The sequence below is a fragment of the Aplidium turbinatum genome, chromosome 7 (genome assembly GCF_918807975.1).
Source record: "Aplidium turbinatum chromosome 7, kaAplTurb1.1, whole genome shotgun sequence".
Lineage (NCBI taxonomy): Eukaryota > Metazoa > Chordata > Ascidiacea > Aplousobranchia > Polyclinidae > Aplidium > Aplidium turbinatum.
This window is the reverse complement of record NC_137478.1, coordinates 23,237,717-23,526,074: the sequence shown is the minus strand read 5'-3', so window position 1 is coordinate 23,526,074 and position 288,358 is coordinate 23,237,717. Positions and strand designations below refer to the sequence as shown.

General features: G+C 36.6%; 14 protein-coding genes across 16 annotated transcripts; 12 read left to right on the top strand and 2 right to left on the bottom strand.

Annotated features, from left to right (window-relative positions):
* Positions 1-31,043: 31,043 nt before the first annotated feature.
* Positions 31,044-56,606, top strand: LOC145773861 (kelch-like protein 35). Its single transcript, XM_082584984.1, has 9 exons — positions 31,044-31,181; positions 31,825-31,974; positions 33,216-33,318; positions 37,657-37,739; positions 38,037-38,217; positions 41,016-41,159; positions 49,479-49,634; positions 52,320-52,461; positions 52,805-56,606. The coding sequence occupies exons 1-9, from the start codon at positions 31,044-31,046 to the stop codon at positions 52,905-52,907; spliced, it is 1,200 nt and encodes a 399-aa protein (XP_082441110.1). The 3' UTR covers positions 52,908-56,606.
* A 2,389-nt stretch (positions 56,607-58,995) lies between these two features.
* On the bottom strand, positions 58,996-59,968 carry LOC145773860 (uncharacterized). Its single transcript, XM_082584983.1, has 2 exons — positions 59,735-59,968; positions 58,996-59,415 (listed from the first exon to the last, which is right to left on the bottom strand). The coding sequence occupies exons 1-2, from the start codon at positions 59,966-59,968 to the stop codon at positions 58,996-58,998; spliced, it is 654 nt and encodes a 217-aa protein (XP_082441109.1).
* A 270-nt stretch (positions 59,969-60,238) lies between these two features.
* Positions 60,239-64,456, bottom strand: LOC145773859 (uncharacterized). The gene is made up of 4 exons (XM_082584982.1): positions 63,841-64,456; positions 62,528-63,013; positions 61,535-62,393; positions 60,239-60,980 (listed from the first exon to the last, which is right to left on the bottom strand). Exons 1-4 carry the CDS (start codon positions 64,454-64,456, stop codon positions 60,239-60,241), a joined length of 2,703 nt encoding a protein of 900 aa, XP_082441108.1.
* A 3,953-nt stretch (positions 64,457-68,409) lies between these two features.
* LOC145773858 (kelch-like protein 12) lies at positions 68,410-87,817 on the top strand. The gene is made up of 9 exons (XM_082584981.1): positions 68,410-68,516; positions 73,541-73,664; positions 74,650-74,803; positions 77,053-77,270; positions 77,909-78,058; positions 79,286-79,388; positions 81,594-81,676; positions 81,975-82,155; positions 87,618-87,817. The coding sequence occupies exons 1-9, from the start codon at positions 68,410-68,412 to the stop codon at positions 87,815-87,817; spliced, it is 1,320 nt and encodes a 439-aa protein (XP_082441107.1).
* Positions 87,818-99,043: 11,226 nt separating this feature from the next.
* On the top strand, positions 99,044-106,474 carry LOC145774325 (uncharacterized). Its single transcript, XM_082585547.1, has 3 exons — positions 99,044-101,460; positions 104,398-104,542; positions 104,880-106,474. Exons 1-3 carry the CDS (start codon positions 101,361-101,363, stop codon positions 104,980-104,982), a joined length of 348 nt encoding a protein of 115 aa, XP_082441673.1. The 5' UTR covers positions 99,044-101,360; the 3' UTR covers positions 104,983-106,474.
* Positions 106,475-119,196: 12,722 nt separating this feature from the next.
* LOC145773857 (kelch-like protein 6) lies at positions 119,197-135,436 on the top strand. The gene is made up of 10 exons (XM_082584980.1): positions 119,197-119,255; positions 120,929-121,052; positions 121,934-122,087; positions 122,357-122,574; positions 123,167-123,316; positions 124,523-124,625; positions 127,781-127,863; positions 128,366-128,546; positions 131,653-131,796; positions 135,327-135,436. The coding sequence occupies exons 1-10, from the start codon at positions 119,197-119,199 to the stop codon at positions 135,434-135,436; spliced, it is 1,326 nt and encodes a 441-aa protein (XP_082441106.1).
* Positions 131,696-144,072, top strand: LOC145774561 (uncharacterized). The gene is made up of 4 exons (XM_082585828.1): positions 131,696-131,796; positions 135,327-135,482; positions 140,860-141,007; positions 141,347-144,072. The coding sequence occupies exons 3-4, from the start codon at positions 140,943-140,945 to the stop codon at positions 141,447-141,449; spliced, it is 168 nt and encodes a 55-aa protein (XP_082441954.1). The 5' UTR covers positions 131,696-131,796; positions 135,327-135,482; positions 140,860-140,942; the 3' UTR covers positions 141,450-144,072.
* Positions 144,073-160,303: 16,231 nt separating this feature from the next.
* LOC145773856 (kelch-like protein 6) lies at positions 160,304-160,949 on the top strand. Its single transcript, XM_082584979.1, has 2 exons — positions 160,304-160,457; positions 160,726-160,949. The coding sequence occupies exons 1-2, from the start codon at positions 160,304-160,306 to the stop codon at positions 160,947-160,949; spliced, it is 378 nt and encodes a 125-aa protein (XP_082441105.1).
* Positions 160,950-164,689: 3,740 nt separating this feature from the next.
* Positions 164,690-182,905, top strand: LOC145774529 (beta-scruin-like). Its single transcript, XM_082585789.1, has 8 exons — positions 164,690-164,817; positions 166,021-166,123; positions 168,179-168,261; positions 168,562-168,742; positions 171,507-171,650; positions 177,351-177,506; positions 180,422-180,563; positions 180,899-182,905. Exons 1-8 carry the CDS (start codon positions 164,743-164,745, stop codon positions 180,999-181,001), a joined length of 987 nt encoding a protein of 328 aa, XP_082441915.1. The 5' UTR covers positions 164,690-164,742; the 3' UTR covers positions 181,002-182,905.
* A 17,667-nt stretch (positions 182,906-200,572) lies between these two features.
* LOC145773855 (kelch-like protein 6) lies at positions 200,573-202,994 on the top strand. Its single transcript, XM_082584977.1, has 4 exons — positions 200,573-200,631; positions 201,312-201,435; positions 202,316-202,469; positions 202,741-202,994. Exons 1-4 carry the CDS (start codon positions 200,573-200,575, stop codon positions 202,992-202,994), a joined length of 591 nt encoding a protein of 196 aa, XP_082441103.1.
* Positions 202,995-215,209: 12,215 nt separating this feature from the next.
* On the top strand, positions 215,210-218,215 carry LOC145773854 (uncharacterized). The gene is made up of 4 exons (XM_082584976.1): positions 215,210-215,364; positions 217,537-217,619; positions 217,917-218,097; positions 218,151-218,215. Exons 1-4 carry the CDS (start codon positions 215,271-215,273, stop codon positions 218,213-218,215), a joined length of 423 nt encoding a protein of 140 aa, XP_082441102.1. The 5' UTR covers positions 215,210-215,270.
* A 2,895-nt stretch (positions 218,216-221,110) lies between these two features.
* On the top strand, positions 221,111-231,546 carry LOC145774018 (uncharacterized). Its single transcript, XM_082585151.1, has 4 exons — positions 221,111-221,212; positions 228,498-228,653; positions 230,661-230,808; positions 231,154-231,546. Exons 1-4 carry the CDS (start codon positions 221,170-221,172, stop codon positions 231,254-231,256), a joined length of 450 nt encoding a protein of 149 aa, XP_082441277.1. The 5' UTR covers positions 221,111-221,169; the 3' UTR covers positions 231,257-231,546.
* A 7,636-nt stretch (positions 231,547-239,182) lies between these two features.
* Positions 239,183-249,012, top strand: LOC145773853 (kelch-like protein 6). The gene is made up of 6 exons (XM_082584975.1): positions 239,183-239,336; positions 239,772-239,989; positions 241,411-241,513; positions 244,074-244,147; positions 245,918-246,098; positions 248,813-249,012. The coding sequence occupies exons 1-6, from the start codon at positions 239,183-239,185 to the stop codon at positions 249,010-249,012; spliced, it is 930 nt and encodes a 309-aa protein (XP_082441101.1).
* A 13,304-nt stretch (positions 249,013-262,316) lies between these two features.
* Positions 262,317-275,115, top strand: LOC145774530 (uncharacterized). 3 transcript variants are annotated; one of them, XM_082585790.1, is made up of 3 exons: positions 262,317-262,434; positions 274,285-274,432; positions 274,777-275,115. In XM_082585790.1, the coding sequence occupies exons 1-3, from the start codon at positions 262,326-262,328 to the stop codon at positions 274,877-274,879; spliced, it is 360 nt and encodes a 119-aa protein (XP_082441916.1). In that variant the 5' UTR covers positions 262,317-262,325; the 3' UTR covers positions 274,880-275,115. The 3 variants fall into 3 exon arrangements, with proteins under 3 accessions (XP_082441916.1, XP_082441918.1, XP_082441917.1); XM_082585792.1 differs by lacking the exon at positions 262,317-262,434 and adding an exon at positions 265,527-266,243; XM_082585791.1 differs by lacking the exons at positions 262,317-262,434; positions 274,777-275,115 and adding an exon at positions 265,527-266,243 and having other exon boundaries at positions 274,285-274,412.
* The last annotated feature ends 13,243 nt before the right edge of the window (positions 275,116-288,358 follow it).

Genomic DNA, 288,358 nt, shown 5'->3' with positions numbered 1-288,358 from the left:
GCCTGGATTCACTACTTTATATTTTGTTTATGTGGTTTTGTTTACAAAAAAAAATTTCCCTGAAGCCTATTCTTATTGTTATGTAACTATTCTTGTTGTTTCGTATCATTGCGATCTTCAAAATACAGGTCATGTCAATTGTCAACAAGGAGCACAATTGCTTTGAAGAGCCTTACAACGCTGTGGGACAGTGGGCGTTAGTTATGTCAAATGATTGCTCTTGATAGCATAGCCGTACGAGCCAGGGGGGCAGGGGGGGCAGCCGCCCCCCCTGTTGTTTCAAAACGTCGCGAATTCGGGCAAAATTTTGCAATTATTCGGGCAAAAATTGCTATATGAAAAGCTACAAAATTGCATGAATTAAGAAAAACTATAAATTAATATCTTTTACCTATCAAACTAAGTACAGCCTCTTATTTGCACAAGAAATGTGCAGCAAAATTTTCATTTGGCACACCCGTATTGATGTATTGTATTGCATGGTGATCAAACTGTAGTACGAAATGCATTTAACTAACTGCATCATGCCAATTTGGGCAACCACCAAAGTATGTCTCTAATACTTTTGTGAAACTGCCCAAATCAAAACGCAAAATTTGCTATACAGCTAATTTTATTAATTTTCACAAATGCATCGTGTTGATTTGGGCAGCTGAAAACATGAAATTATTTGATGAAACTGATTAGTCTATTTATGCAAAGTTCTGCCCAAATTAGCGTGAGGCAGTTTCCCCAAAATGAACAAATTCATTAATTTTTGCCATTTACATAACTGTATCCTTTAGATTTGGGCAACAAAAAATATGAAATTATCTGATCATAGTCTATTTATAAAACTGCCCAAATTGGCATGATGCGGTTGCCTCGCATCAAAATTTACAAAGTCTTTAATTTTTTTCATAATATCTATAAATGCATCATCTTGATTCTGGGCAACTACAAAAAATATATGTATTTATATAAATCTGGTGAATACTTTTATAAAACAATTCGGGTGGAGAGGTTACAGTACTTTTTCAACCATAAACAGACATAGCTAAGCAACACCACAACATTTAACAAAAAAATGTTATACCTGTTAAAAGTAATGTTAAGGTGTTGCTTAGCTTTGGTTGGTTACTTTTATGAAAGTGTCTGCTGCTATTCGGCGAGTTCCCTATTCGGCAATAGCCTTTTTCGGCGAGTTCCCTATTCGGCGATTTTTTGAAAATCTAACGACGCCTTCTGCAAATCCGACGATTGAATATTATTCAATATTTAGACGTTGAATCAATGTCAATATGAACCGTTAGACTAATTGGGTTCTTTAAATCCTACGTCACCGTCGCCGTCTGTATGCAACCTTAGAATATATTAGTTATTTTTGTCATCAAATTACCTAGCCTAGCCCAACTATATTTTTAGAAGTAGTGCTGCCAGACCTTTTTTTTTTGTACTAAAATTCGTATCATCAAAACTACTTTAATTAATTGAACAAAGTTTATTTGAAGTAGTATATTTGTGTTTTATTGCATTTAATTATAATTTCTCTATTGTTATGTACTTTTTTTCTGAATCCGCATGGTCACCCTGAGCCGGTTTTCTGCAATGTTTATTTTTCTGAGTCTTTTATGACATCTCAACTGAATATTTAAGGGGGGTTGTTTTATATTTGTTATGTGTAAAACAATATTTATTACTCCTACCTACCATGCCAAAGTGCAGAAGCATCGAGCAATGCACAAGCAAGGTATGTTCAAAGATGAATTCAGTTGTTCTATCTTGATTCCTTTGGTAAGAAATTCTAGCTAGCTGGTGATCAGTGGCGTAGCCAAGGGGTGTGGGTTGGGGTTGCACCTCCTCCCCTTTGGCAAGCGTGTGACGTTACGATATTGAGAATGATGCTTTCAGTCTATGCTTCTAAAACAAAATTTGCCTTATATTAAATGAAACATGCAAAGAGCGAGCTATGCCACCGGACAGCACCATTTTACAGGAATATTCATACGGTACCCACATTTTTGTTGAAAATACTCTCAGAATGCACCAGATTCAAAGTAATTTTTCAAAAATTTCTGGGGGAGGCCCCCCAGACCCCCACTGCTGGGTGTCGCCATAAGCGAAACACGCCGTTAACCCCCCCCCCCCTTTCAAAATTCCTGGCTACGCCACTGCTGGTGGTCTTATTATGCTAGTTTTTCACTGTTATCATACACCGCATACATTATATTTGGGCAATTTCTATAAACGTTTCTATAAATGTTCGACTCCAGCCACCCGCACTTGCTGTTGTTTCTCTGGGCAAGAAACTTTACGATAATTGCCTCTACCCAGTGATCGCAGTGATCGATTTCGAGTAATGGGTAGTACCAAATTTAACCGTATCTGTCACTGCCTCCTTTTGGCGTCAAGAGTTACTGGCCGAGACCATCAGGTCTACGTCTCTCTTATTGCTAATTACTCCGTCGGCTTATATCAAATAACAACGGAAAAAAGTATGCCGTTGGTCAAAAGCCTTATCTATCACTTCAATCAATTTATTTCGCAAAATATATTCGTGATTGTGTATTTTAGGTAGAAAAGGTGATAAAGACTCGGTTTTTGACCTATTTTCGCCATTTCTTGGTCAAATTTCCCAGTTCACATTTTATTTTGAAAGTCCTCTTGCATAGAACGCAGAATTTCATCAATTTTGTTTTTCCGTTTTTGTGCAAGCAGTATTCCATGCACTTTTTGCACTACAAAGCAATTTGCGCAAATAATAAATTACCTTCCTAATTGATGTCTGCCAGCAAAGAATGACTCATATCGCGTCAAAGACCAACTCCCTAACCAGACAGAAAAATCGACGTTGAATCAATGTAAAAATGACGGATTTTGCTGCCTGGGTAGAGAATGGAATTTTAGCGCCGTCGTGTTATGACTGACAGACACAAAATGAAACCGCACGCTAATAGTAAACTGTCAATCAAGCTATTGAATATCAGGAAATTTCTTGCATTTTATAACTGGCTGTGACAAAAGATTTATTTTGAACTTCACAATTATCCGATACCAACATAATCGGGATTAAAAGTTGGGGCAAGAAAAAAAACTAAAAGTCAAGAAATCTCAGGTTTCTAGCGTCACTGCTTCTATGTGAAATTGCTGAATTAGCAGAGGGCGAGACCATAAGGTCTACGCCAGTGACAGATACGGTTAAGTCATAAGTAGAATAGACAACCGGAAACAGACATTGCAGTCGGCTGCAGCGTGGGTTAGGTGTACGTCGGATACATAGTGCATACATAGTGCATACATATGAAGAATAGCCTAATGAACAACATGAAACACACAAAAAGTTGAAACTGACAAAAACTTTTCAGTTTATACTATGCATCTTACATTCTGTGTATCCAATTCACTCCAGCGTAATGAGACGAGATAGAAGCTACCTTAGCAAAATGATGGTCTTCCAGTGTAACACGCTGTTTGTATTGAAAAAAATCGTTAGAGTAAAACCCGAGAAAACAAATAGATCCATAATGTTTGCACGTTTGTTCATCCGGAAGACCTTTTGCGGTCCAAGTAGATCCCTGGGATGTTGTTATGGGATTTTGTTATGGGATTTTGTTAGCAACTTTTGTTAGAAAAAAAAATAGATGCAAAATGTTTGCACGTTTGTTCATCCGGAAGTTAACTTTTCAATCCTTTTGTTGACATTATCCACTTTGCACCAACTTACTTTGCAACAAATGTTGGTCTGTTCTTATTTGGTTTCCTTTTTTAATAAAATTAAAATAAAATTGTGAGCTAAGCGTTCCAAGCAAATCGTGAATATTTTGTAAAATCCATGTCTTAAAATAATATCGCATGCAGCAATTGTTATTTCTAAATTTTGTATCAAATTATTTGAGCTTATCAGGGATGTGTGGAGTCGGAAGGTGTGTGAGGTATCTGGAGTCGGAATCGGTGGAAAAAGCACGATTCTGACTCTGGCTTGATATAAAACGAGGAACAATAGCACGTTTGTTGGTTGTGTTATTTTTGTGTCACCGATTGTTACAGTTTTCTGTTTAAGTTAATTTCTTTGTCTCAAGGATTGTTCTTTTGACTTAGTGGTAGGTACAGTAGCTTATGTTTGCTCGAAATGACGTTTATTTACAATGAAAACTAAATTTTTGGCAATTTAATTTGAAACAATATCAAGACAAAATCTTTTACGTCAAATCAAAGTAAGTGAAGTATTTTTGAGATGTTTTCGTGTGTGACACTTTTATGCTTAACTATATGTAGCCACTCTCTTACAAATTTTATGTATCTTTTGTATAAAATTAAATAACGATTTCTGGTATTTAAGTGACGAAATATCAAAAACATCATTAAACCGATCACTCTAAAAATTTAGCTTTGAATTTGAAAAAGTGCCAGTTTGGTACGTTATATTTTCGTTCGGCTTCACAGTTTGATTTTCATCTAATCGATTTTTATGCAAAACTAACTCAATCCTAGATTAACTCATTGAGTTATTTTTGCTGTTTAATGTATGTAATGATGTTCGCCAGGTTTCATAATGGGAACGGCGACATACGCATGCAGATGCTGTCACTGATAGTTGTCGAGTTTGACATTTTCGCTAGATTGCCATATTTGTGTCTTCATGAAATATGGCGCCATACTGCTTTTGAAACAGTAGCTTATAAGGATGTGTTACAAATTCTTTATTACTTATTTGTGTTTGTACAATCACACTTGTTGCTTATCAAAAGATGTTGAAGTTACAATACTACCGTAATAGCGTAACGATGTTTTACATAACTTTCAGCAAAACTAAATTGTTTGTTGCACTTTATCTTGATTTATATTTATGTTAAAGAAGAGAAAATATTTTTTCAAATTTAAGAACTTTTGGAAAGTAAATATTTAATGTCCAATTTCTGAGTTTGCGAAATGAACGGGATGTAGTTGCTGGTGTGCAGCACTCCTGTAGTCGTCGCACTTTCCATCACTATCATCATTGATACAGTCGCAACAATCACTTTTTGTTGTATGTTTTTATTTAAGCATTGATTATAACGAAATCTGGGGATAAAATTGGAATATTAGTATTAACAAAACAACAATCTCCAACAGGGTTGATATACGCTGTCGGTGGATGTAATGATGTATGGTTGAACACAGTGGAATGCATGGATCCACGAGAAGGTCGGTGGAGAGGAATTCCGTCGATGAAAGTTAAAAGATGTTATTTATCTGCAGTTGTTTTGAACGATCAAGTTTATGCAATAGGTAGGAATGATTGTGTTATCATATCAACGTTTGTTGCCATGTTTATATTGATCTGTTTGTAACAACTAGAACTAGGACATCTAGAATCTGAAGTTTTTCTGATCAGCTCAATATAATTAATAGAACATACGCAACTAAGTTCCAGGCGAACATGAGAAAGTCTTTCAAAGTTGATAAATAACAAAGTTAATGTAAAATTATAAAATATTTAACGAGCTTTTTTTCTTAATTTTTGAGATTTGACTTCGTTAACCATTTCATTAGTGTGATATCTGGATCGTTGGTTTATATATGACAAGCGAAATAATTATCAAAAGTATTATAACAAACTAAGTCCGGTACTCACAATTCTCCTTCGTGGCGTTCAGAACAGCGCAGTTTGGAGTAAGTGACAGACGATTACGTCACAAGGCCTGTCCAGCGATTTGCGTGCGGCGTGTATATCGCTTTGAGAAACTATGTGAATAAATGATGACAAAGCATAGATTGGCGCTACCCTACGTCTAACCAGGCACGAGAACAACTGTAACTTGACTCATTGCTACTCAATCACTGGGTTGCGACCTATATGTGGATGGTCCTTGAATGTCAATGGTCAACTGACTTTGCTCAATTTGACAGAAATCTCACAAAGTCCCAAAAATTCGAAAGTTTGCAAGTTTTGCTGTTTAGTTTTGCAATAGTTTTAACAAGTTCTATTGATCACGAACAACCTGCTGCATTGGATTAACTTTTCCTCTGCTTTGAAAAGTTTCGCAACGAACCATTGCCAGTGTGACGACTGTCACTGTGACGTCACAAGGCTACATGGGTACTTGGCCTTCCATGTTTCGTTAGTTTTTGATTAGGCTGCAGCTGTTAAGTATTTTCTTATAAACCTGCTTGACACAAAAAGTCGTGAACAGCTAAATATTAGTTTTTTGCTTCAAACTTCCAGTTTAGTGATTTACATTGCGGCACCTAATGACAGAGGACATATTGTCAAATCATTATTTAAAAAAAAAATCCCTAAATTCATAAAGAATTGGTGGTAACTTCAATAAGAACATACAGTAATGCTTTTAAAAATAAAATCTGACATTGAATTCCAGTAGCTAACTTAAATTTTCAACTTAATGCAAACGGAAATATTCACTTTGTCGTTGCAAAGTACACAGGAAATTGTTGTGCGTCCACCATTATGAACAGCTCGAAGCTTCTAAGATCACTTTTTCCATTTACGAGTGTTTCTGATTTTTTTCGTTTCCAACTGGATAAATACTTAAAGAATGTTTTGGTCCAAAATTAAAACATCGACTTTCACCACCAATACGCGATTTGCTAGAAGGTTGCTATTACCGAAAACGTTTCCAGCATAATCGATCTTGCCACGTTTTGAGTATTCAATTGGTTGGAAGCTTCACTTCGGGAAACGGAATGTTGGCAAATTGAAGTTGCTTCAAGTTTTCATCTTGGAGACTGTTTGACAGAAGTTTATTTATCAACAGTGGAATAACCTCAGCAGAATTCTGCAGATTGTAACAAATCAATAAAACAAGTGAACCAGAATTCAACAGCACACTTTGTTGTACGTTATCGCTGCACACAAATGTATGCAGCAAAAACGTTTACATTTCTGTCAAAACAGTGTCTTTGTGGAAAACCTTAAAGATTTCAGAAAGAAGTGATGAACGGAATCAGAGAGACTCATGTAATTTAGTATTTCAAAAACGAAGTTTAGATCACCATCTTTTATTTTATATTCTGCTACGCGTGACAAGCCATCAAATGTGACCATTTACTGCATCTGTTCTTTCTCAACACCTGATTTGAAACTATTTTCTGTGGAATTTTTATTCCATTTTTTTTGAACGAGTCAAACTGTAAAAATCTGACTGCAAAACATATTTGTGGAATCCGACGAAACTGGCATAGCATTCCTTAGCATCATCATTTAGTTTTTTCATGACTTTGGTATCAGTCTTTAAATTGCAAATATCATCGACATTGCTAATATATAATATGATGATTTTTAGAAAACCACTTGTTGTCACTGTCATCTTGCATTACAAAATGATGAAGAGTCACTTATTTTATCTTCTGTTTCAGCCCCAAGTTGTTCATTTGTAACATGAGCAATGAGCATTTTTGCTCGAAAAACCACTACAAAACAATGTAGAAAACTAGTTTTTAATAGCCTGGCATTCTTCCGATGTAAAACTGAGATGACTGACGGCTGAAAGAAATGTTATATTTACGTTAAAATAAAACGGAAAATTTAAAAATGCGGTACCAAATAATCGTTATAACACAATAATAAATAACCAAAATAAAGCAATAAATGCAATCACGGTGCATGATATCGAAGATGCTGAAGCAAAAAAGTGGATTGATATTTAGCGCAATCTACATAAACACAAAATTCAGGTCAAACACGCTCGCGGCATCCCCAGCTGAACAAATCTCATCCCAAGGTGTCATTATAACGCAGATTCAAGATGATTGCGATATCTCACCACTTATGATTTCTAAATGTTTCCATTGCATGACGTCACTTCTTGAGCCTTTGCATAAAATCTAATAATGTGTTTTTTAAATGATATTTTTGCTTATTTTGCTACAAATTCCTATGAATATTCGTCATTGTAAGTTGAATCAAAATTTTGCTATTTTTGCAACTCATTCGAAATCGTTTACTCAATAAGCCAATGCAGAATGCAGATGCTATGACAGTTTGTTCATCATCTTGGCTGGTACACTTTGCGTCCATTTAGTCTCACTTGAGTTGATTATTTGGTGTAAACCTTGCAGTATAACAAGTCTGCACTGTTTCAACGAGGCAGCTGAGGTTACCAGAATATTTATACAATTCGTGAATATTAACTTCGAAGCCTTGTTCCAACAGGAGGATGTGATGACAATTTGTCCGTCCTGTCTTCAGTTGAACGATTCGATCCACGGAAGCAAGCATGGTCCGATGTTGCTGATATGAACGTTGCAAGATATAACCACGGTTCATGCGTCATAGACGGGATGGTGCATGTCGCTGGAGGGTGAGTGGTTGTTTGTGAACGTCATCAATGCATAGAAAGCATGAATAAGTTGAATTAATGGAGTCTACCAACCTGTGAATAGAAACATACGAGATTCTAATAACTTAATATGAGATCATTACAATTTATTGAAACATAGTTTGGTTGAATCTGTCCATCGCTGATGTAAAATTTCAAGTTTTAGTCCATTTTGTTTTTAATATTTCAAACTTGCGATATTCAACTTTTACAAACGACAGAGTTGATTTGACTGAATTAATTCAATCAGTTTTGAACAATGTTTTGTGTTTTAATATTATTGCTTCGTGTTCTAATGTTTTATTCGGTCATAATTTACAGAGAAACCGACGCAATAGAAAGTTATGATGCAGCGAAGAATACGTGGGAAGTAGTTGGAAATGTTGAAGCTTTCAACAAAGCTCTATTCATTGTAGCGATATAGTTGCGATGAACTAATCGGGTCATCATATCGATGACTTTTCAATGTTTTGTTTTGTTGCATTTTGGAAATTCAAAACCTTTTACTTTCCTTTTAATAAAAGCAGATTTGTTTGTCTCGCTTTATGTTTGTCGCATTTTCTTGTGTTTAAAACAGCAAACAACTTATTTTGTATTTTATTTTGTTGTTGAATCATCGTTTCAAAACGATAAAAGAGCGTAAGCCAATATGTGAAAATTAAACTAATTTTTCAAAAAATCCTTTTTTTCAGTTTTCAAAGCTGTGAACAAAGAACGATGTTTTTTTTTGTGTTTTCAACGTTGTTTTATATCAATGCAGAGTAAGCCAGAAGTAGTCGTCATTTTCATTGATCTCATCACGTATTGTTTTGTTGTTAACCTCTGACCAGGCCTGGCGAAGAGAGAACATGCGAGCGATTTTCTGTTCTAACCATAGTTCTAACATGCTCAACCAACTCGTGAAAGTTCGAAGTCTCCTGAGACAATAAGTGACATATTATTCGATTGGCCTGTGCAAGTGATGTAACTAAAACTTTGATTGAATTGTCATTGCTTTGTATTATAATCCCATTTCCATTGTTTTACTCGTAATTACTTCGCTTTGCTGAATTTTGTTGTGTTATATTTCTCAAAACATCTGAATCCAGGCAGAGATTACAGCAAAACAGTTCGATTTGAAATCTCATATTCGTCGTTCATAGCCCTATAAGCTTCTGCCCTAAATGTAAATATCAAATGGTAGCCTACTTATGGACAGTTGCTTATACCTACCGTTAAGACAAGGAATCACTGCATGGATAGATCAATCTCACCTCTGTTAAGATGAATGGTTGGCTCAAACTGGGGCACTAGAGTGGTCATCTAGGCCAGGGGTTCTCAAACTTTTTTTTAACGCGGATCCCTTAAAAAAAAATGGTTTGCTTGGACCCCCTTTGTGGCCTAGTCCGAGAAACTTTTTTAATCAGCATGAATTGGACATAAAGCAATTTGAATTGGTAACAAAATCTATATTATTATATTTAAGAAATAGCGAATGCAAATTGTTTTTCAATATCTTCGATTTAATTTCGTTAATGTGAAGGATGCTGCTGTTTGTCTTCAACAAAAACATGAAATTGTGGCTTCGCCTTTGATAGGGCAGCAGCAACACGCATGTCATCCTTTGTATCCAATCGGTTTCGACTGTTCATTTTGATAGTTAGGCTACCAAGGATGAAAATCTTGACTCACATAAATATGTAGTAGCAAGGACATTTCTTAGAAGTAAGGACAATTAATTTTTCAAAGGTGCTGCTCTTTAAAATAAGGACAAATCTTAGAAATAAGGACGGTATGGCAACCCTGCCTATAGGCTACTCGGTCATGAGTAGTGGTGTTAATAAAATACAGTACCAGTAGTGGTGGTTAATAAATGAGTGACTGATTACATCATCGAAAACATTGGACACGAAATACATTCTTTTGAATGTATGTTTTATGTAAATAAAATTTACTTGTTTCGCGTAATTGCTGAGGTTGAAGGAATAAGCAAGGGTCCAGGTGCAATGCTAGAAGGGGCACTATTCAACAAAATTAAGTGGATTACAAATTGTGGCTTAGACAATCTCATCATCAGGAAGTGATGTCCAAAGCTGCTCTCCACCTCAGAAGCAAAATTGGATGGTTTTCAGATTAAAAACGCTCAAGAATTTCTGACAACAGTTTTCAAAGTGACCAAATGTGTCTGTTGGTTTCAAGTTGTCGACTGTTTATGGATGTTCCAGCCAACTTGAAGCATTTGCTTGGCTACAAACCAGAACAGATAAGTCAATCACGTTGGGTGACAACGGCAAATGGGTACATGGGAATCCTGCTTTTCAACCCATAATCTCACATTTGCTGAGAAGAGCAAATTATCACGTTTACTTTCCAACATCGGTTCTGTTCATGTCACGTCTTTTATTATGATCCATCTCAATCCTTTAGCTCTTTTCCGGACTTTGTTTTAGAAAGATTTCCTGCAAGCTTTTGAAGTTATTGATTCCACATTCGTGACTGTGGTATGGCGTTACTATCTGGATCACCCAAAAAGCAGGCTCTTTCCGCCAAATGTTGCCATATGCATATATTCAGACATTCTACCTCTCTCTAAAAATTTGCTGACAAACCTTACTTCACTACCTAGTGAGGTATAAGCATCGAAAATTTGCTGCAAAAAAGAGTCCAAGCTTTTTCGTGAACCTTCTTCGCCACTTCAGGGGTCGAGGGGCTCTGCCTTTTACCACCCTTGGGTAGTGGCGGCGACGCGGTCTAGATGTTTGGGCAAGTGTCAAGCAGTCATTGAATTGATTCTTCATCCAGTTCACGCACAGCATTTTGCGCAGTTACAGATGGTGTGGTCTGCAGTTTGTTCCTCCTTGCCACATTCTCAGATCGCACCATCCCCCATTTGTGCATGTTGGAGCGGAATAGTCCGACGCTATTACGCAGGTGGTTGAGCCGCACCCATGCCTTCCTTGGCAAATGCATTCCGGTTGGGTGGGGGCTGGTGTCGGAAGTGAAACTTTGAAGTCTTGAGGAGTTCTTCCACTCCGAGCTCTATTGGTGATCCGCACTGATGGATTGGTCTTCAGCGGTTTTCATTAGTTGTACGGCACGTACAAATGGGTGTCTCGATTTTAGTCGCTGAGGTTGCACGCTCACATACTCGCAGAGATTTGAGTGGAGCAAGTGGTTGGGGTTTGTAGTTCCACATGATGTTGCTTATTTGTTTTGTTTTTTACCAGTCATGACTGAATCCCTGTTCCTGCAGCTGCGTTTGTATACCTCTAGCATGCGAGCATTGTAGGCTACTTATTGAATTTAAGTAAATAGAAGTTAAATGTATGACTTTTGATTTGCACAGACACGTCAATGTCAACTGTTCTGTTTAATTGCTCTGTGTCAGTAGCTTATGCTGAAAAGTTTACATGTAAGAGACACTGTGCGACAGGAGATGACGGCATTCTATACCAAGCCAATCCTGAAAGAAAATTCGATGCATAAAATTCGATGCACACTTGTACTCTATGCCATAGCACATGAGGTTTGTGGCTCTCTTTAACTTGATATCATTGTGATTACTGGAAAGCGTTTTGCTTCTGTAAAACTGGGAACAAAACATCAAAAATATGAGAAAAAAGAGTTTTAGAATTAAACTTTTTTCCGTTGCAGATAGGGTAGTAAATGTATTTAAACGCAGATAGGAAGTTGGCCATTCCGCCAAAGTTGACACCTTACTCTCCTTCCGTTACCAAGATATCGCACACTTTCTGCAAATTTTCCCGCGCCTCAAGTTTTCAAACTATGGGGGGCTGCGCACCCTATAAAAGTCGTCTGATTGAAAATATTTTGGATCGTGTGTAAGTGACCAAAATCCGATCTGATTAGACCACAAGCATTTTTGATTTCAAAAATCGTAAAAAATGAAACATCCTAATGTACGTATGACGGAAAACAGATAATAAAATTTGTTTTAAAGTCCAAAATATGCCAAATTTATGCAGTTTGAGTTTAATTAATAACTTTACGAGAAAAGTCTCGTTCTGTTGCTCAACACAACAAACAGTGTACCAGGCTCTTGACAATATCAAACTGAAGATGCTTTAAAAGCGAAATCGATATTTGATTACAAAAATGAGGCTGGTACACTGTTTGTTGTGTTGAGCAACAGAACGAGACTAATGATAAGAGACAGTCAACCGCTTCAAGTGGACAGTTTGCTGGGTGGTTCACTAAAACCAGAAAAGTTTTATTAGTCAATTTACGAGAAAAAGGGTGCATAAAATTTTACAATTGACGTCAAGGGGGGCGCAGCCCAAAAAGTTCAACGCCTGGCATATTTAAAAGTCAATGAAAACGCAATAGATTAAAATCACAAGCTGTATTCAGTGAAACTGGTGGAAACCGGATAAATTGCATGTGCCGGATAACCGGACATCATTCAAAATTCGATTTATCGAATGGTAGATTCTTGTTGAGACTCTTGTTTAAAACCAGATACAGAAACGGAGTCCTTTCAAAAAAGTACAAAAGTATACACAGCGAATTACTGAGCAGAGAAAGGTCTGCTGCGGTCAAATAACGTCTTCAGCGCGTCAAATGACGCCTAAAAAACGTACAAAGTAACGTTATTGTAACGTCGTCCGCAAAGGGTGTTGGCCAGAAGCATTCCACAATGATAGCAAAGAATGGACACGTTTCTTAGGGAAAACACCCGGAGTTTGTTAGGTAATGGCGTGATTGCAGCAAGTATTGACGCACACAGCTGCTCCACTGTCACAGATCGACGATTACATTGTTCTGTGGGGGTTGAGGCGCCTGTTGCCCGGCATACGCGTTCTGGTAGTTGGCGTAGTAGTTCTGATACTGTGCTGCCACCGCTGCTTGTTGCTGCTGCACGGCCGCCTGCTGCTGGTAGTGTTGAGCCCGCTGTTGGCTGTAATCGGGTTGTTGAAAAGAAAAAAAGATTACTTGAAGGCCGAGAAGCAAAAGGTCTCAGTTTCGATTGTTCAAAGCTATTTAAAACACTTGCTGCTTTTGGTGACGTTTCAATCTACGTCCAGTTTAAAATCAACGTGACGTAGAAAATCATGTTGAAACAACAATAGAAAAAGTTGATTCAACATAAAAAACTATACTCCGAAAAAAGGCTTTACTTGTGGCTGTTGTTGTTGGTAGCTCTGCTGGTACTGCTGCGTCGTGGGGGTGTTGGCGGTTTGCGACGAGAACTGAGCACCTTGTTGCTAGTAGGCCTGGTGTTGGTAGCTGGCGCCCCCGCTCGAGTTCTAAAAAACAACATAAATTGCGACTGAAACACTGTTGAAATGACACTTTTTACCGCAGCGAAAAGAGCTTGCGTTTAAAATTATTTTTTGTTCTGGAGATTACACTTGCTTGTTGTATTTCTCTGGTGAAGTAATCAACTTTTTAAAACAAAATTGTAGTAGGTTTAAAACAGACCCCAGCGTGACTCACAATGAGCGTTATAATGAACAAACTTTTCAAAGTCACATTTCTGTAAACTGGTCTTGGCTGGACACTTGGACAGGACACGTAAGACAAAAAACAAACGATACTCACCATGCTCCCACCACGGCTTTGGCCCATGCTGCTTCCACCTGAACCGCCACGGCTCTGATTGCGGCCTTGGTCGAGCAAGTCGAGCTAGCATAATCCGTCTTTGTGACATTGACTGAACGTTTGCAGATGTTGAGTCGATGTACCACAAGCGAATGTTTTATTTTTTATTAAGTGATTTTCTGTTCGAGGGTATCTTAGTCTATTCCTTAATTTTAAGCGGTGGTCCTATGCTCAGGTACCAAGCTTATTGAAATGAGAACATAATTTGAACGACTGATTTGTTGACTAGGTAAGGAAAGAATTAGAATGAACAATGATACTGGTTGGTTTTCATTACTTGTTTCCGGAGCTTTTGTTTTGATTGTTGTAGCCGCCCGATCGATTTCCGCCGCCGTAACTCCCGCGGTTTCCACCTTGAAAGCCTCCGCGACCTCCCCCGAAGTTGCGGTTCTGTGGCCAGTTTCCTGCCGGATGCAAAATATGTTAGCCGCATGGTGGCGCTGGTAAGCCACAGCCGACTGCAAGTTCTCTCAACTTTGTGAAACTATTTAAAAAATTAGGAAGAACAACATCTCGCTATCTCTTCGTCTTTAATACTCAAAACAAAGCCCTTGATGATATTTGTTGTATTTCTCCAAGTGTTCATGGTCTGCAGAGTATCTTGAATGTGTGTGAAGATTATGCGCTTTCTAACGATGTCATTTTTAACTGCAAAAAGTCATTTGCTATGTACTTCCAAACAAAACACTTAAAGTTAAATATGAATCCAATTGTACGGCTCAATGGAAGTGAGATCAAATTCGTAGACAGTGTCAAATATTTGGGTGTTTTTCTTGACACGGCAATGTGTGACGACAAGGATATAAATCGACAAGTGCGATCAATCTACTGTTCTGCCAACAAATTAAAATCCAAATTTTACAAGTGCTCCAGTGATATTAAAAATGTTCTATTCCGTTCTTATTGTACTCCAATGTATGCATGTCATCTGTGGGAAAATTATCATCAACGTGACATTAATCGTCTGCGTGTTGCCTTCAATAATGCGTTTAGAATTATACATAATTTGCCTAAACACTATAGCGTACGTGAACATCAAGTCTTGTGTAACATCATAACATTTGATGCATTACTTCGTAAATATGTTTTTTCTTTTGTTGGAAGATGCGAAGTATCGTCTAACTCTATTGTTGCCTCCCTGATGAGGTCTGATTGCCATCGTATATCAAATTACCGTCTTCATTATAATAATTCTATGTATGCTATTAACTAGTTTTGATGGCTGCCATGTCATCTGATTGTTTTTATCGTTCTCAATACTTTCAGTTCTTCTAACTTGTAACGCTACCGTACCATTGTCTGTAAACTTGTAACAGTAGATAGCCTATTTATTGAGATTTTGTGCATTTGCAGTTTGTGTATTATTTTGTTATTTTTTGATGTTATTTCGTTGTTGTTGTTCGTTATTTGTGCATTTGCAGTTTGTGTATTATTTTGTTGTTTTGTTTTGGATATGGACAGCTTTGTCTGATGCAAATAAATTATTATTATTATTATTGAATTACTTTTTGTTTTTGAATGGTTGAATAACATTATTAAAATAAAATGAAAGTTATGTAATTATTAAAATAAAATATAGACGCAGCATGAAGTGAAATCACAGCTCATGTCAGTGCAAAGGGTCTACTGTATTCAAAGATATTTAAAATATAATATCGCAATGCATTTACTTGCAGCATTATAAGGATACAATTTTTATGATAGAACTCAACCAGAACAAGTTAATAACCGGACACAGCAAAGGTGTTGTTTACAAATTGACCGCACTGGACCAAAGTAAAAAATTGGTTGAAACGCAGCGATAGAAGTTTTTATTGCGGTTTGCCTCAAGATGATTAGAACGTACAGAAAACACCAGATTTGTTGGGTATAGAAATTAAAAATTTCCATGCAATTCATCAAATGTCATCAAAACAAAGCCCTATTTTATTATCGTTACATTATCATCGGCCCCCAGAAAACCATAAACTGAATAGACCCGCACCCGATCTGGACCAGATAAAGTGGTTGTTTGGGAAGAACACGAGTCCCAGCAAATGGTCTTTCTTGAACGAGATGGATGAGTTTGGTAATTTTCAATGAGCTTTTCAATATTGGGAAACATTTTGGTCAAGCCTAATCGTAAATCGCACTGTTTGCTGGTGGATGATCGCAATAACGTCAAACCTGAAAACGCTTTTGTCCAAATAAGAAGTCGGAAATGAAAGATTCAATGACCTTACCTCGTTACATATGAGTTGCATGGTATTTAACAAGCTTCGTGATCATTGTAACTTTTTGAGAATGCGCTGTCCCTCGCTAGTCGCCCTTTCTGGGTTTTCTCCCCTCTGTTGTAGGGCCTATGTTTTTACTGCAAAGCCCAAGAGGGCAATGTGATCCAATTTGATAATCACTGGCCTAGAGCACCACATAAGCTCTTGCTATATTTTTGAACTCGGCCAAGTCTTGTACCGAGCATTTCACTTTTCGACCAAACCATTGCAGTGATAACTTGCGAATGACATATCATTGATAAGTGTCAATGTTACGTTTACCTCATTGTATAGCATTGCAAGGTAGGTCTACAGTATCACTACACTGCAGGTTTGTTTGTCAACTTAAAGATTCCGTGCGTATAATTGCAACATCACAACAAGCAACAACTGTCATTTTTACATCGTTTTAATGTTACGGGATGGTATGATGATGTAAAAATGACAACTGAATAGGAAGTAAAATCAATTGAAATAAGCATATTATGAAATTGTAAAATGCTTTGTTTGGTCATGATCTAAAATTCTTCATCTTGTGACGTGTTACTTTGGGAAGTGAATGAAAATGTGTCATACTTTTGAACGTGGCATCACAATGTTTGTGTGGCCTTTTAAACGTTTTTCACTGTTTTCTAATACATAAAAAATACAGTGTAAATGTTGTCAGTTGCAGCTTTCACCTCACAGTAACTTCAATACCAGTAACAGCCAGATTTGCAAAACGTATTTTCAGTATTTCCATTAAGCTTACTAAAAGTTGTTGTTTTGTTTTCAAATCTAGCACCAGGCATCATTTAAATTTTGAAAACCACAAAACGTATGACAAAAAAAAGATATTTATTTATGTAATTGTACAATCAGCAATAAAAATAAAGTGGCGTTTTAAACTGAGCGTTAATGCATTCTAGTGCAACAAAACAAGGACTTTCGAAAGCGGATTTAAATATCCGCTTGTAGCTTTATGACAAGAGAGACTAATTGCCTGCGCTACAAGTCGTTAGAAGATCATAATTGATCCCAAACAACGCACTACAGTTTCCTCAGTATAAGTGAATTAATTCAAAATGCCAGAAATTTTGAAAGTACAAAGTTTGCTGTTAAAGTATGACCAATTTAATGTCAAAGCAAGAGATCAAATGTGTCGAAACTTTTCCATGTGCGAAAATGTGTTTGACGTGCGCTAGTAATTGACTAAATCGTCAACGATAGAGTGGAAACTATAGGCCTACATACCTGACAAAGTGCAGGTTGGAAGAATGTAAAACATGTTTTACATTCATGTTGTAAACATTTACGGTGTGATGTTGAGAACCTATTTAGCAGTGTTGTATGCGTGAATGAAATAAATTGACGGCGTCAGCGTCATCGCGAATAACCTAAAAACTTCACGGCGTAAAATACTACGTCAGTTCTTAAAGAAATTGTCAGCGTCAGTGCTAATTTCCAGCGCTATTTTAGCCAGGGTCTCACAAAACAGAAGTATTTCAGCCTAGAAGTATTTCAGCCAAGAAATATTTCAATAGTATTTCAAGAAGTATTTCGATAAGTATGATGTAATTTTGACCAGATCATTTTTCTTAAGATAAATCAAGGAAGTGGAATCCACCATCTGATCGTAATGATCTGGAGCCTTCAAGTACATGGGAACCCCACAAATTCTTTCATTTTTCTTTACTTTGATTTTCTTTATTACTTTAGCGAGCAATATCACTGGTATGGGCCCTTTCCTTTTCATGAATTTCTTGAGGATACATTCAAACAACTTTTCTTTTCAAAATTGTGACACCTCTCTGGAAAATGGTTTGCTCTTACCTCAATTATGTCAAGGCTCTCTGCCAAAACTACAAGGGACTCTGACCTTTTGTTCATTCAAACCCTTTACATCCGGGTCAACAAGTGCAAGGGGCAGCGTATAAATATTTGTTTTTATTTTTCAGCTTTTTTATATAAATCTATAGACTCACTTAAAAATTTCAACCAATTGAGAATTACTTAAGTAAGTAGGCCTAACAAGTAGGGTTTTCAAGTACCGTAGTAATTATGTAATTACGATAGCCTAGGCTACTTACTTGAATCCAACCCTAATTGTGTAGTGAAAGGAGTAGAAGTCATTAATTGATTTTAGTGGTCGCATGATGTTTGTTTGTAGTAAATGAAATGATTGATTGAATCTTTATCCTCGGACTGGGAAAGCTTCTTGCAGAGCTTAATCCTGGCAGTTTCGCATACTTGTAGAGGTTTTGAATCACTGACGCAAGCCCGGTCGCGAATTTTTTTTTTCCCACGAACTTTCTGTTTCATTGATTCTAGTCACTCTAAAAGTAAGATTTTCCGAAAGTGTTTTGAGAGATTGGTTGATTCAGATTGCGAAATAACTATTTGCCAATGCAATTCTGCAATGATAATAAAATATAAGCTTTTCCTAACCATACTTTTTTTGAAAAGCTCTTGTGCACCGCAAAAATTAATTTAAAGAAAAAAAAAGTTTGGCTTGGACGGGCGTCGAACCCTCGTTCACACGAACACTAGGCAGAGGATGAAACCACTGAACCAACCGTGCCAACGAGAAAATGTTGTATTCACACGGTTTTAATACAAACTTTTACCAAAATATGTAAATGAGACAGAAAGTAGGCTATGTGGGAAAAAAATTTCGCGGCCCGGTCACCGAGATTGACAAAGTGAAGTTTCCGAATGTTGAAGTCTTGTTGCTGGGGAATTATTTCATCCAACAGATGTCGCTGAACGGAGAGCAGTCCTTAAAGTGCGTTTCTCAAGCGCATACCCCAAGAATCGAACCAGCGCCGCTTGATCTTGGAGATTCTTCGTTCCAGAAGACACGAGCTAACCAACTGAGCTATCGGGGCGGACGAAAAATTTTCCAAAAAAGATCACCCAAGAATTCTAGGAAACACCGCTCAAACGAGGTGTAAATTTTCTATTTTTCTGAAACTTTTATGATTTTCAAAGTAGAGATAAACTTGCAATTTTGGAATAGACCGATCCATCGCCTAGCAACGTTCAGCCAATCAGAGCGCATGAGAGCAAGCTATCTTCGCTTGCCAACTAGGGTAGCATTTGTTTTGTGCAGTTTCTGTCACGTTTATGCTGTTTTCGTGGTGGTAAATAAGAGATTTAGTTATGGCACTTGCAATTTTGACGACAAATATCCAGAGAAATTCAAAGATATCACTTTCATTTGCTTTCCTAAACCAAAAATAAGATTGGAAGACTGTTTATGTTGGATCAAAGCATGTGGTCGGCTTCATGTAGGCTACAGCTAAACGTGTCAAGAATTAAACTTCATTCATACGTTTGTTTAAAGGTAGGTGGTAACTATACTATCTAGAATCTGAAATTGTTTGCGATCTTATCAAAACAGAAACCGTCTTACATTGCATCAATTGCCTAAACAATCTATTAGCTCTGCTGGGGGGTAGGCCTACTGATAGACTGATTTTAATGTTTATTTGTGGTGGTGGTTTTGCAATGTATTAAAATACAATAAATACAAGAAGTGTTACCAATTCTAGCATTTTGTGGATGGAAAGCCTTCTGACATTCATCCAGACCCAATTCCAGCTGATGGAATCAGAGCACAGCACACCATCCAGGCTATGTAACTTCTTCTATAAAAATATGATCAACTATTATAATAATATAATAATATATGAGATGTTGTAAAGCAGAGTGCTTATTCATCTTTCAATCACGTACAGTAAACAACTAATAAAGATAATAACAATATTAAGATTAACAGAGGTATCAACAAAGATACACACGCAAAAGTAAACAGCTATATAAGGTAAAAAGACACAAAAACAATACCAAAATTTTTGTTATTGTACTAAAGCAATATTGGTATGCATCAATTAGGCAGTGACTACTGGAATGCCTAATGCTAACAGTGTAATTGAACACTAGTGTTGGTACAGTAATAACAGTAGGCTACACAATCACAACAATAAATAGTACACTACAGTATTAGATATTGGCAACAACAGTATAAATAGAAGGTAACGTTAAAAATTTTGGAAACAAAACTTACTGTGGTAAGCTTGCACAAAACACAACATAAAAATTAGAAACATTGTGGGGTGTACACAATATCCCGGTTTTGGAAAAATTTATCTAACGAAGCTTTGAACGAATTTACACTTGGCGAAGTAACCACATGTTCAGGGAGACTGTTCCACCCATTGATCACACGGCAAGTAAAAAAATTACTAAATTTTCTGGTCTTGGGGCTTGGCTTTTCCAGCTTAAGGCTGTGTCCTCTTGTAGCAATGTTTTTCAGGTCCAGTGTGAATAGATTGTTGACATTGACATCATACAAGCCATGCATGTATTTAAATGTTTCGATGAGGTCACCTCGGAGTTTTCTGTGTTCTATAGTGGGCAGACCAAGTTTTTTCAGCCTTTCTGGATAGGTTAGTTTTCGAAATCCAAACACAAGTTTTGTGGCTCTTCGTTGAACTGCTTCTACTTTTACAGTTTGATGTTTGAAATTTGGCCACCAGATGATGTTGTTGTATTCCAATATTGTTCTGACTAGCGTTTTGTATAGAAGGAGAAACATATTTACATCAAGAAAAGTGAAGGTTCTTTTTATGACACCAACGATACGATTTGCCTTAGATACCATCTTGTCAATGTGAGATGAGAAGGATAGATTGTTATCGAATATCACTCCAAGGTCCTTTTCCTCACTCACACTTTTTAAAACAACTTTTTCTCCGCTTTCTGTAACCATATTATACTGTGATTTCATGTGTTGATGTTCTTTTCCAACTCTGAGGAAGCAGCACTTGTCGGGATGAAACTTTAGTTTCCATACTTTTGACCATTTTGTCAGAAGATCCAAGTCAGTTTGTAAGGCTTCCAAATCAGTATGGTCTCGAATTCTCTTATACATCTTAGTGTCGTCAGCAAACAGTTTAACCGAACTTTTCAAACCAAGAGGCAAATCATTAATATAGATTATGAACAGCAATGGGCCCAAGACACTGCCCTGAGGGACTCCACTTGTCACATTAGACCAGTCAGAAAACTCATTGTGAATTGTTACTCTGTGTCTACGATTTTGTAGAAAAGAGTCGAGCCATTTCAGAACATTGTCATGGAGTTTGAAAGCTTTCAGTTTTAACATCAATCTTTTGTGGGGAACCGTATCAAAGGCCTTCATAATATCCATAAAAATCACATCAGTGCAGCCACCTTCGTCCATAGCTTTCACCCAATTGGCAACAGACTCCAAGTGCTGTGTCAAGCAAGACCTCCTCCGCATGAAACCATGTTGATTCTCTGATATTAAGGAATTTTTTGCCAAGTGTTCAGTCATTCTTTCTCTCAAAATGGTTTCAAGCATCTTACAAGGAATCGATGTCAAGCTGATAGGCCTATAGTTAAGTGCCAAATGTCGGTCACCTTTTTTGAACACTGGAGTTACATTGGCAAGTTTCCAGACTTGAGGAAGTTGTCCTGTATCAAGAGAAAGCTGAAACATTTTCTGAAATGGGGACAGTAGTTGACTAGTGGCTTCTTTCAGGAGCCGAGGATGGATTTCATCAGGTCCACTTGACTTTGACACATTCAGATTCTTAAAGCAGTCTTCGACTTCTTTCATTGAAACTTGGGGTTGACTCATGGCATAAGGGACTTTCAGTACATTGTATTCTGGCAGCGGGCCATCATCTTCGACGGTGAAAACGGATGAGAAAGCTTTGCACAATGCATTTGCTTTCCCTTGATCATGAGTTTCCAGTCCATGTTCAGTTGATATGTCTGCCACATTTTCCCGAAATCTGGTCTTGCTTTTTACATAGTTCCAAAATTGTTTTGGTTCAGAGGGGAGTTTAGAAGCCACAGTCTGTTCATAACATTTGACTGCATTACGTATTGTTCTGGTAGTTTTATTCCTTGCGAGAGTGTATTTGGCATAAGCAGCAGCAGTTTTTGTTTTAAGCCATTTCCTGTATGCTTTCCTTTTTTGCCTAATCTGTTGGAGAACATCGACTGACAGCCAGGCAGGTTTCTTTCTTTTCTTCTCGTTGCACTTTCGTTTGGGCACACAGGCATTTCTGGCTGCAATAATTTCCCCACTCACTTTTGTCCACAAAGTGTCAACATTCATATTATTACAAGAAACAATACTTTCCCAGTCAGTATGTCCAATTAAAAACATTGATAACACTGCATGGCTATGGCTCTAACAACCCAGTTAAATCGTGTCTTAGAAAGCACTATTTGCAGCAGGTTTTCGATTTTAAGTTTTTTAAGACATCTCAAATAAGTATTTGCTGTCAAACCTGCAAGTACCGCAGAAGAAAATTCTACTTCTACTAAGAAATCACAGCATAAATGTGACAGAAACTGCATAAAATCAATGCTGCATAGTTGGCAAGCGAAGATAGCTTGCTCTCATGCCAGGCCCGTAACTAGGGGGGCGCAGGGGGGGCGAAGCGAATGTTGGCACCCCCTGGAAAAAATTATGTTAATTTGCTCTGTCGCTGACTTTTCAGTTTTATACTCAATTTTCTTGTGTTGTTTCATTGTAAACATTGTGTGTTTAATGGTGTGGTAGAATGTTGTCTCTAAAACAAAGTTTGCCTAATTTTAAACGAAACTGCATTAAAAGAGCGAGTTTTGCCAATAGCCTACCAAACATTCAAATATCTCAGCCAGGAATTAGCAACAAGGAAACATAGAGACTTAGCTTTATTACCGAAAAATGCCCTAGAAAACATGATCTTATCCTTTTGCTATACCACCGGACAGCACCATTTTACAGGAATATTCATACCCACATTTTTGTTAAAATTGCTCTCAGAATGCACCAAATTCAAAGTAATTTTTCAAAAATTTCTGGGGGTGGCCTCCCAGACCTCCCGCTGCTGGGTGTCGCCTTTGGCGAAGACACCGTCGGGCTTCGCCCGCTGGCCGTCAAAACCCCCCCTTTTAAAATTCCTGGCTACGCCACTGACTGTTTGTCTGTTTCTATAATAAACTATTCTAATATAAACGTTGTATTAAGCCTACGATGAATGTTCTTGCGTAAATATACCCACATTGTGTACAAACGTCGCTTTCGTACATGATACGGAAGGTAAAAGTTGGGGCCCCTCTAGAATACTTTTTGCCCCCCCTGCTGCTCCAAGCTAGTTACGGGCCTGTCTCATGCGCTCTGATTGGCTGAACGTTGCTAGGCGATGGATCGGTCTATTTACAAAGTGATTGTAATTTTGATTTTTAATTGGAGCATCTGGCAACATTTGAATCTAACCGCTAGAGGGCCGTTTCTGTGATACGGATGCTATGGTGATAAAGTTTTTGCTGAAAGTTTGTCATTTGCAAGGTCAATATTCAGAAAGACTTTGACAGCCAGCTGGTTAGAGTAGTATCAGTAAAGATGCAGAGATGCAAAAAAGACTGTTTTTTTGCACCAACAATCTGTCTAAAATTTAAATGTTGGAACAAAATTTCCACTTATGCTTCTCTGAAATATCTTCTGATATAGCCTACCGTAATCAAGACATCAATAAGTTTCTAAAATAAAACGTTGTCACTAAACTCTTCATTAAAATCTTTTTTTGACTTCACCAGTGATCCAAAAGGATGCATAGTATTGTGTGATAAAATAATAAACAAAAGTATATGAAATTAAATTGGCAAATACAGGTTTATTAAATTTGAATTGTACAAACTTGAATTTTCCCATTTAGCATGGTAGGCTACTTTCTTACTCTTTTTTATCGATAAGCGTGTATCAGTCAACTAGACTGCAGATTCACTAATTAAACTTTAAATAATACCAAAATACTCACAGCTCTAGATCATCAGTAAAACCTTACTGCACCAGTGTGAGGTTATCTGCTATTACCATTTTATCGTGAAGTTTATCGCTCTATAATCAGTTTTGCTTGGCATTGAGCACTTTTTATATTATTAATAGTATTAATTGTATACATCAACAATATATATATGTAATCAGTTCAGTTCAGCAGACCAAAGCCCTAAAAAAGGTCGTAGGCATTTTTTTCTAGAGCAGCTTGCTGCTCATAATCATGAAAGAAATCAAAGGCTATAGTCGAAGGGGTGCTACTATGCAATTGATAGCATGCCGCTAAGTGTCTTGCCAAAGACTTAGCCTCATGCTCTTGAGCGGTGTCGGACCGGCAGCCTTTCGAACATTGAACTATGGCTCTCACCACTCAGCTATGTAGCCGACATGTAATAGGAAAAGTTGAATACTGGGAGTGGGACGACTCACTTTACTGATCTTTCTTGCGATATGGACAGTTGCAAGATCACTGCAAAATTCCAAAATTGGAAGAACTGAAAACATTTTTTGTTGCTTTTATGTATTCATTCTTATCAAATGAAATACTATATTTTGCTTGAAATGTTAGGTGCTTGACCATCGGCAAAACCTTATTCAGCAGTGTAAGGCTACTTACCGTTACCACTGCAGCGTGAAGTTTATTGCTGCATTATCATACCTTGAATAGTATTTAATAAATATGATATCATTGTTTTTTCATACATTTATTTTGGCAATGCACACTTGATAAACATGCGTGGACACTGGACAGGGTCACATACACTGCATCTGGGCATGCGACATGAGGCGGTAGACCTCAAGCTGTAGTTGCATCAAATTTTGTCATAACACTATGACCATTCAGTTGCCCACCTTTTTTTGAGTGAGCATTGAGCATTGCCCTTCTTCTACTATCCCTAATATGTAAAAAGAAAGTGACAGTTTGAAGTTCAATTGATTGTGCACAATACGGTAGCCTACCTCTGAACCGAACAACAGAAACTCAACAAATGACACGACACTGATGACAACCTAACAACACTGTGAGAAACAGATTATATGAGGTTTTAAATAGGCTACAATGCAACAATGTGAAGCAAATGATGTAATGCAAGCATGTGAAGCAAATGATTACAAAAGTCAAAAAATAAATGATGAGCCACAGGCAAAGAATTGCCTAATAAAAGATATATCAATGTGTTAGATATTCAGGGATTCCATGGTTTTTGTTTGGTATTCAGATCTGAGACAAGTCTTTGCCTGGTAGCTATCGGCCTCATAAACTCCCAGCATAAAAACATCAAGTTTATTATTGTTGAATTAAATGATACTAGCCTGTCACTTTGTTACATGTTGAAGTATGAAGTTAGCATATAATTCTTTTGATTCCGGATTTGTTGAAAATCTACAAACACTGGTTTTGTTTTAAATTGTGATGCTCTGCCCTAAAAAGTGGAATTCTCTTTAAATCTTATCGCCTTAACCAAACGATTTGCCTAAAGTAGATTTATGGAATTTCTGCCTTTTGTGGAAAAATATTAATTGTAAGATGTGCAAAAAATCTGGCTAAACTTGTGTAAAAAAATTTTTTTTATAACATTTATCCGGTAATAAAACGTTTAAAATGGGCCAATATTTTCAGCTCAAGTTGCTTATTTTTTACTCTTCTAATGTTGTTTACAAGTTTGAATGTTTATAATACTTGACACAAACTAGGCATACATTGATATGTTAATCAGATTTTTGTTAATGAGAGCTGGAGAGCACTTTAACACGAATTTAACAAACAAAAGTTCAAATAGCCTATGGAACATGTTGCGTTATGATAACAAGTATATATATATTGTAAGTCTAATGATGTTAATTGGTTAACTGTGTGATGAAAACTTTATCTATTTTAATAGTTTGACTCTAATATATTTCCTTCCACATACTGTATTGTTAGTCTAATTATATTTTTGAGTTTATCAAAAGGTGTTCATATTTTTGGAGGTATAATCTGATAAAATGAATTTAAGAATTCCTGTATAGAGAACAAGATTATAAATAAATACATTTTAGGAGACCAATTATTAACACGCAAAATGCAAGAAATATTTAACAAAACATTCTTTTTCTAGGCTCCAAAGGCCAAACCTTTCATTGTCTGCTCCCTTTTTCCTATTTATTCAGGGAGCAGGCTGCCTGGGAAATTACAGAATCTTTAAGAAATGACATTGGTTGAACTGGTTCACTAGTTAAAGAAAGGGAAACTTATTTGATGTAATAATGGATTGCTACAGGTTCATGCGTAGCTGGTACTAGCAATGCTTCAATCAACTATTTTTATATCATTTCTAGAAGTCTATAAATCTGAGGCAAAAAGCATACTACGCAAAAATCATGGAAGTCCCGAACATCAAACACAATAATGCACCTTTCAACCGACAACTGTTTTCCTGTAGTTCACCTTTCTTTAGTGCATTTTCAAATCATTTGCTTCATGTGCTAGTATCTTACACCTCAAGTAATCTGTTTCTTGCAGTGTTGTATACTTGTTACTATTCTTGTATCACTTGTTGAGTTTCTTTTATTTGGTTCAAAACTATCGTTTGTGATTAGTGCATAGTTCAATTGAACTTCTAACTGTTACATTCTTTTATGCAACTGACTTGATAACTCTATGTCCCTTCGCTGCTTCCTGTTGTTTACTGTAATACATCTGTAAGCACAGTGTATCATACTATTTTGTTGGAAAGGCCACAAAATAAAACAAGACTGTTAATGTTTTTGTGCAAAAAATGTTTCAAACTATAATATTTTGCAATAAACTGCATGTTGCATCCATTTTGATTACCGGTGCCAGTACATTTTCATTTATATTTATGTGTTTGGTACCATGTATTACTTTGAGATATTTTGAAAAGTGTTGTTAGTGTAATGACTGATCACTTAAATTTTGGCTTAACATATAATATGATATGAGTTACTCTTTGACAAAAAACAAGTTTCTCAAAACAACATTTTCGCTCATGAAAATAACAGCATTGATTCCAAATCTTTACCTGCTGAGGTTATAGAGTGCTCACCATTAAAACTTTAAGTAATTCATGTTTTATAGCTTAACCTTGTGTCAGTCTTAGGTATAATTGTGGCCTTTAAAAAATTTTGATTTTTGCATTCACATCATCACTTGCCAAGGAGCTATACTGTCATATATTTTGTATTGAAGTTACATCTGAGGTAGGTGATGTCACAGAATTTAGTTTCAGACTTAAACCTTAACTACATTACATATGTGATTGTTTCATTATTTATTGGCATCAAATATGGTAGGCCTAGTTTGCATTGAAACTGAAAAACAAAAAGCAAACTTATAAACTTACTAAGTGACAGGTAACTGACATAAAACTGAAGTTTACAATTTTCTATACATTGTATAATGTATATTATTAATTTGATGTAATTCGCTCTGCTTAGCTTTTTTGCTTAACATTGAGCATTTTTGTAGTATTGTTTTATATTATTATTTAAATATTGTAAGTTAAAATATGTTTATCACACATTTTTTAGGATGCTGTGATTAAATTTCAGTATATATAGACTATTGTGAAATCTGAGGCACAAAAATTTTTTTCTCTATTTCTGCTTGTTTCATATTTGCAAAAGTGTATTACTTTTTTTAAGCAAGCATTTGAAACTACACCCCAATAAAAATCATATGAAATTATGTTACCTACATTTTTTGAAGTAGACAATCAATGATAGACAGAGATTGCTCATAATTGGATGATAGTTATACTTCTAGAAAAGTGGTTTCCAGCCTGAGGTCGATAAACTGAGAACCTTGGGGGAGTGGATAGAAAGTTTCAAGGGGTTGATAAATGCATTGATATTAGAAAAAAAGCACAAAAATGTAAGCACTAAAGATTGCTCTTGGAGACTTAACCAGGTTGAGAGTTGAGATCCACTGGTCCAGTTTTTCTCAAAAAATTTGATGCTCTTTTTCCTCGGAATGGCCCGTTTTGGTGAGTCCGATTCGGTGAGTCCGACCCCTTAACGGGGGATTTTTTCAATTTTTTTTGTTAAATTATCGGGTACCGTAGCCTAATTATCATTGCCGTTTTAGGGTTAGGGGTTAAGGATTAGGGTTAGAGGTTAGGAACTCACCGAATCGGACTAACCGAATCGGACTCACCGAATCGGACTCACCGAATAGTAGCAGACCCCTTTTTCCTGTTACGTTAGGCTAGGCAATGAACAAGTGTAAGAATGATTGTATTTTATAATGACAAAACAATGTTTGAAAAAACTCTTCGTGGATACAAGCATTTGCAAGTGAAAACTTAAATAGTGCTTGTGCAAAAGCTGTTTATCAAGTGGAAACAACAGTAAAGAATAACTCTAATATGTTTTATTGTTGCAGACAAACAATAGAAAAATGGGATTCAAAGTTTTTCAAAGTGATCACATGAAAGATATCATGTCAAAACTGAACACGTAAATATATTATGATTGTATTTTGCATCAATATTTCTAAAACCTCTACACTACAGCTTGTTTCACCATAAAAAGGGATCATCAGAAGGCCAATATTCAAATATTTATTAGCTTGGCATTGAGCACTTTTTGTATCATTAATAATATATATTTATTATTTGATTGTAGTTTGCTGTTATTTTTCCCCATAAAATAAAATTGTTAAATTATTTTTTGAATTTATCATAAATGTTAGTAACTAGTATATATACTATAGTTTCATCATCATTTGTATATACGGTATACTTTTAAATGAATTTTAGGAAAATTCAAGTATTTATTAAGTAAGTTTCACAGCATTCTGTGCTTTACATTAACACAGTTTGTGCTTTGAGCTAATACAGTTTAAAATATCAAACTTGGATCTGTTCACATAACGCTTTTTTCTTCCTCAGGTATTTTTTATTTGAAACCTTTTTTCGTGCTGATACTGCTGAAGGTTAATTTTTCCAAAAATCAGTTATTTTCTTTTACCATGATGCTTTACATCTTTGGCTTTAAACTTAAGCTTTTATCCTTTTTGAGATTTGAAACAATTTTGTTTTGGGCCAAAGAAATTTTTACCTAAGTTAAACTACTGCTAAGATAGGACTGTGTTAGTTATCGTGATTGTGCCGACATTGTTTGTTTAAATCGATGGCTAAGTTAATGGACATAATTATCCGCAGTTTCTAAAAATCAATTTGATTAATATTCGATTTTTTTTTTATTAGAGAAAGGAAGTCTGCGAATGGTTGTTGCGACATTACTTTGACTGCTGGAGATGGTGAATTTGCCGGCCACAAATGCATTCTTACTGCATTTTCGACCTTTTATCAAAAAATGTTTTTCTTAGAGGTGAATTTTATGTCATTTGTACTTTTTAATCCCGAGGTGGTAAAGTAGAGTGCTAACTACGGTGGTAACATCGAGTGCTAAATACAAACGTCTGGTGTTCAATGCCATGCTCATTGCTCATGTGCACACAAACTTCTTTACGTGTGAGGAAAGAAATAATTCTTTATGTGGTTTGTAGTAGTCATATGTATGACAAATTATTACTTCATTATTAGCTTTAAGTAAGCTAAATAATACCAAATGATGTAAGCCTACCTACACAAAACTGACTGAAACAGTGATGGTTCGTTTGCAGGTGATTCATGTTTTTTTAATTACATGTAAATTTATAAATATATTTTACAATGTTAATAAGTTTAGATTTCACGAAACAAACTGTGCATTTCTTTTGACCGGATTTTTATCTCTTTTCAACCAAAGCTATTGGTGAAAACATAGAACATTTGTAATTGTACTCTACAATTACAAATGTAATTGTAATTGTACAAGGTTTATACTCTAGATTTGACATATTAAGAATAATTGCCGAATGTTCTTCTATAAAATGTATTATTTGTTTTCTATAATGTGCATTGGTATTGAATTAGTAAGAACGTTGCTAAAAGTTTGTTATGTCTGCTGCTCAGCCTAATGGTGAGATCATCTTACCTGCGTTCGAAGGTTGTCAGTTCGACACTCACTAAAAGCATGAGGCCATGTCTTTACAAAACAATGGCATGCTTAAGAAACGAAGGCTGGCCTCATATCTTTCCGTAAACACACAATTCAGATATTTACATGGATATATCACAAAATATAAACAAATCAGCCGTGACAATGCAAAGTGAATTTAATTTTTTTTGCGAAATAAAATTGTTTTGATTTGAAGCATAACAGAGAAACTACATCAAAATTAGTTACTAACTTACTAGTTTACTAAAATTAGTAACTAATTTTCAGTTTTAGTTAACTAGTAACTAATTTTGATGTGACTCGCTCTACTTGGTGTTGAGTACTTTTTCTAGTATTTATAGCATTTATTGCTTAACAGAGAAACTGCATTTTTTCAAGTGAATTTTCTGTGTCTGTTTAAATCGTTTGTTTTAGCAAACATGTTCACTGTTCATTGCTTGCAATTGATAGGCTAACTGTAAAACTGTGTATCGCAATAAACGAAAATTTATCTTAGGAAATGAGAATTGCTGTAATCAAGCCTGGATTGTTTTGTGAATTGTTAGATGAGGGAGAAGTATGAAAACAAGGCGGACATACAAGGCATTGATGAGGAAACAATGGAGCTGATACTCACTTTCATTTACACTTGCGAGGTGAAAGTGACAGATGAAAATGTCTATAATTTGCTTGAAGCATCAAATTACATGCAAATTCCAAGTAAGTGTCAACGATCGTTAAATGAAATGTGTTTGTGTGATTGTTTAATGATGTGAAATGTGTGTTCTATGAATGTGAGAAAACGTTTTCCACAACAGGATAACTTTACTGTATTCATTTAAAACAATCAGGTTATTGAACTTTTTTTTTAGATTATGGCAAAAATATCAGTAGCCTACAACGGCAAAAGTTATAATTTGTTAATAATAATTTTTGAAGCAATTTTCATGATACAAAAGATTATTCAATGGTGTTGGTTGTTGTTCAGATCTCAAACAATATTGCATCGAATTTCTTCTTGATGAAATTGATGTGACGAATTGCTTAACAATTCAAGCATATTCGAAAATGTATGATCTGGACCAAGTTGTGGCAAAAGCAAACATAGTCATTGCTGAGAACTTTGAATCAGTCATCGATGGAAAAGAGTTCAAAGAGCTAACACCAGACGTGATGTTTGAAGTGATGCAAGTGAAAGAGAAAAAGGTTTGTATTTTAATCATGAGTCCAAACAGATTTGACAATCACAAATTCCACAAACAAAATGAAACCAGACTCTTCACCAGTTATTTAATTTCTGAGCATTGTACATGTTCTTGGGCCAGTCACATAATCAAGGCAAGTGCGACCTGTGGGTGCGAAGAAATGTAGATGGCAAGTCACATACAAGCAATCATTGCTCGTTTATTATGCAAACCATCCGTGATATCAAGTGCTTGCTCTCCATGGTAAACACACAGTAAGCAATAACTAATAGGGAGTGCCTAAATAGTTAATACGCGACAAAATATCGATGTTTACATGATTTATAAAAGCTTCAGTAAGTGAATTGTACTTCAAAGTAAGTCGATTTGAACCAGTAGGCCTACAGAACAACAACTTTTTAGACTAGTAATGCTGACACTTACACAAAAGTTAAAATTTGTGCCTGCCGTTCATATTCAAAAGTGTAAAAAATGTTAGCAAGTACTGGACTTAACATTCTGGTAAATTGTATGCTTGGCCATTATCTGCTTCCCATTCCATGAACTGAACAGAAGAATTTGGAGTCGACATTTCATATCTTGTTGTTCTGTGACGTAATACTCATTTCTGATGAAGTGCTGTAATAATTGATGTCGTCATTCAGGTATCTTCGGAAGAAAATGTTTTTCGTGCGCTCATAGGTTGGGTCAAACATGACGTCACCACACGTAAGAAGCACATGGTTAAACTTTTCGGTTTTGTTAAACTTGGAAAACTATCGTGGAGTTTCTTGCAAGATGTTGCATTGAAAGAGGTAAATCTGACAAATATTATACAATTTAGGAATCACTCACTGGCATGGTTGTGCTAGGAAAAACGATGAAATGAATATCATCAAAACAGTGCTGCCCAATGCCCATTCACTATTGTCACATATGTGATTATTTTGAAAGTATGTAGGAGGTAGCATAATGTACTATATACCTGTACAAACATTACGTCTAAATAAGATTCTTCAACAATAAGTAAGAAGAATTATGAGAAGTGTTACATTCAGCTCACGATAGAGATGGGAAACATAACACAAGTTATTACAATAACAAGAAGTTTGAATACAACGTTACAAAACGATAAGCTAACGTAATGATGTAGTGATGTAATCAATATAAACTAAGCAAAAATCGCTCCACTCCAGCATAAGGCTTCTGTCGTGAAGAAGGACTCGAGTATTTTTATCTGCAATCAATATCCTAAAGAACAAATATCTGTACAACTTTGAAATTGCTAAATTTATGGCCCAGTTTAGTTTTAATTCATTGCTTGGCACTTTTCAAAACTGTCTTAAAAATGCAACAAAATTAAGAATCTTACTACTGGAAACTCGACCAACCTAGATTACTATTTATTATTGATACACAACCACTAAAATGTAACGGTCTATAAAATACTTTAGCGCAGAAATTCGGAATAATATACCAGTTGAAATTCGCAAATCCTCCTTCCCAACTTTTAAAAGAATGTACAAAAAGATAATTATTGACACGTATTAGGCAAACGCCAAATTACTAATCAGACTTGCAAATTGTAAGATAGACTACGTTGGGCTACCTAAATTTTTAATTTCTTATCATGTTGGACAGCTTCACTGTTATTTATTTATTTGTTTCAATTAGCCAATTATAGCCTACTTATCATTGATGAGTTTAAGGGTGGGGTTAGACTTGAAGCTTGACTTGAAGACCTTGAATGGAAACTTCGCAGCATTCCGTTGCTGTGATTCTGTAATTCTTTCCTTTTTTTTAATTGTGATCTTTTCAACAGTTTTAATTTATATACAATGTGTTTTGATTTAACGTACATCTTTTTTTCTCAGCCGCCAATAAACATCTATCTTATCAACCATTCGTTGATTTTTGTGCCTAAATTCAATTCACACATATTTTGATGTGAATTTATGAAACCGATGTTACAACAAACAACAACTATCTCATAAATAATGAAGTATTGACACTAAACTTGCGTGTAAACTTGCTAAAGTTCATTTTAATTCTTCAGGAATTGATTATGACTTCAGTGGAATGTGCAAATATTTTACTTCTATCTGCAATTCCACGTGCTGCTGCAAGTGAAGTTCTTTCCGCTCCTTCAGCAAACAAAGGTTTGGACAACTTTTTAGTTTAAAATTTTTGTATTGCATGTAAGAGTTGTTCATTGAGTCACACTCACAATGTCCCACAGCGTTTATGACCCACAAAGTTTGTGTCGCATTATTGATGAAAGTTATTCAAAGCGGAGTCGAATGATTCAGATCGTTTGTTTATTGACGTCTCTAATTCTCCAATCAAAGGTTTTGTTAGGAAAATATACGAGGAGTAATTTTTTCTACTTTTTATTAACAACTTCAAACATTGATCCAGCGCAAATTGAGGGAAGCTGCTGAATAATAATAAATTTCCAGAAATGCGAACGTGTGCCAAGAGAACCATGCTTGTTTACCAATAGCCTTGAACCAAATTTGATCTGGGTTTTGAAATCAAGACGTCAGTTTCGTCTTTCACATTAACATCGCTGTGTTTTACAAAAATTCTGGACATTTCAATCGTGGACGACGCTATGCCATTGTAGCGACGTCCACGTTTCAATTTATAACGGAAAAGCAGATAACTGACATTCTAACTCACCACATCCGGTGATATGTAACTTTTATAAAATACCTAAACCTGCAACCTGCATATTGCTTTTTGTATGTAAATGACACATCACATAACACAATGTTACTATGGTATTATCAGAGTGACTAATCAAGTTGTCTCAGCGGCATTTCTAAGGCGCAGTGATAAACCATAATTATGCAATAACAAACTGCAAAATGCGCAGTGATAAAATAAATGTGTTTTGGACGAATAATAAGCAACGCATACAGACCACAAAGCAGATTTTCATTATGTTGGCAGTTTCATTGTTTTCAAAAAACCAATCAGTGTAAAATAAAGTTCGTTTCAAGTTGTCTGATCTACGACGTAATAATGTCAGTCTGGGCGTTTATCAGGTCATTTAAGCAGTGAACAGTAGCGTACGCAGGATTTTCTGAAAGTGCTGGAGGGCCATTAAAAAAATTTTTCGAATGAAAACGAATTAAAAAACATCCACTTGCTAATAACAGCCACTAAGTCATGTTGTGTAAGATTGGTAGGTGGTAGGTGATCTATCAACATTTTGAAAAAAGGTGGTACTGCCCAATGGCCGCCCTCAGCGTACGCCATTTGCAGTGAAGATGAGTAGGCCTATTCGCAGTAAGACATGAGATCATTTGCAGGCAACCGCTAGTACGTCAAACTATCAGCAACTGCTCGTACATCAACATGAACATGCCATCGATCTCTGAATACAACACAAGATCTGCTATTTTGAAGTCGATTGACGATAAAGATCGCAAAGTAAAAAACGCCAAAAGCAGGGAAGCAAGAGTGGTTTGCAAACATTTTTAATTATTACTATTATAACAATGACAAAAGTGCGCTTTCAGAGGAAACAAAAACAATTCAACGCAAATTTTGAGAAAGTTGGTTTCATCATTCCTGCATAACATAACATACAATGTACATTGACATGACATCGGTCTATTGATAACTAACCTACAGTTGTCTTGCCACAAACCTCTTTTATGTTTTTCAAAGTTGTTCTTAATGTGACATCACATCAAAAGCGGTTTTAATTAAACCAATGAAGCGCTTTGATTGACTTAAAAAAAAATTTAAGTATTTTTTAATATTTTTCATCTGTTCCACTTTTACTTATCAAAATGCAACTTGATTGGTTAGTATCGCCTCTCTTCAGTTTTCCCCAAAAATACTTGGATTTTGCACAGTAGCCTAAATCAGGGGTGTGCAACCTTTATTACAGGAGGGCCATATATAAATAACTGGGTGAAACCGCGGCCGCACGTTTATTTAACATATGGTTTCTAGTAGGTGCAGGAACAAAAATGTATTTTTTTTGTTGTTCATGTTATTCTTATGGCATTATTAGGGGTTATCTCTTTGCAGATATAATAAGTCAAGACGCATAGTTTTCGAAAGAAAACTGCTATTCAAATTTATTGTCACACCGACTTTATTTTCAGTTCAGTGAGAAATTGGCAGCTGGTTTTTTTTTTCCGACTGCTTTTTCTCAATTAACTTTAATGGAAGTGCTCGCAATTCGAAGTCCATTTTCCAAATGTTCGTCTGTCAGAACCGATCAATAGGGAAATTTTATGACAACCATTTTAGAAAAAAATTGTACGTTAAGCCAAAAAGAGCCATTTTTGAAGCCATGAGTTTTTTCAAAAGTGAAAAGTCACCCTGTTTAAGATGTTTTCGGTAAAAATCGCTAAGATTCATTTATGAATACTTTGCTTTCAAATCCGGTTTCCCTTGAAGATCAATCAGTTCAAGTTGGATATCAGCTGGTGCTTTGTGAATGTCTGTCTTGAATGGCGAAAAGAATATATCAAACAAATGTTCATGAGATTTGAAGTCCTTGAAACGAGCCAAAAATTCATAGCCTAGGGGAAGGTTTGGTTAGTTGAGCCGGGTAACGGTTGATCCATCCGGTTTTATCGCAACGTCGTGCATGCTTAGTCAACCGTTTCTTGACGAATATATGGAAAAACTTGAAGTCCATCAGCACATGTACTTTTAGGGATTTTCTACAAGCAGAAAAATTGTGAAGCAGTTAAATGTAAAATGGTAGGTAAAAGTAGTTTTGAGAAAAATAAGAAATGTGTTATTTTTTCTTACGATGTTTCATCGTTGTCTTAATGGAAATACTGGGATAGGTGAGGGTAACTTACTCTTTGTTTTAGTAGTTCTCGTTGCTTGATTAGCCAGTTGGTTCTTGGCAATTTTTCATGAATTTTGAAAATGGCGGCGTTGTTAACAGTTGAGCCACTTGCAATGTTCACGGTTGAGCCATGCCTTTATCATAAGGAATGTAGTTTATGAGCCGATGGTCCTTACGTACTGCCCTAATTTTGTTGTACCGTACTGTAATTGATGCGTAGAACTGGTGTCCTAGCCGGGGGGCGGTCCACTGCCCCCCTTAAACTTCCACAAGAGTAGTTTTTTCTGTAATGCGCCAGTTTGAGGGTAATTTTTTTTAGCACTCCCCCCTTATATTTTTCTCGATAGCAACGCCACTGGTTGCTAATATGTTCGTTTTCTTTACAAACCTCGCGAAATCGTTTCAGAAAGGTAAAGGGACCTTCGTGCAAAGTTTCCTATTCAATGATTCTCAATGTTTTCAGAAATATAAATTTCTGTTCGTTCAGTGTTCACTGTTTTTTCATTTTAAGACTCTAGACACAGTTTAAACTTTTTTTGATTGTTTATTTGCAAGATGTTCAAGAGAAGAGTTTATTGTGTTTGATGCAGATTGAGCTCTGTTTTGGGATATCTTTTGGAAGTAAAATAATGGTGGATCAACCGTGAACAACGGGTGGCTCAACCGTGAAATTTAGGGTATCATTTGAGCCGGCTAAATTTCAATTTTAAAATGCCGATAAATGATATAAATCGGGGTCAGTCGCAAACACAAACATGCTCACAAGAATCGCAAAAGACTGAAATTTATCATGATGGATTCGGATTTTTGGTAAAGTTTGTCGTTAAATTTTTATTGCAGAAAAATCGATTTCTGGCTCAACTAACTAGACCTTCCCCTACAACAACTTTTCAAGTTGGTCTGCAAATTCAGTTTTTTTCTCAAGATGCATTCCATAGTCTCTCAAAGTTGGAAAGTGGAAAAATTTTCAGTCTGTATGTGAGCTTTCCAAAGTCGTAATTTGTTCATAAAGCCTTTTATGTGACCATACATTTTTACGTTCCAAATGATTAAATACAATGGATTTGCGGTCACCGGTGGAGAATTTTTAAAATGGCTGGGCTAACAGAAGGTGCTAAATTTGCAATACAATAATCCACTCCATAATGAATTGTTAACACGTAGGCCTATCAGACAAAACTAAATTATAAACACGTTTCGCTGGCCGCGCACAATTCCAAATTGGCACATCTTCGTGGGCCGCACAGATTTTCTTCACGGGCCGCATTTGGCCCGCGGGCCGCACGTTGCACACCCCTGGCCTAAATGAAACTGTGATACATAACAAGCAAAACCAAGAGCGAGGTAACCAGAAAAGCCGCTTTTGCTTGAGCTTGCAATTTTGTAGTTTTCATGCCACATGGTATTATATAATTGTTTTCTTACAAAATGTGCAATGATAAAAATTCGTTAGAATTCGGTTTGCAAGAACGGACTTGCAATCTCGCATGTAATGAGAAGTCGTATACCACCAGTTGATAATGTGTGAATGAAATTCTTAAACTTTCCATCTCCGTTCAAACTTGCAGGTTCTTGCAGTGTACCTGCTGTAAAAATCATATAGACACGCTGATTGTTATTAAATTTTATATTGTTAAATATTTTGAACGTGTTTCTTTTTTGTTTGTTTCAGAATCGAGGAATCAATTTCTGGCGTTTTATGAAAAGAATGTGTGGAAGTATGACGTAAGAAAGAAAGAAGCAACTGACTTCTTGGTAAAACATTAAAGCTTTTCAGTTTATTGTTACTAGGATGAGTGCATTTATTATTTGATGGTGTGCGCTCTAAACAAAAACTATTCTTGTACTATGAGTGGTGAGCTCCAAGTTGTTAATATTTAAATGTTTTTTTTTTGTGATATGTTGCTCTTCAGCAAATGCATCACATGCAGTTGCAATGATTGCACTCGACGTTTCACAATTGATGTGAAATTATGTCGAACATTCAAGCAGTTCTTGTGAAATCGTGACGTTGTTGATCTTGCACAGTCTTAACAATTTATGTTTCTTCAGAACACAAACTTTCAACATGGGTATGGGTCAGCTGTTTGTCAGAAAAGTGAGGTTTTTGTTATCAGTGGAAACGCAACTAAAGCGGTTGAAAGATTCAAGTTGAATGATGAGGAATCTGGTTGGACTCAACTTGCTTCGACAAATGTTGATAGATATCGAGCTGCTTCTGTGGTTTTCAATGGTAAGAATCTACTTGAGTTTAGATTCAAATTAAGTTGGTTGCAGAACAAGCAGATGAACTCATGTTTGTGACAAAAGTGATGAATATTAACAACGATGAGCGCCGAGTGCGCATGTGACGCGCATCACACAAGTTTGGTCTGGAGTGCCACATCCTCGCTAATGTTTCACCTTCGTTTCACTCGATCAACAACTTTTTACACAAATTTCACAATCGAGAGTTTATGTTTTATAGGTTGATGTTTGATAAAATTACTTTGGTTTGTTTGGAAGTTTGGTCCGGAATGCCACATGCTCGCCAATGTTTGCGTTTATTTTTACTCACTCAACAATTCCATTATCGTTGATTTAATTTTTCAAGTTAATGTTTGATGATTGTTTTTTCGTTGATTATGACATTAGCGTGATAGCCACTTTTTTATATCTCGTTCGATCTTATTTTTTAAACAAGTTAGGCTAAAATTTGACTTCACCAAATTTGCACAACTTTAAAAGTTATTATTTTTGCGCACTTTTTGAATAACATGCTTTCAAACAAAGTTTTGAAATGGTTTTCAAAATTTGTTGCCTTTTGCATTTTTTGCATGAAAGTTTTTCTCCATCAAAATCATCACTTTTATTATATATTAATGTTACAAAAGATTCATCAAAATCTATTTAAAGTAGTGATTGCAAATCTTTTCACCTAATAACAGAAAAGAGGGCTGAGTGGTATCATGAAAAACTAAAGCAATAAAGGGCGTTGACTTTCTCAACGGTTTTCACCAACCTATTTTATTTTTTGCAGAGATGCTAATCAAATTATGACGTCACGACCTGGTAAACTCTGTGAGAACATAAATTGACATTGCAGGCCATTTAGCTTTCAGAACAATGTTATATGTGCTAGTAACGCTGGCTTGGTGGTGCAGTGAATAGAATTCCCACCTCTTGATGGGCAGACGTGAGTTCTATACCTTGTCGGGTCGTGTCTGAGACGTTTTAAAATTAGCAATGAACTTTGTTCTTGCTTAGCACTAAACATTGAAGAAATGGATTCGGTGTAACAATGCACCCGCCCGTGCGGCTGCGATCACAAAGCGCTGAACACAACGCATAGGATCCAATACGCATATTAATGTATCAACAATAAAGTACAGAGTTTTATATGTCTATGTCACTTCATGTTAATAAGTGATATTAAGCCCAAAGAAATAAAATAGATTTGTAAACCACTCTGCAAATCAATAAACTCGATATCCAGGTTAGTGACGTAAAGATTATCTGAACGATTGTAGCGAGTATCATCATCGTGTTCGTCTCTATCTTGCCTCCTATTATAGGTTTTGTCTTCCTTTGATATGGCGACGTAATAGAATGGATGTGGATGTCAGATGTAACATTGAAAGCCCATCATTCTGTGGTAAAATTAACGTGAGCAGAAGTCACATTGTGTAGAGCTGGAATAGGCAACTTGCACCTCGCGGATGAACAAGATGTTTTTTAAGTTTTTGTGGAATCTTTCTTCTTTTTCCAGCCATTTTTCCCCAAATATGGTTCATTATTTAAGAACGTTTGTTTGCTCAATTATTTGTTTAAACACAATAACATTCTATGTACTTCTCACTAACTTTTATTAGAGCATTCACATGTCTGTTTAGTTAAAATGATATTTTTGTATGTTTAAATGGAGTACGGAGAAAGTTGTCATAGGAATCAGTTTGAAAAGAAAAAAAAATTTCCTGAGGCTAAGTTAAAGTATGCTAACCTACTTTTACCCAGCAGAAACAAAAGTAGGTCTGTGATAGGTCAGGAAAGGGAGTTCTGTAATTGTACTGATCATCAAGGCTCCAAAATGTCGTCAGCTTCACCAACATCACGATTTTTGGTTTAAAATTTGTAAATATATTGGTTAAGTAGGAAGCGCAGTGTATTCCACGGATGCAATCTGCTTTCAACAAATGTCGCATGCGGTGTGTGGTTGGTCTTCACTTTGGAGTACGAAAACAATATTTAAATGGGACTTGCAATGAAATTCCATCTAATGTTCATAGCAAAAGGGTAGTTTGAATACTTGCTGTAGAGGTTAACTTTTAGTCTGCTGGAGAAAAAGTTAGGCCCAATATAACTGGCCCACTTGTTGAAAATGTTGCTTGCCTCTGTCATAGAGGGCGACATAGTATATTTAAATTTAACTTTTTGTTTATCTTTTTTACAAAACACTCCTTTCCATCCCTGATTTTCCTCCGCTAAATATCTTTTGTTAGAGAAGTAATAAGCATAATCTATAAAATAGATTAATAATATCTAGTTTTTTTCTCGTCGTCTTTTTTAATTTTTAAAAACCTTGTGCCATCCCTCATTTTCCTCTTTCAGGAAATCTTTTATAGAGAAGTAGCAGCATAATTTACATATCCTCACACGTAGTGTTGAATAAATGAATGAATAATGAAACTTTCTGGTAACAGGGTGTCCAGTGTCCACTTAACTCAATGAGTTCTTCGTTCCTGTCTACTTCCAGAAAATCATCAAGATTCTTTTTTTTTTTTAATTTTTGAATCAATAAGAATAGCAACATGAATTATAGATTTTTTTCTGATTGTTAAGTAATACAAAATAACAGGATTTTAATTATGATTTAATTCACAGAGTTTATACATAACAAAATTTGTTCGCATTGTTTAATATCAAATTTGTATTCTTTTTGGCAATACTTATGAAAATGATTAAATCTATTTATTTAAGTTTCTGCTATTTATTTAATGTTATCTTTTTGAACAAAATTACAATTGAAGAGAACCATTGTTTATACATAAACAGATTCCATCTTCACTGTTGGTGGCAGGAAAGATCTTCTCACTGGTTTGACTTCATGTGAAAGTTACAACATTGTTGAAGACAAATGGTACAACAGCATTGATATGAATGAAGGTCGTAGTGCTCTTGCTTTGGCTTCCACTGGAGGTTTGAACTTTGTTAAAAAATTAAATAAGTGTAATCAATGTGTTGTGATGAAGTAGTTCAAAGATGGTGTCAACACTGTTATACAGTAAAACTCATTCATCAAATTTATAAGTAAATATTACGATCTTACAGTAATTAATTACATTATAATTTCATTGGTTTTACTAACAAGTTTTTATTCTATTGAGAACAACAACATGATCACAATCCCATTCGATTCATCGTGGGATTAATCAATCTCATCAAATCGAATGTTTTCAAATTGTAATTATTGTACAGTTACTTGGCTGTTTCGCCCCAACCATTACTGCACAATGCTCAAGTCCTTTCGTCGTTTAACCTTTTGCCTCGACATAATTACGTTCAAGAAGATATATCAGTTATAGTTCAAAAAACAAGAAAACATAATTATCGTTGTCATCAATTTTCGCCAAATAATCCTTTTTATTTCGTTCTTAGAAGCAAATTATATTGCTTAACAAGTTTAAATGGACATTGTGAAGAAAGGGGCGTTCTTCCCGGCTATCAGCACAAGGCTGAGCACTCACTAGTACAGCGAGCAGTTGCGATTCGCTAACCATAACGGTATAGCTTCCACGCTAGCCATTCAGACCATCCAATCAACAATATGTTTCTCGGCAGCTGATTTGTAGCAAGAATTGACAGCGATAGACACGTGTTTCGCCCATGAGGCTGGGCTCATCAGTATCGCACCGTAGTGTTGAACTGTTTTATTTGCATCAGTAGCTCACGGTACAAAAGATTGATACGGTGAGAGAGTACAAACAAACATAGCCAGGTCGAAGACTTTAAGAAACCGGCCTGCCACACCCCGCGGCGGCGGGGAGCGGCGTGATTTATGGGGTGACGATGCACCCGGAGGGTTTCCACCAGCTTAGGTCGCGAGGGCCAGGCTGGGGAGTTGAGGTACCTGTGGAGGGAGAGTGTGGATGGAAACACTATATGGCCGTCCGCAAATTTAGAATGGCGGAGCGGGCCAGGGAGACAGACTCTTTCTACATAGCCCAGAATGAAGCCCTGCGACGGACCGGGCGACCCGTCGCGTGTGGACGCTGGAACCGGCAGTAATTGACCGCCGGGCAGCGCCCACGTCTCCTTCACGCGTCCTCGCGCAGGTACTTTGACTTTTATACCCGGTCTGCCAGTAGGCAGAGCGGATAAAGTTGGGGTCTCCCACGAGGAAGAGAGTCGAACCATTTTAGGATAATTTGGCTCTCGTGGCAGACGAATATTCATTAAAAATGTGGAGCAGAGGCTCGATGAATCAATATACTGTAATGAAAAAAATATATATACAGGGTGGTCCACAAAAATGTGACATATTTTGTTTATCTGTCATTTCCATAAAAATTAATTCTATATCTTGATTTTCAGGTTAGTTATAAAGTACAGCTATAAGTTTTATGTGTAGCAGTATGGAGCCGGGATATCAATTTTCAGTGGCTGAGCGGACAAAAATCATTGAACATTACTTTTCGACAAAATCTGTAATCTTGACCCAGAGACATTTTCGTCATGACTTTCCTGGAAGGAAAACACCATCTCGGAATACTATCAAACGCTTGTTGGAGAAGTTCAGAGACACTGGCAGTGTGACTAACAACAATAAGAACCATAGTGGTCCACCTTCCACCGCAAGAACCCCCAAAAAAGTTCACGATGTTCGAACTCGTGTGGAGAAGTCTCCACGGAAATCCACCAGAAGACTTTCTCAGAAAGTGGGGATTTCAAGATCTTCTGTCAATAGAATTATTCATGCTGACTTGCAACTTTTCCCATACAAAATTCAGCTTCTTCAGACTCAAAGTCAAGCCAACAAGGATGAACGATTTGAATTTGGTCAGCAAATCAGTGAACGGATTGAGAACAATCCCGGTCTTTTGGATGTGCTTCTCTTTAGCGACGAGGCCCACTTCCATTTGAGTGGCCATGTGAACAAACAAAATATGAGATTTTGGGCAGAAGCACAGCCTCATGCGAATGTGCAAGCACCCTTGAGTGTAACAAAAGTCACAGTTTGGTGTGCAATAGGACGTAATGGCATTTTTGGTCCCTACATTTTTGAGGACGACGAGGGATGCCAGGTGACCGTTAACACTGAACGTTACATCAAATTGCTCAGACGACAATTCATTCCAGCAGCAAGGAGGAGAAGGGGGACCGACTTGAATACAGCTGTATTCCAGCAAGACGGTGCCCCACCGCATTGTTTCAATTGTACCCTTGAGTATCTGCATCAGTAGCCTACTTTCCTGGGGATCGATTGATTTCAAGGAGGACCAACAACCCCTGGCCGCCATATTCACCTGATCTTAACCCTCCTGACTACTTCCTCTGGGGATATCTGAAGGATAGAGTCTACCAGGACAATCCTGATACCATTGACAGACTGAAGGAAAACATTAGAAGAGAAATTAGAAGAATTTCAAGGGACATGTTAGGGAGAGTAATGGACAATTTCAATGTGAGAGTGGCAGCGATGATTCAGCAGCGAGGAGCATGGATCGAACATATTATCAAATATTAAAATAACTCAGAAACCGGTTCGTTTTTTCAAAAGTGCTTTTGAGGACAAAAACTTATAGCTATGACCCATCTCCGGCTGAAAGGATTTTGAAAAATCTTCAGATTTGTAGAAATTATGAACAAACGAAATGTGTCACATTTTTGTGGACCACCCTGTATATATAAATATATATATACATATACTCACTGGAGAAGAGTATTTTTTTGATGATGAACTGTTTTATTTTGGTCAACGACGCACGAGTACAAAATAATTGACACGGCGAGAAGAACACAATAAACATAGCCAGGTCAGAGACTTTAAAGAACCGGCCTGCCACGCCCCGTGGAGGCGGGGAGCGGCGTGATTATGGGGTGGCGATGCACCCGGAAGGGAAATCCACCAGCTTAGGTCGCGGGGGCCAGGCTGGGGAGTCTAGGTACCTGTGGAAGGAAAGTGTGGATCGAGATTTTTGTGCGACTCGTCCGCAAAAGTTAGAATGGCGGAACGGGCCAGGGAGACGGGATTTGCTTTCTGCAAACGCAAAAAGGTCAGCTCACGACGGGCCGGGCGACAGAAGTTTTATAAAGCCAGGCAGCGCCCACGTCTCCATCACGTGACCGTAACACAGGTACGTTTGACTCCTATACCCGGTCTGCCCGTAGGCAGAGCGGATAAACTTTGGGGTCTCCCACGAGGAAGAGAAGCTTAGCTACAAGGACGATTTGAATACTCGTGGGAGACAAAAATTATTTAAAATCTGGAGCAAAGGCTCAATTAATTGGTGTAAAAAAAAAGATGGTAAGTGGGAATATATTGTATGCTTTACCTACCGAAAAAGTGTTGACGTTGAACCAACGAGCACGGATGTGCACTGGCCAGACGTTGAGGCAGGTTCGCCCAGATGGGTCGGGGGGACTAGCGATCGAAGCGTAGATATGACTAGGCTACGTTACCAGGAAAAATATATAGTGGGATGAAACTTTGGAGGTTGCATCGAGTTGATCGGGAAATCATGATTATCGATGAGTTAAAAGCAACGCGAGGTTGATCCGAGCGGGAAAGAGCAGCATATCGGGAGAAGGTAGTGTGTGATAATCTAAAATATTGAAATATGAAAATACAGATCCAGTGTTGTTAATGATATTACGTCATTGATGATGATATGAGTCCATTCACGATATGCAATATATACTTAATTCATATATTGCTATTTTATTTTATTGATGATGATTGTATTCTTCATTGAGCTGCAGCATGCTGATGAAACGACAATTGTTTACAGGTAAATTGATAATGAAACAGTGGATTTAACATACTATGACGTCACACAATTACTGGCGGGTTTTGAGGTTTGCTGTCTTGCGCGCTCGGATGCTTACTGCAGAGCTTCTGCTGTTGGGGAATTGAGCTTCTGATCGCTGGAATCGTCTTTTCTATGACGTAGCCCCTCCACGAGTGAGCCCGGCGTTCCAAGCTTTCCAGACACGGAGGGAACCTTCGATTGAGAGGGAGGCCACTTTTCTAGCCACCTCTGCTACCCCACGAGCAGGAACACCCAAGGCCGCCAAAGCCCGAGAGCTCAACGGAGCATAGCTCCCGAGGGAGCCTACGACGAACGGAAGTGACAGGACGTCCCTGCAAGGGCGCTTCCTGTCTTCCAATATGTTTACACATAACTCGCCGTACTTGTCGTGTTTCCTGTCGGCGGCTTTTCGAAGGGAATCCGCGCCGTAATCGAACGGGCAAGTGACGTCACATACAACCGTGACACCGTCAGGGCGTTGCAGGACAATGTCAGGGCGCAGATCAGCACCGCCCGCTTCCACGTGTTGTGGAACCGTACTATCTATGGTAAGCAAGGGTTGCCATTCGGCAGGTACATGCTTCACGATCTCCCACAATACCGAATTGTGTCGTTCCGTGACAACAGGCATCACGGTAGGGCAGTGATTCAATATATGAGGGAGAGTCTCTTCCGCTTTCCCACACGCGCGACATATGGCAGGTTTATATGGGTGGCCATGGCTTGGTTTTGATTTCAAGGGAAGTAGGTTTAGGCGGGCTTTATAAGCAAATGCACGGTTCGCGTGATCCAGGAGCTCCGGTCGCCGAGTCCAAGAATTCGAAAATCCGGACAGACAGTGGGCACTGACCGTCTTGCCTTGGTCAGGTTTGGATTCCCACTGTCTCCTCCACCACAAGTCATTGTGTTGGTGAAGGGTCGGAACCACTTTTTTTCTTAGGGGAGGGGTGATTTTGGAGCTCCCCGCGGTCAACTCGAGACCGCCATCCGGGCGTGCGGACCAACGTACATTTAGACGACGGGTAGCCGCCGGGACGCGGCCCCACAAGCTTTCGCCTGTTGGGCACGGTCGAGAACGGGCACCTTCAGGTGGGGGGTCCTTATTCAAGTAACTGGCTAGCTGGCACGGGGTAGGATCTGGAGTGCCGAACCTCAGACTGGCACAACGCCTAAGCTGCCCGAAAGCGATGGCAGAGACACGGTCGTCAGGAGACGTCAGCATCTTGAAGGCCTGGGCTATCAAAAGCGTGTCGCTATCGCGACACAGATTCAACACACCAAAGCCCCCCAATGCAGGCTTACAGTAAAAGAAAGCGCTGCACGCCCACCTGGGAAGACGCCACGCCACCTTCAAACACTGCAATACCAGTCGATCGAGCTTCAGAAGCTCATACTGTCTGAAGCGCCGCACTCGCAGATGGTATGACGCGGACGGAAGAATGATAGAATTAAGTGCCAGAAGTTTCTGGCTTGGAGTAAGGAAAGATTTCATTAAAGAGGAAATGTGTTTCTCTTCGACCATTGCTTTACCAGTCAGTTTAACTCTTATCTTTGTGGAAAGAAAAGAGCCAACAAAACCAGCAGGCGCCAGGGCAGAGGACATTGTGAAGAAAGGGGCGTTCTTCCCGGCTATCAGCACAAGGCTGAGCACTCACTAGTACAGCGAGCAGTTGCGATTCGCTAACCATAACGGTATAGCTTCCACGCTAGCCATTCAGACCATCCAATCAACAATATGTTTCTCGGCAGCCGATTAATTAGGTTTAAGAGATAATTTTAAAATCTTGATATTAAAAAATTATGTCCGATGTTTTCTATGCGTTTGAAACCATACGCACAAGAATCTCTTGTAGCCTTCTATAAGCAGGAAGAATAGGTTAGATTACACATTATTATATCGGTATAAAGCCTTTATTGGGGACAACGATAATAACAAATAAGAACTCATATCATATTTTGGAACGTAATTTGTACATGACACCATAATACTTGAACGATTTTAATACCTCCTGAACGGCCAATCGAATATTAGCTTATGTTTTTGAGATATTGTATTGCTTATGAAAATCATTTCCTGAAAACTGAACCTTCATACCTTACGATTTTTTGAAGTCGTCACTCAGTTTGCATTTTTTTAAATATATTTTAGCTTCAATGGTAATTTTAATCAATATTGTTCCAAAGTGAGTTTCATTATTCTTTGTTATTGAAGCAAACTGTGAAAATGTATATTAATGTATGTGTTGTGAGAAATAAAATGCATGCGTAATTTGCATGCATTTGCTCAATTTGCTCTTAATCTGTCACTTTTGTGGTTGAAACCAATTGTTTTCACGTCATACATGCCTTAAGTAAGACGCTGCGACCGTCCCAGTGCCTTGGTTTTGCTACTGTTTCTATGCATTTGCAATGTTCTCATGAGTTCTTCAGTGCAACCAATTGGGAATCAAAAGTATGTATCTTAACTTTGTTTTGAATTAAACCTTTTTGTGAAGGAATTCGATTCGTTTTGACCCGACAAAGTTTGTTTCACGCAGTCCCAGTGCATGCATATGAAGAATAGCCTAATGAACAACATGAAACACACAAAAAGTTGAAACTGAGAAAAAACTTTTCAGTTTATACCATGCATCTTACATTCTGTGTATCCAATTCACTGCAACATAATGAGACATGAGATAGAAGCTTCCTTATCAAAATGATGGTCTTCCAGTGCAACACACTGTTTGTAGTAGAAAAAATCGTTAGAGTAAAACCCGAGAAAAAAAATAGATACAAAATGTTTGCACGTTTGTTCATCCGGAAGACCTTTTGTGGTCCAAGTAGATCTCTGGGATGACAAATAAAATTATGTAATATGGTCCAAGTACACCCCTGGGATGATGTCTACATATTTCTGATCAACAAGGTCCAAGCATCTCCGTGAGGTGCTTTTGAAAATTGGCAAATTTTGAAGAAAAAAAATTTGGACCTCAACGGACCAAAATCAGAAAAAAATTTGGTCCGCAAAATGGTTAACTTTTCAATGCTTTTGTTAACATTGTCCACTTTGCTCCAACTTACTTTGCACCAAATGCTGGGTCTGTTCTTATTTAATTTCCTTTTTCAATAAAATTGAAATAATTTGTGAGCTAAACGTTCCAAGCAAATCGTGAATATTTTGTAAAATCCATGTCTTAAAATAATATCGCATGCAGCAATTGTTATTTCTAAAGTTTGTGTCAAATTATTAGAGCTTATCAGGGCTGTGTGGAGTCGGAAGTTGTGTGAGGTATCTGGAGTCGGAATCGGTGAAAAAAGCACGATTCCGACTCGCTTGATATAAAACGAGGAACAATAGCACGTTTGTTGGTTGTGTTATTTTTGTGTCACCGATTGTTACAGTTTTCTGTTTAAGTTCAGTTCTTTGTCTCAATGATTGTTCTTTTGACTTAGTGATAAGTACAACAGCTTATGTTTGCTCGAAATGACGTTTATTTACAATGAAAACGAAATTTTTGGCAATTTAATTTGAAACACAATCAAGACAAAATCTTTTGCGTCAAATTAAAGTAAGTGAATATTTTTGAGAAGTTTTCGTGTGTGACACTTTTATGCTTAAATATATGTAGCCACTCTCTTACAAGTTTTATGTATCTTTTGTATAAAATTAAATAACGATTTCTGGTAGTTAAGTGACGAAATACCAAAAACATCATTAAACCGATCACTCTAAAAATTTAGCTTTGAATTTGAAAAAGTGCCAGTTTTGTTCGTTATATTAGACTTAGCTGCACAGTAGAATTGAGAATTTGTAGATTTTCGTTCGACTTCACAGTTTGATTTTCATCAAATCGATTTTTATGCAAAAATAACTCAATCCTAGATTGACTCATTGAGCTATTTTTGTTGTTTAATGTATGTAATGATGTTCGCCAGGTTTCATCATGGGAACGGCGACATACGCATGCAGATGCTGTCACTGATAGTTGTTGAGTTTGACATTTTGGCTAGGTTTCCATATTTGTGTCGTCATGAAATATGGCGCCATACTGCTTTTGAAACAGTAGCCTATAAGGATGTGTTACAAATTCTTTGTTACTTCTTTGTGTATGTACAATCACACTTGTTGCTTATCAAAAGATGTTGAAGTTACAATACTACAATAATAGCGTAACAATGTTTTACGTGACTTTAAACAAAACTAAATTGTTTGTTGCACTTTATTTTGATTTGTATTTATGTTAAAGAAGAGAAAATATTTTTTCAAATGTAAGAACTTTTGGAAAGTAAATATTGAATGTCCAATTTCTGAGTTTGCGAAATGAACGGATGTAGTTGCTGGTGTGCAGCACTGCTGTAGTTGTCGCAACTTCCATCATTATTATCATTGATACAGCCGCAACAATCACTTTGTGTTGTATTTTTTTATTTAAGCATTGATTTATAAAGAAATCTGGGGATGAAATTGGAATATTATTATTAACAAACCACCAATCTCCAACAGGGTTGATATACGCTGTCGGTGGTTACAACAGAGGGATGTTGAACACAGCGGAATGCATGGATCCACGAGAAGGTCGGTGGAGAGGAATTCCGTCGATGAAAGTTGAAAGATGGGGTTTATCTGCAGTTGTTTTGAACGATCAAGTCTATGCAATAGGTAGGATTGATTGTATTATTATGATATCAACGTTTGTTGCCATGTTTATATTGATCTGTTTATAACAACTAGGACATCTAGAATCTAAAGTTTTTCAGATCAGCTCAATATAATTAATAGAACATACGCAACTAAGTTCCAGGCGTGCATGAGAAAATCTTTTAAAGTTGATAAATAAAAAATTAATGTAAAATAAAAAAATATTAAAGAGTTTTTTTCTCAATGTTTGAGATTTAACTTTATTAACCATTTCGTTGGCGTGGTATCTGGATCGTTTGTTTATACAGGCTTGGGTTCCATGACAAGCGAAATAATTAATAAAAGTATTAAAACAATACAAATCCGGTACTCACAATCCTTCTTCGTGGCTTCAGAACAGCTCAGTTTGCTAAGTTAACATACGATTACGTCACAAGGCCAGTCTAGCGCTTTGAGTGTGGCTTGTGCAGCGCTTTGAGAAGCTATGTGAACAAAGGATAACAAAGCATAGATTGGAGCCACCCTACGTCTAACCAGGCACGAGAACAACTGTAACTTGACTCAGTGCTACTCAACCACTGGGTTGTGACCTAAATGTGGATGGTTCTTGGATGTCAATGGTCAAACTAACATTGATCAATTTGACAGAAATCTCACAAAGTCCCAAAAATTCGAAAGTTTGCAAGTTTTGCTGTTTAGTTTTGCAAAAGTTTCAACAAGTTCTATTGATCCCGAGCAACCTGCTGCATTGCATTAATTTTTCCTCTGCTTTGAAAAGTTTTGAAACGAACCATTGCCGGTGTGAGGACTGTCATTGTGACGTCACTACACGGGTACGTGGCCTTCCATGTTTTGTTAGTTTTTGATTAGGCTGCAACTGTTAAGTATTTTCTTATAAACACAAAAAGTCGTGAACAGCTAAAGTTTTTTTGATTCAAACTTCCAGTTTAGTGATTTACATTGCGGCACCTAATGACAGAGGAGATATTGTGCATCCACAATTATGAACAGCACGAAGCTTCTAAGATCACTTTCTACATTTACGAGTGTATCTGGTTTTTTCGTTTCCAACTGGATAAATACTTGAATGTTTCGGTCCAAAAATAAAACATCGACTTCTAACACCAATACATGATTTGCTAGCAGGTCGCCATTACAGAAAACGTTCCCAGCATAATCGATCTTGCCACGTTTTGAATATTCAACTGGTTTGTAAGCTTCACTTCGGGAAACGGAATGTTGGCAAATTGAAGTTGCATCAAGTTTTCATCTTGGGGACTGTTTGACAGAAGTTGTTTATTTGTCAACAGTGGAATAACCTCAGCAGAATTCTGCAGATTGTAACAAATCAATAAAACAAGTGAACCAGAATTCAGCAGCATACTCTGTTGCACGTTTTCGCTGCACACAAATGTATGCAGCAAAAACGTGTATATTTCTGTCAAAACAGTGTCTTTGTGGAAAACCTTAAAGATTTCAGAAACAAGTGATGAACGGAATCAGAGATACTCATGTAATTTAGTATTTGAAAAACGAAGTTTAGATCAGCATCTTTTATTTTATATTCTGCTGCGAGTGATCATTTATCAAATGTGACCACTCACTGCAGCTGTTCTTTCTCAACAACCTGATTTGAAACTATTTTCTGTGGAATCTTTATTCCTTTTTTTTTGACCAAGTCAAACTGTAAAAATCTGACTGTAAAACATATTTGTGGAATCCGACGAAACTTAATGGCATAGCATTCCTTTGCATCATCATTTAGTTTTTTCATGACTTTGGTATCAGTCTTTGAATTGCAAATATCATCGACATTGCTAATATATAATATGTTGATTTTTAGAAAACCACTTGTTTTCACTGTCATCTTGCATTACAAAATGATGAAGAGTCACTTATTTTATCCTCTGTTTCAGCTCCAAGTTGTTCATTTGTAACATGAGCAATGAGCATTTTTGCTTGAAGAACCACTACAAAACAATGTAGAAAACTAGTTTTTAATAGCCTGGCATTCTTCGGATGTAAAACTGAGATGACTGACGACAGAAAGAAATGTCATATTTATGTTAAAATAAAACGGAAAAATTGGGAAATGCGGTGCCAAATAATCGTTATAACACAATAATAAATAACCAAAATAAGGCAATAAATGCAATCACGGTGCATGATATGGAAGGTGCTGAAGCAAAAAATGTGGATTGATATTTAGCGCAATCTACATAAACACAAAATTCAGGTAAAACACGCTCGTGCATCCCCAGCTGAACAAATCTCAACCCTAGGTGTCATTATAACGCAGATTCAAGATGATTGCGATATCTCACCACTTATGATTTTTAAATGTTTCCATTGCATGACGTCATTCTTTGTGTTTTTGCATAAAATGTCACAATGTGTTTTTTAAATGGTATTTTTTCTTATTTTGCTACAAATTCCTATGAATGTTCGTCCTTGTGAGATGATACAAAATTTTTCCATTGTTGCAACTCATTCAAAATCGTTCACTCAATAAGCCAATGCAGATGCTATGACAGTTTGTTCATCACCTTGGCTGGTACACTTTGCGTCCATTTAGTCTCACTTGAGTTGATTATTTGGTGTAAACCTTGCAATATAACAAGTCTGCACTGCTTCAACGAGGCAGCTGAGGTTACCAGAATATTTATACAATTCGTGAATATTAACTTGGAAATCTTGTTTTAACAGGAGGACATTACAATGGAAAACTGTCTTCAGTTGAACGATTCGATCCACGGAAGCAAGCATGGTCCGATGTTGCTGATATGAACGTTGCAAGATATAACCACGGTTCATGCGTCATAGACGGGATGGTGTATGTCGCTGGAGGGTGAGTGGTTGTTTGTGAATGTCATCAATGCATAGAAAGAATGAATAAGTTGAATTAATGGAGTCTACCAACCTGTGAATAGAAACATACGAGATTCTAATAACTTAATATGAGATCATTACAATTTATTGAGACATAGTTTGGTTGAATCTGTCCATCGCTGATGTAAAATTTCAAGTTTTAGTCCATTTTGTTTTTAATATTTTAAATTTGCGATATTCAACTTTTGCAAACGACAGATTTTTGCAAACGACACTGAACTAATTCAATCAGTTTTGAACAATGTATTGTCTTTTAATATTATTGCTTCGTGTTCTAATTTTTATTCGATCATAATTTACAGAGAAACCGACGCAATAGAAACTTATGATGCAGCGAAGAATACGTGGGAAGTAGTTGGAATTGTTGAAGCTTTCAACAAAGCTCTATTCATTGTAGCGATATAGTTGCGATGAACTAATCGCGTCATCACATCGATGACGTTTCAATGTTTTGTTTTGTTGCATTTTAAAATTCAAAATCTTTTACTTTCCTTTATATAAAAGCAGATTTGTTTGTCTCGCTTTGTGTTTGTCGCATTTTCTTGTGTTTAAAACAGCAAACAATTTATTTTGTATTTTATTTTGTTGTTGAATCATCGTTTCAAAACGATAAAAGAGCGTAGGCTAATAAGTGGATATTAAACTAATTTTTCAGAAAATCCTTTTTTCAGTTTTCAGAGCTGTGAACAAACAACGATGTTTTTTGTGTTTTCAACGTTGTTTTATATCAATGCAGAGTAAGCCAGAAGTAGTCGTCATTTTCGTTGATCTCATCACGCATTGTTTTGTTGTTAACCTCTGACCAGCCCTGGCGAAGAGACAACATGCGAGCGATTTTCTGTGCTAACCATAGTTCTAACATGCTCAACCAAGTCGTATTAGCTCAAAGTCTCCCGAGACAATAAGTGACATATTATTTGGTTGGCATGTGCATTGTGCAAATGATGTAACCAAAACTTTGATCGAATTGTCATTTCTTAGTATTTTAATCCCATTTCCATCATTTAACTAAGCTTTGCTAGAATGCCCCTGAAAACTAACTCAAAAATTACGTAATTTCTTTGCTGTGCTGCATTTTGTTGTGTTATGTTTCTCAAAACACTTAAATCCATGTAGAGATTGACACAAAACAGTTCCATTTGAAATCTCATATTCGTCGTTCATAGCTCTATTATAAATAGCGCTAAACTTCTACTCAAAACCTAAATATCTATTGATAGTTGCGAATAGGTTGCTTCCTACCCACCGTTAAGATAAGGAAACACTGCATGATAAGATCCATCTCATAAAGCTTTTCTAAGATAATTTGGTTGGCTCTAACTGGGGCATTAGAGTGGTCACCTTGGCGCATAGCTATCTAAGCGCTATATCAGCAATATGCTGCAGGATAATGTTCGCCTGCTGAAATCCGTAGTGCTCGCTGCAAATCAAATTGTTCTTTCCTTGATTCCCTTATAGAAGTGTACGTAATAATCGAAATTTGTAACTGATATTTCTGTTCTTCTTTCGTTCAATGATATAACTCCATCATGTCCTTATCAGAATAATCAAAGTTTCAAAAATAACAATCAAGTCACTATTACACTTTTAATTTGGTTTATTTGCTTTTTGTTTGGTGATTAACTTTAAGATGAGTGTTTTATGTAAACCTTGCAATAGAACACGTTTGCATTGAATATAAGAGCCAATTAAGGTTACCAGAATATTTGTATGATTCTTGGATATTAACTATTTTATATCAACTATTCAACTAGTTTATATTTCGGGTAACCTACAGTATAGTGCTCTTGAGGTTTGACCGGTGAAGAATTTCTGCACAAGGATGAGTTCACTCAATGTGGTCAACTTTAAAAGCATAACCTGGGTATCCAGTGTCTTTCAATTACTCAGCAACCATTTCTAGAGATTGCAATGGTAGCCTCTGGAGACTTGGTCCATTGATGTTTACGGCCAACAGCGTAAATACAAGTGGTAGCTTTGATCATAGCGTGGTGTGATCAAATATTTTTCTAAATCCACGTAAATTTATTACAAATGTATTTATTAGCCTACCTTGTTCTTGAGCAATTGTATTGACTGATATGCGATCATTTGACCCGACAAATTGCACTTTGGCGCATAATCAAAGTTACGTCGCTGGTTTGGAGAGCTTCGGACAAAACCGTCAACTGCCAAGCACAATTCTTAAAAAAAAAACAAGGTTTCGAATAATTGCTTGGTAGTCGTTTTGATAAAATACTTGTGAACGTGGCCGGTCTGCTGCTTTGGATTTATTTTGTTTTGGTAGGTTTTTGAAGTAGGCTATTATGAATAATACTGGGAAACTATGCTACAGCTCGAGCTGTTCAAAACAACACACATTTTGAAAATTTTGTTGTGACTCAAAATTCCTTGTTTTGTCTTCGTTTCAAAATATTTTTTTCATCGAAAAATTTGTATAGTATGTTACTTGAAGTTTAAGCTTGTTAAACTATAGTTACCTGCAAGTTAGGTTATTTCATCTACTCAATGAAAGTTTTACTACGAGATCCAGAATGTAACTTTGCAGTCTTCGTATATTACCCGAATGAAGCTTAGACTCTGGAGCAGTGGTTTTCAATCTTTGTGTAGGCCTACTATTCCCCCCTTACAGAAGTCTACATTATCATCGGCCCCCAGAAACACATAAACACGTTGCAAATTTATTACAAATATATTAAACAACCCAAACAGTCACTTAACCCGCACCCGATCTGGACCAGATAAAGTGGTTGTTTGGGAAGAACACGAGTCCCAGCAAATGGTATTTCTTGAACGAGATGGATGAGTTTGGTAATTTTCATCGAGCTTTTCAATATTGGGAAACATTTTGGTCAAGCATAATCGTAAATCGCACTGTTTGCTGGTGGATGATAGCAATAACGTCAAACCTGAAAACACTTTTGTCCAAATATTAAGTCGGAAATGAAAGATTCAATGACCTTACCTCGTTTCATATGAGCTGCATGGTATTTAAAAAGTTTCGTGATCATTCTAACTTTTTGAGAATACGCTGCCCTCGCTTGTCGCCCTTTCTGGGTTTTCTCCCCTATATTGCATGTTTTTACTGCAAAGCCCAAGAGGGCAATGTGATCCAATTTGATAATCACTGGCCTAGAGCACCACATAAGCTCTTACTCTATTTTTGAACTCGGCCAAGTCTTGTACCGAGCATTTCACTTTTCGACCAGACCATTGCAGTGATAACTTGCGAGTGACATATCATTGATAAGTAGGCCTATCAATGTTACGTTTACCTCATTGTATAGCATTGCAAGGTAGGTCTACAGCAGTGTTTCTCAACCTTTTTTGGCCCAACGCCCCCTTTATAAACTGGCGAAATTTTACCGCCCCCTAACAAAAACGATTAATTACGAAAAGCAAATATATATTTGCGAGCATGAAAACAGTATCTTGGTAGTAGTGGTTATGTCATAATGAAACTCACCAGATTTTGTGATATACTGAAAAATTACTGAATTTAAATTTTAAATAGATAGCGTTTGTAAACAAAACGATTGGTCAATCAAATACGACGATGGTGTAAGAGAAATTGTTTTGCTATTGTGCGAGCATGTAGAGTAGCCTAGATTATCCAGACAATGATGTAACGAAATCGTTACGCTAGTCGGTAAAATGGGTTAAACCAGAATGCCTTCTAATAATCAAAACGCCCCCTCAAACCGAGGTAATCATACCGCCCCCCTGCAAAATCAAAACGCCCCCCGGGGGGCGGTACCGCCCCCGTTGAGAACCACTGGTCTACAGTATCACTACACTGTAGGTTTGTTTGTCAACTTAAAGATTCCGTGAGTATAATTGCAACATCACAACAAGCAACAGCTGTCATTTTTACATCGTTTTAATGATACGGGATGGTAAATGACAACTGAATAGGAAGTAAAATCAATTGAAATAAGCATATTTTGAAATTGTAAAATGCTTTGTTTGGTCATGATTTAAAATTCTTCATCTCGTGACGTGTTACTTTGGAAAGTGAATGAAAATGTGTCATACTTTTGAACGTGGCATAACAATGTTTGTGTGGCCTTATAAAAGTTCTCCACTGTTTTCTAATACATAAAATATGCAGTGTAAATGTTGTCAGTAGCAGCTGTCACATCACAGTAACTTCAACACTAGCAACAGCCAGATTTGCAAAACGTATTTTCAGTATTTCCATTGGGGGGGGGGGTCCCATACTTGATTCAAGTGTCGGGTATGAGAAGATAAGGTTCTCAGTGTACTAAGCCTTCGGCACTAAGGAGAGTAGGGTGGCCAGTTCCTTTCTCTCGGCCGCCTTTACTTCAGCAACTACGCCCACCCAATTTATTACACCCTGGGTAGAGGTGAGCGGTGTTTTCAACAACCAGCTGAAGCCTGGAGTCGAACCAGGTTTGCATAATTGGAAAGCCAACGCCTTATCCGTTGCGCCATCCGAACGCGCCATCCCACCGCACATTATTTCCATTAGGCCAACTAAAAATTGTTGTTTTGTTTTCAAATCTAGCACCAGGCATCATTTAAATTTTTAAAACCTTAAAACTTGTGACAAAAAAAGATATTTATTGATGTAATTGTACAATCAGCAATAAACATAAAGTGGCGTTTTAAACTGAGCGTTAATGCATTCTAGTGCAACAAAACAAGGACTTTCGAAAGCGGATTTAAATATCCGCTTGTAGCTTTATATGACAAGAGACTAATTGTCTGCGCTACAAGTCGTAGGAAGATAATAATTGATCCCAAACAACGTAGGGGAAGGTCGGGGCCTATGATCCCCCTTTTTGATTTAGTCCCATAACTCTTTTATTTCTGAATATTTTCACCTCATATTTCATGTTGGCATAACTTGTGATATAACCTGTTGAATCACCAAAGAGAAAATTCGTATCTTGTCAGATTTTTAATGTGGAGCAAAAAATGTAAATTTGTTGAAGTGGCTCATAGGATCCAACGCGTGGGGTCCTATGAGCCACCAGTACAATCAAAAGAATAAACGTATTTACATGAATACATCGATGAATACATTTACATGAATACACAACAACACATTTGCAAGATAATGGGACGTGATAAGTTGAATATAGAGGCTTAAGTGATCATGAAACTGGAAGATTTCCATAATTTTTAAATAAAAAGATAGTAATTTCTAATAATCACATTAGGCCTACATTTTTTTTTATAAGTGACAAATTTATATAGGCCTAGAAGGCTAGAAAGTATGAAAAAAATTAAGCATGCCACAACCGTGCCATCATTTTTATGATCACAAGCTTACAAAATCGATCCATCGAATAGCCTATAGGCTACTAACAGGCTATTCACACAAGATCAAAAGCAGAAAAGTCAATCAAAATTTTTCTAATTCCCTTCACTCTTTTTGTTAACCCAGTAGTGATGGGTGGAGGAAGAACTATGACTACAGAGGAAACTGGAACAGCGATTTACCACGATGAGTTTTTTTAGCAGTTGTTCGAGGCATTATGGTCAGTTTTGTGAACTAATTTTTGAAATCGCTTATGTACAGATATAGCCTACATTTGTATCTTAAACTGTTAAACAAAAATTGAAAAGTACACATAAACAATTTACTATAATCTTAACTAGCTTAAACATAAAAAATAAATAAACAACTTTCTAACAATAAACTAATTGTGATCTGAATTTCAACCAAGTAGGATCCTATGAGCCGGCCTCATAGGATCAGAACACAAGGTGGCTCATAGGTGCCGACTCTCCATATTGACAAATTCACATGTATTGACGCTAAACTATTAACTTCAATACTGCACTTCTTTCATTATTCCTTTAAAAAGGACACTACTTGTCACCAAATTAAACCATTTGAATATCTGTTCAAAAACTAGGAAGTTATAGTAAAATTTTCGAACCCCTCAAAATTTACTTTTTCAACATAAAAATAAAGAAACCCTCCTTTCGCTTCGAATTCTCACAGGAGATTGTCCTGGCAATTGTGGGAAATGCATTCAAGCATGAAGAAAAAATCTCGGCTGAAACGGAGTGGCCAAACTTTTTATTTAAAAAAATAGAGGGGTGGATCATAGGACCCAATATGCTCATAGGCCCCGACCTTCCCCTACTACAGTTTCGTTAGTATAAGTGAATTAATTCAAAATGCCAGCAATTTTGAAAATACAAAGTTTGCTGTTAAAGTATGACCAATTTAATGTCAAAACAAGAGATCAAATGTGTCGAAACTTTTCCATGTGCGAAAATGTGTTTTGACGTGTGCGAGCAATTGACTAAATCGTCAACGATAGAGTGGAAACTAAACATACCTAACAAAGCGCAGGTTGGAAGAATGCAAAACATGTTTTACATTCATGGTGTAAACATTTACGGTGTGATGTTGAGAACATATTTAGCAGTGTTGTACGCGTCAATGAAATAAATTGACGGCGTCATCGCGAATAACCTAAAAACTTCACAGCGTAAAATACTGTGTCAGTTCTTAAAGAAACTGACGGCGTCCAACAGCGAAATGTCCAACATTTCGGGCAGGACATCTCTTCCTCTCATGATAGGGATCCCCACAAAAGAAGCAATATCTTGCGACGTTGCTTACAGCACTGATAGTAGAATTGTTTTTGCTCTTACCTTCAACAACTTCGTCGCTATGGATATTTGAGTTCGATGAGACGGCCGATACCTGTAGTTGGTCTCTTGAAGCATGAAATAGCCGAGTGTCTCTTGCCGCTCGATCAAAAGTGCTTGCTTGAGTGTATGCGTCAGATAGACTGAGCTCTTGGTTTTCTAATGGGCGTTGTCGAATTGTATCGGAAGAAATGCCGTTGATGAATGCGTCGCGTACCATTTTCTGCTGATATTGAGCCGAGTCGACCGCTTGAAAGCCACATTCTTTGCTTAGAAGCTTTAAATTTTGAAGAAATTCGTCTAAAGATTGTCCTGGGTGTTGCTTCAGTTCAGTTGTTTTTTTATTTTTGACCATCATATCAAAACAATACACGTCAACATAGCAAAGGTCAAGAAAAAGGTAGAAGCGACAAAACGCGAACGTTAAAACGTGCTTGTGATCGAAGTAAGTTATTGAGTTGAAAAAAATTTGGCACGGTCGCAACACCTTCAGAAAAATTTAAGGTATAAAGGGAAAATAAAAATAAAAAATGTTACAAAACAAATAAGGTAGTGGCTAGACAATGCCTCGCAAATAAAATATTCGTAGACTTTACATATAAGTTTTGAAGAACGTTCAATGCACCGTTGTAATCTTGACAGTCTTCGATGAATTCGTAGACTTCAAAATTCACACAATTTGTGAGTATTCGCTGGTCATCCCGCCGGTTTTCTCCTTCGTCTTGGACTGGGAGAGAAGCCAAGTAATTTTCAAACGTCTTCCTCCAGTGCTTCCATTCTTTTGCCGCTGTGCTTGCGATTGGATTTAAAGCAAGGCGTTCCGGCTTCATTAACTTGCTCACCTTAGTTTTTTAAATTGTAACATCTATTTATTGAGTTTTAAAAAACTAAGAAACAAAGTGTACCTACAAAAAACAAACCATAAATATAAAGCGAACAAAGTAGATCTGTTTCACACAATGAGAAAACTGAGAACTGAGCGCTGAAATGAGAACTAAACGCGAACTGAGAAAACAATCAACGTGAAGCGCTCTAGGCAAGGAAACCAGAACGTAGGAACATAATGTAGACTAAACGTAATGTCACAACATTCTTCCCTCCTAAAACGTAACGGAATCGCCATATCGTAGTGGTGGGACGCCTTTGTTAGTTCGCTTGGAACGTCTGATGTTTGGGTTTACGTCGTCACAATCTAAATCGAAACTTCTTGTGCTATCATCAGAAGTATCGAGTCCAATGTTATTCGGGTCATTGCCAACATCCAAAACTGATTTAGAGAACTCATCAGCTTCCAATCGGGAATTATCCGTGGCGAATGGTTCAGGGCGATGAGATTGATCAGGAGAGTCGTCCGGGCACGGCGCTAGGTCTCTTAGCGATACATTTGATTCTCTTCCATCTGGAGATTTTACAGTTGCATACATAGGATTGGCATCGGCTAGTTCGACCCGCCGAACCAGATCATCGTTCTTCGAACCCACAAAATTGCGCAGTAACACGGGCCCGGGTTTCAGTAGCCAAGACGGCAGTGATAACCCAGTTGGAGATCGCCGGTCGAAACGAAAGAATAACTCGTGCGGTGTAGCATTAGTTGCAGTACACAACAACGTCCGAACAGAATGCAGCACAACAGGTAGCACCGTTTCCCAACGACTAGGAGGTAGATTACGAGATTTCAATGCCAATCGCATCGCTTTCCAAATAATGCCATTGTAGCGCTCGACTTGCGAGTTCCCGATGGGATGATAAATGAAAGAGCGACTGGTGGCAATGCCTCTGCTAGTTAAGTAACTTTTGAATTCTTTAGACACGAAGCTTCCCCCATTATCAGTGTGTACACAACTAGAGAAACCACACAAAGAAAAAAGATTATCAAGACACTTAATCACCGTTTCGGTGCACATGTTTGAACACGGATAACAGAACGAAAAACGAGAAAATTCATCCACTATTACGAGCAAATACACATTGCGACTACTGGATGCCTGGATGGTAATGGTCCTTTAAAGTCAATCGATATGCATTCGAAGGGGCGAGTAGCTTTAACAAGAGTGCCTTGTTGCTGCGTAAAAAATCTTGGTTTTAATTCTGCGCATATTCTGCAGTTACTACACACTTTCTTTATGTCATCCATTGAGAATGGCAAGTTTTTGGACCGTACGAAATGGGAAAGTCTCCTCACACCAGGGTGGCAAAGGTTTTGATGAATTTCGTTTAGATTGTAACTGGCGGTAGACGCGCAATACGCTCTAGTTAATGTATCATGTCCGGCATTGTCCTTTCCGGGTCTATATTGCACTGTATACGAAAAAGATGCGAGTTCGAGACGCCAACACTGTATTTTATTGTTTTCAACTTTCGTGCGTCTCCTGTTGTCGAACATAAATGCTACCGACTTTTGGTCTGTGACCAAGGTGAAATGTTGTCTCGCCATAAAATGCTCCCATTTGCGAACGGCCTCTATGATTGCAGTAGCTTTATTTTCTACGGCAGGATAATGCCGTTCGCTCCCTTGAAAAGTCCTTGACATAAAAGCAACTGGTCTTCCTGCTTGGTTAAGAGTAGCAGAAACTGCAACCTCCGACGCGTCGCATTCGACAACAAATGGTAACGTCTCGTCGATGGCCGCCAATGCGGATTCGGAGATTTCTTGTTTAATAGAAACAAAGTCTTTCAACGCTTCTGGATTCAATGGAAACGACGTAGTGTTTTTCAGACACTGAACTTTGTCAGAAAAGTTCACGACCCATCGTGCATAACAGGCATTTAATCCTAGAGCTCTTTTGAGAGATTTGGTACTTTGGGGCGCAGGTAATTCAAGCAGTGGCCGTAGTCGTTCCGGATCCGGTTTTATTTTGCCATTGCCGACGCAATACCCGAGAATGCAGATTTCTTTGACCGACGAGATTGTTTTGTCTTCATTTAACGTAAAATTTCTTTTCTGAATTGAATGAAGAAAGTGCGAGACATTTTCACCGTGTTCACTTTTGTCACGCCCACATACCGTAACGTTATCTAGGTAAGGGTAAGTATTTTTCAATTTATTAATTTTCACCATTTCATCCATTTTCCTTTGAAACTGGGGAACGCCATTTGTTACTCCGAAAGAGATTCTGTTGAATTCCCAAAGTCTTCCAGAAGCCTCAAACCCGGTATAAATTTTGTCCTTTTTAACGATAGGGATTTGGTGATAGGCGCTTTTGAGATCGAATGTTGAGAAAAACTTATGAACAGACAACCGATGAACTAGATCGTCTATGCGTGGCAGCGGATACGCGTCCAAATTTGTGAACAAATTTATTGTTTGTGAATAATCGACACATTTGTTTCTTTGTTGTTAACGACCAGAACTTGGGCCCGCCAAGGCGAATTGCTGGGGCGGATGATACCGTTGGAAGAAAGTTTTTCAATTTCTGCGTCTATAAACTTTCTGTCCGACTCGTTGTACCGTCTTGACTTAACAGCTATCGGCTTACAGTCTTTCGTCAAATTTGTGAAAAGAGACGCTTTATCAGGTATTGCAGCGATCACCGAGCAATGGTCTTTCTGTTGATTAACTACAAAATCGGGTTCACCTCCTTGGTATTCAAAAATTACTCGACGATGATTTCTTTGGAAGTCTGCTCCCAATAAGATGTCGCAGCACAAGTTTTGTAAAACGCCAACTTTTACATTGCTGTAGAATTTTCCGCCGACAGTGATATCGATGAAACAGTTACCTACGACTTTTTCTTTTGAGTTGTGCGTAGCCATAGAGACTTTGGAATCGCAGCGTTCAATTTTAAGTTTTAACTTGTAAGCAGTGTCTTGGTTGATGAAACTAACAGAACTACCAGAGTCGATGAGTGATGACAGCTCGATGCCATTCTTCTCTTCTTCATCGTGTGTCACACGGCCGTAGCCCAGAGCATCACGCAGGCTCTTGCTCTATCGTTGAACTCGGCCAAATCCTGTGCAGAGCACCTTGCTTATAGGTCAGGGCATTCGAGTAGATGTTGCATCGTTTGCTCTTGTCCGCATTTGCAACTTGTGCTCCCCATGGAATACCCCCAGTGTCTCATCAAGGTTTTACACCTGCCAATACCAGTTCTTAAGCAGTTGAGGTATCGCCAATACTTCCACGGTTTACGTTTTCGGGAGGAAGGCTCTCCATGGGTGTGAGCTCCATATTGGCCAATGTCGGTCCGGCTGCCAGTCTCTCCTGCCATAGTTGAACCCGCATATTGGCGGCGACATCGTCTTGACCTAATGGGACAACCGAAGCAAGGAAACTTTTTCTTGACTTCAGACGCCTGTGTGCTGGAGTTTGGCAATACAGTGGGTGTCTCAAATCTATGTCCTGACAAGATCTTTCCTTTCTGCTGGTCACGCTTCTTCTGATGTTGGGGGGAGCAATTCCACACAGAATGTGCAGCGACGTGATGTTGGTTGGTTTTTCACGAAGGATTTCATAGTAGCATGAGACAAACAGCGCGGTGCGGGGTGAATTGCGCACATATAGTCGGAATTAACGCAAGCGGTAACTTTTCCTCGAGAAAACTTATTTTTGCAAACTTTAGCGAAATGTCCAACTTTATTAAAAGGATAACAAGTTGCATTTCGGCAGGACATCTCTTCCTCTCATGATAGGGATCCCCACAAAAGAAGCAATATCTTGCGACGTTGCTTACAGCACTGATAGTAGAATTGTTTTTGCTCTTACCTTCAACAACTTCGTCGCTATGGATATTTGAGTTCGATGAGACGGCCGATACCTGTAGTTGGTCTCTTGAAGCATGAAATAGCCGAGTGTCTCTTGCCGCTCGATCAAGAGTGCTTGCTTGAGTGTATGCGTCAGATAGACTGAGCTCTTGGTTTTCCAACAGGCGTTGTCGAATTGTATCGGAAGAAATGCTGTTGATGAATGCGTTGCGTACCATTTCCTGCTGATATTGAGCCGAGTCGACCGCTTGAAAGCCACATTCTTTGCTGAGAAGCTTTAAATTTTGAAGAAATTCGTCTAAGGATTGTCTTGGGTGTTGCTTGGTTGTGGCTAGACGATGCCTCGCAAATAAAATGTTCGTAGGCTTCACATATAAGTTTTGAAGAACGTTCAATGCACCGTTGTAATCTTGACAGTCTTCGATGAATTCGTAGACTTCAAAATTCACACAATTCGTGAGTATTCTCAGGTCATCCCGCCGGTTTTCTCCTTCGTCTTGGACTGGGAGAGAAGCCAAGTAATTTTCAAACGTCTTCCTCCAGTGCTTCCATTCTTTTGCCGCTGTGCTTGCGTTTGAATTTAAAGCAAGGCGTTCCGGCTTCATTAACTTGCTCATCTTAGTTTTTTAAATTGTAACATCCATTTATTGAGTTTTAAAAAACTAAGAAACGAAGTGTACCTACAAAACACAAACCATAAATATAAAGCGAACAAAGTCACACAATGAGAAAACTGAGCGCTGAACTGAGAACTGAACGCAAACTGAGAAAACAATCAACGTGAAGCGCTCTAGGCAAGGAAACCAGAACGTAGGAACATAATGTAGACTAAACGTAATTTTACAACAAGCGCCAGTGCTAATTTCTAGCGCTATTTTAGCCAGGGTCTCACAAAACAGAAGTATTTGACTTCATGCAGAGTTTTTCAGTAGTAGCCTATGCACAAGAGGCCTTATCTTAAAAACGTTGGTTTATGATTTCGCACATTTTTTGATGAAATCTTTCCCTTATAAAGTTTGATAGTCGTCGTTTTAAAGCAAATTCTATTGGGGGTGAATTGGCCATCTTCCTGTTTTGTGACTAAAAAAACTTGCAACTGTACAAAAAAACGCATAATTTTGTGTACTAACAAAGCAACGTATGTTCAATTCAAACGAAGCAAATAAATGCTAAAACAAGGCCTGGGAAGGTCTTTCTAAGCAAGTCACAATTTTCATCAAAGTCTAATCCAATTATTCACAGTTATAACAATGATCGACTCCAAAACAGCTTTCACATGACCAGGAACTGCAATCCGGACACTGTAACCAATCTTCACCTTTATCCGATGTGTAATAGTCGGTCCCACACGTGCAGCAAGCCCACTGCTTTGGTTTGTCACAAATGTCAGAACCTTTTTTAGATCATTTTGGAGTTGCTAGAGATGCTGCTAGCTTTGTTTTCTTTGCATCTCTAGATGTTGATGGCATTGATTGTGTGGATGGTCTAGGTCTCTAGGAGATGTAAAACTCAATTGCACTTTTAGCTTTTGCTTTTTAGCATGAAGAAGTTTGACTGCAGTTGCTTGGTGAGGCTTAATGTGCGTCAAATTAATAGATTTTCTATGACTTTTGAGCACACTACGAATAGAGGATGGTGTTGTACTGCATGATGGTGATGACGAATTATCTTTGCTTGATCCAGCTGGTGATGATGAATTAACTCTTTTTGATCCAGCAGCTTCAGGTGATGTATCTTGTGCTGAAAAAAACACGTGAGATTTGAAATATTCCTCATCTGCGACAGCATCTTTATTCAGTGGATACAATCCAGAGTAGGCAAAAGAGTCGACAATAAGTCCTCTTTTAATTACCATGTCTTTCCACACAAAAAAGAACAACTGGACAAAATCGGTCCTTGCAAGAGCTGAGCTGTTGCTGGTCCTCAGAAATTCTGCCACCGCTTTTGCCCAAAGATTCTTCAACGTTTTGTTGAAGTAAGTATCCAGCAGTTGCAATCGATGGGAAGTATGTGGAGGCAAGCAAACCATGTCTATACCATTATCAATACAGTATTCGATAGCCTCCATTGAGAAATGAGAGCTGTGCCCATCCATAGAAAAATGCATTTTTTCCTGGAATCTTAATTCGTTTACTTTGGAAATGGACTAAGAAATTCAGGAACACATCGGAGTCTATGTAACCTGATTTCGTTGAAGTACAAGAAATGCCTTGATCTTTCAAAAGATCTCGGACTTCTTCTGATGGTGCCTCTCCCTTAAAAATTAAGAAAGGAGGCAAGCATTCTCCCGAGGCACTAACTGCTGGAATGACTGTTGTTAAACTCCCTCGCTCTACTTGGATGGAATGCACAGCTCGTGATCCTTTCGTAGCAATGACTCGATTAGAATTGTTTGGTACAGAAGATAAACCTGTTTCATCAATGTTATAAATTACCTGAGGGTATTCTTTAATGCTGTTGCTGGTGTAAATGTCATCCAGGTCACTGTAAAATTCTGTCACTCTCTTTTTGTTGAAAGCATGTGCACGTGAAATGCTTAAACCTTCTGGTCTGCGAATTGAAACAAATGTGTGCATTTTTTTGAATGAAAATCACCAATCTCTAGAGAACATTTTGTTAGTTTGCCAGTTGTTCGGTACTTTTCCCTGTAGTAATCCGCGTCGATTCAGTTTGCAAGCATAGTTATAAGACAGCTGCAGAAACCTTTCAATACTTAAAGGGAAGCCTCTATTTTCCATGTACTGCAACCGTAGTGCCATCTCGTCTTCTTGCATAGCTGAGAAAATAGTTGCTCCACCAGGAGGTCGTGATGTTCCAGGATTTTGGAAATGATTGGATAGCGTTTTTCTTGGAATTCCATATGATGCAGAACTTGGAGTTTGATCTCCACATTGAATGGCCAAAATAGCAGCTTCAAGAGCACTTGAATCGTAGTTACCATATTTTTTCGATTTGTAGGTGCGCGGCATGTCTAAAATTACAAAAAAATGCTATTTATGTGTTATACAAATCACAAGATCACCAAGTTATTTGATGACTAACTACTTCCACAATCAGTATAAACTGTCAACGCTAATTTTGCGGTAAAGAGGGTGAATTGGCCAGTATATGAATAGAAGGTTAATTGTCGACTTTGAAATGAAGTGGTGTTAAAAACAGTGAATTGCAGCTGATGCTAGACTGATCAACTTGTCTGACTGTTTTGTGCCGAGATTTGAGCAGTTTCAAAATTTTACAAGTTGTTGGCCAATTCACCCTCTAGTCGTTCTGCCTCCTTATTCAGTTATTTAAAACAAACACGCTCAAATTAACGATTAGCACTACTTCTTATCTGTTTGTCCACTAATGATCAAAGGAAAATCTTCTATGTTTCTGGAGATGGTGTATATATCGAAAATTAATAAAGACTTGGCAAATATTAAGCTTTTTCAATTTTGTTTTTGAATTAGCACACTAAAAAGCAACATACACTATTTGATTTAACAAACCCAATCTGTTACAAGAAAATCACATATAAAACCTTAGCCTACTCCTTTAGAAGAAAAAATAAAGTTATTACTTTTATCACAAATGTTTATTATAATGGCAAAGCAACAGGTGAAACGAATTTGGCCAAATCACCCCCTGGCCAATTCACCCCCTTTTACTACGCTAGTAATTTTCTTATAGAAACACAAGCATTTAAAAACGTTTGTCTGACAATCTGCTGCGTTTGGGACGCATAATGTCTTTTCCAAGTGAAAACATGCGTTCTACAGCAGCGCTGGATGGTATTGGTGTGTTGTATTTCAAAAACAAGCCTTGAAAACGTTTACTCGGAAAGGTATCAATGTTCCAAGCGTGCTGTGATGGTGTTATATAAATCTTTTAAAGAGGTCCACTGCACCAAGGCCGGATTAAGGCGGGGGCTGACGGGGCTGCAGCCCCAGACCCACTAAAAAAGTAGGCCCACCGATAACTACTTACTAAGAACAAATGACATGCTTATTATCAGGATCGAAAGAATAAAGGACAAAAAATATAGAACGAATACTAACTATGTAAACCACTGGTTTTTAACCAGACGGCACGCCTCCCCGGAGGGGCGTCAGCTCATTTCCAAGGGGGCGCGAAACGTAGCGTGCATCAAGCAGTTCTTCAAGTTTTGAAAACAATGTCTAGTGACAATGACGAACAATCACAGACTAAAGAAACAGCCAAGGGGTTTATCTTGTCAATGGAAAAGCTTGAAACCGTTATTTTAGTTGAGTTATGGTCGTGCATGATTTAACGGTTTCATAAAACTACAGTGCCGGCAAAAAAATTTTTACATTCAGTCGGCAAAAAAAAACTTTACATGAAAAATCTGCACAAGTTCTTAGCTTACTGTTCCCGCTAATAGCATTACGTCACAAAAACGCTTATAGTCACATCATTAGCTACTCTCTGGCTACACTTCACCGCAAAGTCATTGCTCCGCCTGCATAGTGTTGCTTTGCAGCTTCATGAATAGTGGGGTAGGTGAAATCGCACAATATTTTTCATTTCCTTAACATTTCGAGGTCTTGCAAAACATTTTTCAAAAACTAAAATGAGTCGAAAGAAGAAACAAATAGAAGAAAAATCTAGTGCCTTGACTTTGTTAGAAAAGGAAGATTCTGTGATTGCTGTAGCCAGAGATATTGGGCCTCAAGAGAGGCAATTCATCAATCAAAAAAGTGAAATATTTAGTCATTGTAATTGTAAAGATGGTCTTTGCATAAAGTGAACAACATATTTATTTTTTGAATTAGATTTATTTGCTTATTTTGTTCCAAATTGTCATCGATTTTCTTGTTCGTGAGAAGAAGCAAGGTTTTGTTGTTTATGAAACCAGATCAAAATCGTTCACTCATCATGGCTGATGATAAACTTATACTTTACACTTTACGTGCATGTGGTTTTCTTTGAGTTTATTGTTTGGTTTAAACATTGCATCAGAACAACTTTCTAATGCACAAAAGAGGCAGTTAAAGTGACCAGAATATTAACTTAGAAACATTGTTTGCACATTAAGTCAGAATAACTATTATTCATATTGTGTATAATTGTACCGTACTATTCTCGCAACAGACGAAATAAAAGTTTTCCGTTTTTTTTTCTTTCTGTCTCTCTCTGACCATGACGAAGATCTGTCTTCAGTTACGATTCGATCCACGGTCCACGGAAGCAAGCATGGTCCGATGTTGTTGATATGAACGTTGCAAGATCTTCATACAGTCATGCGTCATAGACGGGATGGTGCATGTCGCTGGAGGGTGAGTGGTTGTTTGTGGACGTCATCAATGAATACAAAGCATGAATAAGTTGAATTAATGAAGTCTACCAACCTGTGAATAGAAACATACAAGATTCTAATAACTTAATCTCAGATAGTGAAGAAGGAGCGTTCTTCCTGACTATCAGCACAAGGCTGAGTACTCAATCGTACAGCGAGCCAAGCCTCATGGGCGAAGCACTGTGTCTATCGCTATCCATTTTTGCTGCAATCGACTGCCGAGATGCATTAATCTGAAATCATTATAATTTATTGAAACATAGTTTGATTGAATCTGTCAATCGCTGATGTCGAATTTCAAGGTTTAATCCGTTTGGTTTTAATATTTTAAACTTACAATATCATCAGCTTACAACATTGTTTTGTCATTCAATATTATTGCTTTGTATTCAAATCTTTATTGCATCACAATCTACAGAAAAAACGACGCAATAGAAACTTTTGATGCAGCAAAGAATACAAGGGAAGTAGTTGGAAATGCAGAAGAAATCAAAGGCCCAGAATTCATTGTAGCGATTTAATTGCGACAAGCCAATCGGGTCATTATATCGATGACGATTTTTACGATGTCAATGGCATCGTGCAATGTTGAGCCATGAATCTTCTTGTTTCGTTGCATTTTACAAATTCAAAATATTTTACTTTCCATGTTATCGGAGCAGATTTGTTTGTTTCGCTTTATGGTTGTTGTATTTTCTTTTGTTTAAAACAACAACTTACTTTCAAATTTCATTTTATTGTTGAATCATTGTTTCAAAATGATGAAAGATCGTAACATGTGAGAATGAAATTAAACGTTTTAGAAAATCGTTTGCTTAATTTTTCAGCACTGTGAACAAAGAGTGGTGTTTTTTTTCAACGTTTTTTCATATTAATGCAGAGTAAGCCAGAAGTAGTCCACGTATTCGTTGATCTCATCACACATTATTTTGTTGTTAACCTTTGACCAATTTTGATGGAGAGATAACGTGCAAACGATTCTCTGTTCTAACGATGATCAACCAACTCATGAAAGTTCAAAGTCTCCACAAACATATCTTGTACTTTATCAATCAGGGACATATCGTTCGATTGTCTTTTGCAAGTGTTGTAACCAATACATTGATTGAATTGTCATTGCTTTGTGTTTTAGTCCAATTTTCAAGGTTTTATTTAGCGAATTACTTTCCTTGCTGATTCAAGTCCAAAGGAATAACTCATGTAATTTGATTGCCGTGCTGCATTATTTTGTGAAGTGTTTTTCAAAACAGATGAATCCAGCAAGAGATTTTAAACTACAAACAAGTTCCATGCGAAATCCATTGTTTATCGTCTACTTAGGTTAGTTTTATAATTAAAGCCTTTAAGCTTCTATCCCGAACTTAAATATCTAGAGGCAGTTCTAGATAGGCTGTTTAGTGCTTACCGTCCCTTGCCATAAAGAAACACTGATTGAAACGATTCTTCTTACAAACCTGTGCTAACATGACTATTGACTAGTTAGCTCTGACTGGGTTGCTGGAATAGCCGCTCTGAGCATAGCTATCACAGTGCTATGCTAATGTTTACATGACCATGTTAACTGGCCTCTATACTTCCAGGCCAAGGAGACCATCGCTTTCTAGAGACCCACTTATTTTAGATGGCATTTTTTAGTTAGGAAACCGAACCCTCGTGCGATATTATTTGAAATTTTAAAGTACGCACAGTTTGAAAATCACTGTATATATATGGTAGCCTAGTAGGCCTACTTTACTTCTGAACGAAGATAGTAGTTTAAAAATTACGTAGCCTAATTTGCAAGCCTTTCTACGACTAAAAAGTCCAATGCGTGACTGGCAGGCGAGGCCACACAAATAAAGCACGACAGAATTTTAAATCAGTAATTTATCAACCATGATGTAAACTCGGAAACTTTCACAGACTCCATGAAATCGCTTTGCTGACCCCTTGGGGCCGCAGACCCCGATTGAGAACCGCTGGTCTACGCCAAGCTGTGGACAACAAGACGTTGACTTAATTTCCTTTTATCAGAAATTTTGGGGTTTTTTCTCTGTCTTCTCTGCAAATTTTGATTGGTTGAAACGCTGTTCCAGTAACTTCTGATTAGTTCAATGTTTCATTGGCTTTAGAAAAAATTATGTTTAAGTGCCTACATTTGTTTCAGTGTGAACACTCGTTTTTTGACATGCTTTATGATTTACGTTTATGCTTGTCAATGTGAACCTCGCTTAAGAGTTGTCTGAAAAAACAAAAGCTGGTAATCAGAACAAATGTTAGTGATATTGCCAAGGTTCACTACGTCACTTCAACTTTTATTATATCACTGTGCCATAAAATTGCCAAATGATTTCGTCAATTAAAATAGTTCGCGTCCATCCTTAAATTTAATCTTATTTGTAAAAGAGTTGTTGCTGAGCAACTGCAACCAAAGAGGGTTTGTTCACCTCAATTAATGATTGAATGGATTGGAAACATGTTTGTCGTGTCAGGGCGTATATGTTGACTTTGCTTTGTGTGTGATCAACTTAGTTTGTTTGTTTGGTGCCGCAGTATTCCCTTATATATTGTACTAACTTGAAGAGTTGTAAAGTAATACTGACTTGAAGTCAAACTCATAAGCGCTGTCAAAAATGCAAACGAAACATTTTTGAGTGAGGATAAGAAGTTAGTGGCAGATTTAGGAGACAGGACGGGTAGGGGAGGTGATTGAGGTAATCGAGCCTCCTTAAAACACAAAAAAGCATCTTCATTATCTACATGCAAGGTCGGATTAATGTACGGTATCGTAGATCTGCACATCATTGTGTTTCGTTAAAACTGCTCTCCATAAAACTACTGGCTGGATCTAACCCTGGAGGAAGTTTACTCAGGTTGAGAAGTGATAGTTGTTCGAAGACCGGGAACAAAAAAACGTAATTTTTGTTTTATAAAGTTTTAAGATCAAACTTTGAGAATCGCATTCAATTTAAATACAATAGTTGTGGTTATATAATGTTCACAAGCAAATTTCTTTGAGTTAATGAATTCAGCTTTTACAGGATATTCTTGAAAGTAACTTAAGCGTAAATTTCAAAAGACTTTGAGTCTTTTCAACCATACCTGTTTACCAAATACTGCAAAATCTCATCTACTTTTTACTGCAATTACATCTAAGGTGAGTAATTCTGCACAGAAGGGATTAAAACGAAACATAGAGTTGGCATTTGAATCACTATCGATACATTGCATTGCTACATATTTTGTTAATATACGTTTTTTCATCCCTTATTTGTAAGTTTATCATGACACAATTCTGTGATGATTTATTGCAGCATGTTGAATTTTCGTCCATACCTTTCAAATTTTGTCTATACTCGGCTCTATTCTGATTGAGCATGCGTAATTGCAGACGTAGCTTAATTCATTTGAAACAGACCGGTTGCATTTTAAACTAAATTTTATTGTAAAACTAATCCACATTGTATTGATAACATACATTTTGAAACTTAAACATGGCTTTGGGATAAAAAGGTTTGGCAATGAAAATTAAAACAAATGTGAGTGAAAGTGCTTTTGTTAAGTGGAAGCCGTGTACTCAAAAACAATCAAAGCCAATGTTTATTATATGTTGCAGAGAAATCATAGAAAATGGGATTCAAGCAATTTAAAAGCACGCACATGGAAGACATCATGCACAAGCTGAACGAGTAAATGCATCTTTATATATTTTACCATTGCATTTATGCACACTGGTTGTTTGTGGTGATAATTGTGACAACTCAGTAAAGCAGATATGGAATTAAAATTGCTTGTGGTTTCAGATGGAAGCTTTTTTTCATTTTCACTATAGCCTAATATTATTTTTTGGAAAGCTAAAAACATTTGTAAATTCAATGCTTCTGCTTTTTATGTACACTGTACAGTATATATATCTTGAATTTTATATATAACGTTGATACAGTACAGGAAACTGTAGGCTATGCATAATGCATTAATCTTGTAATGGTAAATTATATATATCACAACGCTGTTTTCTCTGGTGTCAGGTCTTTTTTCTTATTTCCAACACTTTTTCCTGATGCTGGAATTGGCTACTTTTGTTCCAAATAAGTTGTCTGTATTGAACATAAACCTATATGGATCTGGAGTTTTTTTTATTCTTTATAGTTTTTACTGAAGTGTAAACACTACTCAAAGTAGTTGCAAATACAGTTTTTACTCAAAGTAGTTGCAAATAAAATGGCCTCAGAAAATTGTTTCATTGAAACGATATCTTATTTAAGTTTTTTTTAGTTTTTCAAATTCAAAAATACCTTGGTTTCTATGAATTTTTACAGCAGTTGTTTAAATTGTAATTTAGTTGCTTTGATGGATGTTTCTTGGAGTGAATCTACTGACATTTTTTAAAAAGTATTTGATTTATATTTGAATTTGTTCAAAATAGAGAAAGGAAATCTGGAAATGGTTATTGTGACGTCACTTTCACTGCTGGAGACGATGAATTTTCCAGTCACAAATGTATTCTTGGAGCATTTTCGACGTTTTATCAAAAGCTTTTCTCTGCAGAGGTGAATTTTGTGAATTATATGTTTCTTTGTTGATGGTGAAGAGGGAAACTGGTTACGCATAAATTTTTAACTACAGCTTAAAATTTGTTTGCTTTTTTACTTACAATGTGAAAGTTTTACGGAAAAGTGGTTACCCATTTTTGGTTATCACTTGAACCAAATTTGAGAATCAACGCTTTTATATTTCGTAGATAATTCAGAAATTTAATCTGTCATCAGTTATTTTCCTAATACAATGTATGGAATTTTTAGGTAGCCTGAAGAAGTTGTTTTTCCATACTGTGGCTAAATATTGGAATTTCTTAACTTTAAACACACAGGGCTACTGCATACTTTGTAATTTATTTAAAGTGTAAAATTATAATTTTAGAGCATTTGTACAGAAGATTTTCTTACTCAACAGCGCCAGTCCTAGTATTGACAATGAATGCAACTCTAACTCTAAACAAGAAAAAAACATTTCATGAAATGATATAGAAAAAAAAGGTTTTATGAAAATTTACTTAGTCATAAAGAATTAAACAATGCGGTTATTACTTTTTTCAAAACTATTCAATCACAAAATACATAGCAATTGTATATTGGGGTCTAGGTCTGGCATAAAAAAGATATTTTATTGACATGCTTCTTGACATTTTGTTTTGTAAGCTACTTTATATAACAAGTACATTGACTGCAGACAGAGACGCCACTGTTTCGACCTGAAAGTCTTCTTATTGCAGTAAACGTAGATGTAGATCTGACAACATTGTTAGAAAAACAAAATTAACCAGATTAAATGTAACAACGTAAATTAAAATTTTTTTTTCTTTAAATTTGACCAGAGATGATATTATTAGTTAAGCCGAAAGGTATTTTCGTCTCTGTTCAGCTCTCGATTGTTTTTTTGTACAAACTCATTTATTAGCCATCAACATCATAATCTTGGTAAACGCGTAATGCTATGATCCACTGACCCAGCTTTGTTAATTTTGTGAATTGTTAGATGAAGGAAAAATATGAAAGTAAAGCGAATATCCACGGAGTGAAAGAGGATACCATGGAAGCTGTTTTAAACTTCATGTATACTTGTGAAGTGGTAGTCACAAGTGAAAACGTCTACAATTTGCTTGAAGCTGCAAATTATTTGCAAATTCCCAGTAAGTACTAACGACTGTTGTAAAGTTATGTTGTAAAATTACGTTTAGTCTACAAAATATGTTCCTACGTTCTGGTTTCTTTGCTTGGAGCGCTTTACGTTGATTGTTTTCTCAGTTCGTGTTTCCAGCTCACTCTTAGTTTTTTAAATTGCAACATCCATTGATTGAGTTTTAAAAAACTAAAAAACGAAGTACATCTGTAAAACACTAACCATATACATAAAGCGAACAAAGTAGATCTGTTTCACACAATCAGAACACACAATCGAAAGTTAAAAGTAATAAAATAGAGTGTTGGCGTCTCAAACTCGCATCATTTTCGTATACAGTGCAATATACTGTAGACCCGGAAAGGACAATGCCGGACATGATACATTAACTAGAGCGTATTGCGCGTCTACCGCCAGTTACAATCTAAACGAAATTGATCAGTACCTTTGCCACCCTGTAGTGAGGAGACTTTCCCACTTCGTACGGTCCAAAAACTTGCCATTCTCAATGGACGACATAAAGAGAGTGTGTAGTAACTGCAGAATATGCGCAGAATTAAAAAACCAAGATTTTTTTACGCAGCAACAAGGCACTCTTGTTAAAGCTGCTCGCCCCTTCGAACGCATATCGATTGACTTTAAAGGACCATTACCATCCAGTAGTCGCACTGTGTATTCGCTCGTAATAGTGGATGAATTTTCTCGTTTTCCGTTCTGTTATCCGTGTTCAAACATGTGCACCGAAACGGTGATTAAGTGTCTTGATAATCTATTTTCTTTGTGTGGTTTCCCTAGTTGTGTACACGCTGATAACGGGGGAAGCTTCGTATCTAGAGAATTCAAAAGTTACTTAGGATAACTAGCAGAGGCATTGCCACCAGTCGCTCTTCCATTTATCATCCCATCGGGAACTTGCAAGTCGAGCGCTACAATGGTATTATTTGGAAAGCGATACGTTTGGCATTGAAATCTCGTAGTCTACCTCCTAGTCGTTGGGAAACGGTGCTACCCGTTGTACTGCATTCTGTTCGGACGTTGTTGTGTACTGCAACTAATGCTACACCGCACGAGTTATTCTTTCGTTTCGACCGGCGATCTCCAACTGGGCTATCACTGCCGTCTTGGCTACTGAAACCCGGGCCCATGTTACTGCGCAATTTTGTGGGTTTGAAGAACGGTGATCTGGTTCGGCGCGTCGAACTAACCGATGCCAATCCTATGTATGCAACTGTAAGAACTTCAGATGGAAGAGAATCAAATGTATCGTTAAGAGACCTAGCGAGGTGCCCGGACGACTCTCCCAATCAATCTCATTGCCCTGAACCATTCGTCACGGAGAATTCCCGACTGGAAGCTGATGAGTTTTCTAAATCAGTTTTGGATGTTGGCAATGACCCGAATAACATTGGACTCGATACTTCTGATGATAGCGCAAGAAGCTTCGATTTAGACTGTGACGACGTAAACCCAAACATCAGACATTTCAATCGAACTAACAAAGGCGTCCCACCACTACGATATGGCGATTCCGTTACGTTTTAAGAGGGAAGAATGTTGTAAAACTACGTTTAGTCTACATATGTTCCTACGTTCTGGTTTCTTTGCTTGGAGCGCTTTACGTTGATTGTTTTCTCAGTTCGCGTTCCCAGCTCACTCAGTCTAGTTGTCATAAGAGCTTCTTGCAATGGACTTTTTGTTACTTTAAGTTCTGATTGTGTGAAACAGATCTACTTTGTTCGCTTTATATTCATGGCTTGTGTTTTACAGATGTAGGCTACTTCGCTTCTTAGTTTTTTAATACTCAATAAATGGATGTTGCAACGACTGTTTAGGAATAAATTAACCTTTTTAGTGTTTTACGAATGTGAGGAAACGTTTTTCACAGCAACTTATGATAACCTAATCATTATTTTAATACAATCAGTTTTTTTAAACATTTTTGTTTTTAGATTGTGGCGAAAATATCAATAAAACGGCAAAAGTTATAATTTTTAACTTGTTGATGAATAATTTTGCAGCAATTTTTATTGTATTATACTTATATACTTGTTAGTGTTGGCTCCTTTCCTGAGCTCATTTTTGGACACAGTCGGCTAGGTTAACTCAAAACATTACAAAACAATCATTGTTTTGCATTTTTATATTTCATAGCAAAGATACCATGGCAGGAGTTGGTAGTTTTATTTATTTATTAATTAATTTTTTTTAACAGGTTTCATTGCACAATAAGGTTTTTCACTGATGTTGGTTGTTGTTTAGATCTCAAGCAATATTGCATCGAATTTCTTCTTGATGAAATTGATGTGACGAATTGCTTAACAATTCAAGCATATTCGAAAATGTATGATCTGGACGAAGTTGTAGCAAAAGCAAACATTGTCATTACTGAAAACTTTGAATCAGTCATCGATGGAAAAGAGTTCAAAGAGCTAACACCAGACGTGATGTTTGAAGTGATGCAAGTGAAAGATAAAAAGGTTTGTATTTTAATCATGAGTCCAAACAGATGTGGCAATCATAAAGTCCACAAACAAGATGAAACCAGACTCTTCACCAGTTATTTAATTTCTGAGCATTGTACATGTTCTTGCACCGGTCACATAATCAAGGCAAGTGCGACCTGTGGGTGTGAAGAAATGTAGGCGGCAAGTCACATACAAGCAATCATTGCTCGTTTATTATGCAAACCATCCGTGATATCAAATGCTTGTTCTCCATGGTAAACACACAGTAAGCAATAACTAATTGGGGAGTGCCTAAATAGTTAATACGCAACAAAATATCGCTGTTTACATGATTTATAAAAGCTTCAATAAGTGAATTGTACTTCAATGTAAGTCGATTTGAACCAGTGCAGAACAGCAACTTTTTAGACCAGCAATGCTGACACTTACACAACAGTTAAAATTTGTGACTGCCGTTCATATTCAAAAATGTAAAAAATGTTAGAAAGTACTGGACCTAACATTCTGGAAAATATTTGCTTGGCCATTATCTGCTTCCTATTCCATGAACTGAGCAGGAAAATTTGGAGTCGACATTTCATATCTTGTTCTGTGACGTAATACTCACTTCTGATGAAGTGTAATAATAATTAATTGATGTCGTCATTCAGGTATCTTCGGAAGAAAATGTTTTTCATGCGCTCATAGGTTGGGTCAAACATGACGTCGCCACACGTAAGAAGCACATGGTTAAACTTTTCAGTTTTGTTAAACTTGGAAAACTATCCTGGAATTTCTTGCAAAATGTTGCATTGAAAGAGGTAAATCTGACATATATTATACAATTTAGGAATCACTAACCGGCATGGTTGTGCTAGGATAAACGATGAAATGAATATCATCAAAACAGTGCTGCCCAATGTCCATTCACTATTGTCACATATGTGATTATTTTGAAAGTATGCAGGAGATAGCATAATGTACTATATACCTGTACAAACATTACGTCTAAATAAGTTTCTTCAACAATAAGTAAGAAGAATTACGAGAAGTATTACATTCAACTTACCATAGAGATGGGAAACATAACACAAGTTATTACAATAACAAGAAGTTTGAATACAACGTTACAAAACGATAAGCTAACGTAATGATGTAGTGATGTAATCAATATAAACTAAGCAAAAATCGCTCCACTCCAGCATAAGGCTTCTGTCGTGAAGAAGGACTCGAGTATTTTTATCTGCAATCAATATCCTAAAGAACAAATATCTGTACAACTTTGAAATTGCTAAATTTATGGACCAGTTTAGTTTTAATTCATTGCTTGGCACTTTTCAAAACTGTCTTAAAAATGCAACAAAATTAAGAATCTTACTACTGGAAACTCGACCAACCTAGATTACTATTTATTATTGATACACAATCACTAAAATGTAACGGTCTATAAAATACTTTAGCGCAGAAATTCGGAATAATATACCAGTTGAAATTCGCAAATCCTCCTTCCCAACTTTTAAAAGAATGTACAAAAAGATAATTATTGACACGTATTAGGCAAACGCCAAATTACTAATCAGACTTGCAATTGTAAGATAGTCTACGTTGGACTACCTAAATTTTTAATTTCTATCATCTTGGACAGCTTCACTGTTATTTATTTATTTGTTTCAATTAGCCAATTACAATTATCATTGATGAGTTTAAGGGTGGGTGAGACTTGAAGCTTGACTTGAAGACCTTGAATGGAAACTTCGCAGCATTCCGTTGCTTTGATGCTATTATTATTTTTTTAATTGTGATATTTTCAACAGTTTTAATTTATATACAATGTGTTTTGATTCATCGTACATCTTTTATTCTCAGCCGCCAATAAACATCTATCTTATCAATCATTGGTTAATTTTTGTGCCGAAATTCAATTCACAAATAGCTTGATGTGAATTTATGAAATCGATGTTACAACAAATAACAACTATCTGAAAAATAATGAAATATTGACTGTAATCTTGCGTTTAAATTTGCTAAAGTTCATTTTAATTCTTCAGGAATTGATTATGACTTCAGTGGAATGTACAAATATTTTACTTCTATCTACAATTCCACGTGCTGCTGCCACTGAAGTTCTTCCCGCTCCTTCAGCAAAGGAAGGTTTGGACAACTTTGTTAGTTTAAAATTTTAGTACAGCATGTAAGAGTTGTTCATTGAGTCACAATGTCCAACAGCTGTTATGACCCACAAAGTTTGTGTCGCATTATTGATGAAAGTTGTTCAAAGCGAAGTCGAATGATTCAGATCGTTTGTTTATTGACGTCACTATAATCAAAGGTTTTGTTAGGAAAATATACGAGGAGTAATTTTTTCTGCTTTTTATTAACAACTTCAAACACTGATCCAGCGTAAATTGAGGGAAGCTGCTGAATAATAACAAATTTCCAGAAATGCGAACGTTTGCCAAGAGAAGCATGCTTGTTTACCAATAGTCTTGAACCAAATTTGATCTGGGTTTTGAAATCAAGGCGTCAGTTTCGTCTTTCACATTAACATCGCTGTGTTTTACAAAAATTCTGGACATTTCAATCCTGGACGACGCTATGCTGTTGTAGCGACGCTCAATTTATAATGGAAAAGCAGATAACTGACATTCTTAACTCATCACATCCGGTGATATGTAACTTTTATAAAATACCCTGCAACCTGCATATTGCTTTTTTGTATGTAAATGACACATCACATAACACAATGTTACTATGCTATTATCAGAGTGACTAATCAAGTTGCCTCAGTGGCATTTCTAAGGCGCAGTGATAAACCTGAATTGTGCAGCGATAAACTGCAAAATGCGCAGTGATATAAAATAAGCGTGTTTTAAGCAACGCATACACACCACAAAGTAGATTTTTATTATGTTGGCAGTTCCTTTTTATTTTATTTTTCAAAAAACCAATCAGTGTAAAATAAAGTTCGTTTGAAGATGTCTGATCTATGATGTAATAATGTCAGTCTGGGCGTTTATCAGGTCATTTAAGCAGTGAACAGTGGCGTACGCAGGATTTTCTGAAAGTGGAGGGCCATTCAAATTTTTTTCCAATGAAAACGTCCACTTGCTAATAACAGCCACTAAGTCATATTGTGTAAGATTAGTAGGTGGTAGGTCATCAATCAACATTTTTGAAGTAAGGGGTACTGCCCAATGGCCGCCCTCAGCGTACGCCACTTGCAGTGAACATGAGTATTCGCAGTAAGACATAAGACCACTTGCAGGCAACCGCTAGTACGTCAAACTATCAGCGACTGCTCGTACATCAACGTAAATATGCCATCGATCTCTGAATACAACACAAGATCGGCTATTTTGAGGTCGATTGACGATAAAGATTGCAAAGTAAAAAACGCCAAAAGCATGGAAGCAAGAGTGGTTTGCAAACATTTTTAATTATTACTATTATAACAATGACAAAAGTGCGCTTTCAGAGGAAACAAAAACAATTCAACGCAAATTTTGAGAAAGTTAATTTCCTCAGTTCAGTTGTTTTTATTTCTGACCATCATATCAAAAACTATACTCTTCAACATAGCAAAGGTCGAGAAAAAAGTAGAAGCGACAAAACGCGAACGTTAAAACGTGCTTGTGACCGAAGTAAGTTATTTTTGAAAGAAATTTGGCACGGTCGCAACACCTCATTCATGCATAACATAATATACATTATACAATGTACATTGACATGACATCGGTCTATTGATAATTAACCTACAGTTGTCTTGCCACAAACCTCTTTTATGTTTTTCAAAGTTGTTCTTATTGTGACATCACATCAAAAGCGGTTTTAATTAAACCAATCAAGCGCTTTGACTGATTAAAATTTTTTTTTAAATATCTTTTAATATTTTTCATCTGTTCAACTTTTACTTATCAAAATGCAACTTGATTGGTTATTATTGCCTCTCTTCAGTTTTCCCCAAAAAACTTTGATTTTGCACAGTATCCTAAATGAAGCTGTGATGCATAACAAGCAAAGCCAAGAGCGAGATAACCGTAAAAGCCGCTTTTGCTTGAGCTTGCAATTTTGTACTTTTCATGCCACATGGTATTATGTAACTGTTTTCTTACAAAATGTGCAGTGATAAAAATTTGTTAGAATTCGGTATGCAAGCGCGGACTTGCAATCTTGCATGTAATGAGAAGTCGTATACCACTAGTTGATAATGTGTGAATGAAAGTCTTTAACGTTCCATCTCCGTTCAAGCTTGCGGGTTCTTGCAGTGTACTTGCTGTAAAAATCATATAGACACGCTGATATCAAATATTTTATATTGTTAAATATTTTAAACGTATTTTTTTTTTTTTTTTTCAGAATCGAGGAATCATTTTCTTGCGTTTCATGGAAAGAATATGTGGAAGTATGACGTAAGAAAGAAAGAAGCAACTGACTTCTTGGTAAAACATTAAAGCTTTTCGGTTTACTGTTACTAGGATGAGTGCATTTATTATTTGATGGTGTGCGCTCTAAACAAAAACTATTCTTGTACTATGAGTGGTGAGCTCCAAGTTGTTAATATTTAAATGTTTTTGTGTTTGTGATATCTTGCTCTTCAGCATATGCATCACATGCAGCTGCAATGATTGCACTCGACGTTTCACAATTGATGTGAAATTATGTCGAACATTCAAGCAAGTCTTGTGAAATCGTGACGTTGTTGATCTTGCACATTCTTAACAATTTATGTTTCTTCAGAACACAAACTTTGAACACGAGTGGGGATCAGCTGTTTGTCATAAAAGTGAGGTTTTTGTTATCGGTGGAAGCAAAACTAAAGTGGTTGAAAGATTCAAGTTAAATGATGAAGAATCTGGTTGGACTCAACTTGCTTCGACAAATGGTTTTAGATTGGGAGCTGCTTCTGTGGTTTGCAATGGTAAGAATCTTCTTGGGTTTAGATTCAAATTAAGTTGGTTCCACAACAAGCAGATGAACTCATGTTTGTGACAAAAGTGATGAATATTAACAACGATGAGCGCCGAGTGCGCATGTGACGCGCACCGCACAAGTTTGGTTTGGAGTGACACATCCTCGCTAATATTTCATCTTCATTTCACTCGATGAACAATTTTTTACGCAAATTTTATTATCAAGCGTTTATGTTTTATAGGTTGATATTTGATGAGAATATTTTGATTTGTTTGGAAGTTTGGTCCGGAATGCCACATGCTCGCCAATGTTTGCGTTTATTTTTACTCACTCAACAATTTCACTATCGTTGATTTAATTTTTCAAGTTTGATATTTGATTATTTTTTTTCACTGATAACGACATTAGCGTGATAGCCACTTTTTCATATCTCGTTCGATCTTATTTTTTGAACAAGTTAGGCCTAAATTTGACTTTACGAAATTTGCACAATTTTAAATATTATTATTTTTGAGCACTTTTTGAATAACATGCTTTCAAATAAAGTTTTAAAGTGGTTTTAAAAATTTGTTGTCTTTCACATTGAATAATACTTCTTCTTCGTCGTATGAGCTGTTCTTCTGGACTATATGTTTGGGCATGATGTCATCAGCCACTCGACAGTTTCGTCATCCAGGGCCTTCAGTCCAAGCGCTCCATGTGGTGGTTGATGGATTGGGCAGTCATGGACGACATGATCTACTGTCTGGTCTGTGGCGCCACACTCGCATCCCGGTGAGGGAGCCAGGCCCCATTTGCACATGTCTGAACGAAAGCGACCGACGCCGGTTCGTAGGCGGTTAAGCCGGACCCACGCAAGTCTTGCAAGGGACATTCCCGGAGGGTGGGGATCGACGTCGGGTAGGAAATCACGGAGTCGGGAGGTGTTGTTTTGCCACTCCATGTTCCATGTGTAGTTCGTCCAGTGTGCCGCACTTATTCCAAGATCTTCAACGTTGTTCAGAAGCTGTCGTGCGGCGGGCACAAATGGGCGTCTTGATTTCAGTCGCTGCTGTCCTCCAGGTAGGCGCTGGAATGTACTGTGGAGGAGGTGGTCGGGGTCCAGTGCGCGACGAGCAAGGGAAATCATGGCTCCTTTACGGCGAAGCTCAGCAGGTTGGATGCCTGCAAGGATGGGAAGGCAGTCCGTTGGAGTGGGACGCAGGCATCCAGTCACAGTGCGTAGTGCGTCATTGATGGCGGTGTCAATGTGGCGGGTGTGAGAGCTGCGGCACCACACTGGTGCGCAGTACTCAGCGGTAGAATGGACAAGGGCCAAGGTAGCTGTGCGAAGGGTTTTCGCATCAGCTCCCCAGCCGGAACCCGCCAGCCGCCTCAAAAGTGCAACGCGCGCAGATAGTTTTTTGCGCAGTGACTCCAGGTGTCGTCGGTACGTGAGTGACCTGTCCAGGGTTACGCCGAGGTAGGTGGGTTCGGCGCAGTAGGGGAGGTGTTCGTCATCGGTGGTAATGTTGATCTCACGTTTTGCTTCCTTGTTGTTTAGGTGGAAGGCCGCCGACACTGTCTTTGCCTTGCTGAGCTGTAGCTTCCATTTCTGGAGATATGTTGATATAGTTGACATGTCCTGGCTTAGGTTCCTCTCCATTGACTGCCAATCTCCGGCTGGATGCAGGAGAGCCAGATCGTCTGCATAAGCATACTTCCTGGAGATGGTGTCAGGCAGGTCATAGATGTAAGTGTTAAAGAGGAGGGGAGCCAGGACAGAGCCCTGTGGGACGCCGTTCCTGAGTCGACGTAGTCTACTTCGTCGGCCGCTACCGGTGGAAAGGGTAAAGCTGCGGTTTTGCACAAGTTCCATAATCATATGGACCATGTGCCTGTCAGGAAGGAGACGGAGTAGTTTGCAGGTAAGGCCGCTGTGCCATACAGTGTCGTAGGCAGCCGTGAGATCGACAAACACGGCGCCAGCCTTCTTTTTTGCCGAGAAGCTGTCCTCGATGTCTTGGGTCATCAGGGTGACCTGGTCTACAGTTGATCTTCCGTGGCGAAAGCCGGCTTGTTCCCGAGGGAGCTGAGAGTCTATTATCGGTTCGACACGGGCGTAGATAAGTCTTTCGAGTATCTTGAAGGGGATACAGAGCAGAGAGATGGGGCGGTAGCTCTTCGGATCCCCTGGGGGCTTCTTCGGCTTTGGGACTGCAACCACTAGGGCTCTTCTCCAGATTCTTGGGATGCGCAGGTGACGCAAGCAGCAGGAAAGGAATTCTTTTAACCAGGACCTCATAGAGGGGGCAGCTTGGAGTATTAGTTCCGGGCATAGGTGGTCAAGGCCCGGGGATTTGCCTGGCTTTAGGTGCTGGAGGGCGGAGGCAAATTCTTCTGGGGTAAACTCACCAGAGATGTTGCCCTCGACAGGTGTTGGGACCTTCCAGAGGTCCGTCATTTCCTTGAGGACGGACTTGTCTGATTCACGGTCTCTCGTTCTGTGCACTCCATTTTTCACAAGTTGTGAGGCGATGGCATTTGCTGAAATGGGGCATTGGCGACGAGAGGCACGTGATCTGCCAGTGAGGTTGTTGAGTGTACTCCAAGCTGTGCGGCTGGAGTGCGTGAAGTCGATTGAGTCTATGGCTTCTGTCCAGCGCTTCTTCCTCTTTGAATCCAATCTTGCCAGCAGGGCTGTTGCTGAGTTGGTGGTGGCGGTACCCTGGGGGGAACGGAGGAAGTCGCGGTAAAGCCTGTCGCACTCCACATCCCAGCAAGGTATGTAGTTTTTCCGTCGACCTCGCGGGATGGAGTCTTTTGCCGCAGATATGATTGCATCACAGAAGTCCTGGTAGGCTTCATCCACTTTGATGGTGTGTGGGGATGGGAGGTACTGCGTAGCTTCGTTTGTGAGGAATCTGTAGTATTCCCAGAATAATACTGAATAATACTGAAAATAAGCATTGCAATTGTAATACTCTTGTATTTAATTAAATTCATCTATAAAATACGTTTCAGCACGCAGTAAAAATGCGGGAAAGAATTTTCTTCTGACAGAAATCATATCTACAATAGCTCACGATGAAAAACAACCTGACAACATATTGCGATATAAAATGACTTACACTTGGACGAGTCAGTTCAATTATGTTCATTGAGCTCAACAAGCTGACATTGAAAATTATGAGTTACATATGAAGATGATATGATTGGAAGTCCTCTGAGCGTGGTTACGTTTGTTCTTAAGGAACTTACTAGGTCGCTTCGATCCACCTTTCTGCTTAAAGTTTCTCTACATCAAAATCATCACTTTTATTATATATTAATGTCACAAACAGTTCATCAAAATCTATTTGAAGTAATGATTGCGAATCATTTCACCCAATCATTTCACCCAATAACAGAAAAAAGGGCTGAGTGGTATCATGATAAACTAACTATTGTAGGATGCTGAATTTCTCAACGGTTTTCACAAACCTATTTTAATTTTTGCAGAGATGCTAATCAAATTACGACGTCACGACATGGTAAACTCTGTAATAACATAAATTGACATTGCAGGCTATTTAGCCTTCAGAACAATCTTATATGTGTTAGCAACGCTGGTTTGGTGGTGCAGTGAATAGAACCCGCCCTCCTCTTGATCGGTAGACATGAGTTCTATACCTTGTCGGGTGTCTGAGACTTTATAAAATAAGCACTAAATTTTGTTCTTGCTTAGGACTAAACATTGAAGAAATGAATTCGGTGTAACAATGCAAGCGCCCGTACGGCTGCGATCACAAAGCGCTTAGCACAACGCATAGGATCCAATACGCATATTAATGTATCAACAATAAAGTGCAGAGTTTAATTTGTCTATGTCACGTCATGTTAATAAACCCAAAAAGATAAAATAGATTTGTAAAACACTCTGCAAATCAATAAGCTCGATATCCAGGTTAGTGACGTAAAAATTATCTGAACGATTGTAACGAGTATCATCATCGTGGTCGTCTCTATCTTGCCTCCTATTATAGGTTTTGTCTTCTTTTAATTGCGACGTGTTAGAATGGATGTGGATGTCAGATGTAACATTGAAAGCCCATCATTCTGTGGTAAAATTAACGTGAGCAGAAGTCACATTGTGTAGAGCTGGAATAGGCAACTTGCAACTCGTGGAGGAACAAGTTGTTTTTTAAGTTTTTGTGGAATCTTTCTTCTTTTTCCAGCCATTTTTCCCCAAAGATGTTTCATTATTAAGGAACGTTTATTTGCTCAATTATCTGTTTAAACACAATAATATTCTATGCACTTCTCACTAACTTTTATTTGAGCATTCACATGTCTGTATATTTAAAATGATATTTTATATTTTTAGTGGAGTAGGGAGAAAGTTGTCATAGGAATCAGTTTGAAAAAAAAAATTTTTCCTGAGGCTAAGTGAAAGTATGCTAACCTACTTTTACCCAGCAGAAACAACAGTAAGTCTGTGATAGGTCACAAAAGGTAGTTATGTAATTGTACTGATCATCAAGGCTCCAAGATGTCGAGTCATCCTCACCAACATTACGATTTTTGATTTAAAATTTGTAAATATATTGGTTTAGTGGGAAGCGCAATGTATTCCACGGATGCAATCTGCTTTCAACAAAATCGCACGCGGTGTTTGGTTGGTCTTTACTGTGGAGTACGAGAACAATATTTTCATGGGACTTGCAATGAAATTCCATCTAATGTTCATAACAACAGGGTGGTTTGAATACTTGTTGTAGAGGTTAACTTTTAGTCTGCTAGAGAAAAATTTAGGTCCAATATAACTAGCCCACTTGTTGAAAATGTTGCTTGCCCCTATCATAGAGGGCGATGTAGTATATTTAAATTTAAATTTTTGTTTATCTTTTTTACGAAAAACTCTTTTCTATTCCTGATTTTCCTCCTCCAAATATCTTCTGTTAGAGAAGTAATAAGCATAATCTATAATATAGATTAATAATATCTAGTTTTTTCTCGTCATCTATTTTTATTTTTGAAAAACCTTGTGCCATCCCTCATTTTCCTCTATCAGGAAATCTTTTCTAGAGAAGTAGCAAGCATAATCTACATATACTCAGACGTAGTGTTTAATAAATGAATGAATAATGAAATTTTCTGGTAACGAGGTGTCCACTTAACTCAGTGAGTTTTTCGTTCCTGCCTACTTCCAGAAAATCATCAAGATTCTTTTTTTTAAATCTTTGAATCAATAAGAATAGCAACATAATTATATATAGGTTTGTTTCAGAATGTTATGTAATACAAAATAAGAGGATTTTAATCATGGTTTAATTCCAGCGTTGATACATAACAAAATTTGTTCGCATTGTTCAGTATACAATTTGTATTCTTTTTGGCAATACTTAAGAAAATGATTAAATCTATTTATTTAAGTTTCTGTTATTCATTTAATCTAATTATTTTGAACAAAATTACAATTGAAGAGAACCATTGTTTATACATGAACAGATTCCATCTTCACTGTTGGTGGCAGGGAAGGTGGTGGACGTGGTTTGACTTCATGTGAAAGTTATAACATTGTTGAAGACAAATGGTACAACAGCGTTCATATGAATGAAGGTCGTTGTGGTCATGCTTTGGCTTCCACTGGAGGTTTGAACTTTGTTGAAAAATTAAATAAGTGTAATCAATGTGTTGTGATGAAGTAATTCAAAGATGGTGTCAACACTGTTATACAGTAAAACTAATTCATCAAATTTATAAGTAAATATTACTATCTTACAGTAATTCATTACATTATAATTTCATTGGCTTTACTAACAATTTTTTATTCTATTGAGAACAACAACATGACCACAATCCCATTCGATTCATGGTGAGATTGATCAATCTCATCAAATCGAATGTTTTCCAATTGTAATTATTGCACAGTTAATTGACTGTTGTTTCGCCCCAACGATTATTGCACAATGCTCAAGTCCTTTCGTCGTTTAACCTTTTGCCTCGACATAATTACGTTCAAGAAGATAGATCAGTTGTAGTACAAAAAACAAGAAAACGTGATTATCGTCGTCATCAATTTTCGCCAAATAATCCTTTTTATTTCGTTCTTAGAAGCAAATTATACTGCTTAACAAGTTTAAATGGACTTTGCAGAAATTTGGTTTAACCCTTTGAAGGTTGGGGGGGGGCTGTCAATTCAACTTTTTTGTATCAGCAGTTGAATCTCTAAAACCACTGAGGCTGCGACTACGAGATTTCTTGACTTTTCCTAACTTTTATTCACCTCTATTGAGCTGAAATTTTGAGCGAATAAAGGGTATAAATTGAGAGATATAAGGCATTTCTCAGCACATCCTCTGAAATATTTCATATTCTATTGTTCAAAATTTTCCCGCCAGCTGGATGAAAGCAATTAATTTGGCCCATGTCTCGTTAATCAAATGATTTAAATTGAAACTATGTAAAAAAAATTTAATCACAACATTGCAATGCATGTTTTTCATTACTCTATCAAAAAATACCAAATAATTCAAACGTCATAAGTCACATCAACATTTCAACGTATATAAGCAGTTCTAAAATTTACATAGTTTTAATTTTCGGATATGCTCTGCGTGAATAGTTTTACAAAGTGAATCCCAAATTTTGAAACCATGCCTTAAAAAATAACAGAGATATCACTCTTAAAGCATAAGAAGAATCGACAGCCCCCCCCCAAACTGAGCAAGACTCCAGGGAGCCCAACCGCCTTAGGGTTAAGAGATAATTTTAAAATCTTGATATTAAAAAATTATGTCCGATATTTTCTATGCGTTTGAAACCATACGCACAAGAATCTCTGAACGCTCAACGCTCCAAAAATTAACATGCTTTGAATGATTTATCGAAATTTCATTGAACATTAAATAATTAACACAAAATGAAATAATTGATAACTACCCTGTGCTCCTTTATTTGTTCATTATAATCATCTTATTGGTTATCGACTACGTGCCTGAGAGGTGAGAGCGCTTGCACGATGCTAGTGACGTCGGTTCGACACCTATCCATTGTGCCTTAGCACACACAATGACATGCTTGAAAGTGGACACGAAGGTTGGCTTCCTTGCCTTCATGTCCACTTAATCTAAATATTGAATGACAGAGCATAAGTCTGGATATGACAAAATTGCTCACTTGGGTTTCAAGAAAATATAAAGAAACAAATAGTCGAAAACAGCACCAGCTGGAAATGTTCAGAATGAACTGCATCAGTTTTGGAAACCCAATGGATATGTACAAACTAATGTCCATTGAATCAAGTATTGATTTTAATATTGTCCTGATTCTCTAAAGTTTTTGTGGACTTCAAAAGAAAAATCTCATTGTGTGAAGTGTTGTGGGTTGTAGCCTTCTATAAGCAGAAAGAAGAGGTTAGATTACACATTATTATATCGGTATAAAGCCTTTATTGGGGACAACGATAATAACAAATAAGAACTCGTATCATATTCTCGAACGTAATTTGTACATGGCACCATAATACTTGAACGATTTTAATGCCTTCTGAACGGCCAATCAAATATTAGCTTATGTTTTTGAGATATTGTATTGCTTATGAAAATCATTTCCTGAAAACTAAACCTTTATACCTTACGATTTTTTGAAGTCGTCACTCAGTTTGCATTTTTTTAAATACATTTTAGCTTTAATGGTAATTTTAATCAATATTGTTCCAAAGTGAGTTTCATTATTCTTTGTTATTGAAGCAAACTGTGAAAATGTATATTAATGTATGTGTTGTGAGAAATAAAATGCATACGTAATTTGCATGTATTTGCTCAATTCCCACTTATACTGTCACTTTTGTACGTTGAAACCAATTGTTTTCACGTCATACATGCTTAAGTAAGACGCTGTGACCGTCCCAGTCCCTTGGTTTTGCTACTGTTTCTATGCATTTGCAATGTTCTCATGAGTTCTTCAGTGCAACCAATTGGGAATCAAAAGTATGTATCTTAACTTTGTTTTGGATTAAACCTTTTTGTGAAGGAATTCGATTCGTTTTGACCCGACAAAGTTTGTTTCAAGCAGTCCCAGTGCATGCAAATGAAGAATAGCCTAATGAACAACATGAAACACACAAAAAGTTGAAACTAACACAAAACTTTTCAGTTTATACCATGCATCTTACATTCTGTGTATCCAACTCACTACACGTAATGAGACATGAGATAGAAGCTACCTTAGCAAAATGATGGTCTTCCAGTGCAACACACTGTTTGTAGTGAAAAAAATTGTTAGAGTAAAACCCGAGAAAAAAAATAGATGCAAAATGTTTTGCACGTTTGTTCATCCGGAAGTTAACTTTTCAATGCTTTTTGTTAACATTATCCACTTTGCTCCAACTTACTTTGCACCAAATGCTGGGTCTGTTCTTATTTGATTTCCTTTTTCAATAAAATTAAAATAATTTGTGAGCTAAGCGTTCCAAGCAAATCGTGAATATTTTGTAAAATCCATATCTTAAAATAATATCTCATGCAGCAATGGTTATTTCTAAATTTTGTATTGAATTATTTGAGCTTATCAGGGCTGTGTGGAGTCGGAAGATGTGTGATGTATCTGGAGTCGGAATCAGTGGAAAAAGCACGATTCCGACTCGCTTGATATAAAACGAGAAACAACAGCACGTTTGTTGGTTGTGTTATTTTTGTGTCACCGATTATTACAGTTTTCTGTTTAAGTTAATTTCTTTGTCTCAATGATTGTTCTTTTGATTTAGTGGGAAGTTCAGCAGTTTATGTTTGCTCGAAATGACGTTTTTTTACAATGAAAACGAAATTTTTGGCAATTTAATTTGAAACAAAATCAAGACAAAATCTTTTGCGTCAAATTAAAGTAAGTGAAGTATTTTTGAAATGTTTTCGTGTGTGGCACTTTTATGCTTAACCCTATATTGTCCAGGTGGTGCTGAATCAGCACCAAGCACTTCAAATTTGCTGTCGCGGCTTAACCACTGGCTCCACACATCCAGATTTTTTTGACTTTTCCTAAATATCATCGAATTTTATTGTGTGTAAATTTGGGCCTCCAATGTCTTTTAATTTTTATGCAAACATATGCATTTTGAAATGCCGCCATTGGGCAATTTGTTTCTATGCAAAGTAACACAAGGCATACAATAGAAAATTTTAAATGCACAATATTATAAACTGTAAACTTGTGCTGCATTGCAATGGATTGCAATACAAAATTTAATTTATTTTTCTCGCGCAACGCTCAGAGTTCAAGATGGATACCACTACATCTTGCAGGTTTACAAACTTTCCATATAGAATGGATTTGTTTCCTGTCTCATCATTAGTGCGTCCGCTCCGGGAGCCGTCCACACACCCAAACACTCAGCAGGCACACCATACTTACATGGAAGATACCTACCAGGGAGGCGAGGAACTTACTCCGACCGAAGGGACCCACCGCGGTAGATGGTAATCTGTGGATGTAAATGTTTGGTTAGTGGCTGCCTCAAGCTGATCTGCCTGTCTCGACTTTTCTCTTGCTGATCTTGGAGCAGATTAGGAGATGGCGGGTCAAGCATTGAAAACTAGTGCGTTTTGGTAGAGAGTTAATTTTTATTTTATTTGAGTTTGTTTGTGTGTGTGTGTATCTTCTTTTTGCCCGCTTGAAGAAGGGCACCTGTTTGTAGAAAACGGGCCACTGCAGTCTGACATCTCATTTGGCGGAGATGCCAGAGAGAAGCGGCCAGAGGGAGGGTAGCTTTCGCTGACCCCAGAGTCATCTTGGAATGGGCCGCTGCAATCCTGTCATCCCATGGCGAGTGGGACAACGGAGAGGGACGGTTAAAGATCTCCCGCTGCAATCACTCTTCCGGCATCAGGCCGTTGCAGATGAGTGAGAGGGACGGGTTAAAGGTGGGTTGTTACGCCCTTGGCTGTCTAAGCTTCTTCAAAGATGATCTACGACCGTACTGTGCTAGTGAGATCCACCGCTGCAATCAGTCGTCCCTACCACCGAGGACGACTGAGAGGGCGGTTGAAGAGTGGATCTCGACTGGTTCTTCTTTCTTCTGACCGTAGGGGGAGGTTTAGAAGGAGTAGAAATGTCAGATGACAAAGGAATGTTATGCTTTTGTGTTATGTTTTTCGTTTTTGTCATGATGACCCACAGGGCTTGAATGGTGGACCGTTTTGTGTCCTGTATATATGTGTCGCCTATGTCCAGAGATATCTTCTTTTGGATGATGGTGTGTTTGGTGACGTTCATCATGGTCAAAAGAATCGGATTGTTCTTCTGTCCGTCAGAGATTTGGTTGTAGAGGATCATGTCCTTTGTTATTTCCATGTCTTCGTTGGTTAGGTCAAGATATTGTTGTTTCAGGCGCTCCCATATTCCTAGCGCAAAGGAGCACTTGGTGAGGACGTGGGCCACATTGTCTTCTGGTTTTCTGCAGAATTTGCAGTTTGTTATTCTGTCGGAATGTATTGATCTATTAAAATCTCCCCATTTGTATCCTCCATGAGCAATCCGAAAGGACATGGAGGATAGGTGAGGTGGAAGGAGGAGTTTGATTCCCTTGTTTTTCAAGAGGATCTCATTCCAAGGAATCTTCTTTCCGTTTTGATCAATCTTGTCAATCTTCTTTTCATTTTGCGTTTTCAGATTGATGTAGATATTTTTGTAGGAAGTATTTTCCCAGTCGTGTTTCAAGCCTTTGAGTTTGCAAAAGGACTTGAAGATGTCCGCATACATTTCGTTTGGAATTGGAGCATGCGGAATGCTGTTGGAGAACAGATGAGGATTAATGTGTCTCATTCTGTAGCTCAAATTGAACATGGCCCATTCGTGCCAGATTTCAGTGGCGTCTTCTAGTGGGAAGAGGTGCCGAATTCTGTCGATGCGACTAGTTTGGAATTTTGATTGGATGTCCACCATGTTGATGCCTCCATCTTTGACAGGAGGAAATGTCTTGCTTCTCTGGAGTTGTTCAAATGGCGAAGGGTACCAGAGGAAGTCAAAGAGGATTTTGTTTAGTTCTTTGATGTGTTGTTTCGTTGGCATCAGCACTCTACTGAGATGTAAAGTGACGGGTACCAAGAGAGTGTTGATGATCGAGATCTTTCCATAGAGGGAGAGTCTTCGTGGTTTGTGGATGTTGGCGATCGTTTGAGTTTTCCTGATGGCGGTCTGCCAGTTCATCTTGTCGAGTTCTGTATTGTTTGTTCCTAGCCAGATGCCCAGGATCTTGACGTTGTTCAAGATCGCAGATTCTGGAAAGAGCTGCTGAGCTCTTTGGGCCAGGTCAGGTTTGAACGCCAGGATCTGGGTCTTTCCTTGGTTCACTTTCTGGCCGGACATCGTCTGATAGATGGCTAGTTCTCTGTTGACCTCTTTGAGAGATGGAATGTCTCTTGTGATGAATGTAGTGTCGTCCGCATATTGCTGGATTTTGATTGTCAGCTTGGAAAAGCGAAAACCGTTGATCAGATGGTTTTTCTCTATGCGACGGGTCAACACGTCAGCACAGATTATGAAATAGAGCATGCTGAGGGGACAACCTTGTCGAATGCCCCTTTTGACGTTGATTCGTTTTGTTAAAGCTCCATTGATTTCTATTTTGCTTTTTGTTTTGTTGTAAACCAAAGACAGGTAATTATTGGTTTTACTCCGAGTTTCTTCAGGATTCCATAGAGCAGGGGTTCTTAACCTTTTTTGTCTCGTTTACCCCTTGCCGAATAAAAAAAGTAAAATTTACCCCCCACCGTTTTGGTGGCCCCTTGTGATGTCATCGTGTCCAGTCAACCATGCGAAGAAATGCAAAACATCTTTTTTTGTCTGGATTTATCTTGACGGGGTCCTGTGAAAAATAATGTCTACTCGAATGACTTTTGTGTTTGCTTTCCACGAACACTTTTGGAGATTCTTGGAACAGTCGTTGAAAGAGCTACTCGCATGTTGTCTTTGGGAACAAAGCGAGATCGATGTTTTGTTTTAATAGTTAACAATGAAGAGAACCCTGCTTCACACAGATAAGTAGTTGGAAAAGGTATAATAACTTCAAATGCACGATTAGTCAGCGTAGGAAACTCTTCAACTAATCCTCACCAAAACTTGGAAAAGTCCCCATTGCACGATAAGAATTTGGAACAAAGCGTTGTTGAACATTGAAGATCAATCAATTCATCTTTGCAAAGATCATCGTCAGCAATACTTTCTAACTTGGCTTCGAAGGGATGAGTTATCCAAAGAGCAGTAGCCTACTGTTAAAACTTTCACCTTCGAAGTAACCGTCAAACTAAAGTTCTTTTTTAAGGCGGAAAGGTGCTGGCATATTTCGACTTCGAGGTCAGAAATCTCGTTGCGACTTCTACTGACTTTTTAATCATCAAATGTTGGAGAATTTGTGTAAATTCCTTTTTGAACTCTTCTACTCCACAGATCTAATTTTGTCTGAAAGCCCTGAATTTTATCATGTATATACATCTATAATGGTAACACTTTTTCCTTGCATTTGCATATTGAGCTGGTTCAAACTTGAAAAAATGCCTGTCAAGTAAGCCAATACACCAAGAAATTTGTTGTCGCCAAAGTGCTTACTCAACGGGATTTGCGTTCTCGAAGAAAAACTTCGATTTCACCATATAGTTCGAAAACTTGAGACAAAACAAGACCCCTATAGAGAGCCACCGAACTGCGGTGTGATAAAGAACAGAGTGTTCTGACCCCATCTGATTACAAACCACTTTGAAAAGACGATGATTAAGAGCATGTGCCCAGATAAAATTCACACATTCAACCACATGCTTCAATACTGCTGCTTTCAAATATTCTGGACGGTTTTACTTGCCAGTACATGTGGATGAAGGGCACAGTGAGTAAAAATGATGTTCGGTGCGCGTTCTTTCACCACAGTTGTGAAGCCAGACTTAGCACCGAGCATAGATGGGGCACCGTCTGTGCAAAGTGAACCCACATTATTCAAGGATACATTATTTTGTTGAAAGAAATTATCAATTTTTTTCCAGTTTGCCAGTATCCATTTTTTCCAAAAATGTAGCACACATAAGCTGCTGAAATGAAACTGGTAGTCTACTTGTGTGGAGATAAAAGAAAAAGACGAAAACTTACATTAGCCTAAGCATAAATTTTGAATCAAAATCGAGTGCAACACTACCAGTTTTTTAATAACCAAAAAAATGAAGTTTACTTTAATTTGATTCAGTAAATTTACCCCCTCTGTAGGTGAAATTTACCCCCAGGGGGTAAATTTACCCCCGGTTAAGAACCCCTGCCATAGAGGAAGGAGTGACTAACTCTATCAAATGCCTTTTCAAAGTCGGTTATCATGATGTACAAGTCCCTGTGTTGTGTTTGAGATGCTTCCAGGGCAGCTTGTATGTTCATAGTGACATGCTCTATTCTGCGGTTTGGCAGTCCACATTTCTGATTCGGACAAATCAGGTTTGTGATCATGGGTGTGAGTCTGTTGGAGAGGATTTTACTCAAGATCTTGTAGTCTGTGTTGAGCAGAGAGATCGGTCTCCAGTTTTTGAGCTTTTCTTTTTCACCTTTTTTAAAGATTAACTTCACTTTTGCTTCTCTCATTGAGGGAGTCATTGTTTTTCACAAGTAGCAATTTGTAAGCATCTCTAGAATGTCGTGTTTCAGGAAATGCCAGCATTTTTGGTAGATTAATGAGCCGAGGCCATCTGATCCAGGTGCAGAATCTTTGTTAAGGGAATCAATGGCGGTTTTTACTTCTTTTAGACTGATCAGCTGTTCTGCTTGTTCAGCTGCGTCTTCCTCAGTTTTGGCCTCTCCAAAAATGTTCAGGTAGTTGTCTTGTTCTTGAGGGTTAATGTCGTCTTCCACACCCCATAGGGAGTGATAGAAGCTGTGTACTTCTTTAAGAATGTCTTCTTTTTTGGTTAGAGTTGTGTTGTTTGTGCCATGTATCTCAGTGATAGAGCTGCTTTTACAGTTTTTTTCTTCTGCTTTGAAGAAGCTTTTGGAGGGCTCTTCATCGCTTGTTGGAGTTGTTATGGATCTGATTTGAGATCCGATTGCTTTATAATCGTAGAAATTTTGGATTTTCTCTAAGAATTCCGGTCGACTTTCTTCCAAGACGTGGTTTGGATGAGCGTCCAGAGTGAGTAGCATATTTTTAGCCTGATTGTAATCTTCTCTGCGCTTGAGTGCGACATCTTGCGAGAGTTCGATCAGTCGATTTTTCAACATTTCTTTGCCTTGATCCCAGCATATTAGCATGTCTGGTGGTTCCATTTGTGGTACGTTTATAGTCCAATTTTCCCAAGCCGTTTCGAGCTCTGTTATGACTTGTGCATATTGTAATATGCTATTATTAATTTTGTATGAATATTCACCCCATTTGATGTGTTGTTGATATTTGAGATGAATTATCGGTGATGTGCAGTGGTCTGATGATGTGAAGTATTCATGTTTGATGTTATGATAATTTTCAAGTGCGTGTTGATTTATGTATATTCTATCTATCCTGGTCCCTCTATTGCGGTTTTTGTATGTGAACAGTCTTTTGTATGGATGTTCTTGTCTGAATATATCTGTCAACTGGTTATGACGTATGAGTGTTGTAAGTGATGTTTTATCCTGTGTAGTTTTGAAGTTTTGCGGCTTAGCAGTGTCCAACGGATCAAGGATCATGTTAAAATCACCAAGTAAGACCATATGTTCATGTTCATACTCCAGCATAACATCGGAGAGTAGCTCAAAAGAGGACTTTCTCTCTCCGACGCTCTGCTGAAGGTATGCGTTGAAGATGTTTATGTTATTTTTGCCACATTTGATGTTGAGGTGATGTATTCGATTTTGTATTATGGTGTGGTGTGTGATTTCGGACTTGTCGTGTATGTCTTTCTTGACGATGAACATTGTCCCTGCATAGAAGGGGGTTCTGTCAGGTTCTATGTTAATGTATGTTATGTAATTGTTATGTTGAGCCCATGTCTCGAGTTGATCGGTGGGGATTCTGTGTGTTTCCTGAATTGCCAATACAGAGAGTCTGTGAGATGTAAAGAAGTGTTTGACATCTCGCAATTTCTTGGATATTCCGTTGATGTTCATTGAGCCAACCTTGAGGTTGCCCAGTCCGGCGTCCGAATCGTCACTCTCCGTATCTGCGAACATGATTATAGATAGAGAAAGCAGCAGGTTAAAGTTTAAGAAGTTGGACTAGACCGTGTGGATGGCTGGATCGTCATCTGAGTCCGTAAGCTCGCCCATCGAACTGAAGACATTTCGATAGGGAGGAGAAGTCCCGGGCAGTCCAGCCCGCAGAGACTCTCTCGAAGAAATGGACTCCGAGTCAGTTGACGTGTTGTCTTTGTCAACTGAGATCGGCGCATCCTTGGAGCTGGCGTGGAATGCGTCGTGATCTCTAGGATTCATCGTCTTCGGAGATTCAGGTTGGGTAACCGATCACCGCGTGTGTGCGTGTTCTTTTGGAGTCGATGTCTTGGACTCTGTGTTGGACATGGGCTTATCCAATTCAGCATCTGACGAGAAGATGCTGCGCACGTGGGTTTTGGGTTTGTGTTTCCCTCCTTTGCCCACGGTGGTAAAGCCATCGTCGCTCGTGGGGGGGGGGGTCTTCCTCTTCCTGTTGTTTGGGGCGGGGGGGGTTCTGCCTCTTCCTCTTCCCCTTCCTCTTCCACTACACGTTTCCCGGAACTTTTCTCTTGCGTCACATCCAGGCTTGTGAAGGCCTGTTGATCGGCAAACATGGCAGGGGAGATGGTACCTGGCCGGTGACGAATCCCAGGAGCGTTTTGAGTATACTTTGTCGCTCCTGTCCCGGGAGTGTTTTGTTCTTCTTTTAGGCGTCCGGTTTCTGGTCGGCTTGGACGCCCGGTCACGGGGTGGATCAGTTTTGGACGCCCCGTCTCGAGGTGGGTTGGCCTAGGTTTTCTTCGGCTTCGTGGGGCATTTGGAAGTTAAGTGGCCCCGGACTTTGCAAATCTGGCAGAGTGGCAAATGTCCCTCTCCAGGCTTGGTGATGGAGATCCATTCTCCAAACATCTGCACTTTCTCTGGGATGTTGTCGAGTTGAGTGTTCTGCAGGTAGACATGCAGAAACTCGTTGCAGATGGTGGGGTGCTGCTTATGTCTACCTTTGGTCATCTGATAGACTTTCCCCCAGTTTGCTTGGCAAGCAAACTCGTTGATTAAATCCAGATGCCACTCGCCTGGCACTGGATATAAGGTAATCACGTCGCATGGTGGCATAGGGCGCCATGCTTTGATTACGTAATCAATTTCCTTGTGCTTGTAGGTCACGTGTGACTGATGGTCTAGCGCCAGCTGTTCCATCAACACGGATTTCGTTTTGTTCTCAGAAGCTGATAAAGTAACGGTGAAAATGTGCTGCCGCAGGCTCTTGGCACGCACAGAGTTTAGCTCCTTGCCATATTTGGCTAGGAAACCGCCTTCCATAAAGAAACCTATGAAAGTGCTTACATCAAGCCAGGACTGGCTTGATGCTTGCACAACCAAGGTTCTTTGATACTGAAACTCGTTGGCCTTAGAGTCGCCCATGAGTATAGCTGGTGTTAAGAGTATATATTTTAAGTATAAAGAATTAACAAAGACTTAACAAAGTCCAAGCTTTTAAAGTTTTAAATTTTCCTTCTGAAGGAAAATTTAGCTAATTCTGACTTGACCACACCCTAAAAGCTGGTCACGTACTGTCTAGACTCGCTGTAGCTAACTGGCTATTCTCACCAGACCTACTTTCTACGTGGCAATCAGCTAATTCCCTTAAGGGGAAAGGGCTGATACCCAAAAATATCTAGGGAGGGAAAAAAACTAACTACTCGCCTAGATCAGTGGTTCCCAGCAAGGGGGCCACTGATCTAGCTGTCGTAGGCTATTTTTTAAACTTTCTAGTTATTTATCTAGCTGACTTTTAAAAAAAAATCTAAAAAGGCTGGTAAAAGTTTAGGCCGGTGTCGCTTTCACTCGCTCGCTCTAGCGAGGAAAGCAAGGCTTGCTGTTAATCGCTTTTTGGCAGCACTGTCTCCAATGCCACCAGGTCGCAAATAATCGTTCTCACTTTGAATCGGGGTTCACCAGGGGGCGACTTACCTTTCAAAGAATAGAATTAATAATTTTCTGATCTTATTTTTGATTGAATAAATAAGAGTGGCTGGACTATGAAATCGGTGTAGTTGCAGTGACGTACGTTGCCGTTTTTATGAACATTTATTTAGCTACTAAAATAATCTCTTTTTAGCACTGAGAAAAAGTCTACAGACATTGAATCAATGCAAAAAGCACAAATTTTTCTTACCAGGTAGTGCTAGGCAAGTCGACATGAACTACAAAACTTATTTGAGGTTTATTCGTGCATTTTTTTTAAACTTCTGTGATTCTGCAAAACATTCTTGAAGTTGTTTTTTGCTATTACAATCTACTTTGTGACAAACGGTCCTACTCAATACAGTTTCTTTTATTGAGTGAAACAAGACTTAACAATACCATAGAATAAGAATATGACTGAACGAAGAATTTTGAATATAGAACAAGAATTCTGGCAATCAATGACTGATAGCACGCCAGACCAACATTGCCGTGGTTAGAATGTTCAATAAAATCGAAAACAAATATTTTCATTCTGGTGAGTTGAACAAACTGCAAGAGATTTTTATAAAAAAAAAGTGTCCAGAGTGTCGTGAAGACCCGTTTGACTCGCACAGAATAAGATACTTCTCAACAATACAAAATTGTGTAAGTAAACCATACATAGACGAAACAGCTTCAATTGTTTCTGACTGTACTGAAAAACAACAGTGAAACCTTTCTCAAGAAAAGCAATTTTACTATTGCGTTACTCAAAATCAGACTAACGTCTTCGGACGTTAAAACCCTTTAAAATCAACAGCTACGTTGAGCGCTGACAAATACGTCCGCAAGAAAAACCTCAGACAGAAAAATCTTCAAATCGATTGTCAGCCTTCAATCTCTCGAGAATATGGAAACCGCAAACGCTGATGCGTGAAAGAGTGATAAAAAACGAACATCGCTGTGTTTCTTTATTTTAAATGTGGTAAAAAAACACTGTTTGTGTATTGCTTTGAATCAAGAGTATTTTAAGCAAGTGAGTGACAATTTTACAATTTTCATAACCCCAGATAAATTTTCTATCTGTTGTCAAAAGATGGCAATGATGTGACTCGTAATAAAAGAGTTATAAGCGCTTAAACTGGGTGCTGAATCAGCACCACCTGGGGATTTGGTGGAACTCAGAACCTAGGGATAATAGGGTTAAATATATGTAGCTACTCTCTTCAAGTTTTATGTATCTTTTGTATAAAATTAAATAACGATTTCTGGTAGTTAAGTGACGAAATACCGTAAACATCATTAAACCGATCACTCTAAAAATTTAGCTTTGAATTTGAAAAAGTGCCAGTTTTGTTCGTTATATTGGACTTGGCCGCACAGTTAGAAATTGAGAATTTGTATATTTTCGTTCGACTTCACAGTTTGATTTTCATCAAATCGATTTTTATGCAAAAATAACTCAATCCTAGATTGACTCATTGAGATATTTTTGCTGTTTAATGTATGTAATGATGTTCGCCAGGTTTCATCATGGGAATGGCGACATACGCATGCAGATGCTGTCACTGATAGTTGTCGAGTTTGACATTTTCGCTAGATTGCCATATTTGTGTCAATATGAAATATGGCGCCATACTGCTTTTGAAACAGTAACCTATAAGGATGTGTTACAAATTCTTTATTACTTATTTGTGTATGTACAATCACACTTGTTGCTTATCAAAAGATGTTGAAGTTACAATACTACCGTAATAGCGTAACAATGTTTTACATAACTTTCAACAAAACTAAATTGTTTGTTGCACTTTATTTTAATTTATATTTATGTTAAAGAAGAGAAAATATTTTTTCAAATTTAAGAACTTTAGGAAAGTAAATATTTAATGTCAAATTTTTGAACTCACGAAATGAACGAGATGTAGTTGCTGGTGTGCAGCACTCCTGTAGTCGTCGCACCTTCCATCATTATTATTATTGATACAGCCGCAACAATCACTTTTTGTTTCGTTTTGATATTTAAAACATTGATTTATAAAGAAATCTGGGGATGAAATTGGAATATTATTATTAACAAACCATCAATCTCCAACAGGGTTGATATACGCTGTCGGTGGTCTTAACAGAGGGACGTTGAACACAGTGGAATGCATGGATCCACGAGAAGGTCGGTGGAGAGGAATTCCGTCGATGAAAGTTAAAAGACGGGGTTTATCTGCAGTTGTTTTGAACGATCAAGTCTATGCAATAGGTAGGATCGGTTGTATTATTATGATATCAACGTTTGTTACCATGTTTTTATTGATCTGTTTGTGACAACTAGGACATCTAGAATCTGAAGTTTTTCTGATCAGCTCAATATAATTAATAGAAAGTACGCAACTAAATTCCAGGCAAGCATGAGATAATTTTTCAAAGTTGATAAATAAGAAAGTTAATGTAAAATTAAAAAATATTTAACGAGCTTTTTTTCTCAATTTTTGAAATTTGACTTTATTAACCATTTCGTTGGCTTGGTATCTGGATCGTTTGTTTATACAGGCTTGGGTTCCATGACAAGCGAAATAATTATCAAAAGTATTAAAACAAACCAAATCCGGTACTCACAATCCTTCTTCGTGGCGTTCAGAACAGCGCAGTTTGAAGTAACTTAACACACGGTTACGTCACAAGGCCAGTCCAGCGCTTTGAGTGTGGCTTGTGCAGCGCTTTGTGAAGCTATGTGAACAAAGGATGACAAAACATAGATTGGCGCCACCCTACGTCTAACCAGGCACGAGAACAACTGTAACTTGACTCAGAGCTACTCAACCACTGGGTTGCGACCTAAATGTGGAATGTGGATGGTCCTTGAATGTCAATGGTCAAACCCAAACTAACCTTGCTCAATTTGACTAAAATCTCACAAAGTCCCAAAAATTCGAAAGTTTGCAAGTTTTGCTGTTTAGTTTTGCAATAATTTTAACAAGTTCTATTGATCACGAGCAACCTGTTGCATTGCATTAACTGTTCCTCTGCTTTGAAAAGCTTTGAAACAAACCATTGCCAGTATGACGACTGTCATCGTGACGTCACAAGGCTACACGGAACTTGGCCTTCCATGTTTCGTTAGTTTTTGATTAGGCTGCAACTCTTAAGTATTTTCTTATAAACCTGCTTGACACAAAAAGTCGTGAACAGCTAAATATAAGTTTTTTGCTTCAAACTTCCAGTTTACTGATTTACATTGCGGCACTTAATGACAGAGGAAATATTGTCAAATGATTATTTGAAAAAAAATTCCTTGAATTTACAAAGAATTGGTGGTAACTTCAATAAGAACATACAGTAATGCTTCAAAAATAAGTTTTGATATTAAATTCCAGTAGCCTACTTAAATTTTCAACATAAAGCAAACGGAAAATTCGCTTTGTCGTTGCAAAGTGGGCCTACACAGGAAATTGTTGTGCGTCCACCATTATGAACAGCTCGAAGCTTCTAAAATCACTTTCTACATTTACGAGTGTATCTGATTTTTTTCATTTCCATTTGGATTAATACTTGATGAATGTTTCGGTCCAAATATAAAACATCGACTTTCACCACCAATACATGATTTGCTAGAAGGTCGCCATTACCGAAAACGTTTCCAACATAATCGATCTTGCCACGTTTTGAATATTCAACTGGTTTGTAAGCTTCACTTCGGGAGACGGAATGTTGGCAAATTGAAGTTGCTTCAAGTTTTCATCTTGGAGACTGTTTGACAGAAGTTGTTTATCTATCAACAGTGGAATAACCTCATCAGAATTCTGCAGATTGTAACAAATCAATAAAATAAGTGAATCAGAATTCAGCAGCATACTCTGTTGTACGTTTTCGCTGCACACAAATGTATGCAGCAAAAACGTTTATATTTCTGTCAAAACAGTGTCTTTGTGGAAAACCTTAAAAGATTTCAGAAAGAAGTGATGAACGGAATCAGAGAGACTCATGTAATTTAGTATTTCAAAAACAAAGTTTGGATCAGCATCTTTTATTTTGTATTCTGCTACGCGTGATAAGCCATCAAATGTGACCACTCACTGCAGCTGTTCTTTCTCAACATCTGATTTGAAACTATTTTCTGTGGAATTTTTATTCCATTTTTTTGACCGAGTCAAACTGTAAAAATCTGACTGCAAAACATGTTTGTGGAATCTGACGAAACTTAATGGCATAGCGTTCCTTAGCATCATCATTTAGTTTTTTCATTACTTTGGTATCAGTCTTTGAATATCAGTCTTTGAATTACTTTGGTATCATCATCGACATTATTGATATAAAATATGTAGATTTATAGAAAACCACTTGTTGTCACTGTCATCTTGCATTACAAAATGATGAAGAGTCACATATTTTATCCTCTGTTTCAGCTCCAAGTTGTTCATTTGTAACATGAGCAATGAGCATTTTTGCTCGAAGAACCACTACAAAACAATGTAGAAAACTAGTTTTTAATAACCTGGCATTCTTCGGATGTAAAACTGAGATGACTAACGACAGAAGGAAATGTCATATTTATGTTAAAATAAAACGGAAAAATTTGAAAATGCGGTACCAAATAATCGTTGTTACAAAATAATAAATACCAAAATAAGGCAATAAATGCAATCACGGTGCATGATATCGAAGGTGCTGAAGCAAAAAAGTGGATTGATATTTAGCGCAATCTACATAAACACAAAATTCAGGTAAAACACGCTCGCGGCATCCCCAGCTGAACAAATCTCAACCCTGGGTGTCACTATAACGCAGATTCAAGATGATTGCGATATCTCACCACTTATGATTTCTAAATGTTTCCATTGCATGACGTCACTTCTTGAGCCTTTGCATAAAATGAAATATGTATTTTTTAAATGATATTTACTGTATTTGCTTATTTTGCTACAAATTGCTATGAATGTTCGTCCTTGTGAGATGAAGCAAAATTTTTCTATTTTTGCAACTCATTCGAAATCGTTCACTCAATAAGCCAATGCAGATGCTATGACAGTTTGTTCATCATGTTGGCTGGTACACTTGCGTCCATTTAGTCTCACTTGAGTTGATTATTTGGTGTAAACCTTGCAGTATAACAAGTCTGCACTGCTTCAACGAGGCAGCTGAGGTTACCAGAATATTTATACAATTTGTGAATATTAACTTGGAAATCTTGTTCCAACAGGAGGATATAGTTATGGGTCCGATCTGTCTTCAGTTGAACGATTCGATCCACGGAAGCAAGCATGGTCCAATGTTGCTGATATGAACGTTGCAAGAAGATACCACGGTTCATGCGTCATAGACGGGATGGTGTATGTCGCTGGAGGGTGAGTGGTTGTTTGTCGACGTCATCAATGCATAGAAAGCATGAATAAGTTGAATTAATGGAGTCTACCAGCCTGTGAATAGAAACATACGAGATTCTAATAACTTAATATGAGATCATTACAATTTATTGAAACATAGTTTGGTTAAATCTGTCCATCGCTGATGGAAAATTTCAAGTTTTAGTCCTTTTTTTTAATATTTCAAATTTGCGATATTCAACTTTTGCAAACGACAGAGTTGATTTGACTGAAATAATTCAATCAGTTTTAAACAATGTTTTTTTTTTTTAATATTACTGCTTTATGTTCTAATTTTTTATTCGATCATAATTTACAGAGGAACCAACGCAATAGAAACTTATGATGCAGTGAAGAATACGTGGGAAGTAGTTGGAAATGTTGAAGAAATTAAAGATGCACTAGTCATTGTAGAGATATAGTTGTCATCAACTGGTCGCGTCATCACATCGATGACTTTTCAATGTTTTGTTTTGTTGCATTTTTAAATTCAAAATCTTTTACTTTCCTTTTAATAAAAGCAGATTTGTTTGTCTCGCTTTATGTTTGTCGCATTTTCTTGTGTTAAAAACAGCAAACAATTTATTTTGTATTTTATTTTGTTGTTGAATCATCGTTTCAAAACGTTAAAAGAGCGTAGGCTAATATGTGGAAATTAAACTAATTTTTCAGAAAATTCTTTTTTTCAGTTTTCAGAGCTGTGAACAAAGAACGATGTTTTTTTGTGTTTTCAACGTTATTTTATATCAATGCAGAGTAAGCCAGAAGTAGTCGTCATTTTCGTTGATCTCATCACGCATTGTTTTGTTGTTAACCTCTGACCAGCCCTGGCGAAGAGAGAACATGCGAGCGATTTTCTGTTCTAACGTGCTCAACCAACTCGTGAAAGTTCGAAGTCTCCCTTGACAATAAGTGACATATTATTTGATTGGCCTGTGCACTGTGTAGGTGTTGTAATTAAAACTTTGATTGAATTGTCATTGCTTTGTATTACAATCCCATTTCCATTGTTTTACCAATCGAATATTTTTACCGTATTAGCTAGAGTGCCCCTGAAATTAAACTGATAAATTACGTAACGGTAATTACTTTGCTGTACTGCATTTTGTTGTTCTATTTCTCAAAACATCTGAATCCAGGCAGAGATTACAGCAAAACATTTCGATTTGAAATCTCATATTCGTCGTTCATAGCCCTATAAGCTTGTGCCCTAAATCTAAAATGGTACTTGTGGATAGTTGCTTACCTACCGTTAAGACAAGGAAACACTGCATGAATAGATCAATCTCACCTCTGTTAAGATGAATGGTTGGCTCAAACTGGGCCAGGTATTCTTAAACTTTTTTTTAACTCGGATCCCTTAAAAAAATGGTTTGCTTGGATCCCCTTTGTGGCCTAGTCCGAGAAACTTTTTTAATCAGCATGAATTGGACATAAAGCAATTAGATTGAATTGGTAACAAAATTTATTTTATTATATTTAAGAAATAGCGAATGCAGATTGTTTTTCAATATCTTCGATTTAATTTCGTTAATGTGAAGGATGCTGCTGTTTGTCTTCAACAAGAACATGAAATTGTGGCTTCGCCTTTGATAGGGCAGCAGCAACACGCACATCATCCTTTGCATCCAACCGGTTACGACTGTTCATTTTGATAGTTACCGAGGATGAAAATCCTGACTCACATAAATATGTAGTAGCAAGGACATTTCTTAGAAGTAAGGACAATTAATTTTTCAAAGATGCTGCTCTTTAAAATAAGGACAAATCTTAGAAATAAGGACGGTATGGCAACCCTGCCTATAGGCTACTCGGTCATGAGTAGTGGTGTTAATAAAGTACCGGTAGTGGTGGTTAATAAACGAGTGACTGATTACATCATCGAAAATATTGGACACGAAATACATTCTTTTAATTGTATGCTTGATGTATGCTTTATGTAAATGAAATTTACTTGTTTCGCGTAATTGCTTAGGCTGAAGGAAAAAGCAAGGGTCCAGGTGCAATGCTAGAAGGGGCACTATTCAACAAAATTAAGTGGATTACAAATTGTGGCTTAGACAATCTCATCATCAGGAAGTGATGTTCAAAGCTGCTTTTCACCTCAGAAGCAAAATTGAATGGTTTTCAGATTAAAAACGCTCAAGAATTTCTGACAACAGTTTTCAAAGTGACGAAATGTGTCTGATGGTTTCATCTTGTCGACTGTTTATGGATGTACCAGCCAACTTGAAGCATTTGCTTGGCTACAAACAAGAACACTTAAGTCAATCACGTTGGGTGACAGCGGCAAATGGGTACCTTAGAATGCTGCTTTTCAACCCATAATCTCACGTTTGCTGAGAAGAACAAATCATCACGTTTACTTTCCAACATTGGTTCTTTTTATGTCCCGTCTTTTATTATGATCCAACTCAATCCTTTAGCCCCGGATGCTCCTTTTCAGACTTTGTTTCAGAAAGATTTCTTGCAAGCTTTTGAAGTTATTGATTCCACATTCGTGACTGTAGTTCGGCGTTACTATCTGGATCACCCAAAAAGCAGGCTCTCTCCGCCAAATGTTGTCATATGCATATATTCAGACATTCTACCCCTCTCTAAAAATGTGCTGACAAACCTTACTTCACTACCTAGTGAGGTATAAGCAACGAAAATTTGCTGCAAAAAAGTCAAAGTTTCTACTTCGTCTGAACCTTCTTCGCCACTTCAGGGGTCGAGGGGCTCTGCCTTTTACCACCCTTGGGTAGTGGCGGCGACGCGGTCTAGATGTTTGGGCAAGTGTCAAGCAGTCATTAAATTAATTCGTCATCCAGTTCACGCACACCATTTGGCGCAGTTACAGATGGTGTGGTCTGCGGTTTGTTTCTCCTTACCACATTCTCAGATCGTGCCACCCCCATTTGTGCATTTTGTAGCGGAATAGTTCGACGCCAGTGGTTGAGCCGCACCCATGCCTTCCGGTTGGGTGGGGGCTGGTGTCGGAAGTGAAACTTTGAAGTCTTGGAAGAGTTCTTCCACTCCGAGCTCCATTGGTGATCCGCACTGATGGATTGGTCTTCAGCGGTTTTCATCAGTTGTACGGCACGTACAAATGGGTGTCTCGATTTTAGTCTCTGAGGTTGCACGCTCACAGACTCGTAGAGATTTGAGTGGAGCAAGTGGTTGGGGTTTGTAGTTCCTCATGATGTTGCTTATTTGTTTTGTTTTTCACCAGTCATGACTGAATCCCTGTTCCTGCAGCTGCGTTTGTATACCTCTAGCATGCAAGCATTGTAGGCTACATAGTGAATTTAAGTAAATAGAAGACTAAGTGTATGACTCTTGATTTGCAGACACGTCAATGTCAACTGTTCTGTTTAATTGCTCTGTGTCAGTAGCTTATACTGAAAAGTTTACATGTAAGAGACACTGTGCGACAGGAGATGACGGCATTCTATACCAAGCCAATCCTGAAAGAAACTTCATTGCTGTGTAAAATTCGATGCACACTTGTACTCTATGCCAGTGCTCCGCAACCGGTGTGCCGCGGCACACCACTGTGCCGCGAGGCGATGCTAGGTGTGCCGCAGGATAACTGTCATCAGAACATACTTTTTGAAAAGGAGTTTTTATGTTTTAAAAATTCACCTTTTACCACTGCAAGACAACTCAAACTCTAGCTAAACTTCCACAGTGCATTTATGATGTTTTTGACCCACAGTCACAATTGAAGTTTGCGCAATGAGAAGACTACGCCCTAGTTTTAAAAAAGGCTGGTTAAGGTGGTTAGTGTGTTTTTGTTGTGTAGTACGTTTTGTCAATGGTTTGTTCCATAACAAACGAGTATTTATTTTGCAAAGAACTTCCAGATCGAACGACTGGCCAAGAAATTTTTAGAGTGACCAACGAGTTTTTCATAACCCATGGTATCCATTGGAATAACTGCATCAACGTTTGCACAGATGGTGCTTCAGCAATGGTGGGCGAAGGAAAAGGTTGTGCTGCATCGGTAAAATGTCCAAATCCAGCCATTCAACTTACGCATTGCTGCTTACACACTTAGCCTACGCAGGGAAGCCTGATGGTCAAAAATTTGCCAACGGAGCTGACAGAAACTATGAATGACTGTATCCAAATTTGTCAACTTTATTAAAGCAAGAGCTTTGAATTTAAGAATTTTTTCATTGCTATGCGAAGAACTGCGATCAGAACATCAATCCCTGCTAATTTAGACTACATTTCTGTGCGTTGGCTTTCTCGGGGAAAAGATCTCGCAAGACTTTTTGAGCTACAGCATGAAATAAGTCAATTCTTATTAAATCAGAACAACCATGATTTGTATATAAACATCTTGAAGATAATTATTGAATTGCCAAACTTGCATGCATAGCCGACATATTTGAATACTTGAATGAACTTAATATTAAAATGCAAGGCAACGGTGAAAACATACTGACATGTTCTGACAAGAAAAGAGGATTTCAAGAGAAAATAGTAGGCCTACTCTGGAAAAACGAGTTAAGAAGAGGATCATTGAAAATGTTTCCCAGGAGCAATCTAAATAATTTTGATAAAGAATTGGTGTTTGATTTGGCCAAAGAGCACTTAACTTTGTTACATGAGAAATATGACCATTACTTTTCACAATTAACACGGAACAATACGATTGGATCCGAAATCCTTTTGCGGCTAATGCTGAAATATCAACACAAGACTTGACTTTGCCTGTTAGAGAAAACTTTCTTGAACTACGAAATGACAGAACTTTGACATTAAAATCCAGCGATAAAATTCAGATTAAAATCCACTTGATGAGTTTTGGATTTTTATTGAAGAAGAATATAAGAAAATTTCGTAGGCTGCTATTAAAATTCTGCTCCAGTTTTGCACCACTTATTTGTGTGAGCAAAGTTTTTCTACATTGGTATTGATCAAAAACGATAAAAGATCCTGCAAGAAATTGATGGTGAACTTTGAGTTGTTCTTTCAAATATTGAGCCGAACATAGGCTACACCGACTGTGCTCATCGAAACAAGCGCAATATCTCATTAAAAAAAAAAATGTTTTAGCATTTTGAAAATGTGTCGGCCGAATTGTGCCGCAGAATTTTAAAGAGTTTTTAAGTGTGCCGTGAGTAAATAAAGGTTGCGGAGCACTGCTCTATGCCATAGCACATAAGGTTTGTGGCTCTCTTTAACTTATTATCATTGTGGTTACTGGATTTGCGTTTTGCTTCTGTAAAACTGGGAACGAAACATCAAAAGTATGAGAAAAAAAGAGTTTTAAAATTAATTTTTTTTCCGTTGCAGATAGGGAGTTGGCCATTCCGCCAAAGTTGACACCTTACTCTCCTTCTGTTACCAAGATATCGCACACTTTCTGCAAATTCTCCCGCGCTTCAAGTTTTCAAACTATGGGGGGCTGCACACCCTTCAAAAGTCGTCTGACTGAAATATTTTGGATCGTCTGTATGTGACCAAAATCCGATCTGATTAGACCACAAGCATTTTTGATTTCAAAAATCGTAAAAAATGAAACATCCTAAGGTACGTATGACGGAAAATAGATAATAAAATTTGTTTTAAAGTCCAAAATATGCCAAATTTATGCAGTTTGAGTTTAATTTATAAGTTTACGAGAAAAGTCTCGTTCTGTTGCTCAACACAACAAACAGTGTACCAGGCTCTTGACAATATCAAACTGAAGATGCTTTAAAAGCGAAATCGATATTTGATTACAAAAATGAGGCTGGTACACTGTTTGTTGTGTTGAGCAACAGAACGAGACTAATGATAAGAGACAGTCAACCGCTTCAAGTGGACAGTTTGCTGGGTGATTCACTAAAACCAGAAAAGTTTTATTAGTCAATTTACGAGAAAAGGGGGGCATAAAATTTTACAAGTGACGTCAAGGGGGGCGCAGCCCAAAAAGTTTAACCCCTGGCATATTTAAAAGTCAATGACAACGCAATAGATTAAAATCACAAGCTGTATTCAAAGTGAAACTGGTAGAAACCGGATAAATTGCATGTGCCGGATAACCGGACATCATTCAAAATTCGATTTATCGAATGGTAGATTCTTGTTGAGACTCTTGTTTAAAACCAGACACCGAAACGGAGGCCTTTCAAAAAAGTACAAAAGTATACACAGCGAATTACTGAGCAGAGAAAGGTCTGTTGCGGTCAAACAACGTCTTCAGCGCGTCAAATGACGCCTGAAAAACGTACAAAGTAACGTTATTGTAACGTCGTCCGCGAAGGGTGTTGGCCAGAAGCATTCCACAATGATAGCCAAGAATGGATACGTTTCTTAGGAAAAACACCCGGAGTTTGTAAGTCAATGGCGTGATTGCAGCAAGTATTGACGGACAGCAGCTGCTCCACTGTCACAGATCGACGATTACATTGTTCTGCTGTGGGGGTTGAGGCGCCTGTTGCCCGGCATACGCGTTCTGGTAGTTGGCGTAGTAGTTCTGATACTGTGCTGCCACCGCTGCTTGTTGCTGCTGCACGGCCGCCTGCTGCTGGTAGTATTGAGCACGCTGTTGGCTGTAATCAGGTTGTTGAAAAGAAAAAAAGATTACTTGACGACCGAGAAACAAAAGGTCTCAGTTTCGATTGTTCAAAGCTATTTAAAACACTTGCTGCTTTTGGTGACGTTTCAATCTACGTCCAGTTTAAAATCAACGTGACGTAGACAATCATGTTGACACAACAATAGAAAAAGTTGATTCAACATAAAAAACTATACTCCGAAAAAAGGCTTTACTTGTGGCTGTTGTTGTTGGTAGCTCTGCTGGTACTGCTGCGTCATGGGGGTGTTGGCGGATTGCGACGAGAACTGAGCAGCTTGTTGCTGGTAGGCCTGGTGTTGGTAGCTGGCGCACCCGCTCGAGTTCTCAAAAACAACATAAAATTGCGACTAAAACACTGTTGAAATGACACTTTTTAAAGCAGCGAAAAGAGCTTGCGTTTAAAAATTTTTTGTTCTGGAGATTACACTTGCTTGTTGTATTTCTCTGGTGAAGTAATCAGCTTTTTAAAATAGAATTGTAGTATGTTTAAAACAGACCCCAGCTTGACTCACAATGAGCGTTCCAACGAACAAACTTTTCAAAGTCACATTTCTGTAAACTGGTCTTGGCTGGACAGTGGACAGAATACGCAAGCCAAAAACTAAACGGTACTCACCATGCTCCCACCACGGTTTTGACCCATGTTGCTTCCACCAGAACCGCCACGACTCTGATTGCGGCCCTGGTTGTAGTTTGAGCGGTTGCCTTGCTGGCTGTTCTGCTGGTAACTGTTGCGGCTTCCTTGGTTGCGGCTGCAGTTAAGATGAGTTCTATTTTTAACAAGTTGATTCCTTTTCAAGATCCTTAACAAGTCGAGCTAAGATAATCCCTCTTTGTGACATTGACTGAACGTTTGCAGATGTTGAGTCGATGTACAACAAGCGAATGTTTTATTTTGTATTAAGTGATTTTTGTTCGAGGGAATCTTAGTCTATTCCTTATTTTTAAGCTGTGGTCCTATGCTCAGGTACCAAGCTTATTGAAATGAACACGCAATTTGAACGACCAATTTGCTGACTAGGTAACAGGAAAGAATTAGAATAAAACAATGATACTGGTTGATTTTCGTTACTTGTTTCCGGAGCTTCTGTTTTGATTGTTGTAGCCGCCCGATCGATTTCCGCCGCCGTAACTCCCGCGGTTTCCACCTTGAAAGCCTCCGCGACCTCCCCCGAAGTTGCAGTTCTGTGGCCAGTTTCCTGCCGGATGCAAATAATGTTAGCCGCGTGGTGACGCTGGTAAGCCACGGCCGACTGCAAGTTTTCTTAACTTTGTGAAACTATTTAAAAAATTAGGAAGAACAACATCTCGCTATCTCTTCACCACTTTGATACTCATTGAATTACTTTTTGTTTTTGAACGGTTGAATAACATTATTAAAATTAATTGAAAGTTATGTAATTATTCAAATAAAATGTAGACGCAGCATGAAGTGAAATCACAGCTCATGTCACTGCAAAGGGTCTTCTACTGTATTCAAAGATATTTAAAATATAATATCGCAATGCTTTTACTTGCAGCATCATAAGGATACAATTTTTATGATAGAACTCAGCCAGAACAAGTTAATAACCGGACATAGCAAAGGTGTTGTTCACAAATTGACCGCACTGGACCAAAGTAAAAAATTGGTTGAAACGCAACGAAAGACATTTTAATTGCGGTTTGCCTCAAGATGATTAGAACGTACAGAAAACACCAGATTTGTTGGGTATAGAAATTAAAAATTTCCATGCAATTCATCAAATGTCATCAAAACAAAGCCCAATTTTATTATCGTTACATTATCATCGGCGCTCAGAAACCCATAAACACGTTGCAAATTTATTACAAATATATTAAACAACCCAAACAGTCACTTAACTGAATAGACCCGCACCCGATCTGGACCAGATAAAGTGGTTGTTTAGGAAGAACACGAGTCTCAGCAAATGGTCTTTCTTGAACGAGATGGATGAGTTTGGTAATTTTCAACGAGCTTTTCAATATTGGGAAGCATTTTGGTCAAGCATAATCGTAAATCGTACTGTTTGCTGGTGGATGATAGCAATAACGTCAAACCTGAAAACACTTTTGTCTAAATAAGAAGTCGGATATGAAAGATTCAATGACCTTACCTCGTTTGCTATGAGCTGCATGGTATTTAAAAAGTTTCGTGATCATTGTAACTTTTTGAGAATGCGCTGTCCCTCGCTTATCGCCCTTTCTGGGTTCTATTGTATGTTTCACTGCAAAGCCCAAGAGGGCAATGTGATCCAATTTGATAATCACTGGCCTAAAGCACCACACAAACTCTTGCTATATTTTTGAACTCGGCCAAGTCTTGTACCGAGCATTTCACTTAACGACCAGGCAGAATATTGCAGTGATAACTTGCAAATGACATATCATTGATATGTACCAATGTTACGTTTACCTCATTGTATAACATTGCAAGGTAGGGCTACAGTATCACTACACCATAGGTTTGTTTGTCAACTAAAAAGTTCCGTGCGTACATTGCAACATCACAACAAGCAACAGCTATCATATTTACGTCGTTTTAATGTTACGAGATGTTATGATGATGTAAAAATGACAACTGAATAGGAATAGAATCAATTAAAACAAACATATTTTGAAATTGTAAAACATTTCGTTTGGTTTCGATGCAAATTTTTTTTTTATCTGTTGTGACGTGTTACTTTTGGAAGCGAATGAAAATGAGTCATAATATTTTTGAACGTGGCACCACAATGTTTGAGTGGCCTTTTAAATGTTCCCCACTGTTTCCCAGTGGGGCAAAGTGGGGCGTGTTGTCACAGGGGCGTGTTGTCACAGCACGATTTCCATGTGATAACGCAAGCGTACAACCACGAGTTTTCAATGGAAGGCATAGTTTTCAGTTCTCTTTCCTACAAGCAGTGAAGATTAATAAATTTGTCACCACAGCAGAAATTATGAGGAGTGCCATTGAATTTTGGGCAAAATCATGTTTTATAACTAAACTAAAAATGGTCTGGAAAACTAAGGTATGATCATAACTGATCAGAAAAGATATCATTCGTTAGCTTTAAGCCTGCTCTTTTCATCATACCAAACAGATAAGACATGCAAGTAGAGATGTACACATGGTTGTTGAAACCACCTGATTTCATACCACGGGGCGTGTTGTCACAGCTGTGACTACACGGCCCGAGGTGTGCATTTTTAATATTAAGAAACATAAAAAATTATTTGTGCTTATACAACGAGGTAATATGCGTATTTGTTAAAAAACAACACTTTTTTAGGAAATAAAAATTAATATTAGATAATGATACACACATATATTCGATAGTGACACATAATTCTCAAGATGACATTTTTATTGTTTTTGATAATGGGCATAAAATTTTTACCAACATGTTGTAAATTAAAATTGTTTGCATTTCGCATATTTTTTATTCGTTCAGCCTGTATTAAAACCATTTTTTGTTGGTTTCTGTCATATTTTAGTCACAAAACATGTGCAGAAATTTTGTGACAACACGCCCCATGCTCTGTGACAACACGCCCCGGGGTGGGGCGTGTTGTCACAGTCCATTCACTTGCATTAAACATGCATTTATGTAAAAACGAAATAATCCAGAAAAACTTTAACTGTAGCTAAAAGAAGCCGAATGATACCTCTTTCAATTGCACTATCTAGCATTTCGATACCATTGGTACAGAACGAAATATATGCTGATTTGTAAAAATTGTGACAACACGCCCCACTTTGCCCTACATGAGAAATGCAGTGTAAATGTTGTCAGTTGCAGCTTTCACCTCACAGTAACTTCAACACCAGTAACCGCCAGATTTGCAAAACGTATTTTCAGAATTTCGATTACTAAAAATTCCTGTTTTCTTTTTTTCCAAATCTAAGACCAGGCATCCAAAAAAATTACGACAAAAAGATAAATATTATAAAAAAAGACAAAAAAGATATGTATTTAATGATACAATCAGCAATAAAAGCAAAGTGCTCTTTGTTGATAAATCACAAACTTTAATTGTGGTGAACTGTAGTGCAACAAAACAAGGACTTTCGAAAACGACTTTTACTCTGATCACAACCAAAGCAATTTGATTCACATGTTGGAAGTATTGGGGAACGTGGCAGCTTGCACTCTCATGAGGATGGTTAAAATGGCAATCCCATTTATTAGGTTGATTTATGGTGTACGAGTTGACGACTAAGCATACTTCGTTCTGTCTTGCACCAGCCTTCGAATCGTTGTTCGTTGCATAGATGATTTGCATGTTTCTTGAACAAAAGTTGTCATTTATATTTTGAGAAAACAAAAGCTGGTGATCAGGACGAATATAAAATGACGTTGCCAACGTTCACTGAGTCGTTTTAGTTTTATTCCATCACGGTGACATGAAGTTGCCAAATGATTTCAGTTAATAAAAGTAGTTTGCATCCATCGTAAAGTTACATTTGAGTTGTTACTAAGCGGTAGCAACCAAACAGAGTTTGTTCAAGTCTATTAATGGTTGAATGGATTTGAAGTATGTAAAAATGTTATTGCTGAGCATTTGCAACCAAACAGGGTTTGTTCAAGTCTATTAACGGTTGAATAGATTTGAAATATGTTTGTGGTGTCATGGTTCATGTTGACTTTGCTTTGGGTGTGAACAACTTGGTTACTTTGTTTGGTGCCGCGCTATTCTCGCATTGCAGCAACTTGAAGCATTGTAAAATACAGTAATATTGACTTCAAGTTATCAAACTTATAAGCGCTGCCAAGAAAACTTGTCACAGAAAAAGGCTGTCGCGAATTCGCACCAGCGTTGTTCTAAACGACTTGGGCTAAACAAAATTTCATTACAACATTTTGTTGTTTCGAGCAACTCTAATTGCAAACGAAACATTTTGTGTGAATATTTTTTGAATATTTTTTGCTATGATAAGTTGTTTGCAGATAATTGGTACTTTGGTAGGCAGTTGCAGTTAACTGAAAGTTATTATTTTCCCTCCAGTCAGTGGCTTATGAAATTTCATTTTTGAGTTAGTTGTGGGCTATATTGAATGCCGTAGCTTTCAAAACAATATTTTGCTTCAATTCAACATTTAATTCTCTGATCCTCTTTCATTTCGAAATTGTAACAATTTTTTTTATGGGTTCCAAATAGAAGTAAAATGCATGAGAATATTAGAATGCAAAAAATGTCTTGAAGTACAAAATGTGCGGCCTTGCTTACAAACTGCTTGGTCAACTTTTATCAAATTTCTCTTAAAAGTGTTTATACGTCATTCAATGTATTTCAAAACTTTTTTTTGTGTTCAGTTCAGTTCAGCAGATCATAGCCCTAAGAAGGCTGTAGACATTTCTTTCTAGAGCAGTGTACTACTGTTCATAATCATGACAGAAATCAAGGGATATATTCGAAGAGTTGCCATTCCGCAATCGATGGCATGGATTTAAGTGTCTTGCCAAAGACACAGCCACATGATCTTGAGTGGTGTCGAATAGGCCCCCTTATCGAACATCAAACTAAGGCTCTCGCCACTCATATATCTGGCCAATTCCTTTTATGTCAAGTTTGTTACAGTGGTAAAAAAAATGTCTTCCACTGATTTGGGTAAAGTATCTTTATTTTATTTAGATTTGATCACATTTCATCAAAATAAATTAACTTTTTTTTAAGAAAATATCACAAACTTGTAGAACAACACGGTCCAACTTAGTTTAGTTTTCAGTTGTTTGAAGTTGTATGCTTTCAAGTCGATGTGTCAATGTTTCCTCAAATTAGCGCTATAATAATATAAAAATTATCTTTGTTATCCTACATGATGTGACATCCATGGTCAAGGCATCAACAAAAGTGTGAGATATTCACAGAATTATAGACATATTTTATTATCATTGACCTTTTTTCTGGTATTGAGTAAGCTAATAGGGACATTGCATTACGGGATGCGCACTTGCGCAGCTCCGCTTTTCCGGCAACATTAAAAGGATCAACTGCTAATTTGTCAATTAATAACTGGGACCTGAAGTGTCAACACAGTTTAAATTACCAACACAGTAATGTTGTGTAGATTTATTGAACAGAAATCTTGTTAGGAAATGGGTTGTATGGCTTTTTTATCAAATCCAACTTTAGCCCTGGTTTTAAAAGATACAACAGTAGACTAGGTAATATTCCAAGACCTCTAGTAAACGAAAATTTAAATTTTCATTCAAACCAGTTCAATATAGGCGAATACAAAATGCCATTAAAATGTGTGAAAAAGACAAATAGATCTTTCCGACCTACACCAATTAAGCAACCATCATGAGTTTACCGGAATCATGGCTTACTTTTTGTAAGTGAGTAATTTTTGATCCCTTTCTTTAAAGCAATTGGTCTAATCCTGGTTATGTCAGCAAGAAGCTGAACGAAGATCAAGTTTTATTGCGCAAACGGCCAGAACTAAATGCTCCAGTGAGCGGAGAGCCGCAACTTGAAAAAGGCAAACCACACCTTGTACGGGCTTATTGATTCGCATTGTATCAATTAGGAACATATGTGGAAGACAAAAAAGCAGCATGCCTACGAAAACTCAAAGAACTATCTAAAATGGGATTTTTCACTTAGCATGTTTCTGTTTATAATTAACATTAAAATTTTAGATATCCAACAATGCAACACCAGTAGTCCAAAATATTTTGCATTGCTAGGTTATATGATGTTCACAAGCGAATCAATTCAATTTAAAGAATTTAGCCTTTACAGGATATTTAGAAGTAAGCTAATTGTAAGTTTCAAAAGACGTTGATTTTCTTGCAACCACATCTATTTACCGAAAGACTTCAAAATTTCATCTACTTTTTACGGAAATTACATTTGAGGTAAGTGATGCTGCTTTTGTTGATTGTTACAAAAAAATAAAAACTTTTAAATGTCTAGCTACTTGTATTTCTGCACAAAAGGGATCATAGCAAAGTGAAACATTGAGTTGTCAGTTAGATCACCATCGATTATTATTTGCATTGCTTTACATTTTTGGCTGATCTGCGTTTTTTTCATCACTTGTTTGTAAGTTTATCATGATACAACTTTAGGATGACTTATTGCAGCATGGTGAGGTTTCGCTCCTCAATCTGCACTTTTTGGGTGTGTATGCCACTACTCAGATTGAACATGCGCAGTTGTACACTTAGCTTAATCTTAAAATACAGAGAGACTGTTCACCAGGCATTTGATAAATAAAATGACTTGCGTTCTTCGGGTGACCATACTGGGTTGCCATCTGATGTTAATATTGATGTCCAGCTTTTATTTCCGACGTTTCGTCATTCAGGACGACTGACTTTATCAAGGGGGTTGAAACAGATAAACACTAAGCTATCTGTTCAGCAGCAAATTGCACAACACAAAAGCATAAAGTAGCAAGAACCAGAGTTAAAAAACGCAACAAGATTTCCACTCAATTCAATAGACACGCAGTGATGCCCAAAACAGTAGGCTACTATGCGACAGCGTAAACTCATCTATCTCTTTATGACTCAATGTTACTTTTTGAAAACAAGTGGGAAAGCTTTGGCCATCCTTCTGATTGAGAACACGTGCCTTTTGGTTAATGTACCAACTTTCTGAAAACAATCTTTCGGTATAATCCTTTTCAATTTGAAGAACTTAGTAGCGTTGGTATAAATAATTTTATGATCTAAAGTTATAGACATAGCTCTTTGGTGCTCGTTGATTTAAGATTACGTTTAGTTTGTCCAATGTACTGTATATTAAATCACATTCATGACACAAAACTTGGTAGATCAATCCTGAAACTTCATCCTTCTTTCTCGGGGCCGTTTGTAACTTGGTCTTTGGTAACCTAGTATAGTCACCAGAAGAAAGCAATCATTTGAATTAGCTTAATCTGTTAAAAAACAATTATATTTAAAATTAAATCCCATTGTGTTGATAAAATATACATTTTGAACTTTAAAGATGGCTTTGGGATAAAAAGGTTTAGCAATGAAGATTTAAACAAATATGAGTGACAGTGCTTTTAATAAGTGGAAACCCTGTACTGAAAAACAATCATAGCCAATGTTTAATACATGTTGCAGAGAAATCATAGAAAATGGGATTCAAGCAATTTAAAAGCACGCACATGGAAGACATCATGCACAAACTGAACGAGTAAATACATTTCTTTATATTTTTGCATTTGTGCACACTGGTTTATAGTGCTGATAATTGTGACAACTCAGTAAAGAAGAAATGGAATTGAATTGCTTGTGGTTTCAAATTGAAGAGTTTTGTTTCAATTTTCATTATGATATTTATTATATATGATGCAAATTAGAAACATTTAAAAAATCAATGATTCTGTTTTTTTTTTATGTTTATTTTGAATTTGATGTATATCATAACGTTGACACTGTACAAGAAATTGTAGGCATAAAACTTACACTTCACCAATCTCATATATAATGGAGAAATAAAACATAGTAACTTTAGCGGGTTTAGCATACTTTATTTCGCAATACAAAATATAACATAATTAAATAAAATAAACTCAAACGTTTTCGACACGTACGTGTGTCCTCATCAGGAATTAAATCTGCAATACATAAAATGAAAAATCGTAAGATAAATTTGACTATGCACTGTAACTGTAACGACACTCTGGACTGAAAGCACAAACTGAACAAATGATACGAGAATGATCGCGAGTAAATTATGCGGTGGGAAACAGATCACGTGAGGTGTAGACTACAAGCATTGGACAAAACAATTAGAACACACACAAAAGGAACGATGAGCCACAGGCGAATAACTGCCGGTTGAGAGATGGATTGTTACGTTTGATTCTTAAGGCTTCCATGATCTTTGTCTGAAAATCAAATCTGCCTCGAGAGATGATTTTAAATCGATTTTAAACCAATTTAAAATCATCATTTAAAATCATAAGATCATGGAAGCCTTAAGAATCAAACGTAACAATCCATCTCTCAACCGGCAGTTATTCGCCTGTGGCTCATCGTTCCTTTTGTGTGTGTTCTAATTGTTTTGTCCAATGCTTGTAGTCTACACCTCATGTGATCTGTTTCCCACCGCATAATTTACTCGCAATCATTCTCGTATCATTTGTTCAGTTTGTGCTTTCAGTCCAGAGTGTCGTTACAGTTACAGTGCATAGTCAAATTTATCTTACGATTTTTCATTTTATGTATTGCAGATTTAATTCCTGATGAGGACACACGTACGTGTCGAAAACGTTTGAGTTTATTTTATTTAATTATGTTATATTTTGTGTGAAATAAAGTATGCTAAACCCGCTAAAGTTACTATGTTTTATTTCTCTATGGTTCAACAAAGCAAACTCTCTACCAAAGCTTTATCATATATAATGGTAAATCAAATAGCAAAAACTGTTTGCTCTGGTTTCAGTGTTTTCATATTCGACACACTTAACCTTGCTGATGCTGGATTTGACTACTTATATTTCAAATAAGTTGTGTGCTTTGAACGTAATCCTAATGCATCGGGAGTTTGTTTTTACTTAAATATTCGTACTTGTTTCTAAAAGTGTTTAAAACAACTTTCTGTTTGGGCCAAATAAAACTCTAAAAGATTTAAGGCAGTTGGAGATTAAAATGGAGACAAATAAATGTTGCATTGAAATAAAATCTTATATTGACTTATTTAAAATTTTTCAACTCATCAATTTCCAAAATACTTTGGTTTCTATGAATTTTCACAGCAGTTGTCTAAATTGTAATAAAGTTGTTTTGATGGATATTTCTTGACTTGAATCTAGCCTACAAACCTTGAAAAAAAAAATTAATATTTGAATTTGTTGAAAATAGAGAAAGGAAATCTGGAAATGGTTATTGTGACGTCACTTTGACTGTGGGAGATGATGAATTTTCCAGCCACAAATGTATCCTTGGAGCATTTTCCTCTTTTTATCGAAAGCTTTTCTCTTCAGAGGTGAATTTTGTTAAGACCTTATTTGTTTCTTTGTTGATGGTGAGAAGGGAAAGTGGTTACACATAAATCTCTAACTACAACACAAAGTTTGTTCGGTTCTTTACTTAAAATGTTAAAGTTTTGCGAAAAAGTGCAAAAGCATTTTTTGGTTATCATTTGAACCGAATTTGGTAATCAACCCTTTAATATTTTGTAGATAATTTAGAATTTTAATCTGTCATCGTTTGTTTTCGCAACACAAAGTATTGATGTTTTCATATATAATAGGCTAAAAAAGTAGTTTTTCATATTGTAGCTAAATAGTAGCATACTTTAACTCTGAACACATAGGACTGCTATCAAAAAAAACAATTCATGAAATGATTTAGAAAGAAAAAAGGTTTTATGAAGATTTACTGAATTATAGAGAATTGAACAATGCGGTTATTACTTTTTCAAAACTATTCAATCACAAAATATATAGCAATTGTATATTAGGGTCTAGGGCTAGGCCTGGCATAGAAAAAATAAAACGCTTCTGGACATTTTGTTGTGTAAGCTACTTTATATAACAAGTATATACATTGACTGCAGACAGACACGCCACTGTTTCGACTTTTAAGTTTCCTCATTGCAATAAACGTAGATGTAGATTTGAGAGCATTTTTAGAAAAACAGAATTCACCAGATTAAACGTAATAACGTAAATTAAAATTGTTTTCACTTGAAATTTGAACAGAGATGATATTATTAGTTAAATTGAAAGGTATTTTCATCTTTGTTCAGCACTCGATTGTTTATTTGTAGCCTACAAGCTCATTTATTAGTCACATCATCAACATCATAATCTTGGTAAATGCGTAATGTTATGACTCAGCTTTGTTCATTTTGTGAATTGTTAGATGAAGGAAAAATATGAAAGTAAAGCGAATATCCACGGAGTGAAAGAGGATACCATGGAAGCTGTTTTAAACTTCATGTATACTTGTGAAGTGGTGGTCACAAGTGAAAACGTATACAATTTGCTTGAAGCTGCAAATTATTTGCAAATTCCAAGTAGGTGCTGTTGACGATTGTTTACTTTAAAAGAATAAATTCATCTTTTTTTGTGTTCTACAAATGTGAGGAAACATTTTTCACAACAGCTTATGATAACTTTAATCATTTAAATTTGAAAACAACCAGTTTTTTGAACACTTTTTTTGTTTTTAGACGAAGATATCAGTACAACAACAGAAGTTATGATTTTTAACTTGTTGATGGATAGTTTTGAAGCAATTTTCGTGATACTAAAAGATTATTCAATGGTGTCGGTTGTTGTTTAGATCTCAAGCAATATTGCATCGAATTTCTTCTTGATGAAATTGATGTGACGAATTGCTTAACAATTCAAGCATATTCGAAAATGTATAATTTGGACCAAGTTGTGGCAAAAGCAAACATTGTCATTGCTGAGAACTTTGAATCAGTCATTGATGGAAAAGAGTTCAAAGAGCTAACACCAGATGTGATGTTTGAAGTGATGCAAGTGGAAGATAAAAAGGTTTGAATTTTAATCATAACTCCAAACAGATTTTGATAATCACAAATTCCACAACAAAAACGAACCAGACTACTCGTCGAGGCATTTAAGTTGCAAGATTGTAAGTCATAATGGTCTTCTGCAGGTCACATAAACATGGCATGTTCATTACTCAAACCAGTCCATGACATCAGATGCCTATCCTTCATATTGAACACATTAAACAATGGCTAATTTGGCGGTATCCTGATTCCTGATACTTAATGCAAGAGATTGAATGTTAACGTACACAAAATTAATAAAAGCGCCAATAAGTGAATTCTAGTTAATGATAAGTCGATTTAAACCTGCGCAGCACAGCAACTTTTAAGCTAGTAATGCTGACACTTACAGGAAAGTGAAAATTTGTGACTGCCATTCATATTCAACAGTGTAAAAAATGTTAGCAAGTACTGGACCTAACATTCTGGTAAATTATTTGCTTGGCCATTATTTGCTTCCTATTCCATGAACTGAGCAGAAGAATTTGGAGTCGACATTTGATATCTTGTTCTGTGACGTAATACTCACTTCTGATGAAGTGCAATAATAATAAATTGATGTCGTCATTCAGGTATCTTCGGAAGAAAATGTTTTTCATGCGCTCATAAGTTGGGTCAAACATGACGTCACCACACGTAAGAAGCTCATGGTTAAACTTTTCAGTTTTGTTAAACTTGGAAAATTATCCTGGAATTTCTTGCAAAATGTTGCATTGAAAGAGGTAAATCTGACAAATATTATACAATTTAGGAATCACTAACTGGCATGGTTGTGCTAGGAAAAACGATGAAATGAATATCATCAAAACAGTGCTGCCCAATGCCCATTCACTATTGTCACATATGTGATTATTTTGAAAGTATGTAGGAGATAGCATAATGTACTATATAATACCTGTGCAAACATTACGTCTAAATAAGATTCTTCAACAATAAGTAAGAAGAATTACGAGAAGTGTTACATTCAGCTCACCATAGCGATGGGAAACATAACACGAGTTATAACAATAACAAGAAGTTTGAATACAACGTCACAAAACAATAAACTAACGTAGTGATGTAATCAATATAAACTAAGCAAAAGTAGTTCCACTCCAGCATACGGCTTCTGTTGTGGAGAAGGACTCGAGTATTTTGATCTGCAATCAATATCCTAAAGTTAAAACATCTGTACAACTTTGAAATTGCTAAATTTATGGCTCAGTTTAGTTTTAATTCATTGCCCGGCACTTTTCAAAACTGCCTTAAAAATGCAACGAAATTTAGAATCTTACTACTGGAAACTCCACCAACCTAGATTATTATTCATTATTGATACATAACCACTAAATTGTAACGGTCTATAAAATACTCTGGCCCAGAAATTCGGAATAATATACCAGTTGAAATTCGCAAATCCTCCTTCGCAACTTTTAACACGTACATTATTAGGAAAACGCCTAATTACTAATCAGACTTGCAATTGTAAGATAGTCTATGTTGGGCTACCTAAAGTTTTAATTTCTTATCATCTTGGACAGCTTCACCATTATTTATTTATTTGTTTCAATTAGCCAATTATACTTATCATTGATGAGTTTAAGGGTGGGTGAGACTTGAAGCTTGACTTGAAGACATTGAATGGAAACTTCGCAGCATTCCGTTGCTTTGATGCTATTATTCTTTTCTTTTTTTAATTGTGATCTTTCCAACAGTTTTAATTTATATACAATGTGTTTTGATATATCGTAAATCTTTTTTTTTCAGCCGCCAATAAACATCTATCTTATCAATCTTTTGTTAACTTTTGTGCCGAAATTCAATTCAAAAATAGTTTGATTTGAATTTATGAAACCGATGTTACAACAAACAACAACTATCTGATAAATAATGAAATATTGACAGTAAACTTGCGTTTAAATTTGCTAAAGTTCCTTTCAATTCATCAGGAATTGATTACGACTTCATTGGAATGTACAAATATTTTACTTCAATCTGCAATTCCACGTGCTGCTGCAACTGAAGTTCTTCCCGCTCCTTCAACAAAGGAAGGTTTGGACAATATTTTAGTTTAAAATTTTTGTACTGCATGTAAGAGTTGTTCATTGAGTCACAATGTCCCACAGCGTTTATGACCAAAGTTTGTGTCGCATTATTGATGAAAGTTATTCATAGCGGAGTCAAACGATTCAGATCGTTTGTTTATTGACGTCACTAATCAAAAGTTTTGTTAGGAAAATATACGAGGAGTAATTTTTTCTACTTTTTATTAACAACTTCGAACATTGATCCAGTGCAAATTGAGGAAAGCTGCTGAATAATAACAAATTTCCAGAAATGCGAACGTTTGCCAAGAGAACCATGCTTGTTTACCAATAGCCTTGAACCAAATTTGATCTGGGTTTTGAAATCAAGACGTCAGTTTCGTCTTTCACATTAACATCGCTGTGTTTTACAAAAACTCTGGACATTTCAATCGTGGACGACGCTATGCTATTGTAGCGACGTCCACGTTTCAATTTATAACGGAAAAGCAGATAACTGACATTTTAACTCACCACATCCGGTGATATGTAACTTTTATAAAATACTTAAACCTGCAACTTGCATATTGCTTTTTGTATGTAATTGACACATCACATAACACAATGTTACTATGCTATTATCAGAGTGACTGATCAAGTTGTCTCAGCGGCGTTTCTAAGGCGCAGTGATAAACCAGAATTGTGCAGCGATATACTGAAAAATGCGCAGTGACAAAATAATCGTGTTTTGGACGAATAATAAGCAACGCATACAAACCACAAAGCAGATTTTTATTATGTTGGCAGTTTCATTGTTTTCAAAAAACCAATCAGTGTAAAATAAAGTTCGTTTGAAGTTGTCTAATCTATGACGTAATAATGTCAGTCTGGGCGTTTATCAGGTCATTTAAGCAGTGACAGTGGCGTACGCAGGATTTTCTGAAAGTGGAGGGCCATTCAATTTTTTTTTGAATGAAAACGAATTAAAAAACGTCCACTTGCTAATAACAGCCACTAAGTCATATTGTGTGAGATTAGTAGGTGGTAGGTGATAAATCAACATTTTTGAAGAAAGGTGGTACTTCAGCCCAATGGCGCCTTCAGCGTACGCCACTTGCAGTGAACATGAATATTCACAGTAAGACATGAGACCACTTGCAGGCAACCGCTAGTGCGTCAAACTATCAGCGACTGCTCGTACATCAACATGAATATGCCATCGATCTCTGAATACAACACAAGATCTGCTATTTTGAGGTCGATTGACGATAAAAATCGCAAAGTAAAAGACGCCAAGAGCAGGGAAGCAAGAGTGGCTTGCAAACATTTTTAATTATTACTATTATAACAATGACAAAAGTGCGCTTTCAGAGGAAACAAAAACAATTCAACGCAAATTTTGAGAAAGTTAATTTCCTCATTCCTGCATAACATAATATACAATGTACATTGACATGACATCGGTCTATTGATAACTAACCTATAGTTGTCTTGCCACAAACCTCTTTTATGTTTTTCAAAGTTGTTCTTAATGTGACATCACACCAAAAGCGGTTTTTAATTAAACCAATCAAGCGCTTTGACTGGCTTCAAAAAAAATTTAAGTATTTTTTAATATTTTTCATCTGTTCAACTTTTACTTATCAAAATGCAACTTGATTGGTTATTAATGGCTTCTCTTCAATTTTCCCCAAAAAAACTTGGATTTTGCACAGTAGCCTAAATCAGGGGTGTGCAACCTTTATTACAGGAGGGCCATATATAAATAACTGGGTGAAACCGCGGGCCGCACGTTTATTTAACATATGGTTTCTAGTAGTTGCAGGAACAAAAATGTATTTTTTTTGTTGTTCATGTTATTCTCATGGCATTATTAGGGGTTATCTCTTTGCAGATATAATAAGTCAAGACGCATAATTTTCGAAAGAAAACCGCTATTCAAATTTATTGTCACACCGACTTTATTTTCAGTTCAGTGAGAAATTGGCAGCTGGTTTTTTTTCCGACTGCTTTTTCTCAATTAACTTTAATGAAGTGCTCGCAATTCGAAGTCCATTTTCCAAATGTTCGTCTGTCAGAACCGATCGATAGAGAAATTTTATGACAACCATTTTAGAAAAAAATTGTTAGCACAAATACGTTGAGCCAAAAAGAGCCATTTTTGAAGCCATGAGTTTTTTCAAAAGTGGAAAGTCACCCTGTTTAAGACGTTTTCGGTAAAAATCGCCAAGATATGAATACTTTGCTTTCAAATCCGTTTTATCTTGAAGATCAATCAGTTCAAGTTGGATATCAGCTGGTGCTTTGTGAATGTCTGTCTTGAATGGCGAAAAGAATATATCAAACAAATGTTCATGAGATTTGAAGTCCTTGAAACGAGCCAAAAATTCATACAAAAATTTTTCAAGTTGGTCTGCAAATTCAGTTTTCTTACCAGGATGCATTCCATAGTCTTTCAAAGTTGGAAAGTGGAAAATTTTTCAGTCTGTATGTGAGCTTTCCAAAGTCGTAATTTGTTCATAAAGCCTTTTATGTGACCATACATTTTTACGTACCAAATGATTAAATACAATGAATTTGCGGTCACCGGTGGAAAATTTTTAAAATGGCTGGGCTAACAGAAGGTGCTAAATTTGCAATACAATAATCCACTCCATAATGAATTGTTAACACGTCGGCCTATCAGACTAAACTAAATTATAAACACGTTTCGCGGGCCGCGCACAATTCAAAATTGGCACATCTTCGTGGGCCGCACAGATTTTCTTCGCAGGCCGCATTTGGCCCGCGGGCCGCACGTTGCACACTCCTGGCCTAAATGAAGCTGTGATACATAACAAGCAAAACCAAGAGCGAGGTAAACAGAAAAGCCGCTTTTGCTTGAGCTTGCAATTTTGTAGTTTTCATGCCACATGGTATTATGTAACTGTTTTCTTACAAAATGTGCAATGATAAAAATTCGTTAGAATTCGGTATGCAAGAACGAACTTGCAATCTCGCATGTAATGAGAATTCGTATACCACCAGTTGATAATGTGTGAATGAAATTCTTTAATTTTCCATCTCCGTTCAAACTTGCAGGTTCTTGCAGTGCACCTGCTGTAAAAATCATATACTCACGCTGATTGTTATTAAATTTTATATTGTTAAATATTTTAAACGTATTTTTTTTTTTTGTTTCAGAATCGAGGAATCAATTTCTTGCGTTTCATGAAAAGAATGTGTGGAAGTATGACGTAAGAAAGAAAGAAGCAACTGACTTTCTGGTAAAACATTAAAGCTTTTCGGTTTATTGTTACTAGGATGAGTGCATTTGTTATTTGATGGTGTGCGCTCTAAACAAAAACTATTCTTGTACTATGAGTTGTGAGCTCCAAGTTCTGCTTCGTTGTTTGAGCTGTCTTCTTCCGGTCTATATGTTTGGGCATGAGGTCATCAGCCACTCGACAGTCTCATCATCCAGGGCCTTCAGTCCAAGCGTTCCATGTTGTGGTTGGTGGATTGGGCAGTCATGGACGACATGGTCTACTGTCTGGTCTGTGGCACCACACTCGCATCCCGGTGAGGGAGCCAGGCCCCAAGTTGTTAATATTTAAATGTTCTTGTGTTTGTGATATCTTGCTCTTCAGCAAATGCATCACATGCAGTTGCAATGATTGCACTCGACGTTTCACAATTGATGTGAAATTATGTCGAACATTCAAGCAAGTCTTGTGAAATCGTGACGTTGTTGATCTTACACATTCTTAACAATTTATGTTTCTTCAGAACACAAACTTTGAACATGGGTGTGGGTCAGCTGTTTGTCATAAAAGTGAGGTTTTTGTTATCAGTGGAGAGGATACTAATGTGGTTGAAAGATTCAATTTAAATGATGAAAAATCTGGTTGGACTCAACTTGCTTCGACAAATGCTGTGAGAATTGACGCTGCTTCTGTGGTTTGCAATGGTAAGAATCCACTTGAGTTTAAACTCAAATTAAGTTTGTTGCACAACATGCAGACAAACTCATGTTTGTGACAAAACTGATGAATATTAACAACGATGAGCGCCGAGTGCGCATGTGACGCGCATCACACAAGTTTGGTCTGGAGTGCCACATCGTCGCTAATGTTTCACCTTCATTTCACTCGATCAACAATTTTTTACGCACAATTCACTATCGAGCGTTTATGTTTTATAGGTTGATGTTTGATGAAATTACTTTGGTTTGTTTGGAAGTTTGGTCCGGAATGCCACATGCTCGCCAATGTTTGCGTTTAATTTTACTCACTCAACAATTTCACTATCGTTGATTTAATTTTTCAAGTTTGATGTTTGATGATTTTTTTCATTGATAACGACATTAGCGCGATAGCCACTTTTTCATACCTCGTTCGATCTTATTTTTTAAACAAGTTAGGCCTAAATTTGACTTTACGAAATTTGCACAACTTTAAAAGTTATTATTTTTGCGCACGTTTTGAATAACATGCTTTCAAACAAAGTTTTAAAATGGTTTTAAAAATTTGTTGAACTTTGCATTGAATAATGCTGAAAATAAGCATTGCAATGCTCTTGTATTTAATTAAATTGATGTCTAAAATACGTTTCAGCACACAGTAAAAATGCGGGAAAGAATTTTTTTCTGACAGAAATTATATCTACAATAGCGTTCGATGAAAAACAACCTAGCAACATGTTGCGATATAAAATGGTTTACAATTGCACGAGTCAGTTTAATTATGCTCATTGGGCTCAACAAGCTGACATTGAAAATTATTAGTTATATATGAAGATGATGTGATTGGAAGTTCTCTGAGCGTGGTTAAGTTTATTCTTACGCAACTTACTACGTCGCTTCCCTCCCCCTTTGTGCTTAAAGTTTCTCTACATCAAAATCATCACTTTTATTATATATTAATGTCACAAAAGATTCATCAAAATCTATTTGAAGTAGTGATTGCGAATGTCTTCACCTAATAACAAAAAAGAGGGCTGAGTGGTATCATGAAAAACTAAAGTAATGAAGGGCGCTGACTTTCTCAATGGTTTTCACCAACCTATTTTATTTTTTGCAGATATGCTAATCAAATTATGACGTCACGACTTGGTAAACTCTGTAATAACATAAATTGACATTGTAGGTTATTTAGCCTTCAGAACAATGTTATATGTGCTAGCAACGCTGGCTTGGTGACGTAGTGAATAGAACGCCCACCTCTTGATCGGTAGACGTGAGTTCTATACCTTGCCGGGTCGTGTCTGAGACGTTATAAAATTAGCACTAAACTTTGTTCTTGCTTAGCACTAAACATTGAAGAAATGGATTCGGTGCAACAATGCACCCGCCCGTACGGCTGCGATCACAAAGCGCTGAACACAACGCATTGGATCCAATACGCATATTAATGTATCAACAATAAAGTACAGAGTTTTATATGTCTATGTCACTTCATGTTAATAAGTGATAATAAGCCCAAAAAGAGAAAATAGATTTGTAAACCACTCTGCAAATCAATAAACTCGATATCCAGGTTAGTGACGTAAAAATTATCTGAACGATTGTAGCGAGTATCATCATCGTGGTCGTCTCTATCTTGCCTCCTATTATAGGTTTTGTCTTCTTTTAATGGCGACGTATTAGAATGGATGTGGATGTCAGATGTAACATTGAAAGCCCATCATTCTGTGGTAAAATTAACATGAGCAGAAGTCACATTGTGTAGAGCTGGAATAGGCAACTTGCACCTCGCGGATGAACAAGATGTTTTTTAAGTTTTTGTGGAATATTTCCTCTTTTTCCAGTCATTTTCCCCAAATATGGTTCATTATTTTGGAACGTTTGTTTGCTCAATTATCTGTTTAAACACAATAACATTCTATGCACTTCTCACTAACTTTTATTTGAGCATTCACATGTCTGTATCGTTAAAATGATATTTTATATGTTTAGTGGAGCACGGAGAAAGTTTTTCCTGAGTCTAAGTGAAAGTATGCTAACCTATTTTTACCCAGCAGAAACAAAAGTAGGTCTGTGATATGTCACGAAAGGTAGTTCTGTAATTGTACTGATCATCAAGGCTCCAAGATGTCGAGCCAGCTTCGCCAACATTACGGTTTTTGGTTTAAAATTTGTAAATATATTGGTTTAGCGGGAAGCGCAATGTATTCAATGGATGCAATCTGCTTTCAACAAATATCGCACGCGGTGTTTGGTTGGTCTTCACTGTGGAGCACGAAAACAATATTTTCATGGGACTTGCATTGAAATTCCATCTAATGTTCATAGCAAAAGGGTGGTTTGAATACTTGTTGTAGAGGTTAACTTTTAGTCTGCTGCAAAAAAATTTAGATCCAATATAAGTAGCCCACTTGTTGAAAATGTTGCTTGCCCCTGTCATAGAGGGCGACGTAGTTTATTTAAATTTAAGTTTTTGTTTATCTTTTTTTACAAAAAATTTATTTCCATCCCTGATTTTCCTCCGCTAAATATCTTTTGTTAGAGAAGTAATAAGCATAATCTATAATTTAGATTAATAATTATTAATTAATATCAAGTTATTAATATCTAGTTTTTTTCTCGTCGTCTATTTTTATTTTTGAAAAACCTTGTGCCATCCCTCATTTTCCTCTATCAGGAAGTCTTTTATAGAGAAGTAGCAGCATAATCTACATATACTCACACGTAGTGTTGGATAAATGAATGAATAATGAAACTTTCTGGTAACGAGGTGTCCACTTAACTCAGTGAGTTTTTCGTTCCTGCCTTCTTCCAGAAAATCATCAAGATTTTTTTTATTTTAATTTTTTGAATCAATAAGAATAGCAACATAAATTACAGGTTTGTTTCTGATTGTTAAGTAATACAAAATAAGAGGATTTTAATCATGATTTGATTCCAGCGTTTATACATAACAAAATTTGTTCGCATTGTTTAATATAAAATTTGTATTCCTTTTGGCAATACTTAAGAAAATGATTAAATCAATTTATTTAAGTTTCTGTTATTTATTTAATCAAATTATTTTGAACAAAATTACCATTGAAGAGAATCATTGTTTATACATGAACAGATTCCATCTTCACTGTTGGTGGCACAGAAGATTATGACACTGGTTTGACTTCATGTGAAAGTTACAACATTGTTGAAGACAAATGGTGCAACAGCGTTGATATGAATGAAGGTCGTTGTGCACATGCTTTGGCTTCCACTGGAGGTTTGAACTTTGTTGAAAAATTAAACAAGTGTAATCAATGTGTTGTGATACTGTTATACAGTAAAACTCATTCATTAAATTTATAAGTAAATATTACGATCTTACAGTAATTCATTACATTATAATTTCATTGATTTAACAAACAATTTTTTATTCTACGGAGAACAACAACATGATCAGAATCCCATTCGATTCATGGTGGGATTGATCAATCTCATCAAATCGAATGTTTTCCGATTGTAACTATTGCACAGTTACTTGGCTGTTGTGTCGCTTCACCATTACTGCACAGTGCTCAAGTCCTTTCGTCGTTTCACCTTTTGCCTCGACATAATTACGTTCAAGAAGATAGATCAGTTATAGTTCAAAAAAAACAAGAAAACGTAATTATTGTCGTCATCAATTTTCGCCAAATAATCCTTTTTATTTCGTTCTTAGAAGCAAATTATACTGCTTAACAAGTTTAAATGGACTTTGCAGAAATTAGGTTTAAGAGATAATTTTAAAATCTTGATATTAAAAAATTATGTCCGATGTTTTCTATGCGTTTGAAACCATACGCACAAGAATCTCTGAACGCTAAACGCTCCAAAAATTAACATGCTTTGAATGATTTATCGCCATTTCATTAAACATTAAATAATTACCACAAAATGAAATAATTGATAACTACCCTGTGCTCCTTTCTTTGTTCATTATAATCATCTTATTGGTTATCAACTACGTGCCTGAGAGGTGAGAGCACTTGCACGATGCTGGTGACGTCTGTTCGACACTTATCCATTGTGCCTTGGCACACATAATGACATGCTTGAAGGTGGACACGAAGGTTGGCTTCCTTGTCTTCACGTCCACTTAATCTAAATATTCAATGACAGAGCATACGTCTGGATATGACAAAACTGCTCACTTGGATTTGAAGAAAATATAAAGAAACAAATAGTCGAAAACAGCACCAGCTAGAAATGTTCAGAAGGAACTGCAACATTTTTGGAAACCCAATGGATATGTACAAACTAATGTCCATTGAATCAAATATTGATTTTGATATTGTCATGAGTCTCAAAAGTTTTTGTGGACTTCAAAAGAAAAATCTCATTGTGTGAAGTGTTGTGGGTTGTAGCCTTCTATAAGCAGGAAGAAGAGGTTAGATTACACATTATTATATCGGTATAAAGCCTTTATTGGGGACAACGATAATAACAAATAAGAACTCATATCATATTTTCGAACGTAATTTGTACATGACACCATAATACTTGAACGATTTTAATGCCTTCTGAACGGCCAATCAAATATTAACTTATGTTTTTGAGATATTGAATTGCCTATGAAAATCATTTTCTGAAAACTAAACCTTTATACCTTACGCTTTTTTGAAGTCGTCACTCAGTTTGCATTTTTTTTAAATATATTTTAGCTTCAATGGTAATTTCAATCAATATTGTTCCAAAGTGAGTTTCATTATTCTTTGTTATTGAAGCAAACTGTGGAAGTGTTCATTAAATGTATGGGTTGTGAGAAATGGAATGCATGCGTAATTTGCATGCATTTGCTCAATTCGCTCTTAATCTGTCACTTTTCTACGTTGAAACCAATTGTTTTCACGTCATACATGCCTTAAAGTAAGACGCTGCGACCGTCCCAGTCCCTTGGTTTTGCTACTGTTTCTATGCATTTGCAATGTTCTCATGAGTTCTTCAGTGCAACCAATTGGGAATCAAAAGTATGTATCTTAACTTTGTTTTGAATTAAACCTTTTTGTGAAGGAATTCGATTCGTTTTGACCCGACAAAGTTTGTTTCACGCAGTCCCAGTGCATACATATGAAGAATAGCCTAATGAACAACATGAAAAAACACACAAAAGGTTGAAACCAACACAAAACTGTTCAGTTTATACAATGCATCTTACATTCTGTGTATCCAACTCACTACACGTAATGAGACATGAGTTAGAACTTCTATCTCATGTCTCATTAACGATATCATAGAAACTACCGTACCTTAGCAAAATGATAGTCTTCCATTGCAACACACTGTTTGTAGTGAAAAAAATCGTTAGAGCAAAACCCGAGAAAAAAATAGATGCAAAATATTGGCAACAAATACTGGGTCTGTTCTTATTTAATTTCATTTTTCAATAAAATTAAAATAATTTGTGAGCTAAGCGTTCCAAGCAAATCGTGAATATTTTGTAAAATCCATGTCTTATAATAATATCGCATGCAGCAATATTGTTATTTCTAAATTTTGTCGAATTATTTGAGCTTATCAGGGTTGTGTGGAGTCGGAAGGTTTGTGATGTATCTGGAGTCGGAATCGGTGGAAAAAGCACGATTCCGACTCTGGCTTGATATAAAACGAGGAACAATAGCACGTTTGTTGGTTGTGTTATTTTTGTGTCACCGATTGTTTCAGTTTTCTGTTTTAAGTTCAGTTCTTTATCTCAATGATTGTTCTTTTGCCTTAGTGGTCAGTACAGTAGCTTATGTTTGCTCGAAATGACGCTTTTTTTTTACAATGAAAACTAAATTTGTGGCAATTTAATTTAAAACGAAATCAAGACAAATCTTTTGCGTCAAATCAAAGTAAGTGAAGAATTTTTGAAATGTTTTCGTGTGTGACACTTTTATGCTTAAATATATGTAGCCACTCTCTTACAAGTTTTATGTATCTTTTGTATAAAATTAAATAATTATTTCTGGTAGTTAAGTGACGAAATACCAAAAACATCATTAAACCGATCACTCAAAAAACTTAGCTTTGAATTTAAAAAAGTGCCAGTTTTGTTCGTTATATTGGACTTAGCCGCACAGTTAGAAATTGAGAATTCGTTAATTTTCGTTCGACTTCACAGTTTGATTTTCATCAAATCGATTTTTATGCAAAAATAACTCAATCCTAGATTGACTCATTGAGCTATTTTTGCTCTTTAATGCATGAAATGATGTTCGCCAGGTTTCATCCTGGGAATGGTGACATACGCATGCAGATGCTGTCACTGATAATTGCCGAGTTTGACATTTTCGCTAGATTGCCATATTTGTGTCGTCATGAAATATGGCGCTTAACTGCTTTTAAAACAATAGCCTATAAGGATGCGTTACAAATTCTTTATTACTTATTTGTGAATGTACAATCACACTTGTTGCTTATCAAAAGATGTTGAAGTTGCAATACTACCGTAACAGCGTAACAATGTTTTACATAACTTTCAGCAAAACTAAATAGTTTGATGCACTTTATTTTGATTTATATTTATGTTAAAGAAGAGAAAATATTATTTCAAATGTAAGAACTTTTGAAAAGTAAATATTTAATGTCCAATTTCTGAGTTTGCGAAATGAACGGGATGTAGTTGCTGGTGTGCAGTACTCCTGTAGTCGTCGCACCTTCCATCATTATTATTTTTGATACAATCGCAACAATCACTTTGTGTTGTATTTTTTTATTTAAAACATTGATTTATAAAGAAATGTGGGGATGAAATTGGAATATTATTATTAACAAACCATCAACCTCCAACAGGGTTGATATACGCTGTCGGTGGTCTTAACAGAGAGGTGTTGAACATAGGGGAATGCATGGATCCACGAGAAGGTCGGTGGAGAGAAATTCCGTCGATGAAAGTTAAATGATGGGGCTTCCCTGCAGTTGTTTTGAACGATCAAGTCTATGCAATAGGTAGGATCGGTTGTATTATTATGATATCAACGTTTGTTGCCATGTTTATATTGATATGTTTGTGACAACTAGGGCATCTAAAATATGAAGTTTTGCTGAGAAGCTCAATATAATTAATAGAACATACTCAACTAAGTACCAGGCGAGCATGAGAAAATCTTTCAAAGTTGATAAATAAAAAAGTTAATGTTAAATTAGAAAATATTTAACGAGCTTTTTTTCTCAATTTTTGAGATTTGACTTTATTAACCATTTCGTTGGCCTGGTATCTGGATCGTTTGTTTATACAGGCTTGGGTTCCATGACAAGCGAAATAATTATCAACAGTATTAAAACAAATCAAATCCAGTACTCACAATCCTTCTTCGTGGCGTTCAGAACAGCTCAGTTTGGAGTAAGTTGACACACGATTACGTCCCAAGGCCAGTCCAGCGCTTTGTGTGTGACGTGTGCACTGTGCAGCGCTTTGAAAAGCTATGTGAACAAAGGATGACAAAGCATAGATTGCCTCCACCCTACGCCTAACCAGGCATGGGAACAACTGTAACTTGACTCAGTGCTACTCAACCACTGGGTTGCGACCTATATGTGGATGGTCCTTGAATGTCAATGGTCAAACTAACATTGATCCTTGATTCTATTTGAATAAGTTTATACTGATAAAGCCACACTTGTGTGGTGAAAGCTCTGTATTTGAATAAACTAGGCCTACCATATTTTCATCGCCTAAAAAGAGCACAAGTAAAATACAAGTAGAATGTTACCTATGAAGAATTTTTTACATCCTTTTGGATAATTATTATAGACGTATGTATGCAGCAAAAGTTACAGCAAAAAACAGACAAGTTTGTTTGTTTCTCGAAAGCCGATTTGTTTGATTTGTGTGATAAAATGAAAATGTGATGTGATAATGTCATAAAAATGTGACAAATCAGGCAATATCTGCAGGTAGGCATGACTTAACTTTTTTTCAGAAAAAAAGGATCAACTTTAAAGGGGACCTGAAATGAAAAATTAAATATTTTTTGGTGATTCTTTAGTGTTTAAGTATTATATTTTTCGAAAAAATTTTTTGATATGCCTTTTTGTTTGGGAGATATAACCAAATGAAAATCGGCCACCTGATGGCGCTATGTGTCTTGTGACGTCATCGGCGGGCAATCAAGTAAACAGCTTCATGCATTTGCCTTAGAAACGTCGCATAGGTCATTGTATATTGAGTAATAGAAGATCAGCATAAACAAGATGTCTGAAACAAGACAAGGATTTTTCTTTGAACCAAAAAGACGGCGACTTGACAGTGAAGAACATCATTCTGATTCGTGCTCTGACAACACCAGTTCGGACAGCAGTCGGATGGAAAATTTGCATTGAAAAAAATGCAGGAAAATAATTTGCTTTAACCAAGTGGTTTATATCAACTAAAAGTAGCCTTATGTTTTCAGAGTTGCCTGATATGCCTACCCTGCCAATGTTTTACTGTCCTACTGACCTGTTTCAAAGTCTTGTTGTTTTCTCGCTTTGCTATTCGATCCAAACGCCCGATCGTACTCACAGACCTGCACCTAGGTCGATCGAGTTTTGTGGGTACTGTATTGACAGTGGCTTTCACATATGTTGAAAAATCAAAGACAGAAGAAACAGCTTCAGGGATGAGCAGGTGTCTGGACTTGGTGCCTTGTAGCTCTGCCTGTAGATCACGTTGGTAATCGCTGGCCAGAAAATGATTGCTGCACACACGGCAGTGCTTGTTTACATGTGGGTTTTTGAGTTTCATCACTGAGATCCATTTCTTCAGCTTGTCGTCATTATTTACCCCTTTGACGATTCCCCGGTTAGTACAACCGGGAGCCACACAAGAAGCCACCATTTTAAGGGCGTAAAAACTCCCTTAGCACAAAATTGTTCGCTGTTTCGGTAGCCTACGCGATTTGTTCCTTGTGTTTGCACGCAAAACAGTAGACCTTGGATGCGGCTTTGCCAGCCAATGACGTCATCAAAAATTTTGACCAATCAGAATCATTCAATTCAAAAAAGTTTTTTTAGGTTTTTTAATTATTGGTAACACAAAAAACAAAAAAATTGTTCAAAAACGTTTTATTTCAGAAAGATCTACAAATACAAAAGCCATGTATTTTCGTTGCAGTGCACCTTTAACGAAATTATAAAATTACTCGCACGAAATATAATTGAAATAGACTACAGCTGTTAATGAGATACTAAGGACAGACTCAATTAAAGGCTGTTTCTTTCCTTGTACCATTGTGGCTGCATCATAGATTAAAGTCATTCTACATTTGCACTCACATAAGTTGTAAGTAGGCTATCCATGCCACGATTTATTTTAAAATAGGCTGTATGTCATTGTCATGCATAGTGCACTTTGAATCATTTTTCGATTTGCTTCATTTGACAAATTAGCCAAACCATTAAGTTGGTAATCAACAACGTTTACAAGCGCTGAATCAATACAAAATAGATCAGAGTAAAAAAGTAGTTTATTGTAAAAGTGTGAGAATCTTAAAATATAAATATGTTAAACTCTTTTGCAAGTTTTTGCGTTTTTCAATGTTTCAATTTATTGTGATTTACTCCATTTTTTTAATTTTCTTATTTTTTTCAATTTGTCCAATTTATCATTTTCAAAAATTGGTTGATCAGATCTCCTCAAATGAGGAAATTTCTTCACAAGTGGATTTGCAGTTCCACTCTCACTCATCGCTGACCATTATTTGGCTTTTAAGACAATCGCAAAGCAGTGTAGTATGTTTCAATGAACGTCTAAGATTGTTTGGAACAGCAGATCAAATAGTATGTCGATGTTTTTTTGAAAATCTATAAATCAGAATGTTGCATTGGTACAGAAATGATTGGAAATTGCGAAAAAGTCACATAACAATGAAATCCTGTTGAAAATATGAGCAAGAAAACTGAAAATGTAAAAAAAGAGGACATTTGAGCATTTTTGGGTGTCCTCGGAGGACAATTTATTTTTCTTCAAAAAAGAGGACAAATCCTCTTAAAAGAGGACATATGGTAGCCCTAGAATAAACCGATTCTTCTGATTTGGTGTGATATTGTTTACTTTATTTAACATTGATCAATTTGACAAAAATCTCACAAAGTCCCAAAAATTCGAAACTTTGCAAGTTTTTCTGTTTAGTTTTGCAATAGTTTAACAAGTTCTATTTATCGTGAGTAAACCTGTTGCATTGCACTAACTTTTCCTCTGCTTTGAAAAGTTTCGAAACAAACCATTGCCAGTATGACGATTGTCATTGTGACGTTACAAGGCTACACGGGTACGTGGCCTTCCATGTTTCGTTAGTTTTTGATTAGGCTGCAACTGTTAAGTATTTTCTTATAAACCTGCTTGACACAAAAAGTCGTGAACAGCTAAATATAATTTTTTTTGCTTCAAACTTCCAGTTTAGTGATTTACATTGCGGCACCTAATGACAGAGGAGATATTGTCAAATCATTATTTGAAAAAAAATCCTTGAATTTATAAAGAATTGGTGGTAACTTTAATAAGAACATGCAGTAATTCTTTAAAAATAAAAACTGACATTAAATTCCAGTAGCTAATTTAAATTTTTAACTTAATGCAAACGGAAATATTGACTTTGTCGTTGCCAAGTACACAGGAAATTGTTGAGCGTCCACTATTATGAACAGCTCGAAGCTTCTAAGATCACTTTCTACATTTACGAGTGAATCTGATTTTTTTATTTCCAACTGGATAAATACTTGAATGTTTCGGTCCAAAAATAAAACATCGACTTTCACCACCAATACATGATTTACTAGAAGGTCGCTATTACAGGAAACGTTCCCATCATAATCGATCTTGCCACGTTTTGAATATTCAACTGGTTTGTAAGCTTCACTTCGGGAAACGGAATGTTGGCAAATTGAAGTTGCTTCAAGTTTTCATTTTAGAGACTGTTTGACAGAAGTTGTTTATTTATCAACATTCGGAAAAATCAGCAGAATTCTGCCGATTGTAACAAATCAATAAAACAAGTGAACCAGAAATCAGCAGCACTCTCTGTTGTACGTTATCGCTGCACAGTGGCACACAAATGTATGCAGCAAAAACGTTTATATTTCTGTCAAAACAGTGTCTTTGTGGAAAACCTTAAAGATTTCAGAATGAAGTGATGAACCGAATCAGAGAGACTCATGTAATTTAGTATTTCAAAATCGAAGTTTAGATCAGCATCTTTTATTTTATATTCTGCTACGCGTGACAAGCTATCAAATGTGACCATTCACTGCAGCTGTTCTTTCTCAACACGTGATTTGAAACTATTTTCTGTGGAATTTTTATTCCATTTTTTTGACCGAGTCAAACTGTAAAAATCTGACTGCAAAACATGTTTGTGGAATCTGACGAAACTTAATAGCATAGCATTCCTTAGCATCATCATTTAGTTTTTTCATGACTTTGGTATCAGTCTTTGAATTGCAAATATCATCGACATTGCTAATATATAATATGTTGATTTTTAGAAAACCACTTGTTGTCACTGTCATCTTGCATTACAAAATGATGAAGAGTCACTTATTTTATCCTCTGTTTCAGCTCCAAGTTGTTCATTCGTAACATAAGCATTTTTGTTCGTGGAACCACTACAAAACAATGTAGAAAACTAGTTTTTAATAGCCTGGCATTCTTTGGATGTAAAACTGAGATGACTGACGACAGAAAGAAATGTTATATTTATGTTAAAATAAAACGGAAAAATTTGAAAATGCGGTGCCAAATAATCGTTATAACACTATAATAAATAACCAAAATAAGGCAATAAATGCAATCACGGTGCATGATATCGAAGGTGCTGAAGCAAAATAGTGGATTGATATTTAGCGCAATCTACATAAACACAAAATTCAGGTGAAACACGCTCGCGGCATCCCTAGCTGAACAAATCTCAACCCTAGGTGTCATTATAACGCAGATTCAAGATGATTGCGATGTCTCACCACTTATGATTTCTAAATGTTTCCATTGCATGACGTCACTTATTGAGCCTTTGCATAAAATCTAATAATGTGTTTTTAAAATAATATTTTTGCTTATTTTGCTACGAATTGCTATGAATATTCGTCCTTGTAAGTTGAAGCAAAATTTTGCTATTTTTGCAACTCATTCGAAATCGTTCACTCAATAAGCCAATGTAGATGCTATGACAGTTTGTTCATCACCTTGGCTGGTACACTTTGCGTCCATTTAGTCTCACTTGAATTGATTCTTTGGTGTAAACCTTGCAGTATAACAAGTCTGCACTGCTTTAACGAGGCAGCTGAGGTTACCAGAATATTCATACAATTCGTGAATATGAATATTAACTTCGAAGCCTTGTTCCAACAGGAGGATGTGATGACAATTTGTCCGTCCTGTCTTCAGTTGAACGATTCGATCCACGGAAGCAAGCATGGTCCGATGTTGCTGATATGAACGTTGCAAGATATAACCACGGTTCATGCGTCATAGACGGGATGGTGCATGTCGCTGGAGGGTGAGTGGTTGTTTGTCGACGTCATCAATGCATAGAAAGCATGAATAAGTTGAATTAATGGAGTCTACCAACATGTGAATAGAAACATACGAGATGCTAATACCTTAATATGAGATCATTACAATTTATTGAAACATAGTTTGACTGAATCTGTCCATCGCTGATGTAAAATTTCAAGTTTTAGTCCATGTTGTTTTTAATATTTTAAATTTGCGCTATTCAACTTTTGCAAACGACAGAGTTGATTTGACTGAATTAATTCAATCAGTTTTGAACACTGTTTTGTCTTTTAATATTATTGCTTCGTGTTCTAATTTTTTATTCGATCATAATTTACAGAGAAACCGACGCAATAGAAACTTATGATGCAGCGAAGAATACGTGGGAAGTAGTTGGAAATGTTGAAGAAATTGAAGATACAAAATTCATTGTGGCGATATAATTGTCATTAACTGGTCGCGTCATCACATCGATGACTTTTCAATGTTTTGTTTTGTTGCATTTTAAAATTCAAAATCTTTTACTTTCCATTTTATAAAAGCAGATTTGTTTGTCTCGCTTTATGTTTGTCGCATTTTCTTGTGTTAAAACAGCAAACAACTTATTTTGTATTGTATTTTGTTGTTGAATCATCGTTTCAAAACGATAAAAGAGCGTAGGCTAATATGTTGAAATTAAACTAATTTTTCAGAAAATTCTTTTTTTCAGTTTTCAGAGCTGTGAACAAAGAACGATGTTTTTTTGTGTTTTCAACGTTGTTTTATATCAATGCAGAGTAAGCTAGAAGTAGTCGTCATTTTCGTTGATCTCATCAGGCATTGTTTTGTTGTTAACCTCTGACCAGCCCTGGCGAAGAGAGAACATGCGAGCGATTTTCTGTGCTAACCATAGTTCTAACATGCTCAACCAACTCTTATTAGCTCAAAGTCTCCCGAGACAATAAGTGACATATTATTTGATTGGCCTGTGCAAGTGATGTGACCAAACTGTTGATTGAATTGTCATTTCTTAGTATTTTTATCCCATTTCCATCATTTTACTAAGCTTAGCTAGAGTGCCCATGAAAACGAACTCATAAATTACGTAATTTTTTTGCTGTGCTGCATTTTGTTGTGTTATGTTTCTCAAAATACTTGAAATCATGGAGAGATTGCCGCAAAACAGTTCGATTTGAACTCTAGTGTTTGTCGTTCATAGCTCTATAATAAATAGCGCTAAACTTTTACTCAAAATCTAAATATCTATTGATAGTTGCTGACAGGTTGCTTACCCACCGTTAAGACAAGGAAACACTGCATGATAAGATCCATCTCATAAAGCTTTGCTAAGATAATATGGTTGGCTCTAACTGTGGTAGTAGAGTTGTCACCTTATACCAGCAATATATATGCTGCAGAATAATGTTCGCCTGCTTAAATCCGTAGTGCTTGCTGCAAATCAAATTGAATTTTTCTTTCCTTGATTCCCTTATAGAAGTGTACGTAATAATCGAAATTTGTAACTGATATTTCTGCTCTTCTTTCGTTCAATGATATAACTCCATCATGTCCTCATCAGAATAATCAAAGTTTCAAAAATAACAATCAAGTCACTATTACACTTTTAATTTGGTTTATTTGCTTTTTGTTTGGTGATTAACTTTAAGATGAGTGTTTTATGTAAACCTTGCAATAGAACACGTTTGCATTGAATATAAGAGCCAATTAAGGTTACCAGAATATTTGGCTCGGGTTCCAAATAGCGACTGTCAGAACAGCGACTGTCAATAGAGCGACCACACGACAGCGATTCATTTAAAACAGCGACTGTCAATAGAGCGACTACACGACAGCGATTCATCAAAAACAGCGACTGCCACAACAGCGACCTCACTTCTTTTATTAAATCCAAGGCTTACGCGCACACGCACTCTTTCACCCCCTCCACACATACCTTCCATTCCCCACACCTCTCTACACACGTATGCACGCACAAATAGGCAAACACTGCGTAGTGAAAGATTGAAACCAAAAGGGACTTTAAAACAACATTTTATTTGGACTATCCATAGAAGTCACATGATTTAAAAAGAAATAGGCTAGTCAAGCCAAACAACAGAAAGTCGTCAAGCCTCGCAATAAAATTCAGGGTCTAGAAAAAGATTGAAACCAAAAGGGACTTTAAAACAATTAAGATTTAGCCGCACTTGGCACTTAAAGTGTTAAGTCGCTATCATAACAGTCGCTGTTTTAATGCAGTCGGCATTTATACAATCGCTGTTTGGAATGTCGCTCACTTCATTACGTCGCTATTATGAAGTCGCCATTATGACAGTCGCTGTTTTGACAGTCGCTATCCGGCCTGGAAGACGAATATTTGCATGATTCTTGGATATCAACTATTTTATATCAACTATTCAACTAGTTTATATTTCGGGTAACCAATAGTGCTCTTGAGGTTTGACCGGTGAAGAATTTCTGCACAAGGATGAGTTCACTCAATGCGGTCAACTTTAAAAGCATAACCTGGGTATCCAGTGTCTTTCAATTACTCAGCAACCATTTCTAGAGATTGCAATGGTAGCCTCTGAAGACTTGGTCCATTGATGTTTACGACCAACAGCGTAAATACAAGTGGAAGTTTTGATCATAACGTGGTGTGATAAAAATATTTTGCGAAAATCCACGTAAACTTATTGCAAATGTACTGTATTTACTAGCCTACCTTGTTCTTGAGCAATTGTATTGAGTGATATGCGATCATTTGACCCGACAAATTGCACTTTGCCGCATAATCAAATTTGCGTCACTGGTTTGGAGAGCTTCGGACAAAACCGTCAACTGCCCAGCACAATTCTTAAAAAAACAAGGTTTCAAAAAATTGCTTGGTAGTCGTTTTGATAAAATACTTGTGAACGTGGCCAGGCCCGTAACTAGGGGGGCACAGGGGGGGCGAAGCCCCCCCTACAAAAATGTTAGCCCCCCTGGGAAGAATTATATTAATTACCTCTTTTTGCTGACTTTTCAGTTCTATACCGAATGGGTTGTTTTATTGTAAACATTGTGTGTTTAATAAGAATAAATGTGTGGTCGAATGTTGTGTTAAACAGACAGACTCGAGATTTATTGGTTATTAGATCCAGAGTAGGCCTACAGTGCAGTAGATAGAGAAATAGTGCAGTTTCTGGCAGTAAATAAACTGAGTTTTCGAGGTACTTATGATAAAATTGTGCTTGAAGAGCGAGGCCTGCTCATAAACTTGTTTAATTACACCATGAAAAAAGATTCCAAGTTATCACAAATTGTCAAAGAAATCTTTAAAAACTCCTAAAAGCGAGTTCTGCGCTCTGTCGATGAAAAAAATACTCGGAATTTTGAAGCCAGCCGATACCTGCCACCAGATGCGCGAAACAGACATAAATGAATCGTTAAAGTTGATAGACACTTTAACCAACATAATTCAGTTACTACGAATAGTGATGATGGATATGATGCGCTTCTACAGGAATGCAACAAATTACATGATTAGATAACTAAGAAGAACATTATCATGAAACTGGTGAAGCACTGCTACGACGTAAGCGCAATCTAAGTACACGCCTTACTGGTTTCTTGGTGATAGAAGAGTTACTAGTTGCTGCAGGAATGGAGGAGGAAAGGGATCTGAGAAAGTTACTTATGCTGTGATAGACAAAATAGGTTTGGAGATGCTCAGCTTTGCATACAATTCATGGTTTTACACATCTGTTCGTGCCCTTTCTAGAAGAAATAAAAATTTCTTGGATCGTGAATCGCTCATATCACTATCTCTATATATGCAACTGAAGATACATATTCCATCAGAAGCGGAATTGCAAGTCTCAAAACAGTTCCTACATGACCATGTGGAAGTTGCAGAACACCGGGATTCCAATATAGTAGGCTACTGAAAGAACTGTACAATCAATGACTGGCATTCCCGAATGCATATAAGCTTGCCGCTATACTGTGGAATCATTCTGTCCAGTAATACGTTTGTGAGAGTGGCTTCTCGGTCTTATCTCGGATAGACAAGCTCGGGACTTTACTAAGTCCCGGAGACAAGCTTACTGGCAGGTCTATGTTCCAGATGAGACAGTCGAACTTGGTTTTGTTGGTGTTTGAAAAGGAAATGATCGAGAAAATAGACCTGGACATTTTTGTTAATAGATTCAGTGAAGTCCATACACGCCTTCTGTTAAGATAGGATAGGACCTAACCTATCTATGGCGAGGATAGGCTACATTTCACTGGTGATGTGAAATACATTCTCACTATTATCATTAAAGGATTGATCTTGAAGAGATGATTGTTGATTCTGCACTAGAGAAAATGAGGTGCGATGTACACACTGTAGAGTGTAGCCTACAATTGTTTACAAAACGATCAGTGATAGATGCAGCGACTGCACCCCTCTTTGATCATAGTTAAACGCCTATTTTCTATTTGTAGGCTATAGTATCGTCGGTATATTTTATGTGATTTATGCAACGCATTAGAATAAACCAAAACAAACTCGAAGTCCATGAAAAGCAATGGATTAACTAACAAAAGAATCAACTACAAAATCATAAATTTTACTGCGGTTTCTATGCCAATTATTTAACCATTTTATCACTAGTTGATGGTCGGATGTTTTAAAAATGCTTTTGCTTCTCAATTTCTATGCTGTCGTCATTATACTGTTTAAGCCAAAGCATGTAATTATTGACTCTATAATGCCAGTTCCCGCTGCTGTTTCTACGATAATCTATGCTAATATAAACGCTGTAATGCGATTAATGTTTTTGCGTAATACCACATTGTGTACAAACGTCGTTTTCGTACATGACACGGAAGGTAAAAGTTGGGCCCCCTCTAGAATACTTTTTGCCCCTCCTGGTGCTCCAAGCTAGTTACGGGCCTGAACGTGGCCGATCTGTTGCTTTGGATTTATTTTGTTTTGATGGGGTTTTTGAAGTAGGCAATTATAAATAATATTGGAAAACTATGCTACAGCTCGAGCTGTTCAAAACAAACAGATTTTGAAAATTTTGTTTTGACTCATAATTCCTTGTTTTTTTCTTCGTTTCAAAATATTTTTTTCATCAAAAAATTTGTATAGTATTTGTTACTTGAAGTTTAAGCTTGTTGAACTATAGTTACCTGCAAGTTAGGTTATTTTCATATACTCAATGAAAGTTTTACGAGATCCTGGGTGTAACTTTGCAGTCTTCGTATATTACCCGAATGAAGCTTAGACTCTGGAGCAGTGGTTTTCAATCTTTGTGTAGGCCTACTGTTCCCCCCTTACAGAAGTCTACATTATCATCGGCCCACAGAAACTCATAAAAACGTTGCAAATTTATTACAAATATATTAAACAACCCAAACAGTCACTTAACTGAATAGAACCGCACCCGATCTGGACCAGATAAAGTGGTTGTTTGGGAAGAACACGAGTCTCAGCAAATGGCTTTCTTGAACGAGATGGATGAGTTTGGTAATTTTCATTGAGTTTTTCAATATTGAGAAACATTTTGGTCAAGCATAATCGTAAATCGCACTGTTTGCTGATGGATGATAGCAATAACGTCAAACCTGAAAACACTTTTATCCAAATAAGACATCGGACATGAAAGATTCAATGACCTTACCTCGTTACATATGAGCTGCATGGTATCTAATAAGTTTCGTGATCATTCTAACTTTTTGAGAATGCGCTGTCCTTCGCTTGTCGCCCTTTCTGGGTTTTCCCCCCTCTATTGTATGTTTTTACTCCAAAGCCCAAGAGTGCAATGTGATCCAATTTGATAATCACTGGCCTAGAGCACCACATAAGCCCTTGCTCTATTTTTGAACTAGGCCATGTCTTGTACCGAGCATTTCACTTTTCGACCAGACCATTGCAGTGATAACTTGCGAATGACATATCATTGATAAGTGTCAATGTTACGTTTACCTCATTGTATAGCATTGCAAGGTAGGTCTACAGTATCACTACACTGCAGGTTTGTTTGTCAACTAAAAAGTTCCGTGCGTACATTGCAACATCACAACAAGCAACAGCTGTCATATTTACGTCGTTTTAATGTTACGAGATGTTATGATGATGTAAAAATGACAACTAAATAGGAATAGAATCAATTAAAACAAACATATTTTGAAATTGTAAAATATTTCGTTTGATTTCAATGCAAATTTTTTTTTATCTCATGTGACGTGTTACTTTTGGAAGCGAATGAAAATGAGTCATCAAATTTTTGAACGTGGCACCACAATGTTTGAGTGGCCTTTTAAATGTTCCCCACTGTTTTCCAGTACATGAGAAATGCAGTGCAAATGTTGTCAGTTGCAGCTTTCACCTCACAGTAACTTCAACACCAGTAACCGCCAGATTTGCAAAACGTATTTTCAGAATTTCCATTACTAAAAATTTCTGTTTTCTTTTTTTCCAAATCTAAGACCAGGCATCCAAAAAAGTTACGACAAAAGGATAAATATTATAAAAAAAGACAAAAAGATATGTATTTAATGATACAATCAGCAATAAAAGCAAAGTGCTCTTTGTTGATAAACCACAAACTTTAATTGTGGTGAACTGTAGTGCAACAAATCAAGGACTTTCGAAAACGACTTTTACTCTGATCACAACCAAAGCAATTTGATTCTTATGTTGGCAGTATTGGGGCACGTGGCAGCTTGCACTCTCATGAGGATGGTTAAATTGGCAATCCCATTAATTAGGTTGATTTATGGTGTACGAGTTGACGACTAAGCATACTTCGTTCTGTCTTGCACCAGCCTTCAAATCGTTGTTCGTTGCATAGATGATTTGCATGTTTCTTGAACAAAAGTTGTCATTTATATTTTGAGAAAACAAAAGCTGGTGATCAGGACGAATATAAAATGACGTTGCCAACGTTCACTGAGTCGTTTTAGTTTTATTCCATCACGGTGACATGAAGTTGCCAAATGATTTCAGTTAATAAAAGGAGTTTGCATCCATCGTAAAGTTACATTTGAGTTTTTACTAAACGGTAGCAACCAAACAGGGTTTGTTCAAGTCTATTAATGGTTGAATGGATTTGAAGTATGTAAAAATGTTGTTGCTGAGCGTTTGCAACTAAACATGGTTTGTTCAAGGCTATTAACGGTTGAATAGATTTGAAATATGTTTGTGATGTCATGGTTTATGTTGGCTTGGTTTGCGTGTGATCAACTTGGTTTCTTTGTTTGGTGCCGCGCTATTCTCGTATTGCAGCAACTTGAAGAGTTGTAAAATAATATTGACTTCAAGTCAAACTCATAAGCGCTGTCAAGAAAATTTCTGACAGTAAAGGCGCGATTTCGCACCGGCATTGTTCTAAACGACTTGGGTTCAACATTTTGTTGTTTCGAGCAACTCTAATTATTGCAAACGAAACATTTTGTGTGAATATTCTTTGCTATGATAAGTTATTTGCAGGTATTGGTATTTTGGTAAGTATAGTTGCAGTTAACGGAAAGTTATTATGTTTCTTTTAGTCAGTGGCTTATGAAATTTCATTGTTTGAGTTAGGTATATATTGAATAGCTTTCAAAACAATATTTTGCTTCAATTCAACATTTAATTTCTTGATCCTCTTTCATTTCGAAATTGTAACATTTCTTTTTTTTTTTATGGGTTCCAAATAGAAGTAAAATGCATGAGAATATTAGAATGCAAAATATGTCTTGAAGTACACAATGTGCGGCCTTGCTTATAAACTGCTTGGTCAACTTTTATTAAATTTCTCTAAAAAGTGTTTTGCACGTCATCCAATGTATTTCAAAACCTTTTTTGTGTTCAGTTCAACAGATCATAGCCCTAAGAAGGGCTGTAGACATTTTGTTCTATAGCAGTGTACTGTTCACAATCATGAAAGAAATCAAGGGATATATTCGAAGAGGTGCCATTCCTCAATCGATGGCATGGATTTAAGTGTCTTGCCAAAGACACAGCCACCTGCTCTTGAGTGGTGTCGAACCGGCGCTCTATCGAACATCAAACTAAGGCTCTCGCCATTTAGATATCTGGCCAATTCCTTTTAGGTTAAGTTTGTTACAGTGTTAAAAAAATGTCTTCCACTGATTTGTTTAAAGTATCTCTATTTTATTTAGATTAGATCACATTTCATCAATATAATTTAACTTTCTTTTAGGAAAATATCACAAACTTGTAGAACAACACGGACCGACTTAGTTTAGTTTTCAGTAGTTTTAAGTTGCATGCTTTCAAGTCGATGTGTCGATGGTTCCTCAAATTAGCGCTGTATTAATATAATAAATTCTTTGTTATCCTGTATGATGTGACATCCATTGTCAAGGCATCAACAAAAGTGTGAGATATTAACAGAATTATAGACATATTTTATTATCATTGATCATTTTTTTGGTTTTGAGAAAGCTAATCGGGACATTGCATTGCGCGATGGACAGCTCCACTTTTCCGGCAACATTAAAAGGATTATTTGCTAATTTGTCAACTCATAACTGGGACCTGAAGTGTCAACACAGGTTAAATTACCAACACAGTAATGTTGTGTAGATTTATTGAACAGAAATCTTATTAGGGAATGGGTTGTATGGCTTTTTTATCAAATCCAACTTTAGCCCTGGTTTTAAGATACAACAGTAGACTAGGTAATATTCCAAGACCTCTAGTAAACGAAAATTTAAATTTTCATTTAAACCAGTTCAATATAGGCGAATACAAAATGCCATTAAAATGTGTGAAAAAGACAAATAGATCTTTCCGACCTCCACCAATTAAGCAACCATCATGAGTTTACAGGAATCATGGCTTACTTTTTGTAAGTGAGTAATTTTTGATCCCTTTTTTTAAAGCAATTGATCTAATCCTGGTTATGTCAGCAAGAAGCTGAACGAAGATCAAGTTTTATTGCGCAAACGGCCAGAACTAAATGCTCCAGTGAGCGGAGAGCCGCAACTTGAAAAAGGCAAACCACACCTTGTACGGGCTTATTGATTCGCATTGTATCAATTAGGAACATATGTGGAAGAGAAAAAAGCAGCATGCCTACGAAAACTCAAAGAACTATCTAAAATGGGATTTTTCACTTAGCATGTTTCTGTTTATAATTAACATTAAAATTTTAGATATCCAACAATGCAACACCAGTAGTCCAAAATATTTTGCATTGCTAGGTTATATGATGTTCACAAGCGAATCAATTCGATTTAAAGAATTTAGCCTTTACAGGATATTTAAAAGTAAGCTAATTGTAAGTTTCAAAAGACGTTGATTTTCTTGCAACCACATCTATTTACCGAAAGACTTCAAAATTTCATCTACTTTTTACGGAAATTACATTTGAGGTAAGTGATGCTGCTTTTGTTGATTGTTACAAAAAAATAAAAACTTTTAAATGTCTAGCGACTTGTATTTCTGCACAAAAGGGATCATAGCAAAGTGAAACATTGAGTTGTCAGTTAGATCACCATCGATTATTATTTGCATTGCTTTACATTTTTGGCTGATCTGCGTTTTTTTTCGTCACTTGTTTGTAAGTTTATCATGATACAACTTTAGGATGACTTATTGCAGCATGGTGAGGTTTCGCTCCTCAATCTGCACTTTTTAGGTGTGTATGCCACTACTCAGATTGAACATGCGCAGTTGTACACTTAGCTTAATCTTAAAATACAGAGAGACTGTTCACCAGGCATTTGATAAATAAAATGACTTGCGTTCTTCGGGTGACCATACTGGGTTGCCATCTGATGTTAATATTGATGTCCAGCTTTTATTTCCGACGTTTCGTCATTCAGGACGACTGACTTTATCAAGGGGGTTGAAACAGATAAACACTAAGCTACCTGTTTAGCAGCAAATTGCACAACACAAAAACATAAAGTAGCAAGAACTTAGAGTTAAAAAACGCAACAAGATTTCCACTCAATTCAATAGACACGCAGTGATGCCGAAAACAGTAGGCTACTATGCGACAGCGTAAACTCATCTATCTCTTTATGACTCAATGTTACTTTTTGAAAACAAGTGGGAAAGCTTTGGCCATCCTTCTGATTGAGAACACGTGCCTTTTGGTTAATGTACCAACTTTCTGAAAACAATCTTTTGGTATAATCCTTTTCAATTTGAAGAACTTAGTAGCGTTAGTCTTAATAATTTTATGATCTAAAGTTATAGACACAGCTCTTTGGCGCTCGTTGATAGCCTATAAGATTACGTTTAGTTTGTCCAATGTACTGTATATTAAATCACATTCATGACACAAAACTTGGTAGATCAATCCTGAAACTTCATCCTTCTTTCTCGGGGCCGTTTGTAACTTGGTCTTTGGTAACCTAGTATAGTCACCAGAAGAAAGCAATCATTTGAATTAGCTTAATCTGTTAAAAAACAATTATATTTAAAATTAAATCCCATTGTGTTGATAAAATATACATTTTGAACTTTAAAGATGGCTTTGGGATAAAAAGGTTTAGCAATGAAGATTTAAACAAATATGAGTGACAGTGCTTTTAATAAGTGGAAACCCTGTACTGAAAAACAATCATAGCCAATGTTTATTACATGTTGCAGAGAAATCATAGAAAATGGGATTCAAGCAATTTAAAAGCACGCACATGGAAGACATCATGCACAAACTGAACGAGTAAATACATTTCTTTATATTTTTGCATTTGTGCACACTGGTTTATAGTGCTGATAATTGTGACAACTCAGTAAAGAAGAAATGGAATTGAATTGCTTGTGGTTTCAAATTGAAGAGTTTTGTTTCAATTTTCATTATGATATTTATTATATATGATGCAAATTAGAAACATTTAAAAAATCAATGATTCTGTTTTTTTTGATGTTTATCTTGAATTTGATGTATATCATAACGTTGAAACTGTACAAGAAATTGTAGGCATAAAACTTACACTTCACCAATCTCATATATAATGGAGAAATAAAACATAGTAACTTTAGCGGGTTTAGCATACTTTATTTTGCAATACAAAATATAACATAATTAAATAACATAAACTCAAACGTTTTCGACACGTACGTGTGTCCTCATCAGGAATTAAATCTGCAATACATAAAATGAAAAATCGTAAGATAAATTTGACTATGCACTGTAACTGTAATGACACTCTGGACTGAAAGCACAAACTGAACAAATGATACGAGAATGATCGCGAGTAAATTATGCGGTGAGAAACAGATCACGTGAGGTGTAGACTACAAGCATTGGACAAAACAATTAGAACACACACAAAAGGAACGATGAGGCACAGGCGAATAACTGCCGGTTGAGAGATGGATTGTTACGTTTGATTCTTAAGGCTTCCATGATCTTAGTCTGAAAATCAAATCTGCCTCGAGAGATGATTTTAAATCGATTTTAAACCAATTTAAAATCATCTCTCGAGGCAGATTTGATTTTCAGACTAAGATCATGGAAGCCTTAAGAATCAAACGTAACAATCCATCTCTCAACCGGCAGTTATTCGCCTGTGGCTCATTGTTCCTTTTGTGTGTGTTCTAATTGTTTTGTCCAATGCTTGTAGTCTACACCTCACGTGATCTGTTTCTCACCGCATAATTTACTCGCGATCATTCTCGTATCATTTGTTCAGTTTGTGCTTTCAGTCCAGAGTGTCATTACAGTTACAGTGCATAGTCAAATTTATCTTACGATTTTTCATTTTATGTATTGCAGATTTAATTCCTGATGAGGACACACGTACGTGTCGAAAACGTTTGAGTTTATGTTATTTAATTATGTTATATTTTGTATTGCAAAATAAAGTATGCTAAACCCGCTAAAGTTACTATGTTTTATTTCTCCATTATATATGAGATTGGTGAAGTGTAAGTTTTATGCCTACAATTTCTTGTACAGTTTCAACGTTATGATATACATCAAATTCAAGATAAACATTAAAAAAAACAGAATCATTGATTTTTTAAATGTTTCTAATTTGCATCATATATAATAAATATCATAATGAAAATTGAAACAAAACTCTTCAATTTGAAACCACAAGCAATTCAATTCCATTTCTTCTTTACTGAGTTGTCACAATTATCAGCACTATAAACCAGTGTGCACAAATGCAAAAATATAAAGAAATGTATTTACTCGTTCAGTTTGTGCATGATGTCTTCCATGTGCGTGCTTTTAAATTGCTTGAATCGCATTTTCTATGATTTCTCTGCAACATGTAATAAACATTGGCTATGATTGTTTTTCAGTACAGGGTTTCCACTTATTAAAAGCACTGTCACTCATATTTGTTTAAATCTTCATTGCTAAACCTTTTTATCCCAAAGCCATCTTTAAAGTTCAAAATGTATATTTTATCAACACAATGGGATTTAATTTTAAATATAATTGTTTTTTAACAGATTAAGCTAATTCAAATGATTGCTTTCTTCTGGTGACTATACTAGGTTACCAAAGACCAAGTTACAAACGGCCCCGAGAAAGAAGGATGAAGTTTCAGGATTGATCTACCAAGTTTTGTGTCATGAATGTGATTTAATATACAGTACATTGGACAAACTAAACGTAATCTTATAGGCTATCAACGAGCGCCAAAGAGCTGTGTCTATAACTTTAGATCATAAAATTATTAAGACTAACGCTACTAAGTTCTTCAAATTGAAAAGGATTATACCAAAAGATTGTTTTCAGAAAGTTGGTACATTAACCAAAAGGCACGTGTTCTCAATCAGAAGGATGGCCAAAGCTTTCCCACTTGTTTTCAAAAAGTAACATTGAGTCATAAAGAGATAGATGAGTTTACGCTGTCGCATAGTAGCCTACTGTTTTCGGCATCACTGCGTGTCTATTGAATTGAGTGGAAATCTTGTTGCGTTTTTTAACTCTAAGTTCTTGCTACTTTATGTTTTTGTGTTGTGCAATTTGCTGCTAAACAGGTAGCTTAGTGTTTATCTGTTTCAACCCCCTTGATAAAGTCAGTCGTCCTGAATGACGAAACGTCGGAAATAAAAGCTGGACATCAATATTAACATCAGATGGCAACCCAGTATGGTCACCCGAAGAACGCAAGTCATTTTATTTATCAAATGCCTGGTGAACAGTCTCTCTGTATTTTAAGATTAAGCTAAGTGTACAACTGCGCATGTTCAATCTGAGTAGTGGCATACACACCTAAAAAGTGCAGATTGAGGAGCGAAACCTCACCATGCTGCAATAAGTCATCCTAAAGTTGTATCATGATAAACTTACAAACAAGTGACGAAAAAAACGCAGATCAGCCAAAAATGTAAAGCAATGCAAATAATAATCGATGGTGATCTAACTGACAACTCAATGTTTCACTTTGCTATGATCCCTTTTGTGCAGAAATACAAGTCGCTAGACATTTAAAAGTTTTTATTTTTTTGTAACAATCAACAAAAGCAGCATCACTTACCTCAAATGTAATTTCCGTAAAAAGTAGATGAAATTTTGAAGTCTTTCGGTAAATAGATGTGGTTGCAAGAAAATCAACGTCTTTTGAAACTTACAATTAGCTTACTTTTAAATATCCTGTAAAGGCTAAATTCTTTAAATCGAATTGATTCGCTTGTGAACATCATATAACCTAGCAATGCAAAATATTTTGGACTACTGGTGTTGCATTGTTGGATATCTAAAATTTTAATGTTAATTATAAACAGAAACATGCTAAGTGAAAAATCCCATTTTAGATAGTTCTTTGAGTTTTCGTAGGCATGCTGCTTTTTTCTCTTCCACATATGTTCCTAATTGATACAATGCGAATCAATAAGCCCGTACAAGGTGTGGTTTGCCTTTTTCAAGTTGCGGCTCTCCGCTCACTGGAGCATTTAGTTCTGGCCGTTTGCGCAATAAAACTTGATCTTCGTTCAGCTTCTTGCTGACATAACCAGGATTAGATCAATTGCTTTAAAAAAAGGGATCAAAAATTACTCACTTACAAAAAGTAAGCCATGATTCCTGTAAACTCATGATGGTTGCTTAATTGGTGGAGGTCGGAAAGATCTATTTGTCTTTTTCACACATTTTAATGGCATTTTGTATTCGCCTATATTGAACTGGTTTAAATGAAAATTTAAATTTTCGTTTACTAGAGGTCTTGGAATATTACCTAGTCTACTGTTGTATCTTAACCCTTTATCCTGTGACATATTTTGGCCAGTTGACTTGCGGACGGGGGGGTCGGTTCGACACTATCACTTTGAGCTCGTGTAACTCAAAAACTACGCAAGATAGATCAATCAAATTTTCACATGGTGTAGATAACTTATCTGACAACATAACATCGAAACTCTTTTGCAATTTCTTCAACAGCGCAACTTGAAAAATCAAATAATTTGATGGTTGGTCATATTTTTTTATTTGACTTGAGAAATTGCTTCTTAATTAACTTATAATTGAGTGTGACGGGTTAATTCCATTGTGTAGATTTTAATCTCTTACGCGGAGACGTCGTCCACGCTTCAATGAAATCGTAATTGGCGTCCGACTCGCGTTTGCTTGTTGTTTTGCCGGAGGCATTGCAAAAAAAATTTGCTTTGTTTCAACATTTGCAGAGAATGAGACATAATCACCGCAAAAAACTATTTCAAGTTCTTTTTGAGCCACATGTTTATAGTCTACACTTTTTCAAACGTACTGTCATTACTTGATATTGGAACTAAATCAAGCAAATTTTTTTTCACATTTACACTGTCGAATTTGGTTATGTATGATGATCCAGAAACACTTTGCATTTCACAGCACATCTCAGGAAGCTATTTATTCGTTTTTAACATTATTTCAACGTCTAAAGAGGTTGAATCGATGTAAAAAGTGTCTGATTTGCTGTCTGGGTAGCGATTGAATACAGAAAAGTAAGGTAGCCTAATGGTGTCACGTGGTATTTGAACAACAACCTATCCAAAGGTAGTGACTTCCTTCGATAGGAGCTTGTTCCATTTTAGGCCATCATGCACTCCAAAAACAAAGAGCGTCTAAAACTCCTGACTGATAAACTATGTCACGATGCATTCCAAAGTGATATGTTTCAATACTTACCAACAATGATCACTTTGAATGAAACAATTTTGCAAACAGCTGTGACAAAATGTAGTGATAATAATCGTTTAGTCAAATCGTGTTGGTAGGTTATAGAAGAGGTCGTTTGCCAAATGGAACTCCCGTTCTGCGTAACAAACTCAAAGTCGTGACATAACGATACAAAAAATAGAAAAAAAATCTTTTTCAGGCCGAGTGCTATTGTCGTAAAAAAACAAAAAATCACTAAAGTGTTGACTTTTTCCTTGGGCAAAATTGAAGGTTGTTGATATTTTAAAAATGCACGTTTGTGTCAAAATGATTGAAGTGTTTTTTTCATGTTGTTAACTAGATTTGCAAAATAACGTTTTCTACATTTTTTGTCTATTTTGTTGGACATGCATTTTGTGTCAAGTTATTTATTACGCATGAGAAGATTTCTTTCTGTTCAAATTTTGAAATAGCATTTTAGATGCAGTTTGCGGTTGATGGCGTTACTGCAAAAGCCATCTTTTGTAATTGACACACATCCAAAAACAAAAGACGCATAAACTACTGCTGGCTGATAGACCACGTCACAATACATCATAATGATGTTTTTCCGAACCGAAGACCCAGAAAACCAATTTCGTCGTATATTAGTTTAGACGTCTGCAGACGTTGAACCAATGACAAAAAGTGATTTGCTGATTTGAAACAAAGTGATTGCTGTTTCCAATGTACAAACATTTTGATAAAAAGTAATCAAGTTTTGGCTACAGCTTTCTGCTCCATTTAGGCTACTCTGGTCAATCGACTGACGTTGCAAATAACTTGTTTTGTGTAAGGTCTTGCTTGTGAAAAAATCGAAGTAAAAACACAAAAATGAAGTAAGCTATATTTACAAAGTGTTATATTCTTGAATGAACCATAGTTTTTAAAAAAAATAGTTTGAACAGGTTTCATCTGATAGAAACGATAAAAATCGTTCTTTCTTTTTTTCAAGGATAAGGAAAACGATCCGTATAAAATATAATTCAATTCAACATATTTTCCTTATTTTGTCAGATATGCATTTTGTGTAACAATGCTTTAGAAAAATTGCTGAGTGTGGTATAGCGTTTGAGATGCAGTCAGAGAATACAACTGTATGGTTGATGGCGTTATTACAAAAGCCAATCTTTTGTCAGGGAAATGTATTCGAAAACAAAAAGGCACAAAAGCGCTGACTGATAGATTACGTTACGATACGTTACTAAAACGAGGCATTGATTTCAGATTCTATCAACCCAACAAACAACTTTGCTACAAATGACACAAACGTCCAAATTTATGGAGAAAAAGATATAGGCCGACACCGTTTTGTGAAAATAAGTTTTTGTAGACCAACATTTGAATGAAAAGTTTAAAATTATTGAGTTGGTCCTAATAGTGTTTCTGCTGAGATATATCAAAACTTTTCAATCCTCGTATAAAAAAATAATTTTGTAATCTCTCAAGCAACTGCAAAATTACCATTTAGGTAAAGATTCAGTGATGATACAATATGCACAATGCTTGTCAAACCACAATAATTTAGCTGCGTGTGTTTTTCCACAAAAGCCAAGCAGTTTAGATAGTCTGTGTCAAGTTCTTTTCAGTATCCTTCAATCTCTCGTTTTCATAAAACATTTTCACAACATCCATAAATATTCATGTGAATATAAGTGTACAGGTACATGCAAAAGTTTATTGGCGGGTCAAGAACGCACTCCTTGCTTTCCGACAAGAAATCAAGAAACTTACCACATCAGTATGTTTGTTTTATGAGATAAACAGAGTTTTGTCAAGAACTTTCCTACTGCTTCTTGTTAGAAGTTAGAAACAAAATGTATTCGCCATAGAAAACAACGTAAAATTACATTTTTTTCAGCATAGCTTATCGGATGCTCTCTGATAATTTCAAAGCAACTCTGATGTAATTAAAAGATTAATCAAAGCAACTCAAAACTCGAGTTTGCAAACAAAAGGCGGAATCATTACGGTTGAATGCTTTACAACAAAAGCAAATCATGAGATATCTGCGTCGCAGTTCCACGCACGGCGGCGCTCAGTAATCCTATTAATCCGTATAATTTGAAAACAAAAGGGCTAGCTAAAATATCAGAGTATGTTATGAAAATCATGCCATATCTCTAAAACTATAGACAATAGTAACGTCATTTAAAGCGGAATAAATACTTGAATAACTTTTAGGAAAAGTCAAGAAATTTCAAAGCTGTGGATCGCGTAGTTCTTTAATGATATTGCTTTGAAAAGTACCAAGTCCCAACCGACCCCCCCCCCACAGGAAATAGGGTTAAAACCAGGGCTAAAGTTGGATTTGATAAAAAAGCCATACAACCCATTCCCTAATAAGATTTCTGTTCAATAAATCTACACAACATTACTGTGTTGGTAATTTAACCTGTGTTGACACTTCAGGTCCCAGTTATGAGTTGACAAATTAGCAAATAATCCTTTTAATGTTGCCGGAAAAGTGGAGCTGTCCATCGCGCAATGCAATGTCCCGATTAGCTTTCTCAAAACCAAAAAAATGATCAATGATAATAAAATATGTCTATAATTCTGTTAATATCTCACACTTTTGTTGATGCCTTGACAATGGATGTCACATCATACAGGATAACAAAGAATTTATTATATTAATACAGCGCTAATTTGAGGAACCATCGACACATCGACTTGAAAGCATGCAACTTAAAACTACTGAAAACTAAACTAAGTCGGTCCGTGTTGTTCTACATATTTAGACAACTGCTGTGAAAATTCATAGAAACCAAAGTATTTTGGAAATTGATGAGTTGAAAAATTTTAAATAAGTCAATATAAGATTTTATTTCAATGCAACATTTATTTGTCTCCATTTCAACATCCAACTGCCTTAAATCTTTTAGAGTTTTATTTGGCCCAAACAGAAAGTTGTTTTAAACACTTTTAGAAACAAGTACGAATATTTAAGTAAAAACAAACTCCCGATGCATATAGGATTATGTTCAAAGCACACAACTTATTTGAAATATAAGTAGTCAAATCCAGCATCAGCAAGGTTAAGTGTGACGAATATGAAAACACTGAAACCAGAGCAAACAGCTTTTGCTATTTGATTTACCATTATATATGATAAATACTTTGGTTTCTATGAATTTTCACAGCAGTTGTCTAAATTGTAATAAAGTTGTTTTGATGGATATTTCTTGACTTGAATCTAGCCTACAAACCTTGAAAAAAAAGATTAATATTTGAATTTGTTGAAATTAGAGAAAGGAAATCTGGAAATGGTTATTGTGACGTCACTTTGACTGTGGGAGATGATAAATTTTCCAGCCACAAATGTATCCTTGGAGCATTTTCTTCTTTTTATCGAAAGCTTTTCTCTTCAGAGGTGAATTTTGTTAAGACCTTATTTGTTTCTTTGTTGATGGAGAAGGGAAACTGGTTACACATAAATATCTAACTACAACACAAAGTTTGTTCGGTTCTTTACTTAAAATGTTAAAGTTTTGCGAAAAAGTGCAAAAGCATTTTTTGGTTATCATTTGAACCGAATTTGGTAATCAACCCTTTAATATTTTGTAGATAATTTAGAATTTTAATCTGTCATCGTTTGTTTTCGCAACACAAAGTATTGATGTTTTCATATATAATAGGCTAAAAAAGTAGTTTTTCATATTGTAGCTAAATAGTAGCATACTTTAACTCTGAACACATAGGACTGCTATCAAAAAAAACAATTCATGAAATAATTTAGAAAGAAAAAAGGTTTTATGAAGATTTACTGAATTATAGAGAATTGAATTATTACTTTTTCAAAACTATTCAATCACAAAATATATAGCAATTGTATATTAGGGTCTAGGGCTAGGCCTGGCATAGAAAAAATAAAACGCTTCTGGACATTTTGTTGTGTAAGCTACTTTATATAACAAGTATATACATTGACTGCAGACAGACACGCCACTGTTTCGACTTTTAAGTCTCCTCATTGCAATAAACGTAGATGTAGATTTGAGAGCATTTTTAGAAAAACGGAATTCACCAGATTAAACGTAATAACGTAAATTAAAATTGTTTTCACTTGAAATTTGAACAGAGATGATATTATTAGTTAAACTAAAAGGTATTTTCATCTTTGTTCAGCACTCGATTGTTTATTTGTAGCCTACAAGCTCATTTATTAGTCAGCACATCATCAACATCATAATCTTGGTAAATGCGTAATGCTATGACTCAGCTTTGTTTATTTTGTGAATTGTTAGATGAAGGAAAAATATGAAAGTAAAGCGAATATCCACGGAGTGAAAGAGGATACCATGGAAGCTGTTTTAAACTTCATGTATACTTGTGAAGTGGTGGTCACAAGTGAAAACGTATACAATTTGCTTGAAGCTGCAAATTATTTGCAAATTCCAAGTAGGTGCTGTTGACGATTGTTTACTTTAAAAGAGTAAATTAATCTTTTTTTGTGTTCTACGAATGTGAGGAAACATTTTTCACAACAGCTTATGATAACTTTAATCATTTAAATTTTAAACAACCAGTTTTTTGAACACTTTTTTTTTTTTTAGACGAAGATATCAGTACAACAACAGAAGTTATGATTTTTAACTTGTTGATGGATAGTTTTGAAGCAATTTTCGTGATACTAAAAGATTATTCAATGGTGTCGGTTGTTGTTTAGATCTCAAGCAATATTGCATCGAATTTCTTCTTGATGAAATTGATGTGACGAATTGCTTAACAATTCAAGCATATTCGAAAATGTATAATTTGGACCAAGTTGTGGCAAAAGCAAACATTGTCATTGCTGAGAACTTTGAATCAGTCATTGATGGAAAAGAGTTCAAAGAGCTAACACCAGATGTGATGTTTGAAGTGATGCAAGTGGAAGATAAAAAGGTTTGAATTTTAATCATGACTCCAAACAGATTTTGATAATCACAAATTCCACAACAAAAATGAACCAGACTACTGGTCGAGGCATTTAAGTTGCAAGATTGTAAGTCATAATGGTCTTCTGCAGGTCACATAAACATGGCATGTTCATTAGGGTGGTCCCGAAAATTTTTTTTTAGAATTTTGTTACAACCACCTTACCTTTTTTTTACATTGCCTAAAAGAAGTTAATGTGCAAAATTTGGTTAAAATTGAACAATGTTTAGAGGTGCCACAAAGCCATTTAATTTTTCTCTCAAGACACAATATAAAATAGTGTGGCTTATTGACTGTTTTTAAACCCTTCTGTACTATGTTATACTGTAATGTGATCACAACCTTAACAAATGTTTATTCCATGGGCATTGGGCCAGCTTTAACCAAGTTTTTTAGCCCAGCAACAACAATTCTTTTTGTTGCATCTGGAAAGTTCTTGCGGTGATCTGCCACCACTTGAAGGAGGCATTGTCTTTGTTTCTCATCCTTTGTCAGAACATGGATATACTCCTGAATTAGAGCTACTCCTCTCTCAGCTGTGTCGTTAAGCACTCGAAACTGTGCTGCTTTCTTTTTTCCTGCAATGTAACCATCATTTGACAGCCACAGTGACGGTGGCAATGACAGGAAATCTGTCGACAAATTCAGAGCTTTGAAGAACTGCATAGATTTTACTGAAACAAAGTCTTCTATCTCACTTGCTTCAATTTCTTCCATCTTCAAGCTGGCTTTCACGGCACGACTACTCTTTCCAGGCTTTTTTAAGGTTCTTAACCATTCTTTGCTTCCTCTCTTCAACAACACCATCATCAAAGAATGCAAATGCCACAACTTCTTCACTCAGATACCAAAGATGGTTAAGGAATTTTCTGCATGTGACTTTGGAGACACTGCTGTTGATGAAGGCATAAGCTTTCAAATTCTTCAAGAAGGCCAGGTCATTGGCTGGTGCTGAAACTGCTACCGGTGCATCAAACCAGGCTCTGAAATACACCAACACTGCGAACAGAACAACTTCTGCAAGCCCTTTCTTTTGCTTTGCTGTCAGCTTTACTTGTGCCCGGAACATCCAAATCTTGAGAGAATAAAGGACCTTGCTCATCCACCGTGCTCTGTGGAAAGCCCCGGGCTTTCTGATAACCAAAACACCCTGATCTGGCAATTCACCAAGGAAGAGGATGATCAGTTCCAGAAATTCTCTGTAATCTTCTCTTGGTTGTTGTTTGCATAGATATTTCTTGCAGACATCAACAAGGAATCACGTTCTGGTGCGATATAAATCTCCACTGAAGGTTCACTTGCTGCGGTTTCATAATCATCTTGCTTGAGATGTGGCCAGCACGCTTGAAACTACTTGAAAATCTCGATGTCAGGCCCTGATGACGGTCCCATTGCATTGTTGAATACTGCACCTATCACTAGTTCAAATATATGGTGCCGACACGGCAACCATAGAAGTTCCTTCTCTAGCTGGACCTCAAGAAGATGACATGCTCCATTCCTTTTTCCTGTGTTGCTGCTAGTTGTATCAAAACTCATTGCTACAACATTGTCTTCTAGTACCCAATCATTCAGGACTTCTTTGACTGCCAAAGCCATCGATTGTCCAGATCCACTTGTCAACTTTGGTACAGCAAGCAACTTTTCTGTACCATCATATGATACAATCACTGGTAACCTATCGTATTTGTCCTGACACCCTGCTGTGTCTGGGATTAGCTTTCCATCCCAATGCACAACAACCTTAACTCCCGGGTCAAGAATGTCAAGACTGAAATTGTCCTTACTGGAAATAGCAGCTTCTTGTCTTAGTGACCTTCTTGACTGACGGATAGTTTTTCGATTAATGGCCAATTCATCCACATTGTGGCCTAAACTTTGAGCTGTTTCAGCAATGATATGAACAGCTGCTCTGTCACTGACTTTGGTTCGGTCCAGAGCTTGTGCTAGTCCTGGAGAGATCACATTCTTCGCTCTAGCTGTAATTGTACATTTCCGTTTTTTTGGTGTCTGCACTTCTGAAGAACTGGACTGTTCACACTGTTCAGTATTTTCAGACTCTGACGACGATGTTGAGATATCTTCTTGATAACATGCTTGCACTGCAGAAGATGATACTTTTGCCTTTTCAGCTCGAGCTTGCTCCTCTTGTTTCCGCTTGACAGACCGTGCTTCTTTCGCAGCAAGTTCGTGATCAACCGAACCTAGGAAACCTCTTCGTCCATCTCTTTGTGCCATCAGAAAAGCACGGTCTTCTTCAATAGTAGTCAGATCCAGTGCTTTCGCGTGTGCTATGTCAAACATTTTGTCAAGATTGGCACTGAACTTTTCTTCTTTCTTCATCTGTGTATCTGTTCTCCTTAAAGCCGCCTTCTGGAGTCCTTTCCATTGCAGAAATAACTTTTCCAGTCTTTCTCTTGCATGTATTTCTGTGCATGTTATAATCCTGGCTCTCTCCCAGAATGGAATACACAATTTGATAACTACTTTGCAACTTTCTTTGATGGTTACCTTCTCAATCTTGTGGAGATGGAAGAACACACTAAGGACTTCCCTAGCAGACGGAAGCTTTCTCCCAGACAGTTCCTTGGAAGTGGGACCAATCAACCAAACATAATTGTCCTTTCTGGTTTTGGGCTTTGCACCACCGATAGGCCTACTACTATTATTACTGTTGCTAGCCATGTGAAAAACATAGAAAGAAAAACGTTCACAACTTCATCAGTAGGCTACACTACGATCAGTGCTCATCGTTTAAGGACCCCTTAGTAGCCTACATGAAAGTTAACCTTCTGTCAGTCTATAAACTCCTTCTGCCTCTTCTTTTTCATAGAAGTAGCATATTCAATTTAGAACTGAAACTTGTTTGCTATGCTTGCTATCTTGCAAGTTCTTGGCTTTGCTTTCAAATTCTAGCCATCGAAGAAATCACGGAATACTCATTGATTTGGGTGTAAAAAGAATTTGCTTGAAGAGAAAAATTCTGCAATGGGGAATTTTTATTTCGAATCGGCAGTACCAAAAAAAAGATTTCGAATCATTAGGGAATCGTATCAAATCGAAATACTGAAATAAGCACCCTTAACCCGATTTGCAACCTCGTGTGGCACCTCTAAATATTAACCAAATTTTCTGAAATTTAGCTTGTTACCTTCTTTTAGCCTATGTAAAAAAATTGTAGGGTGGTCGTAATGCTTCGAATAAAAAAAAATTTTCTCATACATTTCGGGACCACCCTAATGTTCATTACTCAAACCAGTCCATGACATCAGATGCCTATCCTTCATATTGAACACATTAAACAATGGCTAATTTGGCGGTATCCTGATTCCTGATACTTAATGCAAGAGATTGAATGTTAACGTACACAAAATTAATAAAAGCGCCAATAAGTGAATTCTAGTTAAAGATAAGTCGATTTAAACCTGCGCAGCACAGCAACTTTTAAGCTAGTAATGCTGACACTTACAGGAAAGTGAAAATTTGTGACTGCCATTCATATTCAACAGTGTAAAAAATGTTAGCAAGTACTGGACCTAACATTCTGGTAAATTATTTGCTTGGCCATTATTTGCTTCCTATTCCATGAACTGAGCAGGAGAATTTGGAGTCGACATTTGATATCTTGTTCTGTGACGTAATACTCACTTCTGATGAAGTGCAATAATAATAAATTGATGTCGTCATTCAGGTATCTTCGGAAGAAAATGTTTTTCATGCGCTCATAAGTTGGGTCAAACATGACGTCGCCACACGTAAGAAGCTCATGGTTAAACTTTTCAGTTTTGTTAAACTTGGAAAATTATCCTGGAATTTCTTGCAAAATGTTGCATTGAAAGAGGTAAATCTGACAAATATTATACAATTTATGAATCACTAAACTGGCATGGTTGTGCTAGGAAAAACGATGAAGTAAATATCATCAAAACAGTGCTGCCCAAAGCCCATTCACTATTGTCACATATGTGATTATTTTGAAAGTATGTAGAAGATAGCATAATGTACTATATACCTGTGCAAACATTACGTCTAAATAAGATTCTTCAACAATAAGTGAGAAGAATTACAAGAAGTATTACATTCAGCTCACCAAAGCGATGAGAAACATAACACGAGTTATTGCAATAACAAGAAGTTTGAATACAACGTTACAAAACAATAAACTAACGTACTGATGTAATCAATATAAACTAAGCAAAAGTGGCTCCACTCCAGCATACGGCTTCTGTTGTGGAGAAGGACTCGAGTATTTTTATCTGCAATCAATATCCTAAAGTTAAAACATCTGTACAACTTTGAAATTGCTAAATTTATGGCTCAGTTTAGTTTTAATTCATTGCCCGGCACTTTTCAAAACTGCCTTAAAAATGCAACGAAATTTAGAATCTTACTACTGGAAACTCCACCAACCTAGATTATTATTTATTATTGATACATAACCACTAAATTGTAACGGTCTATAAAATACTCTGGCCCAGAAATTCGGAATAATATACCAGTTGAAATTCGCAAATCCTCTTCGCAACTTTTAACACGTACAGTATTAGGCAAACGCCTAATTACTAATCAGACTTGCAATTGTAAGATAGTCTATGTTGGGCTACCTAAATTTTTAATTTCTTATCATCTTGGACAGCTTCACCATTATTTATTTATTTGTTTCAATTAGCCAATTATACTTATCATTGATGAGTTTAAGGGTGGGTGAGACTTGAAGCTTGACTTGAACACCTTGAATGGAAACTTCGCAGCATTCCGTTGATTTGATGTTACTATTCTTTTCTTTTTTTAATTGTGATCTTTCCAACAGTTTTAATTTATATACAATGTGTTTTGATATATCGTAAATCTTTTTTTTTCAGCCGCCAATAAACATCTATCTTATCAATCTTTTGTTAACTTTTGTGCCGAAATTCAATTCAAAAATAGTTAGATTTGAATTTATGAAACCGATGTTACAACAAACAACAACTATCTGATAAATAATGAAATATTGACAGTAAACTTGCGTTTAAATTTGCTAAATTTCCTTTCAATTCATCAGGAATTGATTACGACTTCATTGGAATGTACAAATATTTTACTTCTATCTGCAATTCCACGTGCTGCTGCAACTGAAGTTCTTCCCGCTCCTTCAACAAAGGAAGGTTTGGACAGTTTTTTAGTTTAAAATTTTTGTACTGCATGTAAGAGTTGTTCATTGAGTCACAATGTCCCACAGCGTTTATGACCAAAGTTTGTGTCGCATTATTGATGAAAGTTATTCATAGCGGAGTCAAACGATTCAGATCGTTTGTTTATTGACGTCACTAATCAAAGGTTTTGTTAGGAAAATATACGAGGAGTAATTTTTTCTACTTTTTATTAACAACTTCGAACATTGATCCAGTGCAAATTGAGGAAAGCTGCTGAATAATAACAAATTTCCAGAAATGCGAACGTTTGCCAAGAGAACCATGCTTGTTTACCAATAGTCTTGAACCAAATTTGATCTGGGTTTTGAAATCAAGACGTCAGTTTCGTCTTTCACATTAACATCGCTGTGTTTTACAAAAACTCTGGACATTTCAATCGTGGACGACGCTATGCTATTGTAGCGACGTCCACGTTTCAATTTATAACGGAAAAGCAGATAACTGACATTTTAACTCACCACATCCGGTGATATGTAACTTTTATAAAATACTTAAACCTGCAACTTGCATATTGCTTTTTGTACGTAATTGACACATCACATAACACAATGTTACTATGCTATTATCAGAGTGACTGATCAAGTTGTCTCATCGGCGTTTCTAAGGCATAGTGATAAACCAGAATTGTGCAGCGATATACTGAAAAATGCGCAGTGATAAAATAATCGTGTTTTGGACGAATAATAAGCAACGCACTAAAACCACAAAGCAGATTTTTATTATGTTGGCACTTTCATTTTTCTTTTAAAAAACCAATCAGTGTAAAATAAAGTTCGTTTGAAGTTGTCTGATCTATGACGTAGTAATGTCAGTCTGGGTGTTTATCAGGTCATTTAAGCAGTGACAGTGGCGTACGCAGGATTTTCTGAAAGTGGAGGGCCATTCAATTTTTTTTTGAATGAAAACGAATTAAAAAACGTCCACTTGCTAATAACTGCCACTAAGTCATATTGTGTGAGATTAGTAGGTGGTAGGTGATAAATCAACATTTTTGAAGGTGTACTGCCCAATGGCGCCTTCAGCGTACGCCACTTGCAGTGAACATGAGTATTCACAGTAAGACATGAGACCACTTGCAGGCAACCGCTAGTACGTCAAACTATCAGCGACTGCTCGTACATCAACATGAATATGCCATCGATTTCTGAATACAACACAAGATCTGCTATTTTGAGGTCGATTGACGATAAAGATCGCAAAGTAAAAAACGCCAAAAGCAGGGAAGCAAGAGTGGTTTGCAAACATTTTTAACTATTACTATTATAACAATGACAAAAGGGCGCTTTCAAAGGAAACAAAAACAATTCAATGCAAATTTTGAGAAAGTTAATTTCCTCATTCCTGCATAACATAATATACAATGTACATTGACATGACATCGGTCTATTGATAACTAACCTACAGTTGTCTTGCCACAAACCTCTTTTATGTTTTTCAAAGTTGTTCTTAATGTGACATCACATCAAAAGCGGTTTTAATTAAACCAATCAAGCGCTTTGACTGGCTTCAAAAAAATTTTAAGTATTTTTTAATATTTTTCATCTGTTCAACTTTTACTTATCAAAATGCAACTTGATTGGTTATTATCGCCTCTCTTCAGTTTTCCCCAAAAAACTTGGATTTTGCACAGTAGCCTAAATGAAACTGTGATGTATAACAAGCAAAGCCAAGAGCGAGGTAACCGGAAAAGCCGCTTTTGCTTGAGCTTGCAATTTTGTAGTTTTCATGCCACATGGTATTATGTAACTGTTTTCTTAGAAAATGTGCAATGATAAAAATTCGTTAGAATTCGGTATGCAAGAACGGACTTGCAATCTCGCATGTAATGAGAAGTCGTATACCACCAGTTGATAATGTGAGAATGAAAGTCTTTAACTTTCCATCTCCGTTCAAGCTTGGGAGTTCTTGCAGTGTACTTACTGTAAAAATCATATGGACACGCTGATTGTTATTAAATATTTTATATTTTTAAATATTTTAAACGTGTTTCTTTTTTGTTTGTTTCAGAATCGAGGAATCAATTTCTTGCGTTTCATCAAAAGAATGTGTGGAAGTATGACGTAAGAAAGAAAGAAGCAACTGACTTCCTGGTAAAACATTAAAGCTTTTCGGTTTATTGCTACTGGGATGAGTGCATTTATTCTTTGATGGTGTGCGCTCGAAACAAAAACTATTCTTGTACTATGAGTGGTGAGCTCCAAGTTGTTAATATTTAAATGATTTTTGTTTGTGATATCTTGCTCTTCAGCAAACACATCACATGCAGTTGCAATGATTGCACTCGACGTTTCACAATTATTGATGTGAAATTATGTCGAACATTCAAGCAAGTCTTGTGAAATCGTGACGTTGTTGATCTTACGCATTCTTAACAATTTATGTTTCTTCAGAACACAAACTTTGAACATGGGTTGGGATCAGCTGTTAGTTATAAAAGTGAAGTTTTTGTTATCGGTGGAAATGAAACTAAAGTGATTGAAAGATTCAAGTTAAATGATGAAGAATCTGGTTGGACTCAACTTGCTTCGACAAATGTTGTGAGATTTGGAGCTGCTTCTGTAGTTTGCAATGGTAAGAATCCACTAAAGTTTAAATTCAAATTAAGTTGGTTGCAGAACAAGCAGATAAACTCATGTTTGTGACAAAAGTGATGAATATTAACAACGATGAGCGCCGAGTGCGCATGTGACACGCACCACATAAGTTTGGTCTGAAGTGCCACATCCTCGCTAATGTTTCATCTTCATTTCACTCGATCAACAATTTTTTATACAAATTTCACTATCAAGCGTTTATGTTTTATAGGTTGATGTTTGATGAGATTACTTTGGTTTGTTTGGAAGTTTGGTCCGGAATGCCACATGCTCGCCAATGTTTGTGTTTAATTTTACTCACTCAACAATTTCAATATCGTTGATTTAATTTTTCAAGTTGATGTTTGATGATTTTTTTTCACTGATAACGACATTAGCGTGATAGCCACTTTTTCATATCTCGTTCGATTTTATTTTTTAAACAAGTTAGGCCTAAATTTGACTTTACGAAATTAGCACAACTTTAAAAGTTATTATTTTTGCGCACTTTTTGAATAACATGCTTTCAAACAAAGTTTTGAAATGGTTTTCAAAATTTGTTGCCTTTTGCATTTTTCGCATGAAAGTTTCTCTACATCAAAATCATCACTTTTATTATATATTAATGTTACAAAAGGTTCATCAAAATCTATTTAATGTAGTGATTGCGAATCTTTTCACCTAATAACAGAAAAGAAGGCTGAGTGGTATCACGAAAAGCTAAAGCAATAAAGGGCGTTGACTTTCTCAACGGTTTTCACCAACCTATTTTATTTTTTGCAGAGATGCTAATCAAATTATGACGTCACGACCTGGTAAACTCTGTAATAACATAAATTGACATTGCAGGCTATTTAGCTTTCAGAACAATGTTATATGTGCTAGCAACGCTGGCTTGGTGGTGCAGTGAATAGAATGCCCACCTCTTGATCGGTAGACGTGAGTTCTATACCTTGTCAGGTCGTGTCTGAGACGTTTTAAAATTAGCACTAAACTTTGTTCTTGCTTAGCACTAAACATTGAAGAAGTGGATTCGGTGTAACAATGTACCCGCCCGTACGGCTGCGATGGCAAAGCGCTGAGCACAACGCATAGGATCCAATACGCATATTAATGTATCAACAATAAAGTACAGAGTTTTATATGTCTATGTCACTTCATGTTAATAAGTGATAATAAACCCAAAAAGATAAAATAGATTTGTAAAACATTCTGCAAATCAATAAACTCGGTATCCAGGTTAGTGACGTAAAAATTATCTGAACGATTGTAACGAGTATCATCATCGTGGTCGTCTCCATCTTGCCTCCTATTATAGGTTTTGTCTTCCTTTAATGGTGACGTATTAGAATGGATGTGGATGTCAGATGTAACATTGAAAGCCCATCATTCTGTGGTAAAATTAACGTAACCAGAAGTCACATTGTGTAGAGCTGGAATGGGCAACTTGCACCTCGCGGATGAACAAGATGTTTTTTAAGTTTTTGTGGAATCTTTCTTCTTTTTCCAGCCATTTTCCCCAAATACGTTTCATTATTTTGGAACGTTTGTTTGCGCAATTATCTGTTTAAACACAATAACATTCTATGCACATCTCACTAACTTTTATTTGAACATTCACATGTCTGTTTAGTGGAGTACGGAGAAAGTTTTGATAGGAATCAGTTTGAAATAAAAAAGTTTTTCCTGAGGCTAAGTGAAAGTATTCTAACCTACTTTTACCCAGCAGACACAAAAGTAGGTCTGTGATAGGTCACGAAAGGTAGTTCTGTAATTGTACTGATCATCAAGGCTCCAAGATGTCAAGTCAGCCTCACCAACATTACGATTTTTGGTTTATAATTTGTAAATATATTGGTTTAGTATGAAACGCAATGTATTCCACAGATGCAATCTGCTTTCAACAAATATCGCACGCGGTGTTTGGTTGCTCTTCACTGTGGAGTACGAAAACAATATTTTCATGGGACTTGCAATGAAATTCCATCTAATGTTCATAGCTAAAGAGTAGTTTGAATACTTGTTGTAGAGGTTAACTTTTAGTCTGCTGGAGAAAAATTTAGGTCCAATATAACTAGTCCACGTGTTGAAAATGTTGCTTGTTCCTGTAATAGAGGGCGACGTAGTATATTTAAATTTAAATTTTGTTTACTTTTTTTACAAAAAACTCCTTTCTATTCCTGATTTTTCTCCTCTAAATATCTTCTGTTGGAGAAGTATATAATAAGCATAATCTATAATATAGATTAATAATATCTAGTTTTTTTCTTGTCGTCCATTTTTATTTTTGAAAAACCTTGTGCCATCCCTCATTTTCCTCTATCAGGAAATCTTTTCTAGAGAAGTAGCAAGCATAATCTACATATACTCACACGTAGTGTTGAATAAGTGTATGAATATTGAATAACTTTCCGGTTACCAAGGTGTCCACTTAACTCAGTGAGTTTTTCGTTCCTACCTACTTCCAGAAAATCTTCAAGATTCTTTTTTTTAATTCTTTGAATCAATAAGAATAGCAACATAAATTATAGATTTGTTTCTGATTGTTAAGTAATACAAAATAAGGAGATTTTAATTATGCTTTAATTCCAGCATTTACACATAACAAAGTTTGTTCGCATTGTTCAATATAAAATTTGTTCTCTTTTTGGCAATACTAGTAAAAATGATTAAATCTATTTATTTAAGTTTCTGTTAATTATTTAATCTATTATTCTAAACAAAATTACCATTGAAGAGAACCATTGTTTATACATGAACAGATTCCATCTTCACTGTTGGTGGCAGGAAAGATGGTTTCACTGGTTTGTCTTCATGTGAAAGTTACAACATTGTTGAAGACAAATGGTATAACAGCGTTCATATGAATGAAGGTCGTTGTGGTCATGCTTTGGCTTCCACTGGAGGTTTGAACTTTGTTGAAAAATTAAATAAGTCAAATCAATGTGTTGTGATGAAGTAATTTATAGATGGTGTCAACACTGTTATACAGTAAAACTCATTCATCAAATTTATAAGTAAATATATTACGATCTTACAGTAATTCATTACATTATAATTTCATTGGTTTTACTAACAATTTTTTATTCTATTGAGAACAACATTATGATCACAATCCCATACGATTCATGGTGGGATTGATCAATCTCATCAAATCGAATGTTTTCCAATTGTAATTATTGCACAGTTAGTCGACTGTTGTGTCGCACTCGCCATTATTGCACAATATTCAAGTCCTTTCGTCGTTTAATCTTTTGCCTCGACATAATTACGTTCAAGACGATAGATCAGTTGCAGTTCAAAAAAACAAGTAAACGTAATTATCGTCGTCATCAATTTTCGCCAAATAATTCTCTTTATTTCGTTCTTAGATGCTAATTATACTGCTTAACAAGTTTCAATGGACTTTGCAGAAATTAGGTTTAAGAGATAATTTTAGAATCTTGATATTAAAAACTTATGTCCGATGTTTTCTATGCGTTTGAAACCATACGCACAAGAATCTCTGAACGCTCAACGCTCCAAAAATTAACATGCTTTGAATGATATATCGCCATTTCATTAAAAATTAAATAAATAACACAAAATGAGATAATTGATAACTTCCCTGTGCTCCTTTCTTTGTTCATTATAATCATCTTATTGGTTATCGACTACGTGTCTGAGAGGTGAGAGCGCTTGCACGATGCTGGTGACGTCGGTTCGACACCTATCCATGGTACCTTGGCACACATAATGACATGCTTGAAGGTGGACACGAAGATTGGCTTCCTTGTCTTCACGTCCACTTAATCTAAATCTTCAATGACAGAGCATAATTTTGGATTTCAAGAAAATATAGAAACAAATAACTTAGTCTGAAAAAGCACCAGCTGGAAATGTTCAGAATGAACTGCAACAGTTTTGGAAACCCAATGGATGTGTAGAAACTAATGTCCATTGAATCAAATATTGATTTTGATATTGTTCTGAGTCTCAAAAGTTTTTGTGGACTTGAAAAGAAAAATCTCATTGTGTGAAGTGCTGTGGGTTGTAGCCTTCTATAAGCAGGAATAAGAGGTTAGATTACACATTATTCTATCGGTATAAGATCTTTATTGGGGACAACGATAATAACAAATAAGAACTCATATCATATTTTCGAACGTAATTTGTACATGACACCATAATACTTGAACGATTTTAATGCCTTCTGAACGGCCAATCAAAAATTTGCTAATGTTTTTGAGATATTGTATTGCTTATGAAAATTATTTCCTGAAAACTAAACCTTTATACCTTACGCTTTTTTGAAGTCGTCACTCAGTTTGCTTTTTTAAAAATATATTTTAGCTTTAATGGTAATTTTAATCAATATTGTTCCAAAGTGAGTTTCATTATTCTTTGTTATTGAAGCAAACTGTGAAAGTGTATATTAATGTATGTGTTGTGAGAAATAAAATGCATGCGTAATTTGCATGCATTTGCTTAATTCGCTCTTAAACTGTCACTTTTGTGGTTGAAACCAATTGTTTTCACGTCATACATGCCTTAAGTAAGACGCTGCGAACGTCCCAGCCCCATGGTTTTGCTACTGTTTCTATGTATTTGCAATGTTCTCATGAGTTCTTCAGTGCAACCAATTGGGAATCAAAAGTATGTACCGTATCTTAACTTTGTTTTGAATTAAACCTTTTTGTGAAGGAATTCGATTCGTTTTGACCCGACAAAGTTTGTTTCAAGCAGTCCCAGTGGAATGTGCATGCATATGAAGAATAGCCTAATGAACAACATGAAACACACAAAAAGTTGAAACTGAGAAAAAACTTTTCAGTTTATACCATGCATCTTACATTCTGTGTATCCAACTCACTACACGTAATGAGACATGAGATAGAAGCTACCTTAGCAAAATGATGGTCTTCCAGTGCAACACACTGTTTGTAGTGAAAAAAATCGTTGAAGTAAAACCCAAGAAAAAAATGGATGCAAAATGTTTGCACGTTTGTTCATCCGGAAGTTAACTTTTCAATGCTTTTGTCAACATTATCCACTTTGCTCCAACTTACTTTGCAACAAATATTGGGTCTGTTCTTATTTGATTTCCTTTTTCAATAAAATTAAAATAATTTGTGAGCTAAGCATTCCAAGCAAATCGTGAATATTCTGTAAAATCCATATCTTAAAATAATATTGCATGCAGCAATTGTTATTTCTAAATTTTGTATTGAATTATTTGAGCTTATCAGGGCTGTGTGGAGTCGAAAGGTGTGTGATGTATCTGGAGTCGGAATCGTTGGAAAAATCACGATTCCGACTCTGGCTTGATATAAAACGAGGAACAATAGCACGTTTGTTGGTTGTGTTATTTTTGTGTCACCGATTGTTACAGTTTTCTGTTTAAGTTAATTTCTTTGTCTCAATGATTGTTCTTTTGACTTAGTGGGAAGTACAGTAGCTTATGTTTGCTCGAAATGACGTTTATTTACAATGAAAACGAAATTTTTGGCAATTTAATTTGAAACAAAATCAAGACAAAATCTTTTGCGTCAAATTAATGTAAGTGAATTATTTTTGAGATGTTTCGTATGTGACAGTTTTATGCTTAACCCTTAACATACCAAGCCTAGCTCACCAACGTCGTTTACCAAGGTGGGGTCCTCCAAGGACCCCATCGTTTCTATTGCTTAAAGTATACAGTATATACAAAGTCATCAATAATTAACGTTATAACTTCAAACAAATGTATTTAACGAATGGTAGATAATAATTGAGTAATAAACATATAATATTATTGTCAAATAATTAAATATTTAGGAAAAACAAGTTTTACTCAATGAGTCAGCCATTTGCGTCGATAACAAGTCGGAGATGCTTCGAAAAGGACCTGCAAGAGTTATGAATAACTTTTTGGGTATTTTAGCTCATTAGTTTTTCAGATTATCCTTCACTGCTTCCAAACTTTGGTGGTATTTAGTCGAAACCCTGCTCTCCAGGTAAGACCAGATGCCAAAGTCTAGGGGGTTCAGGTTTGTGGATAAAGGAGGCCATTCTTCCTTGGAAATGCAAAACGGAAAATTGGCTGAGCCAGTTTTGCGTTCTCTCACAATACACACAATCAGTATACCGGCACACCAAAGCACAAGCCAATTTGTAGTCTACTTTCTTCATCCTTGATTACAGTTTATACAGCTAATGTAACAAAGGAAGATTGCCGAAATTGTAAGTAAAGCAGATGCCATTTTTATGACACTGTAACAAACCCCTGTTGTTACCCCAAGTGTTATAAAAACTAAAATTTTAGTCTTAGCATCACATATAGTATAACACATGTGTTTCTACAAATTACTTAGACAAAGGATCTTATTCATAAACGCACAGTTCATCCACTGTCATCTTCACATTCTTTTGCACTTGTCACAGTTGGGTGGTGACTCGGTGCTGTTCGCAAACGAAACGTTTGCATTTGGAGCATATCATGTTAACTTTTCTATCGTTGTTTCAAGGACATTGAAAACATCTTCCTCTCTTCCGTCACTGGCTGCCTTGACGTTGAGGATATATTTGAAGCTTCAGTGTTTCGACCTACAGAAACTCCTATAACTGCAATAGCTCTAACGATGTAAAGCTGAAAACCAGATGGATTACATGCTCTGCGCAAGACATTAGGTTTCGTTAATTCTTTGCCTAACTCCATCAAGAAATATAATCCTCGATTAGATTTTCTACTGTTCCAGTCTCTGTTTATGAACACCCAAGTGATATAGGAATTCAGGGCTCCAATGTCAAGCACGTTCATAAAAAGTCGGAAAGGCCATCTTGACATTCGTCTGGCACAAGAATATTCACTCACCAACTTGTCTGCATCATCCACTCCGCCTTTTGTGCGTTATATTCAAGTATCATGTTGGGTTTCTTGTGATCTTCATTAGACAGTGAATTATCAAGATGCTGAGAAGATAGTAAACGAACCGTCTTGTTTTTTTAGGCACATAGCTTACAACTGACAGTTCATCTGAAAAGATAAAGTTTGACGATAAAACATATCGTCCCTTCGCAACTTCCATAACTGAAGGAATATCTGACTTTTTTGCTCAGTGTTCCTGTCTTGGTGATATTTTTCTGGAGGAAAAATTCTGCAGTTGGCACTGATATAAAAAAAATATCTGTGGTAACACTTCTTCTAGTTGCAAACAGTGATTTCATCATGTCACACAGTACACACAACCAGACGTCCTTGATTTTTCTCAGGTGCACTCCCAGGAAGTTTTCCAGTATAGACTTGGAGATTCTACAGGCGAGTGGTTTTCACGTCTTCAGCTGCCCACACTTTAATTCCATATCTTGCTGGTTTTGACTTCATATACTCTCTCATTGGACATTTCCCTCGGAAAGAGACTAATTGTTCATCTACCGTTACTTCTTCAAATGGCTTATAGAGTTTTTTGCAGTTTTCTATAAATCCATTCAAATTTCGCGAAAAGCTGCAAGTTTAGCATTTTCTTTTCTTTGACTACGTGTTGATTTGTCATCAAATTCTCAATCTCTGGCAAAATGTAAGGACATTTTTCGCGTGAAGTTAACTGGTTAACATTCAGCATTTGTAACGTAATATACCAAGGGGGGTCCCATCAGGACCCCAGGTAACGTTATGCTGTTTTTTGCATATGTTTCAAATAATTTTTTAATTTTTGTTGCACTGTACCGAACTTGATTAAATTTATGACACATACAAAGATGATGAGAAAAATTGTTGCTATAGGTAAGGCGGGAGATAAAAAAATTCACCTCTGGGGTCCCTACGAGACCCCGCTTGGTATGTTAAAGGTTAAACATATGTAGCCACTCTCTTACAAGTTTTATGTGTCTTTTGTATAAAATTAAATAACGATTTCTGGTAGTTAAGCGACGAAATACCAAAAACATCATTAAACCAATCACTCTACAAATTTAGCTTTGAATTTGAAAAAGTGCCAGGTTTGTACATTATATTGGACTTAGCCGCACAGTTAGAAATTGAGAATTTGTATATTTTCGTTCGACTTCACAGTTTGATTTTTATCAAATCGATTTTTATGCAAAAATAACTCAATCCTAGATTGACCTATGGAGCTATTTTTGTTGTTTAATGTATGTAATGATGTTCGCCAGGTTTCATCATGGGAACGGCGACATACGCATGCAGATGCTGTCACTGATAGTTGTTGAGTTTGACATTTTCGCTAGATTGCCATATTTGTGTCGTCATAAAATATGGCGCTATACTGCTTTTAAAACAGTAGCCTATAAGGATGTGTTACAAATTCTTTATTACTTAATTGTGTATGTACAATCACAATTGTTGCTCATCAAAAGATGTTGAAGTTACAATACTACCGTAATAGCGTAACAACGTTTTACATAACTTTCAGCAAAACTAAATTGTTTGTTGCACGTAATTTTGATTTATATTTATGTTAAGAAGAGAAAATATTTTTTCAAACTCAAGAACTTTTGGAAAGTAAATATTTAATGTCCAATTTCTGAGTTTGCTAAATGAACAGGATGTAGTTGCTGGTGTGCAGCACTCCTGTAGTCGTCGCATCTTCCATCATTATTATTATTGACAAAACAACAATCTCCAACAGGGTTGATATACGCTGTCGGTGGTTGCAACAGAGGGATGTTGAACACAGTGGAATGCATGGATCCACGAGAAGGTTGGTGGAGAGGAATTCCGTCGATGAAAGTTGAAAGATTTGGTTTATCTGCAGTTGTTTTGAACGATCAAGTCTATGCAATGGGTAGGATCGGTTGTATTATTATTATATCAACGTTTGTTGCCATGTTTATATTGATCTGTTTGTAACAACCAGGACATTTAAAATGTGAAGTTTTGCTGAGCAGCTCAAAATAATTAATAGAAAATACGCAACTAAGTTCCAGGCGAGCATGAGAAAAGCTTTCAAAGTTGACAAATAAAAAAGTTAATGTAAAATTATAAAATATTTAACGAGCTTTTTTTCTCAATTTTTGAGGTTTGACTTTATTAACCATTTCGTTGGCGTGGTATCTGGATCGTTTGTTTATACAGGCTTGGGTTCCATGACAAGCGAAATAATTATCAAAAGTATTAAAACAAACCAAATCCGGTACTCACAATCCTTATTCGTGGCGTTCAGAACAGCGCAGTTTGGAGTAAGTTAACACATGATTACGTCACAAGGCCAGTCCAGCGCTTAGAGTATGGCGTGTACACTACAGCGCTTTGAGAAGCTATGTGAACAAAGGATGACAAAGCATAGATTGGCGACACCCTACGTCTAACCAGGCACGATAACAACTGTAACTTGACTCAGTGCTACTCAACCACTGGGTTGCGACCTACATGTGGACGGTCTTTGAATGTCAATGGTCAAACTAACATGGATCAATTTGACAGAAATCTCACAAAGTCCCAAAAATTCGAAGGTTTGCAAGTTTTGCTGTTTAGTTTTGCAAAAGTTTCAACAAGTTCTATTGATCACGAGCAACCTGCTGCATTGCATTAACTTCTCCTCTGCTTTGAAAAGTTTTGAAACAAACCATTGCCAATGTGACGACTGTCATTGTGACGTCACAAGGCTACACGGGTACATGGCCTTCCATGTTTCGTTAGTTTATGATTAGGCTGCAACTGTTAAGTATTTTCTTATAAAACTGCTTGACACAAAAAGTCATGAACAGCTAAATATAAGTTTTTTGCTTCAAACTTCCAGTTTAGTGATTTACATTGTGGCACCTTATGACAGAGGAGATATTGTCAGATCATTATTTGAAAAAAAAATCCTTGAATTTATAAAGAATTGGTGGTAACTTCAATAAGAACATGCAGTAATGCTTTAAAAATAAAATCTGACATTAAATTCCAGCAGCTAACTTAAATCTTCAACTTAATGCAAACGGAAATATTCGCTTTGTCGTTGCCAGGTACACAGGAAATTGTAGTGCGTCCACCATTATGAACAGCTCGAAGCTTCTAAGATCACTTTCTACATTAACGAGTGTATCTGATTTTTTCGTATCTAACGGGATGAATACTTATTGAATGTTTCGGTCCAAAAATAAAACATCGACTTTCGCCACCAATACATGATTTGCTAGAAGGTCGCCATTACAGAAAACGTTCCCATCATAATCGATCTTACCACGTTTTGAATATTCAACTGGTTTGTAAGCTTCACTTCGGGAAACGGAATGTTGGAAAATTGAAATTGCATCAAGTATTCACCTTAGAGGCTGTTTTACAGAAGTTGTTTATCTATCAACAGTGAAATAACCTCAACAGAATTCTGCAGATTGTAACAAATCAATAAAACAAGTGAACCAGACTTCAGCAGCATACTCTGTTGTACGTTTTGGCTGCACACAAATGTATGCAGCAAAAACGTTTATATTTCTGTCAAAACAGTGTCTTTGTGGAAACCTTAAAGATTTCAGAAAGAAGTGATGAACGGAATCAGAGAGACTCATGTAATTTAGTATTTCAAACGCAATGTTTAGATCAGCATCTTTTATTTTATATTCTGCTACGCGTGATAAGCCATCAAATGTGACCATTTACTGCAGCTGTTCTTTCTCAACAAACTGATTTGAAACTATTTTCTGTGGAATTTTTATTCCTTTTTTTTTTGACCGAGTCAAACTGTAAAAATCTGACTGCAAAACGTGTTTGTGGAATCCGACGAAACTTAATGGCATAGCATTCCTTAGCATCATCATTTAGTTTTTTCATGACTTTGGTATCAGTCTTTGAATTGCAAATATCATCGACATTGCTAATAAACTTATATAATCTGTTGATTTTTAGAAAACCACTTGTTGTCACTGTCATCTTGCATTACAAAATGATGAAGAGTCACTTATTTTATCTTCTGTTTCAGCCCCAAGTTGTTCATTTGTAACATGAGCAATTGAGCATTTTTGTTCGTGGAACCACTACAAAACAATGTAGAAAACTAGTTTTTAATAGCCTGGCATTCTTCGGGTGTAAAACTGAGATGACTGACGACAGAAAAAAATGTTATATTTACTGTATGTTAAAATAAAACGGAAAAAAATTGAAAATGCGGTACCAAATAATCGTTATAACACAATAATAAATAACCAAAATAAGGCAATAAATGTAATCACGGTGCATGATATCGAAGGTGCTGAAGCAAAAAAGTGGATTGATATTTAGCGCAATCTGCATAAACACAAAATTCAGGTAAAACACGCTCGCGGCATCCCCGGCTGAACAAATGTCAACCCTAGGTGTCACTATAACGCAGATTCAAGATGATTGCGATATCTCACCACTTATGATTTCTAAATGTTTCCATTGCATGACGTCACTTATTGAGCCTTTGCATAAAATGTAGTAATGTGTTTTTTAAATGATATTTTTGCTTATTTTGCTACAAATTGCTATGAATGTTCGTCCTTGTGAGATGAAGCAAAATTTTGCTATTTTTGCAACTCATTTAACATCGTTCACTCAATAAGCCAATGCAGATGCTATGACAGTTTGTTCATCATCTTGGCTGGTACACTTTGCGTCCATTTAGTCTCACTTGAGTTGATTATTTTGTGTAAACCTTGCAGTAAAACAAATCTGCACTGTTTCAACGAGGCAGCTGAGGTTACCAGGATATTTACACAATTCGTAAATATTAACTTGGAAATCTTGTTTCAACAGGAGGATATTACAATGGAATACTGTCTTCAGTTGAACGATTCGATCCACGGAAGCAAGCATGGTCCGATGTTGCTGATATGAACGTTGCAAGATATAACCACGGTTCATGCGTCATAGACGTGATGGTGCATGTCGCTGGAGGGTGAGTGGTTGTTTGTCGACGTCATCAATGCATAGAAAGCATGAATAAGTTGAATTAATGGAGTCTACCATCCTGTGAATAGAAACATGATTCTAATAACTTAATATGAGATCATTACAATTTATTGAAACATAGTTTGGTTAAATCTGTCCATCGCTGATGTAAAATTTCAAGTTTTAGTCCATTTTGTTTTTAATATTTTAAATTTGCGATATTCAACTGTTGCAAACGACAGAGTTGATTTGACTGAGTTAATTCAATCAGTTTTGAACAATGTTTTGTCTTTCAATTTTACTGCTTCGTGTTGTAATTTTTTATTCGATCATAATTTACAGAGGAACCGACGCTATAGAAACTTATGATGCAGCGAAGAATACGTGGGAAGTAGTTGGAAATGTTGAAGAAATTAAAGACGCACAATTCATTGTAGCGATATAGTTGCGATGAACTAATCGGGTCATCACATCGATGACTTTTCAATGTTTTGTTGCATTTTGGAAATTCAAAATCTTTTACTTTCCTTTTAATAAAAGCAGATTTGTTTGTCTCGCTTTATGTTTGTCGCATTTTCTTGTGTTTAAAACAGCAAACAATTTATTTTGTATTTTATTTTGTTGTTGAATCATCGTTTCAAAACGATAAAAGAGCGTACGCCAATATGTGGAAATTAAACTAATTTTTCAGAAAATTCTTTTTTTCAGTTTTCAGAGCTGTCAACAAAGAACGATGTTTTTTGTGTTTTCAACGTTGTTTTATATCAATGCAGAGTAAGCCAGAAGTAGTCGTCATTTTCGTTGATCTCATCACGCATTGTTTTGTTGTTAACCCCTGACCAGCCCTGGCGAAGAGAGAACATGCGAGCGATTTTCTGTTCTAACCATAGTTCTAACATGCTCAACCAACTCGTGAAAGTTCGAAGTCTCCTTTGACAATAAGTGACATAATTATTATTCGATTGGCCTGTGCAGGTGTTGTAACTAAACCTTTGATTGAATTGTCATTGCTTTGTATTATAATCCCATTTCCATTGTTTTACCAATCGAATATTTTTACCGTATTAGCTAGAGTGCCCCTAAAATTTAACTCATAAATTACGTAATTACTTCGCTGTACTGCATTTTGTTGTGTTACATTTCTCAAAACATTTGAATCCAGGCAGAGATTACAGCAAAACAGTTCGATTTGAAATCTCATATTCGTCGTTTATAGCCCTATAATAAATAGCCCAAAGCTTCTATCCAAAATCTAAATATCCAATGGTACTTGTGGATAGTTGCTTACCTACCGTTAAGACAAGGAAACACTGCATGAATAAATCCATCTCACAATGCTCTAAGATGAATGGTTGGCTCAAACTGAGGCACTAGAGTGGTCATCTAGGCCAGGGGTTCTTAAACTCTTTTTTAACGCGGATCCCTTAAAAAACATTTGGTTTGCTTGGACCCCCTTTGTGGCCTAATCCGAGAAACTTTTTTTAATCAGCATGAATTGGACAATTAACGCAATTACATTGAATTGGTAACAAAATTTATTTTTATTAAATTGAAGAAATAGCAAATGCACATTGTTTTTCAATATCTTCGATTTAATTTCATTAATGTGAAGGATGCTGCTGTTTGTCTTCAATTCAATTCATACAAGAACATGAAATTGTGGCTTCATCTTTGATTGGGCAACACGCATGTCATCCTTTGCATCCAACCGGTTTCGACTGTTCATTTTGATAGTTACCAAGGGTGAAAATCCTGACTCACATAAATATGTAGTAGCAAGGACATTTCTTAGAAGTAAGGACAATTAATTTTTCAAAGATGCTGCTCTTTAAAATAAGGAAAAATCTTAGAAATAAGGACGGTATGGCAACCCTGCCTATAGGCTACTCGGTCGGTAGCCACTTTAACAAGTCGAAATTCTGCCACTAAAAATGACTAGAATGAAACCGCCAACCAATCATAAGCTACGGTTTAAGTGAAGTAAAAAATAGCGAAAAGAAGATGAAAGAAAGCAAATTAAGTGATGGATTGTTTGTCAGCTGGTTGGCTTAGGGGTTAGGGCTAGAAAGTAGTCATTTCATTGACGCGGGTTCGATTCCCACCACTGCTATTGCTCTTTTTCTTCTGTAATTACCAAATAAAGTTCAAAATAAGCATTAACTCTCGGGATGAGTGCTAGAAGGGTCACAATTGGACGGTAGCCTCTTACAACATGTTCTGATTGGTTGGCGGTTGCATTGTAATCATTCGCAGTGGCAGAATTTCGACTTGTTAAAGTGGCTACCTACTCGGTCATGAGTACTAAGTAGTGGTGTTAATAAAGTACCGGTAGTAGTGGTTAATAAACGAGTGACTGATTATATCATCGAAAATATTGGACACAAATACATTCTGAATGTATGTTTCATGTAAATGAAATTTACTTGTTTCGCGTAATTGCTGAGGCTGAAGGAAAAGCAAGTGTCCAAGTGCAATGTTAGAAGGGGCACTATTCAACAAACTTAAAAGTGGATTACAAATTGGGGCTTAGACAATCTCATCATCAGGAAGTGATGTCCAAAGCTGCTCACCACCTCAGAAGCAAAATTGAATGGTTTTCAGATTAAAAACGCTCAAGAATTTCTGACAACAGTTTTCAAAGTGACCAAATGTGTCTGTTGGTTTGGGCTTGTCGACTGTTTATGGATGTTCCAGCCAACTTGAAGCATTTGCTTGGCTACAAACAAGAACATTTAAGTCAATCACGTTGGGTGACAACGGCAAATGGGTACCTTAGAATGCTGCTTTTCAACCCATAATCTCACGTTTGCTGAGAAGAGCAAATTACCACGTTTAGTTTCCAACATCGGTTCTGTTCATGTCCCGTCTTTTATTATGATCCATCTCAATCCTTTAGCTCTTTTCCGGACTTTGTTTTAGAAAGATTTCCTGCAAGCTTTTGAAGTTATTGATTCCACATTCGTGACTGTAGTATGGCGTTACTATCTGGATCACCCAAAAAGCAGGCTCTTTCCGCCAAATGTTGCCATATGCATATATTCAGACATTCTACCTCTCTCTAAAAATGTGCTGACAAACCTTACTTCACTACCTAGTGAGGTATAAGCATCGAAAATTTGCTGCAAAAAAGAGTCCAAGCTTCTTCTTCGCCACTTCAGGGGTTGAGGGGCTCTGCCTTTTACCACCCTTGGGTAAAGTGGCGGCGACGCGGTCTAGATGTTTGGGCAAGTGTGAAGCAGTCATTGAATTGATTTGTCATCCAGTTTACGCACACCATTTGGCACAGTTACAGATGGTGTGGTCTGCGGTTTGTTTCTCCTGCCATATTCTCAGATCGCGCCATCCCCCATTTGTGCATGTTGTAAAGTAGATCCCTGTGGAATATGTGGCAAGAGAGTGATGAGAAATTCAATGCAATGCAAGGAATGTGGAAAGTGGGTACATTAGGGTGTTTCATTTTTGAAATTCAAAATGCCTGGGGTCCCATCTGGTGGTATTTGGGGAAAAAAGTTTACACCCCAATTTTTTTTCAATTATGACGTCATATTGAGGTGGTCCACGAGGTTTGAAATTTTTGGGCCTCAAAATCTCGAAATTTGGGCATATCTCCGGAACCACACATCATAGATCGACAAAATTAGTATCAAAATGCGCAGAAGGGTCGGTTTCCTATACCTGATGTAGATAATATTAAGGTCTATCTGCTTGAGAAAAAAAGTTATTTCAAAAAATCTGATTTTCGGTCTATTTTCTCCTGATGAACAGAGATCAGGTGATCAAGACAATAAGTTTTTCTGTATTTTTCCACTCTTGGAAGCTGTTATTGCGTAGTAATAGTTGGTGTTAAGGTTTCAGTACTGGGCTTGTCTAGTCTTGCTATCTGGTTAAGCAAAGCCCAATCTTGCATTGCTCCTGGACCCTTCTCGGCGCCGTCCACAAAAGAAATGACGTGGGAAAGATATATTTCGTTTATGTGGGACATACATTTAAGGGTATGAATATCATGACCAACTTCATCATTAAAATAACTGACCAGTCGAGTATTGACTCCGGACTCTTTTCCTGTATTGAGAGCAGTCGTGTCAGCCATGACTGAATATACTTGGGATAGGTGAACTCTGCAAGCCTCCTGGATGATGGTGTCAAAAATCAGTGCTGCAGTGACCGACACACTTTTGGGAAAATATTTAACAGCAAGCACGCTTTCGTGCTTCATGCCATTATCATCAACAAGTTGACCCAAGAAAACGTATCGATCTATTTTATCGACAACGCACCCATCATAACATAACTGCATGGCAGAAGCTGAGTTGAGAAGGTTCTCACTTTCCATCAGAGATTTTTCTCTTGTTTTTTGTCGTTGGCGGTATAGCCTACTGTCGAAGGTGCTGCAGCTATTTGATCTTTTCCAAGAACCGACCTCATAAGATCTGACTGTTGGCGTACCGAAGTCATCCTACGATCAGCAAGTAAACAACTTCTATCATTTATTGAAAAAGAATGTACTTTCTTGTACACTTTTCCCCCAATAGCTGGTTTCAGAGGCTCGTATTCCCTATCATCTTCCCAATTCATATCCCCATCAGAGTCGCTTTCGCTACTGTGTAGACATCTAACTGCTTCATTTCTTTTTCTCTGTTTCAAACATAGTAATGCCGATGCTTTGGCAGATTGTATGCCAGAAGTGCTCGGTTGTTCAACTTCACTGCTCGTTTCCCACCTCCTTTTATGATTTTCCCGTTCTAAAGCCTTTTCTACATGGTTGACATCTACGCCACCGATAAACATTTTTCAATCTTTTTGCTGATCTTTCAAGAAAGCGATTTCTTTCTCCTGAACTCGGTTTTCGAGTTCACAGCTGCAAGAGAGTTTCTTTTGAAAAACAACCAGATTTTCGGAGATCGAACACTTCACTTACATGCACATATATCGAACAAGTTCTGTAACCATTCTTGATTAACCTCATTACCTCTGCGTTTCATTTCTTTCTTTCTTGCTGTATTGCACTTCTCTATCACGTCTTTTAACTTGGCTTCAATTCTCTGTTTGCTAAGCACTAGAAGACCAGTTTTGTTCCATATGCCAACTACATCTTTTAGCAGTTCATCTTTCAAATCTTTGAAATAGAGTACCGTATTTTCTTCAAAAACTTGGGATTAGTTTCGGCTACCGTACTCTCTTCCTCAAGTAAAAATAGTGATGATTATATCTGAATTAAGGGGAAGCACATTTTTCTCCGATTCCTTGAAGTTTTGCATCGACTTACTAATACTTGGCCTTAATGCCATAATGACACTTAATCAAAATCTAAAGCAGGTGAGCAACATACCTCTTCCTCAACGGTTACATTATAATATCCTCGACGAGGAATAGCCATCATCATCATTATAATAGTAATACCTTCAATTATTACCCTTTCGTTTCTTGCAAAACGAACAAGGACTATTATTACGCAATAGCAGCTTTCAAGAGTGGAAAAATACAGAAAAACTTATTATCTTGATCACCTGATCTCTGTTCATCAGGAGAAAATAGACCGAAAATCAGATTTTTTGAAATAACTTTTTTTCTCAAGCAGATAGACCTTAATATTCTCTACATCAGGTATAGAAAACCGACCCTTCTGCGCATTTTGATACTAATTTTGTCGATCTATGATGTGTGGTTTCGGAGATACGCCCAAATTTCGAGACTTTGAGGCCCAAAAATTTCAAACCTCGTGGACCACCTCAATATGACGTCATAATTGAAAAAAATTTTGAGTGTAAACTTTTTTCCCCAAATACCACCAGATGGGACCCCAGGCATTTTGAATTTCAAAAATGGTGAAAAAATGAAACACCCTAGATGCAAGATGTGCTAATGTCAAGAGAGCCGCAACAAGATTGGCGAAGTGTTTTGTTTGTGGGAAATGCAGTAAAGGAAGGAATGAAGTGGAAGGCCATGATGATGAGTTCTGCCATGGCATCGAAACAGTGACAGACTTCTGTTATCTGGGTGATCGGATAAATGGAAGTAGTGGATGTGAAGCAGCGGTGACAACAAGGGCAAGATTGGGCTGGGCAAAGTTCAGGGAATGTGGGGAAATGTTGCATGGCAGAAAATTTTCACTAAGGATGAAAGGAAAAGTATATCGGAGCTGTGTGCGGCCTGCAATGCTATATGGTAGCGAGACATGGGTATTGAGAAAGAGTGTTTGTTTATCTTTATCCTGCATTGCGGGAAAGCGGACTTGAGCGCTATGCATCGGTGTACGCCTTTCGACATACACCTGACCCACGCTGCAGCCGACGGCAATGTCTGTTTTCTGGTTGTCTACTTTACTTATGACTTAAATTTGGTACTACCCATTACTCGAACTCGATCACTAGGTAGAGGCAATTATCGTAAAGTTTCTTGCCCAGAGAAACAACAGCAAGTGCGGGTGGCTGGAGTCGAACATGCAGGCTCTCGACTGCGAGCCCAACGCGCTAACCACTCGGCCACGGCTGCCAAACAGGATTGCCAGAGTGAACTGGCAATCCTGAGAAGAACGGAAAGGTCAATGGTGAGAGCAATGTGTGGGGTGAAAACGAGAAGGGAAAAAAGGACTGAAGAATTGTTGGATATGCTAGAGATGAGAGAAACCATAGACCAACTGGCAAGGGCAAATGGAGTAAGATGGTATGGACATGTGATAAGGAGGGAGGAAGGAAGTTTTCTTAGAAAGGCACTAGATCTAAAGGTGGATGGGAAGAGGAAACGCGGTCGTCCAAGAAGAACGTGGAAACAACAAGTGAAGGATGAGTTTAAAAAAGTTGGACTGGAGGAGGAAGATGCAAGGGACAGGGTGAAATGGAGAAAAGGGATTAAGACAATTGCCGCGCGGAAACAATCGGCCACCCCCACTAGTGGGGAACAAACCGACGATGGATTATGATGATGATGTAGCGGAATAGTCCGACGCCAGTACGCAAGTGGTTGAGCCGCACCCATGCCTTCCGGTTGGGTGGGCGCTGGTGTCGGAAATGAAACTTTGAAGTCTTCAGGAGTTCTTCCACTCCGAGCTCCATTGGTGATCCGCAGTGATGGATTGGTCTTCAGCGGTTTTCATCAGTTGTACGGCACGTAGCCTACAAATAGGTGTCTCGATTTTAGTCTCTGAGGTTGCACGCTCACAGACTCGTAGAGACTTGAGTAGAGCAAGTGGTTGGGGTTTGTAGTTCCTCATGATGTTGCTTATTTGTTTTGTTTTTTCACCAGTCATGACTGAATCCCTGTTCCTGCAGCTGCGTTTGTATACCTCTAGCATGCGAGCATTGTAGGCTACATATTGAATTTAAGTAAATAGAAATTAAGTGTATGACTCTTGATTTGCGCAGACACGCCAATGTCAACTGCTCTGTTTAATTGCTCTGTGTCAGCAGCATATGCTGAAAAGTTTACACGTAAGAGACACTGTGCGACAGGAGATGACGGCATTCTATACCAAGCCAATCCTGAAAGAAACTTCATTGTTTTGTAAAATTCGATGCACACTTGTACTCTATGCCATAGCACATAAGGTTTGTGGCTCTCTATAACTTGATATCATTGTGGTTACTGGAAAGCGTTTTGCTTCTGTAAAACTGGGCACAAAATATGAGAAAAAGGAGACTTTTAGAATTAAAATTTTTTCCGTTGCAGATAGGCTAGTAAAATGTATTAAGTGCAGATAGGAAGTTGGCCATTCCGCCAAAGTTGACACCTTACTCTCCTTCCCTTACTAAGATATCGCACACTTTCTGCAAATTTTCCCGCGGTGCAATTTTTCATTTGGGAGGCTGCGCACTAGGGTGTTTCAAAATTTCACCACTTTTAAATTTCAAAACGAGTACCTTTTTTTCTGATGGAGTTTTGGCCGCTGATTACGAATCTGGCATTATTTTTTCATTATGACGTCATCTTGAGGGTGCCCCACGCGATTTTTCGCGTTTTTTCAATATCTCGAAAACTACTTGGGCTAGACGTATGGAATTTGTATCAAATGATGCAGAATATACAATTTCCCATCTCTACTTAAGAGTGTTTAAAGTCGTATCTGCTTCAGAAAAAAAGTAATTTGAGAAAAACACTTTTTTATTGTTTTTATATCCATATCGATAATCTTCGAGCTATATGACAATTACAATTGTGATTTTCGATCGAACTGTCGAACGAACTGTCGTGAAAGAAAGTGAAACTGGTAAAAACCGGATAAATTGCATGTGCCGGATAACCAGACATCATTCAAAATTCGATTTATTGAATGGTAGATTCTTGTTGAGACTCTTGTTTAAAACCAGTTACCGAAACGGAGGCCTTTCAAAAAAGTACAAAAGTATACACAGCGAATTACTGAGCGGAGAAAAGTCTGCTGCGGTCAAAAAACGTCTTCAGCGCGTCAAATGGCGACTGCAAAACGTACAAAGTAACGTTGTTCGCGAAGGGTGTTGGCCAGAAGCATTCCACAATGATAGCAAAGAATGGACACGTTTCTTAGGAAAAACACCCGGAGTTTGTAAGTCAATGGCGTGATTGCAGCAAGTATTGACGGACACAGCTGCTCCACTGTCACAGATCGACGATTACATTGTTCTACTGTGGGGGTTGAGGCGCCTGTTGCCCGGCATACGCGTTCTGGTAGTTGGCGTAGTAGTTCTGATACTGCGCTGCCACAGCTGCTGCACGGCCGCCTGCTGCTGGTAGTATTGAGCCCACTGCTGGCTGTAATCGGGTTGCTGAAAAAAAGAAAATGAGATAACTTGACGACTGAAAAAAAAGGCTCAGTTTCGATTGTTCGAAGCTATTTAAAACACTTGCTGCTTTTGGTGACGTTTCAATCTACGTCCAGTTTAAAATTAACGTGGTGATGGTAACGAAAATCACGTTGAAACAGAAAGAGTTGATTCAACATAAAAAGCCTATACTCCGAAAAAAGGCTTCACTTGTGATTGTTGTTGTTGATAGCTCTGCTGGTAGCCTACTGCTGCGTCATGGGGCTGTTGGCGGTTTGCGACGAGAACTGAGCAGCTTGTTGCTGGTACGCCTGGTGTTGGTAGCTGGCTCCCCCGCTCGAGTTCTAAAAGAACATTGTACTGCGATTAAAACACTGTTGAAATGACACTTTTAATCACAGCAAAAAGAGCTTGCGTTTAAAATTATTTGTTTTCTGGAGATTGCACTTGCTTGATGTACTTCTCTGGTGAAGTGATCGGCTTTTTAAAACACAATTTCCGGGAAAATTTAGGCTTAAAACCGACCCAACGTGACTCACAATGCTCGTTCCAATGAACAAAATCAAACAGTACTCACCATGCTCCCACCACGGTTTTGACCCATGTTGCTTCCACCAGAACCGCCACGACTCTGATTGCGGCCCTGGTTGTAGTTTGAGCGGTTGCCTTGCTGGCTGTTCTGCTGGTAGCTGTTGCGGCTTCCTTGGTTGCGGCTGCAGTTAAGCGGATTTTTTTTAACAAGTTGATTCCTTTTCAAGATCCTTAACAAGTCGAGCTAGCATAATCCTTCTTTGTTACATTGACTGAACGTTTAAAGATGTTGAATCGATGTATAACAAGCGAATGTTTTATTTTGTATTAAGTGCTTTTCTGTTCGAGAGAATCTTAGTCTATTTCTTAATTTTAAGCGGTGGTTTTGTACTCAGAAATTAAGGAATGGAAATGAGAACATGATTTGAAAGACTGATTTGCTGACTGCTGGGTAACAGGAAAGCATTAGAATAAAACAATGACACTGGTCGGTTTTAGTTACTTGTTTCCGGAGCTTCTGTTTTGATTGTTGTAGCCGCCGGATCGATTTCCGCCGCCGTAACTCCCGCAGTTTCCACCTTGAAAGCCTCCGCGACCTCTACCTAAGTTGCGGTTCAGTGGCCAGTTTCCTGCCGGATGCAAAATATGTTAGTCGCGTGGTGGCGCTGGTAAGCCACGGCTAACTGCAAGTTCTCTCAACTTTGTGAAACTGTTTAAAAAATTAGGAAGAACAACATCTCGCAATTTCTTCGTCTTGAATACTCATTGAATTACTTTTTGTTTTTGAGTGGTTGAATAACGTTATTAAAATTAAATGAAAGTCATGTATTAAAATGTAGACGCAGCATGAAGTGAAATCACAGCTCATTTCACTGCAAAGGGATCTTTCAAAAGTATTTAAAGATATTTAAAATATAATATCGCAATGCATTTACTTGCAGCATCATAAGGATACAACTTTTATGATAGAACTCGGCCAGCACAAGTTAATAATCGTACACAGCAAAGGTGTTGTTCACAAATTGACCGCACTGGACCAAAGTAAAAAATTGGTTGAAACACAACGAAAGAAATTTTTATTGCGGTTTGCCTCAAGATGATTAGAACGTACAGAAAACACTAGATTTGTTGGGTATAGAAATTAAAAATTTCCATATAATTCATAAAATGTCCTCAAAACAAAGCCCTATTTTATTATCGTTACATTATCATCGGCCCCCAGAAAACCATAAACACGTTGCAAATTTATTACAAATATATTAAACAACCCAAACAGTCACTTAACTGAATAGACCCGCACCCGATCTGGACCAGATAAAGTGGTTGTTTGGAAAGAACACGAGTCCCAGCAAATGGTCTTTCTTGAACGAGACGGATGAGTTTGGTAATTTTCAACGAGCTTTTCAATATTGGGAAACATTTTGGTCAAGCATAGCCTAATCGTAAATCGCACTGTTTGCTGGTGGATGACGTGACGCGACAGTTTATCGAACGACAATTTATCGAACAACAGTTCATCGAACGACAGTTTATCGAAAGACAGTTTATCGAACGACAATTCATCGAAACGACAATTCATCAAACTGACTGTTTATCGAAACGACAGTTCATCGAACGATAGTTCATCGAACGACAGTTTATCGAACGACGAAGCACATATGCAATGGAATACTCAGGGGTTAGGGGTTAAGGGTTAGGGGTTAGGGGCTAAGGGCTAGGGGTTAGGGGTTAAGGGTTAGGGGTTAGGGGTTAGGGGTTAGGGTTAGGGTTAGGAGTTAGGGTTAGGGTTAGTGGCTAGGGGGTTAGGATTAGGGGTTAGGAGTTAGGGGTTAGGGTTAGGGGTTAGGGTTAGGGGTTAGGGTTAGTAGTTAGTGGTTAGTGGTTAGGGGTTAGGGTTAGGGGTTAGGGTTAGGGGTTAGGGTTAGGGGTTAGGCGTTAGGGTTAGGGGTTAGGGGTTAGTGGTTAGGGGTTAGTGGTTAGTGGTTACTGGTTAGGGGTTAGGGTTAGGTTAGGGGTTAGGTTTTCGATAAACTGTCGTTCGATAAATTGTCGTTCGGTGAACAGTCGTTTCGATAAACTGTCGTTTCGATAAACAGTCGTTCGATTAATTGTCGTTCGATAAACTGTCGTTTCGATAAACTGTCGTTCGATAAACTGTCGTAGTACCGGTGGATGATAGCAATAATGTCAAACCTGGAAACACTTTTGTCCAAATAAGACATCGGATATGAAAGATTCAATGACCTTACCTTGTTACATATGAGCTGCATGTTATTTAAAAAGTTTCGTGATCATTCTAACTTTTTGAGAATGCACTGTCCCTCGCTTGTCGCCCTTTCTGGGTTTTCTCCCCTCTGTTGTATGTTTTTACTGCAAAGCCCAAGAGGGCAATGTGATCCAATTTGATAATCACTGGCCTAGAGCACCACATAAGCTCTTGCTATATTTTTGAACTCGGCCAAGTCTTGTACCGAGCATTTCACTTTTCGACCAGACCATTGCAGTGATAACTTGCGAATGACGTATCATTGATAAGTATCAATGTTACGTTTACCTCATTGTATAGCATTGCAAGGTAGGTCTACTGTATCACTACATTGCAGGTTTGTTTGTCACCTTAAAGATTCCGTGCGTATAATTAAGTTGACAAACAAACTTTAAGTTGACAAACAAACTTTATCTTTAAGTTGACAAACAAACCTGCAGTGTAGTGATACTGTAGACCTACCTTGCAATGCAATACAATGAGGTAAACGTAACATTGATAAGTATCAATGTTACGTTTACCTCATTGTATAGCATCGCAAGGTAGGTCTACAGTATCACTACACTATAGGTTTGTTTGTCAACTTAAAAATTCCGTGCGTACATTGCAACATCACAACAAGCAGCAGCTGTCATTTTTACGTCGTTTTAATGTTACGGAATGTTATGATGATGTACTGTAAAAATGACAACTGAATAGGAAGTAAAATCAAGTAAACCAAACATAAATAAACATTAAATAAATAAACCATTAAATATTAAATAAACCGATTCTTCTGATTTGGTGTGATATTGTTTACTTTATTTAAAATGTTTTGTCACACCGTGCATCACAGTGGATCATCAGTTGAATTATAGGAAAATTTGATGAAAAGTTTAGAAACGAAGTTTTGTTTTTGAAACCAAACATATTTTGAATTTGTAAAATATTTCGTTAGGTTTCGATCGGGGATGCACATTTTTTTTATCTTTTGTGACATGTTACTTTGGGAAGTGAATGAAAATGAGTCATCCTATTTTTGAACGTGGCACCACAATGTTTGAGTGGCCTTTTAAATGTTCCCCACTGTTTCCCAGTACATGAAAAATGCAGTGTAAATGTTGTCAGTTGCAGCTTTCACAGTAACTTCAACAACAGTAACCGCCAGATTTGCAAAACGTATTTTCAGAATTTCGATTACTAAAAATTCCTGTTTTTTTTCAAATCTAAGACCAGGCATCCAAATAACTTACGACAAAAGGATAAATATTATAAAAAAAAAAAAAAAAAGATATGTGTTTAATGATACAATCAGCAATAAAAGCAAAGTGCTCTTTGTAGATAAATCACGAACTTTAATTGTTGTAAACTGTAGTGCAACAAAACAAGAACTTTCGAAAGCGACTTTTACTCTGATCACAACCAAAGCAATTTGATTCACATGTTGGCAGTATTGGGGCAAGTGGCAGCTTGCACTCTCATGAGGATGGTTAAATTGGCAATCCCATTAAACAGGTTGATTTATGGTGTACGAGTTGACGACTAAGCATACTTCGTTCTGTTTTGCACCAGCCTTCGAATCGTTGTTGTTCGTTGCATAGATCAGGGATGTGCAACCTTTATTACAGGAGGGCCAGATATAAATATCTGGGTGAAACTGCGGCCGCACGTTTATTTAACATATGCTTTCTAGTAGTTGCAGGCACAAAAAATTAGTTTTTCTGTTATTCGTGTTATTCTTATGACATTATTAGGGATTTCCTTGCAGAAATAATAAGTTAAGACGCATAAATTTCTGAAGAAAACTGCTATTCAAATTTATTGTCACACCGACTTTAAACGAGTTCAGTGAGAAATTTGCAGTTGGATTCTTTTCCGGACGACTTCTTCTGTTTTAGAAATACGTTGAGCCAAAAAGAGCCATTTTTGAAGCCATGAATTTTTTCAAATATGGAATGTCATCTTGGTTGAGAAGTTTTCGGTAAGAAACGATTCATTTTTAAATACTTTGCTTTCAAATCCGTTTTCTCTTGAAGATCAATCAGTTCGTTGGATATCAGATAGTGCTTTGTCAATGTCTGTGTTGAATGGCGGAGAGAATAAGATTTGAAGTCCTTGAAACAAGCCAAAAATTCATACAATAATTTTTCAAATTGGTCTGCAAGTTCAGTTTTCTCCTCAGGATGCATTCCATAGTCTCTCAAAGTTGGAAAGTGGAAAAGATTTTCTGTCTGTATATGGGCTTTCCAAAGTCGGAATTTGTTTATAAAGCCTTTTATGTGACCATACATTTGATTTGCATACACTGATTTTTTCGCTGCAGTCTTGTATTGAGATCATTCAGGTGCGTAGTTATGTCAACCAAGAAAGCTAGATCGCATATCCACTTTTTGTCTTCCATTTAAGCTATTGGGGACCGTACCCTTTAAGTTTCACAAAATTCACGACTTCTTTCCACAGTTTGTAAAATCGTCGCAACATGCATCCCTTTCTTAACCAACGCAACTCGAAAAAGTACAGTAGCCTACATCTTTATGTGTCGTGTTGAGACCATCCAGAAACTTTTGAAACTGATGATGGTTGAGCTTTCGTGCTCAAATGAAATTACTGCCTTAATAACCGCGGGCTCAAGACGTGTTTGAACTTCAAGGATTTTGCGCACAAATTTTGCTGGTGAATAATACAATGAAAAATTGCTATGTCATCATCGATTTTTCTCTCCAAGGCAAACTTCAAGAGACCTATGAATCCAATACCAGTTCCGGACATTGATCAAGCACCATCAGTTACGATTCCGCATAAGCTGGACAAGTCCAGTTCTAGCTTCTCAAAAGCATCAATTATTTCAGTAAAGATGTCAGCACCAGTTGTCGTGCCCTTCATTGACTGTAGTGACAGAAGCTCTTCCGTTTCGTTCAAGTCTTTGTCCACTCCTTTTTACATATATGGTCATCTGTGTTGTGTCCTTCTGGTCCGTACTTTCATCGATCGCAAAACTCCATGAAACAAAGTTCTTCACCTTATCCCTGAGAGCGTCACTAATATCACAAGCAAGATCATCGATACGCCCAGAGATGGGCGTGATCTTGATCTTGATCTTCAAGATCACTTTTTTTTGGTGATCTTGATCTTGATCTAAGATCACTTTTTTTTTGTGTGATCTTGATCTTGAAGACCAATAAGATCAAGATCACTTTAAACTTGAAGTTTACTTACTAGATAGAGGCATTTTTTTAGAACTCGTACTGTACAAAGTAGCTAGTGGCAACTACTAATATTAAGCCACTGTTAATATAATATTTGTCCAACAAAAGACGATTTAAAGTCTCCATCTAATCTGGTCAGTGTTATCATTTCAAAATTGAAAAAGTTTTCTGTGTTGGTCATAATAAAGAAGTCAACTTCCGTGTATGGTACTTTATGTTGACGTATAATAAAAAATTATTTAACTTTGTTCACGATTTCTATGTGTGAATTTTAAAGAAATGTTTGCTTTCTTTGACCCAATTTTAGATGTTTCAAAAGTCTAGAAAGGCGGTGTTAAAAAATCTGGACTCTAGCCGACTTTGGTCATGTAAAGTGGTTTATTGCAGCAAATCAACCAGACCAAGACTTGTTTACTGTTTAGGGTCTGAGTATGGAGCGGTTTGTCTGACCGCAAACCTCTAAACTTTTTTGATAGCGGACAACAGTATCAAGATTGCCAGATGGGTAAATGGTGCAATAAACATTGACATAATACAGTGAAAGTTAAAACTACTTAGTAACACGAATAAAAACTGCCACATGAACCAAATTAAATTTGGTAAAAAATGATGCAGTTCAAAGTTCATTTTTATTTATTTATTATAAATAAAAAGTATAAAACTAATTGCAAATTTTCGACTTTTTCAGAGCTACTGTGATGAACCTCGGCCTTGGGTGTGACGTTGCGATTTTACGCAAACTAAGTCAACAATAATTATAGGCCTAATAGCAACAGTCACTAACTTATTGCAATTCTTAGGCCAGCGATCGAGTAGTTAAAAGTAAAAGTTAGCAATACCAACTATATACCTTTACCCAAGTTGCTTATAGTAATTATTTTTTGCAACATCATTGATCAAAAACTTCATTTTTTTCAAGTACACAAAAAGTGATCTTGAAAGTAATCTTGATCTTCAAGATCACGATCTTGATCTTGATCTTCAAGATCACATAGTTTGGTGATCTTGATCTTGATCTTCAAGATCACCTATTCTTGGTGATCTTGATCTTGATCTTTAAGATCACCAATAGTGGTGATCTTGCCCATCTCTGGATACGCCTCACTATCGTCCACCGTGACAGACTTATTTTCTCGAACTCACTCTTCATTTTAGGGCGCATTTCTTCTGCGACATCGATAAGACACTGCTTCACAAAATTACCGTCAGAATACGGTTTTATAGTTTGAGCTGTTCCCGTTCCCTGTGCAATTCTGTGCCTCTGATCCACTGACGTTCCAAATAATTAAATACAATCGGATTAGCAGTGGCTGGTGGGAGATTTCTAAAATGGTTAACAGAAGGTGCGAAATGTAACCTGCAATAATCCACTCTAATGAATTGTTCGCACGTAGACTACTAGATTAAACTAAGTTATAAACACGTTTTAAAATTGGCACATCTTCGCGGGCCGCACAATTTTTCTTCGCGGGCCGCACGTTGCACACCCCTGGCATAGATGATTTGCATGCTTCTTGAATAAAAGTTGTCATTTATCTTTTGAGAAAACAAAAGCTGGTAATCAGGACGAATATAAAATGACGTTGCCAACGCTCACTGAGTCGTTCTAGTTTTATTCTATCACGGTGACATGAAGTTGCCAAATGATTTTAGTTTATAAAAGTAGTTTGCATCCAGCGTAAGTTACATTTGAGTAGTTACTAAGCGATAGCAACCAAACAGGGTTTGTTCAAGTCTATTAATGGTTGAATGGATTTGAAGTATATAAAAATGTTGTTGCTGAGCATTTGCAACCAAACATGGTTTGTTCAAGTCTATTAACGGTTGAATAGATTTGAAATATCTTTGTGGTGTCAGGGTTTATGTTGGCTTGGTTTGCGCGTGATCAACTTGGTTTCTTTGTTTGGTGCCGCGCTATTCTCGTATTGCAGCAATTTGAAGAGTTGTAAAATAATATTGACTTCAAGTCAAACTCACGCGCTGTCAAGAAAATTTCTGACAGTAAAGGCGCGAATTCGCACCAGCATTGTTCTAAACGACTTGGGCAAAACAAAATTTCAATTCAACATTTTGTTGTTTCGAGCAACTCTAAATGCAAACATAACATTTTGTGTGAATACCTTTGAATATTTTTTGCTATGATAAGTTGTTTGCAGGTAATTGGTACTTTGGTAGGTAGCTGCAGTTAACGAAAAGTTATTATGTTCTCTCCAGTCAGTGGCTTATGAAATTTTATTTTTTGAGTTACTTGTAGGCTATATTGAATACCGCAGCTTTCAAAACAATTTTTTGTTTCAATTCAACATTTAATTCTCTGATCCTCTTTCATTTCGAAATTGTAACAATTTTTTTTTATGGGTTCCAAATAGAAGTAAAATGCATGAGAATATTAGAATGCAAAAAATGTCTTGAAGTACAAAATGTGCGGCCTTGCTTATAAACTGCTTGGTCAACTTTTATTAAATTTTTCTAACAAGTGTTTTGCACGTCATCCAATGTATTTCAAAACCTTTTTTGTGTTCAGTTCAGCAGATCATAGCCCTAAGAAGGGCTGTAGACATTTTGTTCTATAGCAGTGTACTGTTCAAAATCATGAAAGAAATCAAGGGATGTATTCGAAGAGATGCCATTCCTCAATCGATGGCATGGATTTAAGTGTCTTGCCAAAGACAGCCACATGCTCTTGAGTGGTGCCGAATAGGCCCCCTTATCGAACATCAAACTAAGGCTCTCGCCACTTAGATATCTGGCCAATTCCTTTTAGGTTAAGTTTGTTACAGTGTTAAAAAATGTCTTCCACTGATTTGTTTAAAGTATCTCTATTTTATTTAGATTTGATCACATTTCATCAAAATAATTTAACTTTTTTTAGGAAAATATCACAAAATTGTAGAACAACACGGTCCAACTTAGTTTAGTTTTCAGTAGTTTGAAGTTGCATGCTTTCAAGTCGATGTGTCAATGTTTCCTCAAATTAGTGCCATAATGATATAAAAATTGTCTTTGTTATCCTGCATGATGTGACATCCATGGTCAAGGCATCAACAAAAGGGTAAGATATTAACAGAATTATAGACATATTTTATTATCATTGATCTTTTTTCTGGTATTGAGTGAACTAATAGGGACATTGCATTACGGGATGCGCACTTGCGCAGCTCCGCTTTTCCGGCAACATTAAAAGGATCAACTGCTAATTTGTCAATTAATAACTGGGACCTGAAGTGTCAACACAGTTTAAATTACCAACACAGTAATGTTGTGTAGATTTATTGAACAGAAATCTTATTAGGGAATGGGTTGTATGGCTTTTTTATCAAATCCAACTTTATAGCCCTGGTTTTAAGATACAACAGTAGACTAGGTAATATTCCAAGACCTCTAGTAAACGAAAATTTAAATTTTCATTCAACCAGTTCAATATAGGCGAATACAAAATGCCATTAAAATGTGTGAAAAAGACAAATAGATCTTTCCGACCTCCACCAATTAAGCAACCATCATGAGTTTACAGGAATCATGGCTTACTTTTTGTAAGTGAGTAATTTTTGATCCCTTTTTTTAAAGCAATTGATCTAATCCTGGTTATGTCAGCAAGAAGCTGAACGAAGATCAAGTTTTATTGCGCAAACGGCCAGAACTAAATGCTCCAGTGAGCGGAGAGCCGCAACTTGAAAAAGGCAAACCACACCTTGTACGAGCTTATTGATTCGCATTGTATCAATTAGGAACATGTGTTGAAGAGAAAAAAGCAGCATGCCTACGAAAACTCAAAGAACTATCTAAAATGGGATTTTTCACTTAGCATGTTTCTGTTTATAATTAACATTAAAATTTCAGATATCCAACAATACAACACCAGTAGTCCAAAATATTTTGCATTGTTAGGTTGTATGATGTTCACAAGCGAATCTATTCGATTTAAAGAATTTAGCCTTTACAGGATATTTAGAAGTAAGCTAATTGTAAGTTTCAAAAGACGTTGTTTTCTTGCAACCACATCTATTTACCGAAAGACTTCAAAATTTCACCTACTTTTTACTGAAATTACATCTGAGGTAAGTGATGCTGCTTTTGTTGATTGTTACAAAAAAATAAAAACTTTTAAATGTCTAGCTACTTGTATTTCTGCACAGAAGGGATCATAGCAAAGTGAAACATTGAGTTGTCATTTAGATCACCATCGATTATTATTTGCATTGCTTCACATTTTGCTGATCTGGGTTTTTTTCATCCTTGTTTGTAAGTTTATCATGATACAATTTTAGGATGACTTATTGCAGCATGGTGAGGTTTCGACCCTCACTCTGTACTTTTTGGATGTGTACGCCACTACTCAGATTGAACATGCGCAGTTGTAGACTTAGCTTAATCTTAAATACAGAGAGACTGATCACCAGGCATTTGATAAATAAAATGACTTGCGTTCTTCTGGTAATCATACTGGTTTAACATCTGATGTTAATATTGATGTCAAGCTTTTACTTCCGACGTTTCGTCACTTAGCACGACTGACTTTATCAAGGGGGTTGAAACAGATAAACACTAAGCTACCTGTTCAGCAGCAAATTGCACAACACAAAAGCATAAAGTAGCAAGAACCAGAGTTAAAAAACGCTACAAGATTTCCACTCAATTCAATTGACACGCAGTGATGCCTAAAACAGTAGGCTACTATGCGACAGCGTAAACTCATCTATCTCGTTATGACTCAATGTTACTTTTTGAAAACAAGTGGGAAAGCTTTGGCCATCCTTCTGATTGAGAACACGTGCCTTTTGGTTAATGTACCAACTTTCTGAAAACAATCTTTTGGTATAATCCTTTTCAATTTGAAGAACTTAGTAGCGTTGGTCTAAATAATTTTATGATCTAAAGTTATAGACATAGCTCTTTAGTGCTCGTTGATTTAAGATTACGTTTAGTTTGTCCAATGTACTGTATACTGTATTACTGTATATCACACTCATGACACAAAACTTGATAGATCAATCCTGAAACTTCATCCTTCTTTCTCGAGGCGGATTGTAACTTGGTCTTTGGTAACCTAGTATAGTCACCACAAGAAAGCAATCATTTGAATTAGTATAATCTGTTTAAAAACTATTGCATTTAAAATTAAATCCCATTGTGTTGATAAAATATACATTTTGAACTTTAAAGATGGCCTTGGGATAAAAAGGTTTAGCAATGAAGATTTAAACAAATATGAGTGACAGTGCTTTTAATAAGTGGAAACCCTGTACTGAAAAACAATCATAGCCAATGTTTATTACATGTTGCAGAGAAATCATAGAAAATGGGATTCAAGCAATTTAAAAGCACGCACATGGAAGACATCATGCACAAACTGAACGAGTAAATACGTTTCTTTATATTTTTTTTCATTTGTGCACACTGGTTTATAGTGCTGATATTTGTGACAACTCAGTAAAGAAGAAATGGAATTGAATTGCTTGTGGTTTCAAAAAATTCAATGATTCTGTTTTTGATGTTCATCTTGGATTTGATGTATAACGTTGACACGGTACAAGAAATTGTAGGCATAAAACTGACACTTCACCAATCTTATATATATTGGTAAATCAAGTAGCAAAAGCTGTTTGCTCTGGTTTCAGTGTTTCGTATTCGATTTGACCTTGCTGATGCTGGATTTGACTACTTATATTTCAAATAAGTTGTGTGCTTTGAACATAATCCTATATGCATCGGGAGTTTGTTTTTACTTAAATATTCGTACTTGTTTCTAAAAGTGTTTAAAACAACTTTCTGTTTGGGCCAAATAAAACTTTAAAAGATTTAAGGCAGTTGGACATTAAAATGGAGACAAACAAATGTTGCATTGAAATAAAATCTTATATTGACTTATATATTTAAAAATTTTCAACTCATCAATTTCAAAAATACTTTGGTTTCTATGAATTTTTCACAGCAGTTGTCTAAATTGTAATAAAGTTGTTTTGATGGATATTTCTTGACATGAATCTAGCCTACTGACCTTGAAAAAAAAGATTAATATTTGAATTTGTTGAAAATAGAGAAAGGAAATCAGGAAATGGTTATTGTGACGTCACTTTGACTGCTGGAGATGATGAATTTTCCAGCCACAAATGTATCCTTGGAGCATTTTCCTCTTTTTATCGAAAGCTTTTCTCTTCAGAGGTGAATTTTGTTAAGACCTTATTTGTTTCTTTGTTGATGGAGGAGGGAAACTGGTTACACATAAACCTCTAACTACAACACAAAGTTTGTTCGGTTCTTTACTTAAAATGTTAAAGTTTTGCGAAAAAGTGCAAAAGCATTTTTTGGTTATCATTTGAACCGAATTTGGCAATCAACCCTTTAATATTTTGTAGATAATTTAGAATTTTAATCTGTCATCGTTTGTTTTCGCAACACAAAGTATTGATGTTTTCATATATAATAGCCTAAAAAAGTAATTTTTCATATTGTAGGTAAATAGTAGCATACTTTAACTCTGAACATATAGGACTGCTATAAAAAAAAAACAATTCATGAAATGATTTAGAAAGAAAAAAAGTTTTATGAAGATTTACTGAATTATAGAGAATTGAACAATGCGGTTATTACTTTTTTAAAACTATTCAATCACAAAATACATAGCAATTGTATATTAGGGTCCAGGGCTAGGCCTGGCATAGCAAAAATAACACGCTTTTGGACATTTTGTTGTGTAAGCTACTTTATATAACAAGTATATACATTGACTGCAGACAGACACGCCACTGTTTCGACCTCAAAGTCTCCTCATTGCAATAAACGTAAATGTAGATTTGAGAGCATTTTTAGAAAAACAGAATTCACCAGATTAAACGTAATAACGTAAATTAAAATTGTTTTCACTTGAAATTTGAACAGAGATGATATTATTAGTTAAACTGAAAGGTATTTTCATCTTTGTTCAGCACTCGATTGTTTATTTGTAGCCTAGAAGCTCATTTATTAGTCACATCATCAACATCATAATCTTGGTAAACGCGTAATGTTATGACTCAGCTTTGTTCATTTTGTGAATTGTTAGATGAAGGAAAAGTATGAAAGTAAAGCAAATATCCACGGAGTGAAAGAGTATACCATGGAAGCTGTTTTAAACTTCATGTATACTTGTGAAGTGGTGGTCACAAGTGAAAACGTATACAATTTGCTTGAAGCTGCAAATTATTTGCAAATTCCAAGTAGGTGCTGTTGACGATTGTTTACTTTCAAAGAGTAAATTAATCTTTTTTTGTGTTCTACGAATGTGAGGAAACATTTTTCACAACAGCTTATGATAACTTTAATCATTTAAATTTTAAAACAACCAGTTTTTTGAACAGTTTTTTTTTGTTTTTAGACGAAGATATCAGTACAACAACAGAAGTTATAATTTTTAACTTGTTGATGGATAGTTTTGAAGCAATTTTCGTGATACTAAAAGATTATTCAATGGTGTCGGTTGTTGTTTAGATCTCAAGCAATATTGCATCGAATTTCTTCTTGATGAAATTAATGTGACGAATTGCTTAACAATTCAAGCATATTCGAAAATGTATGATCTGGACCAAGTTGTGGCAAAAGCAAACATTGTCATTGCTGAGAACTTTGAATCAGTCATCGATGGAAAAGAGTTCAAAGAGCTAACACCAGATGTGATGTTTGAAGTGATGCAAGTGGAAGATAAAAAGGTTTGTATTTTAATCATGAGTCCAAATCACGATTAAAATAATCATTTTAATCATGAGTTCATATTGAACACATTAAACAATGGCTAATTTGGCGGAATCCTGATTCCTGATACTTAATGCAAGAGATTGAATGTTAACGTACACAGAATTAATACAAGCACCAATAGGTGAAGTCTAGTTAATGATAAGTCGATTTAAACCTGCGCAGCACAGCAACTTTTAAGCTAGTAATGCTGACACTTACAGTAAAGTTAAAATTTGTGACTGCCATTCATATTCAAAAGTGTAAAAAATGTTAGAAAGTACTGGACTTAACACTCTCATGGCCACCTGGAGATGCTGCCTGATTTGTCCCATTTTGCAGATTTTGATTACAACTACTGCTAGTGCTTGACTGACGTTTTTTGAGATGTTTTTACTTTTTGCGGTTTCCTAATGACATAAAACTTTTTTGTTGCCTTGGGGAAGCTTTAGAAAATGAGAAAATCTAAGTTGAAAAACGTAAAATCAGACTGTTATTGAAAATTAACAGTCTGACTAAAATCTTCGAAATCAAATTTTCTTTGTTTTTCAACATATGTGAGAATGTTAAAACCTATTGTGTCGTCTGGAGAAAAGAATAAAGAATGCGTAACAATCTAATTTTTAGAAAAAATTATTTAAACGTTCGCCCAAAGTTAGAAAAACCTGGAAATTTCTGCAAAATGTGACATATCAGGCCGTATCTTTAGGTGGCCATGACACTCTGGTAAATTGTTTGATTGGCCATTATCTGCTTCCCATTCCATGAACTGAGCAGAAGAATTTGGAGTTGACTTTTCATATCTTGTTGTTCTGTGACGTAATACTCATTTCTGATGAAGTGCTACCGGTAATAGGCCTAATTGATGTCGTCATTCAGGTATCCTCTGAAGAAAATGTTTTTCATGCGCTCATAGGTTGGGTCAAACATGATGTCGCTACACGTAAGAAGCACATGGTTAAACTTTTCGGTTTTGTTAAACTTGGAAAACTATCCTGGAATTTCTTGCAAAATGTTGCATTGAAAGAGGTAAATCTGACAAATATTATACAATTTAGGAATTACTAACTGGCATGGTTGTGCTAGGAAAAACGATGAAATGAATATCATCAAAACAGTGCTGCCCAATGCCCATTCACTATTGTCACAAATGTGATTATTTTGAAAGTATGTAGGAGATAGCATAATGTACTATATACCTGTACAAACATTACGTCTAAATAACATTCTTCAACAATAATTGAGAAGAATTACGAGAAGTATTACATTTAGCTCGTCATAGCGATGGGAAACATAACACGAGTTATTACAATAACAAGAAGTTTGAATACAACGTTATAAAACAATAAACTAACGTACTGATGTAATCAATATAAACTAAGCAAAAATCGCTCCACTCCAGCATACGGCTTCTGTTGTGGAGAAGGACTTGAGTATTTTTATCTGCAATCAATATCCTAAAGTGAAAACATTTGTACAACTTTGAAATTGCTAAATTTATGGCCCAGTTTAGTTTTAATTCATTGCCTGGCACTTTTCAAAACTACTTTAAAAAATGCAACAAAATTTAGAACCTTACTACTGGAAACTCGACCAACCTAGATTACTATTTATTATTGATACACAACCACTAAACTGTAACGGTCTATAAAATACTTTGGCGCACAAATTTGGAATAATATACCAGTTGAAATTCGCAATTCCTCCTTCGTAACTTTTAAAAGAATGTACAAAAAGATAATTATTGACACGTATTAGGCAAACGCCTAATTACTAATCAGACTTGCAAATTGTAAGATAGACTACGTTCGGTTCGGCTACCTAAATTTTTAATTTCTTATCATCTTGGACAACTTCACTATTATTTATTTATTTGTTTCAATTAGCCAATTATAATTATCTTTGATGAGTTTAAGGGTGGGTGAGACTTGAAGCTTGACTTGAAGACCTTGAATAGAAACTTCGCAGCATTCCGTTGCTGTGATGCTATTATTCTTTTCTTTTTTTTAATTGTGATCTTTTCAACAGTTTTAATTTATATACAATGTGTTTTGATTTATCGTACATCTTTTTTTCTCAGCCGCCAATACATCTATCTTATCAATCATTCGTTAATTTTTGTGCCTAAATTCAATTCACAATTTGTTTGATGTGAATTTATGAAACCGATGTTACAACAAACAACAACTATCTGATAAATAATGAAATATTGACAGTAAAGTTGCGTTTAACACTATAATTACAGGGATTTTTTACACCCTAAAATTACTACGGTATCGTATAGGACACCTTCAGTGATGCAGCGTTTTTCTGTCTAACTGATAGTGTTTTAACTATCATTATATGCATTCTAAATGAAAGCAGTTTCCCAAAAAACACATTTGCATGCAACTTGTATTGTTGAAAACTTATTTCGAACAAAAAAGCATATGAAATAAGCACTTTATGGGACACGGTTTAGCAATCTTAGACTAGCCTACAGATGTAAAAGAAACATAAATGAGTACACTTGTGACCAGCAATATATAGGCTATAATGCATCACAGTATCATTTGCAACACCGGCTGAATTTCACAAAACAACTTTTGAATCATTTTGCGAACACTTTCCACAGGTAGGATTCTGAAACTTGAAACACGTAAATGTCGTTGCATTGTTACAGCCTCTTCTATAGCATTTCCTGTGTTTTCTTGACTCAGGTGCAGTGCTTTCATTTTGAAGGATTTTATCCCGAAATCGGGATTTTTCAACGCTTCGAAGGATAAAAAAAAGGAAATGAAGATAGGAAGGATTTTTAACAATTTTGCAAGGAAATTTTGTCATAAAAAGGGAATTGTTGTTTTTAGCAATTTTAAAGAAAATTTTATTGATATTCCCTTTCAAAAGTTCTAAAAACGACTGGAATAACGATGATCAACTGGTTCCCGTCGTCACTTGCCATCCGGAACCCCCTCAGCCCCTCTCACTCTCTTTCCCATTCTCGCCTTTCTGTCGCTTGATTTCTATTCTCGCCATTTTGGGAATTGGACGTGAGTGCAGTGAGTGAGGTAGTTCTCAATTCTTTCAGTTAAAATTAGGTGATCCGTTGATTTATAGTTGAACTTGAGTAGCAATGACAAAGTTCACTGAGCTTCGACGTACAGTTAGGTCATAGCATCTTTTCACATATAAGCTAGGTGGGCAATTGCCCCCCTAGCCTTTTGTTTGCCCCCCTAGCTTGAAATTACGTGGGCAATTTTTAAGACGTAATTTTTGTTTAAGTTTGATCCTAGTTTTATCTTAAAACAGCAAATCTGTAGTTTTTGTACATTCTTATGGAGCACTTTACTTTTGCGATCTATCAGCGCTACCGAACGTGGGAATTCGTTGTAAGTTATTTCAATTTTCATTGCAGTTATTTTTATATATTTATGCTATAGCAACATAGGGTGACATCACTAGATGCCTACTGTACATCATTTCTTAAAAACAAAACCTGCCTGCCAACGCAACTACTTCGCGATTCTCACAGCTTTTACCATTAATGACTCTTAGACCGAAGAAGCTGACTTGAGAGTGTAACTGGTGTAAGGTGTAACCCTTAGTAAAATAGTGCTTTCCGATTTTGATAATAGTGATTCGCCATAGATCAACGAAAAATGATAGGGAATATGTTTTGGTACGATGGGAATCGTCGTATTTTTATATTTTTAACTGGCTAGGGCTAAAGTTGAGTACAGTTTCTCTTTAAGTAGATTTTGTTTTGTAACTCTGTTCATTTACTTCTTTCTGGCTTAAAGCAACTGAATTTTCTTGTTCTTTCTAAGTAGGCCTATGTGTAATGAGTTAGGGCCATTTTTATTTTGACCTAAAAAATTTTTTTTGACTTTATTTTTATCAAATTTTGACTTTATTTTGACCTAACGAAATCGCTCATTTCTAGAGGGCACAGTTCTTCCTTGAATTGATATTAGTTACCCAAACATAATATGCTGTCGATTTCAGACCCAAACGTTATATTTTGTCGAAAAGTTAAGGTGTTTTGGATTATAAAAAGTGCGTCGTGTTTTTTGACGATAGGAAAATCTCCACAAATCTGTCTAACCTTTGCTGAAGACGATTTAGCTTGCTTAGGCATTTTTGTATTACAGAATGTCAGTAAGCTATTCCTAAAATCCAAACTGTTGATCTTCGAAAAGACCACGTTTGTGAAAAGATAGTGTTTTATAAAAACTATACATAACCAGGGCCGGATTTAGCTGATGGGGGGCCCGGGGCACTTTTAGATCGGGGGGCCCCGTGCAAAAATTTTTTTTGCGCCTACGGCGCGAAAAACCGTCTCTACGTCTACAGTAGCATCAGTCCAGTACTGCACAGCATTTTGCAGAAACTTTAAAGGACAAAAGGAAAAAAATAACACAAAATCACATTTTTTTCCACACAGGGGGGCCCTTCAAAAGTCGGGGGCCCGGGGCAACTGCCCCCTCTGCCCCCCCTAAATCCGGGCCTGTACATAACAATGAATAAACAATGGACAATTTGCGATAAAAGTTGCTGCTGATCCGTAGGCCTTGTGACATATTTCCTGCTTTTATGGGTTAATATGGTTTAATTGTGTCGCAGTTCCTGATTTACAATGCTTCCACGAGGATTTTGACAAAAATTACTCTCAAGAAACACAAAAAGTTTGTCAAAAGCCATATTTTGACAAATTTTGACTTTATTGGAAATGTTGACTTAATTGTCAATTTTGACTTTATTTTGACCTATAAAATGCTTAGAAACAGTCTCCTAAGTGCTGAAAACAACTTTATTGTTTGATTCGTGGATAAGCCTAGACGAAGACATTAAAAAAAATTGACTTTATTGACTTTTGCGGGCCCTAAAAATGATGCATTAGAATTAGCAAGTTATGCTGGACTGAGCAAAAATGTTTTATCAGCTTGTTGATGTCTCGCTGCTAGTTATTCATTATTGTTATTATATAGTATGTGCGGAATGCTCTGAAGTTTGACAAAACTGCAACATGATCTTCTAAATTTCCAAAACACATGGAAAATGATTTGCAAGACTAAACAACAGCCAGGTACCCAAACCTCAGTCATCAATGACAAAAGAACAAGAAAAGTGATAGGACAAGCTGCATAACAAATGACGAAAAATAAAATGATTGATTGATGATTGAACTTATGAGCCTACCTTTGACCTTACTTATAATATCGTGAATGTTCCATTCAAGCAGATTATTAATGTGTGTTGTGAGTAGGCTACCTCAAATTTTGTGTGAGATTTTAAAAGTCTGAATTACCGAAGTTTGTTGCCTGATTTTCATCAAAATGAAATACCAGCTCTTTAGAATCATCAAATCTGCAAAGATTCAACTCCTTATAATATCTTAGCAGTTGCGTTTCATAGATTATTACAGGCCCGTAGCCAGCCGGGGGCCAGGGGGGCCTCGCCCCCCCTGAAAAAAATTTCGCCCCCCTGGCAAAATCCCAACATTCTTGAGCAACAGCTGCAATTATAATGATTTTGCCCATTTTCCCGTTGCAGAGCTCCAACTGGCCCAATTAACTACAATTGTTTTGTTTAGTTAACAGCTATGATGATTAAACAATTTCGCCCCCCCCTAACTCCTCCTTTGGCAACCTCAACAGGTTCAATTCAACCAAGGCCAACACGTGTTAGGTTGGTAAAAAAATTGTCAGAAACTGTGTAAAATAAAAATGTTTTGGGAAAGAATGATAACCTAACAAAGAGGGAATGGATTTCCAGCAGGCCTACAAACCGGTACAAATTAGGCTATACTTAATTCTTACCATTCTTAAATACTTACCATACTTAATTCATACTTAATTCATACCCATTACTTACCATACTTAATTCTAAGGGTCAGTGATAACCAATTTGTGCAGTGATAAACCAAATTTGTGCAGTTTAGCAGTGTTTATTTTTCTTCTTCAATCCAATCAGTGTAAATAAATTTTGTTTCTAGTTTTCTGATCTGTGAAGTGTTCAACCTTGCAGCAGATATTGCTACATTTTGAATCTAGCACTGCCGTTTATGAGTGTGGATTCTCAGTGTTCACAAGGGCTGACGCTCCCACTAGACGGAGCATGTTACAACCAAGACAGGCAAACTTAGTGCTTATGGCCTTTGAACATTCTGTATCGAAATCTATCGATTTAGACTTGTTTGTGAGACGGCTTGCATCCAAACATCCGCGACTGCAATTGCAATAGACCAGCTCACGATTGTATAGGCGGAATGTAATCATATATATCAAAATCCTCGGCACTAGCTTCTTCGAGCCAGTTAAAGTTTTTGCTCGTAACAAGTACCGCTATTTATACAACAAGTCAACAATTGCTTTGTTATGTTGGTCATTGTAATATGGTTGCCGTGATAAGAGACCAGTGTTGGTCTTAACCAGTGGCGTAGCCAAAGGGGGGGGGGGGTTACAACCCCCCCCTTTGGCACGCGTGTGACGTCACGATATTGAGAATGATGCTTTCAGTCTCTTTATGCTTGAGCATGATGCTTTCAGTCTAAAAAAATTTGCCTAATTTTAAACAAAACTGCATTAAAAGAGCGAGTTGTGCCAATACCAAACATCTCAGCCAGGAATTAGCAACAAGAAAACATAGAGACTTAGCTTTATTTCCGAAAAATGCTGAAGAAAACATGATCTTATCCTTTTGCTATGCCACCTGACAGCACCATTTTACAGGAATATTTATACCCACATTTTTGTTGAAAATGCTCTCAGAATGCACCAAATTCAAAGTAATTTTTCAAAATTTTCTGGGGGAGGCCCCCCAGACCCCCCGTCGCTGGGTGTCGTCTTAGGCGAACACGCCGTCGGGCTTCGCCCGCCGGTCGTCAAAACCTCTCCTTTCAAAATTCCTGGCTACGCTACTGGACTTAACACAAAACTGACATATTGCAAATTTTTGTGGATACCGGTGTTTAAGAGGTTAAAATGCCAAAATCATTCAAATTTTTTCGGCCCCCCCTAACGAAAAGTTGGCCCCCCCTTGCTCTACGGTCTGGCTACGGCCCTGGATTATTATCATAGTTGTTTCTTTTTACTTTAGTACAAGAGAGCTTTGCAACTAAATGCTGCTAGATTAAATTTCATTACATTATTATTTATAAAATATTGTGGGCGGAGATGAATATAGGAATCAATTATAGGTCTCAAAAGTTTAGCCTCAGTATAATATGTCTTTTTACTCACAATTTTCCTGAGAATTCTACATTTTTACTAGTTTTACGCTCGGAAAAAATGCCTTTTTTCCCATCATTTACGCGTGAAAAGTGCCCTTTTTAATAGAATTCGCGCGTTAAAAATGCCCTTTTTGAAAATTTGCCCACCTAGTCCCAATTTGTGAAAAGATGCTATGAGTTAGGTATCAGTATCATGAATAGGCCTAGTATTCTGAAGTTTTTCATCAGTCTCAGATGATTGTGAAGATGTTACTGACAAGGAGAAAAAAGAGATAGCCTAGCCTATAGTAATGTTAAGTTAACACATCAATGAAAACTGTACTATACACAAAAATAAATTTGTTAATGGATGGATAATTCATTACTGGACATTTACGGTGTTAGGGATAGGTTAGGAGTCCGGGTAAAAAAGATGAGAGTGGTAATTGGTAAATGATAAGCTTAGGCTATTATGGTGTAGGCTGCGCAGTAGGCTGGCGCAAAATCTCGAAAAAAAATTTTTTTTTCTTTTAAATTTTTCGTCAGTTTGGAATGTTGTTCCTTTTGGTAAATGTATCTCCTACACCAAATTTCACAAAAAAATATTAACGTTTGACCCTGGTTCACCTGGTTTGAATTTTTTCAAAATATCGAATTTTCGCTTATCCCTGAAACTGCTCACCCACTATCTTCTAATGCACTCTAGCATCTTAATGGACAAGAAGAGGCAGTAACACAAACTTGTAGCAATCAAAGTGGTTTAATTAGCAACTCCATGAACACTGACACATGTATTACTCTCAAAATGTCGAATTCCACCACATTTCAGACATGATTTTCTTTGTGCACCCTTCACGTAGTAAATATCTACTGCTTTCAGTTTCTTGAATCATTTGACGATGTTTATCGATTTTCACAGGGCAACAAAACTTTTTTTTATATAAAGGCACGACATGTGAGAGTCATTTTAAGATATTTCGAGGCCCCTGATTCTGAAAATGCACTAAGTTTTCTCGAATTGGCTTTAGTTTTTGAGTTATAGCAAAAACAATTTTTTCGCAATTTTGAGCCCCTATAGATTTAACGTCGTGTCGTTTACTACATAGACAAAACTGGAAGTAATCCCAGGCACATTTCTGAGTTGTATAAACGCTATTTGGAACCAATCACGTTGATTACAACCCAAACAAACGGCTATTTAACGTTTACTGGCCTAGTAACAATCAAAATATGATGTGAAGTAAGCCTGAGGATACAAGATGTAGAATATATAACTTGCGTTTTGCATTAATATATTTGTTGATTTCAACAGTCTCAGACTTACTAAGTAAGCTACTAAGTATAAACAAAATGCATACATTGTTTTGCTTAACAAACTAGACAAATAAGCAAAACAAAGCTATCGATGAACTAACGCAACTCTTTATTGTGATTGGCCTACTGAGCAACACCCCATCAAGGTACGAAGGCCATTTATATAATTACAGAATACAAAATGTTCTTCAGTAAAGTAGCTGCTTAGAATTTTATTCTTGCTGCGGAAAAACGTAATCTTGGCCTTGGAGTCAAGAATGCTATGTTGATCGAGATGAAGAGCCAAGTTTGCAGCTACCACTTTTGATAACTAAATCTTTAACTACTATACAGTAGGTGGTAGAAATGGTTTTGAGAAAAAAAACTTGACCTTGCTCCAAAACATTACTGAAGGTATTGAGGTTACTCTCAGTCATGCCCGTTTTCCTATTGTTTCAAGCAAATCACCACTTGAAACTAGAGAGGGCAAACAAAAAACAGAAATAGCAACGTCCATGCAATGACTGCCTTGCACACTCCATGTAAACATGATGTTCCAACTTCCTTCGAACATCCTCACCGTGCAAAAGTATCAATTTTCATGGTGATTCCACGGCTCTCTTTATGCCATGGCACTCTGAACTTCTTAGCCTTGAGCCCAGAAACGGGTTTGAGTGCAATGTTTGCATACTTTAGGAGGAACCCAGGACTTATCTTGATCACCCAGCTTCATGTCAAAGTAATAATAATAATGCTTGTTTTTATATAGCGCTGTATCTATCGCAGAATGCGTTGGTCCTCTGCGTTGCCTCATGCAGCAAAATATATCTGGGTTGTTTGTACAGCATCCTACTTGTCAAAGGCATATTTTATTAGCCTATATGCCATTTATTTAGCCTATAGACCAGAAAAAAACTTCTTGCAGCAAAGACTTGGCCTTAGCAAAGGCTTAGATTAAAACTTCATTTGTACAAGTATCCATTTCAGTAGGCCTACCTTTTCAATATAAAGCTGCATTCATAAACACATGACTTTCGGGATATTTTTCTTGTGATGTAGGCAGTGGCGTACGCAGGATTTTCTCAAGGGGGGGCCATTAACGGTTGCGTAGCCAGAAAATTTAGACGACACCCAGCGGCGGGGGGTCTGGGGGGCCTCCCCCAGAAAATTTTGAAAAATTACTTTGAATTTGGTGCATTCTGAGAGCATTTTCAACAAAAATGTGGGTATGAATATTCCTGTAAAATGGTGCTGTCAGGTGGCATAGCAAAAGGATAAGATCATGTTTTCTTCGGCATTTTTCGGAAATAAAGCTAAGTCTCTACGTTTTCTTGTTGCTAATTCCTGGCTGAGATGTTTGGTATTGGCAAAAGTCGCTCTTTTAATTCAGTTTTGTTTACAATTAGGAAAGTTTTTTTTACACTGAAAGCATCATTCCCAAGCATAAAGAGACTGAAAGCATCATTCTCAATATCATGACGTCACACAACATCTTAAGGGGGGGGGGCCATGGCCCAATGGCCCCCCCCCTGCGTACGCTAGTGGATGTAGGCCTACTGATTCACAACTGTTTTCATTGAATAGTTATGTCTCCCTTACGTTAAACACAGTTCATTTCAACCTTTGCTTGCGTTTTGATCTTTCGTGCAATATGAACCAATTGAACTAGACAAGTGCAATTATGACATCATAATGGTAAACAGGGCTGAAAATAAGTAATTGGCTATTTGAAAGCTTTTGAGAAACGATTTCAAAAATATTTTCATTGTCGAATATCTCGAAAACTAGAGCCAATTCGAAAAAACTAAGTGCATTTTCGGAATCAGGGGCCCTGAAATACTCTAAAATGACTCTCATCTTTTGTGCCAAAATTTTTTTGTTGGTCTATAATTATGTTATAGAATAGATTCACTGACTGCGAAAAGGCTGTAAAATCAACTAAAATGACACTAAAAGCATGCACTATTAGTGACTCTCAGACTTGGAGTAGGGTGAAGATGTTCCACGTGGAAGTTAACAGAGGAAGTGACATCAAAATCACGTGGTCAAATTTTGAGAAATCCTCTCTTCAGATACTGATAAACCACTTCGAAATTTACTAATTTTTCAGAAAAATTTAGAATTTCTCCTTGGGTGAACCAGGGTCAAAGGTCAAAACCCAACAAAAATTTTTGGTTTACAAATATCAGTGAGCAAAATGGAACATTATTCCAAACTGACAAAAATTTTAAAGAAGATCAAGGAAAATGAGCCACCCTACTGCGCAGGCGAGTGGTGAGAACGTCTGTGCGACGTTCGAAAGGATGTGGGTTTGACACCGCTCCAGAGCACGCGGCTGTGTCTCGGCAAAGACACTTAATGGCATGCCAAAATAAGGGGAGCAGCTGACTCGAAGACTATATGTCACTTCGCTGCTTCCTGTCGTCTGTTGTATCGCATCTGTGATCGCAGTGTACTGTATGTTATCGCAATGGGCGCAAATAAAAACACAGTTATTATTATCAAAAAAATGAAATATCTTCTGACAGGTGTCAAACCCACAACAATGCTTGATATGAACGACTCGGTTACATGTCTTGTAATGCAAAGGAAATTTACAATTATTATTATTTTTAATGATGTCCAGGACTCCAGGTGGTAAATGTCCAAGAACCGACGAACGTTTTTGGCTGGACAGTGAACAAAGAACGTACCAGTAAACTATGTTATTGTAAAATATGTGCTGCTTTTGTGCAGCCTACTGTTCTAATAAAACAACGTTGCTTCGACATACTACTAGTGCTACTGAAAAAAAAAATCGAGATGAAAATAAGTTAGCTTTAGCATAACTGAGATTATAATAACTTTAAAGTTGTATTAGCACCTTTTTCAACTTAAATAACGTCAAAAATAACCTCGCCTATGAAGGAAATTTTGAAGGATTTCCGACTGAGAAAAAAGGGATTTTTCAGGACAAAAAAGGAACTGAAGAGGATTTATCAGTTGTAAGAAGCGGAAGCACTGCCCAGGTGTCATTCATGTCAATAGTTGTGTTGTTTTGTAGTTGGTGGCACAAACATACAATGAGCTCTAGTATAAAGTCTCTTCGTGATATATGGTTATCAGTCGACTTTATGAAAAGAGCACATGCGTTGATTGCAGCTATATCGAGGATGCTACCCCGTACAACTAATGGCCACCTCCTTGAAACTGATCGCGTACTGTACAAACAAGCCATTTGATCAAAAACGTCGACCCCGACTTTGTTCTAATTATAGAAACCGATCACACATGGCTTTTTGGCAGTCGTGGTGGTGTCTGGCGTAGAATGCATGGTGGATAACAGACAGACTGTTTTTTAGCTTTTGGTCGGTACTTTACATAGTAGGTAGGCTACTAAAGTGTGTGAAATGTAAACGTAAAAACCTTGCTCTTGCTGTGTTACAAATCAAAGACTTGCTGTTGCGTCACAATGAGTGAGTTTCGACTGGCAGCTATTGATAGCAAAAGAGATTTAGATTTAAAATAATCTTAGTCAATACAGAGTAAAATGCTTTCTGGCGTCCTATAGGACACCTTGGTAATTCTAGGGTGTAAAATCAACAACGCGATATAATTTCTTGAACAAATATCTTTGGAATTCGGGCAACACGGTAACATTATGTCAACTAAATTTTGTTTAAAGTCTAGGAATTTCAGAGCTAAAGCTCTTAATCCGTAAGCGGCAATTGCAGATTAAAGAAGACCCGGTGTCCTATAGGAGTGGGACACCTTGATAATTCTATTGTTAAGTTTGCTAAAGTTCCTTTTAATTCTTCAGGAATTAATTATGACTTTAGTGGAATGTACGAATATTTTACTTCTATCTGCAATTTCACGTGCTGCTGCAACTGAAGTTCTTCCCGCTCCTTCAGCAAAGGAAGGTTTGAACAACTTTTTTACTTTAAAATTTCAGTACTGCATGTAAGAGTTGTTCATTGAGTCACAATGTCCCACAGCTTTTGTGTCGCATTATTGATGAAAGTTATTCAAAGCGGAGTCAAATGATTCAGATCGTTTCTTTATTGACGTCACTAATCAAAGGTTTTGTTAGGAAAATATACGAGGAGTAATTTTTTATACTTTTTATTAACAACTTCAAACATTGATCCAGCGCAAATTGAGGGAAGCTGCTGAATAATAGCAAATTTCCAGAAATGTGAACGTTTGCCAAGAGAACCATGCTTGTTTACCAATAGTCTTGAACCAAATTTGATCTGGGTTTTGAAATCAAGACGTCAGTTTCGTCTTTCACATTAACAAGGTGTTGCGATCGTGCCAAATTTTTTTCAACTCAATAACTTACTTCGATCACAAACACGTTTTAACGTTCGCGTTTTGTCGCTTCTACCTTTTTCTTGACCTTTGCTATGTTGATGTGTATTGTTTTGATATGATGGTCAGAAATAAAAAAACAACTGAACTGAACTGAACATAGCTGTGTTTTACAAAAATTCTGGACATTTCAATCGTGGACGACGCTATGCTATTGTAGCGACGTCCACGTTTCAATTTACAATGGAAAAGCAGATAACTGACATTCTAACTCATCACATCCGGTGATATGTAACTTTTATAAAATACTTAAACCTGCAACCTACATATTGCTTTTTGTATGTAAATGACACATCACATAACACAATGTTACTATGCTATTATCAGAGTGACTAATCAAGTTGTCTCAGCGGCATTTCTAAGGCATAGTGATAAACCAGAATTGTGCAGCGATAAACTGCAACATGCGCAGTGATAAAATAATCGTGTGTTGGACGAATAATAAGAAACGCATACACACCACAAAACAGATTTTTATTATGTTGGCAGTTCATTTTTTAATCAGTGTAAAATAAAGTTCGTTTGAAGTTGTCTGATCTATGACGTAATAATGTCAGTCTGGGCGTTTATCAGGTCATTTAAGCAGTGACAGTGGCGTTAGCAGGATTTTCTGAAAGTGGAGGGCCATTCAAAATCATTTTCGAATGAAAACGATCTAAAAAACGTCCATTTGCTAATAACAGCCACTAAGTCATATTGTGCAAGATTACTAGGTGGTAGGTGAACAATCAACATTTTTGAAGAAAGGTGGTACTGCCCAATGGCCGCCCTCAGCGTACGCAACTGGCAGTGAACATGAGAATTCGCAGTAAGACATGAGACCACTTGCAGGCAACCGCTAGTACGTCAAAGTATCAGCGACTGCTCGTACATCAACATGAATATGCCATCGATCTCTGAATACAACACAAGATCTGCTATTTTGAGGTCGATTGACGATAAAGATCGCAAAGTAAAAAACGCTAAAAGCAGGGAAGCAAGAGTGGTTTGCAAACATTTTTAATTATTACTATTATAACAATGACAAAAGTGCGCTTTCAGAGGAAACAAAAACAATTCAACGATAATTTTGAGAAAGTTAATTTCCTCATTCCTGCATAACATAACATACAATGTACATTGACATGACATCGGTCTATTGATAACTAACCTACAGTTGTCTTGCCACAAACCTCTTTTATGTTTTTCAAAGTTGTTCTTAATGTGACATCACATCAAAAGCGATTTTAATTAAACCAATCAAGCGCTTTGACTGACTTAAAAAAAAATTTAAGTATTTTTTAATATTTTTCATCTGTTCAACTTTTATTTATCAAAATGCAACTTGATTGGTTATTATCGCCTCTCTTCAGGTTTCACAAAAAAACTTGGATTTTGCACAGTAGCCTAAATGAAGCTGTGATGCATAACAAGCAAAACCAAGAGCGAGGTAACCGGAAAAGCCGCTTTTGCTTGAGCTTGCAATTTTGTACTTTTCATGCCACATGGTATTATGTAACTGTTTTCTTAGGAAATGTGCAATGATAAAAATTCGTTAGAATTCGGAATGCAAGAGCGGACTTGCTATCTCGCATGTAATGGAAGTCTTTAATTTTCCATCTCCGTTCAAGCTTACGGGTTCTTGCAGTGTACTTGCTGTAAAAATCATATACACGCTAATTGTTATTAAATATTTTATACTGTTAAATATTTTGAACGTGTTTCTTTTTTGTTTGTTTCAGAATCGAGGAATCAATTTCTTGCGTTTCATCAAAAGAATATGTGGAAGTATGACGTAAGAAAGAAAGAAGCAACTGATTTCTTGGTAAAACTTTATAGCTTTTCGGTTTATTGTTACTAGGATGAGTGAATTTATTATTTGATGGTGTACGCTCTAAACAAAAACTATTCTTGTACTATGAGTGGTGAGCTCCAAGTTGTTAATATTTAAATGTTTTGTGTTTGTGATATCTTGCTCTTCAGCAAATGCATCACATGCAGTTGCAATGATTGCACTCGACGTTTCACAATTGATGTGAAATTATGTCGGACATTCAAGCAAGTCTTGTGAAATCATGACGTTGTTGATCTTGCGCATTCTTAACAATTTATGTTTCTTCAGAACACAAACTTTAAACACTGGTGCGGATCAGCTGTTTGTCATAAAAGTGAGGTTTTTGTTATCGGTGGAAACGCAACTAAAGCGGTTGAAAGATTCAAGTTAAATGATGAAGAATCTGGTTGGACTCAACTTGCTTCGACAAATGTTGTGAGATTTGGAGCTGCTTCTGTGGTTTGCAATGGTAAGAATCCACTTGAGATTAAATTCAAATTAAGTTGGTTGTACAACATGCAGATGAACTCATGTTTGTGACAAAAGTGATGAATATTAACAACGATGAGCGCCGAGTGCGCATGTGATGCGCATCACACAAGTTTGGTCTGGAGTGCCACATGCTCGCTAACATTTCACCTTCATTTCACTCGATCAACAGTTTTTACGCAAATTTCACTATCGAGCGTTTATGTTTTATAGGTTGATGTTTGATGAGATTACTTTGGTTTGTTTGGAAGTTTGGTCCGGAATGCCACATGCTCGCCAATGTTTGCGTTTATTTTTACTCACTCAACAATTTCACTATCGTTGATTTAATTTTTCAAGTTTGATGTTTGATGAGTTTTGTTTTCATTGATAACGACATTAGCGTGCTAGCCACATTTTCATATCTCGTTCGATCTTATTTTTTAAACAAGTTAGGCCTAAATTTGACTTTACCAAATTTGCACAATTTTAAAAGTTGTTATTTTTGCGCAGTTTTTGAATAACATGCTTTCAAACAAAGTTTTGAAATGGTTTTACAAATTTGTTGCCTTTCGCATTGAATAATGCTGAAAATAAGCATCGCGGTGCTCTCGTATTTAATTAAATTGATTGCTAAAATACGTTTCAGCACGCAGTAAAAATGCGGGAAAGAATTTTCTTCTGACAGAAATCATATCTACAATAGCGTTCCATGATAAACGACCTGGCAACATATTGCGATATAAAATGACTTACATTTACACGGGTCAGTTCAATCATGTTCACTGAGCTCGACAAGCTTACATTGAGAATTATTAGTTACATATGAAGATTATATGATTGGAAGTTCTCTGAACGTGGTTACGTTTATTCTTAGGGAACTTACTACGTCGCTTCCCTCCCCCTTTCTGCTGAAAGTTTCTCTACATCAAAATCATCACTTTTATTATATATTAATGTCACAAATAGTTCATCAAAATCTATTTGAAGTAGTGATTGCGAATCTTTTCACCTAATAACAGAAAAGAGGGCTGAGTGGTATCATGACAAACTAAACTAATGAAGGGCGCTGACTTTCTCAACGGTTTTCACCAACCTATTTTATTTTTTGCAGAGATGGTAATCAAATTATGACGTCACGACTTGGTAAACTCTGTAATAACATAAATTGACATTGCAGGCGATTTAGCCTTCAGAACAATGTTATATGTGCTAGCAACGCTGGCTTGGTGGTGCAGTCAATAGAATGTCCACCTCTTGATCGGTAGACGTGAGTTCTATGCCTTGTCGGGTCGTGTCTGAGACGTTATAAAATTAGCACTAAACTGTGTTCTTGCTTAGCACTAAACATTGAAGAAATGGATTCGGTATAACAATGCACCCGCCCGTACGGCTGCGATCACAAAGCTCTGAAAGCAACGCAGAGGATCCAATACGCATATTAATGTATTAACAATAAAGTACAGAGTTTTATATGTCTATGTCACTTCACGTTAATAAATGATATTAAACCCAAAATAATAAAATAGATTTGTAAAACACTCTGCAAATCAATAAACTCGATATCCAGGTTAGTGACGTAAAAATTATCTGAACGATTGTAACGAGTATCATCATCGTGGTCGTCTCTATCTTGCCTCCTATTATAGTTTTTGTCTTCCTTTAATGGCGACGTATTAGAATGGATGTGGATGTCAGATGTAACATTGAAAGCCCATCATTCTGTGGTAAAATTAACGTGAGCAGAAGTCACATTGTGTAGAGCTGGGATGGGCAACTTGCACCTCGCGGATGAACAAGATGTTTCTTAAATTTTTGTGGAATCTTTTCTCTTTTTCCAGCCATTTTTTCCCAAACATGGTTCATTGTTTAGGAACGTTTGTTTGCTCAATAATTTGTTTAAACGCAATAACATTCTATCAATCTATGCACTTCTCACTAACTTTTATTTGAGCATTCACATGTCTGTATAGTTAAAATGATATTTTATATGTTTAATGATGCACGGAGAAAGTTGTCATAGGAATCAATTTGAAAAAAAAAGTTTTTCCTGAGCCTGTGAAAGTATGCTAACCTACTTTTACCCAGCAGACACAAAAGTAGGTCTGTGATAGGTCACGAAAGGTAGTTTTGTAATTGTACTGATCATCAAGGCTCCAAGATGTCAAGTCAGCTTCACCAACATTACGGTTTTTGGTTTAAAATTTGTAAATGTATTGGTTTATTGGGAAGCGCAATGTACTCCACGGATGCAATCTGCTTTTAACAAATATCGCACGCGATGTTTGGTTGGTCTTCATAGCACGAAAAACAGTTTCCATCTAATGTTCATAGCAAAAGGGTAGTTTGAATACTTGTTGTAGAGATTAACTCTTAGTCTGCAGCAAAAAAAATTTGTTAGAGAAGTAATAAGCATAATCTATAATTTAGATTAATAATTATTAATTAATATCAAGTTATTAATATCTAGTTTTTTTTCGTCGTCTATTTTTATTTTTGAAAAACCTTGTGCCATCCCTCATTTTCCTCTTTCAGGAAATCTTTTCTAGAGACGTAGCAGCATAATCTACATATCTACTCACACGTAGTGTTGAATAAATGAATGAATAATGAATCTTTCTGGTAACGAGGTGTCCACTTAACTCAGTGAGTCTTTTGTTCCTGCCTTCTTCCAGAAAATCATCAAGATTCTTTTTATTTTAATTCTTTGAATCAATAAGAAAAGCAATATAAATTATAGGTTTGTTTCTGATTGTTAAGTAATACAAAATAACAGGATTTTAATTATGATTTAATTCCAGCGTTTATACATTACAAAATTTGTTCGCATTGTTTAATATAAATTTGTATTCTGTTTGGCAATAATTATGAAAATCATTAAATCTATTATATTTAAGTTTCTGTTATTATATGATCTATTTTGTTCTAAACAAAATTACAATTGAAGAGAATCAATGTTTATACATGAACAGATTCAATCTTCACTGTTGGTGGCAGGAGAGGCATTGCCATTGGTTTGACTTCATGTGAAAGCTACGACATTGTTGAAAACAAATGGTACAACAGCGTTGATATGAATGAAGGTCGTTGTGGTCATGCTTTGGCTTCCACTGGAGGTTTGAACTTTTTTGAAAAATTAAATAAGTGAAATCAATGTGTTGTGATGAAGTATTTCATAGATGGTGCCAACACTGTTACACAGTAAAACTCATTTAATAAATTTATAAGTACATATTACGAACACATAATAATCCAATATCTCATAATTTCATTGGTTTTACAAACCATTCTTTATTTTATTGAGAACAACAACATGATCACAATCACATTCGATTCATAGTGGGATTGATCAATCTCATCAAATCGAATGTTTTCAAACTGCAATTATCGCACAGTTAGTCGACTGTTTTGTCACACGAACCATTACTGTACAATAGGGAGGGCCGTCGGGAACAGATAGATTAGCCATTCGAGTTTCTTAAGAGGCTTGTCGCGTAAATGGCGATGTTTATTGGTAAACTGGGCTGCTTCTATTCCAGGGAGGCTTCTATTGTTTATTTTTAATCAAATCGTGCGGTCTCTATTCGAGGGCGGCTTCTATTCGAGGGCGGTTTCTATTCAAGGATGGTTTCTATTCAAAAAAATACGTAGAGCATTTGTCTTAACATTGCTTTGCATTAAATGTTTTTGTGAAGGAATTCGATTTGTTTTGACCAGACAAAGTTTGTTTCAAGCAGTCCTAGTGCATACATATGAAAAGTAATGGAGTAATGAGCAACATGAAAACACACAAAAAGTTGAAACCAGCCCAAACTGTTTAGTTTGTACCATGCATCTTACATTCTGTGTATCCAACTCTCCAGACAACACAATCTATCATTTTTATATTGATTCAACGCATGTAGACGTTGAATCAATGTAAAAATGACAGATTTTGCTGCCTGAGTCACTAAGTGTAAAGAGACATGAGTTAGAAACTACATTAGCAAAATAATGGTCTTCCAGTGCAACACACTGTATGTAGTGAAAAAAATCGTTAAAACCCTAGAAATGAAATAGATGCAAAATGTTTGCACGTTTGTTCATCCGGAAATTAACTTTAAATTCAATGTATTTTGTTTACATCGTCCACTTTGCTCCAACTTACTTTACTCCAAATGTTGGTTTGTTCTTTTGTTTGATTTTCTTTTTCAATAAAATTAAAATAGCTTATGATCTTAGCGTCCCAAACAAATCTTAAATCTTTTATAAATTTCATGTCCTAAATATCGCATGCAGCAATTTTGTATTGAATTATTTGAGCTTATCAGGGCTGTGGAGTAGGGTGGCTCGTTTTTGAACTTTTTTAAATTCTCTCGGGGTAGTGGGGAAATGGTGCCAATGAGTGAGAAAACGCTCATGGCAAAATTTGAGATTCGTAACAAATTGTCTTTAGCCTCCTCATGGGGCTCAAAAATCAAAAAATGGGGTCAAAAACGCATTTTTTCCAAAAAATAAAAAAAATATTTTGCAAGAATATTTTTAGTTTGGGTAGATACAATATTGTTTAGATATATTTAATTAACCTAAGAAAAAAAATTGGAGTCATTTTAACTATTCCTTCAGCTTCCTCACACCTTCTGAAAATTTCGCATTTTTGTGTGTGGTTACATAATTGCGTTAGACATTTTGCCAACTATAAAACGTCATTGCATATTATCTCTTTACAGACCTGCCCCGAGCTGTTGCGTCATTTTTTAATAAAGTTGGGTTAATTTGGTAGGAAAAAGTGACGTCTTCTATTGAATTTACTTCACTGACGAAGCCGTGGCTGTCACAACGAAAGCTTAGACAAAAAATTGAAATAATTACTATCAGTGGCTACAATGGTGTCCGACGTTTTCTTCGTAAACAATTCTTCGTAAAGCAATTCTTCGTAAGCAATTTTTCGTAAAACAATTCTTTGTAAAGTTAATTCTTTGTAAAACAATTCTTCCCAAAGCATTTATTCGTGCATGCAATGGAGATTTGATGTATACGAAGAAATGCTTTACGAAAAATTCTTTTACGGATTTCATTTCACCAACAACTGTTTACGAACAATTGTTTTACGAAGAATTGCTTACGAAGAATTGCTTTACGAAGAATTGTTTACGAAGAATTCGCCTACAACCGGCTGCAATAGCACACCACAACAGCATCACAATCAACATATTGTTTACTTTGTTAGCTAATATGGCGTGACTTTTTGTAAAAACACATATTGTTGATTGTTGACCCAGTTCTTCTTGTTTGAGCAGGAAGAGTAGGTTAGTTAGTAGGTTGACTACTAACTAACTAACTTAGTTATTTTACTGGTTCAATTGACTGGAAGACAGTTATAGTCGTACTAACCTTTCAAAATATGAATTCTTATGTGTTTGCAGTTTGCTATGTGTATAAAGGCCTACGCTAAAATGATGAGAAAATTAACCAGGAAAAGTACTGAGTGTCCTGTATTTGGACAGCCAAACTCTTTGCCAGCTACTGTATTGCCAAACTACGAAGATGTCATTAAAGCATGCCAGTTTCAAAGAATGTCTTTTCTGGAATCGTCATCTAAAGAACCGGCCTTTTCAGGAATTTCTGAAATAGTCACTAACTCAGTAATGGAAATATGGGAGTCAGCTTCTATCCCCATTGTTTCGAAGAAACGGGTCAAGGATATGTTAAATACTTACCATGCACAGCTTAAAAAATTCCAGAAAAATTATCCATTCAGAGCAGACACTCCTTTGTACCAAGACAAACTACAAAGTATTCAAAATCAAGGAAAAAAGCTTTTGATATTGCTGCTTGTAAATGTTTGGATTTTACAACTTGCACATGTTCTGCTTCTAAAAAAGTGCCCTGTAAGGAGCAGGACTTCTTGATTGACCAGCGCACGAATAGAAAAATGATTATTTTTGGTATTCACAAACAGCAGCTTTTATTGCAAGCTCATTGTTGCTGGACATTGGGGTGATAAGTGAAAATGATGACAGCTCTGTTATAGATCGACATAAAATTCGTCGAGAAAGAAAAAAGGTCCGCAGAGAAGCACAAAGCTCCAGTGATGCAGATTTTGTTTCCCCATTTGCTATTTATTTTGATGGGCGCATTGATGAAACACTTACAAATGTAAAAAAAGGCAGCAAGTTTTCAAAATCACTGGTTAAAGAAGAACATATATGTATGTTGCAAGAGCCTGGATCAAAGTTCATTAGCCATGTCACTCAGGAATCTGGTTCTTCAAAAAATATTTTGAGAGCTATTATAAAATTCTTTAATTCCAACACATCCAATCTAGATTTAACATACTTGAGAGCAATTGGTTGCGACGGAACAAATGTAAATACAGGCACAAAAAATGGAGCTGTTGCATTGTTGGAAAGAGCGGTTGGCAGGCCATTACAGTGGTTAATTTGCCAACTTCATGGGAATGAATTGCCTTTAAGACATTTAATTCAAAAACTTGATGGGAGAACATGTGGACCAGGTGGATTCACGGGAGAAATTGGCCAAGCTTTGGGAAATTGCGAACAAGTTGCAGTTAACGTTAAATTTCGCACAATTGTAATAGAAACTATTAAAGTGGACTGTGATGACCTAAGTACTGACCAAAAGTATCTATATGAAATCCACCGAGCAACATCAAAAGCCACTGTGAATGATCTTGCATTTCAACGTAATCCTGGAACAATATGTCATTCACGCTGGCTGACGACAGCAAACAGAATTTTGCGTCTCTGTGTGACGAAATCCAACCCATCTGGCACTTTAATTCTTCTGATGGAATTTATTATGAAAGTATATACATCAATGTGGTTCAAAATAAAATGCAATCCATCTGCTACACTTGGTGCTAAGCACATGTACGAAACAATTATGAGAACACGCTGCCTGCCAATAGAAGTCAAACAAATCGTTCTTCCAGTGATGCAAAGAAATGGATATAATGCCCATCCAGAAAGTGTTTTGTTATCCATGGTTGCTGACGACAGTAAAATTATCCGGGAACTTGGATTGAGAAGAGTTTTGCGTGCCCGAAAACTGATAGCAGAACGAAACAGCAGTGTGCGAGGTTTTAAGATTCCAATCATCAATTTTGACGCGACGGCATTTCATGAATTAATCGACTGGCAAAACGTTGATCTCACACCACTACCTTTGCTGCAAGATGTAACAGATGACGTAATATGCAAAGCAATCAGTCAAGGAACTCCACTACCGGTGCCAAGTGAGCTCTTCAAAATTCCCTGTCACACACAAGCAGTGGAAAGAATGTTAAAGTTGGTAACGGAAAGTTTGTGGTCAAGAAAACAACATCCAGTAAAGTTTGTGGTCAAGAAAACAGAGACGTTTTCATTGGAACAACGTTACTGAGCCGAAAGATAACGCCAAAAATTTGACAATAAAAAGCAATTTAACATTTGAACAGAAAATTTAGCACTAGGCTATTGTGTTCAACATTGCTGTAGCCTAAGTTTTTGTTGATTTTGTTGAATACGTTGATTGCGTTGTTGTAGAATTCGTTGATTGTGTTTTTGTTGAAAACCTTCCTTGTGTTGTTGATTATAATTTCGCTGGTTTGAATCGCTTTCAGAAGCCTTGCTGTTTGCTATTGTAACCTTTAGTAACTGCTGTTGCTACTGTGTATTATCGTTCTTCAGGGCATTACCGAAATATTCATTTGAAACATCATGTGTTAATAAGTAAAAGTTACTTTTACCTTAAAACAGCAATAGAAACATGTATTGTTTAAATTCTTTCAATTTTTTGTCAAAGCTTTCGTTGTGACAACCATGGCTTCATCAGTGACGCAAATTCAATAGAAGACGTCACTATATCCTACCTTTTTTTTTTCTTTTTTTTTTCTCTTCGCGCAACGCTCAGAGTTCAAGATGGATACCACTACATCTTGCAGGTTTACAATTTTCCATATAAAATGGATTACCAAATTAACTACCAAATTAACCCGAATTCATTAAAAAGTGACGCAACAGCTCAGGGCAGGTCTATAAAGAGAAATGCAATGACGTTTTGTGGTTCTGTAACCACACACAAAAATGCGAAATTTTCAGCAAAATGCGAAATTTTCAGAAGGTGTGAGGAAGCTGAAGGAATAGTTCAAATGACTCCAATTTTTTTTCTTAGGTTAATTAAATATATCTAAACAATATTGTATCTACCCAAACTAAAAATATTCTTGCAAAATATTTTTTTTATTTTTTGGAAAAAATGCGTTTTTGACCCCATTTTTCGATTTTTGAGCCCCATGAGGAGGCTAAAGACAATTTGTTACGAATCTCAAATTTTGTCATGAGAGTTTCCTCACTCATTGGCACCATTTCCCCACTACCCCGAGAGAATTAAAAAAAAAAAGTTCAAAAACGAGCCACCCTACTGTGGAGTCGGAAGGTTTGTGAGGTATCTGGAGTCGGAATCGGTGGAAAAAGCACGATTCCGACTCTGGTTTGATATAAAACGAGGAACAATAGCACGTTTGTTGGTTGTGTTATTTTTGTGTCACCGATTGTTTCAGTTTTCTGTTTTAAGTTCATTATTTTCTTTGTCTCAATGATTGTTCCTTTAGGTTCGTGGTAGGTGCAGTAGCTTATGTTTGCTCGAAATGACAATTTTTTACAATGAAAACAAAGTTGAGCGATTGAGCGATTTTCGCTGTCTTTGATTTGCAATATGTGATGGTGTTCGCCAGATTTCATTATGACAGCCGCGACATTTGCCTTCTGTCACTGACAGGTGCCGAGTTTAACATTTTGGCAAGGGTTCCATATTTGTGTTGTCATAAAATATGGCGCCAAGTTGCTTTAAAAATAAAATCCTGTCCATGTATAATGCCGCGTTACAAATTTTTTATTACTTCTTTCTGTAAGTGCAATCACACGTACTGTTGCTTATCAAAATTCGTATGTTGAAGTTACAGCAATACTACGTAATAGCTATCAACGTTTTGCATGACTTTCGTAAGACTAAATTATTTGTTGCATTCTGTTTTGGGTTATACTGAATTCAGGTGTGATAAAAAAATGTCGTTTAGAATTTGAACTTTAAGAAAGTAAATAATAATTCAATGTCGAATTTGCGCCAAAACGACTGAGCTCGCAAACTAAACGGGATATATTTGCGCGTGTGCAGCATACCTGGAGCCGCCCTGCTATCACTAAACTATCGCAAGATGTTAAAATAATAAATAGCTTTTTGTTTCCGACGTTTCGTCGTTCAGCACGACTGACTTTATCAACGATGTGTTCAACGAGTTCTATAAAAATGTTTACAACAACTCGAAAAATGCAGGAGTCCATCGGCGTACCATAAATTAGACGACGTCACACATTTTTATAACAACAAGCGGTTGATTGAAAACACAGTTTTAAAGCTTGAATTACGTCACCTGCAGATAATTTTGCCCGACTTGTAAGTAATTCATTTGATGATAATAAACTTGAAATGAGGTTCAGGGTGTGGGAGAGGCAAAGAAGTGAAGAGATCAAAGAGTGGAGACAAAATATCAATTAAGAATTTTGATAATTTATAAGTAAGTGACCCAATAAAAGAGACTATGAGGCGACGAGAAATATTAGGTTTACGAAGCTTAAATATACCATAAATCCTGGGAGTAACATCTTTATCACATTTAAGACTGTGATAGACTGGCATGATACTTTTATGCTCAGCAGCGTATCGCCAAATTAATTTGGTAACCGATTTAGCTATTTTCCTTACAAGATTAGGTTTTGCAGGTAAAATTAAAAGTGTTATTGTCACATAAAAGAGCCATTAATTTAGACTTTAGAGTCATACACTTTACCGTCCATGACGACTGTTGTACTTTAAAAATTTTCTTGATTCATCAGATTGCAGGACTTTCAACGCTTGCTGGTGTTGTGGAGTTAACTTGGTGATGGAGGTTTTTTTAATTTTTGATAGTTGATCTTCATTGCGTTTAATATGCTTCTGTCTTGTGCCATTTGCTGCACAACAGGTAGTTTTACTTGTTTTAGCCCCCTTGTGAAAGTCAGTCATGCTGACTGACGAAACGTCAGAAGTGAAAAGCTAGTTATTATTTCTTGTGATAGTCAAGTCTACAGTCACTGGAAGAACGCAAGAAATTAATTTATAATTAAAATGCCTGGTGCAGTCCCATCCTGTGTTTATTACTATTATTGATACCGTCACAACAACCATATGTAGCTTCATTTTCCTATTTAAAGTATTGATTCATAAAGAAAGCATGGGATGAAAATCAAATATTACTATCAAGACACTATTCTCCAACAGGGTTGATATACGTTGTCGGTGGCTGGAATAAACATTGATTTATAAAGAAATCTGAGGATGAAATTGGAATATTATTATTAACAAAACATCAATCTCCAACAGGATTGATATACGTTGTCGGTGGTTATAACGGAGGGGCGTTGAACACAGTGGAATGCATGGATCCACGAGAAGGTCGGTGGAGAAGAATTCCGTCCATGAAATTTAAAAGATGTGACTTCCCTGCAGTTGTTTTACACGATCAAGTCTATGCAATAGGTAGGATTGATTGTGTTATTATATCAACGTTTGTTGCCATGTTTATATTGATCTGTTTGTAACAACTACAGTAGGACATCTAAAATCTGAAGTTTTGTTGAGTAGCTCAATATAATTAATAGAACATACGCAACTAAGTTCCAGGCGAGCATGAGAAAAGCTTTCGAAGTTGATAAATAAAAAAGTTAATGTAGAATTAGACGATTTATCGATTTTCTTTCTCAATTTTTGGAATTTGACTTTATTAACCATTTCATTGGCCTGGTATCTGGATTGTTTGTTCATACAGGCTTGGCAATACATGCAATCCATGACAAGCGAAATAATTATCGAAAGTATTAAAACAAACTAAATCTAGTACTCACAATGCATCTTCGTGGCGTTCTTCGTGACAGAAAAGTTTCGAAACAAACCATTGCTAGTATGACGACTGTCAATTTGATGTCACAATACTACACGGGTTGGCCTTCCATGTTTCGTTAGTTTTTGATTAGCTGGAACTGTTAAGTATTTTCTTATAAACCTGCTTGACACAAAAAGTCGTGAACAGCTAAATATAAGTTTTTCTTTCTCGAACTTTCAGTTTAGTGATTTACAATGCGGTACCTAATGACAAAGGAGATATTCTTGGATCATTATTTGAAAAAAAAAAAATTCGTTGAATGTATAAATAATTGGTGGTAACTTCAATAAGAACATGCAGTAAAGCTTTTAAAAATAAAATCTGACATTAAATTCCAGCAGCCAACTTAAATTTTCAACATAAAGCAAACGGAAGTATTCGCTTTGTCGTTGCCAAGTACACAGGAAATTGTTGTGGGTCCACCATTATGAACAGCTTGAAGCTTCTAAGTTCTACATCTACGAGTGTGTCTGAGTTTTGGTTTCCAACTAGATGAATACTGAATGTTTCGGTTCATTTCATCATCATAAAACGTTTCCAGCACAACCGATCTTGCCACGTTTTGAATATTCAACTGGTTTGTAAGCTTCACTTCGGGAAACGGAATGTTGGCAAATTGAAGTCGCTTCAAGTTTTCATCTTGGGGACTGTTTGACAGAAGTTGTTTATTTATCAACAGTCGAAAAAATCAACAGACTTCTGCAAATTGTAACAAATCATTATGTTTGAAGAATATAACAAAACTCAATGGCATAGCGTTCTTGTTGATTTTGAGAAAACCACTTGTTGTCACTGTCATCTTGCATTATAAAATGATGCAGAGTCACTTATTTTATCTATTGTTTCAGATCCAAGTTGTTCATATGTAATATAAGCATTTTTGCTCGAAGAACCAATACGGAACAATGTAGAACTAGTTTTCAAATAGCCTGGCTTTCTTAGGATGTGAAACTGATGACAGAAGGAAATATCATACTTATGTTAAAATGAAACAGACAAATTTGAAAATGCCGTTCCAAACAATTGCTATAATAAATAACCAAATAAGGTAATAAATGCAATCTTAGTTCATTATAGTAAAGGTACTGAAGCAACATAGTGGGTTCTTATTTAGCGCAATCTACATGAACACAACATTTAGGCAATACTCGCTCGCGGCATCCCCTGCTGAACAAATGTCAACTCTAGGTGTCACTATATCTCAGATTCAAGATGATTGCGATATCTGACCACTTATGATTCCTAAATGTTTCCATTGCATGACGTCACTCATTTTGTCTTTGCATAAAATGCAAAAATGTGTTTTTTAAATGTTGCTAACTTTGTTTCAAACTGCTATGAATGTTCGTTCTTGTAAGATGAACCAAATTTTGCTGTTTTTGCAACTCATTCGAAATCATTCACTTAATAGGCCAATGCAGATGCTATGACAGTTTGTTCATCATGGTTGATATACTCTTCGTGTATTTAGTTTACCTTGAGTTGATTGTTTGGTGTAAACTTTGCAATAGAACAAATCTGCACTGAATAAACGAGGCAGCTATTAGGTTATCAGATTATTTATACAATTTGTGAATATTAACTTGGAAACCTTGTTCGAAAAGGAGGATATGACGACTATGAGGCCGATCTATCTTCTGTTGAACGATTCGATCCACGCAAGCAAGCATGGTCCGATGTTGCTGATATGAACGTTGCGAGATGGAACCACGGTTCATGCGTCATAGACGGGATGGTGCATGTCGCTGGAGGGTGAGTGGTTGTTTGTGAACGTCATCAATGCATAGAAAGCATGAATATGTTGAATTAATGGAGTCTACCAACCTGTGAATAGAAACATACGAGATTCTACTAACTTAATATGAAATCATTACAATTTATTGAAACATAGTTTGGTTGAATCTGTCCATCGCTGATGTAAAATTTCAAGTTTTAGTCCATTTTGTTTTTAATATTTCAAATTTACAAATATCCAACTTTTGCAAGCGACGGAGTTGATTTGACTGAAACATTTGAGTTATTATCAGTTTTCAACAATGTTTTGTCTTTTAAAATTATAGCTTCGTGTTCTAATTTTTATTCGATCACAATTTACAGAGGAACCGACGCAATAGAAACTTATGATGCAGCGAAGAATACGTGGGAAGTAGTTGGAAATGTTGAAGAAATTGAAGATGCACAATTCATTGTTGCGATTTAATAACGATAAACTAATCGGGTCATTATATCGATAACTATTGTTACGATGTCAAGCCATAAGTCATCTTGATATATCTTGTTTTGTTGCATTTTTGAAGTTCAAAATCTTTTACTGTTCTTGTTATCAAAGCAGATTTATTTGTTTCGCTTTTATGTTTGTTGCATTTTCCTTTGTTCAAAATAGCAAATAAACTTATTTTTGATTTTATTGTTAAATTCTCGTTTCAAAACAATGAAAGAGCGTAATATATGAGATTGAAACTAATTGTTTCAGAAAATCATTTTCTTCATTTGTCAGCGCTGTGAACAAAGAGCGATGCTTTTTTTGTGTTTTTAAAGTTTTACAGCAGCCCACGTGCTGGTTGATCTCATCACGCATTGTTTTGCTGTTAACCTATGACCAGCAGCTCTGGTGGAGAGATAGCATGCAAGTAATTAAAATTTTACGTTTAAAAAATTGTTTGCACGTTTTTTTTGATAATTGTAGGTGTATACAGCAAAAAAACAAGACAATTTTATTTGACAGGATTGAACCAAGATTATTTTATACTTTCTTTAACGGCCTGAATTTTTACATTCTGCAACTTTTCCAAATTTTACCAATTTCTGATCACTGTCTAAATGAATTTTTCAAAAATAATAATTTAGACTATTTTTTCCCATTTCCCCAAGTGATAATATGAATTTCAACGTCACAATGATCGGAAAAACGAAGATAATTTTTTAATCCCGAAAATTGCAACTAGACTGTTAACCACTTGCTGAGAGTCTGATTAAACGTTTTTTTAACCTTTTTCTCATTTTTTACTGTTTCCCTGAGGCAACAAAAAGTAGAGCCAAAATTCATCAGCATGTTATATGCAGCAGAAACGTTTATATTTCTGTCAAAACGATGTTTATAATTCTACCCAAGATTATACAAATAAGTGATCAATGGAATCAGAAACCCATGCAATTCATTATCTCTAAATCGAAGTTCAGCCATTCATCATCATTTTTATAATTTTTAGAAGTTTAGCCATTCATCATCATCATCATTATAATGATCATTTTTTGACTTGTATGTTCTGCTACGTATAACAAGCTTTTTTCAAATGTAATCATTCCATGCTTTTGCTGTTCGTTATGAAAAACCCGATTTTAGGAAGTATTTTGGTTCCATGTTTTGACAGATTCAAACTGTAAAAATCTAAATGCAAAACATGTTTGCAGAATATGAAGAAACTTGACACATAGGGTTCTTCAGCATCAATTAGTTCTTTGATGAATTCAACAGCGGTTTCCGTAAATGTAAACATCATCAACATTATCAGTATATAATTTTTTGATGTTTGGAAAAGCGCTTTTTCTTCATTGCCATCTTGCATTACAAAATGATGAAGAGTCACTAATTTTACCCATTGTTTCCGCTCAAAGCCGTTCATTTGTAACATGAGCAATTTTGCTCGTAAAACCAATGCAGAAAAACACATCGATGACAATTGTTACGATGTCAATGGCATCGCGCAATGTTGAGCCATAAATCTTGTTTCGTTGCATTTTTGGAAATTCAAAATATTTTACTTTCCATGTTATCGGAGCAGATTTGTTTGTTTCGCTTTATAGTTGTTGTATTTTCTTTTGTTCAAAACAACATATGATGAAAGATCGTAACATGTGAGAATGAAATTAAACGTTTTAGAAAATTGTTTGTTTAATTTTTCAGCTTTGTGAACAAAGAGTGGTGTTTTTTTCAACGTTTTTTCATATTAATGCAGAGTAAGCCAGAAGTAGGCTAGTCCACGTATTCGGTGACCTCATCACGCATTATTTTGTTGTTAACCTTTAACCAACTTTGGTGGAGAGATAACGTGCAAGCGATTCTCTGTTCTAACAATATTCAACCAACCCGTGAAAGTTCAAAGTCTCCACAAACATATCTTCTAACCACTCTTTCAATAAGTGACATATCGTTCGATTGTCTTTTGCAAGTTAGTGTTGTAACCAATGTATTGATTGAATTGTCATTGCTTTGTGTTTTAGTCGAATTTTAAAGGTTTTATTTAGCGAATTATTTTCCTTGCTGATTCAAGTCCAAAGAAATAACTCATGTTATTCAATCGCTCTGCTGCATTATTTTGTGAAGTCTTTTTCAAAACAGATGAATCCAGGAAGAGATTTTAAACTACAAACAAGTTCCATTAGAAATCCATTGTTTATCGTCTACTTAGGTTAATTTTATAATTAAAAGCTTTGAGCTTCTATCCCAAACTTAAATATCCAAAGGTAGTTCTGGATAGGCTGCTTACCTTCCATTGCCATAAAGAAACACTGCATGAAACGACCCTTCTCACAAACTTGTGCTAAGATGGCTATTGACTAGTTAGCTCTGACTGGATTGCTGGAATAGCCGCTTTGCGCATAGCTTTCACATTATTATGCTAATATCTCCATGGTCATGTTCAGGCCCGGATTTAGGGGGAGCAGACGGTGCAGGTGCCCGGGCCCCCCTACGTGGAAAAAGTGTTATTTTTTTTTTCTTTTAAAATGCAATACGCTGTGCAGTTTCAAATTGCAAAATGCTGTGCAGTGCTGAATTGATGGTACTGTAGACGTAGAGGTGGTTTTTTGCTGCTCCGGCGCAAAAAATTTGTATGCACGGGGCTCCCCGATCTAACAGTGCCCCGGGCCCCCCATCAGCTAAATCCGGCCCTGGCCATGTTAACTGGCTTCTATACCTCCAGGCTGCGGAGACCATCGCTTTCTGGAGGCCCACTTGTTTTTAATTTTTCCAGCGCTTTTTTTACTATTACTATTTGTAAAAAGCAAGACGAAACACTGCCACAGAAGTTTAATATTCCATATCTTACATAAAACAAGATCGTGTTAACCACCCTCGTCGGGGTTCGTTTATTTTTAGTCTGTCTAGAGAAGTTATTTGCAATAAAGATGGCAAAAATAATGCGATACACGCTGTTCAATGTTTTGCAGCTTTACATCATACATTGTGTAGAATTGCCTTTTTGCAATATTAAACGCTTGTGAAATCGTGAAGGCATTGGAGAAGTTCTTCCAAAAACCCTTCATTGGAAGATCAAAGTGAAGTCGAAATTCTGAAACAAACTTTGCAGTGCCGGTACATAATTTATTCGCGAACGCGGACCCCTAAACAATGTGTTAGCAATATTTTGTTGAAATCACAGTCCTGACAAGACTGAGTGCTAATACTGTAGAAATACAAACGTTAGCTAGCCAGACTAAGGTAAAGGGAGTCTCCTACAAGTCAGCAGTTGCAAACTGAGAATATGGCAATCGAACAAGTGACAACTGAGCTAGCAGCATTTCAGCAAGTGGTTGAAGTTGGCAAATGATAAAACTAAGCAAGCAACAACTGAGCAAGTCGAAACTTGGCATCTCACGTCAGTAAATTCGGTTTAGCAAGCGATGACCAAACAAGTCGGATGCTAGCACGTAGGCCTAAATCTCGTTTGCTGACTTGGCTGTGCAGAAATTTAGGTTACTTGCTGAGTTGAATCACTGGCTGAGTTGTCGCTTGACAAATAGTTTGCCGACCAAGTTAAAGCTTTGATCAACAATTTGCTGTCTCAAAAGTGGTAGGTTGAACATGCATGGCCTCATTAAAGATTTAACTCGTTTAGATGGCATTTTTTAGTTAGGAAACCGAACCTTCATGCGATATCCTTTGACATTTTAAACGACGCACAGTTTGAGAATCATTGAATATATATGATAGTACCTTACTTCTGAACGAAGATAGCAGGCTAGTTTAAAAATCACGTCATTTGCAAGCCATTCAATGGCTAAAAAGTTCAATGCGTGACTGGCAGGCTCGGCCACACAAATAAAGCACAACCAAATTTTAAATGTTGTAATTTATCAACCATGATGTAAACTCGGAAACTTTCACGGACTCCTTGAAATCGCTTTGCGGATCCCTTGGGTCCGCGGATCCCGATTGAGAACTGCTGGTCTACGCCAAGCTGTGGATAACAAAACGTCGACTTAATTTACTTTATATCAGAAATGTTTGGGTGTTTTCTCTGGAAATTTTGATTGGTTGAAACGCTGTTCCTGTAACTTCTGATTAGTTCAATATTTCATTGGCTTTACACAAAATTGATGTTTAAGTGCCTACCTTTTTTTCAGTGTGAACACTCGTTTTTTGACATGCTTTATGATTTACGTTTATGCTTGTCAATGTGAACCCCCCTTAAGAGTTGTCTGAAAAAACAAAAGCTGGTGATCAGAACAAAATATAAAATGATGTTGCCAAGGTTCACTACCTCTCTTCAACTTTTATTACATCACTGTGACAAACAATAACCAAATGATTTCGTCAATTAAAATAGTTCGCGTCCATCGTAAAATTAAATCTTATTTGTAAAAGAGTTGTTGCTGAGCAACTGCAGCCAAACATGGTTTGTTCACCTCTATTAATGATTGAATGGATTGGAAATATGTTTGTCATGTCAGGGTGTATATGTTGACTTTGCTTTGTGTGTAATCAACTTGGTTTGTTTGTGTGGTGCCGCGCTATTCTTGTGTCACAGCAGTTTGAAGAGTTGTGAAGTAATACTTACTTGAAGTCAAACTCATAAGCGCTGTCAAAAAAATGTAAACGAAACATTTTTGTATGAGGCTGAGAAAGTCAGTGGCAGATTCAGGAGACGGGACGGGTGGGGGAGGTGATTGAGGTAACAGCCCCTCCATAAACCACAAAAAAGCATCTTTATTCATGATGTATTTGCAAAGTCGGATTAATGTTCGGTATTGTAGATCTGCACATCATTGTGTTTTGTTGAAACTGCTCTCCCTAAACCTACTTGCTGGATCTGCCCCTGGAAGAAGTTTACGCAGGTTGAGAAGCGATAGCTGTTCGAAGACCGGGAACAAAAACGTAGTTTTGGTCTTATAAAGTTTTAAGATCAAACTTTCAGAATCGCATTCTATTTAAATACAACAGCTGTATACTGAAAAGTTTGGGTGTTCATGTTACTTTCAATCTTATCAGATGAACGTTGCAACTAGTGCTAGATACAATAGCTGTAGTTGTATAATGTTCACAAGCGAATTTCTTTGTGATTTAATGAATTCAGCTTCTGCAGGATATTCTTGAAAGTAATCTCAGTGTAAATTTCAAAAGACTTTGATTCTTTTCAACCAAACCTGTTTATCAAATACTGCAAAATCTTATCTGCTTTTTACTGCAATTACATTTAAGGTGGGTAATGCTGTGGTTGGTTCTCGCAAAAAGATAAAAACTGATACATATGTAGCCTACTTGTATTTCTGCACAGAAGGGATTATAACGAAACATAGAGTTGGCAATCACTATCGATACATTGCATTGCTAAACATTTTGTTATTATGCGTTTTTTCATCCCTTGTTTGTAAGTTTATAACACAAATTTAAGATGATTTATTGCAGCATGATGAGGTTTCGTCCATAACTTTTATTTTTTTACTGTGCACGGACTGCTCGCCACTATTCTGATTGAACATTGGAACTGTAGATTTGGCTAACTCATTTAAAGTAGTACCGGTAGCATTTTAAACTAAATTTTATTGTAAAACCAATCCACATTGTGTTGATAACATACATTTTGAAACTTTAATCATGGTTTTGGGATAAAAAGGTTTGGCGATGAAAATTAAAACAAATGTGAGTGCTCTTGTTCAGTGGCAACCATGTACTGAAAAACAATCATAGCCAATGTTTATTATATGCTGCAGAGAAATCATAGGAAATGTGATTCAAGCAATTTAAAAGCACGCACATGGAAGACATCATGCAAAAACTGAACGAGTAAATACGTTTCTTTATATTTTACCATTTTATTTGTGAGCACTGGTTTATTGTGGTGATAATTGTGACAACTCAGTAAAGAAGAAATGGAATTGAAATGCTTATGGTTTCAAATTGAAGCTGTTTCAATTTTCACTATGATATGTATATGATGTAAATCGAAAACATTCAAAAGTTCAATGATTCTGCTTTTTATGTACAGTATATTGCGGTGGGATGGCGCAACGGATAAGGCGTTGGCTTTCCAATTATGCAAACCTGGTTCGACTCCCGGCTTCAGCTGGTTGTTGAAAACACCGCTCACCTCTACCCAGGGTGTAATAAATTGGGTGGACGTAGTTGCTGAAGGAAAGGCTGCCGAGAGAAAGGAACTGGCCACCCTACTCTCGTTAGTGCCGATGGCTTAGTATAATGAGAACCTTATCTTCTCATCCCCCGATGCTTGAATCAAGTATGGGACCCCCCTTTACCTTTACCCCTTTATATATATCATAACCTTGATACAGTACAGGAAACTGTAGGCTATGCATATGGACTAATCTTATAATGGTAAATTATATATACTGTAGCAATGCTATTTTTTTCTTGTGTCAGGCCTTTTTTTATTTCCAACACTTTTATCCTGATGCTACAATTGGCTAGTTTTGATCCAAATAAGTTGTCTGTGTTAAGCATAATCCTAGATGAATCTGGAATTTTTTTTAATCTTCTTAGTTTTTATTTAAGTGTTGTAAATTAGCTTTTTGTTTCAGCAAAACAAAACTTCAATGGATTCAAAGTAGATGCAAATAAAATGGCCACAGAACTTGTTGCATTGAAACAATATCTTATTTAACTGTTTTTAGTCTATGAAATTCAAAAATACTTTGGTTTCTATGAATTTTTACAGCAGTTGTTTACATTGTGATTTAGTTGCTTTAATGGATGTTTCTTGGAGTGAATCTACTGATGTTTTTAAAAAAGTATTTGATTTATATTTGAATTTGTTCAAAATAGAGAAAGAAAATCTGGAAATGGTTATTGTGACGTCACTTTGACTGCTGGAGACGGTGAATTTTCCAGTCACAAATGCATCCTTGGAGCGTTTTCGACTTTTTATCAAAAGCTTTTCTCTGCAAAGGTGAATTTTGTGTATTATTTGTTGCTTTGTTGATAGTGAGTATGGAAAGTGGTTACACATAAATTACTAACTACTGTACAGTGTACAGCCCAAAATTTGTTTGCTTCTTTATTTAAAATGTAAAAGTTTTATGAAAAAGTGGTCAGTCTTTTTTGGTTATCACTTGAACTAAATTTGAGAATCAACGCTTTTATATTTTGTAGATAATTCAGAAATTTAATCTGTCAATCGTTTATTTTCCTAAAACAATGTATGGAATTATTCATGTACCCTGAAGAAGTTGTTTTTCCATATTTTAACTAAATGTTGGAATTCCTTAACTTTGAACACACAGGACTGCTACATGCATTGTTAATTTATTTGAAGTGTGAAATTATAATTTTAGAGCATTTGTACAGAAGATTTTCCTGCTTAACAGCGCCAGACCTGGTATTGACAATGCAACTTTAACTCTAAACAAGAAAAAAAGAACTATTCATGAAATGATATAGAAAAAAAAGGTTTTATGAAGATTTACTGAATGATAAAGAATTGAACAATGCGGTTATTACTTTTTTCAAAACTATTCAATCACAAAATACATAGCAATTGTATATTGCGGTCTAGGCTTGGCATAAAAAAAATAATTTATTGACGTGCTTCTGGACATTTTGTTGTGTAAGCTACTGTATATAACAACTACATTGACTGTGGGCAGAGACGCCACTGTTTCGACCTTAAAGTCTCCTCCATGCAGTAAGCGTTGATGTAGATCTGACAACATTGTTAGAAAAACAAAAGTAACTAGATAAAATATAATAACGTAAATTAAAATTGTTTTCACTCAAAATTTTTCCAGAGATGATATCATTAGTCAAGCTGAAACGTATTTTCATTTCAGTGCAGCTCCCGATTGTTTATTTATACAAACTCATTTATTAGTCAAACTCATTCATCAACATCATAATCTTGATAAACGTTTAATGCTATGACCCAGCTTTGTTCATTTTGTGAATTGTTAGATGAAGGAAAAGTATGAAAGTAAAGCGAATATCCACGGAGTGAAAGAGGATACCATGGAAGCTGTTTTAAACTTCATGTATACTTGTGAAGTGGTGGTCACAAGTGAAAACGTGTACAGTTTGCTTGAAGCTGCAAATTATTTGCAAATTCCCAGTAAGTGTCAACGATTGTTTAAAAGAATAAAATAATCTTTTTTATGCTCTACGAATTTTACAAAACGTTTTTTACAACAGCTTATGATAACTTTAATCATTTAATGCTATTAGTTTTTTTTAATATTTTTTGTGTTTAGATTGTGACGAAGATATCAGCACAGGGGCAGAAGTTATAATTTTTAACTTGTTGATAAATAATTTTGCATCAAATTTTATTGAACTTACTTGTTAGTGTTGGCTCCTTTCCTGAGCTCATTTTTGTTCACAGTCGGCTAGGTTAACTCGAAATAATAACAAACAATCAATGTTTTGAGTTTTTATATTTCATAGCAAAGATACCCTGGAAGGAGTTGGCAGTTTTATTTATTTATAAAAATGTTTAACAGGTTTCATTGCACAATAAGGTTTTTCACTGATGTTGGTTGTTGTTTAGATCTCAAGCAATATTGCATCGAATTTCTTCTTGATGAAATTGATGTGACGAATTGTTTAACAATTCAAGCATATTCGAAAATGTATGATCTGGACCAAGTTGTGACAAAAGCAAACATTGTCATTGCTGAGAACTTTGAATCAGTTATCGATGGAAAAGAGTTCAAAGAGCTAACACCAGATGTGATGTTTGAAGTGATGCAAGTGGAAGAGAAAAAGGTTTGTAGGCCTATTTCAAATTAAGACTTCAAACAGAATTCGACAATCACAAATACCACAAACTAAATTGAACCAGACTCTTCGCCAGGTATTTAATTTGTGAGCAGTGTACATGTTCTTGGGCCAGTCACATAATCAAGGCACATGCTACCTGTGGGTGCGAAGAAATGTAGACAGAAAGTCGCATACAAATAATCATTGCCCGTTCATTATTCAAACCACTCCGAGATATCAAATGCTTATTCTCCATGGTGAACCCACAGTAAGCAATAACTAATCAGGTAGTGCCTAAATAGTTAATACGCGACAAAATATCGATGTTTACATGATTTATAAAAGCTCCAATAAGCGATTTCTACTTAAATTCCAGTCGATTTGAACCAGCGCAGAAGAACAACTTTTTAGGTTAGTAATGGCAATACGTACAGAACAGTTAAAAATTTGTGATTGCCGTTCATATCCATATGTAAAATAATGTTGGCAAGTACTGGACTTAAAATTCAGGTAATTTGTTTGCTTGGCCATGATCTGCTTTTCATTCTATGAACTGAGCAGAAAAATTTGGACTCGACATTTCGCATCTTGTTCTGTGACGTAATACTCATTTGTGATAAAGTACAGTAATAGTAATTGATGACGTCATTCAGGTATCCTCGGAAGAGAATGTTTTTCATGCGCTCATAAATTGGGTCAAACATGACGTCACCACACGTAAGAAGCACATGGTTAAACTTTTCAGTTTTGTTAAACTTGGAAAACTATCCTGGAATTTCTTGCAAAATGTTGCATTGAAAGAGGTAAATCTGACAAATATTACAATTAGTAATCACTAACTAACATGTAGCAACAGTGAGCATATGTTGTTGATGATGATAATTCTTATATGTTTGTAGCGGGCATGGTTGTGCTAGGAAAAATAAATGAAGTGGAATATAAGTAAATATCATCAAAACAGTGCTGCCCAATGCCCATTCAATATTGTCACTTATGTTATCACTTTGAAAATTCGTAGGAGATAGCATAATGTACTACATACTTGTACAGATACAATCATAAGTCTAAATAAGATTCTTCAACAATTAGTGAGAAGAATTACGAGAAGTATTACATTCAGCTCACCATAGCGATGGGAAACATAACACAAGTTATTACAATAACAAGAAGTTTGAATACAACGTTACAAAACAATAAACTAACGTACTGATGTAATCAATATAAACTAAGCAAAAATGGCTCCACTCCAACATACGGCTTCTGTTGTGGAGAAGGACTTAAGTATTTTTAAATGTGATTTTTTTACAAATGATTTTATGTGAATTTGTGAAACCGATGTTACAACAAACAACAACTATCTGATGAATATTGAAGTAATGACATTAAACTTATGTGTAAATTTGCTAAAGTTCCTTTCAATTCATCAGGAATTGATTACGACTTCATTGGAATGTACAAATATTGTACTTCTATCTGCAATTCCACATGGTGCTGCAACTGAAGTTCTTCCCGCTCCTTCAACAAAGGAAGGTTTGGACAACTTTTTTAGTTTAAAATTTTTGTACTGTATGTTAGAGTTGATCATTGAGTCACAATGTCCAACAGCTTTTATGACCCACAAAGTTTGTGTCACATTATTGATGAAAGTTATTCAAAGCGGAGTCGAATGATTTAAATCGTTTGTTTATTGACGTCACCAATGAAAGGTTTTGTTAGGAAAATATATGAGGAGTCATTTTTTTCTACTTTTCATCAACAACTTCAAACATTGATCCAGCGCAAATTGAAGGAAGGTTATACAATTCGAATTGTCTGTTCAGTGACTCCAAACGTCTAAAAATATCTGCGTGATTTTCCTAGAGGTTAATAAATTCAATAAATCAATAAATTATTGTACGATCAATTTTTTCATTGATCTAGTGCTAACCGGTGTAGTAGCGGTGGGATGGCGCAGCGGATAAGGTGCTCGCTTTCCAATCGTGCAATCCTGGTTCGACTCCCGGCTTAAGCTGGTTGTTGATAAACACCGCTCACCTCTACCCAGGGTGTAATAAATTGGGTGGGCGTAGTTGCTGAAGTAAAGGCGGCCGTGAGAAAGGAACTGGCCACCCTACTCTCGTTAGTACCGAAGGCTTAGTCTAATGAGAACCTTATCTTCTTGTTCTCCGATGCTTGGATCAAGTATGGGACTCACCTTTACTTTTTAGTGCTAACCAAAATCCACTACTAGCTGTTGCATGGTCCTAAAACAGGGGTGTCTGAAGTTCGGCCCGCGGCCAAATCCGGCCCGCGATACAGAAATCGTATCAATTCAACTTGCATTATTAAAAAAATTATGCAGTAATTGTCTTACAGAAAAGAGAAAGGCCGGCGAGAAAAGTTAAAATCATAATTGCGAAATCAATTATTGTCCTGAAGAGCATAGTAATTAGTGATAGACGAGCATTCATTCATTTTCTTGCTACCGAATTCAACAAACGGCGTTCGAAATTTTTTTTTAATTGAAACGAATTGACGCCCATTTGCTAATAATAGCCACTTAGTCATATTGTGTAAGATTAGCCTAACATACTCAGCTTGCATTGACGATAATGTTTTAGTTTGCTGCAACTGGTTTACGTATTGGAATAGATTTTGTATTGAAAACAAAAACATGTGATATAACACTCATATATAATACTCGCATATAATTGTTTACGTACACAACGTAGTACTAGTTAGCTTACTCAACCCAATGAACCACTAGTGTTAATGGTACGTTCAGTGGCGTACACAGAATATTCTTACTGGCGTTCGATATACTGTAATTTGACATTTTGTATTAAGAATAGCCAAATGCTATTTTATAGTCTAACTAAGGATTGAGGTTGCCGAGGCTATCTGTTGGTGAAATATAAACTCTCACGGTCTTTGCGTATGTCACTGTAGGTCCACTTTTGGATTGAATTATGAGATATGTAAATATAAAAAGCATGATGGCAGGTCTAAAGTTTCTAAACGGATAAGTAAAAACTGATAGTTCGATTATCTGGCAATGTTTTTACATTAAAGAATAAATTGAACCTCTCTGTGAAAGTTTAAATATCGAATGCAATTTATTACGATAGGTACTTTAAACCAAATTTATCGCATTTTGAACGTACATAACGATAAAGAAGGCCTGCTCTACAGGAGCGTGTGAGCACCATCTCGCCCCCCTTCAGAAATTTATTAGTGGGTGTCTACTTTTTAGTATAGATGCCTAAAATCTTTTTCAAACCATAGATTGTGAATTTGGATCAAAAACATCAGACTGACTCCACAATCTGTTGGGACTCCATCTTCGACTACATAACAATGCAATGAGATATGGAGTTTAACTATAATAACTAAAAGACTTTACAGAGCCATTTTCAGAAGATAATTTGGCAATGACAAAGGCCGTCTCTAAAAAGTATAATTGCATTACTTTTGAAATACAAAAACTAAAAACTAAGGACAAGAATGAAGCAGTGTGTGTATTGAAAAAAAACTAAGACGTTTAGTTGAATGCAGAGAACAGCCTACTTAAACAAGGTAGTTACAAAAATTTGACGACGTGGAGTTTCCTTCAGTATGCAATCCCTCCCTCCCCATCCTGAAGAGTTTTTGAATTAAAAAAATCATCTCGAATGCAAAAGTAGCCTTTGTGGTGGATAATCCCTGTCAACGTTTCAGGATGCTATTATCGAACATCTTCGTCGTTTCATGAGCATTTAATTTTGGACAAGTCTTATGCTATCAACCCTTGAAAGACATTTTCCAAGAAAGCGAGAGTGTAGTTGGTTATTATTTCTTCTGTAAAATCCAACAAAATAACACAGATTTACTGGTTTAGCTTATTTCAAATAGTTGTTCCAATTGACCAACAACAATACAAAACAGATGGGTGCAGACTAAGCTATAAAATGTCCAGTTTTTATAACAGTATCGTCACATTGTTTATATAAAATTACCGAAAGACGTTGCACTAACTAAATATGAATATGGGTGGGCCCTGCCCTGTTGTAAAACTCTTGATTCTTTCTTCTGATTGATTGTGTTTAATTGATCTTGCGTGCTCTGTGCACAGCCGACTTGTTGGCTTCTGGCGTGATTCGCGAAGCTCTTGTTCACGTTTCTCTTTGTCCACTTCTCAGTTGTGTTGTGAGGGTTGTATAAAGTTTAGGTGCTAACTTTATTTTTATGCTTAGCCATGTTTTATAAAGCCTTTTATGGTAATCTTATTAAGTAAATAAAGTATGTCAGGCCCCTAAACAGAGATTTCGGCCCAATAATGGAAGCGGTATATAGGGCCTTGCGTGATTTAAGCTATTGAATATCGAGCTTCTGCAGCATTAGTTACAATTTTTTTTAATTTCAAATAGCCAAAAAAAAAACATTAAACAAACCAAAGTGAGTGGGCCCCTAAACAGCCGACTATCGGGGGTACGAAGGGCGGTTAATATGGCCTTGCTATTCAAGACCACTTCTGAACAATACCATGTTTGCACTACACAATCACAACAACGCAAAAAAATCAACATTGTTAAGGGAGGGAGGGGCATTGCCCAATGGCCCCCTCAGCGTACGCCACTGGCAGTGAACATGAGTATTAGCAGTGAGATATGAGATCACTTGAAGACAATCGCTAGTACGTCAAACTATCAGTGACTGCTTGTAGACCTACATCAACATAGATATGCCACTGCTATCTAAATATAACACAAGATCGCAAAGTAAAAAAACGCCAAAAGCAGGGAAGCAAGAGTGGTTTGCAAAAGTTTTTAATAACAATTATTATTATTATTATTATAACAAGGACAAAGGTGCGACTTGAGACAAAATAAAAACAACTCAACACAAATTTTTAGGAAGTTAATTTCCTCTTTCCTGCATAATATATTATACATACAATGTACATTGACATGACATCGGTTTATTGATAACTAACCTATATTTATCTTGCCAGAAACCTCTTTTGTATTTTTCAAAATTGTTTTTAATTTCAAATCACATCAAAAGCGGTTTTAATTAAACCAATCAAGCACTTTGACTGGCTTCAAAAAATTGTTTGAAGTACCATATTTTTTAATATTTTTCATCTGTTTTACTTCTACTTATCAAAATCCAACTTGATTGGTTATTATCGCCTCTCTTCAGTTTTCACAAAAAAAAAATTTGGATTTTTCGTAGTAGCCTAAATGAAACTGCGATGCATAACAAGCAAAACCAAGAGCGATGTAACCGGAAAAACCGCTTTTGCTTAAGTTTGCAATATCGTTGTTTTCATGCCACATGGTATTATGTAATTGTTTTCTTAGAAAATGTGCAGTGATAAAAAATTCCTTAGAATTCGGTATGCAAGAGCGCACTTGCAATCTCGCGTGTAATGAGAAGTCGTATACCACCAGTTGATAATGTGTGAATGAAAGTCCTTAACTTTCCATCTCCGTTCAAGCTTGCGGGTTCTTGCACTGCACCTGCTGTAAAAATCGTGTAGACACGCTGATTATTATTAAATATTTTAAACTTATTCCTTTTTTGTGTGTTTCAGAATCGAGGAATCAATTTCTTGCGTTTCATGGAAAGAATGTGTAGAAGTATGACGTAAGAGAGAAAGAAGCAACTGACTTCCTGGTAAAATATTAAAAGCTTTTGGGTTTACTGTTACAAGGATGAGTGCATTTATTGTTAGATGGTGTGCGATCAACAACAAAATATTGTTTCACAATGAGTGGTGAGCTCCAAGCTGTTAATGTTTAAATGTTTTTGTGTTTGTGATATCTTGCTATTCAGCAAATGCATCACTGCAGTTGCAATGATTGCACTCGACGTTTCACAATTGATGTGAAATTATGTCGAACATTCAAGCAAGTCTTGTGAAATCGTGACGTTGTTGATCTTACACATTCTTAACAATTTATGTTTCTTCAGAACACAAACTTTGACCACGAGTTTGGATCAGCTGTTTGTCATAAAAGTGAGATTTTTGTTATCAGTGGATATAAAACTAAAGTGGTTGAAAGATTCAAGTTAAATGATGAGGAATCTGGTTGGACTCAACTTGCTTCCACAAATGTTGTCAGAATTGGAGCTGCTTCTGTGGTTTGCAATGGTAAGAATCCACTTGAGTTTAGATTCAAATTAAGTAGGTCCCATAACTTGTAGATAAACTCATATTTGTGACAAAAGTGATGAATATTAACAATGATGAGCGCCGAGTGCGCATGTGACACGCACCACACAAGTGCGGTTTGGAGTGCCGCATCCTCGCTAATGTTTCATCTTCATTTCACTCGCTCAACAAATTTTTTACGCAAATTTTACTATCGAGCGTTTATGTTTTATAGGTTGATGTTGGATGAGATTACTTTCGATTGTTTGGAAGTTTGGTTCGGAATGCCACATGCTCGCCAATGTTTGCGTTTAATTTCGCTCGTTCAACAATTTCACTATCGTTGATTTAATTTTTCAAGGTTGATGTTTGATGAGTTTTTTCATTGATTACGACATTAGCGTGATAGCCGCTTTTTCATATCTCAACCGATCTTATTTTTTAGACAAGTTAGGCCTAATTGTGACTTTACTACATTAATTACAACTTTAAAAGTTGTTATTTTTGCGTACTTGTTGAGTAGCATGCTTTCAAACAAAATTTTGAAATGGTTTTAATAATTTTTTTTGCATTTCGCAAAATGCTGATAATAAACATCTTGGTGCTCTCGTATTTAATTAAAGTGATCTCAAAAATACGTTTCAGCACACAGTAAGAAAACGGGAAAAAATTATCTTCTGACAGAAATCATATCTACAATAGTGCTCGATGAAAGACGACCTGGCAACATGTTGCGATATAAAATGACTTAGGTTTGCTCCAGTCAGTTCAATTTTGTTCAGTGAGCTCAACAAGCTGACATTGAAAATTATTAGTTACACATGAAGGTGATATGATTGGAAGTCCTCCGAGCGTGGTTACGTTTATTCCTAGGGAACCCACTACATCGCTTCCCTACCCCTTTCTGCTGAAAGTTATTCTACATCAAAATCACCACTTGCATTTAAAATTAATGTCACATTAAGTTCATTAATATGTATTTGAAGTAGTGATTGCGAATGTCTTGAACTGATAACAGAAAAGAGGGTCGGGCGGTATCTTGACAAATATTTTTCTTTTGCATAGATGCTAATCAAATTATGACGCCACGACCTGGTAAACTCTGTAATAACATAAATTAACATTGTATGCCATTTAGCCTTCAGAACAATGTTATATGTGCTAGAAACTCTGGCTTGGTGACGTAATGAATAGAACGCCCACCTCTTGATCGGTAGACGTGAGTTCGATACCTTGTCGGGTCGTGTCTGAGACGTTATAAAATTACCACTAAACTTTGTTCTTGCTTAGCACTAAACATTGAAGAAATGGAGTCGGTGTAATAATGTACCCGTCCGTACGGCTGCGATCGCAAAGCGCTGAACACAACGCATTGGATCCAATACGCACAGTAATGTTTCAACAATAAAGTGCAGAGTTTTGTATGTCTATGTCACCTTATTTTAATAAATGATACTAAACTCAAAAAGAGAAAATAGATTTGTAAAACACTCTGCAAATCAATAAACTCGATATCCAGCTTAGTGGCATAAAGATTATCTGAAAGATTGTAGCGAGCATGCAAAAAAATTTCTGTGGAGTACGAAAACAATTTTCATGGGACTTAAGATAAGATGTTAACTTATGTTTATATCAAAAGGATATTTTAAATGCTTGCTGTAGTGATTTACTTTTACTCTGCTGCAGAAAAAATTAGGTCCAGAAAGATGAAAGATTTTATAAACCCTGTGACTATCTTATTCTCATGTTGATACATCGCCTCGACCATACATGTCATATTGACTGGCATAATAAAACAGATTTAAACAACCTAATTATGGATTCAGAATCGCTACTTTAAGTGAGCATCATCACTGCAGCGCAAATATGGTTCCAAATAGCCAAGGACAAAATTAAATTGAACCCCACTGATCTGCAATATTGCAACAGGCCTATTTTGTTGAAAACAAAGTTTGATTGCTTTTGCTGAAAGGTGATCAAATAGTTATAAACTAGTAATATTTGAAACAAATCTGGTAAAGGAATTTATTGAAATGAAAAGGTGAACTCGAAGGAGACCAAAGCAAAGGAATTTTATTATAAACGCAAACAATTTTGAGGTACTCTATGTGTTGCTTAAACCACCCCTGAGCCAAACAAGTTCATATACATTGATCAAGCGCTTTATACTCAAGACCAAGCATTTTTCACTTCATGAGGCTTCAATAGTCTATAATTGCGTAGTTTATTTTTTTCGTCCGTTTTTATTGTTGAAACCTTGTGCCATTCCTCATTTTCCTCCTTCAGGAAATCTTTTCTAGGGAAGTAGCAAGCATAATTTATACACTCACACGTGGTGTGGAATGAATGTTGAATAAGTTTCTGTTAACGAAGGTGTCCACTTAACTCAAGGAGTTTTTCGTTCCTACCTACTTCCAGAAAATCATCAAGGTTCTTTTTTTTGAAGATCTTTGAATCAATAAGAATAGCAACATAAATTATTGGTTTGTTTCAGATTGTTATGTAATACAAAATAAGAGGATTTTAATTATGATTTGATTCCAGCCTTTATACATAACAAAATTTGTTCGCATTGTTTAATATAAAATTTGTATTCTTTTTGGCAATAATTATGAAAATGATTAAATCTATTTATTTAATTTTCTATTGTTTATTTAATCTATTATTCTAAACAAAATTACTATTGAAGAGAACCATTGTTTATACATGAACAGATTCCATCTTCACTGGTGGTGGCATAGACAATGGTAGCACTGGTTTGACTTCATGTGAAAGTTACAACATTGTTGAAGACAAATGGTACAACAGCGTTGATATGAATGAAGGTCGTTGGGGTCATGCTTTGGCTTCCACTGGAGGTTCGAACTTTGTTGAAAAATTAAACAAGTGTAATCAATGTGTTGTGATGAAGTAATTCGAAGATGGTGCCAACACTGTTATACAGTAAAACTCATTTATTAAATTTATAAGTAAATATTATGAGCACACAAAAATCCAATATCTCATAATTTCAATGGTTGTACAAACCATTCTTTGTTCTATTGAGAACAACAACATGATCACAATCACATTCGATTCATGGTGGGATTGATCAATCTCATCAAATCGAATGTTTTCAATTTGTAATTATTGCACTCAGTCTTAGCTCAAAAAACCAGAAACGATAGTTATCGTCCGTCATCATTTTTCGCTAAATAATTCCTTTTTTAGAGCAGCAAATTATACTGCTTAACAAGTTTATAGAAACTAGGTTTAAGAGATAATTTTAGAATCCTGATATTAAATATTATGTCCGATGTTGTCTATTAGTTTGAAACGAAACGCAGAAGAATCTCTGAACGCTTCAAAAACAATATGCTTTGAATGATTTTTTTTTGCCATTTTATTCAAAATTGAATAATTACCACAAAATAAGATAATTGATAACTACCCTGTGCTCCTTTCTTTGTTCATTATAATCATCTTATTGGTTATCGACTACATGCCTGAGAGGTGAGAGCGCTTGCACGATGCTGATGACGTCGGTTCGACACTTATCCATTGTGCCTTGGCACACACAATGACATGCTTGAAGGTGGCACATAGGTTGGCTTCCTTGCCTTCACGTCCACTTAATCTAAATATTCAATGACAGAGCATAAGCCTGGATATGACAAAACTGCTCACTTGGGTTTCAAGAAAATATAAAGAAACAAAAAGTTGGAAAAAGTACCAGCTGGAAATGTTCAGAATGAACTGCAACAGTTTTGGAAACCCAATGGATACGTACAAACTAATGTCCATTGAATTAAATATTGATTTTAATATTGTCCTGAGTTTCAAAGCTTTTTGTGGACTGAAAAGAAAAAAACTTATTGTGTGACGTGTTGTGGGTAGAAGCCTTTTGTAAGGAGGGAGGAGAGGTTAGATTACAAACATTATTATATCGGTCTAAAGCCTTTATTGGAGACTACAGTAATAACAATTAACAACTCATATCATATTTTCGAACGTAATTGTACATGACACCATAATACTTGAACGATTTTTAATTCCCTCTGAACAGTCATGAAAATATTAGCTTATGTTTTTGGGATATTGTATAACCTATAAAAATCATTTCCTGAAAACTAAACATTTATACCTTACGCTTTTTTGAAGTCGTCACTCAGTTTGCATTTTTAAACATATTTTAGCTTTAATGGTAATTTCAATCAATATTGTTCCAAAGTAGGTTTAATTTCTCTTCGTTGTTGAAGCAAACTGTGGAAGTGTTCATTAATGTATGGGTTGTGAGAAATAGAATACATGCGTAATTTGCATGCCATTGCTCAATTGGCCCTTAAAATCTGTCACTTTTGTACGATAAAACCAATTGTTTTCACGTCATACATGCCTTAAACAAGACATTACGATCTACGACTGTCCCAGTCCCCTGGATTTGCTACTGCTTCTGTGCATTTGCCCTGTTCTCACGAGTTTGTCAGTTCAACCGATTGCGTTTCTTTTATATATCCGTTTCGTTTCGAACGATAGATGTATCGATATCGGCCATTTTTGGAGTATCGGCATCGGCAAAATTAGGCCGAATTTAAAAATGTAGAAAAATTCATTTGCTGCGGATTTTTCACAGTTAGCAAGAAGATTTTTTGAAGTACCGTAGCAACTAACGTCACACTGATGTAGAATAATAACCTGTTCAAATGTTTGATACCTCACGTTCCCATGACTTCTTGCGCGCGCCTTCCGGCATTGGTTACTTGCAGTGATTATTTCACTCAAACAAAACGTTTTGTTTCAACAGTTTTGTGTTGCTTCATTCTTAAATTGTGAGTGAGACTCAATTTCGCCAATGTTTATCATGTGTGTTTCTTTTTTGCTTCCAATAGAGCATAAAACTAGTTAAGTTTTTCGTTCATACGACGTCATGAAATTACATCTCAAAGCGGCGTAATGACGTAACATTATCTCAACATTTTATCGAATTATGAATCAACAAATTTGATCATCACAGGTGGTTTGGTATGTGAAAAATTAATTCGCTTTGACTTTGAAGTTCAGTTGAACAAATTATCCATTAATCAATATGTGATATACGTAGCCAAATCCCATATCAGGAATAAATCCATATGATTTTTAAGATTTATATCTGCTCTGCAGATCAGAAACAATAAGGTTGAGGCGTAACAAAACCTTTTGCTGATTGGTTCAGTGAGGATTCGTTGTCCCATTGCTTTCATTTTGAGTGATTGGACTCGTTTTCAATTCATTCTTATTAGACATAACGTGTTAACATTACAATACATCAAAACAACATTTCGTAACTAATTAGCATTCATGGATTTGTTTTTGAAGTTTTTTACAGACCGACATTTTGTTGCATCAACGCAAACCAAGCAACGCAACAGAAATAGCGAAGAGGAATTATTATTAGGCCTATAAAAAACCACAAAAATGTGAGGCAAATAGGGATGGGCATTTTCGAATAGTTAAGGATTCGAATCTATGCTAGAAGGATTAGAACAAATCCAGAATTATATTTTCGCCAAAGAAAATGAAGCAAACACAATATGAAGTCAAGGTTTTGTTTGGGGCACAAATTATGCCCGTCAAAACGTAAGTAATTACAGTGCAGTGTTTATGGCTTTCCAAACCTCTTCCTATCTTCTGACAAGATTTTGTTTTGCTCCCGTTGATACAATACACTTATGCAAACGTAAAACAAAGCGACGGACAATGGGTTAGATTGATTTATTGTCTGCAAACGTTAAAACAATTAAAAACTCGGTTTGCAACGAAGACGTCATGCAAGAAAAATGCTTATTAATCTTGGTGTTAGTAAATCAAACGATTATTGCCCTAATTGCTGTTGCACTGTTGGATGCAGTGGTGTTGACCGCACAAATCAAATACTAAAGCCTACGTTAGATCACAATAATCATTATTATTGACTTTAAGAAATGAAATTAACAATGGTATATTAATTAGCAAAAGACGTATGTTGGCTAATGTTACTTGTTTCACTTGCGGTTCTCCCCAAAGTTTTGCTTTAACGTTTCCAGAAGCAAACATAGTTTTCATCTACCCTACTTTTCTTGTCAAGTCAAACGGTTTAGCATTATAAATTTTCCTGACGTTGCTGTGAAGTGACAAATTGTGAAAAATCGCCGCAAATCCGTTAGCATGTTGGTAGTACAGAGTGACGTTCAGTCAAGCACAGAAATTGTCGATTTGCACGACATTTTGTTTGTCAGACCGTGACTACCTACGCGGGTTATGTGGCCTAAGCAAGTACATGCGTTCAAAAGTAAATTTCAATTCGCTTTTAACTTTTCACTTATTTTTTAAAATCTAATTGAGAAGAACTGAAACGCTCAAATTTATACGAAATAATAAGCTCTAATTGACTGAAAGGGAAAAATATGATTGTTTATTGTTTGAGGATATCTGTCAGCTACTCTCAAAATTTTAATCTTAAAAATTAGCCAAACAATGCAACATTACATCAACCAAAGTACCAAACGCAATAAAATTGCTGATCACAGTAATCCCGGGTCATATAGTGTCGAAATACCGGCCGAATAATTGCAACGCCTAAACGAGAATTGTCACAGTTCTGAGGGAAAACCTCGAAACTGGCAACCGCGATGCCAATCGGAGTGTGTACGCTTGCACAACGTATTTGTTGCACTGCTTGCGCGTTTATCCGTGATAAATAACGTAAATGTGACGCGAAAAAAAGAAAAAAGAAGGATATATACCGAATCCTATTAAAGATTCGATTTATTCAAACAGTTTAGAGTTCGATTCGGTTTCGGTATTCCAAACTGCTCTTCCTTGGACGCAATTTGGCAGCATCACAAGACAACGATGTTCTTTGACTTGTCAGGAGCAAGTGGTGATTACTGTGGGAGTTCGTTGCTTAGCCCGTAGCCTGCTTACGCTGTCATGACATTTTTTAAGCTTGATTAGTTTATGACAACAAAAGGTTAAAATTAGATCACAAACTGATAGAACCAGTCTATTAAAAACAATCCAATTCCATGGGTTTTTTGAACGTCTAGCGATGTAGAAACGATGCAAAATTATACAGTTTTGCTGCCTGGGTAATCTGATCAATCCTGGCGAAAGCAACAACCAAACAACAAGCGCCCTTAGGTTGAAGATTACTTGTCGAATAGTTTTGTATGACTACACAAACGACTTGGTTTAAATTTTATATGTTATCCTAAATTATGATAGCCTATTTAGAGAGTTTGCGCAAACCCTTTATTAATTTTTTCAGAAACCGCAATTATGATGTTTGTTCCCTAATGCCCCAGTCCTCAATCATGGCGGCCTTTTATTACTAATACATACTATTATGGCACAACAATGCAGAGAAATTGGAATGATTGAATCTTTACAACTGAAATATGCCAATTTAAAGCTTTTTTTAATAAATTTATGCAAATAAGATCAAACTTAACAGTTCTTTTTGCAAAACTAAAGTATCGGCAAAATATCGGTATCGACCTAAAGAAGTGATATCGGTATCGGCGATAATATCGGCATCGACCTAAAGAAGTGATATCGGTATCGGCGATAATATTGGTATCGTTACATCTCTTCGAATCAAAGTATTTGTCTTAACTTTTTTGAATTAAACTTTTTCTGAAGGAATTCGTTTCGTTTTGACCAAACAAAGTTTGTTTCAAGCAGCCCTAGTGCTTGCATATGAAGAATAATGAGCGACATGGAAAACACACAAAAAGTTGAAATCAGCACAAAACTTTTCAATTTATACCAGGGGCGTCCAACCCGTGGCCCGCGAGAAGGTTCTGAGTGGCCCGCGTGATATTTTTCGAAATGACATAATATATTATATAATTAACTCAATCGCCAACGTAATTTATGGCGAACTTACATTCCGATAAATTGGCATTTATTGTTTGCTTTCTTTCTCTATTACTCTATAATCCCTATAGTGCATTGGGTGCGCAACTGTTCAAGTTAATTTTATTGTATCACAATGCACATTGTAACGCATCACATTTTCCACATTGTTACGTCCACCCTTTTCCACACAATAGTAGTGGTGCTTCAAGAGTCAGTCAATCAGCAATATTTCTTGCTTTTAGCGAGAGAAGTTCAAAACTTTCTATTGCTAAAATTTTACAAAAAAAATTGTTTCTTAAGAAAAAGATCAGAGGATTCATAGATTGGCAGTTTTCGTGACATCGTTATTTGGCAGCACTTACTTGTGCGAGCAAGTTTTTCGTGGATGAACCTAGGAACAGCCGGACAATACATTACGGGACTCGCAACTCCGCTGTTCCGGCAACATCAGAAGGGTCAATTGCCAATTTGACATTTTTACGCTTTGCTGCTGGCTTGCTTTCAAATAAAAACCTTAAACCACTTTAAAACCAACTTCACTCTTCTTATATAACCCATAAAATGTACAAACACATTTCTAAGATTAGAATTTGGGTGTGGGGGTTTTAATTAGAAATTATCAGACAGTCATTTTTAAGATTACAAATTAGCAGTAAATACTCAAGTGGCCCGCGCAACCATGCGTAAACTACATGTGGCCCTTTGGCCAGAAAGGTTGGACAACCCTGATTTATACCATGCATCTTATATTCTGTGCTTTCAACTCACTACAACGTAATGAGACATGAGATAGAAGCTTCATTCGCAAAATAATGATCTTCCAGTGCAACACATTGGATGTAGTGAAAAAAATCGTTAGAGCAAAACCCGAGAAATGAAATAGATGCAAAATGTTTGCACGTTTGTTCATCAGGAAATTAAGTTTTCAATGCTTTTTGTTAACATTATCCACTTTGCACCAAATGTTGGTTCTGTTCTTTTGTTTGATTTTCTTTTTCAATACAATTAAAATAATTTGTGATCTTAACGTTCCTGTAATGTTTAGCTCTATTCAGTGCTGTGTTAAGCCCTTGGTGGGCCCCGGGGCCAAAATAATTTTGGGCCCCTTATCGGCAAGCGACTTATGATAACATAGTGTGTATGTTAACTGCACTGATATGGAAAGGTGGTTCACTTCACTAGACTTTCTCACCAGTTGAGAAAACAATACAAAGGTAAATAAGAGCAAACACAGGTCTATCAAGTCGTAGCTACACCTTTGCTTGCAATGAAAGCCAAAAGTGTTAACGATTTCTAAACATACTGGCAACGGTCATGAAGCGTAGGGGTCATTCAACCCAGATCTTATATCACACAGTAGAAGTTAGCATAAAAATTTGACATGCTTATCACATTGAGTTATACAATTTTAATATCGAACAAAAATTGACAAAATTATGAGAATTTTAAATTGGTTAGAGGTTAGTTGCATTTGAAAGCAATTTTTTCCAAAAATTACAATTGGCATTTGAAATTTCACTAACCTATTATTTTTAAATGTATAGCCATAACATAGCAAAACAGTTTAGAAGTGCAAAAAAAAGTGAATTCATAAATGCTTTAACAAACAACATTTTAACACTTTCACCAAGTGGTAATTATGTTTTGCCTTATAAAAAACCGGGGTGGAGGCTGACTTGGTGACCTCATAAGGTCTTTCGCTTCCTTCCTCTCTCACTTTTATGTAATGTACCAGTGCATTTGATGTAATATTTTGTGAAAAAACATAAACCAGTGATTGATTGATTAAACCACTCACCATTACAATACTTTCAAAAAGCTACCCAAGTACCCATTCAAAATGCTAACATGAAAACTCAAGTGTACTCAAATGTGCATAATCAGTAACTTTAGTATGATAAAAACAGTAGTTACCAATCTAGTGATATACTTTCAATTCACAACAGAACAGTGTTAATTTATAACAGCACAGAATGCCGTACATGGTTTATTAACTAGGCCTACTCACACAAGATACACTATTATTAGAAACCTGTTGTTAATCATGCTATATTTCACTAAAACATTTTTTTTATTAATTGCTTTATTTTTGGAACATTGTGGTTGTTGAATTTAAGAAGCACAATTATTATGAGCAGCAGTTGCTGTAATCTAACTGTTGAATTAACTTTACTACATGTAATTATTTTTTTCATATGCAAACACCATTGGTCATGCTAAAAACAGCTGTTATTGGAATGGTGCATGGGCATGAATGCTGACTTATGTAGATGAAGTTTAATAACTTTATCACATGTTGCAACTACTTCACAGGAATCACAGCATACATAAGAAAATTACTATGAACTTTAACAAAACGGAGCAATATTTACAGTGCAACACTAGTTAAGAGGTTTCTAGGTAAGGTCTAACAGCTTCATTACTCACTGACAACTTTGCAGTACTCAGAAAGCCTTCATAGGTTACTGGTGCTTAATGAAATGTTGTAATGCTTACTGCACAATAACTACTACCTAGTTAAACTTTTATAACTTCATAAACAACAATCAACCCAGCAGTGTACAGAACACAGCAGAAATATAACTTATAGTAAACACAGGTCTGTCAAGTTATAGCTTCATCTTTGCTTGGAATGAAAGAAATGAAATATAAAGCAGCAACGATTTGAAATCACAAACAAAATCCTGGCAACTGTCATAAAATACTTATTATACTGGTATCTAAATGTATGCTGGTTACGCTTGCTGATAGCTACCTCTGTAAAGTCAGGGATATTTATAATTACGGGATTGTAAATGCTAAAAATGAAATGCTAATTAATCTATGAGAAATGCTATTTTGTTTACTGTTTACAATTTTTTAGCAGTAAACAAAATATGACTGCAGAAATGGAATAGACTACAAATAAGACAAACATTTTTATGGCCTACATCTAAAGGCAGGTGAATTGATTATTACACTACTCAATGTCCGCTGTCCGCTTATTACTTGCTGACCTTTGAGGTCAGTTTTTGAATTGTTTGCCTTACTTTTGGTGGTCGTTCTTCAGCTTGTGGCCTGCTGGTCACTTTATCTGGTTCTTACCACAGCAATTAAAGACATGGGTAAAGATCGCATTAAATGCTTCATGGTTTCTGGTACATTCAAGGTTTAACATTTGGCTCAACATAACTCTTGAAAAAAAAAAAACTATGCAAAGAGCTTTGAGAAAAACATTCCCTTGTTTGGAACTTCTGCAAAACTTTTGCAGCACATCTGCACCATTGGTAATCATAGTGAACGAATGTACTCCAATTGCAATAATGACAAAGCAAAGTTTGCTTGGTTCTGACAAACCTCCATGGTCAGTAATTTCAAAGAATTCCTCTTTGAGAGTTTTGTTTATAAATCTGAAATGTTCAAAGCAAGAATGTCGCTAGTTCAAACAAGACATCTTCTTTATGAAATGCTGAACGAAATCTTGGTACATAGCAAGGTTACACCATTCTAGAACTAGACTAGACCAGTAACATTCACTTTGAAGTTAAGCTTAAGAAAATAAAACACCCTGTAAAACCAAAACGTTAAGCTAAAAGTGCAACAGCCTTAATGCAGCTTATGACACTTCAAAAAAGACTTTTATATACCTTGCAAGTTATACCAGTAGATGTAGAAAAATACTTTATTGTTAAAAGGGATATCAATAGACCAACCAAACTTTCAGCTAGTCCAGTATTACAAATAGTATTTTGTGTGTCTTGTTTAGTTATTGGCAGACTTCAAAATCGATCGTATCTCACTCTTAAAGTTTATGCTAAAGAGAAGCTAACCTACAAAACATGAACGCTTTCACCTTACCCGGTATGCTAAAGAAAGGTTTCAATCTATGCTTTTGCAAAATTTAGACAAGGCATTACAATTAAGTTATGCAAATGTCTTATATAATTTGCCCATTTATGACAATCATTTTAAAATGAGCTGTCTACTTCGTGGTTCAACAGTAGCTTACAAAGTATGGTGATCCTACCAGTGTATAAAGTGGTTTCAGTTCAATAGTTGCCAATTCCAAAGTTTTACCACAAAATACGAAAAAATAAACAACCAAAATAATTAAAACACATTTATCTTAAACACATCTTTGTGGGAATTGGGCCCGTCTTGACTTCAAGTATTCAATTGCAACCAACCTGTTTTATTTCAAATACAGGTAGGCTAATTTTATTAATGTTGTGATATTTTAACTTTTCTATAAGATACCGTAATGTGGTGTTTTTAGAGATGTTTTGGTATAAGGGCCCAGCATCTCATTGGTACCGGGCCTAAATTATCTTCTTAATGGACAAGTAGGCTACACGCAGTAAACTTTAACAGCTAAAAAACACATTGTTACTGAGACGCAAAAGTCTATTACCTGTGGGCCCCCTGAAATTCCATCACAAAATAACTACAACACATTTATTTTAAACACACCTTTGTGGGAATTGGGCCCTTCTTGATTTCAAGTATTCAATTGCAACCAACCTGTTTTGTTTCAAATACAAATGATTTTACTAATGTTGTCGCAGCCTATTTTAACTTTGATTCAAGATAATATGGTGATTTTTGAGATATTTTGGTATAAGGGCCCAGGCCCGGCATCTCATTGGTACCGGACCTAAATTATCTTCTCAATGGAAGTACACGCAGTAAACTTTAGCAGCTAAAAAACATGCCACTGACGCGCAAAAGTCTATTACTTGTGGGCCCCCTGAGATGGTGGGCCCGGGGGCCGGGCCCCCCTTGGCCCCCCCCTTGACACAGCACTGGCTCTATTCAATAACTCAGATACTAGTAACTAAAATGGCTGCTGATGGCGACAGCCGTATATATACACAAACTGTAGGTCACGTGTTCTATGTATGAACTCACAGGGAGGTAATACTACATCTCCCCTTCAAGAAACTAAAACGTTTAAAAGAAACAACACCAACGTAGAGAGAGGAAGGGCTACATCTCCCTTCGAGAAAAAAAAAATACAACTCCTCATATAGTCAAGAAGAAGACTGAGGGAGGAAGGACTACATCTCCTCTCGATAGAAAGAAACCTCAAAAAAAAAAAAAAAAAAACGAAACAATTACACGATACTATTGCCAATTATCGGTATAACGATCTGGTGGCTTTATAGTACGACCACTGCGGGTTCTATACAAATCAGAATTGGGTTGATCATGGTCATTGGTCAACCTGATCAGTTTCTGACTCTGTAACCAGGATTTCGGTCTTTTGGTTTGCCGGTCTTGATATTAAACTGTGGCTGTTTCGTCTGATAATGCCACGAGGAGTTTCGACCAATCTTGAATCTTTTTATAAAATTCATGTCTTAAATATCGCATGCAGCAATTGTTATTTCTAAATTTTATATTGAATTATTTGAGCTTATGGGCAGGGTTGCATTCTTGGGGGGGCTCGGCGGGGCTGAGCCCCCCGAAAAACGAAAAGGCTTGCTGTAAGGGGGGCTCAGGGGGGGCTCGTTCAAGCTTCCATTTTTCAGCTTTCTGGCTGAACAACAACTTCTCGACTGAACAAGTAACACTTTAACAGCTTTCTCACAACAGAACTGCAAAAAAACACACGAACATAAGTTGATAGCAATCGCCAATTATCACTTTTGTCAGAAACTCTCCAGACTGGGAATATCAACTTTGTAGTAGCTGATCGTCATGTCAAATGGACTGTTAATTCTCTACTTCAAATAAAAAAAAGCTATTCAAGAAGGAAAGTATTCGTTTGATGAAGTTGTTAACTTGAGTCCCGGAAGTACAAAAAACTACTCCTTTAAAGGCACAACATTGGACCAGTTCAAAGCTCGACGTAGAGACTAGCCTACCCTTCTTTTGATCGTAATCAGTTTATTTAAGCTTTGGTTGAGAACATTGGAAGCAGGATGGCGGACACCAACAATGAAAATTCTGTGAAGACCTTGGGAATTATTGTACCAGAGTTATGGCCTGCTGCAGTCGAAGTTCCATGGCAAGAAGGGGAGCAGAGATTACGAAAAATAGAGGAGAGATTTCATGTTATCACTCCTATTTCCGATTTTCGATTGTATGTTGACAATCCTTGTCATATACCAGATACGATAAAGTTGCTCAAGAACGTAGTACTAAGCATGATTGCTATAAGTTCTGCTGAAGCCGAACGTGGATTTTCACAAATGAACTCGGTCATCACACAGCTACGATCACGGCTGACCATATCACTTGTTTCAGCATTGTTGTTCATCAGCATCAATGGACCACCTCCTCATTTATGGAATGGCACTGCGGCAACTCAGAAGTGGTTGCAGACTCATCGGTCGGCTGTGGATGTTCAAGTTAAGCATTCTAAGCTGCCCACGTTGAATGAACTCAGATCTCCGCAAAAACTGTTTGCTGGCTAAAATCAAGGACTGTCGTGGTGCTTTAAACTTAGCCCATAAAACCAAAGACCTGGCAGACAGGCTGTTTGTTTTGTGTAATCTCGTTTGCACCAACTTGGAATATACTTTTGCTGTAATTGAAGTTTTTTAAACTGTTCGTTAATAACTAAATGAGATTTTAGTGTAACTGTCACATTGGCAGCTTATTGGTTCTTATATAGCAAATCTGCAACCACAAGCGCTCATTTCAAGAATTGCATTTCCTTACTTTCCTATTGCAGTCAATGTTTTTGCAAGTGTACTTAGGATTGGCTCATGCAAATAAGTTTACAATTGAGTTAAGAGATTGGAATTAGCTCATGCAAATCGAGTTTCAAGTGTAGGCCTACGCAGTAAAAAAAAAGCAAAGGAGATTGCAGTGTAGCAACCAAGCCAAATTTCAAACTTATAATTTTATATCGGATTCAACCACGATTTCACGTTTTGTTGCTTATACCTTTTTCTGTACTTCAAGCTATGTTTTAGCATGGGTTGTTTTTCGACATGATGTTCAGAAGTAAATACATACTGAACAGTGTTTCCTTTTAAAAAAGATAAACATTGTTGGCTAACCTACACCGATTACTTATACATACTTTGTCTATAACAACACAGCTAAGTGTTAGAGCCCCCCCAAAAAAAATTTTAGGAATGCACCCCTGCTTATGGGGGCTGTGGAGTCGGGAGGTTTGTGAGGTATCTGGAGTCGGAATCGGTGGAAAAAGCACGATTCCGAATCTGGCTTGATATAAAACGAGGAACAACAGCACGTTTGTTGGTTGTGTTATTTTTGTGTCACCGATTGTTCCAATTTTCTGTTTTAAGTTCATTTCTTTGTCTCAATGATTGTTCTTTTGACTTATTGGTAGGTACAGCAGCTTATGTTTGCTCGAAATGACGTTTTTATACAATGAAAACGAAATTTTTGGCAATTTAATTTGAAATTCAGTTAAGACAAAGTCTTTTGCGTCAAATTAAAGTAAGTGAAGTATTTTTGAAATGTTTTCGTGTCGGACACTTTTATGCTTAAATATATGTAGTCACTCTCTTACAAGTTTTATGTATCTTTATATCAAATTAAATAATGATTTCTGGTAGTTAAGTGACGAGATACCAAGAACATCATTAAACCAACCACTCTTCTCACAACTTAGCTTTGAATTTGAAAAAAGTGCCAGTTTTGGACGTTAGATTGGACTTAGCCGCACAGTTAGAAATCAAGAATTTGTAAATTTTCGTTCGACTTCACAGTTTGATTTTCATCGAATCGATTTTTATGCAAAAATAAATCAATCCTAGATTGGTTCATTGAGTTATTTTTGTTTAATGTATGTAATGATGTTCGCCAGGTTTCATCATGGGAACGGCAACATACGCATGCAGATACTGTCACTGATAATTGCCGAGTTTGACATTTTGGCGAGGTTGTCATATTTGTGTTGTCATGAAATATGGCGCCATATTGCTTTGAAATAGTAGCCTATAAGGATGTGTTACAATTTTTTTTTTAATTCTTTGTGTATGTACAATCACACTTGTTGCTTATCAAAAGATGATGAAGTTACAATGCTAACGTAATAATGTTTTTCTTGACTTTTATCGAAACTAATTTCTTTGTTGCACTTTATTTTGGGTTATTCATGTTTAATAAGAGAAAATATTTTTTCAAATTTAAGAACTTTTGGGAAGAAAATATTTAATGTCAAATTTTTGAGTTCACGAAATGAACGGGATATAGCTGCTAGTGTGCAGCACTCCTGTAGTCGTCGCACCTTCCATCATTATTATTATTGATATAGTCGCAACAATCACTTTTGTTGCATTTTTATATTTAAAACCTTGATTGATAAAGAAATCTGAGGATAAAATTTGAATATTATTATTAACAAAACAACAATCTCCAACAGGGTTGATATACGCTGTCGGTGGTTATAACGGAGGGGCGTTGAACACAATGGAATGCATGGATCCACGAGAAGGTCGGTGGAGAAAAAGTCCGTCAATGAAAGTTAAAAGATGTGTCTTCCCTGCAGTTGTTTTGAACGATCAAGTCTATGCAATAGGTAGGATTCATTGTGTTATTATATCACCGTTTGTTGCCATGTTTATATTAATCTGTTTGTAACAACTAGGACATCTAAAATCTGAAGTTTTGCTGACCAGCTCAATATAGTTAATAGAACATACGCAACTAAGTTCCAGGCGAGCATGAGAAAAGCTTTCAAAGTTGATAAATAAAAAAGTTAATGTAAAGTTAAAAGATTTATTTAAAGAGTCTTTTTTCTAAATTTTTGAGGTTTTACTTTATTAACCATTTCATTGGCGTGGTATCTGGATTGTTTGTTTATTAGGATGTTTCATTTTTTCACGATTTTTGAAATTGAAAATGCTTGGGGTCTAATCATATCGGATTTCCGCCACATATAGCCGATCCAAAATATTTTTTCAATTGGACGACTTTTAGAGGGTGCGCGGCCCCCCAAAGTTTGAAAATTTAAAGCGTGAGAAAATTTGCAGGAAATATGTGGTATCTCGGTAATGGAAGGAGATAGGAAGACGAGCAAGGTGTCAACTTGTTCGGAATGGTCAACTTCCTATCTGCGCTTAATACATTTTACTACCCTATCTGCAACGGAAAAAAAGTTAATTGCGAAAAACTGTTTTTTTCATATTTTTGATGTTTTCTTAAAAAATAGATTGAGTCATCAGAGTTCTTACCAGCAAAAGTTACCAAGTGAAGATGAACCATCTTGCTCTTATTCAACCAGCTCAGAAACTTCCAGCCTGGTAGCACAGCAGAGGCTAAGGCGAAGACCTGCAGATATGATTACACCTGATATAACCGTTTCCAGCAGTGAGTCTTCGGAAGATGCGACACAAGGCATAATTCTTGATCCAGATTTCGCCAAGAAAGCAGTAACAGGTGGCAAGATGTACACGAAAACGAAAAATTGCCGTAAGTTTTTTAAGCTGTATACGTGTATATTAGCTGACCGGCGAAACACTTCTATTCGCCAACAAACTGACCAGTTGCTTGCATGTGCTGGTGACGATATTGCTGCCTCACCGACTACCGTGTATAGATGTAGGGAGAAAACAAGAAAGCTGTGTTTAGAAAAATGTGATGATGACATCTCTGCTTCCGATTTTCTGCAGCTTCATTATGATGGTCGAAATGTGAATGGTATGGCTCGTTATGTGTTTTTGGTTCAAACGCATGATCGAGCAAAGAACAAAACTATGGAGAGAGTTGTCGGAGTAAAGTCTTTTCTCAAGAAAATTTCTGTTAATAGTGAAGCTGTCTTTAATGCGATTATTGGTGCATGTGGTGAAAATCTTTCCAAAGTATACTCGATCATGAGTGATACAGCGAGATTGAACACGGGCAAAAAAAGTGTTAATAAACGAGTGACTGATTACATCATCGAGAATATTGGACATGAAATACATTCTTTTGAATGTATGTTTCATGTAAATGAAATTTACTTGTCTCACGTAATTGCTGAGGTAGAAGGAAAAAGCAAGGGTCCAGGTGCAATGCAAGAAGGCGCTAGGGGTGTTCAATTTCGATTATTTGAATATTCGAAATTCGAAATTCAATTTATTTTCGATTTTCGAATTTTGATTTCGAATATCACAACTATTCACCATACTGCAACATGTGATTTTATTGAAAGAAACGACATGAAAATTCGCTAGAAAACGCGAAAAAAAGCCATGAAAATTTGCGAAAAAAGAATACAAAATAACGTCTACAGCTCCAGGCCCATGTTGGTGTTTATGAACACAAGCTGATCGACATCGTCACCCGTCAGTCGGGATCTCTGCTTCATGACGGTCAGGCCAGCTTTTGAAAACGATCGCTCCGCTGGAGCCGAGGTCAATGGGATCCCAAACTTTCAAGTTCATTTTCACAGCGAGCGAATCACTGCCGCGACATTTCACTGCAGAGTGCAGAGGTTTCGACTCGAAAGCGACATCGAGTATGTTTGCAAGCGCATAAAGCTAAACGCACGCTCCGTCTACGTAAGCAAATTATGTTGTTTTTGGGTGCATTCAACATCTGATGACAATAATGAATCGACACAAAATGGTAGATTTTTGCTATGTCCCAGGAAGCAAATTCAGTCATTTTTACATTGATTCAACGTCTGCAGACATTAAATCAATGTAAAAATGACAGATTTTGTTGTCTGGTGTTGGATTGTAGCATCGCAACTCGTTCTAGTGATTATCATATATAGCGAAGCTGTTGCGGTTTGCATTCAAAAAGTGTTTTCTTGCTGCCGATCGCTAGTTCATCTATTGTCTTGTTTATCAATACAGCATAAAAATTTGCCCCCACACAGAAATATGCGCAGGCCCGTAACCAGCCGGAGGGGTCTCGCTCCCCTGAAAAAAATTTCGCCCCCCCCCCCCTTGGCAAAATCTCAACATTCTCGGGCAACAGCTACTATAATGATTTTGCCCATTTGAATTTTTTTCGACCCTCCCTAAAAAAGTTGCCCCCCCTTGCTCTGCGGTCTGGTTACGGCCCTGCCCCCATGGCTTAGGCGCCTATGGATTCGGTAAAAAATGGATAAAACTGCGATAAAGCTCAGCCTACGCTTTCTGCTATTGCACAACCTAACTATCTTCATTCTTGAGAGAAATTTGTGAAATTTGGCATTAAAAATGCCAACCTGGCATCCCTGCACTGCAGGACTGGCCGTTGGACCCGCGAGAGCGTGTGATAGTCACGTGATCGACGATGCGCATGCGTCGAAGTCTTTTTTCGCTTGCAAAATACAACAAGACAGATTTCGCGCCACTCGCGTTACTTTCAACCGCGTTCAGCCGAAAGGGCGGCTTTAATTTCGAATATGTCCGATACGAAAAACGAATTTCGAATATCACCTTAATCGAAATCGAATCGAAAATCGAAATTGAACACCCCTAGAAGGCGCACTACTCAACAAAATTAAGTGGATTACATTTACAAAATGTAACCATGGCCACCTGGAGATGCGGCCTGATTTGTCACATTTTGCAGATTTTGATTACAGCTACTGCTAGTGTTTGACTGACATTTTCTGAGATGCTTTCACTTTTTGCGGTTTCCTAGTGACATAAAACTTTTTTGTTGCCTTGGGGAAGCAGTAGCAAATGAGAAAAAGTAAGTTGAAAAACGCAAAATCAGACTGTTATTGAAAATTAACAGTCTGACTAAAATCTTCGAAATCAAATTTTCTTTGTTTTTCAAGATGTGAGGATGTTAAAACCTGTGTCATTTGGGGAAGAGAATAAAGAAAGCGTAAAAATCTAATTTTTAGAAAAAATTATTTAAACATTCGCCCAAAGTTAGAAAAACCTGAAAATTTCTGCAAAATGTGACAAATCAGGCCGTATCTTTAGGTGGCCATGATGTAACTTAGAAAATCTCATCGCCAGGAACAACATTGATGTCCAAATCACACCCATAGCTGCTTTCCACCTCAGAAGCAAAATTGAATGGTTTTCAGATCAAAAACGCTCAAGAATTTCTGACAACAGTTTTCGAAGTGACCAAATGTGTCTGTTGGTTTTAGCTTGTCAACTGTTTATGTGACAAACGGCAAATTGGTACCATAGAATGATGCTTTTTAGCCCATTTGATCTCACGTCTGCTGAGAAGAGCAAATTGTCACGTTTAGTTTCGTACATTGCTTCTGTTTATGTTCTGTCTTTTATTATGATCCATCTCAATCCTTTTGCCCCGGATGCTCCTTTCCTGACTTTGTTTCAGAAAGATCTCCTGCAAGCTTTTGAAGCAATTGATTCCACACTCGTGACTGTAGTATGGCGCTACTATCTGGATCATGCAAAAAGCTGGCTCTCTCCACAAAATGTTGCCGTAAGCATATATTCAGACAATCTGTAGGGTTTTGCCTAACTTACTGTCGTAATTTGGTTATAAAATAAAAGGATAATTTAAAAGAATATTGAGACTCTAAGTCTCTAATTTAAAAGTATACTTTAGAAGGATAATTTAGGCTTCTGGCTGTCTAGTCTAGGGGTATGACTTCCTACAAAAGGCAAACGAATTAAATAGAATCATACATTTTATTGTTTATCAATATTACAAGTTTTAGTATTCGGGGAGTTGAGAAAATACCTAACTAATTTAATTTATTGAGACGGGTGTCGGGTGAGTGACATTCTCCCGGCGTGAATTTAACCTTCTCGTTCTAAAATTCAGTCCGTTCGTTTTGCTAGTCAAATTCCGAATGCCTGTCTGAGTGTCTGCATTTTTCAATTCCCCGCTTATATCATAATATCCCGGTAGAGCCTTTTCATGAATAATAGCTATCGTAAGAATCAAGGGAAAAGCTATACCGGTTTCATAGTTATGTCGCTTTAGAAATACAGATGTGTTGAGCTAGATTCTGTGTGAGTGGCGTTTGTAACAGGAAGCTTGACTTATGTTCTATGAGAACGTTAGGTTTTGAATTTGCAGCATTGAAATGCATTTTGCAATAATGATGAATTTTCGGTTAAATGTTAAAATATAAATTTGTTAGTTAAAAACATGGTACATGTTACACACTTCCCTCCTTACGGCAAAATAACAGATAAATAATATTACAATAACTCGGTTATACATGTTGCAACAATATATAGGTGTGTGGTTATAAGATATGTACTTTACAAAGAAATTTGACAATTGTAGGCTAACAATTGCTAGGGGAAGACACATGACCCCCCTCCTTTCGTGGGATGAGGAGATTGGACGCACACATAATTTAACAAGTAGTCGATAACGTGATTGCAGGAATAACAGTCGTTTATCATAAGAGATAAGGCGATGTCTTGAGTTCCCTGGGAGCCGTTTTGGCTTAGTAGGCTACGATATACAATAATTGCAGGGCTGTAATAGGCTACAGTAATTGCGGTTACAGGGGTAACAGTCGTTTATCATAAGAGATAAGGCGATGTCTTAAGTTCCCTGGGAGCCATTTTGGCTTAGTAGGCTACGATATACAATAATTGCAGGACTGTAATAGGCTACAGTAATTGCGGTTGCAGGGGTAACAGTCGTTTATCATAAGAGATAAGGCGATGTCTTAAGTTCCCTGGGAGCCATTTTGGCTTAGTAGGCAAGGCAGCAGTGGCTTAACTAATGGCTTGGGTACAGTTTTACCTCTTGTCCAGGAGGGATACAGTTTTACCTCATGCTCAGGAGGATCTATGAGTTGGGTACAATTTTACCTCTTGTCCAGGAGGGATGCAGTTTCACCTCATGCTCAGGAGGATCTATGAGTTGGCAGCTGCTACGTTGCTGCGTCATTCTTGAGTAAGTATTACGAATAGTTTCAAAATAAAATGCACAAATATAGTAGGCTATACACTATACAGGCAGGTGAGTGTCCTTGACTGTTCATGCCCCGTGTCCGGGGATATAGGCTTGACACTCATAGAAGCAACCATAATAATAATAGAATAGCCGTGAGCTACGCGTGCGCGAGAGTTGTGCTAGGCGAAGATGGCGTTCATGAGAGTAATGTCTTTGAGGACAAGACATGCTATTGAGTTCGAGCAATGTTGAGTTCGAGACTATGACAGCAGTGCTGATAAGCAGTTCAGTTTATGTCTGTTGACGGATGATGAGCAGTGAGCACGACATGAATGAGTAGTCAGCTTGTAAGGTCGCAAGCTGTAAAGCAGACGTCTTGAGCAGCTGGATGCTGCGGCGATGTTGTTGAAGTTGGTGCTTCTTGTGTGAAGAAGGCTTGAGTGCGTAACAATGCAACTACGCGTGGTGTCGCAATGTAGCAGTGGACATGGGATTGACCATGTTGAAAGGTAACGATGCAGCTTCGGTGCATGTTGGCGACTATGAGGTTAGCCGAGTTGACGTCGTCTGCGCAGAGCTTCTTTAAGTAAAGGCATCTCTGAATAGAGGCATCTCACGTGGAGGTAAGTTGATGGGGGCCACAGTGTGGTGGCGATAGAGAATTCTGTCGTGTCATCCGTCATAGTGCTGTAGTCTCTCAAGGTCTCTCGCATCTCATCTAGCAGCAACAGTGTGGTGAGGGGTGCATCTGAAAAAAGCGATACAGAGTAGCATCCGCAAGATACATGTAATAACTAAGGTACGTACATGGTAGTATAACACAATAACAAAAAATATAGCATAAAATTGTTGAAACCACTAGGCGACATGATTTAGTCATGGTAGCAAATGCCAGCTGATGATGTTCTAGAAGCTGTTCAAGTGTGAAAATAGGCAGGAAAAATTGATAGACTGATGTAAGTGTGTAGGCTAAAATGTGATACAATAAAGGGGATGCAATGTCAGTGAATGAGCGAAGTCGTTGAGGACGAATAGCTTAGTTAACGTAGGCTAGGTGAAATGATGAGCACCTAAAATGGTAATAAAATGCAGTGAAAAACAGGTGGTGATGCGATATCAGTGAATGAACAATGTCAGTGAGACATGGCGTAGCTTGAAGTACGATATGTAAAAGCGGTAAATAATAACATAGGGTAAATGGAAATACTACGTAACATGACAGTGTCATGGCGTAGGCTAAGCTTACGGCTAATAGGGCGTATGTAACAGGAAACAGTAATGGTTCAATAGAACATACCGAGATAAAATCGGTAGGCATAAAGCGGCTAGTATGTTTTGTAATGGTTAATCAACGTTTGAACGACGTGGGATGAATGGTGCTGTTTAATCGATTTTAGAACGTGGCAGCGCTCCTGCCTTATCAAGAAACAAAAAATTACATGGCCAAATGCCAACCAAGCTTTTGCACACAAAGTTCCATATTCAGGGTAAATAACTGTGCATATACTGCAATTCCAAACAAAAGAAAAACAGCGGCTAAAATAACTAAACAAAATTTCTCAAATCATGCTAGCTCCTAATAATACTAAAAAAATGGGGGGAACGATAACAACCTTATGTGTCCAGGCGGCTTCGCATGATTTCCCCTTTCCTTTGCCCCAGGGAGTTGCACGAACTGATAGCTTCAGCTGAGAACGTATCAGGGTACCAAAGTGTCTCCTAGCCGGAGTAAAAAGACGCACAAAAATTACGATGGTTGCTTGGGAGCGAAACCACAACGCTTTGCAGAGCGGTGCCTGCACGTCTGTATAAAATAAGATTGGGACGGGGTGTCCTGCAATCTGCGATGCCGAGTAAGGCAAAATAAAAGGAATATTAAAATGAGCTAAAAATTCAAGTTACATTTGACACTGTGAATTTTAAACAAAAAATTACATGGTTATGTTTCCCTGAAAAGGCAACTTGTTGGTAATTACTAATTAGTAAATCTAATTATTCTAATTTGAACGTCTAAAAATATTAAAAGTGGCAAATGGCGCTTCGGCATGTAGATAAAATTTTCGACATCGGCGGCTAAAGCGGTCTACCGCTGAACAATTCGCCTTATTACTTCCTATGATCGAACAACAAAAATCAGTTACGTTTGACAAGCAATAAATTGCCGGCGTTGCGCTTAAAAAGTACAGTAGGCTACACATAGTTTGTTGGCAAATCAACGTGTGAAATGTTATCCAGTAAGTTAACATGTTTTTAAAAGATATTCATGATAAAAATTGTAGGATAGGGTACTTACCAGATTTTTTATAGCTAGTTTTGAGAATATTTCTAAACTTACTTGTCTGAGTGTCACCAATGTGGTAGGCTAATATTTATATTACATATGTTAAATTAAAGGTTTAATAAGTTAATTATATTAAGACTGTCCGACTACCTGACAGATATTCTATCTAATTTGACTACTAATTTAATTGTCGAGTTAACCATTTTTTTGTTTGGACGAGCCCCCAGTGTAGGGTTTTGCCTAACTTACTGTCGTAATTTGGTTATAAAATAAAAGGATAATTTAAAAGAATATTGAGACTCTAAGTCTCTAATTTAAAAGTATACTTTAGAAGGATAATTTAGGCTTCTGGCTGTCTAGTCTAGGGGTATGACTTCCTACAAAAGGCAAACGAATTAAATAGAATCATACATTTTATTGTTTATCAATATTACAAGTTTTAGTATTCGGGGAGTTGAGAAAATACCTAACTAATTTAATTTATTGAGACGGGTGTCGGGTGAGTGACATTCTCCCGGCGTGAATTTAACCTTCTCGTTCTAAAATTCAGTCCGTTCGTTTTGCTAGTCAAATTCCGAATGCCTGTCTGAGTGTCTGCATTTTTCAATTCCCCGCTTATATCATAATATCCCGGTAGAGCCTTTTCATGAATAATAGCTATCGTAAGAATCAAGGGAAAAGCTATACCGGTTTCATAGTTATGTCGCTTTAGAAATACAGATGTGTTGAGCTAGATTCTGTGTGAGTGGCGTTTGTAACAGGAAGCTTGACTTATGTTCTATGAGAACGTTAGGTTTTGAATTTGCAGCATTGAAATGCATTTTGCAATAATGATGAATTTTCGGTTAAATGTTAAAATATAAATTTGTTAGTTAAAAACATGGTACATGTTACAAATCCACCTTTCTCTAAAAATGTACTGACAGATCTTACTTCACTACCTAGTGAGGTCATCATCATCATAATCCATCGTCGGTTTGTTCCCCACTAGTGGGGGTGGCCGATGGCCGGGGTTCTCCACTAGAGGTAAGCATCGAAAATATGCTGCAACAAAGACAATCGAACCTGAAGCATTTCTTCACTGTTCAAAGCAAGCACCCTGTGTTTTGTTTGGGAACAGACAGTTCTGGAAGAGCGTCAACAACCACAATACATCAAATGAGAGGGAAATAGGGAAGCTCAAAGAATTGCTACAACGAAAGGAGATTATTGACATTTGACAACTCTGATCAACAAAGCAAAGTTGATGTTAGACTGAGGTCGTATTTAAGCAATGCTGAAGAATAATCATTAAGTGTTACATGCCGGCAGTAATTTTTATTCTTGGGTAACATGCCCGAATTTTCGTTCTACATGATGTTGCTTATTTGTTTTGCTTTCACTGGTCATGACTGGGGATCCCTATTCCTGGAGCTGCGTTTGAGTACCTCTAGCCCGCAAGTATTGTACCATACTGTTGAATTTATGATTTTCTTCGCGTTCACATGGTGTATGACTCTTGATTTGCACAGCCACGTCAATGTCAACTGTTTTGTTTAATTACTCTGTGTTGGTAGCTTATGCTGAAACGTTTACATGTGAGAGACACTGTGCGATGGGAGATGACGGTATTCTAAGCCAATCGTGAAAGGAAGTCCATTGTTGTGTAAAATTCGATGCACACTTGTACCCTATGCCATAGCACATGTTTGTTGCTCTCTATAACTTGTAATCACTGTAGTTACTGGTTCCAAGGGTTTTGCTTCTGTAGAACAAAACATCGAAAATATGAAAAAAACAGTTTTTTGCAATTAACTTTTTTTTCGTTGCAGATAGGGTAGCAAAAGGCAAAATGTATTAAACGCAGATAGGAAGTTGGCCATTCCGCACAAGTTGACACCTTACACGTCTTCCTATCACTTTCCGTTACCGAGATATCGCATATTTCCTGCAAATTTTCCCACGCTTCAAATTTTCAAACTTTGGGGGGCCGCGCACCCTCTAAAAGTCGTCCAATTGAAAAATAATTTTGGATCGGCTGTTTGTGGCCAAAATCCGATCTGATTAGACCCCAAGCATTTTCAATTTCAAAAATCGTGAAAAAATGAAACATCCTATTGTTTATGCAAGCTTGGGTTCCATAAGCGAAATAATTATGAAAAGTATTAAATCAAATTAAATCCTATACTCGCAATCCTCCTTCATGGCGTTCAGAACAGCGCAGTTTGGAGTAAGTTAACACACGATTACGTCACAAGGCCAGTCCAGCGCTTTGAGAAGCTATGTGAACAAAGGATGACAAAGCATAGATTGGCGCCACCCTACGCCTAACCAGGCACGGGAACAACTTTAACTTGGCTCAGTGCTACTCAACCACTGGATTGCGACCTAAATGTGGATGGTCCTTGGATGTCAATGGTCAAACTAACATTGATCAATTTGACACAAATCTTACAAAGTCCCAAAAACTCGAAACTTTGCAAGTTTTGCTGTTTAGTTTTGCAAAAGTTTCAACAAGTTCTGTTGATCATGAGCAGACCTGCTACATTGCATTAACTTCTCTTCTGTCTTGAAAAATTTCGAAACAAACCATTGCCAGTATGACGACTGTCATTGTGACGTCACAAGGCTCCACGGGTTGGCCTTCCATGTTTTGTTAGTTTTTGATCAGCTTGCATCTGTTAAATTTTGTCTTTTAACCTGCTTGATACAAAAAGTCGTGAACAGCTAAATATAAGTTTTTCTTCCTCGAACTTCCAGTTTAGTGATTTACATTGCTGCACCTAATGACAGAGCAGATATTGTCAGATCATTATATGAAAAAAAAATTAACTTGAACTTAAACATTTTCTTGAATTTATAAAGAATTGGTAGTAACTTCATTAAGAACATACAGTAATGCTTTTAAAAACAAAACTTTGATATTAAATTCCAGCAGCCAACTTAAATTTACAACTTAAAGCAAACTGAAATATTCGCTTTGTCGTTGCCAAGTACACAGGAAATTGCTGTGCATCCACCATTATGAACAGCTTGAAGCTTCTAAGATCATTTTCTACATCTATGAGTGTATCTGAGTTTTGCTTACAAGTTGAATACTTAATGAATGTATCGGTCCACCAACAAAGATCGAATTTTAACACCAATATACATGATTTGCTAGAAGGTCGCCATTACCGAAAACATTTCCAGCATAATCGATCTTGCCACATTTTAAATATTCCACTGGTTTGTAAGCTTCACTTTGGGAAACGGAAAGTTGGCAAATAGAAGTTGCTTTAAGTTTTCATCTTGGAGACTGTTTGACAGAAGTTGTTTGTTTATCAACAGTCCGAAAAATCAGCTGAATTCTGCAAATTGTAACAAATCAATAAAACAAGTGAACCAGAATTTATATGCATACTATGTGCAACAAAAAAGTTTTATATTTTTGTCAAAACAATGTCTCTGTGGAAAACACTTTAACCAAGATTATAGAAAGAAGTGATGAACGGAATCAGAGAGAATCATGTAATTCAGTATTTCAAAAACAAAGTTTAGATCAGCATCTTTTGTTTTATATTCTGCTACGCGAATTGGAAATTTTGAATTGGAAATATCATCGACATTGTCATTAATACAGAACAATGTAGAAAACCAGTTTTTAATTAGCCTGGCCATCTCTCGATGTAAAACTGAGATGACTGACGAGACAAAGAAATATCACATTTATGTTAAAATAAAACGGAAAAATTTGAAAATGCTGTACTAAATAATCGTCATAACAAAATAATAAATAACCAAAATAAAGCAATAAATGCAATTTCAGGACATTACAGTAAAGCGAAGGTGCTGAAGCAACACAGTGGGTTTTTATTTAGCGCAATCTACAGTACATAAACACAACGCTCAAGCGATACACGTTCGTGGCATCCACGACTGAACGAATGTCAACCCTAGATGTCACTATAACGCAGATTCAAGATGATTGCGATATCTCACCACTTATGATTCCTAAATGTTCCCATTGCATGACGTCACTCATTGAGTTTTTGCATAAAATGCAAAAATGTGTTTTTCAAATGACATTTATTTGCTTATTTTGCTACAAATTGCTATGAATCTTCGTCCTTGTAAGATGAAGCAAAATTTTGCTATTTTTGCAACTCATTCAAAATCGTTCACTTAACAAGCCATTGCAGATGTTATGATATACTTTGCATGCATTTAGTTTACCTTGAGTTGATTATTTGGTGTAAACCTTGCAATAGAACAAGTCTGCACTGCATAAACGAGGCAGCTAAGGTTACCAAAATATTAATACAATTTGTGAATATTGACTTGGCAACCTTGTCCGAACAGGAGGACGTGGCGCCTATTTGTCCAAACTGTCTTCAGTTGAACGATTCGATCCACGGAAGCAAGCATGGTCCGATGTTGCTGATATGAACGTTGCAAGAGTTTCACACGGTTCATGCGTCACAGACGGGATGGTGTATGTCGCTGGAGGGTGAGTGGTTGTTTGTGAACGTCATCAATGCATAGAAAGCATGAATAAGTTGAATTAATGAAGTCTACCAACCTGTGAATAGAAACATACGAGATTCTAATAACTTAATATGAGATCATTACAATTTATTGAAACATAGTTTGATTGAATCTGTCCATCGCTGATGTAAAGTTTTAAAATTTAGTCGATTTTGTTTTTAATGTTTTAAATTTACAGTATCCAACTTTTGCAAACGACGGAGTTGATTTGACTGAAATAATTTAATTATTATCAGTTTTCAGCAACGCTTTGTCTTTCAATTTTACTGCTTCATGTTCTAATTTTTATTCGATCACAATTTACAGAGGAACCGACGCAATAGAAACTTATGATGCAGCGAAGAATACGTGGAAAGTAGTTGGAAATGTTAAAGAAATTAAAGATGCAGAATTCATTGTAGCGATATAGTTGTCATTATTAACTAATCGGGTCAATCATGGGTCGATACATCGATGACGATTGATACGATGTCAAGCCATGAATCATCTTGATATATCTTGCTTTGTTGGATTTTTGAATTTCAAAATCTTTTACTTTCCTTGTTATCAAAGCAGATTTATTTGTTTCGCTTTATGTTTGTTGCATTTTCCTTTTTTCAAAAACAGCAAATAAACTTATTTTCTATTTTATTGTTGAATCATCGTTTCACAACAATACAAGAGATTAATACGTGAGAATGAAATTAGTTGTTTCAGAAAACCGTTTGCTTTATTTTTTAGCGCTATGAGCAAAGAGCGATATTTATGTGTTTTCAACGTTGTTTTATAGTTGTCCACGTTTTGGTTGATCTCATCACGCATTATTATGCTGTTAACCACTGACCAGCCCTGGCGGAGAGATAGCATGTAGGCAGTGGCGCCGCCAGACCTTCAACAATGGGGGGGCAAAATATTGTCAGTGCAAGACAGTAGCGTAGTCAAAAATTTTGAAAGGGGGGGTATTGACAGCCGGCGGGCGCAGCCCGATGGCGTGTTCGCCGAAGGCGACACTTAGCGGCGGGGGGTCTGGGGGGCCTCCCCCAGAAATTTTTGAAAAATTACTTTCAGTTTGGTGCATTCTGAGAGCATTTTCAACAAAATTGTGGGTATGAATATTTCTGTAAAATGGTGCTGTCCGGTGGCATAGCAAAAGGATAAGATCATGTTTTCTTCGGCATTTTTCGGAAATAAAGCTAAGTCTCTATGTTTTCTTGTTGCTAATTCCAGACTGAGATATTTGAATGTTTGGTATTGGCAAAACTCGCTCTTTTAATGCAGTTTTGTTTAAAATTAGGCAAACTTTGTTTTAGAGACATAGGTTGATTGCTTTTTTTTGCGAGATTATTACAGTTTTATTATTTATCAATTTTCTTCTTGGTTGATTTAAAAAGCGATCTTATTCCGGTAAGTCACTAACTTTTATGCTCTGAAGTCAACCCAAAGTTTAGAAAATGTAACGTCATAGAGGTCATACATCTTGATGAGTGTCAAACAAAAAGCTTTGAGACAATGAAGTTACTTTGGGTTATTTCTGATATATTCAAGTTTTGTATAACGAATAGCTGTTTAGATGTTAATCTAGATCGAACAAGCGATCTCAGCAGTTGCAGATGGCTTGCATCCTTGCACAGTTTGACGAGAAATTACATCATAGGCTAAAGCTTTTCTTGTAAACAGTGTATTAACATCCGTAAATTCAATTTGAAAGGTTGAAACCCCCGAACCCCCCTCCCTTGGCTACGCCACTGGTGCAAGACAGTGGTATATTATTTAATTTCTCTTGTTTTCTACCAGGGCTGGAAAAAATGTTTAGCTTCCCGGGAATCTGTTTTTTAGAGAAAAAATTTCCCGCGGCTTACAATCACGATAATGAGAACCTTATATTTTACTGATCTCCGGGGCTGACGTAAACCTTAAAAGTCATGTCGACATATTCTTGATGCCCCCCTTATCGAAAATTGTTCTTTGTAATACCGCTTTGAAGGTGGATTACGAGTTACGACTATGAACAAAAGAATCAATTTTAAACTTCAATTTGTATTGAAAATACATGACGTAATGTCTTCCAACCTTGTCACATTTTTTTCATTACGTAATATTTACCACCACCAAACCGCTTTTGACGATCGAATTTGTTAATTCATTATTCGGTAAAATGTTTAGATGATGTCACGTTATTACGCCGATTTGAGATATAATTTCATTTATGACGTCGTATGAATGAAAAACTTTTACAAGTTTTATACTCTGCTGAGATTAAAGAAGAAACATAAATGATAAATATTGGAGAAATTGAGTCTCCTTTACAACTTAAGAATTGAACAACTCAAAACTGCTGAAACAAAACGTTTTAAGTGAAAGAATCACCGCAAGCAACCAATGCCAAAATGCGCGCTGAAGAAGTCATGGGAGTGTGAGGTATCAAAAATTTAACAGGTTGTTATTTTTCTACATCAATGTGACGTTAGTTAAAACTTTAAAAAGTCTATATCTTTGCTTCTGTAGAAAATCTTTTTATCTACTGTACAATTTAGTCATCAAGGTTTTCCATACTTTTTTTAAAGAGAGAGCTTTTACCCCCCTCCCCCCCCCCCCTTGCAACTTAAGTTGACTTACTTGAAGTTGGGATCCAAATATTAAAAAAATAATATTAATATGTATTAATAAAAATAAAAAAATTAAAAAGAAGATGCCCAAAACATTGGGGGGGCAGCTGCCCCGCCTGCCCCCCCCCCCTGCCGGCGCCACTGCATGTAGGCGATTCTCTGTTTTAACATACTCAACCAACTCGTGAAAGTTCAAAGTTTTCTGAGACAATAAGTGACGTATTATTCGATTATCTTTTGCAAATATTGTAATCAATACATTGACTGAATTGTCATTGTTTTGTATTTCAATCGCATTTCCAAGGTTTTATCAAGCGAATTGCATTATACTTGCTGAAGCGCACCCTAAAGAATTATTCATATCACAGTGCTACCTTATGTTGTGCATATTTCTCAAAATGAATCCGGGCAGTTATTTCCAGCACAAAACCATTCCAGTCAATATCCAATGTTGATCGTCTAGTCATGCTGTCTTTATAAGAAGTAGCTCTGAGCTGCTGTCCGGAACTTAAGTATCCAGTTGCGGATAGATTGCTTATCCGCCGTTACTATGAAGAAACATTATTTAAAAGATCCATTACAAGATTCTGCTAAGACGACTGGTTGGTTTAGCTGGGGCGTTGTGGTAGTCACCTTGCGCACTGCTACCACAGCGCTGCCTGACCGTGCTGTGGGATAATGTTCGCCTGCTTAAAAATTATGTGCTCGCTGCAATCAAATTAAATTATTGCTTGATTCTTTTATTATTTTATAGAAATGTACGTAACACTGCATATAACTAATCGAAATTTGTAGGCTATCTGATGTTTCTACTTCTTTTTTGTTTATTCCATCATCAACTCATCAGTGTAATCAAAGCTTCGAATGTAATGATCAACCTCTAACCACTTACACGTTCCAGCACTGGTGTGGTTCACACACATTTTTAATTTGAAATAGGTTATTTGCTTGATGGTTTACTTTAACCTGAATGTTTGGTGCTGACCTTGCAATAGAACAAGTCTGCATGGTATAAACGAGATACAGTAGCTATACAGCTCCCAAAATATTTGTAGCCTACGATTCCTGGATATCAGCTTGCAAATCCTTTCCAACAGGAGGATTTGAGGACTCAGCGACACCGTTTTTTGTCGTATCCAGGTTTACACGCGGTGGTTGAAGATTTAAATAAAGTGGACGGGAAGGTGCGGTACTCTTTCGAGTGTAGTACCAGAGCTCTCACCACTCGGCTATGCTGCCGACAGCGACATCGGTGAAAGGTTGTCATCAGTTGAACGATTCGATCCACGGAAGCAAGCATGGTCCCATGTTGCTAATATGAACTTTGCAAGACAAAACTGCAACAACGGTGTTTTAAGCAATTTATTTGAGGGATTCAAACTGTAAAAATGTAAACTTGTTGTGGCAGGCAATAAAATTGGACGTGGTAGGAAATATGAACCATAACAAAGTCTGAAGCCTAATTTTACGACATAATAAGCTACGTACTACGACAATTTATCGAACGACTATTGATCGAACGACAGTTAATCGAAACGGCAGTTTATCGAACGACAATTACTCGAACGACAGTTAATCGAAACGACTGTTCACCGAACGACAATTGATCGAACGACAGTTAATCGAAAACCTAACCCTTAACCCCTGAGTATTCCATTGCGTATGTGCTTCGTCGTTCGATGAACTGTCGTTTCCATAAACAGTCGGTTCGAAAAATCTGTCGTTTCGATAAACAGTCGGTTCGATGAACTGTCGTTTCGATGAATTGTCGTTCGATAAATTGTCTTTCGATAAATTGTCGCGTCACGAGAGAGAGAGAGAGAGAGAGAGACCTTTTATTTTGTCTGTTGCTACAATAGTACGGTACAATTATACACAATACGAATAAAATAGTACCATAGCTATCTAAATACCACAACAGACAGGAAGCAGCGAAAGACTATATCAGTCATCGAGTCAGCTGCTTCCCAGTTCTTAATGTGACAAATGTCAAGCATGGGCAAATTCTACGTTGAAACAAGATAGGATGATGTTTAGTAATGTTAATGAAGGAAAAGAAATCATGTGCTGCTGCGATCCTCAAGTGAAGTCCTGTGGTTTTATTCAAATATAAACTTCATTCCGGGTGATTAAAAATAAGATAAAAATTTTTATGTGAAAATGGTACAAAAATAGGGCTACAATTACAATCAACACTTGCCAGTGCAACAAGGGCGATTTTAAACACGAGCTGAATATTACTGTACAATGAACACTTGCAACAAGGGCGATTCAAACTTTACAGTACCACACATAAAAAAATAGTGACAAGTTTCCAAAACTTTTCACTTTGAAAGTTTAACGAAATTATGACGTCACAAAAAAAAGATTCAGTAAAGTGAAAAGTTCAGGAAACCGGCTTAGTGTGACCATAGACTTTACATACGTAGACGAGAAACTTGGCTTTTTTCGTGCTTTATCTCCGTTCCAGTCACGCTTCAGTGGTTCTAACTGACTTCCCTCAGAAGGTTGCGAGATTGCCATTGCCGGCAGCATATTAAAAAGAACTCTATTGCAGAAAATTAGCGATTGGTTTGATGGAATGATGCTTGTGTACGGTAATTGAGATGTCCAGTGAGACCTTATCTCATATTAGCCTATTATTATCATATTATAGACCTAGTTAACAGTTGCATTATAAGCATTTCAGCAAATTAGGTAGGCCCAGATCAAGTTACTTAGTGGTATAACATTCTGTCATTCCATGGCTCCAAGTTTCTGTTGTGTGCCTGGATGTTCTACCAGGTATAAAAAGGGACACTATGTTTACATTAAGCAAGTGAAAAGTTTAAAGTTTTTGAAGAAAGACACTGATGAATATCAACATCAAGAATTGCTTAATCGTTTGGTATTATCATATCAAAATCCAAATGCAAAAGAAGATAACATAAAGTCTCAAATTCATCGTGGGCAATGTGGAATTTGCGAGAAGCATGTCAAAACTTGTGATTTCATCTTGAGTAAGTTCTGTTGAATTTCATCATTGATTGCTGGGATCAGTTGAAAAATCAGTAGGTTTACAGACAGTAGGCTAGGCCTATCGGTACCGGTATGTTAAATATTCATATTGCGTTAGGTGACTTAGGCCTGTACCAGTATATGGTTGTTACTAATGTCCAATATTGTTGCTCTGCAACATTAACAGTCTTAATCAACTTTATTAAAGGTACGGTACCGGTTAGCTAGGCCTACTTAGTACTGGGAGGGTAGCATGATGATGCAATGTAGACTCAGCGACCTGCCCACTCTGGCTGGTCACTCATTTTGGTCTTTCACATTCTCTCATTGGATACTTCAAGTGCTATTTAATGTCTTTGAACTTTGCACATAGCCTAGTGTATCCAGGGCCATGCATATTTCTTCTATTCTACACTACTTTGGATATGCATTTTCAAAAATCATGATGGTGTTTCATTGGTATGCCTTTTTTATGCGCTTTTTCGACACTACAGCTGCTACCAGGTGTTGCATTTTTTAATGGATAAAATCTCTGGTTTACTTGCTGCAAGTTGTGGATATGAGTCGCACTGGCATCAAATTATTTTCAATGAAGTGAAGGCGCAGTTTTTGGGAATTCATTTGTTCACAATTGCTTACATTCACAACACAAGTGCATTAGGAAATATGACCACTGACCAACATAGATATGCTTCTGCAGTTGTGCCTTACGTTCTTGTAAATGTTAAATGATCATGTACGGTAGGGTACTTAGGCCTATTGCATATATGGTAAATAACATCTATACTTGGTGTGGAAATGAGAAATTAAATTTACATATACAGGTGTCCCTACATAGCCTACTGCCTTGAATTGTATCACATAATATGTTGCATACAAAAATCTTACTTTTTTAGGTTTGAAGTATTGTCTTTACTTATTTCTTTTAGCACCAAATGGAAAGAAATGTATCAAAGTAGGAGCAATTATTACGGAGTGTTTGCCAGAAAAATCTGTGCCAAAACAGAATACACAGCCAAGACGAGAAATAGTAAAACATCCTTTACCAACACCAGTAGTGCATCGATATTTCAACAGCATTTGTGCATCTGTTAAAAAATCAATGTTGGGAAAAATCTTTACCTGACTGGAACTTTACAGTCTCTGATTCCCAAGTAAGCAAAATATTTTTATCATAATGGAGAATGAGTTGTGTGTTGTGATATGATGTTAAATAAATTATGTATACCTACCACTTAAGACTAATTAACTTTCATAGTTTCTTTATGAGCAATTTTGTACAACTTACTGTACCGTATTAGGTTAGTTTGTAAATTTTTTTACAGTTAAACAAGATTTGGTGCACGATGCTTGTACGGGCACGCTTGTAGGGTTTACTGACTTTCTAAACCGATCGAATCCTAAACAAGGTGAGAGTGCAACACATGCCCTTACAATGTATGTGAAATCGTTTAGTGGAAATCCCGGTCTAAAGTTCCCTCTTTTGTACTTTGCTTCGAGCACTGTGACTGAATCTCAGCTTGCATCGATCATGTGGGAATGCATCGGTCTATTGGAAACACATGGATTGCAGGTTTGTGTTATTTGTGTTTTTTTTTTTTTTTAATTTATATCTCCAAAACCAGACATCGTTTCCTTTCCACTTACATCATTTATTTACAGTAGGTAATGCTAAACCGCGTTTTTAGCCCTTATTATTAATTCGATTGGGTAGTGCAATATTCTTTCTTTTTCTGTGACATACTCAGTTAGTAATAAAAAATCGGACGCTCGCTGGTAAAGGAGTTTTCAAATCTTTTCTATCGCTGTCCTGTTTGCAAAATTTGTGAAAACAAAAAGCTGGTATGCTGACGATTCCGACAAAAATTGAAACACAATTTTTCCGATAATGCTTTCTTCAGCTCCCGTTCACCAATACCGCTAACAGACGCCTGGCATACTCCATATTCACAGTTTTAAATTTTTTTAGCGATATCCATGATGACCGTCTTAGTTGGTTGGAATACATCTTCATTCCGCGATTAGAGCAGTGGAGAGAAGCTAACATGCAGAAGTTTGGAAGAAGCTCGTTAGAAAAATCTTTTTTATCAAAACAAACGTTTGCTGGCTTACGCTTGGCCGCAAAGAGCATGGTCGAGCTTGTCCGTTATCTCCTGCGTCGTGGTTTTGGGTGCATGGCAACAAGGCGAATATCTCAAGACAGCCTCGAAGCCTTCTTTGGTCATCAAAGAGCGTTGGGGAGAAGGCACCAAAATCCCAATATTCATGAGTTTGGATACCGAAACAACACCATTGTGTTAACCCTTTGCTTTTCAACGTTTTTTTGGAAGTTAACTGCTCAAGGGGGGGCCGTTTTTGGATCAAATTCAATCAGCTGTTACGTGTTATCCGCTGATGCTATTTCAACAGAAGTTGCACTGGTGTGAAAGCAAATCATTTGTCTATAAGTTTGAAAAGTCATTATTTTAAAATTTTATATGTTAAACTTGATATTTCAATTTTTGCAAAGGTACCCAAAAACGACAATTTTGATTTAACTTGCCGCTATTTAATTACCGTGCTAATCCGATTTCATGCAAACTTCTAAATAACAAAGAGCTCGATCGAACGCACGAAGTGTGTGTGCGGTGTGCCGAATCATTGCATCGATTAGAATTTACGACTTGCGACCAAATCTTATTGTAAGCTACTCACTGATTCTAAAATAGTTACAATCAGAGTAACATTGTTACACGAATTTGAAAAAAAATCAAAACTGCGTTTGTTGTCTTACATTTTTATCCTAAACTAATGCATTCCGAAACTCATGGCTAGCTTCTAGTTTTATGGAACCAAATTTCTCATAAGTAACACCTTAGCCTGCTTGAATAGCTGTTTACATCTTCGTTTGTGTATTTTAGGTCTACAATTGAGTTTGTAGTATGAATATTTTTAGTAGAGAGAAGACAATTGAACATGTTGTTGAAATTATCTGAAATTTCTAAGTTCAAATTAGGTGCTTTTGAAATTGTGGATTTGTGTCAAGTCGCATCACAAATATCATGCAGGCCACATCATAAGTCATTTCGCTTACGGGTGTTTATAAACATGACTCATAAATTACATCAAAAAATACAGCATTTACATCAACAAATTAAGCTAAGTTCGAAGCTCTCTTTTTATTGAAGATTGTGTCAATCAATTTGAAAATACATTTTTAGTCGGCCAGCGTCGAAATAATGCAACAGCGAATTGAGGAACATGCGTAAACAAAGGAAATGTGAAATAACCCACAGTCAGCAAATCTACATAAATTTAACGTTTACAAATGTTGAATCAATGTAAAAGGACTGGATTGCTGACTGGGTCCTTATTGTTTGAAGCACTAAAAATACGCGTAAAAGCGACAACATCAGCAAGGCAGTGATTTTGTTTCTGGCCAAAAAAAAATTAACTTTTGACTTCAAAGATAATAATGATTATGACGAAGCTTCAAAGTTTGTCGTAAAAATTTTTACAGAAATACAATAAACATAATCATTTTGTGCCAGATTGTGAGAAGATTTCCTAGATTCTTTCCAAACATTTGCAGGATTGCAAATTATTTTCTATAACTTTATATTGCTAAAAAATGGCTTCTTTGTTGAAACAACGTGGCTACAATTCTATCGAAAATTCTTAGGCCTACTACATTGAAGTAATGAAATTTTTTTTGTGATTTTGCTGATGACGTTTTACAATATCCGAGAAGTAAAAAATAATAATAATGAATTATTTTACAAAACCGTGGTTTGCAAGCGCTTCACAAAAATTGTTGGGGAAAATTTATTATTAGACGTAAAACGTTTGTAAAAGAAACTTGTCGGTCTATGTATTTATACTGTTTATTACGCTGTTATCGAATTATAAACTGCCTGTATTGTCTACCTTTGTGGTTACCGGCCAGCTTAGAGCAGCATGCAAACTACGCGTTTATGGTATTTGCATCGTGTTATGATTCTCGAAAATTTCCCACAAGGTCTTTATTTTTATCGTGATATTTTTGTGCTTTTTCTGTCCTAAACTTGAAGTCATTGTGCAGCACAATCCACATCTGTTTTTAGACTCAGTCTTCATTGAAAATCTTTTGTGTGGTGCATCATTTCAAGTAGTGTCTTCCCCTAAACTGTTACACAAACCGCCCAGAACCAGGTTGATTATGTATCTTACAGCAGTTGAGAGCCCGTTATTGTATGTGTGGAATTATTAGATGCCTGACTAAATTCATGCCAAAGTCGAGCAAATTCTGCTTTCGGGTCCTTGCCGTTATTTACGGTATTTTTTGTTGATAAGTTTAGGCAGCATTTTTCCAAGATAAATAAAGACATCGGTATTGTTCGTCACTTAGATTTAGTTTTCTCAGCATTATTTATTCATTCTTTAATCAACTAGTTTGTCTCACTTTTGATATAATCGGATCGTTTATAAATGGCGGGTCTTCACAATAGCCGGCCTCTTATACATTGGCGTAACGTATTTAGATGTTGAATCAATGATCAAAAAAGCTGATTCGTTGTTTGTCTTAGCTTTATGCCTCGTCTACATTACAAAATATTTTGTAATGTATATTTTGTAATGTAAGACAAGGCATTATCATGTTTATTTTGCGCTCTTTGGAACAACACACAGTGCACTGTGAAACAAAAATGCAAGACATAACAACAAGTAGGCGACATAAAGCAGGGAGGGAACATGTAGCCATCGAGTTAGCTGCTACGTGTAGCCTAAATGGAGCCTATCTCATAATTTTGAGTGTATCTTACATTTACTGTTTGCGAAAACGCTATTTCTCCCAAAAGCATTTGCAGTCATACATTTCCTCAATTGCAAGTTTTGCCAATGAGAGCATTTCCATAGAACGTTTATTTCGAAACCAGGTTTTTCGTGTCTTTACCCAAGGGAAGATTTCTTAATGCAACGTTTTTTATTCGTCAATGAATATTATCTGCTTGAAACATCTGTTTTGAATAGTTTGTGGCCTACATTGCCTACTATTTTGATCATGGATTGCTATTGTTCGTAGAGCTGATAAGGCAAAAAAAACGTTTGCTATTATTGTTTCTAATTAACAGCTTTGTGATCACTGGCTTTTCTTTTGTGGCATAAGAAATAACGCGCTTTGTATTATTGAGGTCAAACCGAACAAAGGAGAACAAGAGGATGTTTCGCTCTGCTCGCGCATATCGATGCACGAAGCAATTATGAGCTTATGGCTTGTCATCGCAATGTAATCCATTTCACGCTTTGCTGGAAGTTAGCTAGAAATAGCAAAAATTCACCAAATCTTGAATTTACAAGAAAACTACACAACTTTTAGCATCAAATTTAATATCATCAGATCCGCCTGGCAATTTTAGGAAAAGTCAAGAAAAACCAAGTGCATGGCGTTACTGTGCTTCAAGCAATCAAAGGAAATATGAGGGGGGGCCAAATCTGGCCTCCCTTTGAGGAGCAAAGTGTTAAAGCCCGAATTATGATTTTAACGCGGCAGACACATGATTTTAACGCGGCTTTGGTTTGTTGCATTAAAATCGCCTTTTTCTTTTTTCGCAGTTTCTCGTCTACGTATGTAAAGTCTATGGTGTGACCAAATGAATTCAGGAAAAAAATTAAATCCAACGCGAGATACAATTAAGTACAATCAAATACCAGGGATCATAGGCTACGCACTATTTATTTTTTAGATAAGGATTGATTAATCAACTTTTGTTGAAATTTATCAAGATTTCACAAAAATTAAAAACGAAATAAAAAATTTGGCGATTTAAATGTGCATTATTTCACAGTAAGGTAGACTTAATAAAAATAGTTTAAAAAAATATATTTAAAAGCAAATTATAATTGTAACAATTTGTATAAGAAATTAAGCCACATAAATGAAGCAGTTTTGTGATAATACGAGTTTTAATACAAATATCCAATAAGGCCTGGCAGCACTGCTTTTAGAAATAGCCTACAGGTTAGGCTACCAGTCAACAGTTAATTGTAGTGGCAATTTAAAGATAAAATAACTATTTAATACAAATTAAAGTTGCATTTCAATAATAATTAATTGTATCTCATTCCAGACCAGTCTACTTGTTTATATGATGCAATTTCCCCTCTTGCATGCCTACTTCTTGTCTTCACTTTCTTTACTTCTTGTTTTCACATTTTTCTGATAGTTTGGAAAATATCTGACGAAGATCAAATAAGATGAAATAGTGCGATATTCTTGAATTTGATTTTATCTCCAGGTCCTAAATTTGAACAAATTAAAATTTTAAGACTTGGACCTGGAGAGCAAAAATCTTGCAACCTACTATGCCACCCTTCGGGACCAAGAGAAAGTGGCATAGTGGCATATCACGATAAGCTACACCTGCCGAAGGATTTCAGCAAACGTATTCCAATATGCTAATATCATATTTTCGAACCTAAGTTTGTACATGGCACCAATATGCTTGAGCTGTTTTCAATGCAATCTAAACGCTGAAAAGTTAGACCTATTAAGCAATTTTTGTGCCCATGCTTATCATGGCTGTGGAGTCGGATGGTTTGTGAGGTAGGGGAAGGTGGGGTTAGTTGAGTCACTATTGTTTTCTGATTAGCCTAACCAAGCATGACTTCGTGAAGATTGATTGCTAGAAACAATAAGCATTATGGGTAACTGCGTCAGTGCTTCCACTTTGAAGGATTTTATCCCGAAATCGGGATTTTTCAACGCTTCGAAGGATAAAAAAAGGATATGAAGATCGGAAGGATTTTTTATGGATTTTTAACAATTTTAGGAGGAAATTTTGTCTTAAAAAGGGAATTGTTGTTTTTAGCAATTTTAAAGAAGATTTTATTAATATTTCCTTTCAAAAGCTCTAAAAACGACTGGAATAACGATGATCAGCTGGTTTCCGTCATCACTCGCCATCCGAACCCCCTCTCACCATCTAACTATGCTCTCACTCTCTTTCCCATTCTCGCCTTTCTGTCGCTTGATTTCTATTCTCGCCATTTTGGGAATTGGACGTGAGTGCAGTGAGTGAGTTAGTTCTCAATATTCTTTTAGTTAAAATTAGGTAATCCGTTGATTTACAGTTGAACTTGACCTATAGTGTACAGAAGTACACAGTTAGACTGAGTCAGTATCATGAATAGGCCGTATCCTGAAGTTTTTAATAAGTCTCAGATGATTGTGAAGACGTTACTGACAAGAAGAAAAAAGAGATAGCCTAGCCTGTAGTTTTAAGTTAGCGCATCAAGGAAAACCAAACTAAACAAAAAAATAAATTTGTTATGGATGGATAATTCGTTACTGGACATTTACCATCTGTGCATTTTCGGTGTTAGGGATAGGTTAGGAGTCCGGGTAGGAAAGATGAAAGTGGTAATTGGTAAATGATGTCCAGGACTCCAGGTGGTAAGTGTCCCAGAACCGACTATAACTGACAAGCAGTTTTTTGGCTGGACAGTGAACAAAGGGAGTAAAAAACCATGTTACGGTATTGTAAAATATGTGCTGCTTTTGTGCAGCTTACTGTTCTAATAAAACAATGTTGCTTCGACATACCGGTGTCACTGAAAAAAATCGAGATTGAAATAGCTTTAACTGAGATTAGGCTATAGTAACTTGAAAGTTGTATTAGCACCTTTTTTAACTTAAATAACGTCAAAAATAACCTCGCCTTTGAAGGAAATTTTGAAGGATTTCCGACTGAGAAAAAAGGGATTTTTCAGGACAAAACAGGAAACTGAAGAGGATTTATCAATTGTCAGAAGTGGAAGCACTGAACTGCGTCCATCTTGCTTTAGCAGCCGTGCAAGTTATACAGGTTATAGCCTACAGTCAGCAAAATGCCATTTTTTGGACTAAAAAGTAAATATTTTCAGCTCAAAGTTGATTGGGATGCTGAAGCTATGCTAGGCGTAAGCGAACATAGCGTCAAAGTTTCATATAGTTTATAGCTATCTGAAGCACAGTACATTTGTGTAAGACCGATAAAGCTTTACGTATAGATAATATGTTCAATAATTGTCACGAGGAAGGATTGGGGTTGGTTGAGTCAATAGCTGCAGGGCTAGTGGAGGCAGTGACTCAACTAACCCTACCTCAAGTTGCAGGCTGCTGAAATCTTACTTCTGAATTTGAAGTGCTAAGCGCGCATTATTAAATCAGTTACTTGGACAAAATGAGCTATTATTTGATTAAAATTATCCATTAGGCCTACTTTTCTCATTCTGTTTAGTTTTACACCTTCACACATCTCATAAATTACAGCCTTTGGACAGGGCTGTGTATGGCCCGTTTAAGGTCT

Excerpts from the sequence above, each read along its gene's own strand:
- LOC145774018 (XM_082585151.1), top strand. The coding sequence starts at position 221,170 with ATGAATGAAGGTCGTTGTGGTCATGCTTTGGCTTCCACTGGAG. Across the intron at positions 221,213-228,497 it reads TGCTTTGGCTTCCACTGGAG|GATTGATATACGTTGTCGGT; the intron begins GTTTGAACTTTT and ends AATCTCCAACAG. Across the intron at positions 230,809-231,153 it reads ATGGTGCATGTCGCTGGAGG|AGGAACCGACGCAATAGAAA; the intron begins GTGAGTGGTTGT and ends CACAATTTACAG.
- LOC145774325 (XM_082585547.1), top strand. The coding sequence starts at position 101,361 with ATGGATCCACGAGAAGGTCGGTGGAGAGGAATTCCGTCGATGAAAGTT. Across the intron at positions 101,461-104,397 it reads CGATCAAGTCTATGCAATAG|GAGGATATAGTTATGGGTCC; the intron begins GTAGGATCGGTT and ends TTGTTCCAACAG. Across the intron at positions 104,543-104,879 it reads ATGGTGTATGTCGCTGGAGG|AGGAACCAACGCAATAGAAA; the intron begins GTGAGTGGTTGT and ends CATAATTTACAG.
- LOC145774529 (XM_082585789.1), top strand. The coding sequence starts at position 164,743 with ATGGTTAAACTTTTCAGTTTTGTTAAACTTGGAAAATTATCCTGGAAT. Across the intron at positions 164,818-166,020 it reads AAAATGTTGCATTGAAAGAG|GAATTGATTACGACTTCATT; the intron begins GTAAATCTGACA and ends TCAATTCATCAG. Across the intron at positions 168,262-168,561 it reads AAGAAGCAACTGACTTCCTG|AACACAAACTTTGAACATGG; the intron begins GTAAAACATTAA and ends ATGTTTCTTCAG.
- LOC145773856 (XM_082584979.1), top strand. The coding sequence starts at position 160,304 with ATGAAGGAAAAATATGAAAGTAAAGCGAATATCCACGGAGTGAAAGAG. Across the intron at positions 160,458-160,725 it reads AAATTATTTGCAAATTCCAA|ATCTCAAGCAATATTGCATC; the intron begins GTAGGTGCTGTT and ends GTTGTTGTTTAG.
- LOC145773855 (XM_082584977.1), top strand. The coding sequence starts at position 200,573 with ATGGGATTCAAGCAATTTAAAAGCACGCACATGGAAGACATCATGCAC. Across the intron at positions 200,632-201,311 it reads ATCATGCACAAACTGAACGA|AGAAAGGAAATCAGGAAATG; the intron begins GTAAATACGTTT and ends TGTTGAAAATAG. Across the intron at positions 201,436-202,315 it reads GAAAGCTTTTCTCTTCAGAG|ATGAAGGAAAAGTATGAAAG; the intron begins GTGAATTTTGTT and ends GTGAATTGTTAG.
- LOC145773861 (XM_082584984.1), top strand. The coding sequence starts at position 31,044 with ATGTATGATCTGGACCAAGTTGTGGCAAAAGCAAACATAGTCATTGCT. Across the intron at positions 31,182-31,824 it reads TGCAAGTGAAAGAGAAAAAG|GTATCTTCGGAAGAAAATGT; the intron begins GTTTGTATTTTA and ends GTCGTCATTCAG. Across the intron at positions 38,218-41,015 it reads TGCTTCTGTGGTTTTCAATG|ATTCCATCTTCACTGTTGGT; the intron begins GTAAGAATCTAC and ends ATACATAAACAG.
- LOC145773858 (XM_082584981.1), top strand. The coding sequence starts at position 68,410 with ATGAGTCGAAAGAAGAAACAAATAGAAGAAAAATCTAGTGCCTTGACT. Across the intron at positions 73,665-74,649 it reads AAAAGCTTTTCTCTGCAGAG|ATGAAGGAAAAATATGAAAG; the intron begins GTGAATTTTGTG and ends GTGAATTGTTAG. Across the intron at positions 77,271-77,908 it reads TGCAAGTGAAAGATAAAAAG|GTATCTTCGGAAGAAAATGT; the intron begins GTTTGTATTTTA and ends GTCGTCATTCAG.
- LOC145774561 (XM_082585828.1), top strand. The coding sequence starts at position 140,943 with ATGAACGTTGCAAGATATAACCACGGTTCATGCGTCATAGACGGGATG. Across the intron at positions 141,008-141,346 it reads ATGGTGCATGTCGCTGGAGG|AGAAACCGACGCAATAGAAA; the intron begins GTGAGTGGTTGT and ends CATAATTTACAG.
- LOC145773854 (XM_082584976.1), top strand. The coding sequence starts at position 215,271 with ATGACTTTAGTGGAATGTACGAATATTTTACTTCTATCTGCAATTTCA. Across the intron at positions 217,620-217,916 it reads AAGAAGCAACTGATTTCTTG|AACACAAACTTTAAACACTG; the intron begins GTAAAACTTTAT and ends ATGTTTCTTCAG. Across the intron at positions 218,098-218,150 it reads TGCTTCTGTGGTTTGCAATG|ATGAACTCATGTTTGTGACA; the intron begins GTAAGAATCCAC and ends TACAACATGCAG.
- LOC145774530 (XM_082585790.1), top strand. The coding sequence starts at position 262,326 with ATGGAATGCATGGATCCACGAGAAGGTCGGTGGAGAAAAAGTCCGTCA. Across the intron at positions 262,435-274,284 it reads CGATCAAGTCTATGCAATAG|GAGGACGTGGCGCCTATTTG; the intron begins GTAGGATTCATT and ends TTGTCCGAACAG. Across the intron at positions 274,433-274,776 it reads ATGGTGTATGTCGCTGGAGG|AGGAACCGACGCAATAGAAA; the intron begins GTGAGTGGTTGT and ends CACAATTTACAG.
- LOC145773860 (XM_082584983.1), bottom strand. The coding sequence starts at position 59,968 with ATGAAGCCGGAACGCCTTGCTTTAAATCCAATCGCAAGCACAGCGGCA. Across the intron at positions 59,416-59,734 it reads ACGTTCTTCAAAACTTATAT|CTTCTAAGCAAAGAATGTGG; the intron begins GTAAAGTCTACG and ends CAAAATTTAAAG.
- LOC145773853 (XM_082584975.1), top strand. The coding sequence starts at position 239,183 with ATGAAGGAAAAGTATGAAAGTAAAGCGAATATCCACGGAGTGAAAGAG. Across the intron at positions 239,337-239,771 it reads AAATTATTTGCAAATTCCCA|ATCTCAAGCAATATTGCATC; the intron begins GTAAGTGTCAAC and ends GTTGTTGTTTAG. Across the intron at positions 241,514-244,073 it reads CGCTCCTTCAACAAAGGAAG|CCGACTTGTTGGCTTCTGGC; the intron begins GTTTGGACAACT and ends CTCTGTGCACAG.
- LOC145773859 (XM_082584982.1), bottom strand. The coding sequence starts at position 64,456 with ATGAGCAAGTTAATGAAGCCGGAACGCCTTGCTTTAAATTCAAACGCA. Across the intron at positions 63,014-63,840 it reads TAGCGACGAAGTTGTTGAAG|AAGAGAAGAATGGCATCGAG; the intron begins GTAAGAGCAAAA and ends CACACGATGAAG. Across the intron at positions 60,981-61,534 it reads ACCTTGGTCACAGACCAAAA|TTGTGTACACACTGATAATG; the intron begins GTCGGTAGCATT and ends TGGTTTCTCTAG.
- LOC145773857 (XM_082584980.1), top strand. The coding sequence starts at position 119,197 with ATGGGATTCAAGCAATTTAAAAGCACGCACATGGAAGACATCATGCAC. Across the intron at positions 123,317-124,522 it reads AAAATGTTGCATTGAAAGAG|GAATTGATTACGACTTCATT; the intron begins GTAAATCTGACA and ends TCAATTCATCAG. Across the intron at positions 124,626-127,780 it reads CGCTCCTTCAACAAAGGAAG|AATCGAGGAATCAATTTCTT; the intron begins GTTTGGACAATA and ends TTTTTGTTTCAG.